Here is a 271,418-nt window from a genome sequence, read left to right on the forward strand (position 1 = left end):
GATATGCTGAATTACCTTTCTCCCACTCCACCACTTGGGCGCATTTGCACCTAGATTAGGGAGATGGGATTGTAGATTCTCATATTCTCTTACCCAGACCACAGGAGCCTTGTCCTCTTCTGAAAAAGACGCTGTCAGCATCTCGGCGTCATCACCAAACACTGCCAACCATAGAGAAGAGGTTGAAATTATATCTACCTGGAAGCTAACAAGTTGGCTTCCCACAGTTGCATGGATTCTGACAAAGATAGGAGCCTCTTGGGTCAGAGATTAAGCCTGTTATAACTCATGGCATAGCAGGCATCAATTATCTTCATATTTACATCTGTTCTCCTTGCTTCCCAAGCCCTGCATGGAAGAATCCAAGCTGCTGTGCCTGCAGTGTTCTGTGGTACAGTCAAGGAGTCTCAGGCTTAGAAAAACCCCAGTGGGGCTGGGGATGTGGCTCAAGTGGTAGCGCGCTCGCCTGGCATACGTGCGGCCCAGGTTCGATCCTCATACAAAGATGTTGTGTCCGCCGAGAACTAAAAAATAAATATTAAAAAAATTCTCTCACTCTCTCCCTCTCTCACTCTCTTTAAAAAAAAAAAGAAAAGAAAAACCCCAGTGTTGCCAGGCATGATGGCCCACACCTGTAATCCTAGCAACTCAGGAGACTGATGCTCAACAATTTGTGAGACCCTGTCTCAAACTAAAAATAAAAAGGGCTGGGGATTGTAGCTCTGTGGTAGAGTGCCCCTTGGTTCAATCCCCAGTAATACTGGGGGAAAAAAAAGCCACAAAAACAACAACAACAAAAAAAAAAAAAACAGTCATTTGTAATGTGATGGTAGTAAATCTGCTTAATGCTTACCCAGGGGAAATGACTTTTATTGTACTGGATATTTAAATAAAATGTCCCTCTGCTGCGTAGGGAGACACCACCTCTATGTCACAACCAAGGCCACTGTAGTTCTGATGGCAAGTCAAGTAGAAATGAGATACCTATGTAGAATTGCCTCTTGATTGTGGCAATTTTCATGTATACACATACCAACACTCATTTAAATACACACAGTTTATTATATGTCCATTAAACCTCAGTGCAACTGGGGGGAATGCTTTAAAGAAAAGCAGAAGTTCATGGCTGGTACAGTTGCACATGGCTGTAATCCCAGCAACTGCAAAGGCTCAGGCAAGAGGAACCTAAATTCAAGGCCAGCCTCAGCAATTTAGAGGGATACTAAACAATTCAGTGAGACTTTTTCTCAAAATAAAAATAAAAAGGACTGGGGATGTTGTTCAATCCTCAGGACCGAAAGAAAGGAAGGAAGAAAAGCAGAAGTTCAGATCTCATCCCAGTACTAAGAAATGAGACTCTGTATTTTAATAAAATCCCCTTGTATTTTTTTTTCAACTTTTCTTTGCTTTTTTTTTTTTTTTTTTTTTTAAACTAAGAATTGAATTCAAGGGCACTTTTTAAAATTTTGAGACAGGGTTGCTAAGTTGTTTAGAGTCTCTCTTAAGTTGCTGAGGCTGAATTTGCAATCATCTCACCTCAGCCTCTTGAGTTGCTGGGATTTTAGTCATGCACCACATGCCCTGCTCAACCTTTTATTTTGAAATAATTTTAGACTTACAGAAAAGTGGTAAAAAGTACAGAGTTCCCCCTTCACCCCGCTTCCCTTCATTGACATCTCATATACTTGTGTAACCACAGACAGTTACTCAAACCAGGAAATTCATTGATACAGCAATATTAACTAATCTGTAAGCCTTATTCAATTTGCTGTTCTCTAATGTCTTTTGAATTCAGAATTCAATCCACACCTCACGTTGCATTTAATTTTCTTGTCGCCCTAAGTCTTCTCCAATCTGAGACAGTTCCTCAGTCATTCTGTCCTCCATGATGTAAACATTTTTGAAAACAATTATTTTGTGTAACGTCTTTCAATTTAGTTGTTCCAATGTTTTCCTGTGATTAGATTAAAATATTGCAACGTTGTCATATTACTGCAGAAGTGATGTGTGGCTTTCGTGCCTCCTATCATGAGTATTTTATGAATTATTGTGGTTATTAATCTCGGTCACTTGGTTAGGGTAGTATCTGTCAGCCAGGTTTTTCCACTGTAAGGTTACTATTTTTCCCTTTGTCATTAATAAAAATATTTTTCCCCCCAGTACTGGGGATTGAACCAGGGGGGTACTCTACATTGAGCTACGTCCTGCTGCACCACACCCCTCCCACCAACCTTATTTCAAGACAGGTTCTCCCTAAATTGCTGGCCTTGAACTTGCAATCCTCTTGCCTCAGCCTCCTGAATTGCTGGGATTACAGGCCTGGGCCATTGCATCTGGCTTGTCGGTGGATATTTCTTGCCTACAACAATCACTTCTGTGGTATTTTTGCCCAGTAATGGTGATTTTCTATGTCTGTGGTCTTTATATTTATTCCCTGGAATTCTGTACAGAAGAACTGTCTCTTATCCTCTATTACTCAGTTACCTCAGTATAGGTCACCTCTTGCCCCACCTCATGTCCTCTTGGTCCACCTTTTTCTTCTCTTTTTTTCCTCTTCCTCCTCCCGCTCCTTCTTCCTGCTGGGGTCTGAACCCAGGGCCCTTCCACATGCTAGCAAGCACTTTACCACTGAGCTGCGTGGCTGGCCCTTGGTCCACCTTTAATCCCCTTGTTGCTGCAATCAACTGCCCTGGTGAACCTGATAGCATCTTCCCTCATTTCATCTTCTGTTTTCTGAGCTGGAATTTCTCTGCCTCTCAGAATACCTGTCTGAACCCATTCTGACATTTTCTCTCATGTTCAAATCTGAAAGTGCTAGAGGGTCAACACTCTGTGGGGCAACCTTTAAACAGTGGAGATTGGAGCCAGTGTACAAATATGCCCCTTGTCCCACCAGTGGAGGGTTCTGAGTTGTGCTCTTCTCAGCTCCTCAGAGAGTCCCCTGCAGGATTGAGGCTCAGTAGCCTTCAGCAGTGGTTATCTCTGTAACACATCCTTGGATTGGTTCCTCCTTTGTGTTTCACAGTTGCTGTTTGCTCCCCATGCCTGTTCTTTGGAATCATCTCCCAAAATAAACCAACAGCATGTAAGAATTTGTGTTGTGGGACTGGGTACATATTTGTAATCCCAGAAGCTCAGGTAGGAGGATCACAAATTTGGAGGCCAGCCTCATCAGTATAGTGAGGCCCTAAGCAGTTTCGCGAGATCCTGTTTCAAAATAAAAAATAAAAATATAAAAGGGCTAGGGATGTGGCTCAGTGGCAGAGTGCTGCTGGGTTCAATCCCCAGTATCACCACCACAAAAATAAATAAATAAATACATAAAAGAATTTGTATCAGGGGCTGGGGATGTGGCTCAAGCGGTAGCGCGCTCGCCTGGCATGCGTGCGGCCCGGGTTCGATCCTCAGCACCACATACAAACAAAGATGTTGTGTCTGCCGAGAACTAAAAAATAAATATTAAAAATAAATCTCTTTCTCTCTCTCTCTCTCCTCTCTCTTTAAAAAAAAAAAAAAAAGAATTTGTATCAGATGTTTGTGGAGGAGAACAAATTAAGACCTGTGCCTTACCAGTTGTTACATATTTTGACTTCCATCCTGTACATAATTTAAGATCCTAGGGAAGTATGAAGACTTGTATAGGAATTCATAGCATCAAAACGGCAGGGGGCATTGTTAAAAATACCAAATATCAGGCTGCGGTTGTGGCTCAGTGGTAGAGCCCTTGCCTAGCATGTGTGAGGCACTGTGTTTGATTCTCAACACTGCATATAAATAAATGAATGAAATAAAGGTCCATCAACATCTAAAAAAAATTACCAAATATCTAGCAGTGAAGGAGTATATTATATAAGTGCTTATTTTGACATCAATGAAAATGAATACTCATTTTTATACTTCCAAGATAGATGAATGTTGGCCAAAAATAATTTGCAGATGAATAATACATTTTGACCTTAAATATATAAAGTTCAAAACCATAAAAAAATAAACGGGATATTGTTTAGAGGTATGTACACATGGGTTACAATTATAAAGTAAAACAAGGAAATAACAAACAAAATTCAGGATGCTCATTTGGGAAGACAAAGTCATAGGAATTCAGAAGCGCACATAAGGCTCTGATGGTGTTAATATTCTGTTTCCCGAGCTGTTACATGAGGGTTCATCATTATTCCTGTTTTTTTATTTTTCAGTATTGGGAATTGAACCCAGGGGCACTCTACTACTGGGCTATATACCTGGTTCTTCCCTGTTTTTTTTTTTTTTTTTCCCTCAGTACCAGGGATTGAACTCAGGGGCACTCAACCACTGAGCCACATCCCCGACCCAATTTTGTATTTTATAAGAGACAGGGTCTCACTGAGTTGTTCAGCACCTCACTAAACTGTTGAGGCTGGCTTTCATCCTCCTGCCTAGGTCTCCTGCTTCCTGAGCCGCTGGGATTAAAGGCATGTGCCACCATGCCCTGCCTCCCTGGCCCTTTTTTTATTTTGAGAGAGGATCTTCCTAAATTTTCCAGGCTAGCCTCGAATTTGCAATCCTCCTGCCTCAGCCTCCCAAGTCTCTGGGATTATGGGCATGTACCAAGGTGTCAGGCTCATTACTCCTTATATCTCACACCTGCTTTATAGTTTTTTTAGGATGAATAAGATATTTTATTCAAAAAAATACTTTAGGTTTGATATCAAGAAGAGGTTAGCTGGGCATGGTGGCACAGGCCCATAATCCCAGCGACTCAGGAGGCTGAGGCAGGAGGATCAAAGGTTCAAAGCCAGCCTTAGCAATTTAGCAAGGCCCTGAGCAACTCAGTGAGACCCTATTTCTAATAAAATATAAAAAAAAAAGGTTGAGGATGTGGCTCGGTCATCAAGTGCTCATGGGTTCAATCCCTGGTACCAAAAAGAAAAAAAAAAAAAGGGGGAGGGGGTTACTTTTATGAAGGGTGATGTGGAATTGTTGCTATAACAAAAATCCTGAAATGAACTAGGGTGGGTTTTTTGCTTGAGAAAATTCCAAGGCTTTGATTTCATTCTGTGCTATTTGGTGATTAATCTTTGCATTGTAAGACTGTTTCTGGAAGACAGGACCCAGATTTAACACTTTTCAGTGTTATTTATTTTTTGGGTTAGTCACTAGGTGGATTGAATGTAAAAAAAGGATGATTTTTTTTTTAAACAAAATCATATCTGGAACTATTTTGGCAATGCATATCTTTCTGCATGTAAAATGGTGTCAGTAAGGACCTTGCTACTCAAAGTGTCATGTTTGGCTGATGAGCATCCCTTGGAAGCTTGGTGGAAATGCAGATGTGGGACCCACCTTGTTCTGTAAATTTTAATAAGAATTCCCTAGGAACATTAAAATTTGAAAGGCACTGGCCCAGATGTCCTATACCTTCACCTGCACCAAGCAGCCTCCAGCAGGAGCTAGAAGCACATGGAAATTCTTGAAGTTAACTGTAACATATCTGTCTTTTTCATAGCCCTCTCTTTGTTGGCAATTATGTGGCTCACATGTTTACAATTAGGGAAGACTGTATTTAGACTTCTTTTTCTAAACATGCTGGGCTGCAGCACTATCATCCATTCAATAAGGGAGTGTAAAACCTATCAAGCTTCTCCTAAGTCCTGGGGATCTGTTAGAAAGGCAAACAGAATTTTCTGGGAAAGGAGCTGGAGTTGGGGAGTTGAGGGAAGCTTTTCTGGAGAAGTGTTTAATTGTAGATGAGAAGGCATGGTAAGTGAGTTGTGGGTGAATTGGGGGATTGTTCCAAGCACCAGGAATACCAATTAATGGTGCTCTTTGGACATTTGTATTTGAATTTCCAATTCCTTGAACAGTTCTTGGCACACAGTAAGTGCTTAATAAGTGTTTGCCAAATCAATAAGTGTGCTGTCACACTTCAGACACCTATTCTCTAGCATTATAGATGGCGGAAGCTTTATTTTCCTTTTCAAAAGAAATAAGATACCTTGGTTGAAAAAAAAAAGAGAAGGAAGACAGAAAGCTGATTATTGTGTAAACTGCTAAGCTGAAACCATGAGTGGGAACGGCAAATTGATTTACATGAATCTTCCCTATAGCAACTCAACAATTTATTCTGTTCTGGAGAACTTTCAGTTTTTGGCTTCAAAACCAAGCTGTTCCTCCTTATTCTGAATTTCTTGGCCTGCTGTGAAACTAGCATTTACTGTCTTTTACAGCATACCCTGATTAGGTCATGGAAATTCACAGCTAGATCAAACTAGTATATGGAAAATTTGAAATTTTCATTGCCCATTTTACTCTGTGGCATTGGAAGATGTTGTGAAATGTTGACTCTTAAATCATTTTGTCAAAGGCTATATTACAGTATGATAACTGCCATCATTTATGAACACTTACTATAGGCATTACATAATAAAAACATATTATCTCCGCAAAACAGTAAGTTAAACCATATGAAAATTGACAAATATCAATAATCTCATATTTCAACTTACTGTTATCTCCAAGCTTTCACTTTAGAAAAAGGTGAAAGGTAGCTGGGTGTGGTGGTGCACACCTGTAATCCCAGCCGCTCAGGAGGCTGAGATAGGAGGATGGTGAATCCAAAGCCAGACTCAGCAAAAGCAAGGTGGTAAGCAGCTCAGTGAGACCCTGTCTTTAAATAAAATACAAAATAGGGCTGGGGATGTAGGTCAATGGTCGAGTGTCCCTGAATACCCCCAGTATTCACTCCCCAAAAAGTTGAAACTTAATCCCAAATGGGCATAACTTCAAAATTTAGTACTGAGTTTTCAGTATAGATTAAGAGGGGGACTTACAGGTCCTCAGCAACACCCACTCCTTTCGCCTCCTTAACCCAAGCTTTTTTGTGTCTACTTTCATTATGATTATTGATACATCATATTGTGGTAGTTTATCTCTCCTGCTAGATTTGGTTCCTTGAGGGTGGAGGTTTTTTTTTTTTTTTTTTCCTGCCTTGTTAATTTTCATATCTTTAGTGCCTAGGGTGACATAAGTGTTGAATAAATGATTTGAATATAATGCCTTAACTAAATTTCTCGGTGAAACTAAATAAATCCTTATTGATTTATGACTGGGAAATGCAGTCACTCCATTGGGGATTTTGCATTTCAGAGTCAGCCAGTGAAGGACTGCCTTTGGCATTCTTGGACTCTGAAGACTTAGCCAATGAGCAATGGTGCAGAAACTGTCTTTCCACCCTACTCCACAGGGAGGTCCAAATGTGCTCTTCTTGTCTTCCTCTCTTCCTTTAGGTATCCACTTAAATAGCACTTGTCAGTGTTGCCTTTCCTCATCACCCTATTTAAGAATGAAGCTCTGCTTAATTTTTTTTCATGGCACATATCAGCATATTTTTAATTTTGCTTATTTCTTTTGCATATCATCTTTCTCACCTTACTAGGATATAAATTCAATGAAAGTAGGATTTTCTTTTTTTTTTTTTTGTCTCTTCTTTTGTCTTCTGATGTACCCCAGCATCAAGAAATAGTGTTTGGCAGTATAGAAGATACATAAAATTTGAACGGATTGAAATGAGAAAGATCTAATTTATCGTTTTAAAGTTGGCCTCTTCCATGTCACTCACATCTGAGCCTCCACAGTGAGGCTCACACAGGAAGTTTCACACATGCAGGAATGGACAAAAGCTTTAATAGGGAATTAAATGGATAGGAATTTGGTGGGGGTGGGGGGAGGGTGTGTGCGGCGATGCTCTCTTCAGCTTCCAAGTGACACCGATTACCTAGCCTAGTTTGCATCTTAACTTACTTGGATAGTGAAGAACATCCACATCCTCAGTGATCTCTAATCCACTGTCTGCATACATTTCAAGATGCCCATTTGAGTCTACGCTTGTCCTCACTTCAGGGTCACCCATTCCCATCCCCCTTCTCGCTGCTCCCTTGGGGCGACCCATCAAAGGCCGAGGGACCGAGAGTTAACCGCCCCATTTCCCTTCTTTTCAAGAGGAATGGGATTTTCCTCCTTTGGGGGATGGATGGAAAAGAGATTCACACCTTGGAGCCGAATGGGGATAGGGGGGTTGGTGAGGAGGCAGAAGGTGGAGAGGGGGCAGGGAGTGTTTCCAAATTTCAGGTTTCATGCGGGCAGGAGGAGGCAGGGGTGCTAATGACCGGCCTAAGCCGGGTATCGGCTGGGTGGCCCCTAAGCCGGGGAACTGGGGGCCGGCGCCCAGCGCGAGAGGTCCCGCCCTTCATCTCGACCCCTCCCCTCTTTGGGAAGCCTGGGGGCGGGGTTTGTTTACTCCCTGCACGCACTGCCGTCCTGGCCAATCAGTGGGAAGCGTCGCCTTGCGTCACGCATCCCGAGGGCCAATCGGCGCTCACTGTGCTGCTCCGCCGCCAAAGCTTGCGCGGGGGAAGCAGGGCAATAGCTCTGTCGGGTGAGGGCGGACGGAGTCGGCAGCGACCTCGGCTGTGCAGCCGTCGCTGCCTGGCACACGGGACGCGCCCTGACCCTTTCTCTTTGGGTAGGCTCGAGGGCGCGCGCTCGGTCGGGGCCTCGATCTCCCGGGCCTCTACCCGGCAGGCCACGGATTCCCGACTGCCGCCAAGTGCGGGCGCCAGAGGAGCGGCGGCGCCAGAAGACGTGCCCCAGGCTCTGCCGGACCGGCTCGCGTGGCCGCCTGGTCCTGTGCATCCGAGCGGCGGTAAGGTCCGGGGAGAGGGCGCGGGCCTGCTTGCCGAGGCCCTTTGGACCCGGCGCGGCGCCTGCTTGGGCAGGTTTCCCTCCCTGAGCCCCGGGGCCTCCTCGCCACCCCAGTCGCATCTGTTTATTCCCACGGGTTGTTTCAGGCCTGGCCTAATAACCCGTGAGTGTGGACGAGAATTGGAAGCCTGAGAGGGTCACCCACTTACACACACACACAGCACATTAGGGGAGGTCACGTCCCTGAGTCACGCCTGGTGGAAGAGGGGAAGGGCTGCTTGCTACTTTCTCCTCGGCGGAGAAGGATGGCTTCTGAACCTGGTTTTCTGACTTTTCTTCTTTTCCGGACCCACAAGCCTCCATCTGTCTCTGCCAGGTGTTTCTTAGAGTTCTAAAGCTTTGTGTGTCTGGAAGAGCCTCATGTACCCCCAGAAGGGAACTTTTCTCTAAAGTAGAGGATCACTTTTCGGGCCCAGAGAGAGAGACCTTTTGAGAAATTATGGAAAACTGTGATCTTTCTCCATAGAGCTTATCAAGATTTTCGTAGGATTTCGCCAAGAGACTGTACAACGAAGTGAATGCATGCTCGGCCTGTGTTACCTTGCATTGTGTGGTCTCAGTTTGTTCAGCTGTAAAATAGTAGTTCCTACCTATGTGGAGGGGGGAGGGAGTCAAGGGACTAATCTATGGAATGCGCTTGCAACTGGATTCGCCACGTATTAAGTACCCAGCATGAGTTAGGCATTTTTATTATTAACTACAGAGGATGCTAGTTCAGAAAAGGACTCCCCCCCCTTTGTTTCCCTTCTCTTTTGAAACTGTTAACAGCCTCATTCTGTTTCCATATTCATTGCTGAAAACTCCCCAGTCCTTGAATACTTTTCCTCATTCCATTTCCGAGGCTCTGACTCCCTCTCCTACTTATCTGCTTTCCTTTACCAAATCAGTAACTGATTCTTCCCCTGCCCCACTCTCCCCCATGTCTTGTGTTTTCGTTTGATTTTTACCCGCCTGATTTTTTCCTGGGCCACTGGTTTTTCTCTTAATACCTTGAAATCTCCCATACCTAATAAATGTAATTGAAGTTATTCATTTTTTTTCCTGCACGGCAAAGTCATGAATTTTTCTCTGTTCAAAATTAAAATAGTTTAACTCATCTATGTTGCATCTTGCTTTTTCAATTTCATTGGTTAGCCTGTAAATTTAGCTAAAACTTTATCTCTGTCATATTACTATACTTAATCTTAATGTCAGTGTTCATTCTCAAATAGCACCAGGAGAAAAATGCCTAGACCCCAGGTTCTGTCACACTTGTGTACTGACTCTGAATGTATTTGTTATTTATTAGAACATCTTGTGCCTGGAACTAGTCGAATCTAATGGCAGATGTGGTGTCTGTAGCACTGTTCTGGCAGTGCACTTGCCCAGCACCACAGCACTTACATTTTTAAGAAACCCCAATACTTTTTGAACTCTTACTTTTCAGGGTCCCCCTCCCCTCGTTTCTAGTTTAATTAAGAAAGAAACTGGAATTTTCTAGTGTGTAATAATTTTGTGATCGTATAATTCCTCGCCACTCACTCTAGTGATAATGTGTAGTCCACATAGCACGTGGCAAATTTTTCCCTTGCAGCTAACATTTTTAACTGAGCTGTGCTCTCAGCACTGCTTGAAATGGGATGAATGTCTTTTTTGTCATCTTTTAAACTTATTGATGTGTGTATCATAATGGATCTCAGAAGAAACTAGAAAATGTAGATTGAGACTCTTTTAGGTATAATGGATTTTAAAGATGATTAAATATACTTGCCTCTTCATACTTGAAGCTTTCTGTTTTAATCTAGGATACATGACTCTCTAGGTGTGGGTCACAAATGGATTTAAAAGTAGATTTGTGAACCTCTAGAAATATTTAGCAAAATTATTTGCATTAGTATGTTTTTCTGGAGAGATGACTCATAGTTTCTGAAGCAGAGATTTGGACAATTCTAATTTATATAAAATTATTTCTTTTATTGAATTGGAAGTTGTATCTTTACTGTATATGTTTAGCCTCTTCTGTATTTAAGTTTTGAGATATTTGAAGAGATTTATACTTCACTCATTCTTTTCTTCTCTGGACAAATATTCTCAATTTTTTTTTTCCACATTAAAGTGAAGTGAATGAATCCTCAGCCTGTATTACCTTGTATTGTACTAGTGATTGAACCCGCAGACACTTTACTACTGAGTTACAAAATTACTTTTAGTATTGAGACAGGGTCTTGCTAAATTGCTTAGGGCCTTGATAAATTTCTGAGGCTGATTTGGAACCTGAGATCTTCCTGTCTTTCCAGTTCCTGGGATTAGATGCTTGTACCACCATGCTCAGGAACATTCTCAGTTTTTTGTTTTTTGGTTTTTTTTCCTTTTTGGTAGTGCTGGGGATTGAACCCAGGACTTTGTGCATGCTTGGCAATCACTCTGTCAACTGAGCTATATTTTCAGCCCAACATTCTCAGTTTTAACCTCTTCTAATGACTTTTCTGACATTGTTTTCACTTGAACCTCTTCGTGGTACTGATGGCTTTTTAAAGAGTTTATTTAGTTCATTCATATTCTTATAAGTATGGTATACCAAATTAGGTATTAACTAGTATAGAAGATCTTAAATTATCTTTTTTTTTTTTTTTTTTTTGGTGCTGGGAATTGAACTCAAGAGTGCTTTTCCACAGAGTTACATCTCCAGTCTTTTAAATTTTGAGACAGGGTCTCACTAAATTGCTGACGCCAGACTTGAATTTGTGGTCCTTTTGCCTTAGCCTTAGCCTTTTTTTTTTTTGGTTATGGGGTCTTGCTAAATTGCTGAGGATGGCTTTACAGGTGGGCACCACAGCGCCTGACTCTGGTTTTAAAGAAGGTACTTCAAAACCAGCGACTGGGGAGGTTGAGGCAGGAGGATTAAAAGTTTAAAGCCAGCCTTGGTGATTGAGTAAGGTCCTAAGTAACTTAGTGAGATCTTGTCTCTAAACAAAATATAGAAAGGGCTGGAATGTGGCTCAGTGGTTAAGCCTCCACCTGGTACCAAAAAAAAGGCAACCACATCACACTAATTCACAGTAATGTACTGATTAGGAAGATAAATTGTGGACTAACCTTCTTGGGTTTAAGTTCTGCCTCTACAGTTTATTGACTGAACAACCTTGATTTAATTATGTAACATGCTGAGTTTTAGTTTCCTTATCTATAAAATGGGGTTAATAATAGCACTTCTCTCAAAGGGTTGTTTTAAAAATTAAATTAATATATATGTAAAGAGTTCAGAATGTTCCCTTGGCATCTAATTGCTCTCTCTGTGTTACATTATAACTGATTTTATAGTCAACTAAATTTCTTTGGGTTGTTTTGGTCATGCTTTTCTAATTTTTTTTTTTTCCAATGCTGGGATTGAATGTAGGACCCACTACCCTCCTTTCCCCAATTTTCAGTCATGCTCTCCTAATTATTATTATTATTTTTAATACTTTTAGTTATTTTTCGTTTATTTGTTTTTATGTGGTGCTGAGGATCGAACCCAGGGCCTCTCACGTGCTAGGTGGCGAGCGCTCTACCTCTGAGCCACAACCCCAGCCCTCTCTCTTAATTCTCTAATGGAATCTTTTTTGGTAGAGCTTTGTATTTATCTGTATTAAAATTTTCTTATCAGAATGTTTCCATTTTAATTGACATTTAAAAAAAACCCTGAGTTGGTCATCCGGTAAATGCCAAATTTTTGATAAACTGTGAATTTGATAATGCTGGTGTTGCTGTTTTGCAAAACTTTATGAAAATGTTGATTACACAGTACTAAGAGCAGAGTTCTTGCCTTTCTGAAGAATGATAAAATTTTTATTTAATTCTTTGGTTCAGATTGGTCAAATTTAACCAGTTTATTATGATGCACCTCAAGTATTTCCAAGTTTTTACAAGAAATGTATGAGGAACCTTGACAGTTGATTTACTAGAATTCAGATTTTATATACTTGTTTTGTTTTTAAATTTATAACTAGGGTTGGGGATGTGGCTCAAGCGGTAGCGTGCTCTCCTGGCATGTGCGGGATGCTGGGTTCAATCCTCAGCACTGCATAAAAATAAAATAAAGATATTGTGTCCACCGAAAACTAAAAATTAAATATTAAAAAAATAAAATAAATTTATATCTAGTCAACTTAGTAACTCAGAAAAAGAGCTTTAATTTGTCATTACTTGGCATTAATGAGACCATACTACTTTCCAGTCATGTATGTGATTACTATTTTTTCTAAGTGTTCATGAACTTCTTTAAATAATGATTCTAGAATCTTGACGGGAATTTCATTGATCAGTATTTGGCAGGATCTCATTTCTCTTTTTTTGAACAACAGTACTATATTTTCTTGCCTTAGTCTTCTGTCAACCTTTCCCGATCCCATAGTTTCTAAATGAGTGCTAACTACTATGTGGAATTTTTATCTGGAGCAATATATCTTATTGAAAACTTGCTTAAGAACACTAAGAGACTCTTTATTTGTCTTCTCATTCATATTGAGCTTTGGTTTCTGTTAACTCCCATGCCCATTTTGTGTAGGATTCTAAAGCTAATTTATCCCATCCAAGCTGAAGAGATTTTCTTGATTTTTCTTGCCTGAAGCAAAAAACTCATCTACGTCAACTTCTTTCCATTCCTACTGTTGTTACCATGGTCTGGGTTCTTTCCTTTTTTTTTTCCCAGGGGGTGGGGTGGGGTGGGGGGGTGGGGTGGGGTGGGGGGGTGGAACTAGGATTGAACCCAGAGGCACTTTACCACTGGGTTACCTTCCCAACCTTTTTCATTGTTTTAAGACGATGTCTTACTAACTTGCTTAAGGCCTCACTAAATTGCTGAGGGTAGCCTTGAACTTAGGATCCTTCTGTAGTAGCTTTCTATTGACTTGACTTCAGTCTTTCTGCCTCCTGTCTTTTTAAAGTCTTTTCTTCCCTATTGAGATGATATACAATTATCTAATTAGAATTTTTATAATTTTGAATCCTTACCCCAACTTCTCTTATTCTGTTTTACTTTTTATTTACTACCTTTTAAAATTTAAGCCTATGTGTATCTGCATCTGTGTGTGTGTGTGTGTGTGTGTGTGTGTGTGTGTGTATTCCTATGTGCCTGTGTGCCCATGGGAGGGACTGAACCCAGGGCCTTGGGCATGCTTGGTGCATGTTTTGATACTGAGTTACATCCCCAGTCCCTCAAGCCCTTTTTAACCTTCCTATTCTTAGGGATGGCATGAAGCAGCACCCAGATTGAAGGCATAGAGGGATGGTGGCTCCCCACCAATGGTCTTTGTGTGAGTCACTCCACAGACATTTAAGAATGTTTACTATGTTACCAGCACTTTATGAGAAGCTGAGTTGACAAAGAGGCATGATAAAGTCTCAGTCCTCAAAGAGTCCTATATGCAAAAAGGGAGAAATTAGTTTTTTTTTGTACTGGGAATTGAATCCAGGGATGCTTAACCACTGAGCCACACCCCCAGCCCTTTTTAGTTTTTATTTAGAGACAGAATCTCAATAAGTTGCTTAGAGCCTTTATTTTTTTTTAAAGAGAGAGAGAGAATTTTAATATTTATTTTTTTAGTTTTCGGCGGACACAACATCTTGTTTGTATGTGGTGCTGGGGATCGAACCTGGGCCGCACGCATGCCAGGTGAGCACGCTACTGTTTGAGCCACATCCCCAGCCTTGATAAGTTGCTGAGTCTGTCTTTGAACTTGTGATCCTCCTGCCTCAGCCTCCTGAGCTGCTGGAATTATAGTCATGTGCCACTGTGCCTGATTGAATTGTATTTCATTTAATTGGTTATGTGATTATGAGCATTTCAATTTTATTATGTAATAAGCATATTGTGAATAGAAATAAGTATGTACTTAGTTAAGATGTATACTGTTAAATTTACTTCTTCTTTGCAACATAAATATATCATTTTTTGTAAGGCCTATATGTCCTCTGGCTACATGTTACTGCTTTTTATTTTTTTTGTTTACATATGACATTGGAATGCATCACAATTCTTATCATACATATAGAACACGTTACAGCTTCTTTTATTTTGCTTTTGGGTACTGGGGATTGCATCCACTGGTACTTTACCACTGATCAACATCCTCAGCCCTTTTTTATTTCTATTTTGAGACCGGGTCTTGCCAAGTTGCTTAGGGCCTTGCTAAATTGCTGAGGCTGACCTCAGCACCCCCAAATTGCTGAGATTACAGGCATGCTCCTGGAAACAAGTTCTTTTGATTATTAAAAAAATTATAGATAGGGGACTGGGGATGTAGCTTAATGGAACAGTGCTTGCTTAGCATGTGTGAGGTCCCGAGTTCAATCCCTAGCACCACAGATGCACAAATTATATGGAGACTAAAGGATATCATGAAATAATGTGAAATGTTAAAATTGTTACTAAAGAAGAAAAAAAAGCTAAAAGTGTTCCAAAAGGTAAAAGATTAAAAATATAATAGTAATGTTAGTCACAGAGCAGGATTGTCATATCTAGTAAAACCTTTGTACTTCATAGTCAAAGATGCTGTGGTCAAGGATGCTGTTATGAATATGGGCATATCTGGTAAGTTGGGTATGTAACCAGAAATTTAGTGTAATTGAAAACAGAGTAGTGTCTCATCATCAAATAGAAAATATAGCACTTTATTTTTAATTCTAGGTTTCCATTGAAGCTTTCTCACGAACTGCTAAACAAAGCTTTGTTAGACCATCTAGGTATGTATATAGGTATTACTGTCTACGTATAAAGGTATTACTATATATTATGTTTGTCTATATGTAGGTATGTATGTGTGTAATACACACACAGGCACACACACATACAAATTTAGTAATTTTCCTTGTAAGAAAGAATTTAATTCAGGTTATTTTTTATATTTTGATATGGGAATTGAACCCAGGAGTGTTCAACCATTGAGCCACATCCCCAGTCCTTTTTATTTTTAAATTTTGAGACAGGGTCTCACTAACTGCCTTGTTTAGGGCCTTGCTAAGATTCTGAGGCTGGCTTTGAACTTGTGATCCTCCTGCCTCAGCCTCCTGAGCTTGCTGGGATTACAGGTGTGTGCCACCACACCCACTGAGTGAAAAAAACTCTATGATATTAATTTAATTCACCAATCTTGTAAAACATTTTCTGATTTTCTTTCTCATTTTTAACTACTGCAAGAGTATAGTAATTTTCAGCCCACCATCTAGTTAGTTATGAGATTTCTACAACATTTTTTTTATGTTGTGATGATGGTGATTTGGTGAATTTTGTAATTGATCTGTATCTGTCTTAAATAACTAGTCTGCTTTTGGTTAAAAAAAAAAAAAAAAATTCCCCCCTCTACAGAACTAGGGAATGAACCCAGGAGCATTCTTATCACTGAAGTACATCCCCAACATTAAAAAAAAAAAAAAAATTATTTTGCGACAGGGTTTCACTTTTATTCCTACTTTCTTGAGTGTTTTTACCATAGAAAGGTGTTAAATTACCTCAAAGGTTATTTGTGTAACAATGGAAAAGGTGAACTTTTTTTTTTCCCCCCATGGTGCTTGTGATTGAACCTAGGGTCTCATGCATGTAAGGGAATTGTTCTTACATTATGCTGAAGTTCCAGCCCTTTAAATTTAATTTTATTTTATTCTTTGCAGTGCTGGGAATTAAACCCATGGCCTTAATATGCTAGGCAAGTGCGCTACCACTGAGCTGCATTCCCCAGACCTTAAGTTTTATTTTGAGACAGGGTTTCTATTGAACTTATGATCCTCCTGCCTCAGCCTTCTAAGTAACTGGAATCACAAGCATATGCTGCTATAGTTGGCTTGGAAAATTTTTATGTGTAAAATATGAACAAAATAGGAAATGCTCACAGTTTATATTTTCTTTTTTTTTTTTTAAATACCTTTATTTTATTTTATTTATTTATTTTTTAAAATGTGGTACTGAAGATAGAACCAAGTGCCTCACGCATGCTAGGCAAGTGCTCTACCACTGAGCCATAACCCCAGCCCCTCACAGATTATTTTTTCTGATACTAACTGTATGTGAATCTTACTGGGTCTCATAGCTCTCCAGTAAGGCATTTATTTATTTATTTTTATTCTTAGCTCTTTCACAAATTCTCATATTTCTTTAAGAAAACAAAACAGGTGCTAAAGATCAGGAAAGGAAGTAGATCAGTTGTGCTTTCTGGTCTTTTCTGGGCCTACAGTCTTTTTTTTTTAAACAATTTCTTTTAATATTTATTTATTTATTTTTAGTTTTCGGCGGACACAACATCTTTCTTTGTATGTGGTGCTGAGGATCGAACCCGGGCCGCACGCATGCCAGGTGAGCGTGCTACCGCTTGAGCCACATCCCCAGCCCTACAGTCTTTTTTTTTAACCACCTGAATTAATATTTGACTGTTTTCAATTTGTTAATTTCTGAAAGTCTTTCTCATATTTTTAGTTCCATAGGTAAAACTATGTTAAATGCTTTTTGGAGGAAGCACAACAGATTTAAAAAATTTATACAAGTAATAATTATATGACTTGATGAGTTTTCATTAACTAAATGTATCTATGTAACCATCATCCTAGATCCAGAACCAGACTGTTACCATCTCCTTTCTTCCCCATGGGAAGTTTACTGACTTCTTTTTTTAATTTTTTAAAATATTTTTTAGTTTCAATGGATCTTTATTTTATTTATTTATATGTGGTGCTGAGAATCAAACCCAGTACCTCACACATGCTAGGCAAGTGCTCTACCACTGAGCCACAAATCCAGCCCGAGTTTACTGACTTCTAACAGTATGAATTGATAAAAAATTACCTCTACATAACCTTATCTATTTTTAGTTCTCTTAATACTTACAATTTAAATTGTATAATTATTGCTCTATTTTTAAATAAAACATTTTTTTTTTTTAGACTTACAGGAAAGTTGCAAAATAGTAAAAAGAGTTAAGTAATATTTGCCATTCATTTAAAGTTAGCTGTTTTATATAATCATAGTAGAATCATGAGCCATATAATGATGTTTCATGTAACCACAGACTGCATATATGATAGTGATCCCATAAGGTTGTAATGAAGCTTAAAAATCCCTACTACTTAGACTGTTGTAGCCATTATAAATATTATGGTGTAATGCATTCCTCATATGTTTGTGGTGAAGCTGCTGTAAAAAAACCCTACTACTATGTGTGCTGCTAGTCATATGAAAGTATAGCACATATACTAATATAATAAACAACTTTGTTACTGCTTTATATATTTACTATAATATACTTACTATGTATAACACATAGTGGTTGCCAATAAGCAACTGTTACTGACTTGTATTTACTGTACTAAACTTATTATTTTAGAGTATATTTCTTTATTTAAAAACGGAGTTTGCTTGCTATAATGCTGGGCACAGTGATATATGCAGGTAATTCTAGCAAGTTGGAAGTCTAGGGTGGGAGGATCACAAGTCGAGGCAAGCCTGGACAACTTTAGAGAGAACCTGTCTCAAAATAAAAATAAATAGCCGGGAGTGGTGGCACATGACTGTAATTCCAACAGCTCGGGAGGCTGAGGCAGGAGGATCATGAGTTCAAAGCCAGCCTCAGCAATGGCCCTGAGCAACTCAGTGAGACCCTGTCTTTAAATAAAATACAAAATAGGGCTGGGAATGTGGCTCAGTGGCTGAGTGCCCCTGTGTTCAATCCCTGGTACCCCTGTAAAAATAAATAAATTAATATATGGATGTAGAGATCAATTGTAGAATGCCACTGAGTTCAATCCCTAGTACCACCTCCAAAAAAAAAAAAAAAAAAAATTGCTATAAGACATTATTTTTTGTTATGTTGGCAGCAGCCTCATACACTCATGTTTATTGAGTCTCTTATGCTTATTTAATCCCATGTTTTGTTCATCATAGCTCTAGGAGCAATAGGCTATGCCATATGTATACATGATATAGCCTCATGTGGGAGGCTATATGATTTAGGTTTACGTGATTATAATCTATGATGTTCACACAATGTAATAACCACCTAATGACACATTTCTCAGAATTATTCCTTTTATCAAGCAGCATGTGACCGTATAATTATCAAGGGTAACATGATAATGTACAATATTATTAACTAAAAATTCAGACCTGATTTAAATTTTACTGGTTTTTCCACTAGTGATATTTTTCTGTTCAGGGATTCTAAGATCTACATTACAATTTCTTTCTCCTTAGTCTTTTCTTTTACTAATAATACCCTTTAGTTTTTCTTTGTCTTTCATGACCCTTATACTTCTGAGATTATTGATCAGAATGTCCATTGTTTTTTGGTTTGTCCAATATTTATGGTATATTTTGGTAAATAAAACAAAAATGATGTATCTTTCTTTCAAATAGCATTATGTTAAAGAATTAATTATATCAATATTTTTATTATTGCTAATTTTTTATCTCAATTGTTTGGTTAAGTTGATATTTACTTGCTTTCATGTTTTACATTTAAATATTTAATCCTTCTGGAGTTCATTCTTATATATGTTGTAAAATGTGGATTTAATTTTATCATTTTCCAAGTAACTATTCATTACCATTTATTTATTGAAAAGTCCATCTTCTCAGCTACTCAGGGCATTGAAGCAAGAGGATTGTAAGTTTGAGGCTAGCCTTGGTGAGATATGTAGCTCTGTGGTAGAGTACTTGCCTAGCACGTGCAAGACTCTGGTTTTAATCTCAGGTAACACATATACGCAGTCTTTTCCATTGTTATAGAAATAATCTTTGATAGAATTTAACAACCCCTTATGATAAAAACACTCAAGAAAGTAGGAATAGAAGGAAACTGCCTTTACATAATAATAGCATATATGCAAGCCAAACAGCTGATATCATACTCAATGGTGAAAAACTGGGCTGGGGATGTGGCTCAAGCGGTAGCGCTCCTCTGGCACACGTGCGGCCCGGGTTCGATCCTCAGCACCACATACGAACAAAGATGTTGTGTCCGCCAAAAGCTAAAAAATAAATATTAAAAAATTCTCTCTCTCTCTCTCTCCTCTCTCACTCTCTCTTAAAAAAAAAAAATGGTGAAAAACTGAAATTTTTTCCTGTAAGATCAGGAACAAGACAATGATGTCCACTTTCACCACTTTTGTCCTAATACTGGATGTCCTAGCCAGAGCAGTTAGACAAGAAAAAGAAGTAAAAGGCATCCAGATTGGAAAGGAAGAAGTAAAATTATCGTTCTTCGCAGATGATATGGTCCTATATGAGAAAACACCGTAAAGATTTCACAAAACTCCCAAATCTGTTAGAATTAATTAATAAACAAATTCAGCAAAGTGATACAAATAATTGGAAAGCTGTCCTGAGTTATTGCATTGGAAGACTTCAAATCATTGAATACCAATATTACCCAAAGCAAGATACAGATTCAGTGCCATTCCCTATAAAAATTCCAATGACACTTCTTTTTGCAGAAGTTAAAAAATCCATCCCAAAATTCATATGGTATTTCCAGGGACCCTGAATAACCAAAACAATTTTGGAAATGAAGAACAAGGTTGAACATCTCACATTTACTGATTTAAAAACTTATTACAAAGCTATAGTAATCAAAACTTATAGTTTTGGCATATAGACAGACATAAAATAGCCCAGGAAAAAGCCCTCAAATGTATGGGCAAATGATACAAGGGTGCCAAGACTGTTCAATGGGGAAAGGACATTCATTTCAGCAAATCATGTTAGGAAAATTGTATATTCATATGTCAAAGTTAGATCCTTATACTATATGCAAAAGTTAACATGAATCAAAGGTCCAAATGTAAGACCTTAAAGTATAAAATGGTTAGAAGAAACCATGGGAAACCCTTTATACACTGGATTTGGCAGTGATTACTTGGATAGGACACCAAAAGCCAGGCAATAAAGAAAAAAATAAGTTGTACTACATCAAAACTAAAACCTTTTACACATCAAAGGATACCATCAGCAGAGTGAAAGGCAATCATGGACCATCAGAAAATATTTGAAAATTATATTTAATAAGAGGTCAATATTAGTTGTAGATGGACACAGTACCTTTCTTTATTTTTATATGGTGCTGAGGATCGAATCCAGTGCTTCATGCGTGCGAGGCAAGCGCTCTGCCACTGAGCCACATATTAGACAAAGATGCTAAAAACATAAATTGGAGAAAAGATAGCCTCTTCAACAAAAGGTGCTTGCTGAGAAAACTGGAAATCCATATGCAGCAAAATAAAATTAAGCCCCTATCTCTCACCCTGCACAAAATTCAACTCAAAGTGGATCAAGGACCTAAGAATTAAACCAGAGACCCTGTGCCTAACAGAAGAAAAAGTAGGCCCAAATCTTCATTATGTGTGTAAAACCTCGACTTCCTTAATAAGATTCCTGTAGTATAAGAAATAAAACCAAGAATCAACTAAAAACTTCTCAGCAAGGTGAGGTGAATAGAGAGCCTACAGAATGGAGAGCCTACAGCAAATTTTTACCACACACACATCAGATAGAGTACTAATCTCTAATATATTTAAAGAACTCAAAAATCTTAACACCAAAAAAAGAAATAACCCAATTAATAAATGGGCCAAGGAGCTGAACAGACACTTCTCAGAAGATTATATACAATCAGTCAACAAATACATGAAAAAAATGATCAACATCTCTAGCAGTTAGAGAAATGGAAATCTAACTTTAAGATTTCATCTCACTTCAGTCAGAATGGCAGCTATTATGAAGACAAACAACAATAAGTGTTGGCGAGGATGTGGAGAAAAGGGCACTCATACATTGCTGGTGAGACTACAAATTGGTGTAGCCAGTATGGAAGCAGTATGGAGATTTCTTAGAAAACTGGGAATGGAACTACTGTTTGACCCAGCTGTCCCACTTCTTGGTTTATACCCAAAGGACTTAAAAACAGCATTCTACAGGAACACAGCCATATCAACGTTTATAGCAGCACAATTCACAATAGCTAAATTGTGGAACAACCTAGATGCCCTTCAGTAGATGAATGGATAAAGAAAATGTGGCATATATACACAATGAATATTACTCAGCAATAAAAGAGAATAAAATCATGGCATTTGCAGGTAAATGGATGGAGTTGGAGAATATCATGCTAAGGGAAGTTTGCCAATTTCCAAAAACTAAATGCTGAATTTTTTCTCTGATATGTGGATGCTGATCCATAATGGAGGTGGGGGGAGCGTGGGAGGAATGGAGGAACTTTAGATAGGGCAAAGGAGAGGGAGGGGAAGGGAAGGGGGCACAGGAGTAGAATAGAGATGGACATCATTATCCTAGGTACATGTACGAAGATACGAACGGTGTGACTCTACTTTGTGTACAACCAGAGACATGAAAAACTGTGCTCTGTATGTGTACTATGAATTGAAATGCATTCTGCTGTCATGTATAACAAATTAGAGTAAATAAATAAAATTAAAAAATATAAAAGAAGATCTAATGAAATATAGAGTTCAATTATCTTCATAAATGGAAATACTGTCATACTGAGGAGATAGCAGTTCCTTCTAAATTACTCTAAACTGCAATATAATTTTAATTAAAAAAAAGAGGAAAAAAAGTTTAATATTTAGAATATATGAAGAACTTCTGTAGCCATGCATGGTGGCACAAGCCTATAATCCCATCTTCTTGGGATGCTGAAGCAGGAGGGTTGCAAGTTTAAGTTTCTGTGGTTTAGTGAGACCCTGTCTCAAAAATTAAGAAGTCTTTTGTAGGATATAGCTAATTGGTACAGCACCCTGGGTTCAATCCTCAGTACCACCTCCCCCAAGAAAAAATATCTCCTATAGTTCAACAATAAAAAACTCAAAACAACTTGATTAAAAAATAAACATAAGCTTTCAAATAGATATTCCTCCAAAGATGTACAGATGACCAACAAGCACATAAAAAGGTGTCAAGCATTCTAATTATTAAGAAAATATAAATCAAACCCATAGTGAAATGAAATATACCCCTTCACATCCAAAATAGAAAGAAAGTGTATTGGTGTATAGGAGCAGATGTGGTCAAATTGGATCCTTTAGGCACTGCTGGTAGGAATGTAAATGATATAGCTGCTGTGGAAAGCATCTAGTGATTCCTCAAAAAATTAAAAATAAGGGTTAGGGATATGGCTCAGTGGTAGAATACTTGCCTAGCAAGCATGAGGCCATGGGTTTGAACCCCAGCATGGGTGAAAGAAAGAAAAAAAGAATTTCCAAATGACATCGCTTTCATTTATGAGTATATACTGAAAATAATTGAAAACAGGGTCTCTTGGTGCTCTCTGTACCTCTATGTTTTCAATGGTTAAAATGTAGAAGCAACACATGTCCATTGAACGATGATAATCAAATGTGGTAAAAAAAAAAAAAAAAAAAAAAAAATATATATATATATATATATATATATATATATATATATATATATATAATTTAATCTTAAAAAAAATTCCAACATGCTATATTTGAATAAAGCTTGACATTATACGATTTGAAATAAGCCAGTAACAGAAATGCAAATATTGAATGATTCCATATATTTCAGGTACCTAGAGTAGTCTAATTCATAGAGGTGCAAGGTAGAAGGATAGTTGCCAGGAGCTGCGAGGACAGGAGTGAGTGAGGAGTTTATGTTTAATGGGTTTAGAGTTTCAATTTTTCAGAACCAAAAGAGTTCTGGAGATTGGTTGTACAATAAGGTGGTTGTACTTAACATCATTGTGTTATGTGTATTTTGCCACACTTTACAAAAAAAATCATCTGGAAAAAAAAAGTCCATATTTCTCCAGTGATTGGACATACCACCTTTGTTATATCCTGATTTCTTTATGTATTTTGGTCTAGTTCTGGATTTTCTGTTCTGTTTCTATGATCTTTTGGTCTGTTCATGAACTTGTACCACAATATTTTAACTCTAGGTGCTTTATAGTATGTGTTAATGTTTGATAAGGCTAGCCTGTCTTTGTCATGTTTCCTTTTCAGTCATTTTCTAGTTATTCTTGCATTTTTTCATGTCCATTTTTTTTTTTTAAAGATAGAGAGAGGAGAGAGAGAGAGAGAGAATGAGAGAGAATTTTTTTAATATTTATTCTTTAGTTTTCGGCGGACACAACATCTTTGTTTGTATGTGGTGCTGAGGATCGAACCCGGGCCGCACGCATGCCAGGTGAGCACGCTACCGCTTGAGCCACATCCCAGCCCCAATGTCCATTTTTTTTTTATGGTGGTGCTGGAATTAGGTAAGCATTCTACCACTGGCCTATATTCTCCCTCTTTCTGTATCAATTTTATTTATTTTTGAGAAGGGATCTTGCTGTGTTGCCCAGGCTGGCTTCTCATGATTTTTCTGCCTCAGCCTAAGGAATAGCTGGGATTACAGGTGTGTACTCTTTATCAGTTTTAGTATCAGCTCATACAGATCAGAAAATGGCTTGTTAGTATGAGATTACATTGAACTTAAAAAATTAATTTAGTGGATTGTCTTATTCAAGAATATTTTGTCTTTCCATTATTTGTCTTTTAGGGTTATTTATTTAATGCTGGGGATTGAATCCAGGGACTTGTTCATGCTAAGCTCACTCTCTACTAGTGAGCTATACCCACAGTCCTCTTTGAGGGTTATTTAAAAAATTTTCTCATATAGTTGTTGGTTTAAATAGCTCTGTTTGACTTAAAAATTCATGTATCATAAAATTCCCTTATTAAAGTATACAATTCTATGGTTTTTAGTATATTCAACAATATATGCAACCATTATCTCTACTTCATTCCAAAACATTTTCATCGCTCTGAAAAGAAACCCCAGCTCAGTGCTTCCTTGGGCAGCATCTATACTAAAATTAGAATGATACAGAGAATATTATCATGGCCCTGTGCAAGTTCATGAAGTGTTTCATATTTTTTAAAAGTGATGATGGTTTTAGGAGAGATTTTATTAAAAAACAAACAAATAAATACAAGAAACCCATACCCATTACCAGTAATTCCCCATTCCATTCTCCCTCATCTCTGTCAACTACTAATCTTTCTGTTTCAATCAGTGTGTCTGTTCTGAATATTTTATACAAATAGAATCATAAAATATGTGACCTTGTGTGACTGGTCCTTTTTGTTGGCATAACATTTTGTAGGTTCATTCATGGTACACATTGTATCAGTAATTCCTTTTTCATTGCCAAATATTCCATAGTATGTATATACCGTATTTTGTTTATTCACTGGTTGGTGGACTTTGGGATTGTTTGTATTTTTTGTCTATTACAGTAATGTGATATACGTGTATGTAGGCCATCATGTAAACTGTGTTGTTTCTTCTTCTTTTTTTGGGGGGTGGGTGAGGTAGGGTGGAATCTTGCTATGTTGCCCAGGCTGGCCTCAAATTCCAAGGCTCAAGTTACCCCGACTCTGACCTTGCCTCAGTTATCCCAGTAGCTGTGACTATAGGTATATACCATCATATCCAGCTTGACACTATTTTTAAAATTCCCTCACATAGGCATATGCTTTGCTTGTTAAATATTTCAAAGTATTCAATCTTTGTTGCTATTGGCTTTTCTCTGCCACTATATCATCCAAGTATTTTTTGATTTTGTGTTGATCTGCAATGATTTTTGTTACTAATCATAAATTAAGTTTACCTATAATTCCTTTAATATTTTTAGTGGTTAATTTTTAGCAAGCATATTTCATTTAGAACAGTATTTCCTTAATAATATAAGGTCTTTAGAATTTTTTAATGCCAGCGACACTTCTTTCTTCTTATGTTATTGTTGTCTAGGCTACATTTCCTTCTGTTTTCCCTCCCTTATTTCATCTTCTAAATTAGTCAGTATAGCTTCATACAGATGATTTTTTTTTCACGTATACTCATCTTTTTTTTTTTTTTAATTTTTGTGTTTCCCCTTTCTTGAATTCATTTTGAATCTTTTGTGGTTTCTATTTTCCTGAAATACAGCCTTTGAAGGTGTCTTTATTGAGCATGCTGAAGGTCCTCTTGCTGGAAATGTATTTATTTCACCCTCGTTTTTGAAAGATAGTTTGAAATTCTAGTATAATATATTACCCTAGCACCTTGTGGGTATTATTTTATTTGGTTTTTGTTTGCATTGTTCTTGAGAAATCCTGTGCAGTGTAATAGTCATTCCTTTTTAGATAATTTGTTTTTCTGATTTTTTTTTCAGGGGGAGGGGCTTTTGATTTTTTTTATCTTTTTTTTTTGGTCTTGCTGGGGATTGAACCCAGGGCCTCACATGCTAGACAGGTGCTCTACCACTGAGCTACATTCCTAGTCCTCCAAGTTTTCTTATTGTAGTAAAATGCATACAACATAAAATTTACTATTTTAACTATTTTCAAGTGCATAGCTCAGTGTCATGAAGTACATCTGTATTATTGTGTAACCATTGCCACCATCCATCTCCAAAACCTCTTGTCTTGCAAAACCAAAGCTCTGTACCAATAAACAATAGTTCCTTATTCCTCCTTCACCCCCAGCCCCAGAAGCCACCATTCTGCTTTCAGTCTCTATAAGTTAGCCTCCACCAGTTATATCATACAAGTTAAATTGTGCTATATTTGTCATTTTGTGACTAGCTTATTTCACTTTAGCATATGCCCTTAAGCTTCATCTATTTTGTAGCATATATGAGAATTTCATTTCTTTTTAAATTGAATAATAACATATTAGCAGTGTAAGAGGGAATGCAGATATTCTTTTTGTATTACTATGGCAAATCTCAAAATGGGCCTGGGATGTAGCTCAGGAATTGAGTGCTTGCCTAGTGGAGCTTGCACTGGGTCTTGGTGGGCCCTGGGTTTGATTCCTGGAACCCCAGAAAAAAAAAAGTTGCACGCTGGGCATGGTGGCACATGCCTATAATCCCAGGGCTCGGGAGGCTGAGACGGGAGAATCTTGAATTCAGAGCCAGCCTAGCAAAGGTGAGGTGCTAAGCAACTCAGTGAGACCCTGCTTCTAAATAAAATACAAAATAGGGCTGAGGATGTGGCTAAGTGGTGGAATGCCCTTGAGTTCAATCTCCAACCCCCCCCCCCCCGCAAAAAAAAGAGTTGCATAGAATTTTAAAAATAACTAAAAAGAAAAAAAAAATAAAAGAGCTCAATTGTTAAGTGTAAGGTACAGAACAATATATTCAGCTTTATGAAAAATGGAAAAAGCAGGGGCTGGATATGTAGCCTGAAAGGTCAAGTTCCTGTGTTTAATCCCCAGCATTGGAGGAAAAAAGAAAAAAAAGGAAAAGTAGAATATTTTTATATTGTTTGTGTATGCTTAAAGAAACTTGAGGTAAATATACAAGAAACATAAGGACTAGGATGGTGATTGTCCTTGCTGAGTTGTAAATGCAGCAGATGGTAAATAGGGAGATAGGGGCACATTTTGGGAGAATGACATTTCACTTTGTACCTTTTTATATTTCTGGCTCCTCCTGCTTTTTACCATGTTGTTATATTAACTATTAAATAAAATTAAATGTAAAAGTTATACAAACGTTATGCAGTTATTATCTCCTTTACTTCTTATTTTAAATTAATTATAGACTCAAAAGAAGTTGCCAAAGTAGTACCGAGAAGTCCTGTAAACCTGTCACTCTGCTTTTCCCAAGTGATAATATGTAAATTAGCTATAGTATGTTATCAAAACCAGGAAATTGACATTGACACAACACAGTTAACTACAGATCTTACTTGGATTTCACCAGTTTTTGTATACACTTAATTTTTTTTTTGTATTTTGTTTTATTTTTGGTGGTACTGGGATTGAATCCAGGGCTTCATGTATGTGAGACAAGTGCTTTACCACTGAGCTACCTCCTAGCTCCCCCTTTTAGGGTTTTTTTTTTTTTAATTTTGAGATTGAGTCTCAGTTGCCCAGGCTGGCCTTAAACTTGAGATCCTTCTGCCTCAGTCTCTGGAACAGCTGCAATCACAGTGTGTTCCACTGTTTTCTTATGTGTTTATATACAGCTCTGTGATGTGTTATCACATGTACAGATTCATATAAACATAGTACACATGTATAGATTGATCACCAGAATTAAGATGCATGACTATAACATTTAAAGACCAGTTTAGCATATCTATCTTTGGTAAATGAAAAAAAATCACCATTACAGTATGGTATCATTTAATAAGACTGCTTAACATTTGAGAAAATTGATGACAATTTTTACCATTAACCTTTTGTTAGTACAGATTTCACACCTCCATCATATTCTGTCATGTGAATCGGTGGTTTTGACTATTTTAGAATTTCAGTAAATATTACATGGAAAAAAAATCTAGTGCTACAAGTAAAATGAGTGTTCCTTTTCTTTGCCATTTTCCTATGTTTCCTTTAAATCTTTTTATGCTATGTAACACTCAATATATATTCTTACACATTTAAAAAATCACAAACATCCTTTAAGTGTTTAAAAATATTAAATTACTTTTTTCACTTTTTATACCTTTATTTTATTTATTCATTTTTATGTGGTGCCAAAGATCAAACCCAGTGCCTTGCACATGCTAGGCAAGTGCTCTACCATTGAGCCACAACCGCAGCCCTTCTTAAATAACTTTAAGATGGAAAATGTTTAAAACTTTTAATGACATGGAACATATATATGGTAACATTTCATTTATCTGAACTTTATTGTAATTTTTGGTTCGGTGTGAAGGATAGGTTATTAAAACCTGTCATCTGGCTCAGTTTTCCCTCCAGTAAAATGGAGGTAACTATTCTGTACGGTTACTTTGGGGAAATACTTATTAAATAACTCTTAAGATGATGCTGTTTATAAAACTTACTTTATTTTCATTTGAACATAGATTAGACACTTTTATGACTGCAGTGGTGTTTCATATTAGAATTAGAACTTGTGCTGTTTTCTTCATAAAATATTGCTGTAGTGGTGCTGGGGATCCATCCCAGGGCCTCATGCATGGTTGGCAAGCCTTCTACCACTTAGCTACATCTATCCACTCCCTGTCCCAAATTGCTTCCTTTTGAGTGCTCCATTTTTGTCTCCTTTTCTTTCCTTTGGTAAATTGAACATCATGCTTGCATAATCCTTTGTACAGTACATTGTCTATAAACTTATATTAACACAAAAATGCTATTTTAAACACTCATCAAACCTGTTGTGATGGATCAAATAAGGATAAGTCTTAACAGTTGTGCTGCTAATCCAAAGCTGTGTTGATCTGGAAATTAGACTTTGCTAAGCAGCATATGTGCAACAGGTGATCTAATCCATGTAGTCATTGTGCATAAATGAATTCATGGTTTAAATTTTGGCATGTACTGCTTGATAAAAGAACTTTTCAGTTAGGCTCTTGGCAGGATTTTGGAATGTGATTTTGTTTTAAATTTGAATGATCTCATCTGATGTTGATTCTTTGGATAGGGGCAGAAATGGTTACTTTCTTGCAAACTTGTTCTTAATAATCAAGAACAAATAATAAATATTGACAATGTGTTTGAAATGAAAGTATTGTTTAGGTGTTATGTAGAAGCATGTATAGGAATATTTCAGTAACTGAGTTTTATCTAGGAATGAGGGGGGAATTCTATTTTAGAGAATTTACTGGATGAACTATAACTCCATGTGTAATTGCCCTTTAGTATTAAGCTTCTAGTGGACAGTTGTTTTGTTAATATGCTCATTGACAACAGCACCCAGCCCATATGTTCCCAATTATTATTATTTTCTGGGGGTACTGGGGATTGAACTCAGGGGCACTTGATCACTGAACCATTTCCCCAACCCCATTTTGTATTTTATTTAGAGACAGCACTGAGTTGCTTAGTACCTGCTTTTGCTGAGGCTGGCTTTGAACTTGTGATCCTCCTGTCTCAGCCTCCTGGGCTTCTGGGTGTGTGCCACTGTGCTTGGCTCCATTTGTTCCCTATTACCTCATCCTGTCTTTTGAGTATGATTGACTTCTGGTCTGAAAATCAAGTTAAGCAAATTTACTAAGAATTTATGTTAAATGAAATCAAGAAGATGAAATAAGGCTTGAGGACTCCCGTTATTAGTGCTTGGGTTTGGTGAAAGTTAATTTGAGCACACTGGGGACTTTTTTTTTTTTAAGCTTAGAGTTTTGTTCCATTTGGTTAAGGTAGTTTGATTGCTAGATAAGTGGATTATTAATAGTGAATATAAATTTACCTGGTATAGTGAAGGAATGAGAGAGCTTTTCAGTTATGAAAGAATTCTAAAATATTGCTGATATTACTGGTTTTTAAAGAATTAGAATGCAGTGGGCATGGTGGTGCACACCTCTTTTTAATCCCAGCCACTTGGGACAGGAAAATCACAAGTTTGAGGCCAGCCGCAGCAATTTAGCGAGGCTTGACTCAAAATAAAGAGGGCTGGGAAGGTAGCTGAGTAGTAGAATACTCAGATATCTTTCTTCCAAATGTATGTTTTTGGCACCTTTGTCTGGTATGAGATAACTGTATCTGTGTGGATTTGTCTCTGTGTCTTCTATTCTGTACCATTGGTCCACATGTCTAGTTTTGTTACTGTTGCTCTGTAGTAATTGCTTTGGCTCTTCTGGGTCTCTTGTTTTTCCAAATGAATTTCATGATTACCATTTCTATTTCTCTGAAGAATGTCATTGGGATTTTAATAGGAATGCATTTTTATTGCATTAAATCTGTATAATGCCTTAGATAGCATGGCCATTTTGACAATGTTAATGCTGCCTATCCAAGATGGGAGATCTTTCCATCTTCTAAGGTCTTCTCCAGTTTCTTTCTTTAGTGTTTTGTAGTTTTCATTGTAGAGGTCTTTCACCTCTTTTGTTAGATTGATTCCCAAGTAGTTTATTTATTTTTTAGGCTATTTTGAATGGGGTAGTTTTTCTAATTTTATTACAGTGAATTCATTGCTTATGTATAGAAATGCATTTGATTTATTGGTATTGATTTTATATCCTGCTACTTTGCTGAAAAATTCCACTAGAAGTTTTTTTTTATTATTTATTTTTTAGCTTTAGGTGTACACAATGTTTATTTTATTTTTATGTGGTGCTGAGGATCGAACCCAGTGCCTCATGCATGCTAGGTGAGCGCACTACTACTTGAGCCATATCCCCAGCCCCCCCACTTCATAGAACTAGAACTAGAAGTTTTCTGGTGGAATTTTTTGGATCCTTTAAATATAAATTCATGTCCTTGTCAAATAGTGATACTTTGAGTTCTTCTTTTTCTATTTGTATCCCTTTAATTTATATTGTCTGTCTGATTGCTCTGGCTAGGTTTTCAAGGAAAACCTTATCTTGTTGCAGTTTTTAGAGGGGAATGCATTCGATTTTTCTCCATTTAGAATGATGTTGGTCTTGAACTTTGCATAGATAGCTTTTACAATGCTGAGGTATGTTCCTACTATCCTTAGTTTTTCTAGTGTTTTGAACATGAAGAGGTGCTGTATTTTGTGAAATGCCTTTTCTGCCTCTATTGGGATGATTATATGATTCTTGTCTTTAAGTCTGTTGATGTGATGTATTTCGTTTATTGATTTCTGTATGTTGAACTAACCCTGCATCCCTGGGATGAATGCCATTTGATTGTGATGCACTATCTTTTAAACGTGTTTTTGTATGCGATTTGCCAGAATTTCATTGAGAATTTTTGCATCTATGTTCCTCAGGGATGTTGGTCTGAAGTTTTCTTTTCTTAATGTGTCGTTTTCTGGTTTTGGTTATCAGGGTGATACTAGTCTCACAGAATGAATTTGGAAAGGTTCTTTCTTTTTCTATTTTGTGGAATGATTTGAGGAGTATTAGTATTAGTTCTTCTTTGAAGGTCTTGTAGAATGCAGCTGAGAATCCGTCTGGTCTTGGTTTTTGATGGCATTTTCTGTTTCATTGCTTGAAACTGATTTGTTTAACTTGTGTATGTCCTCCTGATTCAGTTTGAGTGTCTTTAGAAATCTGTCGACGTCTTTTAGATTTTCTATTTTATTGGAGTATGCAGTTTCAAAATAGTTTCTGATTATCTTCTGTATTTCAATAGTGTCTTCTGTGATGTTTCCTTTTTCATCATGAATTTTAGTAATTTGAGTTTTCTCTCTCCTTCTCTTCGTTAACATGGCTAACGGTTTATCAATTTTATTTTATTTTTTCGAAGAACTAGTTTTTTGTTTTGTCAGTTTTTTCAGTAGTTTCTTTTGTTTTAATTTCATTGATTTCAGCTCTGATTTTAATTATATCCTGTCTTCTACTCCTTTTGATGTTGATTTGTTTTTCTAGAGCTTTGAGATGTACTGTTAGGTCATTTATTAAGAATATTTTTTTAGTTGTAGATGGACCTTTATTTTATTTATTTATTTTTATGTGGTGTTGAGGATCACACCCAGTGCCTCACCCATGCTAGGCAAATGCTCTACTACTGAGGTACAGCCCCAGCCCCTATTTGTTGACTTTTTATACTTTTGATGAATGAGCTCCATGCAATGAACTTTCCCCTTAGCTTTGCCTTCATAGTGTCCCAGAGATTTATTTGTTTATTTTTTGGTGGTGCTGGCGATTGGACCCAGGGCCTTGTGCATGCGAGGCAAGCACTCTACCAACTGAGCTATATCCCCAGCCCAAGATTTTGATGTTGTATTGGTATTCTCATTTACCTCTAAGAATTTATCTCTTCCCTGATGTCTTCTGCTATTTATTGTTCATTCAAGAGTATGCTATTTAGTTTCTAAGTGTTGAGAGTGTCTTCTATTTTTTATTTTATCATTAATTTCTAATTCCAGCTATTATGATCTGATAGAATGCAGGGTAATATCTCTATTTTGTTGTATTTGGTGAGAGTTGCTTTGTGGCAAAACATGGTCTGTTTTACAGAAGGATCCATGTGCTGTTGAGAAGAAAGTGTATTCACTTGATGATGGATGAGATACTCTATATATGTCTGTTAAGTCTAAATTATTGATTGTATTATTTAGCTCTATAGTTTCTTTTTTAAATTTTTGTTTGGAAGATCTATTTTGTTTATGGTGGGGGGGTCAGTCTATTGTTAGAACATTAGGGGCTTTGTTCCCTGTTTTTTTCATGTAGTTTGTGTGTCTTATCTAGTGGTATGGATCTGAGGCGGTAGTTTCTACCCTATAGTCTTATAGTGTCCCTAAAAGCTTCCACTACCTCAGCTTTATTTAAGGGAGAGACCAATATTAACAGCACCAAATGCAAACAGTATACAACCTTAAACCAAATAACTCCTATTAAGGAATCTACAGTTTTGTTACAATAAACAGAAACGATGTATTCAATTATTGTCTATAATATAATGACAGTGAGTTTGCCAAAAGGAATTATCGTTTCTAATGATGTTCAGTGAGGGAATACAAGTACTGTGAGATGTGATGTTTATAAGGGAGAAGGAGAGAAGATAGAGGAAAAAATTTATAGTAAGAGTGAGGGAGGAATTAATAGAGGTTGGCTGTTAGTATCAGAGAAATAAGAAAGAGAAGATAGGAGAGAGATAGGTGAGAGAAAAAAATATATACAGATTAAAAAAATAAAAATAAGGATACACAACAAAACTATAATATGCTATTCAGACATCCCATTTCAATAAATTGATGCATGAAAAATATTTGGATTCAAAGATGGTAGAGATATGAGAGAGAGGGCAAAGAAAAAAAAAAGGGAAATTCTCATTAGGAAATTGAATGATAGCTTCCATTGGCTTTCAAAAATTTTCTCAGCTTTCCTTCTTTCCTGATAAGTGGGGTTGTCTGAAGATTGATGGTGGCTCTACTAGGTGCCAGACCAGTTGGGTGGGTGAGCCTATAGCAAGATGCTCTCACACTCTCTTCCAGTCTTCCCACCCATTGCAGTTATAGCTGGCTCTTTCTGTTGGGTGCTTGAGAGAGTCCTGTTTTCTCTAGTTTCTCTAACCTGGGCCGCCCTGCTCCTGGAACTGCCCTTAGTCTCCTGCTTTCCACCAGCTTGCTAGATCCAGACTGGCCTAGATCCAGATTGGCCTGCACAAACCTGGGCTTCAGATTCCCCAGGCTCTGCCTTGCTGCAATCCCCAGATTTCAATGCCTTTTTGACTTGCAGGGAGACCACTAGAGAGCTGCTCACACAAAGGAGAGACCCTGCAGAGAGGCAGCTAGATAGTGGCCACTAGCACACCTAGCAGGAAGACCTCAGGTACAACCAGATCTGCAGGTACCCCGACAGTATATCTCTAGGCCTTGGCTGGTATCCCCAGACTGAGGTAGCTGCCACCCGGAGGAGATGGCTGTGGAGGCAGCAAACCTGCAGGCCCTGGTTAGTGTTTCAAGATGGCAGTAGCCACGTGTAACCAAACCCGCGGGTACTGTGACAGTGGACTAGTGGGCAGCAGGTGATCTGCTGGTGGCCTGTGGGCAGTCTGCAGGCTATTGGTGGGCTATCTGCAGGTGCACATGGGCAGCGCATGATGGGCAGGCAAGAGGTGGTCAGATGAGCAAATGGCAGACAGTAGGCAGCAGTCAGCAAGGGATCTGTGCTCAAAAGGCAGGTAATATGCTGGTAGACAGTAGGCTAATAGGGGATAAACAGCAGGGGAATCAATGGGCATTTAGGGCTGCCTTGCAGAGAAGCAGTAGTTGCTCTGCTTGAATCCTGAGTCTCAGAGCAATAAGCAATGCAGTCTCCCTCCAGTTCACCATCTTGGATCCCTCTAAAAATTTTATCTTTTGTAAAATAAAAACAGTAATAATACTTTTCTGATAGACTTGTGGTGAGAAGTATATGATATCATACATGTGAAGTGCTTGGGAGAGTGCCTAGAAAGCTACTTACTATCACCGTCTATGGGAATATCTTGTAATACAATATATCAAAAGTTGATTTTGCTCCATTTGTGAACAATGTATCAAAATGGAATGTATAAATAACTAGAACAAATTTTTTTAAAAAGTGTTGAATGCAGTGGTGCATACCTGTAATCCCAACTTCTTGGGAGGCTAAAGCAGGAGGATCATAAGTTCAAGGCCAGCCTGGATGATTTAGCAAGACCCTGTCTCAAAAATAGGGGTGGGGTGGGAATGTAGCCCAATGGCAATGCACTCCTGGTTTAATCCCCAGTTCTACAGTAGAAAAAAACAAGTACATAGAATGCTGAAGGACTTTGTGCCAATTACCGTGATTGCCTCTGATGGGTGGGCTTATGGCTGGTATTTGGTTTTTTATTTCATTTAAAAAAAAAAAAAAAAAAAATATATATATATATATATATATATATATATATATATATATATATATATATATTTTAGTTGTAGTTGGACACAATACCTTTATTCCATTCATTTATTTATATGTGGTGCTGAGGATCGAACCCAGGGCCCCCGCACATGCTAGGCGAGAACTCTACCGCTAAGCCACAATCCCAGTCTTTTCATTTTGTTTTAATGCTGGGGATTCAACAACTCAGAGCCTTGCATGTGTTAAGCATGTATTCTGGATTAAACATGTACCACTGGATTGTACTCCCAATATGACTAATAGTTTCTTTTTGCTTTATTATTTTGTTGTTTTGTGGTGCTGGGGATACAATCCAGAGCCTCCCATGTGCTAGACAAATGCTCTAACATTGAGCTACACCCCAAATCCCTTATTTTGTGTATTTTATAAACTTTAAGCAGGTTTATAAAATTAGTAATGTTTGTTATTTAAATATGCTGCCTTTTCTGAAATTTTAATTTTTTGTAGCCTCTTTTATTTTCAGGATCAAAAAAGTCTATAAGCCCCGATTCAAGTGATATTACTGCTTAATTCTACAGATTTATTTGTAATTATTTTTGCTTTCTTCTCCCTCTCTCTCTCTCTCTCTCTTTCTCTCTCTCTCTCTATATATATATATACACACACATACACACACACAGAGAGAGAGACATATATAAGTAAATATATATAATATATAAATATATATAAGTATATATATTTATTTTTTATTGGTAGACCATTTTAAAAGGCTTGGTAGTTAGAGCTATGAAATTGTGATTGGAATGGCGAAGGACTTGCATTTTGAGACCATCTGTGGGGTTGCATTGTCTGAAACTGACAAGAGATCATGGCAGATGGTGGGGTCAAAAGATTGACTTTTTGAGCTTGACATAATGTGTTCATGAAGCTGGAAGAAGAAATCCTACTTATTTATTTATTTATTTATTTATTTTAACTAGCAGAAGACCTTGGTGGCAGGAAGAACTGTGCAATTGTTGAGTCTGGATAAACATAATGCATCAGTGCGCATGACTGATTTATCTCAGAATCGTCAGTACTGCCAAAGATGGCAACTTCTTGAAACATTCCCTGCTTCTTTTATTTACTTTGTAGACATTTTTGAAGGTTTAAGACATGTATTACACATTTACAAATAATTCATAAAGAAAATACAAAAGTTTTAAAAGTGTTTTTTATTAAAAAATGTATTTTAATTAAAAGGTTAAACTTTTGCTCAAAGCCAGTAAAGCATATGTCTTGATTTTTAATTGAATGAAAGACGTCTCTATTACAATCTTATTTCTCTTTATAATGTTTATCTAAGTGTAATTTTATTTCATTAATGTTACCTTTGTATTTTGGAGTGAGGGATGGAAGATAAAACAATTACATTTGAAGGTTTGTTGATAATAGACTCTCTCATCCACTAGGCTGTTCCCAGTGTTTGGATTAGTTCCTTGTACTTAAGTGGCTGTTTAGTATTTGCTGGATAAGTAAATGAATGAATGACTATTGTCTACTGTTGTTAATTTTAGTTGAGTCATTTTTTTTAACTACAATTAAAATTTTTCCCTTTTTTCCTCCCTGTTTTGAAATTCCATTTATGTTATAGTTATTTTTTACTTCTACTGTGTGAGAATTATATATTATTTATTTTGGAGGAGGAAGCCTTAATTTGTTGCAGGAAATCAGTGAACTATTTTTTTTCCCTGATTGCTTACCTTGTATTAGGTAGTGACCTAGAAATTTTACATGTATTGATTCATGCAATTAAACAAATGTACTATTACTGTTTTGCAGATAAAGAAATTGAGACACAGAGATATTAAGGTAAATTTGCTCAATTAATCCATGTACTTTGGCAGTATTTCAAACTTTTATCATTTAGGCAGCATTTAGAGATTCTAGTTTGTGCTGATCTCTATCTGGTAAGGAGATACATAGGGAATACCAAACAAAATTGCACTTTGTTCTGTCAAGCTCATTAATGTGGCTATGCAGTAGTTTTATAGGGAGCCTCTTTTTTTCCCTCTCCTTTTTTTCTTTTTTAAATTAGTGCCCATCTGTCTTTCCTCTTTCCCTCCCTTTGTCCTTTCCCCTTTCCCCTTTGCCTGCTTGCCTGCCTGCCTTCCTTCCTTCCTTCCTTCCTTCCTTTTCTTTCCTTCCTTTTTCTCCCTCCCAGGGCCTTTTGTTTGCTCTCTACCACTAAGCTACATCCCCAGCACCAGGTAGCCTCTTACTGTTGTGTACTGAAATACTTATACTCTTAATTTCTTTTTATTTGTATGAATAGCACAGTGCTACTCAACAGCACAATCTTTAAGAAATTTCATACTGAGTGAATTCAGAAATAAAGCAGATGCCATTACAGCTGTTCTCTGAGCCCAAGAATGAGGAGAAGGGAACAGGAGAAACTTAGTAGCTGGATGTGGTAGTCAACTCAACAAGGCTTGTATTTCATTGGCCAGAATTATATGTTATATGGTCAGCTCATGTAGGATGAGAATGTAGCACATTTAGCTGGATACATTGCCACCTTCAACTTTTGAAGAAACAAGGGAAAAATGATAATGGGTAGAGAATAGTATCTACCTTGGATATATGCATTAAAATTTTCACATGTTCAAACCATATTTAAGAGGGAAAGAGTTCATTGTTTTTTGTTGTAATTGTATTTCAGTAGGTCATAAAATAATCTTAAATTTTTTTAGATTGAGCTTTTTTTGTGGTTAGAAGTGCTCCCAGTATTTAATGTATAAACTGGAGGGTATTTGACACTTTGACTTGGTAGATGTGATGATTTTTACTTTTAATAAATGATATCCACTTTACTCCTAACACGACTCTGAAACACATAGTATTCTTTTTTTTCAGATGGAGATACAAGAAGTTAAGATCTTACACTAAGTGTCAGAGCTGAGGTTGAGCCCAAGTCCCTGATCTTTTCATTCTACTACATTGTGACTTTATTAAATGTCTAACTTTAAGCAGGAGACTTAGAAACAGCTTGTTAATTGATTTTTTTCTATTTCATTATTTTTATGCACATTCTTTCCATCTTTTTTGAGTTTCTACTTTTTAAGTTTTAAAATTGGTGGCTTATTGAATAAAAAGGTAGATATCACATGTTTTATAAATATTTTTTATTATTTTCACTGTAATTCAGTTCTAAATATTACAAATTCATGGAATGTTTAATAATTTTATTTTCTACATATATGATTTTAAACAATTTTTAATAGTTGACTCCTAATTTAATTATATGTGACCAGATACTATAATCTGGTATATATGTATTCCCCTTGAAATTTGTTGCAACTTCCTTGGTGGTCACATATGAGGACAACTTTTTATAGATTTGTGCTTAAAGAGATGTTTCATACCTAATAGGCACAGATTTCTATATAGACATTACATCAATTTATTTAAAACATTAATCTTCAAAATATAATAGTTATATGTTAGCCTTTAAATTCTTTTTTAAAAAAAGTATTTTTAGTTGTAGATGGACACAATACTTTTATTTTATTTGTTGATTTTTTATGTGGTGCTGAGGATCGAACCTATTGCTCAGGCAAGCGCTCTACCACTGAGCCACAACCCAGCCCTTCGCCTTTAAATTCTTGGGTCAAATATGTAATGTAGTTTGGTAAATGAGCCATCAGGAACTTGTGTTTTATTATTTATCAAATTTAAATTTATTTATCTATTTGGTAGTGGGGACTGAAACCAGGGGCATTTTACCACTGAGCAACATCCTGGTCCTTTTCAATTTTCATTTTGAGATAGAATCTTGCCAAATTCCCCAAGATAACCTAGAAACTTGTGATGTTGCATTAGCCTCCTCAGTAACTGGGGATTGTAGGCCTACATGCTTCACTGGGCAGTTTGTTTTCTTTGCTATTGAAAAATTACAAATCGTATTATGTTGAAAAGTAAAAAAAAAATCTTATTTTTCTTCTGTTTCCATTTTACTTGTAGATTCAAATTGCAGCATATAAAGGAGACATTTGTAGCCCCCATTTCTTCCAGTTCCCATTATTTATGATCTTTGACTTTTTTTTATCCTTCTTAAGTTTTTAATTTTTAAATAATTCAAAAATGAAAGTTGTAAAAGTAGGGCAGAAAACTCCTGAATACCAACCTTTGTTCAGATTCCCCAAATGTAACAATTATGTAAACAATTTTCCATATGTGCTTTATTATTCTTACTTCCTCTGTATATCCATATCATATTTGTTTCATTATTTGAAGATAAGTTATACCCATCCCTCCTAAATATTTTAATATGTTTTTCTGAGAGAAAAAAATATTCAAAAACCTCATTGATCAAAATCAGGAAAGGAAATGTTGAAACCATACTACCATCCAGTCTGTGCCCATATTGTCTTCAATTACCCAATAATTGTCTTTACAGAAATCATTTATCTGATCCAATATGCATTTAAGATCACTCAAAATTTATTTTTCATGTGCTTTTTAGTCTTTTAAAATCTGAAATGTTTCTCAGCCTTCCTTTCCCTTTCATGACACTAATACTTTTGCAGAATTAGGACCACTATCTTGTAGAATGTCCTTCAAGTTGGATTTACCTGATTTTTCCTTATGATTAGATCTAGATTTTGCATTTTGGCCAGAAATAACTCAGAAATGATATCCATCTCAGTGCACTTGAAGAGACCAGATGGCTTGTCCCATTGGTTATCATTTGGTGACTTTGATTTCTTGACTAAAGCAGTATGTGCCAGGTTTCTTCACTAGAAAGTTCGAATTAATAGGTGTTTTTTTTTCAAGATTATATAAATATGTAAATATCCTGTTTTCATCATGCTTCCACTGACTAGCTTTACCATTTATTGCTTTATTTGTTACTAGCCATCAGATTGGAGAGTTAACTGCATCGTTCATTTATATTTATTAGTTGCATTACACTGCAAACAAGAGCTTTTCTTTCTCCCTCATCTGTAATGATCTTGGATTATTATTTTTGTCATTGGATTTATAATCTGTTACTATCCTTATATATTTTGGTGCTCTGGTGACACAAATCGTTCAGTTCTATACCCTTTAAACTGGCTCCTATGTATGATTTACATGTCTCCATCTCTCTCTGTCTCCCCACCCTGCCCCCTCCCTCCCTCTCTCTTTTTTCCATTATTATTTTTTTTTAATTTTTAATTTTCTGGTTATAGTTGGACACAATATCTTTATATATGTGGTGCTGAGGATCGAACCCAGGGCCCCACACATTCTAGGCTAGTGCTCTACCTCTGAGACACAATCTCAGATTGTGTCTCAATATTGCTAACTTCCTCAGGTGGTTCCTGAAGTGCCCCTCCCCCCCTTTTTTTAACATTACTGGGGATTGAACGCAGGGCCTTCTGAATGCTAGGCAAGTGCTATACCATTGAACTGTATCCCCAGCCATTAAAAAAATTTTTTTTTGGAGACAAAGTCTCACTAAGTCCTTGTAGTCCTCCTGCCTAAGACTCACAAGTAGCTGGGATTATAGATGTGTTCCACTGTGCCTGGCTTCTTTTGAGCCCTTCTTTACTTCAGGCACAATAAGACTTTTTAGGTTTATTTTGTACACTTTCTGCCTTGTTCTGAATTTAACCATTTCTCTATGAAGCCCTGGTATTTCTTTCGGTGGATTAGCTAAAGGAACATACTATAATATATCAGAGCTCAGGGTATGTCACTTGTTGATTATCTTGATCAGATTACTTAACTGCCCTAAACCCTAGTTTTTAGGTGTAAAATGGGAATTAAATGGTATATATCTCATAGTGCTGTTGTGACAATTCCTTAGACATTCCACTTAGAGACCAATGCATGTCACATAGTAAATATGACATAAGTGTTGCCTATTATTATTATTACTACATTACTGTTCCTTTTTTTCCCTTTAACAGGATATTCTTTTAAAGAATTAATTGAAGATGAAGGTTTTTTGTTTTTGATTTTTTTAATGGCTTTACAGAATCTTAAATAGTTTGACATGACGGCAAAAAATGTAAGTATTTGTAAATTTTTTAATGTAAGTGATTTTTAAAGTGACCTGTACTTTTTCCTGTGCATAATTAATTCAATTTCCTGGCATGGATTTATAATTGTTTTTGTTTATATAATGAATGAAATAAAATAAACTTCAGTGTTATTGAGTACTGTACTCTGAGGAACATGATGATATTTTTATACATTGGTACCAAATTGTTTCACCTCAATAGCTACAAAATTGCTATTTCTATAAAGTCACCTCTCTCCCTTTTCTTTTGGGGACTAAAATAAGTTTGTTTTGGAACTCGCTATCGAGTTACTTGGCCTTATTGAATAAGTCACTTCTTGCTTTAACGTATTTCTTCTTTCTTTTCTTTCTTTCTTTTTTGGTCTGGGATTGAACCTAGTTGTGCTTAACCACTGAGTGATACTCTTGTCCTTTTTATTTTTTTGAGATTGGATCTTGCTAAATTGCTGAGGCTGGCCTTGAACTTGCAGTCCTCCTGCCTCTGCCTCCCGGGTTGCTGGGATTATAGGTGTGCACCACTGCAGCTGGCTAAGCTTTTTTTTTTTTTTTTTCATATTTACTCAAGGAAATGTGTGTGCTCAGATGTTGTTGAGAACAATATTGCTAACTTTCTCAGGTGATTCCTGAAGGAACTAGACTTTAAAATGTTTTGGATAAATTATTCATTTTTCCCCTTTGTTTCAAGCTGTCATTTTGGAGTTTGTTTCCCATTCAGATGTTTGTTTCCAGTTATTGTGAAGGATTATGCCTTAATAAACAGTGAAACATATAGGGAAATAATCTGTTATGACTTCTTTACCATTCCCAGAGTATTATGTAGGAATGTTTGACTGGGATTAGATAAAAAGATAGGATGCAGGGTTGCCTCAAGGAATTTGAGAATAGGAAGTTAGTTAGGCCTTCAGAAAGATACAGGCCCAGAAATTAGCAATCTCCCAGGCATTAAAGCAGTGTTTGCTTTCCATCTTTCATCTTTATTTTTGGTACTGTGCATCTGCTTCATTTCTCCCTCCCTTTCTTCCTCTGAAGACTATCTTCCTTAGTTCCCCAGCCAGCCCCTCTCAGCATCCCTGTCTGCATGTTAAGGGACCAGCCAGTTCACAGTGAGAGGTGTGAAGGAAGGCAGCTTCAGTTTCAGACTCCTTGGGAAGCTTGAGTCTGACATCCACTAGTGGCTTAGTTAGTTAGGACTGGGAGAAGCAAATGTCATATTGTGTAAAATGGCTGCTAGGAGCCTACCACAGTATGAGGAGATATCATATAGGGCTTCTTGTGAATCAGACAAATAGTTCTAATTACCCATTATACATCCAAAGAATAACATTAACAAACAAACCCTTATTACCTTGTAATACCTTATAGTAGGGTTCCCCCTACCCCCATGGTCTAAAAATATTGAATCAAAAATTTCAGAAATAAATAATTCATAAGTCCTAAATTGTGCTGTGTTCTGGGTAGTCTGCTGAAACCTTTCACTGTCCTTCTGCCTGAGATGTGACTCATCCCTTCATCCAGCTTATGCATGCTGCATGTATTGCCTGCTATTGGCCACTGAATAGCCTTATCAGTTAACAGATTTACTATTGCAGTATTACAGTATTTGCTTTCAGGTAGCCCCAAAGTACAAGAGTAGCTATGCTTGTAATTCAGATATACAAAAGAAAAGCTGTAAAGTGCTTCTTTTAAGATACTTGGAAAGAAAGAGTGAGATCATCTCATATACTTTTAATATAGTGTATTGTTATAATTACTCTATTTTATTATGTTATTGTTGTTAATATCTTGCTGCACCTAATTAATAAATTAATCTTTATCATAGATATGTATATATATAGGGAAAAAACAGCATATATAGAGTTTGCTACCACTTGTGGTTTCAGGTGTGCACTGGGGGGTCTTATCTTTCTTTTCTAATAATTTCAGAACCTTAACATATTTCTAATGTGCTTTAGTAACTTTAAACAGATACAGATTTTTGCCTCATTATCATTAAGGGTCAGCCATCAGGATTGATTAATTAAGATATGGCACCAAGAAAGAGGTTAAAGGAGACGTCTTGGTATTTGGCTTGTGTCACAGTAATGACCATGTTGCTTAATGAGAAGAGGATCTCTTGGGGAGGTGCAGGATCTTGTGGCAAATTCAGAGTTCTGTTTTGAACATACTAATTTTGAGAAACCTAAAACATCCAGTGGAGATATTGACTAGGCAGTTGGATATCGCCTAGGTAGAGGAATGCTTCTGCCTGAAGGTAAAATTTTGGAGTTATTTCATATTAAAATTATTTTAAAGCAGTGGGACCATGTGAGATTACACAGTGAGTGCATGAAAGGAGAGTACATGACGACCATGTGTGAGCACAGGGTTATCCAACATAAAGATGGGGAGAATGAGAAGCATCAGAGGAGATTCAGAGAATGGTATCAAAGACAGGAAGAAATAAAGGATATTCTGGTGATTTGGGAAGCAAGTGAAAAAAATGTTTCAAAAAGAGTGATCACTTGTGTCTCACACTGATGAGAAGTGACTCAGGTGTGGAAGACGTTGCCCTTTATGGAAGCATCAGTATACTTATATTCATATACTTATTTATGTCTTAATTTCTTTTTTTAAAAATTTTTTAGTTGTTGGTAGACCTTTATTTATTTATTTTATTTATTCATATGTGGTGCTGAGAACCGAACCTAGTGCCTCACAAATGCCAGGCAAGTGCACTACTGCTGAGCCAAAGCCACAGTCCACTCATAATTTCTATTTCTCATTTTGCATTTCTCTTATATAAATAGTTTTTGTGAAGAGTTCTTTTGCCTTTTCCATGCCATAGTAGGTCTCTTGTGGTGGGAATGATAAAAATCCTACTCAAAACAGCTTACGGATTTGGGCACTGTGGCACACACCTGTAATCCCACCTACTCAGGAGGCTGACAGGCAGATTTTGAGTTTGAGGCCAGCATTGGCAATTTAGGAAATCCTGTCTCAAGGGGAAAACCCAAAATAAACAACAACAACAACAACAACAAAACCAGCTAAAGACAAAAGTGAAATAGGTTGACTCACATAGCTGAAAAGTATAGACTCTTCTGGCTTTAAAGACACCTGGATTCAGAAGATCAAGTGATGATGCCAGGGCACTGTATGTCTCTTTCCATCCTGGGGGCTGAATGGCCGACATGGGCCTTCTAATACTTATCTTAGAAGAAGACAGGAGATTTCTTTTTTTGTTATTTTCTGGGGAGGAGTTTTGGTTGACTCTACTTGGTTCACATATTTAAACACTGTGGAGGAGGAAGTGGATATCATAAGTGGTCAGGCCTGGGTCATGGCCCATTGCTGCTTCCATGGTGCAGTTAAGCCTCTTTAATGTTAGCGTTCCTGCCAGAACTACATGGAATAAGTTATTTTTTAAAAGGAAGAGATCAGGAAAACATACTATATTCATTGTATATGGGATAAAATGGTTATCAAATAATACCTAGTATCTAGTGATAGTCTTCTAGACCAAAAATGCAGGTGTGTTCTAATTTAAACTCACTGAGTATACAACAGACTTTGAAATAAAATTTGCAGTTTAATTTTTGCCTTGTCAATGAAACTTCTTCACATGAACTATAATATGCATTGCAGAAAAATAGAAAATACAAAGAAAAGAAAAAAATTGGTAACCTAGAGCTTATTAGCATATTTTTGCCTACAAAGGCAAGTAGTATATACATGAATATGTCAATGTATCAACCAAAATATGTTTTAAATAAAATAAGTTCATTCTGTTTTGTAATCTACTACTTAATCTCTATGATGAATGTCTTTTTTTTGTATGTGTAGTACTAGGGATTGAACCCAGGGCCTTACGCATACAAGGAAAGTGCTCTATCAACTGAGCTATATCCCCAGCCCCTATGAATGCCTTTTCTTATCTTGATACTTCTGTAACATACATATATACATATATACACACATACATACATACATACATCCCTTCCTTCTTTCCTTCCTTCCTTTCTTCTTTATTTTTAATTTTTTTATTTTATCTTTTTTGGTACCAAGGACTGAACCCAGGGGCCCTTAACCACTGAACCAAAGCCCTTTTTATTTTGAGACAGAGCTTTGATAAGTTTCTAGGGTCTTGCTAAATTGCTGAGGCTGACCTTGAATTTGCAATCCTCCTGCCTCTGCCTCATGAGTTGTTGGGATTACAGGCATGGACCACCATGCCTGGCTTTCAGAATACTTCCATGAGGCAAAATCTTAGGAAATTACTGATCCCAAAGTGTGAGTGATTTTTTTTTTTCTTTGAGCTTTTGATTCATAATATTAAATTTCACTTACAAAAGATTAGACAGATTTATGTATTTATCAGGGTTATATTTAATAGAGAATGCTATTTCTCTGAATTTCTTTTTAATCTTTGCCAGCATAATCAGCAAACAACTGTATATGACATTATATTTCTTTGATTACTATTAGTTTAAACTAGCATTCTATATGTTTGTTGGTCATTTGCATTTCTATTTGGAAATTGTCTGTGCCAGAGATGAGGTATTGGAAGCCACTGGCATTTGAAAAACAACCTCCACTTAAATAATACTTGTTTTTAACAAAACATTCTCATAGTTATTTAATTTGACCAGAGGAGCTCTTTTTGTGCACGTATGTATTATCCTCGTTTTTTAATATTGTTCCAAAACTGTCTTGCCTGTGATGGGTAGAGCTTACCTCTGAGCACATATCATCTCATTCTGAGTCCTGTTTTCTTTCAGTTATGTCAATCAGAAACATTCACTTTTTTTTTTAAAGAGAGAGAGAATTTTAATATTTATTTTTTAGTTATCAGCAGACACAACATTTTTGTTTGTATGTGGTGCTGAGGATCGAACCCAGGCCGCACGCATGCCAGGTGAGCGCTCTACCGCTTGAGCCACATCCCCAGCCCCAGAAACATTCACTTTTATCTATGAAGTTATAATGTTATTATTGGGGAGCATGTTTTTATTCTTACAAATTAGATTTAAGTATTTTTATTCAGCATTATTGACTGTGTCCACTGGCACTGGCATACCCAGAGCCTGTTCCATATTAGTAATCATTTTATTATATATATCTTGTAACATCATGTTATATACATTAAATGTACATAAAATTTTTTTTTAAAAAAAATATTTTAAGTCAGGTGTGGTGGTGCATGTCTGTAATCCCAGTAGCTGGGGAGGCTGAGGCAAGAGGATCATGAGTTCAAAGTCAGCCTCGCAAAAGTGAGGTGCTAAGCAACTCAGTGAGATGCTGTCTCTAAATAAAATACAAAATAGGGCTGGGGATGTGACTTAGTGGTTGAATGCCCCTGAGTTTAATTCCCAGTTACCCCCATGTATATATGTATATATGTATATTTAAAGAATACCCAGATGGAAGGCTTCTCTCACGACATGACTAGGCAAAATATGTGCCATGAGATATGAGTTCACTGTTTTCTGTGGCTCAGTGAAATACAGCTCCTTTTTAAGTAGGTAGAATGAGGAAAGAATAGTTTTTTCTTTTTTTTTTAGAGATAGAGGGAGAGAGAGAGAGAGAATTTTTTAATATTTATTTTCTAGTTTTCGGTGGACACAACATCTTTATTTTACTTTTATGTGGTGCTGAGGATCTAACCCAGCACCCTGCGCATGCCAGGCGAGCGCGCTATCACTTGAGCCACATCCCCAGCCCAAGAATAATATTTCTAACATGCCTTTTTTAACCAACTTTTTCTTCTTTCAAATGTATTTTCTTTGAGACTTTAAACTACAATATGAAAGCAGAAATTAATACATATTTTGAAGCTTTTACTAAACAGATTTTGGTAGTATTTATATAAGCATTAGCTACAGACATGTTTCCTCCATTTGTGATTCCAAAATTAGCATGCAATATTGACTTTCAGTTGATCTTTTTCTAAATTTTTAGAATATAATTTGATTATTAAAGTGCAGGTGTACAACTGCTCAAAAAGTTTATGAATCACTTGCTACTTCACTATACAGAAGTTGGTTATGAAGAGCAGGTGTTTAAGCATAACGGTAACCCAGTAACTGTGAGCTCTCTACTGAGAATGTGTGGTTTTAATTGAGTTTTTTTTTTTTCCATTATTGTCATACAATAACAAAAAGGTATAAACTAATCCTTTTGAAGTTATTATAATATAGTAGTAAATGATCATGTTGTATCAAGCATAGAATGAATATATATATGTACATATATATGAGTTGTAGATGGACACAATACTTTTATTTTATTCATTTGTTTATTTTTAATGTGGATCAGAGGATCAAAGTCAGTGCCTCACGTGTGCTTGACAAGTGCTCTGCCGCTGAACTACAACATCAGCCCATGGAATGAATATATTAAAGTCTGTTTTAGTATTAATTACTTTATTTTAAAAGTAGAACACAGAGAAAAGTTTTGCCTTTCTCTCTTCATAGAAGAGTTTATAAAAGAGGGCATGTTAGTATTTATACACTACACTCTTCAACAGATGTTCAACAGATTGAATATTTAACATTACTGTTTGTGAGCAATTTTGTTTTGGTACTGGGGATTGAAGCCTGTGTTGCTTTACCCCTGAGCTTCATCCCCATCCCCAGTCCCTTGTATTTTTAACTTTGAGATAGGATCTCTAAGTTGCTGAAGTTGCTGAATTTTCTGAAGGTCTTGTTAAAGTTGCTAAGTCTGGCCTCTAACTTGCAATCCTCATGCCTCAGCATCCTGTGTTGCTGGGATTAATTTATTGCAGATTTTGTTGCAAAGGGTTAACTTTACTTCAACTGAATACTTACAGGAAAAAGTATCTGTACCATTGTCTATATGGAATTCAGAAGCTCTTTTCTAGATGTCTTAGTCTAAGCTGTATCATAAAAATTTGGTATATTAAATACCATTTATCTAATATCTACTTTATCAGAATTACTTGTCTGTTATGAGCGATATGTAGAAATATTTCTGATAATATACCTCTGGGTGAAAAGAAACTATTGTTAGGGCCAGGGTTGTGGCTCAGTGGTGGAGTGCTTGCCTAGCATGTGTGAGGCACTGAGTTTGATCCCCAGCACAACATAAAAATAAAACAAAATAAAGGTATTGTGTCCATCTACAACTAAAAAAAGAAAAGAAAAAAAGAAACTGTTGCTAGTAGAGCATTTGAACTACAAAAAATGAATTAATTAATTCTTAAGTATTATGAAAAAAAGAAGAGAAAAGTGATCTAGCTCTTTCAGGTCATGGAGACCATTGACAATATCTACATTGTCATGGAACATGCAGGTTGGGACAGATGAATGCCAGTGGCATTCAGGAGGAGGAGATCCATAGATCATTAAGGCAGATCGCAAGTGCACCATGCACCTAGTCCTGAAAGTGGATAACATCCTGGTGGATTCCAGAGGCAACATCAAACTCATTCACTTCAGCCTGAGTACCAGGGTCATTTCTAGTCAGAAGCTGAACAAGTTCTGGGGCAATTGCTTGCATTTTGCCCCTGAAGTTGTCCTATGGAAAGAATATTAAGCCCCCACCCCCATGAGCATTTGGAGTCTAGGTGTCCTTCTATATTCTATGGTCACAGGGAGGTACCCATTTAGAGCAAGAAGATGGTGCAGATAGTGCAAGCACAGTATTTCTGCACATGTTTCTGAGGGAGCACAAAGCCTCATCAGTCAAATACTGATGGTGGACCCCATGCAGAGGTCCACAGGGGAGCAGATAATGGGGTACCCATGGCTGAGCCAGGGTGGACAGTATTTACCCATTCTAGTGAGCCACTTCCCAAACACCCTGACCCTGCAATCATAACAGCCATCTTTGATATGGGTTATGACCCTTATGATACCTGGATGTTCCCGGCAAATCAAAAATTGGAGGCCCAAGCCCCTGATACTCCAGCACCAGGGGCAAGCTGCCCATTCCAGGTGAAGCCTGTGCATCAGGGGCTTGGGCCTTGTCTAGGCCCTATGGATCCTTCCAATGTCCAACCAAAGAGGAGTGCCATTGAGTCTGCCCTTCTCACCTTCTCCCTGCCCTGTTAGCAGCAGCTGCATAAGGAGGCCAAGCAGTCAGGGCAAAAGGGTGGTGGATGTGTCAGTATGCTTGCCATTGTCTCCACTTCCTGCATGCAAGGACCCTCACTGGCAGCATAGGCTCCCAGCATGCCCCTGTGTCCCACAGACCCAACCCCTGGATGATCCTCAGTAGGTGGGTCACGGAAGATGGCAGTATGTCCTCCCAGGGTACCTCCACAGGGCAATCCCATGGCACTATCAAGAAGTGGTAAGGAGGATTGCCTCCAGCATTCAGCAGTTGTCTTGTGTCTTGTGGCTCAACTGGAAAGAGAACACAAACATGCTAGATTCAGATACAGTGGTTCCAGTGAATACACAGAGCTGAGACAGATGGACCAATGGATATTCAGAAGACCCTGAGCTCTGTGGGTCCTGACGTCCTGGTGTGGATATTGGTCAAGCATGCACTCAAACAGCTGCAGGAATGAGGTGTGCCAGCTGGCTCAGGCTTCCTACATTCCAGCCCGGAGTGGACCTCTGCTCCACCAGGAGCCTCCTCTGCCCCCATCAATGAGAGACGGTAGAGACTTTTCCTTGGGACACTTCACCCTGCCTGACTCATCCCTGTTCTTTCTTTCATCCTTCTGAGATGGTGCTTAATAAATTTCTGTTTCTCACAGATTGCATAATAAAATTGATGTTCTAAAGATAAGAAGAAAAAAGGCAAATTAAAAAAAGAGGGAAAAGGGAGATCTTAGGGCAGGAGCCCAGCAGACATCCTCTCCAAGGCCTGGACCACAGGGCCTCCTTCGCCTATTTAGTGCAGATGCTGTGCACCTTGAGCCAGTGTAGGTGGGGACTCGCTTGTCTTCAGACAGTGTAGATGGAGACTTGCTTCCCTTGAGCTAGTGTAGGTGGAAATTGTGTCCTTGAGCCAGTGTGGACTTGATTCAGATTGAGTTGGTTGCTTTGGCCAGAAGGAACCCCTTACCCAGTCTTCAGGTCCCTTTCAATTTGTAGATAAAGAAATTGCATGATTTGACCAAGGCCATATACCTAGTAGACTTTATGAGCCACAGTGTGGACCCAAGTAATTGAACATGAGGCCAGTCCACTTTACTTTTGCATTGCGATAATGATCCCTTACATGTCATGTTTTTTTTTTCTTTATATATATATAAAATTTTAGTTGTCAATGGACCTTTATTTTATTTATTTATATGCAGTGCTGAGAATGGAACCTAGTGTTTCACACATGCTAAGTAAGAGCGCTATCTCTGAGCCACAACCCCAGCCCCTTATATATCATAGTTTTGAAAAGCACTGTAGATAGTGATTAAGAACATTAAAAATTAAGGGCATTGGGCTGGGGTTGTGGTTCAGTGGTAGTGCACTTACTTAGCATGCATGAGGCACTAGGTTTGATCCCCAGCACCACATAAAAATAAACAAATGAAATAAAGGTATTGGGTCTACCTACAGCTAAAAAAAAAAAAAAAAAAAAAAAAATTAAGGGCATCATTCAGGATGGGATTTTTATTTTTAATTAATTAATTTATTTTTTTTGGTGCTGGAAGTTTAACCTAGCGCCTTGCAATGCTAGGCAAGTGCTCTATCACCTAGTCCCAATGATAGATTTTTTCCCCCCCTCAGGCCTGAGTATCAAACCCAGGGCCTTGTGCATGGTAGGCAAGTACTATACCACTGAGCTATGTCCTCAGCCTTATGATGGAATTTGAATTAATCTTTGGTACATTTACTAATTTGATAGCAACTTGAGCTATCACAGTACTTGTTTTCAGAAAACTGTCCCTATCAGGGACTTGGCATGGTAGCACATACCTGTAATTCTAGCAATCTCAGGGACTCAGGAGGTTGAGACCAGAGAATCACAGTTTTAAGGCCAGCCTTATCAACTTAGTAAGACCCTGTCAAAAAATAAAAAGAACTAGGGATATAATTCAGTGGCAGAGTACCTCTGGATTCAGTCCCCAATACCAAAAACAACAACAAAAAATTATTAGTAAAATTGATAGAGTATGTATGGTTCTGCATACAAGTAATATTTCATGATGATGGTGATTATTGTCATTTTGGGCTTTCCTGGGGATTAAACCAAAAGCCTCACACATGCTTGAGAATTTCTCTATTATTGAGCTATTCCCTTGGTCCAGTATTTTATTAATTTTAATTTGAACATTTCATATTTTCCTCATTTCAAGAAATATGACCACATTTTCTTTTTCATAATATGAAAAGTGGGCAAAGTGATTTTCACCTATAATCCCAGCTACTTGGGAGGCTGAGGCAGGAGGATTTTAAGTTTGAGGCCAGCTTCAGCAATTTAGCAAGACCCTGTCTTAGACTAAGTAGGGCTAGAGATATAGCTCAGTGATAGATATAGCCCAGCATGTGTAAGTTTTGGGTTTAATCCACAATACCACTGTGCCCCCCTCCAAAAATTATAACTCCCTATGGTTGATATAATTAATTCATTTCACATAGCTATTTAGAATATTTGATTTGGATTTCTGGTAGAAGGTATAAAATACCTTGTTATCCTATTTTTAATTTTTTAAACTGTTTTATTCAGGTTGGTTTGACTTCCACAAATGCAGAACTAAGAGGATTTATAGATCAGAATCTAAGTCCAACAAAAGGTAAGATTGCTGAATAAATATTATTTGAATTTAGTTTTATTGCATTTGTTTTGTAAAATATGTAGCTGTAAGAAATACTATATAATAATAATTATATAATATTAATATGTAGTTATATACCACATAATCTATATTTTATGAAAGTTATTCTGAGAGGTAGAGGGTTTTGGTGTGATTTTTCTCTATTGCTTTCCTTAGGTTCTCAGAGATTCTTTTTTTTTTTTTAAATTTAAAATTTTTTTTTTAGTTGTAGACAGCACAATATCTATTTATTTTTATGTGGTGCTGAGGATCAAACGCAGTGCCTCACATGTGGAAGGCAAGCACTTTACCACTGAGCTACAGCCCCTTAGAGATTCTTTATTTTTTATTTTATTTTATTATTTATTTATTTATTTATTTTTAAAAAATATTTATTTCTTTAGTTTTTAGGTGGACACAGTATCTTTTTTTTTTTTAATTTTAATATTTATTTTTTAGTTATTGGCGGACACAACATCTTTTGTTTTTTTGTATGTGGTGCTGAGGATCGAACCCGGGCTGCACGCATGCCAGGCGATCGCGCTACCGCTTGAGCCACATCCCCATCCCTGGACACAGTATCTTTATTTCACATTTATGTGGTGCTGAGAACCGAACCCAGTGCCTCATACACTCTAGGCGAGTGTGCTACCAATTGAGCCACATCCCCAGCCCCTTTTTTTTTTTTTGAGGTACATATTTTTTTTTTTTTTTTTAGTTGTGGTTGGACCCAATACCTTTATTTTATTTATTTGTTTTTATGTGGTGCTGAGGATCAAACCCAGAGCATTGTATGTGCTAGGCGAGCACTCTACCGCCAAGCCTCAGCCCCGGCACCCCCTTAGAGATTCTTGATTAGTGATGTTATTACAATTTTTAGCTATTCAGACTATTTTTTTTCCCTTTCTTGTGTGAGAGTCCTTTCAAGTCGTTTAACTTACCAGAAAATAAGTAGAGAAAAATTATAAAATGTTTTTTCTCTGTATGTTATATATATGCCCACATTTATATTTACATATAAAAACATACATGCATATACTCCTATGACAAATATATGGCTTACTCTGGAGGATGCTTATATCATAATTCTTATCCTGGAATATAAGAACTTATATAGAAATCAGCAATATCATTCAATGTGTATCTTTTTTTGGATGGGGGTACAGGGGTTTGAACTCAAGTACACTCAACCACTGAGCCACATCCCCAGCCCTATTTTGTATTTATTTATTTATTTAGAGACAGGGTCTCACTGAATTGCTTAATGTCTCACCCTTGCTGATGCTGTCTTTGAACTCGTGATCCTCCTGCCTTAGCCTCCCAAGCTGCTGGGATTATAGGCATTTGCTATCATACCCGACCTCAATATGTATCTTTTAATATTATCTTTTTTTTTTAAAGCTTACACCCCCTGCTTGCAGTTTTTTTTTTTTTTAAGAGAGAGAGAGAGGTTTTCGGCGGATACAACATCTTTGTTTGTATGTGGTGCCGGGGATCGAATCTGGGCCGCACACATGCCAGGCGAGCGCACTACCGCTTGAGCCACATCCCCAGCCCCTAATATTATCTTTTAATATGTAGAGATACATGCTATAATTTTTATGAATGGAATGGTATGTTGTTTAGCATTGGCTTCAAAATAATCCATGGAAGACTGATGAAGTGGGTGACATTATAAATAAAGCAATATTGTCTATAAATTGTTTAAACCAGGTGATGGCTATGCTAGGTTTCATTTTTTTTTTTTTTTTGGTCTTCCTTTGTATGTTTGAAATTTTCCATTATAAAAAGTAGAAATAAAATGTATGCCATTACAGTGCAAACAGAGGAGACATCAGTTTCTCAAAAGGTTATATCTCCATGGGAGATGCACTGTGGAGAGGTTAGAAAAATCAGTATTTTAGTATCAGTATCTAATTTAGTAATAGTGGTCCATAGGAGTTATTTTGAGAGCTTAAGTGTTAATGAAGTCATTTAAAGATACTTTAAACCTTACTGCTTCTCACAATATTTTTTACATGATGGTATACATAGAAAATGATAATATTATAGCATTAATTTGGATGCACTGTGGCTAAACAGAAGGACTGTTTAAAGTTGGGGTAAGTTCCCTTGGAGTTCTAGCTGCCGCAGGCCACTTCTGGCTGCCCCAGGGGCTGAAGGGATGGTATCTAATATGCCCATAGGACACACAGGTAGAAATCTGTGTTTTATCAGGTGTGACACGCAGGTGAGGGAAAGAAAGTGAAAACCTCATGCTCCGTGCATATGGGAAACAGTGATCCCAAATAGTGGGATGGGGTGATGGAGTGATGCAGTGTCCTGAAAGTAAGAAGGAAAGGACAACAAGTCAGATGGTTTCCTTCTGTCTAAGGCCAAAGAGATCAAGGGCTTAGGTGAGAAAGGTTGTCTCTGATGGCTGAACTGGTAAGAAAACTAGTTACTAAAATCAGACCTAGATGGATGCTGATACTAGTAAAGTTTGGCTGTAGACTAAAGCCTTCTCAGTTGAACTTTATACAACAAATGGAGAAAGTGGAGACAGGATCATTTAAGAGGAAGGGAGGGACTAGAAAGGTAAGGTTTAGAAATAACTATCTGTTTTAAAAAGAAAATGGTTACTTTTATTTTTTGAATGTTGACTGGACACAGCAGAAGGAAATCTAGATTAAGTGTATCAGCAGGAGTTGGAAAAGAATACTTTTTATTACTTTCTAATTGGTGAAATTTAGTAATATCTATTACAGGCCCAAGATAAGAGTTGTATTGGAAGGGAGATGTAGAAAAGTATTGTCCTTAATTGAAATAATGTGGCAATGACATCATAAAAAATAGAAGAAATATTTTCCCCTTCTAACACCATCTTTTCCTTTTTGTTTATTATTTTTTGTAAATTATTCCTATATTTATATTTTAAAGATATAAGGCTAGGCCAGGCATGCATGGTGGTGTATGCCTATAATCTAGCTACTCAGAAGGCTGAGGAAGGAGTATTGCAAGTTCGAAGCCAGCCTCAGAACTTAGACCCTCCCTCAAACTTAGAAAAATGAAAAGGAGTAGGGATACAGAGACACAACACCCCTGAAATTGAATTTCCATCATCCTCTCACCAAAAAAGAAAGATGCTGAGTCATTATACGTACAGTTTTCTATTCCATTTTTTACTCTAGTTCTAAAAAAGCACTAAGTTTTGATGATCTTCACAAATACATTTTTTTTTCCCCCCTGGTATTAGAGATTGAACTCAGGGGCACTTAACCACTGACCCACATCCCTAGCCCTACTTTGTATTTTATTTAGAGATAAGGTCTCACTGAGTTCCTTAATGCCTTGCCATTGCTAAGGCCGGCTTTGAACTTGAGATCCTTCTGCCTCAGCCTCCTGAGTTGCTGGGATTATAGGTGTGGGCCACAAAGATCAGTGAATAGTAATTTCCAGCATTCACAGCCCCTTTCTTCAGGATCACCTCCACTTTTTAACTGCCAGCGTTCTGTTTTTAATGGTATCACTATGTACTTATTTTTGTGGTACTAGAAATTGAAATTAGGGCCTTATACATGGTAGGCAAGTGCTCTACCACTGAGCTATATTCCCAGCTCCAGTATCACTTTATTAAGGACAGCAAAATCCACAGTGTTAACCCTGCTCTCTCACACCATTCAACACAGAAGACTTTGCTTCAGGTCACCAAAATGTGTGGGATTTTTCCCTACTAACAACAAAATAGTAATAATAATATTAATCCTCACCGTCATCATCATCATCCTGATGTTATCTACCTGAGAAACTGTCAGATTCCTCAGGTTAAGTGCTCAGATCCATGATCCTGCCTTCTACTTCAGATGTCAGTTACATACCCAGGTTGTGATTTGTGCTTTTGGCCAACATGCTATGAATTGGGGGTTCCCTTTCTCCTGTCTTTGTGTTTAATTTTCTAGAGCAGCTCTCCAGCTAGCTCGTGCAATTTAGGAAGACCCTGTCTCAAAATAAAAATAAAAAGAGCTAGGGATGTAGCTTAGTGGTAGAGCACCCCTGGATTCAATCCCCAGTACCGTCAAAGAGTGGGGGGTGTTATGGTTTAAATGTAAGGTGTTCCCCAAAAGCTCATGAGTGAGATAATACAATAAAGTTCAGAGGTGAAATGATTGGATTATAAGAGTTTTAACCTAAGCAATGTATTAATCCCTTGACAGGGATTAGCTGGTTGGTAACTGTAAGCAGGGCGGGTATGGCTGGAGGATGTGGGTTGCTGGGGGCATGTCTTTGGGATCTATACATGTTGTTCTTGTTGAGTAGAGCTCCTTTTCTGCTTTCTGATCATGACTTGAGCTGCTTTCTTCCATCACACTCTTCCACCATGATATTCAGCCTCACCTTGAGCCCCAAGGAATGGAGCTGGCCTTCTGTGGACTGAGACCTTTGAGACTGTGAACTTTTCCTCCTCTAATTGTTCTTGTTAAGTCTTTTGGTTACAACTACAATGGGTTTTTGATTAGTTGGGCTCCATAGCTCACACCCGTAATCCCAGGTACTAGAGATGCTGAGGCAGGAGGATTGCAAGTTTGAGTGCAGCTTAGGCAATTTAGTGAGACACTGTCTCAAAATGGAAAAATAAGGATGGCTGAAGAACTAGCTCAGTGTAGTGCATCTGTGAGGGTTTATTTCTGAGATGTGTTGTATCATGTCCGTCTCGTGTTAGTACCATCATGTTTTTATAATACTCTAGTTTGGGTAAGTTTTTAAGACAGGAGTATGAGTTTTCCAACTTTACTTTTCTTTTTCAAGATTCTTTGGACTATTCAGATCCCCCAGCAATTTCATAGGAATGGAAGTCTTAGTATTTAGTGGAGTTTGCACTGGATTTGTAGATTTCCAGTTTTATTGACTTTTATTAACATTGCTAAGTCTTTCTGTTCATGAACACATTTCATGTATGAAGTCTTCTTTAGTTTACTATTTTATTATGAGGTGATATTGATGTTCTGAAATTAGATATTGGTGATGTTTACATAAATTTGTAAATATACTAAAAACCACCTTAAAATGTGATTTTTTTTCTTGTTATGTGAATTTTACCTTGATTAAAACAAAACAAAACAAAACAAAATACTTTAGCTCAGTGTCTCCTTCCAGTTTTGATTCTTTCATTTCCCCCTCATGGCAGAGTTCTTCACAGAGCTGTATTCTCACAGTCCCCTTCTTACTCCTCACTCATCCTGTCTCATAGAATCTGACTTTTGACTCCATTAATCCACTGAAACTGCTCTTAGTTGTTGTCTTTTTTTTTTTTTAAACAAGATTTGATGCAATTAACATCTTCCTTTTTCATGATTAACTTTTAACTTCCAAAACAGTTTTAGGTTTATAGGGAATTACAAAGACAGTACCGAGACTTTCCATATATTGTTCAGTTTTCCTCACTGTTGATATAATATCTCACATTAGTATTGTACAGTTTTTACAGTTAATGAAACAATATGAATACATTTTTATTAACTTAATTTCATACTTAATTCAGTTTTCCTTAATTTTTAGCTAATCTCTTTTTTCTGTTCCATGAAAGCATCCACACAACATCATATTTTATGGTTTTACCATGTTAAGAACATGCTCCTTTTTCTGTGATCGTGTCTCCAACTTTCCATGTTTTTGATAACTTGATAATTTTGTGATGTACTGGTCAGGTACTTTGTATAATATTCCTCAATTGGGATTTTTCTGAAGTTTTCTCATGATATGACTTGTGTCAATTTTTGTTGTTGTTGTAGTATGGGGGACTGAACCCAGGGACTATCACTGAGCCACATCTCCAGCCCTTTTTATATTTTGAGACAATGCCTTGCTAAGTTGCTGAGGCTGGCCTTAAACTTGTGATCCTCCTTACTTAGCCTCCCAAGTTTCTGGGATTACAGGTGTTTGCCACCATGCCAGCTTGTGCTTTTTTTTTTTTTTTAATTAATTTTTATTGTTGGTTGTTCAAAACATTACATAGTTCTTGATATATCATATTTCACATTTTGATTCAAGTGGGATATGAACTCCCATTTTTACCCCGTATACAGATTGCAGAATCACATCAGTTGCACATCCATTGATTTACATATTGCCATATTAGTGTCTGTTGTATTCTGCTGCCTTTCCTATCCTCTACTATCCCCCCTCCCCCCCTCCCCTCCCCTCCCCTCTTCTCTGTCTACCCCCTCTACTGTAATTCATTTCTCCCCCCCATAATTTTTTCCCCTTTCCCCTCACTTCCTCTTGTATGTAATTTTGTATACCCCTGAGGGTCTCCTTCCATTTCCATGCAATTTCCCTTCTCTCTCCCTTTCCCTCCCACCTCTCATCCCTGTTTAATGTTAATCTTCTTCTCATGCTCTTCGTCCCTACTCTGTTCTTAGTTACTCTCCTTATATCAAAGAAGACATTTGGCATTTGTTTTTAAGGGATTGGCTAGCTTCACTTAGCATAATCTGCTCTAATGGCATCCATTTCCCTGCAAATTCTATGATTTTGTTATTTTTTAATGCAGAGTAATACTCCATTGTGTATAAATGCCACATTTTTTTTATCCATTTGTCTATTGAAGGGCATCTAGGTTGGTTCCACAGTCTTGCTATTGTGAATTGTGCTGCTATGAACATGTTTTTAGCAGTGTCCCTATAGTATGCTCTTTTTAGTTCTTTAGGGAATAGACCGAGTAGGGGAATAGCTGGGTCAAATGGTGATTCCATTCTGAGCTTTCCAAGAAATCTCCATACTGCTTTCCAAATTGGCCGTACCAATTTGCAGTCCCACCAGCAATGTACAAGTGAACCCTTTTCCCCACATCCTCGCCAGCACTTGTTGTTGTTTGACTTCCTAATGGCTGCCAATCTTGCTGGAGTGAGATGGTATCTTAGGGTTGTTTTGATTTTCATTTCTCTGACTGCTAGAGATGGTGAGCATTTTTTCATGTACTTGTTGATTGATTGTATGTCCTCCTCTGAGAAGTGTCTGTTCAGGTCCTTGGCCCATTTGTTGATTGGGTTATTTGTTATCTCATTGTCTAATTTTTTCAGTTCTTTGTATATTCTGGATATTAGGGCTCTGTCTGAAGTGTGAGGAGTAAAGATTTGTTCCCAGGACGTAGGCTCCCTATTTACCTCTCTTATTGTTTCTTTTGCTGAGAAAAAACTTTTTAGTTTGAGTAAGTCCCATTTGTTGATTCTAGTTATTAACTCTTGTGCTATGGGTATCCTATTGAGGAATTTGGAGCCCGACCCCACAGTATGTAGATCATAGCCAACTTTTTCTTCTATCAGACGCCGTGTCTCTGATTTGATATCAAGTTCCTTGATCTACTTTGAGTTAACTTTTGTGCATGGCGAGAGAAAGGGATTCAGTTTCATTTTGTTGCATATGGATTTCCAGTTTTCCCAGCACCATTTGTTGAAGATGCTATCCTTCCTCCATTGCATGCTTTTAGCCCCTTTATCAAATATAAGATAGTTGTAATTTTGTGGATTGGTTTCTGTGTCCTCTATTCTGTACCATTGGTCCATCTGCCTGTTTTGGTACCAGTACCATGCTGTTTTTGTTACTATTGCTCTGTAGTATAGTTTGAAGTCTGGTATAGTTATACTGCCTGATTCACACTTCCTGCTTAGCATTGTTTTTGCTATTCTGGGTCTTTTATTTTTCCATATGAATTTCATGATTGGTTTCTCTATTTCGACAAGAAATGCTGTTGGGATTTTGATTGGCATTGCATTAAACCTATAGAGAACTTTTGGTAATATAGCCATTTTGATGATGTTAGTTCTACCTATCCATGAACAGGGTATATTTTTTCATCTTCTAAGATCTTCTATTTCTCTCTTTAGGGTTCTGTAGTTTTCATTGTATAAGTCTTTCACCTCTTTTGTTAGTTGATTCCCAAGTATTTTATTTTTTTTTGAGGATATTGTGAATGGAGTGGTTGTCCTCATTTCCATTTCAGAGGATTTGTCGCTGATATACAGGAATGCCTTTGATTTATGCGTGTTGATTTTTTATCCTGCCACTTTGCTGAATTAATTTATTAGCTCTAATAGTTTCTCTGTAGACCCTTTTGGGTCTGCTAGGTATAGAATCATGTCATCTGCAAATAGTGATAATTTGAGCTCTTCTTTTCCTATTTTTATGCCTTTAATTTCTTTCGTCTGTCTAATTGCTCTGGCCAGTGATTCGAGAACTATGTTGAACAGAAGTGGTGAGAGAGGGCATCCCTGTCTTGTTCCAGATTTTAGAGGGAATGCCTTCAGTTTTTCTCCATTCAGAATGATGCTAGCCTGAGGCTTAGCATAGATTGCTTTTACAATATTGAGGTATGTTCCTGTTATCCCTAGTTTTTCTAGAGTTTTGAACATAAAGGGATGCTGTACTTTGTCGAATGCTTTTTCCGCATCTATCGAGATGATCATATGGTTCTTATTTTTAAGCCTATTGATGTGGTGAATAACATTTATTGATTTCCGTATATTGAACCAGCCTTGCATTCCAGGGATAAATCCTACCTGATCATGGTGCACAATTTTTTTTATATGTTTTTGTATCCGATTCGCCAGAAATTTATTGAGGATTTTTGCTTCTAGGTTCATTAGAGATATTGGTCTGTAGTTTTCTTTCTTTGAAGTGTCTTTGTCTGGTTTAGGAATCAGGGTGATGTTGGCCTCGTAGAATGAATTTGGAAGTTCTCCCTCTTTTTCTATTTCCTGAAATAGCTTGAAAAGTATTGGTATTAGTTCCTCTTTAAAGGTTTTGTAAAACTCTGGTGTATACCCATCCGGACCTGGGCTTTTCTTAGTTGGTAGTCTTTTGATGGTTTCTTCTATTTCCTCAATTGATATTGGTCTGTTTAGGTTGTCAATATCCTCCTGACTGAATCTGGGCAGATCATATGACTTAAGAAATTTATCAATGCCTTCACTATCTTCTATTTTATTGGAGTATAAGGATTCAAAATAATTTCTGATAATCTTCTGTATTTCTGAAGTGTCTGTTGTGATATTGCCTTTTTCATCCCGTATGCTAGTAATTTGAGTTCTCTCTCTTCTCTTCGTTAGCGTGGCTAAGGGTCTGTCGATTTTATTTATTTTTTCAAAGAACCAACTTTTAGTTTTGTCAATTTTTTCAATTGTTTCTTTTGTTTCGATTTCATTAATTTCAGCTCTGATTTTAATTATTTCTTGCCTTCTACTTCTTTTGCTGTTGTTTTGCTCTTCTTTTTCTAGGATTTTGAGATGAAGTATTAGATCATTTATTTGTTGGTTTTTTCTTTTTTTAAGGAATGAACTCCAAGCAATGAATTTTCCTCTTAGAACTGCTTTCAGTGTGTCCCATAGATTCTGATATGTTTTGTCTGTGTTTTCATTTATCTCTAAGAATTTTTTAATTTCCTCCTTGATGTCTTCTATAACCCATTGATCATTCACTAACCTATTGTTCATTCTCCAAGTGATGCATGATTTTTCCTTACTTCTTTTATCGTTGATTTTCAATTTCATTCCATTATGATAAGATAAGATGCATGGTATTATCTCTACTCCTTTATATTTTCTAAGAGTTGCCCTGTGACATAATATATGATTTTTGAGAAGGATCCATGTACTGCTGAGAAAAAAGTGTAACTGCTTGATGTTGGGTGGTATATTCTATATATGTCAATTAAGTCTAGGTTGTTAATTATGTTATTGAGTTCTATAGTTTCCTTATTCAACTTTTGTTTGGAAGATCTGTCCAGTGGTGAGAGAGGTATGTTGAAGTCTCCCATGATTATTGTATGGTGGTCTATTAGACTCTTGAACTTGAGAAGAGTTTGTTTGATGAACATAGCTGCACCATTGTTTGGGGCATATATATTTATGATTGTTATGTATTGTTGGTGTATGGTTCCCTTGAGCAGTATGTAGTGTCCCTCTTTATCCCTTTTGATTAACTTTGGCTTGAAATCTATTTTATTTGATATGAGTATGGACACTCCTGCTTGTTTCCGAAGTCCATATGAGTGATATGATTTTTCCCAACCTTTCACCTTCAGTCTATGTATGTCTTTTCCTATCAAATGCGTCTCCTGAAGGCAGCATATTGTTGGGTCTTGTTTTGTGATCCATTCTACTAGCCTGTGTCTCTTAATTGGTGAGTTTAAGCCATTAACATTTAGGGTTATTATTGAGATATGGGTTGTTCTTCCAGCCATATTTGTTTATTTATGTTATTAAACATGGTTTGTTTTCCTCTTTGATTATTTCCTCCCCCCTTTACTGTACTATCTCCCGCTGTTGGTTTTCATTGATATTTTCCATTTCCTCTTCCTGTAATATTTTGCCGAGGATGTTTTGAAGAGATGGTTTTCTAGCTGCAAATTCTTTTAACTTTTGTTTATCATGGAAGGTTTTAATTTCATCTTCTATCCTGAAGCTTAATTTCGCTGGATACACAATTCTTGGTTGGAACCCATTTTCTTTCAGTGTTTGAAATATGTTATTCCAGGATCTTCTAGTTTTCAGAGTCTGTGTTGAAAGATCAGCTGTTATCCTGATTGGTTTACCCCTAAATGTAATCTGCTTCCTTTCTCTTGTAGCTTTTAAAATTCTCTCCTTATTCTGTATGTTGGGCATCTTCATTATAATGTGTCTAGGTGTGGATCTCTTATGATTTTGCACATTCGGCGTCCTCTAGGCTTCTAGGATTTGGGATTCTGTCTCATTCTTCAAGTCTGGGAAGTTTTCTCGTGTTATTTCATTGAATAGATTGCTCATTCCTTTGGTTTGGACCTCTATACCGTCCTGAATCCCAATGACTCTTAAGTTTGGTCTCTTTATGTTATCCCATATTTCTTGGATGTTCTGCTCATGGTTTCTTAACAGTCTTGCTGAGCTGTCTATGTTCTTCTCCAGTTGAAATACTTTGTCTTCATTGTCTGATGTTCTATCTTCTAAGTGTTCTACTCTGCTGGTAGTATTCTCAATTGAGTTTTTAAGTTGGTTTATTGCTTCCTGCATTTCTAGGATTTCTGTTTGTTTGTTTTTTATAACCTCTATCTCCCTGTATAATTGATCTTTTGCTTCTTGGATTTGTTTATGTAATTCATTGTCGAAATGGTCGAAGTGGTCTTTCATTGTCTGATTTTGCTGTATAATGTCTTCCTTGAGACTCCAGATCATCTGAAGCATGTATATCCTGAATTCTTTATCTGACATTCCATCTGCTGCAGATATTACCTCTTCTAAAGTTGAGTTGAACTGCATTGCTTGTGGTCCTTTCTTTCCTTGTCTTTTCATACTGATCGCGTTTCTTTCTGCTTGGTGAAACTGTTGTGTTATTGATTTTTCCCCCTATATATTTATATTGCTCTTGTATAGTTGCAAAGTCTCCCTCGCAGGCTTTGGCGGTGGTTCTGCCCCTCCTCCAATTGGGGCAATGTGCCTACCACACCGGCAGGCCGCTGGGCCTATTCTTTCGGTGGTCGCAGGTCCGCCTACCTTGCAGGCGCGTGCAGCGGCTCTGCCCCTCCGCGGGCCGCTAGGCCTGTTCTGTCTGTCAGTTGCAGGTCTGTCTACCTAGCAGGCGCTGGTGGTGGCTCTGCCCCTCCCCCAATCGTGGCGATGGCGGGCCACTGGGCCTGTTCTGCTGGTGGGTCACAGGCCTGCCTACCTTGCAGACGCAGGGGGCAGCTCTGCCCCTCCGTGTGTTGCGGGGCCTGACCTGCTGGTGGGTCTCGGGTCCGCCTACCTTGCAGGCGCCCGGCGGCTCTGCCTCTCCCCCAACTGGTGCGATGTGTCTGTCGGTGGTCACGGTCCGCCTACCTTGCAGGCGCGTGGGGCAGCTGTGCCCCTCTGTGGGTTGCTGGGCCTGACCTGCCCATGAGTCGCAGGTCCGCCTACCTTGTAGGTGCCGGGGCGGGGGGGGGGTGTGGCTCTGCCACTCTGTGGATTGTTGGGCCTGTTCTGCTGGTGGGTCGCAGGTCTGCCTACCTTGCAGGCGCCCGGCGGCTCTGCCCCTTCCCCAACCGGGGCGATGTGTCTGCCGGGCCGCTGGGCCTGTTCTGTTGGTGGTCACGGTTCAGGCGCGTGTGGCAGCTGTGCCCCTCCTCGGGTTTCTGGGCCTGACCTGCCGGTGGGTGGCAGGTCCGCCTACATTGCAGGCGCGGGGGGTGGCTCTTGTGCTTTTGTTTTTAAAGAGCACAAATAGGGCTGGGGATATAGCTCAGTTGGGAGAGTGCTTGCCTTGCATGCACAAGGCCCCGGGCTCAATCCCCAACACCACACACACACACACACACACACACACACACACACAAAAGACCATAAAATAAAGTGCCATTTTCATTACAGCAACTCAAGGGTACATACTATCAACATGACTTATCATCGTTAATGTGAACTTTGATCACCTGGTGAAATAGTGTCTTGTCTGGCTTCTCCATTTTTTGTTTTTAAATATTTCTAGTTGTAGATGGACACAATACCTTTATTGATTTATTCATTTATTTTTATTTGGTGATGAGGATCCAGCCCAGTGCCTCACATATGCTAGGCAAGTGCTCTACACCAAGCTACAACCCAGCCCCAGACTCTCCATGGTGAAGTTACTTTTTATTGCCACTCTCTTTTCATACCACAGTCTGTGTGTCTTATGGAGCACTGCACTGAGGAGTAAGAGTCATGCTGTGTCTCCTTGAGGGGGGTGTATCTGCATGAATGCAGTTAAAACCTACATAAGTTGAAACTCTGAAGCACCCTAAATTTGTCTCTTTTCTTCCCTCCCTTTGTCCCTCCTTCCCTCTCATTGCCTTGCCCCTCCCTCCCTCCCTTCCTTCTTTCCTTCTATCCATCATTTATTTGTGTTAGTATGGATTCATGGGTATTATACTCTGCATCCTAATCTATACCACTTTGACAGGTCCAGTTGTTTCAGCTGCAGCCATTGGGACCTCTTTCATTTGGTTTCTGTGTGCCTTTGTCATACCCTAATCATTGTGCTTTTTGTTTGTTTGGTCTTGGGCACGTCCTTATTTTCTGACACTGCAAGATTCTCATCTTGTCTGATGGCTGTCCAGTCCTCAGATCTTTCATTTTCTAAGTCTGGGTCCTTTTTGTTGGAATGGGAGATTGTTGTTAGAAACCAAGACCCCAGTGCTAGATGAGCTCATTGCCACAGCTGAGGTGTGTTCTTTGTGTCTGTGGTGCCACGCTTCCTCAGTCTGTCATAGAAGGACCAATCTGGTACCATGCCAGAGTTAAGAACCAGTGCTCTGGAAGATGAGGATGTAATCTTGGTTCTATTTATACTCAACCTGAGTGTGAACTTCAGCAAGTTGATTGTCTCTAGACCAGAATTTCCACTCTGAAATGATGTCATTAGTAGTAAGTTGCGGGCGGGTGTGTGAAGATTAAATGGGTGCTCAGAAGCACTGAGCGCGGCACCTGGCACTGGTGGACGCCTTCCTTCTAGTGAACAGTGTCTTTGTCTTCCTTTTTGCCCTTCCCTCGTACTCCACTCCACTGACCCTTCTTCTCTTTCCTCTAAATGCTGGTGTGCCATGGGGTTCTGTCTTAGTTTTTCTTGTTACCTTTCACACTCTCCCTAGGAATTTCTTCTCTTCTCATGGCATTAGTTGTCATTGGCTCTCTGTATGAATGATTTTCAAATCTTTGTCTTCGGTTTTATATATCCCGTGACCCACTGAGCACCTTTATTTTATTTATCTATCTATCTATCTATCTATTTATTTTTGTGGTGTTGGGGATTGAACCCAGGGCCTTGTGCTTATAAGGCAAGCACTCTACCAGCTGAGCTATATCCCCAGCCCCTCACCTTCATTTTAATATTTTTAATGCATCTAAATCTGTTCCACATTAAAGTAATTGTTTTACCCTCTCAATATCTGCTCTCCCTTTTCCTTTATCTTACTGAATAGTTCTAACACACCTTTTGTCCAAACCAGTTATCATCATCAATTTCTTTTTCTTTTAATGTGACCAGAATTAAAGTAATATTTCACCTTCTCAAAATCTAGTCTTCTTTCTTAATTAATTGCTGAAGGCAGTTATCTTCATTGTCTGCTTCTCTTTCTACTCCCAGTGAAATAATTTAGAAGGCGCATTGACCCATCTTGTAACCCTCTCAGCCCTCCTCCCTGTTTTCCCCACTCACTGCCACTACTTTAGGTCACACTACCATAAGGCACTGCCTGGATTTCGGCTACAGTTTTCCTGTTCTGGTTTATCTCTCTTTCTTTCATTCTCTGTACCATAGCTACATACTTTTCCTCAAACACTAATATGAACAAGTCTTCACAAGTTAAAGACAAGACAAAATCTTTTTTAGTTACTTATTAGACTGTAGCTTAGTAGTACACTGCTTGTCTAACACATGGGAGGCCCTGGGTTCAGTCCCCAGTAGCCACACACAGGGAAGAAGGGAGGGAAGAAAAAAGATAGGAAGATCCTTATTGCCCTCAAGATAAAGTCCAAATTCCAGTTTTAAAAGTGGCTCCTGTTTTCATCTCATCTCCAGACACACCTATGCCTGCTGCCTCGATGAACTACTTTTAGTTCCCCATTCTCTCTTCTCTTAGGTTTTCTTTATGCTTTTGTTTTGCTTGGATACTGTGCCTGTTTGATACCATTCTTCATGTCACTCCTGATAGGCTTACACATGTATATACATAAGCATTTCACCTGGCCAATTCCTCTTTGTCCCTTGCATTTAAGTTTAGCTCTTAACTTCTGCTTGGTCTATGACCCTCTAATAATATGTCCTCATCCCTATGACAGCATTTATCACACTGTATTTGTGTGTGTGTATGTATCTTTCTTTTTAAAGATTACTGGTGTAATTCTTTTTTTCTTCATTTTTGTGGTGCTGAGGATTGAACTCAGAGCCTTGTGCATGCAGGGCAAGCACTCTACCAACTGAGCTATATCCCCAACCCCTTGTATGTTTCTTTTTGAGTCGGTATCATTATGTCGCCCAGGCTGACCTCAGCCTCCTAGGCTTAAATGATTCTCTGGCCTCAGCTTCCAAAATAGCTTAGAATACAGGTTCATGCTACTGTGTGCCACTATCAAATTGTGTGTAGTATCAGATACTGAATCCAGGGGTGCTTAACCACTGAACCACATCCCCAGCCCTTTTAAAAAAATTTGAATTTTTTACAGCGTCTCACAAATTTGTTTAGGACTGAGTTTGGCCTCCAACTTGTGATCCTCCTGTCTCAGCCTCCTGAATTGCTGGTATAACAGGGCTGTGCTACTATGCCTGGCTGTCACATTGCATTTTAAAATTTTATTTATATTCTGGTTTTGGGGATTGAACAAGAGCCTCATATACATGCTAGGCAAGCATTCTATTATTAAGCTATATCTCCAGCCACCTTTTTAAAAAATTGAAAGATTTTGAGACAGCATCCTAAGTTGCTCAGATTGGCTTTGAGTTTGTAATCCTCTTGCATTGGCCTCCTGGTAGCTGCCACCATGCCTGACCACACTGTATTTTACTTGCTGGTTTGGCTATTGGTTTCTCCCATCTGATTGTAAGTGCTAAGAAGTTAGAGACTTTGTCTTATTCATTGTGCCTTTAGGATAGTTTTAAAGTCTGTTCCTTGGTGTCTGTCTCAAAATGCATATCCTTCTTTCTGGCTTTGATTCCTTTGGCCACTGGCTGCACTTGTATTATTTTTAAAATGTAGCTGACCATTAATTTCTCAGTGTTTTCCTATTCCTGTCCCTGCTTTGTGCTACCTTTGAACCCTGTATGCACTTTGTTATTGCCTTTAAATGATATCGTAATTCTTGATATGATTGTCCTTTTTCCTTTACTAGGCTATGTAATCCATGAGGGAAAGGTCCTTTTTATATTTTTGCCTCCAGAGTCTAGTTTGATGCATAACACAGTTATATGTAGTAAATGTTGAACTGCAAGGAGTTTATTTTGTTACAACATTCCCAAATATTTTATCAGACTATTTGTTTAACCTTTGAGAAATGAATAAAGAAGGAACTTGTCTTAATGATTTTTTTTAATTAAATATTTTCTGGAATGAATTATTAAGATATTTAGTGAGGAAAATGGCTGAGCTCATTGTCTTAGGATATGGATATATATCGATATCTATATCTATCTATCTATCTATCTATATATATATATATATGAGTTGAAAGGGTTTTTTTTTTTTTTTGAACTTAGAATTTAATCCAAGGGCACTCTATCACTGAGCCACATCCCCAGCCCAAGAGTTGAAGGTTTTTTAAAAAGTCATATAATTAGCTAAAATAAGATTAGCCCAAAGCCAATTGTGTACCATCAGAGAAGTAGTAGAAGAATTAGAATCAGGTGAATATTTATATATCCTTGCCATATCAGTATACATTAGTGAAGCCAGACTTAAAGACAGGTAGTTAGTGTAGCTAGGTAAATCAGGTCTGATGGAGAAAATGGAGTCTGATTGGAGTCCAGGAAATTGGAAACTGCCCCTGGGAGATTGGAATGCTTAAGTCTCCAGAGCCCTTTGATACTACCCCTCCCAAAAGGTTGTTAATGAAGCAACTCCTGAGCTGCTAATCAAGGTCCCCTGGACTGTCACTTGCTTCCTGCCTGGCACTCCACTTAGGCCCTTCAGTCTACCTGTTCACCCCCTGGCCATTCCACCACATCCCCCAGTCACTGTGCAGGATGAGGGGAAATGAACAAGGTAAGGGAGAAGTTGTAGAAGAACAAGGGAGACTTTAGATGTATAAAAGGGACTCGACTTCCTCATCCCATGGATTCTGATTCCGCCTTTGGGTCCTCTCCTTTCACCCGGGAGAAATCTATTTTACTATCCTTTAATAAAGCTTCTTACTTTCTACTCTATGCCTGCCTCAGCATGCTTCCCTGACATTATACTTCAGCACTGGAGGAAACAGGATTCATCAAGGTAACCAGTAACCAGTGCTATCATTATTAAGAAAAATAGGAGATAAGAATATTGTAACAGACTTCTGTCATGTTGAAAGACCAGCAAAACTTAAAATGAAGATCAGGAACTCCTTGGCTATCTGAGAGGCACATGCTGTTGGGTGGCTTATAACTGTAGAGATTTTAGCATGTGAAAATATGCATACTTCCATCAAGCTCTGTGCAGTTCTTGGGAAGGTGCCTCTTTGGCAACTCTCAGGAGGCTTCAATGGTAGGATGAATTGCTTATGTCCTTGCAGAAAGATGAAGTTGGTCATATATCTTAACTTGTTCTTTTATATTCTCAGCAGAGAAATACCACTCACTTACTCATTTTGCTCACTTATTCATTGCTTGCACATAAGATTTAAAAATATGCATGTCTTGCCAGGCACGGTGATGCACCTTAATCCCGGCTACTTGGGAGACTGAAGCAGAAGAATCACAAGTTCAAGGCCAGCTTGGGCAACTCAGTGAAATCCTGAGACCATTTTTCAAAATAAAAATGAAATGCAATGATGTGGCATAGCATGGCATTGGCTATAGCCTAGTGGTAGGGCTCTTCCCTAGCATGCCAGAGGCCCTGGGTTCAACCCCGTGTATTATATAAATAAATAAATGTGCATATTTCTTGCTGACTACAGGTTCTACACCATTTAAGAGACTATAGCTATTAAAATCATAACCTAATAAAAAAATTTATCCACTCAAAAGAGCATATATAGCTGAATAATCAGATTCCTTCTGCACAGGCAGAACTAGTGGAAACAATGGGAAAATGCTGTGATGGGAAGAAAGGGGAATGAAAGCTCTGAAGAGAATGCAGTTGCAACACAGAAAAGGGTTTTTTGAAAGGAACTAAAAAAAAAAAAATACTCAGAACTCTCAAACCTAAGAAAGATTGAAAATTAGATTGGGCAAAGATATACCAGGAACAGGAGTCATAATATTTATATCAAATAAAATATACTTCAAACCTCAAAGCATTAAAGGAATAGAGAGATATTATATAATTATAAAAGGAACAATCAAATCAATAATACAGTTTCTGAGAAATGAAGGTACCCAGGCTGTAACTCAGTGGTAGAACCTGTGTTAGCATGTGCTAAACTCTGGATTTAATCCACAGCACCACCAAAAAAAAGCAGTAGGGTAAAATAGAAGTAAAACTTACGAATAGATGGTTCACAGAAAAGGAAATATTAATGATTATTACATATATGAAAAAGTACTCAACCTTATTCACATGAGATTGGGTGCATTCAGAGCAGTATGGCCGTAGATTCAACCTTATTCATAAGACATATATTATTTTAAATTGTGCTCAGAGCTGGGCCTGGTGGCACATGCTTAAAGCCCAGCAATTTGGGAGGTTGAGGCAGGAGGACTGCAAGTTTGAGGCCAGTCTAGGCAATATAGTGAGACTTTGTCTCAAAAATTTTTTTTAAATTGCACACTGGTGTATTCAGTAAGATTATTGAGTATGTATTAATAAGTTTGATAAATAGAAAAAGCAATCATGAAATTCATCCGGAAAAATAAGAGACCCAGAATAGCTAAAGCAATCCTTAGCAGGAAGAGTGAAGCAGGTGGCATCACTATACCAGACCTTAAACTATATTACAGAGCAGTATTAACAAAAACAGCATGGTATTGGCATCACAACAGAGAAGTAGACCAATGGTACAAAATAGAAGACAGACACAGAGACGAACCTACAAAATTACAATTATCTTATATTAGACAAAGGTGCCAAAAACATGCACTGGAGAAAAGATAGCATCTTCATCAAATGGTGCTGGGAAAACTGGAAATCCCAACAAAGAGAAATTAAACCCCTATCTCTCACCATGCACAAAACTCAAAGTGGGTCAAGGACCTAGGAATTAAACCAGAGACTCTGCGTCTAATAGAAGAAAAAGTAGGCCCTAGTCTTTATCATGTTGAATTATGCCCCAACTTCCTTAATAAGACTCCAATAGTGTAAGAATTAAAACCAAGAATCAATAAATGGGATGGATTCAAACTAAAAAGTTTCTTCTCAGTAAAAGAAACAGTCTTTACCATGTTGGATTAGGTCCCAGCTTCCTTATAGTACAAGAAGTAAAACCAAGAATCAATAAATGGGATGGATTCAAACTAAAAAGTTTCTTCTCAGCAAAAGAAACAATCTGTAAGGTGAATAGAGAGCCTACATCTTGGGAGCAAATATTTACCCCTTACACATCAGATAGAGCACTAATCTTTAGGGTATATAAAGAACTCAAAAAGCTAAGCACCAAAAAAAAAAAAAAAAAAAAAAAAAAACCCAACAACAACAAAAAACAAAATAACCCAATTAAGGTCACATCAATTTTCTCTTTTATTATATTCTAAGAATTTTATAGATTCATTTTGCATTTAAGTCCATCATCCATTTTGAGTCAGACTTATTTCTTGATGCTGGGAACGGAATGCAGGGTTTTGCACATGTTAGGCAAGTGCTCTATCATTGAGTTATATCCCCAGTCCTCCATTTTGTTATGTTGCCCTGGCTGGTCTCATACTCCTGAGTATAAGCAATCCTCATACCTCAGCCTCCCAAGTAACTGGGACTATAGGTGTTCTACCACGTTGAGGATTTTGAGTTAAATTTTGAGATAGATGTAAAATTTATGTCTAGATTCTATTTTTTTACATGTAGATATCTAGTTTCATTTGTTGAATTTTGCTTTTTTCTGTTGAATTGTCTTTGCTCATTTGTAAAAATTAGTTGATATTTCATGTGGCTCTATTTCAGGGCGGTCTCATTCTTTTCTGTTCTTTTGCCAGTCTTCTGTCATTCTGTGCTGTGGCTTGAAGTTGGGTAGTGTCAGTCCTCCAGTTTTTCTTCTCTTTCAATATTATATTGATTCTTCTGAGTCTTGTCTTTTTATGTTATTTTAGAATCAGTTTGAAATACAAAGTCACTTGCTGGATTTTGACTGAGATTAAATTGAGCTCCCCCCCGCCTTTTTTTTTTTTTTTTTGGTGGTGCTGGGGATTGAACCCAGGGCCTTGTACATGTGAGGCAAGCACTCTACCAACTGAGCTATATCCCCAGCCCTTACATTGAATCTTTACATCAAATTGGGAGTTACGTTTTAAAAATATTGATTCTTCCTATCCATGAACATAGAATATCTATACATTAATTAGCCGTTTTTTAATTTTTTGTTTTATATTTTTTCTCATGTAGATGTTATACATATTTATTGGATTTATACTTAAGTATTTCATTTTTAAAAAAATACATTTATTTATTTATTTTTATGTGGTGCTGAGGATTGAATCCAGTGCCTCACATGTACCAGGCAAGTGTTCTACCTCTGATCCACAACTCCAGCTCCAAGTATTACATTTTTGGGTGCTAATATAAATGGTCCTATGTTTTAAATTTCAAGTTCCAGTTCTTCATTTCTGGCATATAGGAAAGCTATCGACCTTTATGTATTACCTTGTATCTTGCAACCTTACTGTCCAGTAGTTCTCCCTTCTTTGCAGAGGCTATGTTCCAAGTGGACATGGATTTTGGGGGTGGGGGGGTATAGTAATTGCTTATTAGTTTTTAAGAGTTTTGTTTGTAGGACTGGGTACAAACCCAGGGCCTCATACATGCCAGGCAAGTGCTTTACCACTGAGTCACATCCCCAGTCTAGTTCTAGGAGCTCTTAAAATTGTAGCTGGTATTTTAAATTTTGATTTCCAGCTGGGCCTGGTGGTGCACACCTGTAATCCCAGTGACTTGAGAGGTTGAGGCAGGAGGATCACAAGTTCAAAGCCAGTCTTAGCAACAGTGAGGCACTAAGCAGCTCAGTAAGACTCTGTCTCTAAATCAAATACAAAATAAAGTTGAGGATGTGGCTCAGTGGTTGAGTGCCCCTGTGTTCAATCCCTGGTAACCCCCCGCCCCCCAATTTTTAAAAAATTTTCAGTTATCCTTTGTTAGTATGTAGATGTATAGTTGGCTTTTGTATTTTGATTTTGTAGCCTGTCACCTGTAAAACCCATTTGTTAGTTCTACTAGTTCTTTTGAAGATTTTTAGGATTTTCTTTTCTTTTATTGGTACTGAGAATTGAACTGAGGACCTTGTGCATGCTAGGCAACTGCTCTACCTCTGAGCCACATTCCTGGCCCTTTTATTATTTATTTTGAGACAGGATTTTGCTAAATTACCCAGGCTCCCTTTGAATTTACTATTCTCCTGCCTTACCTTTCCGAGTAGCTGGGATTATAGGTGTGCACCACTGCTTAATTCCTTAGGATTTTCTCTATCTACCACCATGTCATCTATAAATAAAAACAGTTTTCTTTCTTCCTTTCAAATTTGTATTGTTTTTCTTTCTTAATTTTACTGCCTTGAGCAAAAGGTGGAATAGAAATGGTAAATGTGATATGAGCCACAGATATCACTGCCTTGTTTCTCACATTAGTTATAGACTTTTTCACAACTTCCCTTTATCAGGTGTTTTCCTTCATTCTTAGTTCCAGGTGTTTGGATCATGAATGGTTGTTGTGTCTGGTCAAATGCCTTTTCTGTACCTATTGCAATGATTATGTAGGGATAATTTTAGTTCATTAATATGGTAAATTACAGTGATTTTTACATGTCAAACCAACCTTGAATTTCTTGGCTAAATCCCACTTGGTTATGAGGGAAATACCTAAATAATTGGAAAGTATTATTGAATTAAAGCCTGATTGTTGTATTTTAAATCATTTGTAATCTTAAGAGGTGCTTCTGGGGATCCCTGAACAGCAACAGAGAGCTTGCTAAACTGCAGAGTTAGATATATTAATAGCGGAACCAGTTATTTTATTTAATTGTTTTTCTACTTTTTGGAATTCTCAGGGATTGAACCAAGGACCTTGTACATGCTAGGCAAGTACTTTACCATGGAGTTACATCTTGAGCCCTTTTTAAAACATTTTAAATTTTGAGATAGGGTCTTGCAAAGTTGCCCAGGCTGGCCTCAAACTTGAAGTTCTCCAGCCTCAGCATCCCAAGAAGCTGGGATTCATGTATGTGCCATTACACCCAGCTTGTTTCAGGTTTTATAGCATTTTTTTTTTTTTTAAGAGATATTCACTACCTTGGAATAGGAACAAAGGAATCATTTTGTGAGAAAAGTAGTAGGAATAGAAGGAATTTAGAGTTCTACCAAAAGTGCTACTGGATGGCTCTTTCCAGGGGCCATAATAATGCATTTCTGCTGAAACAAAAATGTTAGTACTTCAGTTTTCTTGATGAGAACAATATAAAGTTTAAAAGCAGTTGGATAGGTGAAGGTGTAAGGAATTGTTAGAAAAAGATTACTTTAGTCTTCACTTTGTTAAAAATTAGTTGGCTTGTATATTTTGGAGTTCCATATTTAATCAAACAAACTGTCTTATTTTTTTTTTCTGAGTGTATGTTACAAATTTAAGCTCTGAGATACTTCGTAAGCTTCAATTTCATTTTATATTATTTTGAGAAGTAGGTATAAATGACACTTAGTTACACTCCCCCTGACAAGGAGTGTATATAAGCAGGGGACAAGGAGTGTAACTAAGGGATAAAGTGTGTGCTAGCATGAGTGAGGCTCCTGAGTTTGACCCCCGGAACTGCAAAACAAACAAATAAATAAGTGAAATAAATCTTTGGCTGACTTCTGAATATGAGGTCATATTTGGGTAAGTTTGGTTTTTCTAACTGTGCTAGGCTTAGTGAAAGATTGTATTTTAATCTACATAGTGAAGATTTCTGGTTTTTCCTTTTGAGTCTAGGTTTGGTTTCAGGATATTTAAAAATATCTTAATGGTCTGAAAATAGACAACTGCCCTGTTCTACAAATAGTTTTTTTTTTTTTTTTTTAATTGACCTATTCATTCCATTAGATTGCTTTTCCTGAAGGACCTGTACCATCTGCTCTTTTTTCTTGCTTGTATTTTTCCTATGTTTATTTTCAAGATGAATTATATTTAAATAATAGTGGTTAGTTATCATATTAAATAATTAAATGCTAGAATTAAATAAGAGTTAGCTTTAGAAATAAAAATCCAAGGTATTTCCTGTTTAAAACAAAAAATAAAGGAGAAAAGTGTGTAAAGAGGCTGTGGTTACTACATCTTTTATCTTCCTGTTAACTACTTTTACAACATATGTGTGGTTAGGTAGAATTGCATAATTCTTCTTTTTTTTGATTGCATGTTGTAGTTATGTATGTAGTTTTTTATAATGTGATATAAGCCACAATAAAAAGACTTCCCCCCCATTATTTCAATAGTACACGTTTTTATTCTCTATTTTAATACTTAAATTGCCTTTTTAAAAATAGAGTATGATATGATGATACCTATTTTACATGTTTTTTTGAAATAACAGAGTTACTGTTTCTTATGAAAGGGTGATGAACTGGTATTTTTCTTTTGGGAGGAAATGGTATCTGCAATCTTGTTTCTGTGTTATGTCAAAATTCAGTTTCAGTGAATTAGCTTGTGACTCAGTTGGCAGAGTACAACACTGTTGAAATTAAAATGTCTTTTAAAATGCAGTGTCTTATTTGCTTAGTATTTTGTAATGGAATTGATCTAGTTGTTTTATTTTCAATTCCCAGTAGAGACCATTGCCTTCCCACTTAAACCGTCTCCACATCTTTCACTTTAGTCTTCATATTTACTATTAGAAACACTGTTGGTACTAATTTCAAACCCATATCCCTAAGGAAAAAAGGTGATTTTCCATGGCCAAAGGGTATTTGATTCTAAAATTGATCTTAAATTTTATTTCTTTATTTAAATTTATGCTATTCATGATCAATATAAAATTTTTATGAATTGCTAAATCCAAAAGCAAAATATCCATAAACATGTCATATCACTGTTTAACAATTCCATTCTACTAAAATGTTTTTATTTAATGATTTAATTCATTTATAGTATTTATTTTCAGGAGAGATTAAATTCCCCATTCTGGTTTATCCTTCTCCTATAAATCACATAATAATTAAAATGGTAGCTAAAATATTCTTTTGTAAAGATTTATTGTCTGAAAAAATAAACATGAAAAGTATTAAAAGTTACTAAAATTTTGCTAAGAGGATTTATAGATCAATTTTGCTAAATCTATTGTTTTTGAGTAGTTTTGTATGTGCTCTAATGAAAAAGGAATTTTATTTTGCTTTGTTCAATAAAGCAGGTTTGACATATTCAAGAGATGCTGGTTTGTAATCCCAGTGGCCCGGGAGGCTAAGGGCAGGAGGATCACAAGCTCAAGGCTAGCTTCAGCAACTTAGCAAGGCCCTAAACAATTTAGCGAGACCCTGTCTTGAAAATTAAAAATCAAAAGGTCTGGGGAGGACTGGGGCTATAGCTCAGTGGCAGAGCGCTTGCCTTGAACATATGAGGCACTGAGTTTGATCCTTAGTACCACATAAAGATAAACAAATAAAATAAAGACATGCTGTCCATTTACAACCACCAAAAAAAAGAGGGGGGGTAGGGCTGGGGAATATGTCTCAGTGGGAAAGGGCCCCTGGGTTAAATCCTTGGTATGAAAAAAAAAAAATGGAGTACTATAGAAGTACGGCTTCAAATTTCAGCTTTGCTACTAGGTCTACAGTTGGTATTATAGAAAATTACTTAATCTGTTTGATTTTCACACTGATAATGGGGAAAGTAATACTTAATATGGGGTACATTTTTTCATTCAGTGCTCACAGTTAAAGCTGTATATGTGTTACCATGTTGAAGGTGTTGAGTAAAACATAGCTATTTATTCATTCATTTATTTATTTATTTATTTTACAGTAGCATGCATTTTGACACAGTCTACACAAGTGGAGCACAACTTCTCGTTCCTTTGGCTGTGCATGGTGCAGAGTCACTCCAGTAGTGTAATCATACATGTATATAGGGTAATAATGTCTGTGTTATTCTACCGTCCTTCCCCACCCTGCAGCCCCACCGGACCCCTCATTCCCCTCAACAGAACCCAAAGTTCCTTCATTATTCTCTATACCCCTGGAGCACTAGGGAACAGCATCTGCTTATCAGAGAAAAACATTTGGCTTTGGTTTTTTGGGATTGGCTTATTTTACTTAGCATGATACTACAAAGTGATTTTAAAAGTAAATTATATATGATAGCCAATTTTGTAGTTAAGAACTTTTGTTTGTGGATAAAAGTATTTTAAAGTTGGAAAGTGTTTAATATACAATAATTATTTATGTATCAGTTTTCTGGTATATTCTGACAACTCAAATTGAAGTAAAATGGCATGTATTTTATTTTTTAGTAAATAAATTATTTTTAGAAAATTATTTATAGAAAAAATTGAGGAAAAATGTCATGGCCTTTATTATAAAGTAGCTTCAGAAGGTGTGATTATGATTGACACTCACTGTATATTCTCTCCTGTATTTTGTGATATCATCCACAATAGGGTATTTTATAATTAAAATAATCATGTTTTATATTTATATTTCAAGTTTCAGTTGAAATATTCAAGGGATAATATGTATACAGGTATAGGACTCAGTGATATTTAAAAATTCAGCATTGGTATCTGGAAGGGGAATATTACACTCCAGAGGTGTGCTTGGTATTCCCTCTGAAGGGAAACTACCATCTTGACTTCTAAAGGAACATTATTTTTGTCCATTTTTTTTGTGCTTTATAAAGTGTAATCATACAGTGTTTATTCTTCTGTGATTGACTTCTCTTGTTCAAAACTATGAGATTCAACCATATTGTTTTATGTAGTTGTAGTTCATCTTTTCTCATTACTATGTAGTAGTCCATTGTGTGAATAAACCATGATTTTAAAATTCTAATGTTGTTTGGCATTTGGATAGTAGTAGTTTGGAGGTATTTTGTTCAGTGATGACATGGGCATGCTAGTTCATGTCCTTTGGTGAACATGTTTGCATTTCTAGTGTATACCTAGGATTGCAATTATTTAGTCTTTATCTTTATCTACAAAGTCTTTATCTTTAGTAGGTATTGCAGATATTTTTTTCCATAGTGGTTTTATCAGTTTATACTCTCACCAGCAGAATATGAGGATTCCTGTTGTTCCACATCTTGCCAGTCCATGAGCCATGTTAGATGAGATTCTTCAGAGAAATAGAACAATAGGATATCCCTCCTGTTGGTGATATATACTGGGGAGCAGAATAGGGTGGAGAGGAGGGGGGAAAGTAGAGAGGAGAGGGAGATTTATTAGAGGAATTAGCTCATGCAGTTGTGGGGGCTAAGAAGTTCTATTATCTGCATCCTGGAGGGAGAACCAGGAAAGCTGGTGGTGTAATTCAGTCTGATTTTGGAAGGCTGAGAACCAGAGGAGCCAGTTGTATAAATCCCAGTCCAGAGGCCTAAGAACCAGGAGGGCCAGCATCTAAGGGCAGGAGAAGATGAATGTCCTAACTGAAGCAGAAACAAAATTTCCCTTCCTTTGCCCTTCTGTTCTATTCAGGTCCTTAACAGATTGGATGATGACTTGCATTTGTGAGGGTGATCTTTATTCACTCTACAGGGTCAAATACAATCTGTTCCAGAAACACTCTCAGTGACCACCCAGAAACAGTGGCTATCTGAGCATCCTTAGCCCAATAGAGTTGATATGTAACATTAATCTTCACAAATTTTGTGTTTGCTTTTTGGTGGTTCTGGGGTTAAACCAACAAGGGCTCTATAATCCCTCTATACCTCAAGCCCTTTTTAAGATTTTGTTTTGAGATGGTGTCTTGCCAAGTTGCCCAGGCTGGCCTAGAACTTGTGATCCTCCTGCCTCAGCCTCTGGAGTAACTGGGATCACAGGAATCACCATGCCTGGCTCAGAATTAAAAAAAAAAAAAAAAAAAAAAATCTGTTTCCTTAATCTCATTGTGGTGAGTATATAGTGGTAATACATTGTGTTGTTTTTTTTTTAAATGTTTTTAATTATAGAGGGACACACAATATCTTTGTTTATTAATTATTATTATTTTTTAATTTGGTACTGAGGATCAAACCAGAGTCTCACATGTGCTAGGCAAGCACTCTGCCACTGAGCTACAGCCCCAGGCCCACATTATGGTTTTAATTTGCCTTCCCTTTATGATCAATGAGTTGTGAACATTTCTTATCTTTTAAACCATAAATTATACTAAAACACTATGTAATATGCAGTTCATTATCAGATATATATTATTTTCATCCCACAGAGCTCAATTATAAGAAGTATTTTGGAGAATGTTTCAAAGGATTTAATAATTTGATCCAAGGTTATGGCTATGGATCTTAAAAGTAGCATACATTTAATATTTAAAGTAAGATTCATGTGTTCATGTAACACCCTATAATATGATATCTAGTGAGATATGATAAGATTATCAAGTATATTGTTGTAAATGAATGTAATTTCCTTTAGACTTCAACTACAAAATGGAAGATATGTTTTCATATGAAAATCCTTCAATAAACTGAGTTGAAATTTTTGGCAAAGACACTTAAGTAAGTTGATAGCCAGACTCCGTTGGCTGTTGTAATCAGGAACACTGGTAGACTCAGATAATATTCGGAAAGCACTATATGGATTTTTAAATTACTTTTGTAGCTTTCAAGTTATGCTTAATATCTTTTTTGTTATTGGATTTTTAAATATTTTACACACTGGTACCCTAACTCCTAATCCTCCATGTGTAGTTTCTCAGAATTCATTCCATTCTTCCTATTTCCTGAGTCTTAACAAGGTGGAAGGCACAGACAGTACAGAAACTGCCTATACACACAAACATATTGCCATAAATTGAATTATAAAAGAAAAGAAAGGAAAGGGAAAGACAAATTATTACCCTCATTAGTATTTTAAGATTATAATGCCAGACCAAGCCTGATGGTGCATACCTGTAATCCCAGTGACTGGGGAGGCTGAGGCAGGAGGATCGCTAAGTTCCAGGCCAGCCTCAGCAGTTTAGCAAGGTCCTATGCAAATTAGTAAGACCTGTCTCAAAATTAAAAATAAAAAGGGCTGGGGATATAGCTCAGTGGTTAAGCATCTCTGGGTTCAATTCCCCAGTACGAAAAAAAAAAGAAAAATTGTAATACCAGGCTCATGAAACAAAGTATGGTTTACACTGAACACAGTGCCTGTCTCAAATTGAATGAGGCAATGATGAAGTTCCACTGTCAGGTTTTTCTCTCTCTTTATGTGTAGTTGGGAGCCTTCACTTATCTCCCACCTACCTACCTACCTCTCTTTCTCTCTCTCTCCCTCTCTCCCTCTCTCCCTCCCTCCCCTCCCCTCCTCCCTCCCCCTCCCTCTCTCTTTCTTTCTTTCTTCTCTCTCTCTGTTTCTCTCTTTCTTTTTTCTTTCTCTCTCTCTTTCTTTTTCCCTCCCTCCCTCCCTCCCTTCTTTCCTTCCTTCCTTCCTTCGGGATTGAACTCAGGAGCACTTAACCATTGAACTACATCCCTTGCTGATTTGCTTAGGGCCCTGCTAGGTTGCTGAGGCTGGCCTCTAACTTAGTGTCCTCCTGCCTCAGCCTCTCAGTTTGTTGGAATTACAGATGTGTGCCACCACAACTGGCTCACCTTGTAATTTTGTTTGTTTACAAAGGGATGTTTGAGATGGACAAAAGAAAGTTGCTGTAAATAAAATTTTCAGAGTGAAACTGTCTCAAGTTAATCCCATGAAGATAAATAAAAGAGTAGAAAGGCAAAATTTTGAAACCACTGGGAAATAAATTTGCATTTTAGTGACTTTTTGTTAGTACTTATTTTGAGAGAACCTAGTATCTTCCATACCCATTAAAATAAAAAACAAAATAAATTACATTTACATTAATTAGGATGTATCAATATGCCTGATGGTATATACCTATAATTCCATCTCCTGGTTAGGTTGAGGCAGGAGAATCACAAGCCCATCCTGGGCAACTTAGTGAGACTCTGTTTCAAAATTTAAGAAAAAATAAAATAATAGGGCTGAGGATAGAGTTCAGTGGTAGAGTGTCCCTGGGTTCAATCTCTAGAAACACACACCCACAAGGAGAAAAAGAAAAGGGAAGAAAAAGATATATCAGTGAGGTAAGAAGTTGTATTGTCTATATTGGGTTACATATGAACAAAGAGAACTAGGGAAAATATTTTAAGAGGAGGAAAATAAAACATATTCCAAATATGAGGAAAGAAAACTGAGACAGAGGAATTAGGAACTGAATAGCATCTGTCATGCTAGGTAATATTAAAAGATTTTTGTGTTGAAAATTTTTTTTACTGAACTCTCCTACTCTGGGTCATAAAGTTTTACAGTGTGATATTTAGTCAGAAACAACAGATAATCCTCTAGAAATTGTTTTTGTGGCCAGTTTTTGAAATTTTCCTTGATTTTTGATTCCAGTTTTTTTTTTTTTTTTGTTGTTGTTGTTGTTGTTTTTGTGGTACTGGGGAGTGAATCCAGTGGTGCTATACCACTGAGCCACATCCTCAGCCCTTTTTATTCTTTATTTTGAGACAGGATCTTGCTAAATTGTTTAGTGTGTCACTAAATTGCTGAGGCTGAATTTGAATTTTCAGTCCCTTAGCCTCCCTAGCCTCCTGGATTTCAGGCATGTGCCATCACACCTGGCTGTTAAGGATCTTCAAAAATAATTGTAACTATTTTGCAGACTATAAGGAGAAAGGTGACATCCGAAATGTGTGGAACATGGACCTTAAAGGATCTAGCATAAACACATACTGCACTTAATTCATATGGAATTGGGATGGTGAAAAACTTATGTGATAAGAGAAGAGCATGAACACTTAGATGGTTTGGATAGAAAACTTTATAAAGACAAGGAACAGGTTAGCTGTGGCAAAGAGGAAAACTTCTAGCATCTCCCGGCAGCCATATATAATTATACAGTTATGTACTCCCTCAACTCATCCTGTATTTTTGGAAAAAAAGAATTGTCTTTCTCTGACATTTTTCTGTTCACATTATGTAATTGGAAATTAATCACTTTAAGTTGAAACTTACCTGTTGGAATAAAATAATTTATGGAATTCACAACAACTCAAATTGTTTCACTACATTACTCTTAGAAATTTTGGATTATAGGGCTGGGGTTGTGGCCCAGTGGTAGAGCACTCGCCTAGCATAAAAACAAATAAACAAAGGTATCATGTCCAACTACAATTAAAAAAAATATATCTATATCTACATCTATATCTATATCTATCTATCTATCTATCTATATATATATATATATATATATATATGAAATTTTGGGTTACTCGATTAACCACAATTACAGCTCCTTAGATGCATAGTATCCTCAGATTTCAGAAATTCTTTTCTGAATGAGAGAAACAAAACAATCCACCCAGGAACAAATTGTTTTTTTGGCTGGCAGAGCAACTCTTAGCATACATGAAATCAAGCTAAGAACCAGAACTAATCCAAGATTTGGAGTTGTCTTAGCTCTGCGAATTATGTTTATTATTTTGCTTGTATTTTCATTTTTCCTATTCTCTCAAGTGATTAAAATTTTTTTGAAAATTTTTTTGTCTTCTTTGAAAAGATCCTGTTATTTTGTTTTAGAAAGGAAATGCTACAACTAATAAAGTTTTGTAATCCTGTGGTGGCTATGGAAATATACCATTTAGCTCTCCTGCTAATAGGAGGGAGGCATAGTTAACTGACAGCCCCAGGTGTGGCCCCTTTAGGTCCACCCCCTCATCCCTCCTTCCTGTTACTGTGGATTGAACCTAGGAGCACTCTACCACTGAACTATATCCCTGACTCTTTTTATTTCTTATTTTGAGACAGGATCTTGCCATGTTTCCTTTGAGTAGCTGGGGTTATAGGCATATGCCAAAGCTAGCTCTACATCTTCATTCTTGCTGAGGTCACCCTGGTTGTGGCTCCTCCTAAGCCAGTGATTGAGTATGATAGGGTACTATTGTAGGCCCATGCATAAGGGACACAGGATTCCTCTAATGGGTGGAGTATTGTTTATCTATTGGTACTAAGAAATTACTCTAAAACAAGCAGTTAATCTCACACAGTGGTCAGGAATCTGGGAGTGGCACTGGGAATCAAACACAGGGCCTTAGGCATGTTAGGCAAGTGCTCTACCACCAAGCTGTATCCTGAGACCTGCTAGGCTTTTAAAAACATAATTCCCACAATGGACTGATAGATATAGCAAATAAAAATACACGAGGAACTGAGGGTATATAGCTGGATGGTAGAGGGCTTGCTTTGAGCGTGAGAGTCCCTGTGTTTGGTCTCTAGCACACACACACAAAGATAGAACAATATTTGGAATGTACGTTTAGTAAAAACTATTCATTGTTTTTCTGAAATACAACTGGATATCCTGTATTTCTTTCTGTCTCCATCTTGTTATGTTGCCCAGGGTAACCTTGAACTCCTAGGCTCAAGCAATCTTCCTGCTTTAGCCTCTTGACTAACTGGGACTGCAGGCCCATCCCCTCACACCCAGCAGGACTTCCTATACTTTAGTAGCCCTACTCCCATCTTCTCTGGGATCACTTTGTCTTCTCTGTGCTCTTATGGCACCTTGTGCTATTCTGTTTGTGCATTTACTGCATTGCATTTATTTTTTATTTTTTAAAATTTATATATGACAGAGGAATGCATTACAATTCATATTACACATATAGCACACAATTTTTCGTATCTCTGGTTGTGTACATAGTATATTCACACCAATTCGTGTCTTTATACCCGCACTTTGGATAATAATGATCATCACATTCCGCCATCATTAATTATCCCATGCCCCCTCCCTTCCCCTTCAACCTCTCTGCCCTATCTAGAATTCATCTATGCTCCCACTTCCTATTCCTCTATGGATCAGCCTCCTTAAATCAGAGAAGACATTCAACATTTGGTTTTTTGGGATTGACTAACTTCACTTAGCATTATCTTCTGTAACTCCATTTACCTGCAAATACCATGAATTTATTCTCTTTTATTGCTGAATAATATTCCATTGTGTATATATGCCACATTTTTTTTAAGAGAGAGAGAGAATTTTTTTAATATTTATTTTTTAGTTTTTGGCGGACATAACATCTTTGTTTGTATGTGGTGCTGAGGATCGAACCCGGGCCGCACGCATGCCAGGCGAGGCGAGAGCACTACCGCTTGAGCCACATCCGCAGCCCCTGCCACATTTTTTTTTAATCTATTGAAAGACATCTAGGTTGACTCCACAGTTTAGCTATTGTGAATTGTGCTGCTATTATACATCGATGTGGCTGTGTCCCTGTAGTATGCTGTTTGTGCATATTGCATATCGTAGAATATACTGCATTGCATTTTAATTCCCTACTTAGTTATACCTTCCCACTGAAATGAAACCTCCCTATGGGAATAAACTGGGTCGTGTTTTCCTTTATTCACTATTATGTCTACAGTGCCAAATTTCATGTTTATCCTTTAGTAGGTACTCAGCAAATATATGTGAGTTATTCAAAGAATGAGAAAATTTTATTTTACAATTGCAAGCACTTTTACTCCTTCAGCTTTTCTTTGTCTTCCTCCTCCTCATGATGAAGCTCAGAGCAATGCTAATATGGAGAAGGGGTTAGGAGTTTGAGGTTTCAAAAACTGGCTTTTAGAACTTGACTTTTCCCTTCTAATAGGTAGAGGTAACATCTGTTTCCTACCTTGGAACCCCTCCCCCCCACCTCCCTAAAAAGGGAAGAAAGAAATTAAGCCTATTATTTTTCAAGCACTGAGCTAGCTTTAGCAGTCAGATGTTGTTCTTTATGTAGTAGTCATAGACCTCTTTTTCTTTTTGTGGTTCAAGCACTTTACCACAGAGCTCCATCTCCAGCCTGTAATAGGTTTGTGTGGTTGTTTATTTATTTGTTTGTTTGTACTGGGGATTGAACCCAGGGGCACTTTACCACTGAGCTACATCACCAGCCCTTTTTATTTTTTATTTTGTGATGGGTCTTACTGAGTTGCTCAGGGCCTTGCTAAATTGCTGAGGCTGGCTTTGAACTTTTGATCCTCTTACCTTGGCCTCCCATACTGCTGGGATTATAGGTGTGCGCCACCATGCCTGGCATTCAGGACTTCTTTTCTATTGCTAAATAGTATTCCATTGTGTGGTGTACCACAAATGTTTTATCCATTCATGGGTTGGTGAACATTTGTGATGTTTCCAGTTGAGGACATTATGAATAAAGGTACTGTGGACATTTAAATCCAAATTTGTGTGTTGACGTAAGTTTTCATTTTTCTAAGGTAAATACCCAGAAGTGGAATTGCTGGGTCAGATGGTAAGTGTATGTTTAACTTTGTAAGAAATTGCCAAACGTGTTTTCCAAAGTATCTGTGTAGTTTGGTATTCCCACCAGCAGTGGTCTAGTTGCCCTTGCCAGTATTTGGCATGCACAAGAATTTTTTTTGTTGTTGTTGGGTTATTTAGTTTTGTTTTCATTCTAGCTATTCAGGTAAATTTGTGTGCTCTCTCAATGTGGTTTTAATTTGTACTTCTTTAATGACTGATGATATTATGAATTTTTGCACGTGCTTCTGTGTTATTAGCTTATCTTCTTTGTTTAAGTAGCTATTTAAATCTTTTGTCCATTTTTTTTAAATCGTTTGTCTTATTGTTTCATTCTGGATATGATTGCTTTATCATGTATATATTTTACAAATGTTTTCTACCACACTGGTTTGTCTGTCTGCCTCTTTCTTTTATTAGGGATTGAACCCAGGTGCCCTTTGTCACTGAGCTACATCCACAGCCCTTTTGATTTTGTTTTAAGACAGGGTGTTGCCTGCTAAATTGCCCAAGCTGGTCTTGAACTTGTGATCCTCCTGCCTCAGCCTACTGAGTCACTGGGATAATAGGCATATACCATTTCACCCGATTTTTATTTTGTTGTTGTTTGTTTATGGTGCTGGGGATTGAACTAGGGCCTTGTGCATGCAAGGCAAGTACTCTACCAACTGAGCTATATCTCCAGCCCTATTTTTATTTTTTTAAGTACAAATTTCAAAAAATCAGATGTTTTATATTTTGATGTGTAGCTTATCAGATAAGAAAGATAATTTGGTGGTGCTGGGATTCTGGCTCAGTGGCAGAGTACTTGCTTAGCATGCACAAATACTATATTTGATCCCAAGCCCTACCCCTCCCTGCCAAAAAAGAAAGAAAATATAGTTTGGCCTTCTGTCTCGTGTAAGAAAACTTTTCCTAAGCAAAAATACCAAAGTTTTTATCTCTGTTTTCCTCTGGAAACTTTAGTTTTAGCTCTTAAGTTTGTGATGAGTTTTTTTTTTTTTTTTTTTTTGGCCATACTAGGTATGGAACCTGGGGACAAGGTATTGATGAATTGCCAAGGCTTGCCTTGAGTTTGTGATCCTCCTTCCAGCTCTCCACAGAGGCTGAGATTACAGGTGTGCACTGCCATGCTTGGCCAAATATGTGATAAGTTTAGAGTTAATTTTTTTATGTGGAGTGACAGAAGAGGTGAGGATTACTTTTTTTTTTTTGCATATAAATATCTAATTATTCCAGTATCATTTGAGGAAAATATTACTTTTTCCTATATAATTTCTTTGTATTTTTGCCAGATATCAGTTGAATATAATTGAAAGTCTGATTTTAGATTCTGTTTGTTTTGTTAATGGATATGTGTATCTTTGTGCCAGTACCACACTGTCTTAATATACAACAGTTATATTATTATATATTAAGACATTCTATACTGTACCACACTGGTTACTGCAGCTCAGTGGTTTTCATTGAAGGGCATCTTTGCCACCTAGAGATGCTTGGCAATGTTTGAAATCACTTTTTTGGGGTAGGGTAATAAGCATCGAACTCAGGGACACTAGACCACTGAGCCATATCCCCAGCCCTATTTTATATTTTATTTAGAGACAGGGTCTCACTGAGTTGCTTAGACCCTGTGAGTTGCTCACTTTTGCTGAGCTGGCTTTAAACTCAGAAATCTTCCTGCCTCAACCTCCTGAGCTGCTGGAATTATAGGCAAGCAACACTGTGCTGGGCTTGAAATCACTTTTTGATTATTATAATTTGAGGGTGGGGCAGTTGATAGAGGTGGAAGCCAGGGATGCTGCTAAACATCCTACACAGTGCACACAGGACTGTCCCCTATAACAAATATTAGCCATCCAAAATGTAAATAGTGCTGTAGCTTTATTTACATTTGAAAATGTTGTCTTGAAATCAGGAAGTATAATTCCTCCAATTTAATTCTTTTTCAAATTTGTTTTGGCTATTCTAGGTCCTTTGAATTTTTATATAAATTCTAGAATCAGCTTATAAATTTCTATAAAACATCTGGTAAGATTTTTAATGGGCTGTTCACTAGGTGTGTCTGTAATCACAGCTACTGGGGAGGCTGAGTCAGGGTGATCACAAATTCAAGGTCATCCTGTCTCACAATGAAATTTTAAAAAACCTGCTGGGGATATAGCTCAGTGATAGAACACTTGCCTAGCATGTGTAAGATACTAGGTTCAATCCCCAGCACTAAAGAAAAAAAAATTAATTTTGTTGATCTATAGGTAAATTTGAGAAGAATTGATATCTTGACAAAATTTAATCTCGTGGTCATGAGCATGTTTTATCCCTTAATTAATTTAAGTCTTCCATAATTTTTTTCAGCAGTGTATTGCAGTTTTTATTATATAGGTCTTACAGACACTTTGTAAAACTTGTTCCTAAGCATTTATTATTTTGATGGTGTTGTATATTATGTATTTTATTTTTTAATTTCTGGTGATTTTAGATGGTAGAATATAGAAATACAGTGGATATTTGTATATTGAACTTGTTGCCTGTGGCTTTGCTAATAAATTCACTAGTAGTAAATTTTTATAAATGCCATAGGATTTCTCACACAGCCAATATTTTCTCTGTGTATAAAGATAATTTTACTTATTCTTTTTAAGTTTTATACATGTTATTTCTTTTTCTTGATTCATTGTGTTGATTAAGACTTCTAGTTCATTGTTGAAGTATTGAAAGTAGACATGGTTATCTTGTTTCTGATTTTCTTTTGTACTTGTGATTGAACTCAGGGGCACTTTACCACTGAACTACATCTCCTGTCCTTTTTATTCATTTTGAGACAGGGTCTTGCTAAGTTGCTAAGAGTGGTTTCAAACTTGCAATTTTCCTGCCACAGCTGGGATTATAGGCATGTGCCACTGTACCCAGCTAAAGATTCCTGATTTTAGGGGGAAAACACAGTTTTTTTAACCACAAGTATGATTTTTAGCTGTAAGTTTTCCTGTAGTTGTCTTTTAGCACATTCAGGAGATTTCTATCTGTTCCTTGCCTCCTGAGAGTTACTATTATGAATGGCTTTTGAATTTTTTAAAATACCTCATTTGTACCTATTAATGATAGTTTTGCTTTTTAAAAAAATTCTACAGATGTGGTGAATTGCATTGATCTTTAATGTTAAACCGACCTTGCATTCCATGTAGATAAGACATTATATATTGTCTTTCTGTTTTTTCCTCTCCTCCTCAGTCCTGGTAATTGAACCCAGGGCACTCTACCCAGCCCTTTGTTATTTTAATTTTAGAGAGGATCTTGCAAAGTTGCTGAGGCTGGCCTGTAATTTGTAATCATCCCACCTCAGCCTCTGAAATCATTGAATTACAAGCAGTGCTACTATGCCTGGCCTTTTTTACATGTTTGAATTCAATATGCTAAATTTTTGTTTAGCATTTTATGATTTTTCATGTAAGATATTGTTGCAGTTTTTTATGATATTGTTTTTGTTCTTTTTCTGAGTACATTTTGATGTTAGTTGCTATCTTGTTTTATATTAGCACTTTCAAAGTTAACACTTTATAAATCTGTTTTGTTTTGTATTTTTAGTTCTGTTTGCCAGGAAATGTGCTAAGTTCATCATTTTATATTATCCTCACCACCTCCTTGCAAAGATAGGTACTGTTATTATGCTCATTTAGGGATGAGAATACTAAGGTACAAAATAGTTAATAAACTTTCCAAAGTTCTAGATGATCCATTCAAGTCTTTCAAACCAGATATTAATCATATAAACACACTGCTCTATATTCATATATTTTTCTAGAAATCTTTCAGTAACATGAAACAATATTGACAAAATCATAGAAATTTAAAGAGTTATTTATCTACTAATCTAAAACTACCTCTTTAATGCTAATCTGTCCCAATAATCTATGTTCTTATTTTTCATTTTATTTTGAGGGTGTCTCTGAAAGTTGGCATATTAGCTAAGCAATTTATAAACTTTATGAAGCATACTTTTTGTGGATTAACTTTAATGTTTCTAATTCATTGCTTTCTTACTCAGAAGTTTACTTTCATAAGTTTAAATCTTACATCTATTGTCTTTGGAATGTTGATCTGGATTAGAGCTTCCTTGAGGAAAAGTGTTCTTTTAGTCTTTAATATCCTCTATTCAATATACTCAGTAATATAAGCAAGCATATTATATTTATATCTGATTATAGTGTGACTCAAGAACAGGAAAAGCAAAAGTAGATGGGGTCGGGGAGATGGTGGAATGAGACAGACATTATTACCCTATGTACGGGAATGATTGTACAAATGGTGTGACTCTACATTATTTACAATCAGAGAAATGAAAAGTTGTACTCCATTTGTGAAAATAAGTAAACCAAAAAAATGGAATACAAGTGCAAAAAAAAAAATTTGATGAAAAGGTGTCTTCTACTTATTAACTATTCCCATGTTGCACATATACTAGATTATTATAGAAATTTTGGCCTCAAAAATTCCAATGTGGGAAGCCTGAGTTTAGCTGGTTAGCATGTGGGACCCAGTTTAAACTCTACTATCCCATGGTCAAATCTGTGAAAACACAGAGAATCAAAGTAAGAAATAGAATAAAAACTAACAATCCAAATTAATGTGCACCAGGCCTCAGAAGAAATTTCCATGAGTCAAAGTAAAGATAGATTCCTAAGATCGAATGACAAGGACAGTCAAGAAAAAGGTTAATCTCTACTTCATACTTAAGCTTAAGGAAGTTAAGTCTTGGCTAACCAGCCTTGCAGCTACCCCAGATGTTGCAACTGCTTTCTTCAACATCCAGGTCTCTTTTTCTTCCTCACATCTCTCTTATCATTATTACCTCTCTACTTCCTTTGGTGACCACAGTCATGTAAAGGCAATGGTAGAAGTAGATTATGATGCATTTCCAGATGGGAAGATACTGGTAACAAGAAGGTACAGAGAGAAGAAAATTCATGGGAATGGTATGCATTTTTTAGGCCTTATCTTCGTTTCTTTTGTGTTGCTATCACAAAATACCTGAGGCTAGTTACTTTATATATTAATTATGGAGGATGGAAATCCAAGATTGGGTGGCCTCATCTGGTTGGCCATTGGTAAGGGACTTCTAGCTGCAGTCACAGTGTGGTAATGGCATCATGGCAGGAGTATAAGCAGAAGACAGGTTACATGGCAAGACAGGATGGCAGGGAATGGGGAAGGCCAGATTTGCTCCTTTTATAACAACACATGTCTTGGAAACTCACAGAGATACTAGATTCGATATAGTATTAAAATAGAATATTTTGAGGAGGATTAATATCTTTAAGCATATACTCTAAGCATCTGGGGAAGGATTGAAAGGCTTCTAGAGAGGTATAAATAAAAGTAATTTCAGATTTTCTGCGCACTATTAAATGGTTATAAATGAACAGTATTTATCGTGTTATTAGGAGAAAGAAAATGTTTGCAGTATTGTTTTGCTAAAGACAAAATAATAGAACATAGTATTAAAGAGTAGTAAAAATAATAAAGACTGACAGAATATAAGACCATTTGGGGCTGGAGTTGTAACTCAGTGGTAGACTGCTGACCTCACACATGTGAGGCCCTGGGTTTGATCCCTAGCACCACATCTATAACACACTCCCACACACATTTTTTTTTTTTTAAATAATATAAGACTATCTTACTAGTAATTGGAATAAAATGATTATGTAAACATATAAGTTTACAAGATAGAGTGCTGGGGTGTAGCTCATGGGTTGAGTTCTGGCCTAGCATGCAGGAGCCCCTGATTCACTGACCAGTAATGCATACATTATACACATGCACAGAGGGTAGAGACACAGATTATATTAAAAAAACATATCTAATCAGGTTTGGTAATTCATACCTGTAATCTCAGCTACATGAGAGAGGCAGGAGGATTGCAGGTTCAAGGATAGCCTGGGCAACTTAGTGACACCCGGTCTCAAACAAACAAACAAACAAACAAAAATTGAGACTATAACTCAGTGGTAGAGGACCCCTGGGTTCAATCCCCAGTACCACAAAGCACAACAAAACAAAAAACAAAATCTAATCTAGGATTCCTATTGCCTGATTTTCAGGCTTACTATATAGCTATAGTAATCAAGATGAGCTACACTCCCAGCTCTTTTTATATTTTATTTAGAGATAGGGTCCTACTGAGTTGCTTAGAGCCTAAGTTGCTGATGCTGGCTTTGAACCTGTGATCCTCCTGCCTCAGCCTCCCTGGAGCCACTGGGATTACAGACGTGAGCCACCGCGCCTGGCTTCTCCATCACTTCTGACCTTAATTGCAAGTTCAGAGGTTTCCAGAACTATCCTTAGTTTCAATAATTCATTAGAAAGGCTGCCAGAATGCATTGAGAGCTGTTTTACTCATGGTTAACAGTTTATTACAGCTGAAGGACCCAGAGTAAAATCCATCAAGAGAAAAGGCACAGAGTTCAGGAAAGACCCACAGTACATTTTTAGTATTTCAGTTTAAAAGTCTCAGTAATATTGAAGAGTGATTAAAGTTAGAAAAAATTTGTCTTCCTGTCTAATGATTAGAGAGATGATAGAATGGTTACTTTAAAGCCCCTTTCTGAATCTCTGACATCTGGATCATATATGAGTCTGGTTCTATTGATTGCCTTATTTCTTGATAAAGACTCCCACCTTTGTTTGTGTTTGTAAGTTTTAATTTAATACCAGATGTCATGTATAAAAGGACTGTAGTGACAGGTAGATGGTGTTTGTGCCTGGAAATGGATGTACCTCCTCTGTCAGGCCATTGTTGTGTCAATCAAATGGAGTTGAGGTTTTGAATTTGGACATTGCTGGGATTACGCTCTAGGTACCTCGGTGTTGTCACCTTGTTTTGGCCTGTGTACTTTTGGCTTTCTCAGTCCCTCCGTGCCTCTATCACTCTCTTTCCATGTTTCGGCCCCTCTGCTGGTGGCTGGTTGGTAGTGCTTGTGTCTCAGTGCTGTGCTCCGTGGTGGCCTCATAGGTGGCTCTCTGCTGTCCTGGTCTAGTGTTGCTCTTAGTCCCTGTGCATCTGGGCCTCTGGGCTTTGCCCTTTCCTAAGCAACAGCAAACCTCTCTTTGGTATCAGCCTGGAATCCTGGGCCACTGAGGTTTCTCATGCTTCTTGCAAACAGGATTTTGGCTTCTACCCCTAGCAGCAGTGGGGAATGTTCCCTCAGTGTGGGAGATTTTCCTGTCCTTTCACCAGTGACCAAGGGTTCTCCTTCAAGCCTTCCCCCAGAAAATGGGGATTTTTTTTGTCTGAGAATTGGGTGTCAGATTTGCTACTTGCTGCCTGTGATTTATGACTGACTTTATAAGATGGAGGGATCTATGGCAGTGGGTGGGGCTTTGTGCCAGTAGCAGCTGATCACTCCACCCACATACCTTACCTCTATGGGGCCCTCGCTTCATTTTCCTGCTGTACCTAATCTTTCTAATCTGAGCATTTGATAGTGGTTACAGTGGCTTCCTTTGCTTCTGGAGCTCCTGGTTATTCCAAATTGTCATGCTAACCACATGTGGCCTCAAAGAACACTTGCCTTGGGGTTTGTGACTTGGAATTGAATTTTAACTTTTATTTAATTTTAATCAATTTAAACTTAATAGCTGCATATGGATAAGGCCTCCATTTGGGATAGCATAGCTCTAGACATTGGGTGACCATCAGAGGTTGTATTTCTCATTTCTTTTATTTTTAAGGTAGAAGAATGATATGTGTTAAAAAAAATTGGAAACAGTGGGAGCATTGGAGGATGAGGATTAGCTAAGAAAATTACTTTCTGTTCTGAATGTCAATGTTCCTTTAACAAGGTCAGGGAACATATGAGGAGGTACTGGTTTGGGAGGGAAGACAAGAATTTGAATTCTGAAGAAGTCAAGTTGAGATTATGGGGTGTGCAGACAGAAATGACCAATAGGCAATTGTAAATAAGAATTTAGAGCAGAACAGAACAGAAAATGACAGGGCTAGATGTATAATTTTTTTTAGTCATCCACATAGAAGAATAAAGCTATAGAAATTATTATCTTCCAAAGAGGCTGTGAAGTCTTGGAAGAAAAAATTGTTGTGTTAGTCAGCTTTCTGTTACTATAACAAATATCTGAGATACGTGAACTTCAGAAGAGGAAAGGTTTGTATGGCTCACAGTTTTGGAGATTAATGATCATTAGTCCTATTGCTTTGGGCCTGTGGTGACCCAGTACACCATGGTGGGATCATGTGGTGGAGGAGACCTATTCACTTCATGCCTGGGCATGGAAAGAGAGACTGGCATCCTTCAGTCCCCTTCCAGGGCACATTCTCAGTAATCTAAAACCTCCCACTAGGCTGCATATCTTAAAAGTTCTATCACTTGGTATGTTTATGGACTGGAAACCAAGCCTTTGGATGGCATTCCAGATTCAACAATAGCAAACTTCACACAGAACCTTGAAAAAACATCTATTTGTATTTAAAGGTTAAAAATAGGAAGAAGAGCAAGCAAAGCTGAAGCTGTTTACTATGCATTATTTTTAAGAAATAGTATATACCTGTGCAAGTTCTAGCAGGAGCCCTTTGCTGTAGGTTTTGTACTTGTCAAGAAGATAAATCCTTTTACTTGAACATGTAGGTATAGGCACAGAACAGCTAATTTCTACTCAGCATCATATTGGTCTTGTAGATAGCTGATATTGGCTAAATAAAACTATCATGCTATCATAGTGTCATTTCTGCCTATAGAATCATAAATGTGTTGCTCCTGGTGGTGAATATTTGATCAGTAAGTTCCAGACTAAAGAGAATGCTGGTCCCTTTTTGGTGTTTTCTAATTAACCAGTAGTGGTAATTAATAGCGTATTTGAATGGATTTTCTTTATATGATTAAGAGAAAATTGTTTGAGAGGATCTAGATAAGATATACTTTATTATGACAATGGGAAGTCCTGTGCATTTCCCATACTGTGTCATACACTTGTAAAGGAAAATAAAAGGTCATGATTATGTTGCCTGCCGAGAAAAGCAGTAGATTGAAGGGCAGGGAGAGTCAACACTGGGACTGGAGAAGGCACTGGGATGGAAGGCAAGCAGGAAGAGGGACTGTGGAGCAATAGAGGTAGGTTGAAGGTCATACCTGTGATAGCAGATCACGTGCTGCTTAGTTCAGTGCCTGATATATAACATGTGCTCAGTGAGCATTTGTTGAAGGGAATAATGGGAGAAGGAAAATTGTTCCTTCAGGAACAGTGGAATCCTGCTTTGGCCCAACTTATTCATTGCTTGACCTAAATTATCTTATGTCTTCCTGAACTTGGGTTGCTGTTAGGTTTATTATTAAAATATATACCAGGTAGTTTATATTTGAACTTGTAATCACTAGAGGGGAAGGGCATGAGGAGGGAGGAGTATGGTTTGCAATTTAGAGTGTAACTTTCTTTTGAGAATATAACAAGTATAGATGTAACCACATCTAATTCCTGAACACTCTGGCCTTGGGTGCTTCAGGCCAGGACTTCTGGATGATCTGACAGATTAGAGATGTGCACTTATTTTCTTTGTTAAAAGAAAAAAAAATCATCTGGCGAAATTACTAAGAACAGTGGGGAATTTAGAAATATTTCTAGACTGTAAATGGGTAAAAATATGTAATATTTTAATACACAAACTGATAAGATTCTATATAATTTCCAAGTTGTTTCTTCTTCTTTTCCTTCTCCTTCCTCCTCATCCCCCTACTCACCCCCCGCAAATTCTTCTAGGGGCTGTGATTGTGGCACAGAGGTAGAGTGCTCACCTAGCATGTGCGAGGCACTGGGTTCAATCCTCAGTATCACATGAAATAAAGATATTGTATCTACCTATAACTAAAAGATAAATATTTTTTAAAAAGCCCTTCTAAAATCTGATTGTCCACAAAAACTTAGTTTATAAAATCTTAATTGAATTCTTTATTCAAATATTATAGTGGACTCACATCTGATAGTGAAAATGTTTTAGAATATGACGAGATACAAGGCTCTGAAGGGTTTATTTTCAATTTTGTTTAAACTAACATGTGTTTCTAACTCAATTTATTTTTTCTTGTTTTCCTCTTCTTACAACTCAATTTAATTTACACCCTGCACACATGTTGTCAGTGTTTCTGTTTGCATATAAGTGTAATATATGTTAACCAAGGAAAAGGTAGAGGAGAAACTTTTCCTTCAGTGTGGATTTGAGTGTCTAACAGGTGCTGTTTTAGACACTGGGGATACAACACTGACAAAGCATAAAACACTTGCTTGCCTTCCTGGAACTACTGTGGAGACACACTTTGAAAAGGGAATATTTTAGTTTAGGTGGTAACTAGTCAAAGAGGGAAAACTATCTTCATCATCTACGATAGTTGTACTCACTGGGAACTCAGATATAAGCTAATAAGGTCACTGAAGACAGGGATTTTTGTCTGGCTTTTGTCTGCTGTGTCCAGTACTATATCACCAGGTCCCAAAACAGTGCTTGGCTTGTACAAAGTATTCAGTAAATAACATGCTGTGAATTGAGGTGTTTATTGTTATGAATTTGTGAAATCAAGGCTATGTACTTTGGTTGGTTATTTTTTACATCTAACTAGTTGAAAATTTTATTATTTCAGTTGCCTTGTTTTTAATGTTGTCTAGTTTTTGTTTTTACTTGTGCTACATACCAGGATGCAGGAAAAACTTACTAGTATTTGATAATCAGTGATATGCTTATCTGACATTGCAAAGAATAGATTTGGAAAGGAACTTAAGAGATCTTCTTTTATTCACCTTCATGCCTAGGAAAACTGAATAAGATGATTAGATATGTAATCTTAATTAATCATTTAAAAAAACTAGGACAACATAATTACATTCCCTCTGGAGAAAATGGGAAAAGGTACTTAACCCTAAAGGGAGATATAAAGGGACTAATCTGAAAAATTTAAACTTCTAACTGTGTGGGAAAAATAGAAAAAAAAAAAAATAGAGCACAACTAAGCTGCTCTTTGTTGATATCAGAAATGGGCCTGTCATTCACTTTGGCGTTGAAGCATGGCCTCCTATCTCAGGGGGCAGGACCAGGACTTTTTTTTTTTTTTTTTTTCTTTCCCAAGAGCTGGGCAGTCATTATAGGTTCAAAAAGCCCCAACTAGTTTTTCAAGAGTTTCTCCTCCTGTTTTCCCTGAAATTCGTGGTGCTTTTTTGCTCTACTTTCAAGATGTATTAAGGTCTCCTGTTTTGTGACTGCTTTGGGAGCCAGCAAATACACTGACATGCATAATTCGAATTATGCAGGTTTTATGAGTAAGTTAATCTTATTTTTAAACTAGTTAAAATTCAAGTGATATTTAGAAAAATGTTAGCTTAGAGTTAGACGGTTTATCATTCACCACCTTTACTTTAAGCATTTTTTTTTTAATATTAAAAAAGCCTTTTTGGTTGATAAGAAAGCAAGGCTCTGCATAGAAAAGACCCTTCATTGCTTAGATCTGTACTTTCAGTTTCTTTTGAAGTATCTTTGTTACATTAAATAATATTCATATGTGTTCAAAAGCCAGCTAGTCATATAGTTTTCTTGAGCATCTTTTTAGTTTTATGAGAAGTATTTTAAATTGAGCTTTTCTGAGCTCGATTGCTTACGCCTGACACAGTCTCAAGTTTCCACTGAATGGTAACAAAGACTGAGGAGTGTTGTTGGTACTGCAGTGAGAGGCATGCTTCCATAGACCAGGTAAGAGAGATCAGTTTGTTTCTTACTGCTGAGAGTTTTTACAGTGTTTATTTTATATTCTTTTAGTAGCAGCAGTGTTGAATTGAAAAATAGCCAGTAGCATGCTGATTTCAAGACGTCCTTGCTGGTTGCAGTCAGAAAAACTACAGGGTATGGGGGTGGGGGGTGGGGGGGAGGGGTAGAGTTAGCCTGGTTTATCCCTGTTACTTATATAAATTAATTAAAATGTGCAAAGAATTCTGGAGCTCAGTTTTCTTCATTCAGGAACTAAAGAAGCAGTTGAAGATACAATACGTTTATGGGTACTTCATATTCATTACTTGTGAAAGCAATTCAGGTGATAGTTTTTACTTTCATTTTTTTTTCCAATAGTTAATTAAATAAGCTTTAATCTTATTAAACATTTTTTTCCCATTATGAAAACTTTTAAATTGTCAACAGCAAAATATGCTCCCTCAGGTCCTTGGATCAACCTGACACTTGGAAAATATTTCAGTTTTTATAGCTGTTTCGTTCCTTTCTTTCTTTCTTTCTTTCTTTTTTTTTTCCTTGTACATTTTTCTTCAAAGTATTTGTGCTTTGAAAATGTCAGCTGTATTCTAATGAAGCTCAGGCATTGTTTGCTCATAAAGGGGCCGGTGCATTCCACTGCTTTATGGTTTATTATGAGGCACAGTGTGAGAGTGTGGGTGGCACCATTTGGTGTCTGCCTCTTGGGGTAGTGACTGCCATTATGTTAGCCTTGGATTGGCAAAGAAAATATAGCATGCAAGATGCTATATGAGTGTGGATACTGTGAGGAAAATCTTATACCTAAACAATTCTTAGTGAGGCAGGAATGTGTGACAATTTGATTGAGTTGATCATTTCAAGTATGCCCCTGAAGTCTGCATTTTAGTTACAATTTGTATTTTATCAGGCACATGTTTGTTTGTTTGTTTATTTGTTTTTAAATGTATATGGCATTAGGTCTTTTTGGAACTTTAATAAGGATGTGAATGTTTCTGAATAGGCAATAACATTTTTAATAGATGCAGTAATATTTTAAATAATGCATTTCCTTAAAGTTGTAAGGAACTTGGTATGGGTGGGGAGGGAGAGTGGGAGAGGAGGTCAGGCGGAGAGCCTTTCTTTCAGTTAGGAAAGCCCTGGTGAAGAAAAAAGCAACAGATGTTTCTTCTGTTACAATTGAGGTTGTTTCATTCAAAACTGGCAGTAGCTGGAATGGGTGTGTGTGAGAGATAAATCTGACTTAATCAGTGAATAAATAAAACAGCCATTTAGAAATTATTTTAAATTTATTCTTTTATGTTCAGCATTTCAAACTCAGCATTAGATAAACAAAAAGGGGCTTTTAAAAAATCTTCAAAATTGTGTATAATGAAAATGTAAGAAAGTTAATTTTGGTGCATTTAAGTTGTGGAAAAGTGGATCATTAGATCATTTAATATTTTTTAAAAACCTAGGTCATGAAAATAGATAGGAAATAGGTTGCAAAATCTTTGTAATTACACAGTAGGTACAGAGGCTTAAAATGAAATTGAATTACGAAACGTCAGTTGCATACATTAATAGATCATTTCCTTTTCTATGGAAAATATGAGACTTGTCCCAAAGACCTTCAAATAAGAAATGTGGGAGAAATATTTTGGGTGTAACTGAAATGGTACATTGTAGTTTGCCTCTAAAAAGAAAGATTATAAGCTTAGATTGGTTGCTGATAGAAAGGGGGATTTTGGAAAGAGCAGGAGAGAAGAGCCTGGAAGCAATGTGTGTATAATGAAAGCAGTCAAAATTTTTAAGAAATAGCTTTTGAATGTGTGGAATTCATAATGAGTAAAGTAAAATCCTCTCCTTTTACAAGTGACACAAAGAGAAGTGCTGTGCTCTTGTACAGTTTGCATTTATACACATTGCAACTTTATGCATTTCTTGAAGTTAGCTCTTGAAAAATCAGTGCTGAACCTCAGATCATGCACATATTAGGTCTCTATTACATTCCTGCCACATCTCACTGTAAAATTAGTAGCGAAATACACCAGCCAAAAATATTCTTCAAGCTGTAGTTAAAATTGTATGGGTCAAATACTATACAGTTCTCTAAATATTTAATTGGTCTAAAAAGACTGCAAAAGACATCAACTGTCAAGCAATTATTAAAAATTTCTTTGGCTCTAAGATTTAAGATTCTAAATCTATACACATTTTGCTTTTTTTAAGGAATAGCAACATGTAGCAGTTTAGTTTCTTTCCTAAGAGAAGCAAAATAGCTTATGTGTAGTTTAAAAGGAATTTTTACATTTGACTCAAGTAAAAACTTTTACAATTTTGACCAAAGAATGTAAATTTTGATGGAATAGACAGCCTTAAAAAAATTGGTAACCCCAAGTAGGATATGTAACTATGGTTTGTAGTTATCAAAAATGTGTGTCATTTCTATTATAAATGTAAACAGGACAGAAGTAACATATCAAGGAAGACAGAACACCAGCCATAGCAATACAGAAACAGTTGGGTCTATTAATCCTTCAAATTAAGAAAGTGTCAAATTAAGAAATTAAGAACAAGTCAGTTCCAATTATTTTAAAATGAATTCCCACTATCTCTTTTGATGTAAATGATCATGGAATCATTGTGTGTATTCAAATTATGGTGGAAAAACAAACATGTGTGCATTTTTATTATAGTGTAGATATATGTCTTATGTGACAGACCAATTTCTATTATACTGTGAATTTCTACTCTCTATATGAGAAACCAAGCAAGCAAGTTGATTCCTAGAAATGGGTCAGCAGTATCTGAAGAAAAAACAAAACAAAAACATTTCAAAATTCAGCTACTATGGAGAGGTAATTCCTAAATAACTAATTTTAATAGATACTTTCTATTACAATTGATATCACTATTTAAAACATATAATGAAAGAAGATTTCAGGAGCGAGGTACCTGTGAGTCTTCCTTTGTATGTGAATACTTGAGCACAAAACTCAGATCTTTTTGGGAATCTGTGTCTAACCTATTCATTTTCCGCAAGTCCTACACTTGCAGAGCAGCATGTTGATGTTCTCTCTGCCTTACATATACGTATGCAGTTAGAAATAATTAATGACTACTTAGACATTTTTCGTCTTCAGAGTGGGAATAAGAGGGAAGATTTGCTTGATGCCTGTATTTGTCTGAAAACAATAACAACAACAAAAAGAAACTCTTTTGCATTGTTCAGGAGTAAGCAAAACAGTTTGAATACAGTGCTTCGGGCATATTATCAGTTAGCATTTTTCAAAATACATTTTTTTAGTTGTAGATAAACACAATATGTTTATTTATTTTATGTGGTACTAAGAATCGAACCTCATGCATGCTAGGCAAGCGCTCCACCACTGGGCCACAACCCTAGGCCTAGTTAGCTGGGTTTGCACAGGTCCAGGAACCTATTGTGTAAGAACATTGTTTCTTCCTCTTAGGTTTCAAGCAACCAGTTTTCTATTAAATTTTTAGATGGTAGCTCCAAGGCTGGAGACCATCAACAGGGAAATTTGGTTTTGGCACTTTGCTTACCTGTGGTGAAAATTTGACAACTCTCTTGACAGTTTTTGTGTGACAAAAAATGGGGAAAACAACAACAACAACAACAAAACAGTAACTGAGCACTTTTTTGCCTGGTAGACACAGAGCTTACTTATTAAAAACAAAAAACAAAAAAACTAAATGCTTGTAAAAATCTTTTAGTGGATTAATTTTTAATACAAGAAGGTTTGGCTGACATGGATATCTAACTTAGATTCCTTGCTATTCATCATCTTTTTTAAAATTTAGGTAACATCACAAATAGAACATCAATACCTTACTGCAATTTTGAATGAGCTACTTGTACTTAGTTTGGTAATGTACAAGTAATCCTATTTTTAAAAAATTTTCTATGGAAAAGAACGGTTTTGAACCTCTTTAATTCATGGATATTCCTTGGTCTATGTGTGTGTATTCTACAGTTTCACACTTACTTAAGAATCTCCAACTTTTTAAGATCTGTTTGTAGTCATTGTCACCTTTTATATATACTAGAAGAGTATCTCACTTGACTATAAATTTAAAATGATGTATTCATTAATACTGTCTGTTTACCACCCAAGAATGGATTGAGAGTTTCTTCATGAGAATGACTTCTAATTAAGCACTCTTTAATACTCATAAATTCTGATCCTGTGGTTGCGCCCAACTCCCTTGATCTATTCCAGCCACTCAGTGTCTGTTAGTGTGAGATAAAAATGTGCTGCTTTCTTCTTGTTCTCTTTTACTAGGCCTGTAAACAATGTGTACTTGCCATCTGGTGGGTGTATTGGCTGTGGTGACAGAGCTAAAAGTAGAGGTTGAAAATGGACTAAACATTAAGAAAAGACAACATCTGGCTAGGGATGTAGCTCAGTGATAGACAGCTGCCTAGCACATGTGATGCCCCAGGTTCAGTCCACTGCACTGCAGGGGTTGGAGGGACGGAAAAGGAGAAATTAGGACATCTGTAGAAGAGATTGAAGAAAGCCCTTTCTCTTTTTAAAATGAAAAGTAAGTTCAGTGTAGTAGAAAAAGTCTACTTATACTCTATTAATTCCTCAATTTAAACCAAGAAAAACAGAATTTGAAGCAGTCTTGCTGATTACAAAAATCATGTGAGGCACTTGTTAGCAGTATGAATTTCCATCTAGTTTCTGATTCTTGAGGCGTCTGCCATGGAGCCTGGCAGCATGTATTTTGAATACGGGAGGCCTTACGCCTTCCAGTGCATGCTGTGACCAGGCATGTTTGGGAAGAATTGGCTCCAAAGCAGTGGAAGAACCAAATTGTTTGAGGGCATATAGTAAACTTACTAAACTATTAATCAGAAGATATGTTGTCCAAAAATAGGAAATTTTAATTAGGCAAATGGAAGAGAAATGAGAAAATTAAGAATTAAAAGATTTTCTTGACTGAACAAGGTAACAATTACAACAACAAAAAAAAGTGTATCATAATCCACAGTGTCACAAATGTACTTAGCAAACCACAGTCACAATTGCAAAACCATCATACTTAATACAGCAGAATGTTACTCTCTGCTCATTGGGGTTGTCAAAAAGTGCTAGCAGAGTTACCACTATATCACCCCCTCACACCCCCACCCCTAGATGGGAGAAAGTAGACAATTCAAATTAGATGTAAAAGAAAGCAGTGAGTAGATAGCAAATTTTGATTCCAGATATTTGTTTGAAACTCTGAGGCATATTGGCTAAATTCTCCTGCATTAATGTGCCCTTGCTATTGTTTTTTTAGATACTTTTATTTTTTTATTTTAATTTATTATTCATTGGTGCATTATTTTTTAAAAAATATTTATTTTTTAGTTTTAGGTGGACACAATATCTTCATTTTACATTTATGTGGTGCTGAGTATCGAACCCCGTGCCTCATGCATGCTAGGCGAGCGCTCTACCACTGAGCCACAACCCCAGCCCTCATTGGTGCATTATAATTATACATAACAGAATTCATTATACCATTTGTGATACTTTAAAAACACCTTAATTAGAATGTTGATGTTCTCCTGCAGTCAATGAATGAAGATGTATAACTAAACGTTAAAAAAAAAGTTTGTGTATGTATATGTAAACACACACAGAGAGAGAGAGAGAGAGAGAGAGAGAGAGAGAGATTGTTCTTGCAAGAAATTTAGTGAGAAGGGACTAAATTACTTCTAAGGTATTTTAGCTTTGAGGTTTAATGAACTAAATGAACCCAATTAAAATAGTCCAAACACCATAGCTTGAATTAAGAAATTTGCTTAAGAAATGAAGAAGCACTGTTTAAATCTTGGCATGTGGGAAGATAGAGAAAGAACTTTTTCTCTCTTCAAACTGAAGCATCCAGAACATTTATGGCTGTAGATACAAGAGAAAAGGGGAGCTAGATAGTTATTTTAAAAGATATCCTTCAAGGAAAATTGCTTACCAAAGCTAAAAGAACAGATGGGGTCTTTTTATGTAAAGGAGGTATATAAGAAAGTCTGAAATAAAATGTGTGGATCCCTTGAGGAAGTATGACCTTTTTAAAAAATATTTTTAGTTGTCAATGAACCTTTATTTTTAATTTATTTATATGCAATGCTAAGAATCGAACCTAGTGCCAGGCAAGCACTCTACCACTGAGCTACCACTGAGCTACCACTGAGCTACAACCCCAGCGACCTTTGAGCTACAGAACTACTACTTATTAGGGCCTTTTAAGGGTCCTTTCCTTGGTTCATGGACAGGTAGGTTCTGGCTGGGTAGCTGTGTTAGTTAACTTTCCACCACTGACAACACACCTAAGAAAGTCAGCTTAGAGGAGGAAAGATCACGGACTCCGAAGTTTTATTATGTGTTCACTTGGCTCCTTTGTGTCTGGACCTGCGTTGAGGCAGAACTTGATGACAGAGAGCACTGCAGAGAAGAGCTGCTCACCTCATGGCAGCCAGAAAGCAGAGTGTGCCACCAATGGCTTGGAACAAGAGGTACACAGGCCCCAGGGACCTGCTTCCTCCTGCTAGGCCCCACCTCCTACAGTTTCCACCATCTCCCAATAGTTATCACTGAACAATCTATTGATGAATCAGAGCCCTCAAGATCTGCTTCTTCAAAGCCCCACCTCTGAATATTACGGTATTAGGGATCAAGCCTTCCACACCTGAGCCCTGGAGGACATTCCAGATCCAACCTCAACAGTGGCCCCATTTGGGAGAATTTTGAGCCCTTCCTGTGCTGCAACAGGTGCAGAAACACCCAGGCTTTTGCTTCCATGGTTTTGATGGGTAGGACGACCTTTCAGATCTTCTATCCTTATCTATGCATGGTAGGATGCTTGATTTCCATTTTGAAACTGTACACTGAGGGGGAGGTTCCAGAGGTCACTTTAGTCACATGCCTCGAGATGCTGTGAACTTTGATCTTCATTTTCTTACCCCCTCTTAATTATGGTGCTGTTGTGATCACTCAAAATCAAAATATAATAATGATGATTGCATGTAGGTTTAATCCTAGAACTTTGATGAACATGTTGAGTACAAATGTTACAAAATAGGCTGGGAATGTAACTCAGTGGTAGAGCACTTGGCTAGCATGCTTGAAGCCCTGGGTTCAATCCTGACTTTTTGCAAAAAGAAAACAAAAAAGCAACAAAATAGAGCACAGAGTGATAAATGTGCAGATAGGTAATGTGTATTATAGCTGTACTATTTAGTAAATGCCATGAAAACTATCTTCTAAGAAGATGATTTTGGAGTATATCTAAACATAAAAATGAAGGAAGCTAGAATAACTATGTATTTACCTTTATTCCCACCCCATGAGTGAATATTACACAAGAATATACTGTATCTTACTTATCTCGCAACTTTGGTATGTCCATTTTGGATTCGCTTTCTTTTCGAATCCATTTTGAGTAATTAGCATCTGTTTCATTTATGAAGATAGTCCTATTGAATTATATGAACTAAGTTATTTTTTAAATGAAAGTGATTGATCTCCCCTGAACTATATCTATGTCCTTTTTTCTAGTCTACTTTGTTTTCAGAGACATACACATTGCTTTCTAAATGGCTGGCTGGAATTAGAAATGCAGTCTTAAGGTTATGGAATCTTTTCTCTTCACAGAACAAATTGACCATACCAGAATTGACTTGTGACCTGACCTCCTTAGTACTGTATTTGAAACTAATTGATGTCCTTTACAACAATTATTAACAGATAGTAGTTAAAAGGGTAGTAAAGGAAGGAAAAGTGCTTGAACTTTCTTTTTCTGACTCATTCTGTGGTAGATATGTTAATAATGAATGAAATAAAACCAAGTGGTACTGGCATATGAATTAGGCAGATGAGTGGAGCTAAATAGAAAATCAATAAATTGATCCAAATAAGTAAACTCAAGGAGCATTTCATATCAGCATGGGGAGTCAATTATTCATCAGAAATGACCAATTATAAGCCAGCCTGTAATCCCAGCTACTTGAGAGGCTGAGGCAGGAGGACTACAAATTTTTGAGGCTGCCTGGGCAACTTAGAGAAAACCAAATTAAAAAATTAAAAGGGCTAGGGATGTAGCAGTAATTGTGCACTCCTGGGTTCAGTCCCTAGACTGGGGAGTAAATTCCATGACAAGGATTTACAATATTAAGTGAAGCATTAAAATATTATAAGAAAACATAGGGGATGCTTAATAAATCTTAGTGTGTGTACTAACTAATGATAATTTGTAAAAATAGTATTTACCACTAGAAATAAAAAAAACCCTCAAAGTAAAATAAAACATGTCCTGAGCCGGGCAAGGTGGCGTACGTCTGTAATCCCAGAGCCTTGGAAGACTGGGACCCAAGGATTGACGAAGGATTGTGAATTCAAAGCCAGCCTCAGAAAAAGTGAGGTGTTAAGCAATTCAATGAGACCCTGTCTCTAAATACAAAATAGGACTGGAGATATGACTCCATGGTTGAGTGCCCTGGTACCAAAAAAAAAAAAAAAAGTCCTAATATAATATGCGCTTCTAGGTTGGGGAGCAAAAATAAATAAATAAGCCTGCAGTTGCTCTGACCTCCTTTGTTTTTATATTAAACATCTCCCTTTTTAAGTTTGACACAAAGGTCACAAACAAAAATATTTATAAAATTGACTACTTTCTAATAAAATATGCAAAGAATTATATATTATTGGGAAAAATATTTGCCACAGGTGTAGCTAAATCAACTGATGCATAAGACCCAGATGTATAATTTTTTAACACAAAAATTAACCCCCCAAATGTATGATAATATGCTAAATTGATGAGGATGTGTGGAAATGGACACTGTCATCCATTTCTAAAAGGAGGGTAAATTGGTACAACCAGTTGGTGTAACTAATGTGGATAAAGACGTGTATGTCACTCCAGCAGTTTCCTTAGTATTAAAAACTTTTAATTACGAAGGGTTCAGTAAGTAAACTAATAGAACTAAGAGAATACTATCTATTATCTGAATAAATAATGAGGCAGTAATATGTGTACAGATATGGAAAGACATCTATGATACACAGTATTGCAAGAAAAGCAACGTGTGAATTTATATAGTATTCAGCCATGTGTGTGGAAAAAAGGAGGATATTTTTGCTGGGTGTGATGGTGCACGCCTATAATCCCAGTGGCTGGGGAGGCTGAGACACGAGGATCTCATCGAGGCCAACTTTAGCGACTTAGTGTGGCCTTAAGCAACTTAATGACACCCTACCTCAAAAAAAGAAAGAAGAAAAAGAGTTGTGGATGTGGCTCTGTGATAAAGCATATCTGGGTTAAATCCCAGTACTCCTCTCTACCAAAAAAAGAAAAAGGGTGTCTTTGGACATATGTTTGTGTGTACCTGGAGTATTTCTGGAAGCTTATATATGAACTGACACCAGTAGCTCTTTTTTTTTTATATTTATTTTTTAGTTGTAGTTGGACACAATATCTTTATTTTATTTATTTATTTTTATGTAGTGCTGAGAATCGAACCCAGGGCCTCACACGTGCTAGGCAAGTGCTCTACCGCTGAGCCACAATCTCAGCCCCCAGTAGCTCTTTTTTAAAAATATTTTTAATTGTAGGTGGACATCATAACTTCATTTTATTTATTATGTGGTACTAAGGATAGAACCCAATACTTCACTTGTGCCAGACAAGCGCTCTACCACTGGGCCACAATCCCAGCCCACCAGTAGCTCTTAATAAGGCGGGAAAGGGTTGGTGGTGGTTGGGAATGGAAGACTTAGTTTTCACTGTACACTCTGGTTTCTTGAGTTTGTATCATATGCTTACACACAGACATTAATGTATTCATTCATTCATTCAGAAGTACACATTGGGCTCTGCTATATGCTAGGCAAATGCTGGAGTCAAAGCAGTAAATGAGATGACAAGAAGGTCCATGACCTTGTGAAATTTTTAACATTGTGAGAATGACTGGGTCATAGGCAGATAATAATTATATGAGCAAGTAAATATAAATATATAACTTATCATACAGCAGTAAGTGGTGTGATGAAAAATAAAGCTTTGTAAATTAGGAAGGGCTCATTATAGGGTGGTCAGACATCTCTGGTGTCTTGACAACTGAGCCGATTCTTGAAGTAGCAATAAGGCATGTAGGGTCTGGAGAGGAAACCTGAAGGACATAGGGGAAATTGACAGGTGACAGGGTTAGAAAGGAGGCCTACAGATGACACGGGGCTTTGTAAACCATTATAAAGACTTATGCTGACTGAGTTGTGAAGCCATAGGGAGGATCACTCTTTTTTATTTTTATTTATTTTTTAGTTGTAGAGGGACACTATACCTTTATTTTATTTATTAATTTTTATGTGGTGCTGAGGATCAAACCCAGTGCCTCACGTGTGGGAGGCAAGCACTCCACGGCTGAGCCCAGCCCCAGCCCAGGTAGGGTCACTCTTGGTTGCCGCATTGAGGGTGAACAGTACTGTTCAGTAGGATAATGTGAGCCACTGATATAGTTCCAAATTTTGTTTTCTTTTCCTTTCCCTCCCCTCTTCTCCTCTTCCTCTCTCTCTATCTCCCTCTTTGTTTTATTTTCTTCCTTTGTTGCATTGGGGATTGAATCCAGGGGTACTTTTACTGAGCTACAATCCTAGTCCTTTTTTAATTTTTTATTTTGAGACTGGGTCTTGCTGAGTTGCTGAACTTTGTCTTGCTAAATTGCTGAGGCTTGAACCTGGAATCCTTCTGCCCCAGCCTCCTGAGTTGCTGGGATTACAGGCATGCACCACCACACCCAGCCCATAATTCTAAATTTTTTTGTAGTCACATTTTGAAAAGTAAAAAGGTACACATAAAATTAATTTTAAGGATAGATTATTATTATTATTTTATTTTTTGGTCCTGGGCATTTATCCCAGGGGCACTTTACCTGGAACTATATCCCCAGCCCTTTTTATTTTTCATTTTGAGAAGAATAGATTCTGATTGACCCAAACATTTGCCAAGCCATTTTCCCAAGACATTATCATTTAACAAGAAATCTATGTAAACATTATTAATGTTATTCGTTATTGTTAGTGCTACATTATTTTTATTAATATTAATGTTATTACTGATAGTAATTATTATAGTTTTATATATAGTTTTTTTGTCTTGTCTTCAAAATCTGATGTATATTTTACACTTAGAGCACATCACAATTTAGATGACTAAATCTTCAACAATGAAGTGAAATGTAATACTACCAAAACAGGTAAGTTGTGTTTAGTGGAAAAATACTTTTGCTTTAGTCTTAAAATTTAAAGTAATAAAATTAAATAAATTTAAAATTTAGGTTCTTCAGTTACACTAACTGCATTTCAAGTGCACGGTAGTCTTATGTGTCCAGTGACTACTGTATTAGCATGGAAACAAGAGTTGTGGGTGAGAATGTGCACAAGCAGGAGGTGAATCAGGGAGTTATTGCAATAGTTTACCCAGAGCCTTTGACCAGAGTGGTAGTATGGAGTCTGAGGGAAATGGTGTGCTCAAGGTGTGTTTTAAAGATAGAGCCAACAGGATTCATTAATGGTTTGAATGTGGGATATGAGAGAAAGAGGAGGAAACATGATCTTTTTGATATGAACAAAGAACAGAGTTGATGTTTCCTGAGAAGAGGAGAGAGGTGGAAGAAAACAGTTTCTGAATGGACTGTGTGTGGGGTGGGAGTAGAGGGGTGTTTAAGGGCTAGATTTTGGATGTGTTAAATTAGAGGTATCTTTTGACCTCAAAATGCAAATATGAGAAGACAACTGGATATGTGAATCTGAAGTTCAGGATGGAGGTTTACTCCAGAGAAATATATGAGAGTTTTCAGTGTATCTAAAACCCTGAGATGTAGATGATCTCATCCAGTGAGGAAAGTTTGACAGGAAAGGTTGGAAGACTGGACTTAAGGATCCCTGAATGGAGAAGAGGAGCCAGAAACCAAGATGAGAACAAACAGAGCCAGTGGGTTAGCAGGAGAACCAAGAGGGGATGGTGGCTTGCATGCCAAATAGAGAATGTGATCAAGGTAAAAGCTGAGACTTGACCATTAGGTCCAGCAACATGGGGATGATCTTGACAAGAGCTTATTCAGTGGAATTATAGAGGGAAATGGGAGGGGATTCAAGAGAAACTTAGAAGTGGAGAAGTGGAAATGTCACGAATGTCATTTTGTGAGTAGTTTCATTGTAGAGAGCAGTAAGAATGAGTTGGTAATTGGAGCACTATGCATGGTCAAGAAAAGTTTTGTTTTTTGAGATGAAAGAAATAATCCATGTTTTATGTGTTAATGAGAATTTTGTATCAGAGGGAGAAAGGTTGCAGTGATACAGAAAACTTTTGAAAGGGACACACCTGTAATCCCAGTGACTGGGAAGGCTGAGGCAGGATGATTGCTTCCAGGCCAGCCTCACCAGTTTATTGAGACCTTCAGCAACTTAGCAAGACCCTATTTCAAAATAAAAAATTAAAAGGGTTCAGGATGTGACTTAGTTGTTAAGTACCCCTGGGTTCAATCCTGGTACCAAAAAGTAAATATAAAGAATAAGATAAATATATACTAAATAAAATACAATAATAGTGACTGTAATGAGAGATGTAATTTAGACAAGTAAATGAACTGTTTATTTACAAAGTACCAGCTGAGATAACGGACGAGGAAAAACAAGAGGATGGCATAATCTGTAATCGGTATCTTACTGATAGATATGAATTTACCAAGGTCACTTTTTTCATCATTTAAAAAATTAAGATATAATTTACACACAGTAGAATTGATAGCCCAGAGCTCTGTGAGTTTGACGAACATACTACCACAGTCTAGATGACTTTAAACTGTTATTTGGGGCTGTGAGTTAGCTTGTGCTGTGAAGCTGGACCTGTACATATGGGACAGCCCACTATTTCTAATTTGAGAGATTTATGAGCCCATCAAAAAGCATATTCTTACCTACATTGAGTTACTAACTTAGTTACTTTAGGAGGATGTGATAAAGGTTTGGCTGAAGGTTTTTCCTAGCCCTAATTAAGGCAAATCATCATCATCATCATCATCATCATCTTTTTCAGAAAGTCAGTGCTGTGAAAGAGTAATTTATACTGGCATTATACAGACAGAATTATTTACTGAATTGTTTTATTTTAGGACATAGTCAAGGTGATAAATTATAACTTGAACCTTTTAAACATTTTTGAGAGAAAGAACTCTTTGGCGTCTAGATAATTTTAATGGAAAACAAAAAGATTCCAGATACTCAAGAAATTGAAATAGAATTTGAGCCAAGTTGTATGCCTGTGTTGAGATTTGGCGTGTTTTTTAGTCACTCCCCAGGTGGTTGATCTCATTTAGTTAATTAAGGAAAATTTCAGAACTAAAATCCAGGCAACTCTTAAAATTTTTGTTTTTAATAAATATACCAAGTGCCAGGAATTAGTTTTGGGGCAGTGTCAGGTTTCTGCTGCAAAGGGGTTATGAATTAAGGCCAAGTACATTAGGAAAAATTGTTTGAACTTGATTTGGTTGACCTCTTGTAAGAGGCTGAAGTTTCAGGTGACTGGGTGTTTGTTACCTATTTAAATGTGTCCTTCTGAGTAAAGTTGAGCACCTCTTATGCCGTCGCTGGTGCTGTATTTCTTTGTGTACTGAGATATTCTCATGTTGGATTATTGTCTTTTTCTTACTGATTTATAAGGAGAGGTTAAATAATTTTTTAAAGGATAATGATAATTTTTAAAGGATAGTAATGATATATGAATTGCAAATTTCTTTACCAGCTTGACTATCTTTATTGAAGTCTGTTGGGTCTTTGCTGTATAGAAAACTTTTTATTTTTTGGGAACCAGGGATTGAACTCAGGGATGCTCGACCACTGAGTCACATCTCCAGCCTAATTTTGTATTTTATTTAGAGATAGGGTCTCATTGAGTTGCTTAGTGCCTTGCTTTTTTTTTTTTTTTAATAATGTTATTGTATTTTTATACCTTTATTTTATTTGTTGATTTTTATATGTGGTACTGAGGATTGAACCCAGTGCCTCACACATTCTAGGCAAGCACACTACCACTGAGCTGCAACCCCAGCCCTTACTGCCTTTCTTTTGCTAAGGCTGGCTTTGAACTCACAATCCTTCTGCCTCAGCCTCTTGAGCCTCTGGAAGTACACTTAGCCTGGCAAAACTTTTGTTTTAAAGTGATCAATATATCAATCTTTTACTATTTCTAAATTCTATAACATCCTTATCCCCAAATTATAAAAATACTATATGTCTTTCTTCAAATGCTTTTATGGCTTTTGATATTTTTATTAAAATAAAATTATTTTTGTACAAGGTGAGAAACTGAAACCTGAAGTTTCTTTTGTCCACATGGACAATACTTGTCCTAGTAATTTGCTCTTTCTTCATCAGTTTGAGATACTAATTTACTACATACAAATTTTTCATATGTAAATGAAGTAATATCTGGACTTCAGTTTGTTTTGTCAATTCCTTTATCTGCTTTGACAATACCACATTATTTCAATTACTGTAACTTTGTAATCCTTTTGAGATCTGGTTGGCTGAAGTTCATCTCTGCCCCATTATTCCTTTAAAAATTTTCCTTGGCTGTTCTCTGCCTTTGCTCTTTCACATATGCTTTAGAATCAGTTTGTCAAATTTGTTAAGTTTTCTCTAAATTCTTTTGGTATTAACTGGACTAATACTTTTCCTTTTCAGTTCTGGATTTAATGCTTTTTATTTTATCTAAAAATTTATAGTCTTTGTTTTCTTTTAGTGTCGATTTAAGTAGGATCAGTGTGTTCCCTAACCTTACTTATTTTTTTGTGTTTCTTCTTCATTCTTTTTGCAAGTTTTTACTTTTGCTTCTGACGTAGTGTAGCAGAGATGATCTCATCTTAAACACTCAGCAGCAGTAGATTCACTTAAAAACTAGCAGCTGAGGGCTACACCTTTTCAGGGCTTTATTCTTCCCTACAGGGATCTGTGGTGGATCTGCCTGGAATCAAGTTTGGGGCTCATGTCTCTCAATGCCATAACTGCAGTTACTCCCCCCAGACTCACAGATTATTATTTTCCACTTATGTGGGTTCCTCAACAGATGAATACCATTTTTGGGGGAGTTTTAATAATAACCTTAAAAATCTTTAGCAAATGATAAGATACACTTTTTATGAAAAAAAAATTCGGTTGCACAGTTACACTACAGGGAATTTTTATTTGATAATACCAGGTATTCAGTCATGTTTTTAAAATAAAATTAAGGACGTAGCATTTTAGTTGATTTCAAACTCCGAGTTATGATTTCTATTGAGAAAAACATCAAAGTGTTTGATGTGGACAGCATTACAAGAATTTTGGCATCCAGATTAGGAAAGGTAATCATTCCAAACTATGCTGATCAAATAGTTTTTAAACTTTTATGCACCTATTTTGTGTGAGGGACTAAACTAGGTGCTGGGATACCAAGCTTAGAGACCTAGCCCACTGACAGGAGATCTGCAGATAAGCAGTAGGTTTTATGAGAAGCCTGAAGAGGGACATCCAGGACCTAGGCCACAGAGGCTGAGGACAGCTTTTAAGGAGAAGGTGGAGATGGAGTTTTGAGGTGGAACCATGATGTTCACAAGTTGTGGGATCTTGTAACAAATGATCTAACGTCTCTCAACCTCTCTTATAGAATCTATTTCACGCTGTTGTCTTAAGCATTGACATTTATACATATTATATATATTTATATGAATTTTTAATTTTTTAAAATTTTATGCGTGTGTGTGTGTGTGTGTGTGTGTGTGTGTGTGTGTTGGAAGCCAGGAAGCCTCTGGAACAGACTGTGGAACAGACATAATAATCTCCCAGAAAATGATATGGAATATAGTCGATCCTCTGTATCCATAGGTTCAACTAACCATGAACTGAAAATATTTGGAAAAAATAAAAAGGTCTATACTGAATATGTACAGACCTTTTAAAATTGCCATCATTTCCTCTATAATATAGTACAACAAGCATTTGCATAGCATTTCCGTTGTATTAGGCATTGTGCATGATTGAGAGATGATTTAATATATACAGGAGGGTACAGGCAGGTTAAATGCAATTACTGTGCCTTTTTATAAAAGGGACTTGAGCACCATAGATTTTGGTATCCATGGGGTGGAGGTGGGGGTCCTGGAGCCTTTCGCCCCCACAGATATCAAGGGACAGTTGTATATTTAGCTTGAAGTGCTCACAGTTATTGACTAGCAGAAAGGGTCTTCCCAGCAGAGGGAAAGTTTTACTCTAAAGCTAGGAGGTTTTCTGGGGGCCTTGGTGGAATTGCACAGTGTTTGATCTGATTGAAGTGCAGGGTGCATGTGAAGGGAGTAGCTGAAGGTGAAACTGGGAAAGAGACAGGGCTGAAATCCTTGATTGGAGCTTTTGTGTCATTTTTAGGAGCCTTTAGAGGTATTTAGGAAGTGTAGAGTCTTTGAAGACCTTGAGTTAGTAGAGTATCAGAACAGTTTTGCCAGTTAAAAGACTGGCTTGTTAAGAGATGTGTTGGGTGGTAAGGAAGACTGCTTGAGGTAGGATATCCAATGAGAGCATTGGTGCTCAGCCCTGACTGTACGTTGGAATCATCTGGAGAACTTTACCAGTTTCATGCCCAAGTTCACCTCAGATCCCGGGCATAGGCATTGGTTATTGCTTGTCTAGTGGGATCACAGCCAGGGTTTGTGAACCACTGTGTTGGAGGGTTGCTATATCCAAACCATATACTATGAAGTTCCAGATTAAACAAGTTCCAGTAGCATAAAGGAACCAGAGTAAGGAGATAATAAATAGAATGTGGTGGTCATTTGAAAGAAGAAGGGGTTGAGTGAAGGTTGTTTTCTCAATTGCATCACTGTATAGATGAAGATAATATGCCACTGCTCAGTCATGTATCAGTGAGAACCTGAAGGAGAGGCAGATTTGAGTACTAAGCCTTGCTGATTGGACATGAGAAAGATGAAGAATTTATTTTTTGGCAGACACAACATCTTTCTTTGTATGTGGTGCTGAGGATCGAACCCGGGCCGCACGCATGCCAGGCGAGCACGCTACCGCTTGAGCCACATCCTCAGCCCCGAAGAATTGTATTTTAATATGAAATTTGAGGGAAATGATCTATAGTATCAAATGGACAGAGAGAGAGAAACTGAAGGGAAGGAAGGAGCTAATGGAATAGTTGAAAATTCATGATAGAGTGCAACCTTGATGGGTGAAGTCACACCCATCAGTATAAAGCATAGAACAGAGAGAGAGAAGACCTCATTTCTATGAGAACAAGAGACATTTCCATTCAGAGAGAAATAGAATACTACTACTAATAATAAATTACAAGCAGTAATTTTGCCTGATGGCCTGATTTCCTTCCTATGGGAGGTATAGGAATCTGCTGAGAGTTACAAGGTGAAAAAGGAGATTAAGGAGTGTGGTCAAGCTTTGGAAAAGTAAGGACATGGCCATCTTAGGAAGAGACTGAGAAGACCATGTCTTTCTAGTTCTGTTCTAAGCGCTCATTTCCCCCGGTTTCAGTGTTGTCCTCTTTCGGTTACTTCCCGGGTGAGCTCCTTTTCTTCAGTTACACTGGCATCTTCTAGAAGAAAAACTGATAAACTAAAGTTTGTCCAGAGGAGTTTAGTATTTGATATTGTAGTTTAGAAAATTGGCTTTTCACTTTGGGGATTTTTTTTTTTGCTACTACTTTGCTATATTAATTTGAAATGTAAAGTGTTGAAATCGCTTGAAAATATAGATTTTACTGTTTGCAGCATCAATAATTAGCATCATTTTTAAAAAATATATTTTGCTTTTACTTGAGGTATTGGAAATTGAACCCTGGGGCTTTCTACTACTGAGCTAATATTCCCTGCCCTTTGTGTTTTGAGACAGTCTTGCTAAATTACCCAGGATGACCTTGAACTTGGAATCTTACTGCCTCAGGCTCCTGAGTAGCTCAGATAGCAGGCTTGTGCCACTGTGCCTGACTTTTTTCTTTACTGTTATGAAAGTGTGTGTGTGGGGAAGCTACCAATTTGACATTTTGAAAATATATGCTCTTCTGGTATAAATGTTTTTACTATAAAGGAATTTGAATCTTTATTTTACTTTTCATACGTCATACTTTTTTTATTCTCTGAGTCTGCTAAAGATCTCTCAACTTTCAGTATGAACTATGATTTGTACTAATGTGTTCGAAGTATTTCTTTCCTCTAAAAGACTAAAAATCCAATAGACTGGAACTATTTATTTTATAGATTTTCTGTAAAACATAACTGATTAGTTATTCATCAGAACTAATATATTCATTATAACAATACTATGGGTTTCCAGTAAGTCTTCTTGTTTATAATATGCTCTTAAGGTAATTTTAAATTACTTAAGTAAAGTGGCTCACCACTGAGGCTGTTTATGGATAGCAGTGGATTTGATGTTGCAAGACTGACTTAATGTTTTGATATCATTTCAGGTAACATATCATTTGTTGCATTTCCAGTTTCCAGCGCCAACTCACCAACAAAAATTTTACCAAAAACCTTAGGACCAATAAATGTGAATGTTGGACCCCAAATGGTAAGAAATTCATCAGTCTTTGTTTGAATTGAAACTTTGCTTAGGAAAGACTAACTTAAAATATAATTGTAAGCTGGGTGTGGTAGCACACACCTGTAATCCCAGTGGCTTTGGAGGCTGAGGCAGGAGGACCGCGAGTTCAAAGCCAGTCCAGCAAGAGAGGCACTAAGCAACTTAGTGGGAACCTCTCTCTAAATAAAATACAAAATGGGGCTGGGGACATGATTCTTGGTTGAGTGCCCCTGAGTTCAATCTCCGGTACCAAAAAAAAAAAAAAAAGATAATTATACTGAAGAAATTTGATCAAATATTCCAGTTAATTTCAGTCACCTCTTTCACTTTTTAAAAACATTTTGTTTTAATCTGAATGTAACTTATTATATCTTGACAAAAAGGCATTGTGTTCTTCCATGTTGCATTTTCACATAATGGAATCTGTGGATGTGTAATATTAAGCCTTTGCTCCCTGTGTGAGCCTTCTCTTGGCTTTAGTTGTTTAAATTGATTTGAAATCTGTTGTGTTTGATATCTTTATTCTTTTTTGTTTTTCTTACAATCTTTTTAAATTTTTCCTTAACTAGATAGTCTCATAATTTGAATGTTTAACCAGTATTTTAATCCATATCTGGAGCTTTGAATTTGAAATGACAATTGGGGAAAAATAACACATCAATTCATTTTCATCTTTCACAATAGAAATAATATATGAAAAATAGGAAATATTTAACTATTTCTCTAACGGTATTTGTTAATTCTGCTAGAGCTTTAAGTATATAACACTTTCAGGAAACCATATTTATAAACAGAGATGCATGTATTCAATGCTCCAAAACTATACCTAATTTAAATGGCCTCTCCCCACCATAGATTATTATAGTTATTATACATTTGAAGAATAATTCTTCATTGTCAGTATGTACATCTTTTCTTCTATAGAGCAAAAAAAGTAAATTACATAATATGTAGCACAGTGGACAGTGTTTAATGCAAAGTTAATTATACAAACATATCTTTTAACATACTTAATGGTGCTGGGTGTGGTGGTATACTTATAATTCTAGCAACTCTGTAATCCCAGAGATTTGGGAGCCTGAGGCAGTAAAATCATGATTTTAAGGCCAGCCTTAGCATTTTAGTGAAACCTTCACCAACTTAGGGAGACCGGCACTCAAAATAAAAAGGGCTGTAGACATAGCTCAACAGTAGAGCACCCCTGGATTCAATCATCAGTACCCAAACAAACAAACAAACATAATGATTTTAGAAATCTTTAAGACATTATAGACATGATATTTTCTTTGGTCAGTTGAGGACTGTTAATCATCTGCAGAATTCCAGCTAAAGATAAAACACAATTTACTGTAAGTATGTGAAGAATGTAATCTAGCTCCAAATGACTAAATAAGTGAGACTAAAGCTCACTTATTTAAGTGTCCCCATTACAAGGTAGCTCAGGGTATATTTTCAAACATTTGTTAAGCAGTACCCTTCCCCAGCCACTACAGTAGGTAAAATGAGATAAAGGAGATAAATAAGACATTCACTAAAATTCAATGTAGTCAGATTTTTAGGAGTCTGACCCTTACAATAATCTTCTGAGAGACTTTTTTTTTAAGTATTTTAATACTGCTTTGATTCAAATTAGAATTCCTCTTTTCTTCCTTTGTCAGTTTGAACATGTGTGCATGTAAACTCTTACACAGTTCAGTTCTGACAATGGTAAGTAGTCAAGTGTACTGTTAACTCAGTTACCATAAACATCAGGATCAACACAGCAAAGGGCAGAAGGAGCAGAAGAGATTTGGCAAAAGAAAATTGGCTTTGATTTGTCTCCCTCCAGACTTTCTCTCTGGTTTCCTAATTGTGGGAGAACCCCGATGTTCTGAACATCTCCCTTCAAAATTCATTTTGAAGCCTAATAATCCCTGTTGTGGTGATGTTAAGAGGTGGAACCACTGTGTAGCGGCCAAGTCTCAAGGGCTCTGTGTTCATGAATGGAATTTGTGCCCTTGGAAAGAGATTGAAGGGAACACCCCAGCCCCCTCTGTCACATAAGGACCCAGCAAGCAGGTGCATTCTGTGAAGAACTGTGTCTTCCCCAGACATTGAATATGCTGGACTTCCTCTTCTCCAGAACTGTGACAAATAAGTTTGTATTATTTTGTAAATTACATAGTAAAGTATTTTATTATAGCAGATAGGAGAAATGGGGTGCTGTCATAATAAATATCTGAAACTCTGCTAGAGGCTTTGTAACTTTTGGTGGGCAGAGGTTAGCTAAGTTTAGAGAAATACATTAGCAAAAGACTGTATTGCCATGAGTGGACAGTAAAGAATGGTTCTGGAGAAGGCCCAGAAGAGAGCTGTGGAGAAAGCCTCAGTCTGCTTAGAGTTATCTGAGCAGCGTGATCAAAATGTTGGTAGAATTAGGTAGTAAAGGCCATTCTGATGAGGTCCCAGATTGAAGCCAGGAACTTGATATTAGAAACTATAGGAAAGGCCATTTTTTGTTTCAAAGTGGCCAAGAATTTGATTATATTGTGTTCATGGCCTTAGAGATTTATGGAAGGAGGAATTTAGGAACAGTGACATAAGGTATTTGGCAGAAGAAATCCTTTTTTTTTTTTTTGTACTGGGAATCGAACCCAAGGGCTCTTAACCACTGAGCCACATCCCCAACCCCTTTTTTTTTTTTTTTTTTTTTAATTTTGAGACAGAGTCTTGCTAAGTTGCTGAGTCTGGCTTTGAACTCACAATTCTCCTGCCTCAGCCTCCCAAACTGCTGGCATTATAGGTGTGTGCCCCTATGCTATAGATTAAATATTCAGCAAAGTGTTGAGGGTAAGGCATTGCTTCTTTTGGCTGCTTATTATACAATCTGAAAAGAGAAAAATAAAAAAAGAATTATAAGTGGGATTGATAATCAGAAGGGGAGCAGAACTTAAAGATTTGGAAAAATTTAAAAATAGGCCATGTTTTAAAGAATGGAAAAAAAAAAAACACCCTCTTCTGGCTCTTCTGGATAGATCATCAAGGTGTGGCGTACAACCTTTTGATAAGGAGGTGAGTATGGGTGGTGGAAGCCTGGTGCTGTCAAGACAGTGGAAGAATGAACCAGAAGGCATTATCTGTGCTGCCTTTCCCATCACAAGCCTAGCAAGCCAGGGCTTGGGGGACAAAATATGTCAAAAAAGGGTCTACTCTGGCTCAGGGGACCTTGACAGTCACTGCCTGGTACTACCTCAAGTCTGTCCCCTTCTGTCACAGCCCTCCTCAGCCATTCCACACACAGTGCATAACACAGGGAGCAGGCAAAGGGCCTGGCAGTATACACATAGTGCCACTCCCCCCAGTGCAGAATGCATGAGTTGTGGAGGCATGGCTGCTTCCAGAACCCTCCCAGGGCCCAGGCAGAGAACAACTTGAGGGGTGTGACCATTGTAGAGAGCCCCTGGTGCCTGGTAGAGCCATGGGGATTCATCCTGAGATCAGATCAGTAAGAGCCATGACATGCAACTCTGACCTAGGAGATCCACAGGCAGAAGACTCCAGCCCACGAGAACTGCATTGTGGACTGTGCCATGGGCATGGAGTCCCCAAGAAAATTGTTCTCAAGTCTTTGCCTGGTTGGTCAAGACTTACCATCCCTTTCTTCTTTCCTATGTCTCCTTTTTTGAAATGGGAATGTTGCATCCTGCATCTGTCCCACCACTGTACTTTGGAAGCACTTTGATTTCCCAGGCTCATACAGCTCGACATTTGAGGGCAGAAAATCTTGAGAATTTTGTTCAGTTACTCTCTGATTTTCATAGTCTAATTGATTATCAGAGAAACCACATGGTTTCTCTTAAATTAGAATGTCTGGAGTTTAAAGGAAGAATAGGGGACTCTGAAATAGCTTCAGGACAGAATACACCTTTTAGCCTCACTTCTATCTGATTTGGATGACACTCTAGACTTTTTGAGTGAATGCTAGGACAAATTAAGATTTACAGGACAACTGGAATGGAGTGAATGTATTTCATATGTGAGACAGACATGGATAGGGTGGGGCTAGATATAATGCCATGATTGGAATGTGACCCTCCAAAAATAATGTTGAAACCTCATCCCCATTTTGGTGATCCTAGTGGGAGGGCCTTGGAAAAGTGATTAAGTCATAGGGGCTCTGCACTCATGCTTGGTTCAAACACCCTAATACAGGAAGGTGAAGGGAGTGCCCTAGCCCTTTCTGCCTTGAGAGGACATAGCAACAAGGCTCCATCTTAGAAGCAAGGAAGCCCTCACCAGTCACTGAATTTGCTGGTATTTTGATCTTGGGCTTCTCATGCACTGGAAGTGAGCAATAAATTTATGTTGCTTATAAATAGTTAGAAATTTTGTCACAGCAACTTGAATGGAGTACATCCATTCCTTGGTTTTCCTCTTCTTTTGTCACTTTTCAACACTGTCTGGGGTGGGGGTGTGGTGCTTGGCTAGCATGTCCAAGGTTCTGGGTTTGGTTCCCAGCACTGTGAAAAATAAAAATAAAAATTGTCTTGAATCTCTCATCCATGATCCCATCTTACTTATCTATGTAATACAGTCTTCTTTTTCTACTTGATCTTGGAACTTTACACAGTCTTTTAGAATCCAAATCTTAATGATAGTAGAAATTTCAAAAGGTCATATGAAAAAATTTTCAATGGGTACTGGTGTAGTAGTAACTGTTTTAACTAGGGATACTTGCCCTTGGTTTACAGTTTATCTTATAGATGTGTATACCTTATGATTGCATGTATAAGCTCATAGCTACCTTATTTTAGAAGATTGAAAGCTATATGCTTATAATGAAAACCAAAATTTTGTCAAATAATGGAATCTTTTAATATAATATTTTTCAGAATACTTATGCTTTCAGTTTTTCTAACTGTAGGTGGCAGTAGTACATAAAATATGGTGAGGGCAGAAATTTTTCTTTTTTTTTTTTAGTCATACATGACAGCAGTTCAGAAAATTTGAGAATTTTGTTCATTTTTTTTGTCTGGAGTTTGAAGGGAAAATGGGTGACTTTGAAATTTATGTATATGTGTGTGTGTGTGTGTGTGTGTGTGTGTGTGTATTTATTTATTTATTATGGGGCTTGAATCCAGGGGTGCTCACCACTGAACTATATCCCCAGCCCCTGCTTTTAAAAAAATTTTTTTAGTTGTGCTAGACCAATATTTTATTTATTTTTATGTGGTGCTGAGGATCAAACCCAGTGCCTCACATGTATAAGGCAAGTGTTCTACCACTGAACTACAATCCCAGCCCCCCACCTCTTTTTATTTTTATTTTGAGACAAGTTCTCCCTAAGCTGCTGAGGCTGGCTTCAAACTTAGGATCCTCCTGCCTCAGCTTCCCAAGTTGTGGGGATTACAGGTGTGCACCATTGTACCCTGCATGAAGGCTCTGAAATTTAAAACTTTTTTTTTTTTAAGTCATTTCAGCTTATTTTTGACTTTAATTTAGAATTTCGAAATTAAGGTTCTGGGTCTATAAAGCATGTCTAAGTTGTCACAATGTAAATTAATTTTCCTATATTCAGTGGTTGATCAGCTCTTACTGACTTTCTTTTGAGTTTTTGTTGTTGTTCTGTGATTGTTTGTTTGAGCCAGGGTCTCATTGTGTTGTCCAGGCTAACCTCAAGTTCCTGGACTCAATCTTCCTGCCCCAGCCTGCTAACTAGCTGGCACCACAGACCCATGCCACTGCACCTAGCTACTTTTTGCTTTGTTTGTTTCTTTTAAAAAAAAAAATATTTATTCTAATTTGTTATACATGACAGCGGAATACATTTCAATTCAGTACACACATATAGCACAATTTTTCATGTCTCTGATTATATACAAAATAGAGAGTCACACCGATCGTGTCTTCAGACAAGTACTTAGGGTGGTGATGTCCATCTCATTCCACCATCTTTCCTACCCCCATGTTGCTTTGTTTCTTTAAAGCTCACTATTAATATTATAGTTTAGGAACTCAGTATAGCTCATGCGCACTTCAAATTTGTGTTTCCTGTTCGAGTCTATCATCCCTCAGTTTGTTCATGCAGGAAATGTTAAGGAATTGCTGTGTACTATGCCCTGTTAAGAGAAAGGAGTAAGATGGTGTTATTCATATTCAGATTATCAAAGACCATCAACCAAGGATCTGACATTAAAGGGAAAAAAAAAGTAAAGTAGAACATAGCAATTCATTTTCAGAGTCATTTTCTTTTTTTCCATATTTTTATTGGTGCATCATAGTTGTATATAATGGTGGGATTCAATGTTACATATTCATACATGCACACAATATAGCAATGTAATTTGGCCAATATCATTCCCCAGTATTTTTCTTCCCTCCCTCTGGTCCCTTTACTACACTGATCTCCTTGGTTGTACATGAGATATCCTGCCATCCCCCAGAACATTTTTTTCCTTTTTCTTGTCTAGCTTCCACATAGGAGAAAAAACATATGACCCTTGCCTTTTTGTGTTTGGCTTATTTATATTAACATAATGTTCTCAAGTTCCATCCATTTTCCTGCAAATGATATAATTTCAATCTCTTTATGGTATAATAAAACATCATTGTGTATATATATCATGTATTCTTCATCCATTTATTCATTCCCATGTAATTTTTTTCTCAAATATATGTTTTTTAGTTGAAGGAGGACACAATATTTTATTTGTATGTGGTGCTGAGGATTGAACCCAGTGCCTCATGCATGCTAGGTAAGCACTCTACCCACTGAGCCATAGCCACAGCCCGCCCCACCCCCACATCATTTTTAATAAAGGTAGTCAGTTTTTCTATGTCCTGTTTCCCATCCTCTTTTCATCATCTCTCCCCATCCACAAAAGCCCTTTTTATTGGGAAAAATCAAGCATGTAGGCTAGTAATAGAGAAAGAGAACTCCTTAGTAATAATTCTGTACAAATAATAAAACTATTTCACAGATCAGTTGGAATGCTTAGGACTTCTGCTCTAGGAATGGAATAGAATAGAAAAGAGACTAGTCAAATATCAAATCTTTCTTCTTAAGCTATTTGTAACCAAAGTCAGCATGTGAACTGTGCCCTTTATATTATAGTGTTTCTTATTGTATTTTACATAATCAGTTCTAGAATGTCAGTGAACAAAGAACCTAGTTTATTTCCTATCAGTTTAAAAGTTGGGTCTTTTGTCTCAGTTCAGTAAATATTTATTGTGCCTTTCCTGTGAGCATCCCCCAGCATTGTGCTAGACCCTGCAAAGGACACAGTTTAGCAAGGCAGTTTGTCTTCCCTTAAAGTCTTGCAACTGGATGGGAAGTAGGAAAGTGAGCTCAGATACTTGGAGGAGTGGGAGATAAAACATACTTAGAATGTGTGACCAATACATTGTCTAGTTTCATGTTCTCTTGAGACAAGCTTCTGGATGCCTTACTTGGTATTGCTAATAACCCGAATTTTTTAGACATCTGTCAGTATTATTGTCTTTTGTTTTTATTTTTTAATTCCAGAATTAAGTTACTCAAATTATGTTCTGAACATCTGTAAGTATTAACATCTCCCTAGTCCCAGGTTGGCATAATGCCAAACACAAACAGAACCTAACTGAAGTTCCTAATACTTTAGTAAATGAATAAATGTTAACTGGACTTCAATAATGAAGTCTGAACTGTATTACTGTTCAGGTTATTGTTTGAGTCTTTACCTCAATAGCAAATGAAGAACTTGAAATGTCTTTGAATTCTTCCCTTTGGTCCTTTATGGAGTAAGTTAACAACTAACATAATGACTATAGACCCTGGATATACAGACAGGTTTTTTGTTTTTTTATTATGGAGACAAAAGTTAATTGACATTTGACTTATATGACACAGTAAAAAAAATAAATTTTTGGAAGAGTTACTTAACAATTATATTTAACTCGTATGTTTTCATCTCAAGTAGAACCTAAACAAAACCTTACTATTATGGAAATTTTCAAAAATTTTATAAAAATAGAACCCTTGTGCCCAGCAGCTGCTTCATTAGCTATTCACATAGGGCCAGTCTTTTTCCATTAGTGCCCTCCTTCACTGGAACATGCCCTTATTTATTTGTTTTTATGAAAATACTTTGAAAGCTATTATTAGGCTGCCAGATTTTTTGGTGTTCTTATAAACATATTTGGAAAAAACATGTTCTCTTCACCAGTGAAAATTGTTATAAAATCTAGAAAACAATTTGGTAACACACGTTAAGGACCCATTTTAAAAAATAAAATATTTTTTATTCCATTAATTTCCTTTCTGGAATGTAGTCTTAGGAAATAGAAATTAAGGCTAAGATTTTTAACTGAATAATCTATAATTGAATAATTAAAAATCCATATGTATAATAATAATGGGGAGCAATAATCCATACACTGGAATGTTTCATTTAATAACATGAGGAAATGTTGTGGAAGAAGTAAGAGAAAATTGCATGTACTAACCTATATTGTGTAGTATCTTTGCATTATACTGGACTCTGAAGATCTGATTTGTTATTATCCAGGCTCTAGTAAATCAAGCTCTACTGTAGTTTGTATCCTTAATTTCAAAGAAATGTTTTCATTTTTCTAAGACATTGTAAGTTGTCAGTTTACTACTTCCGGATTCACTTACTAAAATGTACATTTTTACCTCATCAGTTTTTAAGGTACTTCTGCTTTGCCAGGCACAATGGCACATGCCTGTAATCCCAATGACTTGGGAGGCTGACGCAGGAGGATCACAAGTTTGAGACCAGCCTCAGCAGTTTGTGGCCCCTAAGCAACTTAGTAAGACCCTGTCTCAAAACAAAAAGGGTTAGGGAAGGCCAACCTCAATTCTCAGTGGAGAAAAACTGAAAGCATTCCCTCTAAGAACTGTAACAAGACAAGGATGCCCTCTTTTACCACTTTTATTAAATATCATTCTTGAAACTCTAGCTAGAGCAATCAGACAGAATAAAGAAATTAAAGGGATACAGATAGGAAGAGAAGAACTCAAACTATCACTGTTTATTGATGACATGATTTTATATTTAGAAGATCCAAAAAATTCTACTAGAAACATTCTAGCACTAATAAATGAATTCAGCAAAATAGCAAGATATAAAATTAACACCCATAAATCATACATCAGTGATGAATACACTGAAAGAGAAATTAGGAAAACTACCCCTTTCAAAATAGCTTTAAAAAAAATTGGAGAATCAGTCTAACAAAAGAAATTGAAAGACATCTACAATGAAAACTACAGAACACTAAAGAAAGAAATTGAAGAAGACCTCAGAAGATGGAAAGATCTCCCATGCCTTTGTATAGACAGGATTAACATTGTTAAAATGGCCATACTGCCAAAGGCGTTACATAGATTTAATGCAATTCCTATTAAAATGCCAATGACATTCTTTGTAGAAATAGCAAAAGCAATCATGAAATTCATTTGGAAAAATAAGAGACCCAGAACAGCCAAAGCAATCTTAGAAAGAAGAGTGAAACAGGAGGCATCACAATACCAGACCTTAGTGCAGTGGCGCATGCCTGTAATCCCAGTGGCTCGGGAGGCTGTGTCAGGAGGATGGCGATTTCAAAAAGCCAGCCTCAGCAAAAAGCAAGGCGCTAAACAACTCAGCAAGACCCTGTCTATAAATAAAATACAAAAAAGGGCTGGGGATGTGGCTCAATGGTTGAGTTCAATCCTGGCACAAAAAAAAGAAAAAAAAAGAAAAAGAAAAAGAAAAAGAAAAAAAATGAACACCAGACCTTATATTATACTACAGAGCAGTAGTAACAAATCAGCATGGTATTGGCACCAAAGTAGATGTGTGGGCCAATGATATAGTATAGGAGATACAGAGACAAACCCACATAAATACAGTTATCTCATACTAGACAAAGGCTTCAAAAACATAGACTGGAGAAAAGATAGCTTCTTCAACAAATGGTACTGGGAAAACTGAAAATTCACATGTAGCAAAATGAAATTAAACCTACATCTCTTACCTTGCATAAAAATTAAGTCAAAGTGTATCAAAGACTTAGGCACTAGAACAGAGACCCTGCGCCTAATAGAAGAAAAAGTAGGCACAGATCTCCACCATGTTGGCTTAGTAACTAACTTCCTTCACAAGACTCTTAAAGCACAAGAAGTAAAATCAAGAATTAATAAATGGGATGGAATCAAACTTCTTCACAGCAGAGGAAACAATAACATGAAGAGAGAGCCTACAGAATGAGAGAAAATCTTTCCCACACACATCTCAGATAGAGCACCAGTTCCCAGGATATATAAAGTACTCAAACTTAACACCAGAAAACCAAATAACTCAGTCAATGAATGGGCAAAAGAACTGAACAGACACTTCACTGAAGAAATAACAATTGATCAACAAATATATGAAAAAATGTTCAACATCTCTAGCAATTAGAGAAATGCAGATTAAAACTACCCCAAGATTCCATCTCCTTCTAGTCAGAATGGCAATCATCAAGAATATAAGCAACAACAGGGGCTAGGGATGTAGCTCAGTCAGTAGGGTTCTTTACATGCACAAGGCCCTGGGTTCAATCCCCAGCAGTACCAAAAAAACCAAAAAAAAAAAACAAGAATATAAACAAAAACAAATGTTGGCTACAATGTGGGGAAAAAGTACACTCATATATTGCTGGTGTGACTACAAATTGGTGTGATCAATCTGGAAAGTAGTATAGAGATTCCTCAGAAAATCTGGTATGGAACCACCATTTAACCCAGTTATTCCATTCCCTAGTTTATACCCAAAGGACTTAAAATCAACACACTACAGTGATATAGACACATCAATGTTTATAGCAGCTCAATTCACCGTAGTTCAGCTATGGAATCAATCTAGATGCCCTTCAACAGATGGATAAGGAAACTGGCATATATACAATGTAATATTACTCAGCCTTAAAGAAGAATGAAATTAGGCATTTGCTGATAAATGGATGAAACTGGAGAATGTTATGCTAAGTGAAATAAGCTAATTCCAAAGAACCAAAGAACAAATGTTTTCCTCTGATGTGGATGCTTATTCACAATAAAGGGAGTGGGGAGAATAGTGGTATTTTGGACTAACAAAGGGGAGTGAAGGGAGGGGAGGGGGAAGGGGTAGTAGTGATAGTAGAATGAATCAGACATTATTACCCTCTGTGCATATATGCTTACAGGACCTATATAGCTCTGCGTCATGTACAACCAGATAAGTGAGAATTTATACTCCATTTATATATGACATGTCAAAATTCATTCCACTGTCAGGTATAACAAAACAATTTAGAACAAATATTTTTAAAAATTAGAACAAATTTAAAAAGAACAACAACCCAGGTATTAAGAAAAAAAAAAAGGTGAGGGTTTGGGGATGTGGCTCAGTAGTTAAACACCCCTGGATTTAATCCCCAGTGTTCACCCACCATAAAACAAGGGGATACTGATACTTTAAGATCCTAGGACATAAGTAAATCATAGGTATAGCTTATATTTTAGATGACTGGCATTAGGTGCTTTTTAGATAGCTGGGTCTCCTCCTGGTATCAACATTATTGTCCGCCTGTAGGCTTTTCTCAGTAATTAACAGCATTATTTTCCTGTTCCTGACCTTACAGATCATAAGCACACCACAGAGACTAGCCAGCTCAGGAAGTGTTCTGATTGGGAGCCCGTACACCCCTGCACCAGCGATGGTCACTCAGACTCACATCGCAGAAGCCACTGGCTGGGTCCCCAGGTAAGATGGCACAAGTGACTGTTTCTAAGCCCCTTAAAAAAAAAGCTCTGACTTTTTATTGCTTCCTTGTCTTCTGTTCTTGTTTTGTTAGTATAATTCTTAAAAACTAATGTTTTTTGAAATCATCAATTTTGGTTTACTTTGTGTGTCATACACAAATTGCCTCTGGCTCAACCTATTTTAAATAGAGAAAAGCAGTACAATACCTTCAAACTGAATCTTTGGATTTTTTTTTTTTTTTTAACTCTGAGATAAGACTGTTTTTATTGTTACAACATTTAGCTGCTTTGAAAGTATGAAAATTATATTTTATATTGTTACTAACAGACATAAAATAGGAGCTATATATTATATGTTGGCTATACTCAGAATTTCTCCTATGAATTCTTATTTCCTTAAAAACCAGAAAAGAAATTAGGGAACCAAAAAAAAAAAAAAAAAAAAACTAGGGGAAAAATGCCAAAGATATTAAAAATTTTATTCAGTTTTTACTTAATTCTTTGAAACACAGGGAATTTCAATCAATATCTCTTATGTGTTACTCATTCGCCACTTTTAGTATCAAACCCATATCTGTTTCATCTTTGCTTATAGGGTAATGCAGAGTCTCATCTTGTCACTCTGTTACTTTAGAAGGCCTTACATGGTGGCTACTGCACTAGGTGAATTTTAGCAAGCAGACAGCTGAGTCCTTTAAGCTACCTGCATGTTAATATGCATCCATACAGATGCACACACACACACATCAAAAATAAAAGTATTTTGTAAAACCTCATTTGTAGGTCTCTAATGTTCTCCTCCCTAAATTTTCATTGAATTCATTTCAATGTAAGACTACTTTGTCATGTCTTGTCCCAAGATCGTTTTTATTTTGTGACCATACTTTTTATATTTGTTAGTTTTTGTCTTTGGATATATTCAGTGTAGAATTAGACAAGTTATACATAAATTATTCATTAAGTAAAGCTGTGCTTATTTATGTGTTGTGTTTATGCTTTTTGTCTTTTTAGTGATAGAAAACGGGCTAGAGAATTTATAGACTCTGATTTTTCAGAAAGGTGAGTATAAGTGTGAATATTTTGTTTAGGATTCCAGTATGAAGAGAGGTTTTTGGTGCCCAGACTTATTTAGTTTAAATAGTGAGGTGTTTTTCTTTACATAATGTTAACGTCCTTCGTTCCTTTTGGGAGGTGAAGTATTCTACCAAAGTGAATACTCCATTTTACTGTAACACACCTCAACTTTTAACAGGTTTTATTGAAACTATTTGTAGATAATAATATCTTTTTTTTTCCCCTTTTTGGTTGTTATTGTTGTTGTTATTGTTATTGGAGATTGAACTCAGGGGCACTTTAGCTACATTCCCAGTTTTTATTTGAGACAGTATCTCACTAAGTTGCTGAGGCTGGCTTTGAACTTTGATCCTCCTGCCTCTGTCTTTGAGCTACTAGGATTTTAGGTGTGTGCCACTGAGCCCTTCTCATAATACATTCTTATTTGTTTGTTAAGCACTATTTCAAGAATGATGTCACTTTTCTTAGAATATTAGTACAGTGGTTCTCCATTCTGGTTGTTGTAGAATCACTCGTGGTCTGTTAAATAAAATATAAATGCCTATCAAATCATTTAACGCCAGGATTAAGAACTCTCAGTTCAGGGGCAGAGTGCTTGCCTAGCTTGCATGAGGCCCTGGGTTCAGTCCACAGCACTACAAAATAAAAATAATCAATCAATTTCAAATCATTATTTGAGCCTAAGTTCAGTATTTTGGGTAGTCCACTACCCTGGATACCATATTAATGTTGATCTATTAAGACTCATCATCTCAGAGGCAGTTGAAATCTTTAAGATCATAACTGTTTTAAATGAAATCTTGCCAGCTATGCTTTTTAAAATTATTTCTGATTCTAAGTTTTTGTGACTTTTTTTGAAAGGTGCTTTTGTCTTTTTTTCTCCTGTTAGATTGTGTGCTCTCAATGTAATAATTTCCTGACTTCATTATCCTAATTTGTCATCTATGATTTGCTGTGCATTGAGAAACTAGTTAGCTGCATGTTAAAATTTAGTTTAAAATGAAAGTGCATGGCTGGGGTTGTGGCTCAGCAGTAGAATGCTCGCCTAGCACATGCGAAGCCCTGGGTTTGATCCTCAACACCACATTTAAAAAATAAACAAAATAAAGGTATTTGTAGTCCAATTACAACAAACAATCAAATAAATAAATAAATAAATAAATAAGAAAGTGCAGAGGCTCTGAGTGAGGATTGTGGGACTGTATATGAAGAATGTGTATTTTCTAGCACTCTTTAGTTCTTCTCTCCCACCCACCCCCTTTTTATTGGGGATTCAACCCAAGGTCTCATATATGGTGTGTAAGTTCTCTACCACTGAATCCTCAAAAATTTTTTTTCAACTTTTGAAAAGGTTAGGGGGTACCAAGGAGTTAGCCTGGGGGTGCCTAGCCACTGAGGCATATCCCCAGCCCTTTTTGGTATTTTATTTTGAGACAGGGCCTCGAGAAGTTGTTCAGGGCCTTGACAAGTTGCTGAGGCTGGTTTTGAACTTATGATCCTCCTGCCTCAGCCTCCTGAACTGCTGGGATTACAAGTGTGTGCCACTGGGCCCAGCAAAAACTTACTAAAATTTTGAAACGGGGTCTTGCTAAGTTGTAGCAATTGGCCTTGAACTTGTGATCCTCCTGCCTCCCAAGTAGTTTGTGAATGTGCCACCACACTCAGCTCAGTTCTTAACTATTTGAAATAGACAAGATCACTTCCAGGGAACCACTGTATCATATAGAAATATACGGGAAAATGTTTTTTTTCTATCTAATGGAAAACTCACATTGGTATTTATTGATGTTTATCCTATCAAAGTACAGGTACAAGTTCTTAGATATGTATTAAGCAATGTTATAGGCCTTAAAAATGGACTCAATGATAGAATGGAAGCTTAGTCGCTAGGTTCCATCCCTAGTACTATGTGCACACATACACAAAAATTGAACTGTTTCTTGATTAAGAATCTATATACTATAAATAGTATGTTATGGTTTTGATATGAGGCGTTCCCCGAAAACTCTTGTTAATGCAGTAATATGCAGAGATGAAAATGATTAGATTAGGAGAATTGTAACTTAATCAGTTATCCTCATTTGAAGGGTGAACTGTAAGCAAGCAGGGCATGGCTAATAGAGGTGGAGGTGGTCACTAGGAATTGCACCCTGAGAGGGTGTATCTTCCCCCTTCCCCCACGTTCTGCTTCCTGACCCTGACATCCATGGAGCACCTTTCCTTTGCTGAGTCCTTTCCCCATGATGTGGTACCTCATTGTGGACCCATAGCAATGGAGTCAATCGTCTGTGGACTGAAACCTCTGAAACATGAGCCCCAAGTAAACTTACCCTCCTGTGAGGTGTTCTTGTCCAGTATTTTGGTCATAGGGATGAAAAGCAAACTAAAATACAATATAAAAAAATATGATTCTTGCCAGCCATGGTGTTGCATGTCTATAATCCCAGCGGCTTGAGAGGCTGAGGCAGAAGGATCATGAGTTCAAAACCAGCCTCAGCAACTTAGCGAGGCCTGAGCAACTTAGTGAGTGTCTCAAAAAAATATATATTAAAAAGGATTGGGGATATGGCTCAGTGGTTAAGTGCCCTTGGGCTCAATTCCTGCTACCATACAAACAAATACCAAGATTCTCTTCATTTTCCTTCATAAGAGAAAAGTGTAAAGATCACATATCAAAATGCTAGATTAAGTTTACTAGGGGGTTGGGGTTGTGGCTCAGTGGTAGAGTGCTTGCCTAGCATGTGCGAGGTGCTGCGTTTTATCCTCAGCACCACATAAAAATAAAATAAAAGGTATTATGTCCAACTAAACTAAAAAATATTTTAAAAAATTATTAGGACAGGTTTACTTATTCAACACGCTTGGGACCAGAGTGTTTCAGAATTTGGAGTCTTTCAAATTTCATGGTTTTGCCTGGAGTTTATTGGTTAAGCATCCCTAATCGAAAATCCAGAATGCTCCAAAATAAACAAACTTTTTGAGTTTCATATCAACACTCAAGAATTTCACATTTTGGAATATTTGGGATTTGGGAGGGTTTTGGAACTTGAATTTTGAAATTAGGGATGCTTGGCATTTATAGCCGTTGATTCAACTTTCCCTTTTCTCTGTTTAAATCAGTTACTTTTTTTTCTTAGTGTTTATTTTTTAAAAAACTTTTTATTTAAAAAAATGTTGTGATTAAATCCAGTAAAGCTCTACCACTGAGCTACATCCCCAACCCTTTTTATTTTAAGACAGGGTCTCACTCTATTGCCAAGGCTGTCTCTAACCTGGGATCCATCTGCCTCAGCTTCCTGAGTAGCAGTGGTTACAGATGTGCACCGCCACACTGGACTCTTATTATTTTTTAGTATAACTTGCTGTATTATATCTCACCCTCACTTCTAGTGAATTGCTAAATGTGTTTTTTTTCCCTCAAATCTTGTCCAAAATAAGTATAAGATTTAGTGCAGTGGTATTTTATTCCTCCTTTGTCTCCTTTTTTCCCCTCTTGTTGCTGGGGCTTGAACCCAGAGTCTTGTGCATGATAGGCAAGCACTCTACCATTGAGCTACATTCCCAGCCCCTTCATTTAATTTTTTTTTAAACATCAAGAATCTTTTTTATATATAACTTTATTTTGTTTATTTAATTTGTTTATGTGGTGCTGAGAATTGAACCCAGTGCCTCACACACGCTAGGCAAGCACTCTACCACTGAACCACAACCCCAGCCCCTCATTTAATCTTAATTATCTTTTTTTGTCCTGCTGGAACACAGTAAAAATGTTTTTTATATATAATAAACTAATAATCCATAATAAACTAATATAATTTAAAGTATAATAAGCTATATAGTCAAAATCAATATGATGAAAACCCAAGCTCTGCTTCAGTGGTGTTTATCAAGTCAATTCACTCATTCAACTAATATATTTTGAGTATCTGCAAGGTGTTTGTGTATTCTAGATATTAGGGATAATAACAAGCAAGACAGAGAGATCCCTTCACTTAAGGAACTCACTGGGAGGAAGCAGTAAACAAATAAAATAATTTTAGATGTAATACATATTATGCAAGAAAAAAAAAAGGGTAGCTTGGTATGGTAGTGCACACCTATAATCCCAGCAGGAGGGTCACAAGTTTGAAGTTAGCCAAGCAACTTAGACCCTGTTTCAAAACTAAAAAGGGGGAACCTGAGTATGTTAGCTCAGTGGTAGAGTGCCCCTGGGTTTAATTGCTAGTACTAGAATAAAAAGCAGAGGGGAGTGATTTGTAGAGAGTGTTGCGAGGGTTGCAGCTACTTTCAAAAATGTCTAAGGAGATCTTAGAGTGCAAAGAAGCCAAGAAGGTAAATAGCCAGCAGTCAGTGGGGGAGCAGGGATTCTGAGCCAAGGGAATGGAAAATGCGGAGCCTCTAAGGGAGGAGGTGTGATACATTGGGTGCACCATAGACTGGAGAGAGAAGGAGAATGGTGGTGTGAGCTGAGGATGGAGAGGCAGGTGGGCTTCAGGTCATTAAAGGCCTTGTGTTTTTTTCTGAGAGCGTTTTAAGCAGGGATATCTTACAATTTAATTTACACTGGTTGCAAGTAATTAATGAATTCTAAGGAAGCAGAGTGGAAGTCAAAAGACTATTTCAGGGACACTGGCTTGGCAGTGGAGATGGAAAAAAGTGGATAGTTTTGGAGGTAGAACCAGAGGGATTTATTGATCAATGAAGGAAAAGGGAAATGAAAGATGGCTCTTGATTTTCTTTTACTTGAACATTGATGTTATTTCCATTTATAGCAGTTAGGGATAGGTTTGTGGAAAGAATTGAGTTTTGTTTTAGACATAGGAAGTCAGGGAGACTTACTAGTTATCAAAGTGGTAGTGTCATTAGCATAGAAGTGGTCATGGGCTTGGATGACATAATCCAGGGAGGGAGGTAGTGAAGGTCTATAATGGAAAAGCACTCATTTTCTATTTCCATCCCCACCCCACATTTCATATCACAGAAGGTGATTCTTTGTTTGCTAGATTAAGTCAGGTTTTAACTTTAACATTACTGAACTTTTTTTTTAATGTAAACATTCTGGTTGACTCCTTTTAATTAGGAATGAGGCCTAGGGATATTGCTCAATGGTAGAATCTTAGCATGTACAAGGTCTTGAGTTTCATTCCCAACACTCAGAAAAAAAGAAGAAATGAATTTTTTTTAATATTCATTTTTTTGTAGTTGCACACAATAACCTTTATTCATTCATTCATTTATTTATTTTTATGTGGTGCTGAGTTTCGAACCCAGGGCCTTGCACATGTAAGGCAAGCGCTCTACTGCTGAGCTGTAACTCCAGCCCCTGAAATTTTTATTATATATTATGTATAATCTCTCCCCCACCCCCTCTCTCTCTCTCTTTTTTTTTTTTTTGGTGATGCTGGGCATTGAACTCAGTGCCTTATGCATGCAAGGCAAACACTGTACCAACTGAGCTTTATCCCCAGCCCTAATTTCTTTTGTTACCTAATTTTTTTAAGTTGTTGATGGAAACAACATATTTATATGTGGTGCTGAAAATCGAACCTAATGCCTTCCACATGCCAGGCAAGCACTCTACCACTGAGCACAGCCCCAGCCCTACTATGTATAATTTCTCATTGAAATGGAATGTATATGTTGCAACTTAACCCTGGACTGCAGTAAGTCATATTAAGTAGGTTACTTTTGTAACCTGTTATTGGTAGAATATGAAAACAACAAAAACAAACAAACAAACAAAAAAACAGTGATTTGTGGATTTTAGATAAGTGTCTGAAAGATAAATATTTTTTATTCCTTGGGTATTATAAATTGGAATACTTCAAGTTACTGATGTAACATGCTTTTCACACTACTGTGTATTAGTGGTTTTATTTTCATCCTTTTAGTTCATCAATTTGGTTTTATTTGGTAAAGGATGCTTCCTCCCAGTTCATTTATTTGGCTTATGAACTAATAGATATCTCAGTGTTCTCATCTAGTGTCAGGTTCTAAGAAAATGTGTAATCCCATCTACTTAAGGAAACTTTCAGTTTAAGATGAGGGACTGAATATTCATGTTTTCTCCCTCTTCCTAATATCATACTGAAATTATAGTGTTAAAAAAAGAAAGGAAATATATGTCTAGAGGTACTATCAAAAGTGGTGGGGTATAGATTTTCCAATTCTAAGATAGACTCTGATATGGTTATAGTGAGTGATAAATGAAAATACAGAAATGTACACCCCAGAATAGGCAAAGAAGTAAGAATGGATTGGAGACGGGAGCCATTCTTCCTTGTATTGTCATGGAGAGGCTCCAGTCTTAGGGCTGATGGCTATAAAGGCAAGAATGAATGTTGGAGGAATCACAGCAATAAAATAAAGATTATCTAACAGTATAGCTGGACCAGCCCTCTAAAACCTCGTGAAGCTCTCATCCTGTCTCCACATACATAGCAATCATACCAAAACCATTTTGTTCCCCAGACTAGAACTTGGAGAATTGGGGGCTGGGGATGTGGCTCAAGCGGTAGCGCGCTCGCCTGGCATGCGTGCGGCCCGGGTTCGATCCTCAGCACCACATACAAACAAAGATGTTGTGTCCGCCGAATACTAAAAAAATAAATAAATATTGAAACTCTTTCTCTCTCTCCCTCTCTGTCTTTCTCACTCTCTCTTAAAAAAAACAAAACAAAACAAAACAACAACAACAACAAAACTTGGAGAATTGGTTGCAAGGAAACAGAACTGCCTGCCAGTAATGGTTTGAGTCTTAAATGTCCCCCAAAACTTACACTCTAAAGACTTGGACACCAGCCTGTGGTGCTGTGGAGATGGTGAATGTTTAAGAGGTGGGTCCTAATGGAAGGAAGTGAGCTCACTGGAAGTGTGTCTGGCTACTTTCTGGTGAGCAGCTGTGTTCCACCACACAAGCACCATGATGTTCTGCCTCATCATAGACCTAAAGCAACAGGACCAAGTGCCCCTGGGTTGTTTGAAGCCTCTGAAACCATGAGCCAAAATAAATCTCTCTGCCTTTAAGTTGATTTTCTCAGGTATTTTGTCACAATAATGGAGAGGTAACTAATATATAAACCCTCAGTTGAGTTTAAGGATTTTTTTCCCCAGTACTAGGAGTCAAACCCAGGGCCTTGCCCATGCAAGATGAGCACTGTGCTACTAATCACCAGCCATTTTTTGAGACAGAGTCATGCTGTTTCCCAGGCTGACCTCAAACTTGCTATTCTTCTATCTTGACCTCCTGAGTGGCTGGTATTACTGGCATACACAATCATGCCTGGTGAGTTTAAAGATCTTAGTATGCCCTCCAGAATAATCTTTCCTCATTCTGGCTTTTGTGTCTGTGGGGAAAAGATGACTAAGCTGCTTAACAGCAGTACTACCTGCCATTAACCTCTTTGGCTACCATGGCCCATTCATATACACAGACATGGTATATGGGAAGTGAGCTTTCTGCATGTGGGGAGAACCTTCTTAGGAACACAGACATAAACACAAGAAACCCATGTACACTGGGCATTTTGGTGCACACCTGTAATCCCAGTGATGCTGGAGGCTGAGCAGGATTGCAGGTTTAAGGCCAGTCTCAGCAATGGAGTCAGACCCAGTCTCAAAATAAAGAGCTGGAGATGTAGCTTAGTGATAGAGTGCCTCTGTTCAGTCTCCAATACTGCAAAAAAGAAACACCTGAACCCAACATTCATAAACATGAAAGGACAAGACACTTTTGGAAAACTGTCATGAAGGACAAAGAACAAGGTAAATAATCAAAAGTCCCAAATGAATAGGAAATAGTAATATTCCTGTTAGCAGAGAAGAACAATAAAAAGAGAGTTCTAATTATCATCCTTTGAGAAGTCTGAAGTTTCCTAAGAGATAATATCCATAAAACAAAAATAGCAAATATAAAAAAGGAGCAATGGAAATTCTCAGGAGTTTAAAACGTGATTGCTTAAAAATTTTTTTCAAAAAGATTAAAACATGATTAACAGTAACAAAAGTTAAAGGAAAAACTTGGCCATAGCCTAGTGTTACTTCCAAGAATAGCCCGAAAGACTGAATGAAATACAGAATTATCTGTTTGAAGCCATCAGAAAGTTACTGAGGTGGTAAGAACAAGAGAGGCCAAAACTAGAGAAGAGAAAAATTTAGGAAGGTGAGCAACTTCCCCAGTAGCTTTTAGATATGGAGTTCTTGGCTGTTTGTGGGCAGGAGGCTGAGAATCTAGGTTTTTTATGAAATAAAGGAGAAGAACTAAATAATCAGTAGATACAGAGAAAACCATATAAGATATGGTTAATCAACTATACATTGTTGTTATTGGTAAACTAGTAATAGAAGAGAACTTAATATATTAAGACAATTGACAAGTGTGGTCTGGGTCCCAGTGCTAGTCTGGAATGGGTGAGTTTCTGGTAACTTGAGAACCTGGCATGGAGGTTCCTACGCCTTTACAGCAGTTTGATGTTGCTCTTAGCACACGATGGCTCATGCAGGCTCACGCAACAATTGGAGTCCTGTCAGACTAAGGGTGTAGGTCATCTGTGGCACAGCCACATGCTGGTCCTGCATGGGAAGACTGTTAAAACAGTGACTGTTTTTAACAACTTTAAGAAGGTACAGTTCATATGCTATGAATGTCAGTGTTCATCCATTGACAATGTACAGTTCAGTCAAAGAATTGCACAACCTTTACTGCCAGTTCACCACCAGGAAAGAAATACTGCACCAGCACTCCCCAGTCCCTCATCCCTCCCAGTCTTAGGTGACCGCTGATCGACTTTCTTCTCTATAGATTTACCTATTCTGAATATTTCATATAAATGGAAATGTACATTATATGGACCCTTGTGTCTTCTTTCATTTAGCATTTTTTTAAGGTTCGTCTGTGTTGTGGCATGTATTGGTTCTTCATTCCTTATTCCGGAATAATATTCATTCTACTACATGAATATACTGTATTTTATTTGTTTATTGATAAACATTTTAAGTTGTTTCCTGTTTGTTTGTTTAGGGGGGTGTGCACTGGAGATTGAACCCAGGGCTACTTAACCACTGAGCCACATCCCAACCACTTCTCACTAAGATGCTGAGGCTGAGGCTAGCTTTGAACTTGCAGTCCTCCTGAGCTGCTGAGATTTTAGGCATGCGACACCATACCCAGCTCTTTTCTCTTTTTTGCCTGTGATGTATGATGCTGCTGTGAATGTTTTTTAGCCAATGCTCTTATGGAAATATGGAGAATTGCTTGTGTTTCTCTTAGGTATTTAACTAGGAGTGGAACTGATGGGTCATATGGTTACTTTTTGTTTAACCTTTTGAATAATTACCAGACTGTTTTCCAAAGTGGCTGTCCCATTATATATCCCTACCAACAGTGTAAGGATTCTAATTTTTGTATATCTGTACTAACATTTCTTGGATTTTTTTTTCTTTTTTGGCAGAGTGCTGGCAGTTGTACTCAAGCCCTCACACATGCTAGCGAAGTACTCTGTCGCTGAGCCATATCCACAGCCCCTACACCTTTTCTTATTTTTTGGTGGGTGGGGTACTGGGGATTAAACTCATGGGCACTTGACCACATCCCCAGCCCTATTTTGTGTTTTATTTAGAGATAGGGTCTCACTGAGTTGCTTGGCGCCTCACTTTTGCTGAGGCTGGCTGAGCCTCCTGCCTCAGCCTTCCAAGCTGCTGGGATTACAGGTGTGTACCACCATGCCTGGCTCTTTGATCCATTTTCAGTTATTTTTTTATAGCATGTTACATTTTAGGATCAATTTGTTAAATCTAAGCCAAAAACATTGAAAATCTAAAAAGAAAAAAATAGATATTATTTGATATTACTTTATTTTCAGTCATTTACTTTTTTATACAAATCTATTATTAAGTTTATTTAAAATTATTAGCTAAGTTTAAAAAGTAAACCTTTTTTCTTTTATTTATTTATTTTTGTTTTTATTTTTTTTTTTTTTTTTTGGTGCTTGGGATTGAATTTAGGACCTCGTGCATGTTGGGCAAACGTTCTACCACAGAACAGCACCTTGTTTTCTAGTGTTCTTTTGATAATATCCATCCTAATGAGTGTGAAGCAGAATCTCATTGTGGTTTTGATATGCACTTCTCTGATTAGTGATTTTGAGCATATTTCCATGTGCCTGTTGGCTGTTTGTACTGCTTTGGAGAGATGACTTTTCAAGTCCTTTGCCATTTTTTAACTGGGTTGCTTTTGTTGTTGTTGAATTGCAGTAGTTCTTCATATAGCATTTTAATAGAAACATGGTTTACTTAACTTTCAAAGAAGTGTCTTACTGAATTGGTTGAACAACCAGATTTCCTGTTTGCTGTAGGTGTTGATTATCCTAGCCTACTTTGTTGAATTTTTATGTAGATATTGATTGACTTTTGCTATGATGCTCTATCAGCCTTCCAGTGAGTACATTTAATTTCTTGATTCTGCTATTATTGACCACAAAGCTTCAGTTTTGTATTGCTTATAAAAATTCCATTAGTTCTTGAAGGGGAAAAGTCACCTATTATGTGCTGTGTGTTTTAGGCATGGTGTGTTATTTAATCCTCACAACAACCTGCCAGACAGATATTTGTATGCAGTTTTTAGATTGGAACACTATATGTTTCCTTCAAGTTCATTATCAATGAACTTGATAATGAACTAACTCTATGACACTCTTATGTAGGCTTGTATCTATGTTTCAAGAGTATGATCATCAGCATTTAGTAGCTATTAAAAGTCTAGTTAGTCCTTTAAATGTTACCTGTATATGACAACAGAGGGCAAACCAAATAAGTGATTACTGAGAACTACCCTGTGATTATCTTAATGCTGGCTTAAAAAAAAAAAAAAAAAAAAAGAAAGACCTAAAATTAGATGAAAAACAACCCTGTTTCATTCCTGGCTTTTAAAAAGCATATAACCACCAAGTTGAGAATTTATTTTCTTTAGTAAGCCATTATCTACTTTTTAGCTTGAATATAAAGCCTCATACACAACATTTTCTTTCAAAATAACTCCTGCATTTGTTTTTAGCAGTCTTTATTTACTTTTGCACATGTACTAATTATATAAATTAGTGTATGAAAAGCCATTGGTTATCTAAATATGCCAAATTCTAGTTGCAAATCGACATAGAGGAGGTTTTGTATTGAAATGTATTTTGTTGGTGGTGTGCTCTTCCATTGATAGGTATAGGAGGTATAGTTACTCTTCATGGTATGACTATCACTGATAATTAATGCCTGTCATTGTGGGTTGCATTTAAAGTACATTTGTCGCTTCTTTCAAATAATACTTTCCCTCATCTTCGGCTTGGTTTCCTGGAGGTATGGTCCTTGTAGAAACCTGGAATAAATGCTTGCTCCTTTTTTTTTGATTAGTATTCAAGGTGATGAACTTGTTTCCATCTTCTTCCAAAGGTCTTCTGTTTTAAAAAGACACCTAGAAGTTCATGAATTTAAACATTTGTGGTGGGTTTGTATATTGCAATTATTATAACTATCGAAACTTTAATTGTCTGGCTTTGGTCAGGGGGCCAGTTGACTCTTTTGACATGACGGTAGTAGTCTTGAATACCTTATTATTTGGAATGACTAAGATGTTCCAAGTTCATCTTGAATTTTTCCTTCCCTAAACATGGGAGCACCATTGCTCTGAGAAACCCTAATTTCTTTAAATGAGAATGTATGTCACACTTCAGTTTGGGGTATTGTGGTGATCATTGCTACTAGGTTGCTAATTTTTTCTAGTCCTTTTAAATGAATGGATCTAAGAGACATATACATACCAAGATACAGTATTTCATGGGTTCATATTAATAGTTTTAATTCAAATCTTATATGGTCTGAAAGTCCTGGTTTTTAAAGATGTTGGGATGAAAGGGATGGTAGAAGTAAAGTAAATGATGGTTATGCATTGGTTTTATTCTGTATTACATGCTCAACGCACCTAAATAATTCTACTGATATTACCACTAATGTGATTATTGAGAACATTAGTTTCATTTTGGTTTTTGTTTGGTTTTGGTGTTAGGGATTTAACCAAGGGCCTTGTGGATGCTAGGCAAGAGCTCATTACTATGGAACTGCATCCCCAACCCCAGTTTCTTTTTATATACATTCTCCTCATTTTTCTCCACTTTTAAAGTAACTGTAACTATCTACTGTGGATCACAAACTCATTTAGATACTGTATTCTGTCCCTTTGAGCCCTCAGTTTTTCCATGTGTACAGGTGACTGTATATTTAATACTCACCAGGTCTCATGTCAGTGCCCTAGTGTCCAAAGCTTGTCCTCTAGCTGTTTCCTCAGAAGGGGCTGGTATGCAGGTAATCCCTGAGGTTGTACCTCTTATCTTTGAATGAAAGTCAGTGAATATAAAGTTCTTGACTCATACTTTCTTTGTTTCTTAAATATGTTTATTTCCTTCTGGTATGTACCTCCTATTGAAAAAGCTGATGCCCTTTTCTTCTAGATGTCCAAAGTATTCTACTTTACTGGAATGATTTGGTATTTGTCATTCTAGGTTGATATTCTCGTTTTTTAAAATTTCATGAATTACAGCATTCCCTATTAATTATTCCCTTAAAACAGGTATGGATGTGACAATATTTATTGTTTTCTTCTTGAACCTGAATTTTGGGAACCATATGTGCTAGATTGTTCCAATACTCTAGTCCTTATTGTGGGACCCATGTACTCAGCTGGTATTTGAGAGGACAGAACTCCTCCTCAGTTCAACTGAGGCTCAAAATTGGCAGCTGTACTTCTAGTAAACTCTTTTGGCTATTATGAAGTTATCCTATTCTCAGGTCCACTATATAGGGCCCCCTAAATTTTTCTTTTTCTACTCAGACACTGGTATGTAGGCCTTTTGGCTAAAAACCAAAAGGGTTTGTATTCCTGTCTATAGGAGCTTTATGTTTCCTCATTTTGTTGTGTTTTTGACAGTAGGTATTCAGTTTTTTGTTTTTTTTAAAGACGGAGACTAGGCAGAGATACACACAAGAGTTTGTTTTTGTTTTTTTTTAAAGAAAGAGTGAGAGAGAGGAGAGAGAGGGAGAGAGAATTTTAATATTTATTTTTTAGTATTTGTCTGTATGTGGTGCTGAGGATCGAACCCCGGCCGCACGCATGCCAGGCAAGCGCGCTACCGCTTGAGCCACATCCCCAGCCCAGTTCAGTTTTGCTATATAGTTGTGGTGTCTGTTTTTATGTCTCCTATAAGCTGTAGGCTCATATATTCAGCTACCTATTAAGTATATCCATTCGGAGCTGGGCACTATGGTACAGGCCTGTAATCCCAGTGGCTCAGAAGGCTGAGACAGGAGGATCACAAGTTCAAAGCCAGCCTCAGCCTCAGCAACAGCAAGCAACTCAGTGAGACCCTGTTTCTCAGTAAAATACAAAATAGGGCTAGGGCTGTTGCTCAGTGGTCGAGTGCCCCTGAGTTCAATCCCTGGTACTTCCCTCCTCCAAAAATATACATATACATCCATTCATATGTTATACAGGCTAATTAAACTCAACATCATTGCTACCCAGTGGAAATATAATGCTGACCACCTTTCTGAGAGCTAATTTAAAAAGTAAAAAGTGGATATAGCTTAGTGGTATAGTTTCCTGCCTAGCATGTGCAAATTCTGGGTTCAGTTTACCACAAAAATATCAAAGAAACACATGAAACTCATTGTAATGCAGGTTGAACATCCCTAATCCAAAAATCCAAAATGCTCCATAACTTGAAACTTTTTGAGTGCTACCATAACACTACAAGTGGAAAGATCCACACCATGAAAGTTTGTTTCATGCACAAAATTGTTAAAATATTATGTAAAAGTTATTGTCGTGCTTTATATATAAATTGTATATGACACATAAGTGAATTTCATGTTTTAGACTCAGGTGCCATCCCTAAGATGTGATAGATGTGCAAATATTCCAAAATGTAAAAAAAATTTGAAATTTTAAATGCTTCTGGTCCCTGGCATTTTGAATAAAAGATACTAATCCTGTATTATCTTTTATTTAACCCAGTATATCTAAAATATTATATTTTAATGTGAAGCTTATGTAAAATTTATGAGATCTTTTATATTCACTGCTCAAGTCTTTGAAATTCAGTGTGTATTTTAAGCTTCTGTCTTATTTCTGAGTTCCCTATTTCTCTCCTTGAAACTCTCCATGTCAATCAGTTGCTTAGTTCTTCTGTTTTTTAACTTGAGAATTTTTGCAGTTCCATCGCTTCTCCAACCTAATCACTGCCCCTGTCTCAGGGCTCACTGTTTCTTGACTGGATCGTGGCAGTAGCCTCTCAGCTGATCTTGCTGTCACTGCCTTTCCCCTTATAACTTCATCTCCTGCTTTGCACAGATTTATCCCTAACTGGAAAGCGCACTGTACTGCCCGCCCCTCTTATTATCATTTAGTGGTTTCACCACATTTCAATAGATAAGGAAGGTGAACCATTAGGTGCATGTAGATGGTTCTTTGGGAATATATGGAAAAGGAAGTAAATGTCCTTTTCTCATCTCATTATTTTGAAAAGTGCGTGCTTAGTGTCTGTTAAAGTGCACAACAGAAAACATGTAACTGACATTAAATATAAATGGAATATGGCGAGATGAAGTACAAGTTCCTGTGCATTGGCTCTGAAGGGCCTGGCCTTTATCTACCTTTCTTCCTCATCACTAAGTCGTACTTCACATCCAGGTATACTCATCAAACTGTACTGTTTGATGAGCTCCTGTAGACTGTTTCACCATTCATGTGTCCAGTGCTACTAATGACCCTGCCTAATAGCTTTCCTAGCTTCCTTCATGTGACAACTCCTCATTATTTGTGACTCTTCTCCAGCAAGTCACCCTCTTAGGGATCATATTAGATATTCTTCTTCCTATAGTGTTCCCAGAGTATATTGTGAATAACTGACTTGGCACTTACTGTTTATAAAATTGAAATTATCTGTCATTGTGTGTGTCTGTCTCTTCATCATCCCCCGACTCAGAATGAGGGAGTAGATCTTGCTTTAGTTTTGTATTTCTGTTTTTTGGCATAGAGTTGATGATACTCAGTAGAACTAAGTTGAACCTCCTCCAAATGTTAAAAATTAAGTTATCAAAGTTTAGGCTTTGGCATTGACCAAATTTAATTAAAGACTTAGATCCAATTCCAGTGACTTTCAGTTAAAAGTTGAATAGGGGCTGGGGATATAGTTCCATTGTAGAGCATATAGGTAGCATGCATAGGCCCTGGGGCCAATCCCAGCACCACACACACCAAAAAAAGTTGAATAGATAAACCCAAGAACAGTGATGCTTTTAATTTCAGAAAAACTAATATCCATAATTAAAAATAAGTATTAATGGTTCTATCAGCTCTAAAAAGGCCAGGGTTTTTATCATTTTTCACTTATTTCCAGTGTCTGTAACAGTATCTGGCACGTAGTAGTAATTCATTAATAAATATTCGTTGAGTAAATGAATGATATATATACAAAAGCACTATATACTTTATTAGGCTTTTAAGACAAAAATTAATTTTAAAACATTTCCTATTATCTATTTAAATTTTTACAACTTGAAGCAAATACTAAATTGCTATCCTCTTGCATTATCTTACAGAGTTTTGTGAAGGAAGTCATTGGTAAGTATGATGGAATATAAATTTTGTTTTCATAATTTTTTTCTCTTCTAGTAAACGAAGCAAAAAAGGAGATAAAAATGGAAAAGGCTTGAGACATTTTTCTATGAAAGTATGTGAGAAAGTTCAGCGTAAAGGTACAACATCATATAATGAAGTAGCTGATGAGCTGGTTTCAGAGTTCACCAATTCCAACAACCACTTGGCAGCTGATTCGGTAGGTTGATCATTAACTTGATATGGAGTAACAATGCTACTACAGTTTACTTGTTCGGGTTGTCTGTGTGATAAATTTGAGGAATCATATAAGCTAGAGCATCCTCAATAAGCTAGGAGTTTTTTTTCATATTATAGATTGCAGGAGTTTAAAATAAAAATTGGGGGGTTTCTAATGGAACATGCTTTTTTTGAACATGATCTCCTCTTCAGTGGCTTCATATACATTTCTGAACTTTACTGTTTCATCAGTGTCTAAGTCAATAAGAAAATGTCACTTTTTATTGGAAAAATCATACATGGACATGCTTATTAACATTCCAGTTCTATAAGAGTGTGTATTAGAAATTACTCCCTTCTCCCACAGTCCCCATTCATAGGTAATATCATTCTTAATTAATATTCACTTACACCTGCTTGAATATCTTTCTAGAATTCTTTTATGAATACATGTGATAAAATTTATTTCCTTTTTGTTTTAAACACAGAAGTGATAATGCTTTGCATGCTGCATTCTTTATTAATGCATGTTAGAGACTGTTCTTTAAGCTGTAGAAATCATTCTCACTTTTTTCAGGCAAAATAAAGTTACAGAGGGAAATGTACATAGTATACAATTAGATTATTTTTTTCTTACTTTTTGGTAGATAGTTACATACAGTCAAGGAATAGAATTCTTTGAGTTTTGGTAGTTATGTGCACCTGTGAAACCACTACCACAGTCGAGATGCACAACCTCCCCATGACTTCCAGTAGGTTCTTTGAGCCCTTCAGAGCCCGTTCCTTCCTCTGCCTCCCTCCCTAAGCAAGTTGTGATCTGCTTTTTATCACTAAAGATAAAAAGTTTACATTTTACTAAATGTAATTATATTATATGTACTCTACACAAATATTAAATAATAATGCTAACTCTAGTCATAGATGTTTAATTCTTTATTGTTTGTGTGTTGGCGAGTGAACTTAGGACCTTGTGCATATTAGGCATGTGCTCTACTACTGAGCTACAGATCTGTAATTCTAAACTCTAATGCAATATGTATAGTATTTCAGCCCTCAAAGAGGATAAATATTTTAATAGGAACTATAGACTACCTGAATTTTTTTAAAAAATTAAACATTTCTTCTTGCTTCTTTTTTTGTCTTTTGTGGTTCTGGGTATTAATCCCAGACTTTATACGTGCTAGTCAAGTGTTCTACCATGAACTGATCTCCAACCCTACCTCCCTGCCACCTTTTTTTAAAAAATTGTTTATTTTTTATGTAGTGGTGGGGATTGAACCCAGATCTTCATGAATGCTAGGCAAGTGCTTTAAAACTGAGCTATCTCCCCAGCCCCTTCAACTCTTTTTAAATTTAATTTTGAGACAAATCTTTACTTAGTTGCTGAGGCTGGCCTTGAACTTGCAATCCTCCTGCCTCAGCTTCCTGTAAGTAGTTGATATTACAAATATGCACCACAACACCAGTCTTGCTCTCTTTTCTTAAGAAAATATCAGAAATGGACATTGAATTTAATCAAATTATGGTTTCCTGAGAATTTTAGAATTTTTACATTAATATGCATAAGTGAGGTTTCTGTTTTTGTTTGTTAACCATCTTTGTAGTCTGGCTTGGTAGTAGTAAGCTGGCTTAATAAAATGAATTTAGAGGCCTTCTTTTTTGTATACTTCATTAAAGGTTTAATAACATTGAATGTCAATTTCAGTTCCCTAAAATTGTACAGATATTACCTGTGAAACCGTCTAATCCTGATGATTTGGTGAGAGGGTATATCTTAGGTAACTTTCTCCATTTATTCTTTGGTAATTACTCATTCTAGAATTTCTGTCTCCAATAGGTTCAGTTTGGTATTTTCTGAAGATCTTCCATCTCATCCATATTCTCAAAATTATTAGAATTATTTTTCCAAAAGAACCTTTTCTTGGTTTTGTTTACACCAACCTTCTGATTTGTGTTTCTAGGTTTTTGTTTTGTTTTTGTAGTGCCGGGGATTGAGCCCAGAGTATGCATGCTAGGCAAACACTCCACTACTGAGCCACAGTGATGGCCCCTTTTGTTGCCTTTTACCCTTGTAGACTATGATGTATACTTTATATAGTTTAATTATTTTTGTTTAGTAATGAAAGTCTTTATGGCTATATACTTTATATAGTTTAATTATTTTTACTAAACAAAAATAATTAAACTATATAAAGTATACATCATAGTCTACCCTTGTAACTAGTTTATATAGTTTAATTATTTTTGTTTAGTAATGAAAGTCTTTATGGCTATGACTTTTCCCCTTTAGCATTTTTTGGTTCTATTCCTTTGATTCTGATTTTTTTTTTTTTTTTTTTTTTTTTGGTACCGGGGATTCAACCCAAGGGTACTTAACCACTGAACCACATCACTAGCCCTTTTTATGTTTTGAGACAGGGTCTTGCTAACTTGCTTATGGCTTTGATAAATTTCTGTGGCTGGTTTTGAACTTGAAATCCTCCTGCTTCAGCCTCCTGAACTGCTGAGATTACAGGCATGTATCCCCATACCCAGCTGATATATTATTCTTTATATATTCTCTAACTTTAGTTTTAATGTCCTTTTTGACTAAGAACATTGGAGTTTTATAATTTCAGGGGATAGGGATTTTTGTTTGTTGCCATAGGTGTTGAGTTGAACCTTTTCTGTTTTTGGATTGCATAGAGATTTCTTTATAAGCCATTTTATGGTGGGTTTTGTTTCTTTTAATGTTCTCTGTGCACTCGAAACAGTGCATCACCTTTTGATCTGAAGTGAAAGCCAAAGTTCTCAGATCTACCAGCCCCACTATGTCTGGCCTCCATTACCTCATTGATCTCAAAGTCTTCTTCGCACTTCCCCAGTTACTACCTCTGGCCACACATTTAGTATACTCCAGCCGCATGCTGCATGAGTGTGCCAGAAGACGTCCCTGGTCAGGTCTCCATACTTGCTGTTCCCTTTGCCTTTGTGAGCATCCATCTGGCTTCTCTTTCTCCTCCTTCTGATCTTCACTCAGATGTCACTGCAGAGAAGTATTTCCTCTTAGCCTTTTTCAGCATCTCACATATACATTTTATAATCCACTCCTAGCACCCCAGGATATAAACAAAGGTTGGGTTTTTCTCTGTTCACTAAGTGTTACTTTTCTGATGATTTGGAAAATTTATACTCTGTAATTTTTTAGTTGGTTATCTTTATAACTTATAACTCTAAGTAACATACTTAATATTTTACTTTTTATCATCTGTAATAGTACCTGTTGCTGGGCACTGTGGTGCACACCTGTAATCCAGTGACATGGGAGGTCGAGGCAGGAGGATGGCAAGTTCAAAGCCAACCTCAAAAATGATTGGGAATGGGGTCTAGAGCTGTAACTCAGTGACAGAGCACTTGCCTAGAAAGTGCGAGGCACTAGTTTCGATCCTTAGCACCACATACAAATAACCAAATAAAATAAAGGTATGTTGTCCATATACAACTACAAAAAATATTTTTTTAAAAAGGATTGGGGATGTGGGAAAGACCCCCCCACACACACACACACAGAAAAAAAAAACCAAACCAAAACAGTAGCTGTTGATTATGGAAGTGTAATAAATTAATATGCTATACTTATCGCCATCTTTCTCTTCCACCACAAGACTTAGATTAGATATATCAGTACTAATTGTTAAAGAAAAATATTTTTATAGTTGTTTTATAACTTCAAATAAATATACTGTGCTGAAAGCTCTATTGTTACATCATTATCTACTTTGAACAGTGCCCATATCCCTTCCAGTATCAAAGAGAAGAAACCAGGAACCCTTCCTCACTGCCTCCACCTGTTATTTGTTGTTATGTTATTTCTATAATGTCAGGATTTCTCATATTTACATTCAGTTCTATAACCTAAGTTTCCCCTTTACTTTAGATTATTTTAAATTTAGATGATTTCAGTGTTATTCCCCCATCCTGTATTATCATGGCATTTAATTGGCTGGAGTTTGTTCTTAGAAGCTACCTGCCCTCTTGCTCTATAATGTAAGACAACACAATTTCTTCATTGAGAAAGTCTTGCTACAAAAAAAGAAAGCTCAGCCAAACTAAGTGTGTTTTATGGTGATTGTAATTATATTGTGGTGCAAGTTCCTATTCTCATTGTAGACTGAAAACAACTTAGTAATCATTACTGCTCCAACCTTATCTAGAACTGAAAACATGCATTTTGTTGTTGTTGTTGTTGTTGTTGCTGATTAAACCCAGTGCCTTTGCGTGCTAGGTAAGCACTCTCCTACTGAGCTATATCCCAGCCATTTTTTATTTTTTATTTTGAGGCAGGTTCTTACTAAGTTGCTGAAGTTGACTTTACAGTCCTTCTGCTTCAGCCTCTCAAGTAGCTGGAATTATAGACACATATCCTTGATTTTTTTAGTCTAAAATTAAGGCTTTAGAATGCTTTACCTCCACTACTCTCTTCTGATATAGCTATTATTATCTTCGTTTGTATTAGTTTTGTGCATATTCTGGACTCTGGGATTTTTTTTAATATGGTGAATATTAGTTGAAATTTATTCATGTTTTTACTTTCAAGTTTTTCTTAATTCTGTCCTACATTTCCAAGTTCCCTTAAATGATATATCTTCTACCTGAAGAAATCCTTTTAGTATTTTTTAATGTTGATCTGATGGTAACATAATATTTATAAAATTATTTTATGTTTTATAGTTTAAAAGTATCTTTATTATTTAATTTTGAAGGATATTTTCAATAGGCATAGAATGAATTCAGCACTTCAAAGATATTATGTTTTAATTTAGTATATTAACATCACATGATTATACCTTTACCCTTAAAATTTATTGCTCAATAAAAATATTTTTCAGCAGGCTTATGATCAGAAGAACATTAGACGAAGAGTTTATGATGCTTTAAATGTGTTAATGGCAATGAACATAATTTCAAAGGAAAAGAAAGAGATCAAGTGGATTGGCCTGCCTACCAATTCTGCTCAGGAATGTCAAAACCTGGAGGTGAGAAAAACTATTTATGGGTAGTGGTTTACACTCTGTTACATCAGTGGCATTTTAATTAAAAAATATAATCACATAATATTAAGATATTCCCAACTGTTAGCTCATATATGCTATCATTTCTTTTAAAACTCTACGTAGAATTTTAAAATTAGGGAGAGCTTTAGAGATTTAGTCTCTATTTTGTATAAATGATGAAACTGAGAGTCATAAGATTTAAATGACTAGATTTAATTTTTGCTATTTCCTAGAAAAGATCTTAATTTCACTCGAATTTAATTCTAAGCACTCTAATAAATTTTAGGTGAATCATATGGTAGAAATGTTATTTTATTTGATGTTTTGATGCAGAATAATGCTGTATGGATCCGAAATATGATCAAGCTATTTATTTCCTGTGTTGATTACACAATGATCTAAATATAGCTATGAAAGTTAAACTTTTACCTTTAACATCAGAATGGCATTTCATTTGTGTCTTTATCAGAATTGGGTGGGATGTTCAGCTTACATGAATTTTTTAGAATGATGTGCACAAAATCCTTTTTAGTTATTTAGTTAACTTTAAATATTATAGAAAATCTTTCCAAATGAATATGTTCCCTGACACTGTTTCTAAATTTGTTTGACCTAGTTTTGCTATGGGGCCACAAATGAAGTAAACTGAGGTTAACAGTGGCTTTTGGAGAATAATAAAGGTTGTTGCTATGTTTTGTTCTTAGTACCTTGTCCCCCCTGCCCCCTAGAAAATAAAAAATTATTTTGTATTATATTTATGGATGGTGGGGGAAACCACACATTCATCACAGGGTACTCCCTAATGTTATTCAGGGATGGAGATGTGCCTCAGTTTGGTAGAGTGTTTGCTGAGTCTAAACAAGGCCTTGGTTCAGTTCCCTAATATCACAAATGAAAGAAAAATATGAAGTCAAAATGGGTGCAGGGGCACACACCTGTAATCCCAGTGCCTTGGGAGGCTGAAGCAAGAAGATTGAGAGTTCAAAGCCAGCCTCAGCAAAAGCAAAGCACTAAGCAACTCAGTGACCCTGTCTCTAAATAAAATACAAAATAGGCTGGGGATGTGGCTCAGTGATTGAGTGCCCCTGAATAAAATCCCTGGTACCCGTGCCCCCCAAAAAAAGAAAAAGAATGCTGAGTGCATAATCCTAGTTACTCGAGAAGCTGAGTCAGGGGGATTACAAGTTCCAGGACAGCCTGGGCAACTTAGAGAGATGCCATCTCAAAATAAAATAAAAAGGGCTGGGGATGTAGCTCAGTTTCAGAGCACTTGCCTAGCATGCACAAGGACCCTGGGTTCAATCACCAGCATCAGATAAAGAGACAAGAGACAGAGATAATTACTCATATGAAGGAGGTATGTGTAGATTCTCTGGAAAGAGCATTAAGGAAGGACTTTACCAAAGAAATAATCCCTAAGCTCAAGTCACATTGAAGGAATTGGAATTCAACAAGTGAGTAAGGGCAGGGAAGACCTTGCAGAAGCCCTGCTTGGGCTGAGACACATAGAAAACACACTCATAACTGGGTGTAGCCAGGGCACAGGCTTGGAAAGAATGTTGCCTGTAACCCATGGAAGCCATTGACAAAGAGGAGGGTTGATAGGATGTGTTTTAAAGGATCACTCTACTAGTGGGTTGGAAGTTGAATTAACAAGGAAGGAAATAGGGCAGAGAAGGGAGACTTACATGGTTTGAGTGAGGTAGTGGGGGCCTGACCTGGCAGGAGGTGGGGCACAGTGAGCAGGTGGGAGCTTGCCTCAGTTGCTGGGGAGGCTCGAGCAGCCTCTTTTCTAATGTACAAGGCCACACAGATGTCTCAGTGGATCTTACAAAGGCTAGAGTGCGGTCGTGCTTAGGGGACCTCAGTGGCAGGAGCTTCTGTCTGGTGTAGACCAGAGTCGATGGGGAGCAGACAGGAAGACATTCTTTGGAGTAGACAAGAAGATGAGTTTTTGATATGTGAAAAGATGAAAGTATAACTTTAGTTGAAAGATCTTAGTTGACTTTTATGTGGGGTTTTAGAATAGGCACCTATTTCAGTATAGAATGAGTGCTCTGATTTGCTGAGCAAAGGAGGTTGGCTTTTTAAAGACAGAAAAAAATGCTGAAGATAACAGAAATGAAAATCAAAAACTAAATTTCCATTTCACAGTTAATTTCCTTGTGAAGATTAGAACACAAGGGCTCCCATATCATGCTGGCTAACACTGGCTTGTTTGGGGATTCCAGTTATCTGCCTTAATTTCTTGGAAGGTCAAACACACAACTTAGTTTTGGCTTGGTGGTGTGGACCTTCAGAATCTGTGACTCCATTTTGGTTTGGTCTGTTGGATCTAATGTCAGAGCTCAACACATGAGCCCCATTGGACTTTTGCCTAAGAAGATAGTGAGGAACTCATGTGCAAGGAAATTCATACCCTGATACCTGTTATCTAAGTAGTTGTAAAATTGAGAAAAATAGCACTTGTTTGAAGCTGGGAAATTTGTCTGACAAGTATGTTTCGAACTACAAGTAGGAAGTGTATATTGAATATACAATATACATCTATATATTGGGATCTCTGTGTTAGCAGCTTTGTTCTAGAAAGTCAGCTAAACTGATTAATGAGATCTCTCTCCTCCTTGGGGGTGATTTGGCAAAGTCATAAATAATGGAGTCTCTGGGACTTCATTGCCTAGGTTGAAATCCTGGTTCTTGCCACTCATTAGCTGTGTGACCTTGGCAGTGCTTAACCTTTCTACTTCTGCATTTCCCTGCATGCAAAATGGACAACAACAATACTTACCTCATAAGATGTGTATGAAGATGAATTAAGATAATGTGTATAAACGCTTAATTGAATGCTAGGACATGTAAAAGCTAAGTGCTGCTATTACTTTGATTAGAACTTGAGTAATAAAAGCAACAAATACTGCACAGCAAGTACAGTCATGCGTGACCACAGGGATACATTCTAAAAATATGCATGGTTGGTTGATTTCATTGTTGTATGAACACCTAAAGTGTCCTTAAGAAAACCTTATGGCATAGGTCATTCGCTGTGACCTTATGATGTAATCAAGAGACAGGATAAGCGTGAGGTATATGTGGCTGCTGCCAGTAACTATTTTATAGTGAACTTTTTTTTAATGAGTAGATGGAATGCACTTGAAAATAACAAAAAAACATAGTACAGTAAACCAGTAACATAAACCAGTAAGTCACTTATGATCATTATCAAGCGTTTTATACTATACATAATTATATGTGCTAATTTTTATGCAACTGGCAGCAAAATGGGTTTGTTTACACCAGCATCACCAGAATACATGAGTTGTGCAGTGTGCTAGTAGGTGGTAGGAATTCCTCAGCTCCATTATAACCTTGCAGGACCACCGTCATACATGTGTCCAAAATGTACTGAAATGTCACTGTGAGGTCTGTGACATATTCATTAAAGGGATGGATTTCAGTTTTGACAACTGTTGCCACAGTTCTACTATTGCAACCTGCTTTCATATCCCAAGGTCCTCCCCCCACCCCGCCCTCCAAAAAAAAGGTGTGATTTGCCTTTGCAGTTAAAATGGGTTGGTTCTTTAAGAAAATTCTTAATGTATCAGAATAGGAACATGAAAAGAAAGTGGTACTTTATGTTTTATGTATTTTCATATTGTTTTATAACTTATATTTTAAAGATAGAGAAGCAGAGGCGAATAGAACGAATAAAGCAGAAGAGGGCCCAGCTACAAGAACTTCTCCTGCAGGTAAGGAGCCTGGGGTGTCTAGCGCTTCCCTGCCCATCTTCTCTTCCTCCTCGTACTTGCTCTCACAGTCCTTATGGACAGGTTCAGTGGTGCACACCCAACTACAGAGAAGGCTGAGGTGGGAGGATCTCAGGCCAGTCTGAGAACTTGGTGAGACCCTATCTCAAAATAAAATTAAAAAAAAAAAAAAAGCCAGGTGCAGTGGCACACACCTATAATCCCAGTGGCTAGGGAGACTGAGGCAGGAGTATCATGAGCTCAAAGCCAGGTTTAGCAACTTTGCAAGGCCCTAAGCAACTCAGCAAGACCCTGTCTCTAAATAAAATATAAAAAAGGGCTGGGGGGCTGGGAATGTGGCTCAAGTGGTAGCGCGCTCGTCTGGCATGCGTGCGGCCCAGGTTCGATCCTCAGCACCACATACCAACAAAGATATTGTGTCTGCCAATAACTAAAAAATAAATAAATAAATACTTTTTTTTTTAAAAAAAGAATGTCTATGGGGAGGCTATTAAAAAATAAATAAATAAATAAATAAAAATTAAAAAGGGCTGGGGATGTGGCTCAGTGGTCGAATGCCCCTGAGTTCAATCCCAGATACCAAACAATAAGAGTCTCCATGCTTCTGGGTTCAATCTCAGTACCACTAAATAAATAAATAAGTGGATATTTTGTAATTGTGGTGCTTTTGGTAGTGTGATAGGAGCACACCAGCATGGACTCTCCATCCTAGCTCATTGCCAGTAAAGGCTCAGCCATTCAGGGGACCCTTCTGGGTCACCCATTCCCTACCCGTCACACTTTGAGCTTCTCAGGCCTGGGTATGGTTCATTATGGAGCAGTTCACTTTGGGTCTCATCCTTACCCTGGACATAAACTATGAATAAAGCAGAAGAGGGCCCAGCTACAAGAACTTCTCCTATCAGGGGAGGGGTCTTGTGTTTATTTTCTCTCTAACTCAGAATATCAAAAGTAAAGCTAATTAAATTTTAAGTATTTTAAGTTAATCAAATCCACCAATAATACCCATTATCAGTGAATGACAGAATGGTTTGAAATGATTGTAATATGATAAGATTCACAAAAATACCAACAATTAAAATGCATTTCTGTTTCAGAAAATAAATCTTATGTTTGATCCCCAATATGCAAAAACAGAAAAATAAAAAAAGAAATTTTACAGTTTAATAAAGATCTCTGTAGTCATCTTTTTTTTTTTGATAATTGCCTAGAATTTAGATTATTTTAAGAAGTATTGTAGAACCCTTGTATGAAATCATGTGAGACTAAATTGTAGGGTATATTTTATTATTTTTTTCTTTTTTAGAAGTTACAGTTGGTGTTAAAATTTACTTCAGGCAGGAAGTACATTTGGGCCAGTTTCAATGTAATAGGATCAACTTTGTACGGTGAACCAGAGAGCCTTATGCTTTTGTCTTTCGCAGGGAGATGTCTTTATATGAAAAACATTACCACCAATTCACTTTTTTGATTTAATTTTTTATTTAATCCACCTTTGAGAAATAAAGATAGCAATAAGTTCCCAAATATTATAGCCTATTTTTTTCAATACTCAATTTTTCTAATGACCAGAATATGCTGTGTTCTTACAGATTCCAGATGGTTTCTGTTTTTCCCTTTCCAAATACTTATATTTGCTTGGAGTTTTTGTTTTTATACATTCATGTACAAGTCAGAGAGCAAGAGCAGACAGTTGCGCTTCAGGGGTCTGTCCATGATCTTTGAGGAGAAAGGAGGAAAGGACACAGGGAAGGGTCGAGTGGCCATTTCAGATGAAGCACAGACCTTGCGCAGTGGAAGCCCAGAGATGATGATCCATCCTGATCAAGCCATTTCTCTCTCTCTCTCTCTCTCTCTCTCTCTCTCCCTCTCCCTCTCTCCCTCTCTCCCTCTCTCCCTCTCTCCCTTTCTTTCTCTTTGTCTTGCTTTCATACTAAGCCCATGGCACCTGCCTGTGGAGCTGCCACAGGAGCAGGGATCTTAGGTATTTTTCATATGGAGATTCCAAATAAGATTTTACTGGAGGAAAGTATTCTGCAGCTTTGAGAAAAAGTTGAAAGCTGACAGGTGATTCCTGAGTCTCCCTGAGGAATTCTGCAGGGAACTGCTCCTCAGCTCCTTGCTGTCATCTTCCCTGGCTGACTCTGTGTTGTCCCTGTCCCTTCACAGTTTCTGCAGTATTTCCAGCCAGCCCACATAGCAGCCTCTCTACCAGCATGCCTGCAGTGATCTGTTTTTGTATCGGAAAATATGGTGCTGGGCAAGGTTGTCCTCAACAGATGGGAGCTTCCTATCTCTACATGCCCAGCCTGAAAAATGATAATTAATTTTTTTTTTCTGTTCAGCTTTATAGAAGGAACAAGAACATTGGTTTTTGTTTTAGTTGGGTTTGTTTTTAATATTTTTTTTAGTTGTAGATAGACACAATATCTTTATTTTTATTTGTCTATTTTTTATGTGGTGCTAGGAACCAAACAAGCGCTCTACCACTGAGCTGGAGCCTCATCCCCTAGTTGTTTTTTTTTGCTTTTTGTGTTCTTTTTGCTGTACTAAGGATTGGATCCAAGGACACTCTACCACTGAACTCATCCTCAGCCCTTTTTATTATTTATTTTGAGACAAGCTCTCAATAAGTTTGCCAGATTGGCCTGGAACTTGCAATCCTCCTGCTTTGGCCTCTCCAAAAGATGGTATTACAGGTATATACCACTGAACACGGCTGCTTTGATTTTTTAAAATAAGTAAATGTCACAAGCCTCTGATGTCACATGACACAGGTAATATTACCTACATGCCACTACCTCCTATCTTGGTAATATGAGAAAGGAATAGTGTGAATAAATTTCCCTGTCATCAACCTACATATCCTATTTTCATGGGTATGTATAATTGTTCCTTCCAGCCCCTAAACCTTTTCCAAAACAGAACATGCTGACAGCTGTGTGGCCTTTGGAATAGATGTTAATGAGTCTGGAAAGAACAAAAGGCTGAAAAAAAAAAAAATCATTCAAAGCGCAGCAAATAAGGAACTCAGTCCATAATTAAAGGGTTGTGATTTTTCTTTTTTTACTGTGAATCTAATGGTACTGGACTGGGTATGTAGCTCAGTGGTAGAGCGCTTGCCTAGCATGCACAAGGTCCTAGGTTGGATTCCCCAATACCACACAAACAAAAGAAAAACCAAGTAGCAATATGTTTTTTCTGCTCTCTTCACCTGAAAAGTCTTTGCTATTAAATATAGTATTGATCAGTGAGTCAAAGATATAAGGTTCTTCCTTACCACTGGTTATGTCCCCCATATCATGAGGCATCCTCTTGCACAGGGTCCACAAAGTTAGGCAAAGTATAGTAACAATTTCTAAGAGTTTGTTCTAGTAGAAGGAAAGAGAAGCACTCCACAGAAGTGTTCAAGCATTTCATTTTTTTTCTCAGTTCTATAGTTTTGGAATATTTTTCCCCTCAATATTAAGTGAATTTAGCAATAAATATAAACTAAATTTAGTTCTGCGGGAGCAGAAACTAACTTAAGTAATGCTTCATAATAGTAGTGATAGTTTTTTTATAGTAATTGATATTGATAGTGTATTTTGGGACACAGTTAGGGCTAGAATAATTGGGCGCCTAACAACAGTAGCAAAATTCAGTATAAAAGACTAAGATAGGGGCTGGGGATGTGGCTCAAGCGGTAGCGCGCTCGCCTGGTGTGCATGCGGTCCGGGTTCGATCCTCAGCACCACATACAAACAAAGATGTTGTGTCCACGGAGAACTAAAAAATAAATAAATAAATAAAAAAGACTAAGATATTGTGTCCATCTACAACTAAAAAATAAAAATTAAAAAAAAATGACATTCGTTCTCCATATATTTTATCATCAGTACTAAGCTTCAGTTCCCTCCTCAGGAAAGTGTCAGGTGTGGGGAGGCTCAGGCTGAATTCCAGATGTGCCCTGAGCATATGGTCAGGTTCCATCTTGCCCTAGAAACCATGATGGCAATAAGTGAGGGCAAATTGGCGGGGCTTGGGGCCCCAGCCCCTTTACAGCCATCCAGAGCAGTGCTGCTTCCATCTGTTTTATGTAGTGAGGGTTCCGGCAGATGTCATCTGAAGAAAGGGTTCAGTGACTTTAAAACACATCCCTAGACTAGGCAATCTAAAAGGTGTATTTGACCTGGGCACATTGGCACATAGCTATAAATCCCAGCACCTCAGGAGGCTGAGGCAGGAGGATTGCAAGTTCAAGGCCAGCCTTAGCAATTTAGCAAGGCCCTAAGCAACTTAGTGGGACCCTGTCTCAAAATAAAATGTAAAAAGGGGTAGGAATGTAGTGCATTGGTAAAGTGCCCTTGGGTGCAATGATGGGGAGAAAGATCAAAAGTGTTATTAACTGCAAAATCCTAGGAAGCTGTCAAGTAAATGGAAAACATAAGCTCAGTTGGTGTCACTCTTGCTGTGTCACCCCAAGAAGAGCTGTAGGTACCACTGGGCTCTCTCCCACATCTGCTCTCTCTATTTCTGTGGTTGATGAAAATCCAGGGCCCCATTGTTTACATAAGAAGGATGTTAGTCATTCTATAAGTACAGATATTTTTTCCCTTGAGATGTATTTATTGGGTTAAATCATTTTAAAATGTTTGACTTTCTTATTCATTAGTTTAGGAGGACTGCCTCTTTAAACTAATTTTAAACAATTTTAAATGTATTATCTTAATTTGTTTAAATCCCAACTCTTCCACATTAAATGACCATCTTCTTTTTCTTGAACATTGTAGCAAATTGCTTTCAAAAATCTGGTACAGAGAAATCGGCAAAATGAACAGCAAAACCAGGGCCCTCCAGCTCTGAACTCCACAATTCAGCTGCCATTTATAATCATCAATACGAGCAGAAAAACAGTCATAGATTGCAGCATCTCCAGTGACAAGTGAGTGGGGGAACTGGGGGCAAGTGCAGGGCTGGCCTTCTAAGAACATTCTCCCATCATGTGCTCTGTTCCCTGCAGCCTTCCACGGGGGCTGCCTGGGAGGGTGAGCACCTCTCATGTGGGTGCGTCTTACTCGCCTCCACCATCCCCTGTCCTGTGCCAGGCACTGTCTGCCTGTGACATTTGTGGTGTGGTGCCTGGGCTGAGCTATAGTGTGTCCTGTGTGTAGTGATCTGTGCTGAATCAGGCTCACTGAGGGCTGGGGTAGGTAGGTTCATTGGTGATTACAGTTTTTTAGGGAAACGTGTTAGATCAAACATTAAAGCAATCATTTCGTCATTTTATTATATCATACTTATATGTGCTTTTGTTTATCCATGAATGAAAGGCCATTAAAATGCTGAGCACATAGCCAGGTGCAGTGGTGCACGGCTGTAATCTCAGTGGGACAGGAGGCTGAGGCAGGAAGATCATGAGTTCAAAGCCAACCTCAGCAAAAGTGAGGTACTAAGCAACTCAGTGAGACCCTGTCTCTAAATAAAATATAAAAAGGGCTAGGGATGTGGCTAAGTGATTGAGTGCCCCTGAGTTCAATTCCTGGTACAAAAAAACAAAGAAAAAATGTTGCGCATGTTCTTTTTAAAAATCTCTCTCTCTCTCTTTCTTTCTTTCATTTTGTAGTTGTACATGGACAGTATGCCATTATTTTATTTGTTTCATTTTTATGTGGTGCTAAGAATCGAACCAAGTGCCTCACACATGCTAGACAAGTGCTCTGCCTCTGAGCTACAACCCCAGCCCCAAATTTTTCTTTTTTTACATTATGATTGAAATTGATGCTAATATTCATCATAGCAAGTGGGAAGTAACACTTTGCAAATTAGAGAATTCCTCTGGTAATTTGTTTTACTCTTCATGAAAAAGTTTGTATTAGTAGTCTGCAGGCTGTGGCCAGTACCATGAAGAGGATAAGGGTACACAGAAGGTGCAGAATGAGACCACAACAAAGCTCCATGTCTAGAACAAACAGAAGCGATGCTGCTGGTGCCTCTCGTGTAGTCTCCCTGTGAGGATTAAGCAAAATAATGCCTCTGAAGGTCTGGTTCAGGGAAGCGCTTGAGAATGTTGGCTGCTGTTAGGACAAGGGGTCAGCAATAATTTGTCCGAGTTTGGAGACTTATTAAAGCCACAGGGGGACTCCACTCCTCCTCAGTCCCACAGCCCCACCCAAGACTGGCAGGGACACCAGCACTCCTTTTCTCTGGTGGCGGTTCTTTCCCTGTTTGTCTGTATTGCATACAGGGAGTCTGAGGGATGCTTCCCATGCAGAGGAAGAAGATGACTTTAGAAAAAAACAGTGAGCGGGAATTTCAAAACGGTTTGAAGATTGAAATGAAAACACGGTATTAGAAACTGCAGGCTGTGAAGTCAGCCAGACACATTTTTCAACCTTTTAAGTTTCTTAGCCTTTCTGAAATCTCACTCCTTCTAAAAAAATAAGAATTATAGTATTTACCTTGCCAATTTGCAGAAGCTATGGATGAATTCACATAAGACCCGCCCAGGGGTCAGTTAATGTTGTGTATCTGGATCACTGTTTTCAAACTTGGGAATTGTTTCAGAAACTGGGGTCTACGAGGGCAGCTGGTATATTCTCAGGCACTGGTGTCGCTCCCATGTGTTCTTGGGACAGCAGAGCCGTGGAGCAGGGTGGGGGAACCACGACCCATACCTGGCTCCTGTCTCACTCCGCACCCTCTCTGTACCCTTAACTTTTTCCACTGATTAAAAACTTTTTCATGAAGGGTAAACTTAGCGATAAAGCAGTACAAGTCTGGAAAATGCTTAACATCTTTTCAGGGAAAAAACACCAAAGGCATTTGTAGTTAGTCTGAAATTAGACTCCCTAGAAACAAACACAAAAACATAAAGTTAGTCTCTTGATTGTCGGGGATTATAAAATTCTCAGGTTAGTCTTTTAAGTCTAAAAAGGGTGTCAGGAAGATCTGGGAGCTGTTGGCCTCGAGGCTTGTGATGCTGCTCACCCAGGCCAGGATTTGCAGGGTTCTGTGCCTTGGGTGGTCACTGACTCATGCCCCAACCAGGCTGCCCTTCATGGAGCAGCTTGTATGCACTTGTGTTCAAGGCGGGCTGCAGACCTTTCTGGCAGTTACTGTGGTGATGCAATCTTCCCCTTCATTAGCTGGGAGGCTTTCCCACGCTGAGGATTAGGTCCACAAAGCCAACTGCTTTTAACAGATGCCTAAAATCATCCCCTTGGCAGGCACCCACTTCAGATTTATTTTCCCCTAAAAACTTGTTCAGTACTTTATTCATATCCATATACTTAAGGTTATTTAAATATGACATTTTGCTTCAAATTGTAGTTTGGCCCTCATCTAAGATCTACCATAAAAAAGTGTTACCTTCACATGATTTTAATAGAATTCCATGACAAGTGAAACCCACCATTGTCCCTGAACCTTCCCTTGAACTCAATTGTTGTGCCGGGAAGGCAGCTAGACATCCACATCCGGCAATTTTCAAGAACATGTCATGTATTTATTATGTGTGACACTTTTTCTTAGACATTTCACTCCTTAGTCCCTTAAGACAGGATTTAGACATTGGTTTAATTTGTTAAAAGTCTTCCATTTAAGGATTGGGAATGTAATTTAGTGGTAGAATGTTTGCCTAGCACTTGTGGGGCCCTGGGTTCCATCCCCAGTATCACAAAAAAAGTGCAAAACAAAAAAAAATTTTCCATATAAGCCAAGCTTACTGGTGTGTGCCTAAAGTCACAGCTGTTTGGGAAGCTGAGGCAGGAGGGTCCCTTGAGCCCAGTAGGAGTTCAAGACCAATCTGGGCAACACAGCAAGTCCCTATCTCAAATAAATAAAATAAAAGGCTCCCATTTATGCTTAACTAAACAGGCTAACACTTGACTCATGAAGGTGAAGTAAGCATTCAAAATCTTTTTTGCCAAAGCTAATAAGCCAACTGTAGTAGAAAGATCAAATATCAAAGTAGACTTTTGTGGCAAAGCCGTAGACAATTTTGAAAAGTGTTAAGTTTAAAACAAAATTTTGTCTCCTGTTTCCAACAGCATTACAGCTAAAGTTTATGGACTGCTGGTGCTTGTTACAACTAGGAAAGTCACTTCTCGAAGTGTTGTCCCCCTGAACCTGGTAGAATGGCTAGTACTCTAAGTAGCAACAACTTTGAGGAGATGGCTGAACTTAGGCCCTCATGTGTATAAAAGTACTGGGCATAAAAATGATCCCAGCCTCTTGAGAACCACTGGAAATGCCATCCTTTCTCTCTTCCCTGATGCAGGTTTGAATACCTCTTTAACTTTGACAACACCTTTGAGATCCATGATGACATAGAAGTACTGAAACGGATGGGAATGTCCTTTGGCCTGGAGTCGGGCAACTGCTCTCTGGAGGACCTGAAACTTGCTAAATCACTGGTGCCAAAGGCTTTAGAAGGTTATATCACAGGTATGTTGACTGATGCTATCGCATCTTGTTCCTGATTAACAACAGTCTAACTTGTTAAAACCTTTCTCATAAAAAGCTGCAGAATTTTAGAACGTTTCCAACATTAAGAATTATTTTTACAGTATTGCAAACTTAGATTTCTGTAATTCATATTATGTAGATCTAAATTGCCTGATTCACCATGAAATTAGGCTCTTCAGAAATAATACTATCTGTAATTTCCAGGACTAACCAAGAGGCACACTAGAGTAAGCTTTTAGTAAAACTTGATGAAGGAGTTTTAAAAAAATCCTTCCTCAGTGCCCTCTGGGTACTGAAAGGGATACTTTGAACCTTTATAAAATAAAATATGTACACCCCACCCTGCTCTAATGTAACTTTATTGTATCTGTTGTTTATGCATAAAATAAATGTCATTTGGTTAGTAATGAATTAAGAGAGAAGGAATATAGTAAAATTTACATTATCAGAAAACAGTGTCAGACTGGGTAAATATGATTCATGTTTAAAATCATTGCTGTTCTTTACAGTAAAACTTCTCAAGTTGACTATGTTTACTGTCCTTGGTCCTCTCTTCCCAATCTTACATTGTTTTAGAGTGTAAAGAGTCACAGAACAGTGGCTACCCATGAATCCACTGCCTAGTTTAGGAGAGAAGCATTACAGGTGATATCCCTGATGCCCACCCTCGGGTGTGCAACCTTCCCTATCTGTTTAGATGTCACCACTCTATTTCTTATTGTTTGCTTGCTTTTCTTTAGAGCTACAAATATGGTAAACAGAAGCAGTTTATTAACTTGTTTTGCCCATTTCTGACCTTGTGTAAAAATAGAATCACACTAATATATCCTTTAGTGATTTGATTTTCTTTGACTCATCTTTATGTTCCATAGATTCATCCAGGTGATTTAATGTAGCTGTAATGCATATAATTTTACTTCTGTATAAAATGTCACTATATGACTATACAGTTTCTTCATTTTATTGATGGTTCCAGTTTCTTGATGCTTTGAACATTCCTATTCATTTATCTAGTGCTGTGTGCAAAAATGTAGATCAGAATTATCAAGTGCATCTTTAGCTTTATTGGATGAGGCCAGCATTTTTCAATTCAAATTTACCAAATTGTATTCTTATCTGCAGAATAGAAGTGTTCTGTTTTCCTAGTTATGTAGGTCTGAAATAATATTGTAATTTTTTAAATTAAGTTTTAATTCACATAATAGAATACACCATTTTAAAGTGAACAGCTCAGTGGCGCTCTAGTGTATTCACAAGGTTGTGTAACCATAATAATCACTGTCTAATTCTAGAACATGTTTATAATTGAAGAAAGAACCCCCCCCTGCCCATTAGCAGTCACTCCCTACACCCCTAGCCCTTCCATCCCTGGAAGTCATCCATCTACTTCCCGTCACTGTGGATTTGTCTGTTATAGACATTTCATATGGGAAATGATACGATACATGGCCTTTTGTGTGTGCTTCTCTCATGCAGCATAGTGTTCAGGTTCATCCATCCTGTAACAGTGAGAAAGGTTAGGTTTCTCTTAGCTGAAATACTTGGGACCAAAAATTTTTCAGATTTGGATTGTTTTTTCCCCCTGTTTTGAAATATTTGCATATATGTAATAAAATACTTTGAAGATAGGATCTGTGCCTAAACATGAAATTCATTTGTTTCACATATACCTGTGTATATACATAGCCTGAAGTTAATCATGTATTTTTAGTGTGCCTGTGTTTTGGCTGTGACCCATCACGTGAGGTTAGATGCAGACTTTTCCAGTTGTGGCAACATGTCAGTGCTCAGAAAGTTTGGATTTTGGTGCATTTCAGAGTCAAAAGTTTTGGATTGGGGGTGCTCAACCTAATTCCTTTTCCTTGGCAGATAATAGTCCTTGTGTGAATGTATCATATTTTGTTTATTCTTCCATTCATCAGTGGCTGGTTTGAATGATGCTATTTTGGACAAGTGTTTGTACAAGTGTTTTCGTGAACATGTTTTCAGATCTGCTGTCTGTATAAATAACTAGGAGTGGAATTGCTGGATGTTCAACATTTTGAGGAAATGCCAAATTGTTTTCTAATGTAGTTATACAATTTTACCCCAGCAGTGTATGAGGGTTCTGGTTTCTCCACATCCTTCTCAACACTTGTTATTGTCCATCTTTTTATTTTCTAGAATATTTTGGTGGTAGGGATCAAACCAGAGCCTGACTCATCGTGAGCATACACTCTACCCCCAGGCGGCGTCCCCAGCGCTGTCCATCTTTTTAATCGTGGCCATCCTAGTGGGTGTGAACTTGTAACTCACTGTGATTTTTCTTTGTTTTTTCCCTAATGACCTATGATGCTTGCCATTGTCCTAATTCCTAGCAATATTGTACATTCTGCAAATGCAATTTTAATATTTAAACACTTTTTTTGTCTTTGCTTTCACCTAAAATTTATATCTTTTTGTTGTTGTTTCAGGTTTGTTTTTTTTAATTGTTTTGTTTTTGTGGGTATGTTTATTGTTTTGGGCAGCAATACTGGGGACTAAACCAGGGTCTAGCACATCTTAGATAAGCACTGAGTACCTCCCTAACCTTTTTTATTTTGGGACAGGGCCTTACTAAGTGCCCACTTTGGCCTTGAACTTGTGATCCTTCTGCCTTGTAGCAGCAACTATAGGTGCATACCACCGAGATCAGCCCCAAATCATCACTTTTTTTTTTTTTTTTTTTTTTTTTTAAGAGGATTCTCACTAAGTTGCAGAGTCTGGCCTTGAACTTCCAATCTTTTTGCTCAGCCTTCTAAGTATCTTGAATTACAGGCATGTGCTACCATGCTGGGCCACATCACTTTTCAACAGCATCTTAATGTTAGTTCTAAAGTATAATACATCAAATACGAGCAAAGTGGTAGGTCTTATTTTTAGGTTGGCTCTTTGCTCACAACAGAAGAGTTTATTGACGGGGGTTTCGTTTCTGTTGGATTTAATTTTATAGTTGGTGCCATCGACTTTCTGCAGCAGTGACCCCATCTCCCCACCCCATCAGCCAGCTGTCCCAGGTCTCTGTCCTGCTGCCTTCTCCACATGAGTCCTGCTGTTTCGCGAGCAGCCCAGTCACATGGAAGTCCAGCAGGGTCTGAATAAAGGGCTTACTCAATAATTCACCAGAACTGTATTTTAACTTAGTCCCAGCGAGAAGGCTGTGGGTGATTAGTCGGCCTCTGTGGTTTGATCTCTTCATGACCTCATTTGCAGACCGGGATACAGACTTTCTGGTTAGTTCAAAGGAAGAAACGTGTGCCTCTAGTGTGGAAAGGGACATAATGGCTTTTGGCAAGAGTGTGAGAACCATTGTGTGGATCCAGTGATAATGTGAAAGAAACGTAGGCTTTTCAAATCCATTGTGAAAAGAAAAGTAATCTGTTAGGCTCACAAACAAGTAAATAGCTGTGTTCTGACAGAAAGTTTCTCTAGTTCTATGTCCTAGTTAATATTCAGCACAGGATCCTGGCTTTAATTTCATCTTCTCATAAGACTTGTTCTTACTTAATGTATTTAAAGACTGCTGTTCTTCTTAGAATGGAGTCCTTTTTTTCTTTTTTCTTTTTCCACAGCTGCCTTAGCCTTTAAAGAAGAAGGTTCACAAGGCCAGTCTAAAATTAATGTACTCACCCCTCTTCTACACGAACAGCCTCTCACTTAGTCAGGCAGGATATTAGGATTTCCAGTTTCAGTACACATAGTCCATTTCTGTGCCCAGGAATTACAAAAATATCATTTTAAAGCAAAAGCTTACTTTGGCAAGTTATATATTCCAAATGTGTTGATTCTTACAATTTATTTTATTTATTTATTTTTTTTAAAGAAAGAGTGAGAGAGGAGAGAGGGAGAGAGAGAGAGAATTTTTAATATTTATTTTTTAGTTATCGGCGGATACAACATTTTTGTTTGTACGTGGTGCTGAGAATCGAACCCGGGCCGCACGCATGCCAGGCGAGCGCGCTACCGCTTGAGCCACATCCCCAGCCCGATTCTTACAATTTAACTAAAATAATTTTCTTTTAGGAGTGTATTTCTAGTGTTTCTACCACATTTTTTTTTTCCTATAACACAATCCTTACAGTCACTGTAGAGAGACCATACAGTAATATCTACATCTTATATGTTCCAGTTATTGCCTTCTTTGAGATACCCATTTAGATAGGAAATAAGTATAAAGTAAAATTGCAGTAAGAACTCAGTCTTCAGTCAGTCAACAAATATATGAAACAGTGTTCAACATCTCTAGTAATTAGAGAAATGCAAATCAAAACTACTCTAAAATTTCATCTCACTCCAGTCAGAATGGCAGCTGTTAAGAATACAAGCAACAATAAGTGCTAGGGAGGATGTGGGGAAAAGGCACACTCTTACATTGCAGGTGGGACTGCAAATTGGTGCACCCAATCTGGAAAGTAGTATGGAGATTCCTTAAAAAACATGGAATGGAACTACTATTGGACCCAGCTATCCCACTCCTTGGTCTATACCCAAAGGACTTAAAAACAGCATACAACAGCGACATAGCCACATTAATGTTTATAGCAGCATAATTTACAGTAGCCAAACTGTGGAACCAACCTAGATTCCCTTCAGTAGATGAGTGGGTAAAGAAACTGTGGCATGTATACACAATGGATTGTTACTCAGCAATAAAAGAGAATAAAATCATGGCATTTGCAGGTAAATGGATGGAGTTGGAGAATATCATGCTAAGCGAAGTAAGCCAATCCCCCAAAAACAAAGGCTGAATGTTTTTTCTGATAAGTGGATGCTAATCCATAATGGGGAGAGGGCATGGGATAAGGGGAGGAACTTTGGATGGGGCAAAGGGGAGGGAGGGGTGGGTAGAGGGTATGGGGATAGGAAAGATGATGGAATGAGACAGACATCCCTGGTACACGTATGATTACATGAATGTTGTGACCTACTTTGTGTACAACCAGAGAAGTGAAAAATTGTGCTCCATTTGTATACAGTGAATTGAAGAGCATTCTGCTGTCATGTTTAACTGATTAGAACAAATAAATTTTTAAAAGAAGAAGAACTGCTCAGACTTAGAATAGGAGAAGTGTTGCATATGCCTAGAAAATAAGTAGCAAGGATTTGTCCAAAATACTTCCTGTATCTAAAACAGTAATGTCTGTCTTGCTTCATTAAAAGCGCGACCTTTTAAAAGAAGGGCTAGTTTGAATTCTAAAGCAAAGGACACCAGGAGCAAACGTGTTGGGAGGAGGCTGGCAGTGACGGCCTCTGCAGAGGGCATGGCCGGGCTTCAGGCAGAAATCTGCCGCTGTGCCTGCTCCTTGAGCAAGGCGTCCCTCCCTGAGAGATTTCCGACATGACTGTCACTTTATCCGCTCCTGACTTTGGTGTTAACCCCACGTCAGGGTCCTTCATGGTGAGGACAGCCAGCATCAGAGATAGTCCATCTGCTGCTCCTAGTCCCAGGGAGCTGCCGCCTCAGGGTCTTCCCAACAAAAGGAATGAGTCTGAGTTTGTTCACCTTGAATTCTTTCTGTGGTTTGTCTTCCCCTGAGTGTGAGTGTGTGTGTTCATTCCCCTGCCACTCTTGTGTTATAGAATTTTTTTTTATTCCAAGGAGGTGAAGAAACCTGGGTTCTTCCCAGGGCGGGGAGTGGTTGAGCTGTGGTTGCGAGCAGGCTTGTCCCGGCTTAGCTGTGCCCTTTTCACACTCAAACAGCAGCAGCCACAGAATTTGCAGAGCCTACATTTTTTTTTCTTTTCTTTTTTCAGATATCTCCATGGGGCCTTCTTGGTTAAATCAGGGACTACTTTTGAACTCTACCCAATCAGTTTCAAATTTAGACCTGCCCACTGGTGCCACCTTACCCCAGTCAAGGTACGTACTTTTCAAGGTCAGGAAGGCAGGCCGCAGCACATGGCCCTGCTCGCCCCTCAGGGCCAGGGTGAGCAGGGCATGTGGTGAGCAGGGCCATGTGCTGCCTGCACAGGTCCTCGGGGGTGTGACAGGCCTCACCTGGGGCAGCTCCTTCCTGTGTGCTTTTTCCCATGTTGTACAAAAACTGTCTGCCGCATTAACCACCCTGTGTGTGTTTCTGCTGTTCGATAGCGTAAACCAGGGGTTGTGCCTGGATGCTGAAGTGGCCTTAGCAACTGGGCAGTTCCTTGCCCCAAACAGTCACCAGTCCAGCAGTGCGGCCTCCCACTGCTCCGAGTCCCGCGGAGAGACCCCCTGCTCGTTCAACGATGAAGACGAGGAAGATGACGAGGAGGACTCCTCCTCCCCAGAATAAAGACAGGAGAGAACTCACGTTTCCACATTGATGCTCGTGTGTGTTAGTGTGAGCTCTTGTTTTGAGATGATTTCTTCAGTCTTTGCCTTTGTTTGCACCGTGTGTTCAGTGAGAACTAGAGAAACACAGCCAGCAAGTTACTCGAAGGCTGAGAGGATTGGAATGTTAACATAGTGTGAATGAGAACTGGCCACAGCACTAGGTCCCACCCGCACAAAGCGCCTTTCCTGAGAGGGGGAGCGATCCCCAGAACAGGCCCAGGAATGGGCGCATCTCCGGGAGGCCGGCTCTCTGTGGCGCCCTCACCTGAGTAATCATTTTAGAATTGAGGTTGCTACAAGGAGCAGCCCCGATGACCATGTCTCTCCCCCTTCCTGGGCTGCCTCTGACAGGCAGGCGCGAACACGCAAGTGCCAGTGGAGGTGTTCGGTGGGGGTGGAGATCGCAGTCCTGGTGGCCCAGGAACACAGGTTAACTGCTGAACTAGTTGGGAGTTTAGTTGAGGTGCTTTTATGCATCTGCTGCCTTAGACAGCTTCTAGAAAGGAGCACGCGCTCGTTCTGAAGTACTTAAATGACATTTAGAATAATTTATAGCAAAACTGAAATTACCATTAGGCAATGCGTCGGTGCATAGGATTTCCTAGGCTACTTCTGGAAGCCAAACTAGTATAGCATTTCCATGTGCATTAACCACTCTGCCAGCACTGCCTTCTGCCAGCATTCTAAACCTGGGTTCCACAGAGAAAGAAACTGTATCATTTTACTCAAAGCTGTGCATTTCATACAGCTTTTTCATTTATAATGAAAGAAAGAAGCAAATTCCTATGACCAAGTTGCTTGCCTACCGCTCTCTGCAGTCATTGTATGATCTCACCCAGTGTGCAATTTGTGAAAATGAACCAAATGTCATTACTTTTGCCTTGAAAGAAAAGTCTGTTTCAAGAATATGAACAACAATGTTTTCTTGTACATGTTACCTTTTTTCACATTTTAATTAATCAAAATGACCTTACTAGATTGATTCCTGGGTAATTTGCCCTTCAAACTAACCCAATATTTCTGAGCAAATGTTGAACGCTGCAGTTGTCAGATGCGTGGTAGCGAGGAGCGTAGGGTGGGATTTCATAGCCAAAGGTGCATCCACTTCTCTGAGTGAAGAGTGTGCGAGGCCACATCCCCAACCTAATTACACAAAGAATAGTAGAACTAACTCTTGAATCACAGGGATTTGTCCTGACATTGTGCACCTAGCATCTGTGGACCCATCACCAAATGTGGCCCAGGAGGGCTCGTTCCTTAATCCCAGAGGGCAAGTGCAGGCTCCCAACATGCCTTTCTACAGCTCCGCCACCAAGCTCACAGGGAGCTGGAGCTGAGAGCTATGGTTGGCTAGTTTTATTTTAAACTAAGACCTTAAACACTGAAAAGTAAGAACATACAACTTTAGCTTAGGCTCCTTTGAGACGAAACCCTCATTCTGTTAGCACTAAGCTGTAGTAAAAACCCAGAGTATCCAAAGGGCAGGAGGCCTTGGCAGGTGCAGGGGCTTCTCCTTGGCATGAGCTGGACAGCACAACGAGAGCATCTCCCAAGAGCATCCGGGAAGTGCCAGGCCTGCGGGGGCCTTCTGACTGGAAGGCCTTCACCTGACAGATGAGTGATGTGGGGTGTCCCTCCACAACATCCTTGAAAGGAGTGCCTCTTCTTCTACTAACCCCGACCTTTCTCCTCTCCCTACTGGAAGGAAAGGGGGCCCAGCAGGGACCTGGACAGACCAAGGGCCACAGTTAGCTTTTCAGTGTTCAAAATGTTGAAATGCAGGTTCCAGACGACAGTCAGACATTGGAGATCCATGAATCATTCTCATTCCTTTGCCAGACAGCAGCCTTCCCCTAGAGTCCTTGAGAAACTGTTTCCTTCTCTCCTGTCTCCGTTGCTGAAGTGCTTTGCTTTAATTCATAAAGTGCAGGCTTAAAAAAGGCAACCAAAGACCATCATCCCCATTGTCCACCACTGGCTGTCCTGGCCATGTGTGGTGCTGGCAGGGAAGGTCCCACTTCTGCTCCTTAGGGATGCGTTTGGGGCACTGCTGAGGACAGGTCGCAGAGTGGTGCCCTGGTACCAGTACACGCTGACGTGAGGCTCCCCCACCCTCAAGGGTGAAGATAGTGACCTTCTCAAGGGTGCAGTGACATTCAGTTAGTAACTGTGCTCCATGGAATGCATGCAGCTGGCTCCAGGAGACCCTTTGTGGGAGGAGCCTCGCTGCCAGGGAACATGGTGCCCTTCACGGTGCCCTTCGCCATCCCCGCTGTAGGTGTCTCCCATCCATGTGCTCTTTGTGTGGGGAAAGCAGTTTCAGGAAGTTTGTGTAGGTTGTACCTTATGCTTGTGGAGGGCTTTGGAAAGGGGCCAGGAAAGGAGGAGTCCCCCAGACCTCAGAAGAACCCATTGCCCCAGAAAATCAGGGATGGAGGCCACAAGTTTTAAGTTCTTCCATTTGACTCTTTAAAGAAGCAGGGGTGGGGAAGTTCCTATGTAGCTTCTGCCATTTTACCAGGATGGGTGGGGAGAGCGCCTCCTGTTGGTAGAACTTGTCATAACAGGACTCTGCCTTATTTGAAAAATAAAGCCAGGATCTGACCCCAAAAAGAAAAGTGGCCCTTGTCAGATAATCCACATAGAGACTTCAGGAAGGAGGGGCTCCCTGTAGCCCCACAGCCATCTGTGATTATGCTCTTTGCTAAATCAAAGCTCTTTGGGGCTTCTTAGGTCACAGAGACAGCACAGTATGTGTCTTAGGCCCTTGGGACACTGTGTGTGTGTGTTGGGGGCTAGCTGACGATGGGAGCTGCAGGAACTGCCTTAGCTGGTTCAGACATAACCACACCAAGAGAGAGCAATTTAGTTCTGTTGAGTTTTATAAATGATTCATTTCAAGGGCTTTTATACTCAAGCTCCCTTCTCTAACATACAAGGGTTGTCTCTAGTCAATAAATCTGTGACAAAGACCTTAAAACTGTGCTGCCTTGGTGGTAAGTATGGGGCAGGGCTTGTTCCTCCCCCCCCCACACAAAAAAGATTTAAAAGAATACTGACCTTAGCTCTCAGCAGTGTCTGTAAACTACTCACAGGCTCTCTTGGCCTCCCTACCTTCCTGTTCGCCCTCACAACCAGGCCTTAGAGAGGGTGAGCATCTCTGCTTGTTCTCTGAGTCCTTAGATGTACAAAGACCTAACGTTTCTCGCAGGAGGCGGGAGAGAGAGCCTCATCCAGCATGTGGGCTGGCTCTGGTGACAGGGAGGGCTTGACACCTGAGAACTGGCTTCCCAGTGAGGTTCCCCATTTTTATGCACCAAAGCCGTGTCAAGCACTGATTGGTCACCAATATGTATTTTTTTGAAGACCCAGTATGTTTAAGGAGTCCCCACCACGCCATTTGAATGACTCAGAAATGTGCCTTTCTGCCCCCAGCTCAAGAGTTGATACCATATTCTGTTAACTCCACTTAAGCCGAACACTCACTCACGGGAAAAGCCTGATGTTTGCTTAGGATTTTACTTTTCTAAACAAATTTTCAAGCAAAATGCCCACACAAATTAAAACATTCTCAGGAAAATAGCCCGTTTTCTAACCAAAATATCTGAAAAGTTAAGCTTACTCTGTGGGATGTGGTTTTCCCGCATACTCTAATGGTCATAATATGCTAAGGAAAACCCTGGGTAGGGGGGCCACAAAGCTAGCCCTTCACCAGTGTTGGGACAGGAGGGAGACTGACCATGCGGCTGGCCTTTCTAACACGGCCAACTCTTGTACTGCTCTCATCTGGCCTTTGCTTTACCACACCCCAACCCCCCCAAAAAAGGCCTGCAGGACTGAGGCTGTTGGGACCCTGTTGCAGCCAAGGGGAACCGGGCCTCCCTGCTCTAGCTGAAGTGCAGGGTTTGGACGATGGGAGTGAACACCCAGCCTGCTCATGTGGGGACAGGAACACCGAGCACTCAGCTTGCCCATGTCCCTTGGCCTCAGTGCTGTCTCACAAAACCCCTGGCTGCCACTAACTTCCCTGAAGGGTCCTTGCCTTCACTGCAGTCCTTCCAGAGGGCTCTGGATTAGCTTCAGTTCTGTGTCACCAAGTGCCAAGCAGCCAAGGAGCAGAAGTGAGACCTCCCCCAGCCCAGCGTGCTTGGGATCTCTGACTCGGGGCCCAGGGTTGGCAGTGGCAGCCAGGGAGAGGCGCTCCCCCCAGGAGACCCTCAGGCTGGGCTATGGTGGGGCCTGGGGTAAAGCTGCGAGCTGAGCCTCTGGGCCCACTGGTTTCTTTCCATCCCATCTGTCACAGCAGTGTGAGGATATCTCTCCACCCCTATCATGTTTGGGTTTTAAAAGCCGTCCCTCATCCTGGTCCCCATGCCAGGCATTGTTAATTACAAATGGCCTGATAATGTAGCTTATTCAGACTGGAGGCAAATTTCTGTCATCCTGAGGTCTCTTGATCTGGCAGCTTTCCTATGAGGTGTCTCTGGGCAAGCTGCGGTCCTGTTTCGTCCACTTGTACCAAGACAGGTTCCTCCCTCCGGTGTCCTGAGAAGTGGACCAACCAGGTGACCCAGTGCAGTGCTGCCCAGGAGGCCTGGGCTTCAGGGACTGTCCCAATACCTGGTTCCTCCACGTGATTTGTTGTCAACATACATGACCTTTGGACCTTGGGGTGGAGACCTTGGAGGCTCTGAACCCAAATCACCTTTTCTTCACCCTTTAATTTGAAGATGCTTTATGTGATCATGTGCTATTAGGTTTTATTCCCAGAAAAATATGGTTCTGCTTTTTTCTGCATGAAGGATATACCATGGTGCCACACGCTTAAGAAATGAGGCCACATCTGATTTGCTATGTGTAGATGCTCCTGTAGAGTGAAGTACCTAACCTGATATGGTATATTATTTTGTAGTATCTCAAAGTTTGTAAATAAATACCCTTATTTTTATATGGAAATTTTATAGAAGAGCTATTTCTGTATACATAATTATTCCTGGGTTTTCTGAAATTGCTTCAGCTAGGCAACCAACAAGTCCTAAGCATCTTGAACACCCCCAAGCATCACCTGCAGCGGAACTGACCAAGGGTTGCACAATGTTGCCTTCCCAGGACCCACTGGCCTCATCTCTGAGGTGGGCCTAGGAAGTGATATTTTTAATAAGCTGACTGATGTTTCTGTCATTTCAAGTGTGATTACTTTCTCCATCCTGTAAGATTAAAAGAAGAAACTTACACTCTAAATGAGTATAAGTTGTGCTTGAGAAAAAAATGTACCAGACTGTTTTATGATTTGAGATGTATTATAGAAAATAAATAATTTAAAATAATTCTGGTCTCATTCGTAGTGACGAAGTGGTGGTGCTGGTGCTCTGCCTGGACCCTCCCTGTTAATCCCTGGGATCTTATTTTCCTAGCTGAGTCCCTTCAGTGATGGTACATGGGCAGCCAGTGAGATCCCAGGGCTCAGTCTCCTCGCCTCAATCTGGGTGGTCTGATGGGCCACCCTGGTGTCACGGTCCCTGTGGAATTGGCTGAGCCTCTGCCTACAGCTTCAGCTGCACTGGGGATCTTTCCTGGCTACTCCGAGGGGTCCCCAGGTGCTCAGTGCATGCCACCAGCACCACCTGTGAGCAGAAGGCACATCAGAGTTTAAAAAGTTGTTCTCAGATCCGTGACTTCTGTCTTCTCAAAGGTCACTTTAGGAGATTAAAAAAAAAAGATTATTTACTTATTAATTTTGGCACTGGGGATTGAACCCAGGGGCACCTAACCACTGAGCCACATCCCCCCGCCCCTTTTTAAATCTTATTTAGGAACAGGGCCCAGGGTCTGAGTTGCTTAGGGCCTCCTGAGCCACTGGATTAAGAATGACGTCTTTAAACTCCCAGAAACCACCGGCCTGAATACAGTGTCCAGGAAAGGTGATTTTTCATCCTGCAGCAGAGAGGAGCCCCAGTATGAAGACACTGCCATGCGGGATGTCACTGGGCCTCGGGAACCACAGTAGCCCCTCAACACCACCTGTTCCAGCAGTGTCCACCTGCCTCGAGGGGGCTGGAAGCCCAAGTAACAGCCTCTCCTGCATGGTGGCCAGCTGGGCACGGGGACAGTCGGAAGGCACAGGAGGCCATGGGGCTCACCTGAGGTTAGCATCCAGGGGAGGCTCCTTCCCACAGAGGGACATGAGTTCAGGGTGGTGGTATGGACCCGTGGCCCAGTGCTTCCCACTTCCTTGGGCGTCCATGCTGAACTCCAGCTGATTTGTGTCCAACCCTGTTCCTTCTGTAGCAGCCACTTAGTGTCACTGGTTAAGGTGTCCAAGGACTCATGGGAGTAATTGTTGGGTCACGTGACTGTAAGAAAGTGCCTTTGCGGGCTAGGGCTCAGTGGCAGACCGCTTGCCTCGCATGTGTGAGGCACTGGGTTTGATCCTCAGCACCACATACAGACAAAGATGTTGTGTCCGCCAAATACTAAAAAATAAATATTAAAAAAATTCTCTCTCTCCCTCTGTCTCTCTCTCACTTTCTTTAAAAAAAAAAAAATTAAAAAAGAAAAAAGAAAGTGCCTTTGCTCCTGCAGTGGCTGTGTGGGGAGTCTGAATGACCACTAGGGTCACTGCTGGCCAGCACCCAGCCGCTGGACGAGCTGCTAACGGGTCACCTGCAGAGCCCAGGGAGCTGCTTGATGATCTGGGCAGGCTGAAGTGACAAAGCGTCTCACAGCCCTATTGGCAGCCCTCTTGCTGTCTTTTTTCCCTGCTCTGAGGTGAGCTGCGGAAGCTTTGTGCTTCTGCTCCCCCAAGTGCTCACTCCCTCGTGGAGCCTGCGCCCCTGACCCTCCCCACTTTCCTAGCCACTTGAGGAAGGCTCCATCTGTCCTTCTGGGGCTGATGGCCAGAGGCCTGGGAGCTCCTTCATCCCACTTTGAGAGGCCTTTCCTCTTGCTGAACTTGCTTTCAGGAAATTGCACGGAGGCCCGGTGACATCCCGCATGGCAGTGTCTTCATGACTGGGGCTCCTCTGCTGCAGGATGAGAAAGCACTTTCCCTGGACACTGTATTCAGACTGGTGGTTTCTGGGAGTTTAAAGATGTCATTCTTAATCCCAGTGGCTCAGGAGGCCTAAGCAACTCAGACCCTGGGCCTGTCTCTAAGATATAAAAAAGGGCAGAGGCTGTGGTCCAGTGGTTAGACTCCCCTGGGTTCAATCCCCGGTGCACTGAGGTGGGAATCCTGCTGTCAGGGTGGGGACCAACCCCATTGAACAAAGAGCAAAGCCACTTCTTCATGTTAATCACTTTACCTAAGTCACTTTGACTTAGGTAAAGTGTTTGCCACTTGGGGTACAGTGACTATTTGACTTAGGTAAAGTGTTTGCCACTTGGGGTACAGTAACTATTGTTCAACCACATCTTTCTTCTGCCTACCTTGACACTAAGGCCTGGAGCTTTGCTTTTTCTTTTATGCCCTAGCACTTGGCCATGGGTCTCAAAGCAGAACTCAGAACACGTTCATGGAACAGGTCATCTATGTAGGAATTATTTTAGGTTCTGCTAATTAATAACCCTTTTCCCCTGCAGTACTGGGGGTTGGACCTGGGGCCTTGCCTGTGCTCAGCAAGCACCAGACTACACCCCTGTCCCCACCTCCCGCTTTTTTCCAGACTTAAGTTTTTAAATCTCCAGCAAATGAAGGGTTATATCAGATCTTCAACCTGAAAAAACAGAAAGCAGTTGTATAGGACACATCTTTACCTCTGGTGTCCTCTGCCCTTTGTGACAGGTCACTGGCGTGGAGAAAGGCTTTTGTGCCATAGAGCAGTGGTGGGCTGTTCTGAATGAAGGGCTCCAGTCTGTCCTGCCACCATCTAAAAAGCAGACCCACCCTTTCCTTATGTGGTACCAAAATCCAGTTTATGAATCACTGTGACAGTGGAAGAAGGGCTAGGTGCGGGGGCACCCACCTGGCACTCCAGCAACCTGGAAGGTGGAGGCAGGAAGATCGCAAAATCGAGGCTTTGGCAACTTAGCCAGGCTCCCTCTCAAAAAAAAAAAAAAACAAAAAAACGGGGGGCAGTGGTGGGTAGTGAGGGGTGCGTAGCTCAGCGCTGGAGTGCACCTGGGTTCAGTCCTCGGTATCTCAAACAACAAAACAAAACCAGCGGAAGAGGGGAACAAGAGTGACAGATTTTGGTTTTTTTAGTCATAAATGGACAGAATGACTTTATTTTATGTTTTATTTTTATGTGCTGCTGAGGATCAAGCGCAGTGCCTCACATGTACAAGGCAGATACTCTGCCACTGAGCCCCGGAGAGTGACAGGTTTTTATTTCAGTGAGGCTTTTGGAAATTATTTCTAAGAACAAAACCCAAGTGCTGTTGAAAGGCCCAGGCTGTGAAGAGAGGCACGCCGCGTGGCCGGGACCCCCATCCTCTCCAACAGGGCAGGCTGGGGCCGGGCACAGCTGCTGACTCAGAGCCTGGCAGCAGGGCAGAGGTGGCAGGCAGGCATCTGGAAGAGCCCCTGGCTCCAGTCCTCACCGGGTCCTTATGTAGACTCTGGGGAGAAGCCATCTTCAGAGTATTGGTGGACACCACAGACCTCAGGGCCTCCCAATAAACTTTAAAAAAAAAACAACAACTTTATTTTTATGTGGTGCTGAGGATCGAACCCAGGACCTTGCATGTACGAGGTGAGCGCTCTACCACTGAGCCATAACCCCAGCCCCCCCACCCCTTTTTTTTTAAACCAGGGATTGAACTCAGAGGCCCTTAACCACTGAGCCCTAGCCCCAACCCTTTTTTATGTTTTTTTAGAGATAGGGTCTTGCTAAGTTGCTGAGGCTGGCTTTCAACTCTCAAACCTCCTGCCTGAGCCTCCTCAGCTGCTGGGAGTACAGGCCTGTGCCACCACACCTGGCTCCAATGAACATTTCTATATAAGGATCACCAACCAAGGGCAGCTGTCACCTCCCTGCTGGGCCTGTGACAGGAGACCTGTCTGACAGTGCAGGTTGAAGAAGATCTGGCCAGAGAAACAGCCAGCAGAGGAGAGGGCTCCTCTGACCTCCTCTACACCTGAGCCCTTTCTGAAGAGCTCTGCAAGCCCCATGGGCAGAAACACTGAGTGCAGGGTTGCGCTTTGGCCAGAGGCAGGCACCCCTCCTAGTGGTCACAAGACAGTCTCAGAACAGATGGAGGAAGGGGTAGGGGGGACACACGACATGACACTATGGGCAGAATAAATACAGAAAGGCTGTGACACCGGACACCCTGCTGGCCCTGGGCAGCCGCCTTCAGCCAGCTTTGCTCCTTGGGTGCTGGGGGAGGGCGAGTCTGAAGCTCCCAGGCAGCTGCAGCAGTGTCCACAGGAGCAGGCTCCTTCCGTTATGGTTGGTTTAGGTTTTTGTTTGCAAGACTCAACAAATACCATCTGCTGCTCCGAGAGTCCCGGATTAGGTTAAACCACTGCTAGAAACCAGCGGACTGGGAAGACGGGTCATTAATCTACTCACTTGATGTCCTTAGTTGAGCGGCCTTTTGAGAAATTTTAGTTGAGGTCTCTCTAAATATGTTACTTTATGTTGTACAAACCCCATAAAATAATCCCTGTGTGTGCCAAAATTCCAATTTTTCTCTAGGATTTTGTCATGTTCCTTAACTCCTCAGGTGACAGTCTGTTAGCTCTTGGCTTTCTTCTTTTGCGATGCTGGGGATGGAAACTGAGTTCTTGCTTGACCAAGGAGTTACAGTCCTGCCCCGTTTTCCTTGGGGTCGCAGATTTACTGCCCCCTGCCCCCAAACACACTGCAGACATCCTGGGGTTTCCGAAGGACCCTGGCCTCTATAGCGGGGACACTTGCCTGGCAGGGGTGGAAGGAAAGGTCCCAGCTGCCTGCAGGCTGCAGACATGGCAGGAATCGCAAGCTCAATCCCCAGTACCAGGGAAGCAAGTGAAAATAACGTCTCACCTGTTAGAAATTCTCTGAAACTATAATTGGGAGTCGTTATACCCAGATTTTCTTCTCCGTACAGTTCGAGGCCCGGGTCAGTACCTGGTATAAAGATTCTCAGTTCTTATGGAATGAATAAGTGAACAACATATTATTTAAAAGTATATGGACCGCTAGGCTCAGTAGCGCACACCTGTACTCCCAGTGGCTCGGGAGGCCAAGGCAGGAGGATCAGGAGTTCAAAGCCAGCCTCAGTAACAGCGAGGCCCTAAGCAACTCAGTGAGACCCTGTCTCTAAATAAAATACAAAATAGGGCTGGGGATGTGGCTCAGTGGTTGAGTGCCCCTGAGTTCAATCCCTAGTAGCAAAAAAATAAAAAAAGAACATGGCCCTTGGGCTGGGGTTGTGGCTCAGTAGGTAGAGAGCTTGCCTAGGCCTTGGGGTCAATCCCCAGTATAAAAAAAGCGTGTGGAACTTTGGTTGAGTCTCAGATAACCAAGTCATGCTCTCACCTTTAGTGCGATGACTGGGCAGGTTTTGGAAATGTGGCCTTCTCTGATCCTCTGTCCTTGTTCCTGCCGGGCTGAGTCAAGAGATGGGGGACGGGACGGGGAGGAGAACGTGAAGTGGCCGTGGCGTGCCGCTGCCTGGCCTCTTAGGTCACGGGTTGGTAGTAGCAAAACAAGCTGATCCAAAGGGAGAGGGTGGACTCATGGGAAGAGCGAGGGCCGCAGGACCTTCCTGGGCCAGCTCCTGCCTGCGGAGGTGCCAGCCTTCAGCCACATGCCCAGGAGTCCCATCCCGCATGCTGACTCCTCCTCCTGCCAGAATGGTTCCTTTCATTTTCTATAAGCCAGAAAGACAGCAGGACACATGAGGGCAACAGATGTGGAGAGCCCCGAACTACCGGAATGGCTGCTCCATCTCCACCCCACTGCCGTCCAGCGCTGGCCAGTCTAACCAGCAGCCACTGGATGCCTCCATATGGTGTGGACAGCTGTGAACACAGAACAATTGCCCAGAGAAGCCAATGGGCAGGGGAGGAAATGGCCCCAGAAATCTAGAAGATGTGGTCAAAACCAGATGACTCCGAGCTGGATCAAGAAGCCCTTCATGATCTGGTCACCTGTGATTCCTCCCCAGAAGCCTGGGCAGTAGAGAGGGCCAGCGACTGTCCCAAGGACACAGACCCCGTCTGTGATCCCGGGTGGCTGAAGGGGTCCTCACCCAGGTTCCAACTAGCCAGAGTGCAGATGAGGTAGGTGTGGGCCACCAGCCACCCATCCCTGGTGACAGGCCAGTGTGGCAGGACATGTGGGGAACATCAAGGAGTTGGGACTGGGCCTGGCAAGAACAGGGCAGGGCAGGCAGAGACCCAGGGCATCCCATGTAACCACCACAGTCTTTCTGGAGAAGACCTCTTAAGAGCAAGCCATCTGTGGTTCAGCAGGGTACAGGGGTGCGCGCCTGTAATCCTAGCAACTCAGGAGGCTGAAGCAGGAGGATGGCGAGTTCAAAGCCAGCCTCAGCAATTGAGGCCCTAAGCAACAAATTGAGATCCTGTCTGTCTCCAAAAACTTGGCTGAGGAAGTAGCTCAACGATTAGGCACCTCTTTTTTCAACCCCCAGAACCACAAAAATAAAAAAGAACTTGTGATATAGCAGCAGCATGTTTCTGAGCGTTTTTATGAAGTTAACGGCCCCAAACAGGGAAGTCACACACCAAGGTGGGTGGGGTAGGAACTGCTCCCAAAAACATCCACCTCCCAACAGCAAATGGAAAACGACGGAGTTGAGGGGACAGCAGGTATAGAGCAAGGGGACCCAAGAGTCAGCTGATGACTGCACTAGACAGCCTGAAGGCCCCTGTACTGTGGTGTCTTGCTGCCCTCTGGATGGCAGCCTCAGCCCCGGCCTCCCTGCCTCGTGAGTGAAATAAGATGGAGTCCTAGGTCCGTGTGAATGGCCCAGGAGTTAGAGCAAGCTCATCAGCCATTGCCCATCACCAGAAGGCGGCACAGCGGCCAGCACATTCTCAGTGTCATGGACACGGAACATTATAATAGGCCCTCCTGGTGACGGAGGAGTCCCAGGCCACTGAGTCCAGGTGACCTCCCTCTAGGCTCTGACAATACACACCTGAGACTAAAAGCATCACAAACAGGACACATGATGTGATCGGGTCCAAACCCAACAGAGAGAAGCCAGAGGCATCACAGCCCAGGCAGCCTGTGAGTGGTGAGCTCTGAGCAGCACTTCCCTGAGGCAGGGTGGGTGGGGGCGGAGAGGGCCTTCCTGGCAGGCAGGCAGGACAGTCAGGAGCCAGATCACTTCAGAGGCCCAAGGGGATCACTTACCTGTAGGAAAGAGGCATAGGGCGAGTCTGAAGGGGTGGCGGGCACCACGTGGAAGACGGGACAGGGTGCCATACTCTGCCTCAATGACATGCCGTCCGCAGAACAGAGGGGGCCTTCTCCACTGCCCGGGGCCACCCTCCTCAGGGGGATCACCGTGAAAGACACCTGAGGCCTGGGGGGCAGCCTGCACAAGGCCCCGGGTCCCATCCTCAGCACCATGACGAAACAGGCCAGAGTGAACCAAGGCATCCAAGAAGACCCACCCGGGGCTGGAGTTCTGTCAGCCGAGCGTGTCCTGAGGACACCACTGGATGGCATCCTCCACGTCAGCCTGTGGCCGAGCTGGCCAGCCAGCCAGCCAGCCGGGGGCCACCCGACACGTGCCTGTGGGGCCTCTGGGGCGGGCAGCAGCTGCTGCTCCACAGGCTGTGCAGGCGATGTCAAGGCCCGACACAAGGCTTCCAAGGAGCCCTGGAGCCCCACCCCGAGGTCAGAGGATTGTGACTGCAGCTCTGCCCACCGCTGCCCCCGGGGACGGGTACAGGCTGTGGGCGGCTTGCCAGTGGGACCTGGCCTCAGAATTTAGTTTCCCAAGGTCTTTACCCTCCCTAGAGGGTGACAGAAAGGAGAGCCACTGCCCAGAGCACTGGACAGGAGTGGCCGCAGCCCAGCTGCTCATCTGTAAGGTCCTTGAGGGCCTCTGGCTTCCACCACCACACCCGCCCCAGCATGGCGCCTGCCACATCGCCAGCCCTTGCTGAGCAGGTCTCCTAAGTTGTGAGGGTCTCAAAAAGCTGCTTCCTGCCTCAGCCTCCCATTGAGCAGAGGCACTGCTGGTGGCCCTGGCCTTGGCCCCTCCACTTTGTAGGTGCCGTCGCTGGCCGGCCACTGACCCAGGCTGCCCTGTGTGCCGGGCCATGTCCCTTCCCTTCTTTTTCTGCAGTCCTGGGGGAGGACAGGGCCCGCGGCTGTGGGATGACAGGCATGGGCCACAGCACCTGCACAGTGTGTCTTAAGTGACACGACAGCAAGTGGGCAGCTTTTCTTAGTGGTGAGGTGAGAGGTCCCTTTGTCTCCAGGCCACTGGCCTCCAGAAGCTTACCAGGTTCCATCAGGAACAAGGGTGTACTCACTCAGACCTGAACTACGCTGTCCTTGGTTGCTGAGCCCACAGCTGCGGGCCCTGCCCTCCCCCAGGACTGCAGAAAACAAGGGAAGGGACATGGCCTGGCACACGCAGCTCTGCCTGCCTCATAGGGCAGCCTGGGTCAGTGGCCAGCCAGGGAAGGCACCTGCAAAGCTGAGGGGCCAAGGCCGGACCACAACAACACCTCTGCTCAGCCCTTGGGAATGTGACTTCTTGGGAGGTCAACCCCTCCTAGGCCTCTCCCCCTCTAATCCCCCTTCACCCTGAACTGCCAGTGCCTTGGGCTCCTGTGGTCCTCAGAGGAATGCAGACTCAGGCCCCACCCAAATGCTGCCAAGCCAGCACCCCACCGAACCAGAACCACATGCAACCAAGTTGGAGAGGCACAGGGCTGGCATCAGCGGGGCTTCTCCACAGTGCAGGGCTGAGTTGGGCTGCCAATCCACCTGCAGTGGGCAATGCACATTCCCTTCTCTGATTTCCACATGGTCCCTTCAGAAAGGAAGCCATGTGCAAACCCTTCTGAGCTGAGGCCCACTTCTGCCTCAGCTGCCTTGGTTAATCCAAACCATTTTAATTCCATCTGTAAAGTCCCTTTGCCACGTGATGTGATATAACCTTGGGCTGGATACCAGAAGGTGAAGGCCACACGTACCTAAAATCCTGTGTCCTGCCACAAAGAACTCTCAGCAAGGGTCACACTGGGATGCCTCTTCAAAAGGTCTCTGCAATGCTGGAGCTGGACTTTGGTTCTTCTCTTTTCCTTCCTTGGTTCCGTTTCTCCCCCTCTGGCCACTGACACCTTCCACCCTGCCATAGAGCATCTCTCAGGACATCCCAAATCCCCCCACCCAGCCCTTATCTCAGGGCACACAGACTTCTGCAGGAAACCACAGCCCTTGGTGCACCAATCCCAGTTGCTCTCAGCCAAGCCCCAGCCCCACCCCCAGGGAGAACCACAGGAACAAGGCCAATCTGAAGCTCACCCTGGCTGTGCCTCCACCAGGGCCACCTCAACTGTGACCTGCAGGGCAGGAAACCTGGAGCCCCAGTCCCACTCCAGTTCCAAGGCCAGCGTCTCAACCTCCTGGGATTCTCAGCACCATCTTGCTGAGGCAGGTGCCAGACAGCAGCACTGCTGATCTTCCAATCCCAGCAAGTTGTACTTGAGTGGACAGAAGGGCCCAGTCTCCAAACCCAAGCTGGCCTGTCACCAGCTGGTGGGTGGCCAGTCAGATGCAATTTGTTCTTACAAAGGCTCAGAACCCACATGTAATCTTAAAAGACAGATTCAGGAGACGCACAACCCTGTATCAACTCATGTGCCGTGTTCTCCATGCTTAAAGTCCCAGCCGTCACCAGTCTTAATGCTGAGTGACGTCTGGTTAATTTTTAAAACGCAGTCCACCCTTGATGGACAAATCCTACCTTTTATGATAATGGTCAAAAACTGTGCTACAGTTCACTGACAGCAGATCCAAAAAACCATCTGTACAATGTTCTGAGAGCTGAAACATGATGCTGTAGTTCTCATAAAAAGGCTTCATTGAAGTACAACAGTCACTGGAACATGAGAAAATGTTTTGTTCAAAACTCAGCCACCGCAATGTGCAGTGGTGCACGACTGTAATCCCAGCAGCTCGGGAGGCTGAGGCAGAAGGACTGCAAACTCAAAGCCAGCCTCAGCAACTTAGTGACGCTCCAAGCAACTCAGGGAGACCATCTTGAAATAAAAAAGGCTGGGGATGTGGCTCAGTGGTGAAGCACCTCTGGGTTCAAGGTTAAGCCCTGTGAACACAGAGCCCCCTTCTGCAGCAGTCTCCTCATTCAGGAGCGTGTGAAAACTCTGGGACCAAATATAATTTCAAAGACAATACTTCTCCTTAGTGTGGGAACTAATGGATCTAAAAACGTTGAGTCCACTTAGCACACACTATTCAGTTTTAATTAAACTCCAATTTGACTTTACTGAAGCAAGGGAAGCCAAACGAAAAGAAAAATTCCATATGGACTGTTTAAAATTCATGTAGACATGACCTCCACTTACACAGAGCGATTCATAGAGAGATTTCAACCTGTACCCTTTTCCACTACTGCCCTCACTTGGGGGTGACAGAAAACTGCTCACACCCAACAGTAGGACTATAGACATTCCTGAAAAATCAGAAAAACTCAAAAACAGAGGTAGCACTGAAACTGGCCTTTATTGAACATCTACTATATCTGCATTTCATGCAGATTCGTACAACCCTGAAGGTTGGTATTAACCTCATTTGGCAGATAACTGCAGTTGAAAAGTTAAGCAATATGCTGAAGATTTCTAAGCAATCACAAGTGGGGATTTCAAGCCCATTCTACCTCGTCCATCTGAACGTGATGTCTCCTAGCAGACTAGAATCTGGGTCCTCATCACAGGCTGCAACATCGGTGACAGCAATCCTACACTCAAGAGCTCACAGGAGGCAGACTGGTGCATCTTAGCTCACCATGGTATGTGTGGGGACATTACCAAAGTACAGCAGAGCTTGAGCAGCATGTGCTAGTCTACAGAAAACTCCACTAAGAGACACTGACACAGGAAGGGGCTGACAGCCTGGGATGTTCAGAGGGACAGACAGAATAATATAGTTGTGTGTCTACAAGTGACCAAAATGAAATACTCAGACTTTACCTAAGTAGAGTCCAAGGTGAAACAGCTTAGAGATCTAAGAAAAGCAGGCCACCATTTTCCTTTGGCAAGGAATATAACACACTTACTGGTTTTAAATACCCTATCAGCCAAAGTAACCGACACTGAATCTTCTCTGTCCACTGCATCAAACTAGTGCTACGCTCAATCGCCAAGGATGCAAAAGCTGGTTTCCGTCAGGCCGTCTGCTCTTGTTCAGGTTGTGGTCTGAGGGAGCAGCACTGCACAGAGGAGGAAGCTGCTGGGTGCTCAGGCTGGAATCTGCATGCCACTGAGACATCAGGTAGCGGAGTGAGGAAGGAGTCCTAAAGTTTGGAGGAAACCTGAAATGCAGCAGAAATGCTGTCCAAATGCAGACTCCAGCTGACCTAGGAAACCCCCATTCCTAGTCTCAGTCCTTTCTTTTACCAGGGAGTGAACACAGAGGCACTTAACCACTGGGACACATCCCAAGCCCTTTTTATTTATTTTTTTAATAAACCCAGATCATTTAGGGTTTTTTTTAAAAAAATATCTTTTATTTATCTTTATGTGGTGCTGAGGATCAAACCCAGTGCTTCACATGTACAAGGCAGGTGCTCTGCCACTGAGCCACAGCCACAGCCCCCTATTTTAAGACATGGTCTTACTAAGTAGTTTAAAGGCCTCACTAAATTGCTGAGGCTGGCAGGTGCCAACACATAGGCGTCTAGTCCAACCCTTAATCCATCCCTCAGGCCCAGCTCCTGGCTTACCCTCCCCACCCACAGAACACTTCTGGTCTCCTGGGACCTTATACTGAAAGGAATTTTTAAAGGATATTAGGAATGATCTAGTCCTACCCCACCTCCATGGCCCCTTCCATATCACGTTACTGTCAGCAGAGCACATCCCGGGTCTCTGTTCCCTCCTCCTCTAAAGTCTCTTGAGACCAACTTGTTTCATCTCCATATGCTCCAAAAGTCTGGCCTGTCATCCCCTGGCACACAGGACTGTGACAAATAGTACGTAATGCCCCTAATTTCACTGACTGAAGAAAACTGGGCCACTAAGAGTTGGGGAGGGTACCTGAGGTCACATAGCAGCCAGGGGACAAGCCATGTCCAAACTACTAAAACAGGGAGGCACTAATAAGATGATTTTGGAACTTTTTTGTTTTTGTGGTGCTGGGGATTGAACCCAGGGCCTTATGCATGTGAGGCAGGCACTCTACCAACTGAGCTACATCCCCAGCCCAGATTTTATAACATTTATTTCTCTTTAAAACTCACTGCTCCATTTTGGATGGCATCTCTATCCTCCTTTCATGTTAGGAATCTAGTCTGCTTTTGTCTAATCTCATTAAAACAAATTTTATCTACATCATATCTCAAAAATCCAAAAGTACAAATTTAATCAGTAACATGTAGTGCATGGGAGCCAAGTGGACAGCTGTTGAGCACCTGTCACACTAGGCCAGTGGCAGTGGTGCCTTACTGCAGACCACGGCACTCTGCTGCACAGCCTGGTAACAGCACAACGAAAGACTCCAAGAATCGTTTTCTTCAGTTGCAAAGAATTCTGAAGTAAAAGGCACTGCCACTGTGACCTGACTGGGCAACCAGCAGAAAGGCCACTAGGCCACAGAGGCCCATCTGGTCAGGCCCAGCCACCCTGTGCCCCCACGGCATTTCCACACTGCCACTCCTGAGCCAGCTGGGCTGTCCTGATGGTCTCAACTGTAGCAACACAGAAAACTTCAGGAAATACACTCTGGTTTGTTTTTGTTTTGTTTTAAGCAGGAACAAAGTAAAAATAGGAACAGGGCTTTTTTAAAAAAATCCACAGATTATGTGGGAAGCACATCTTTCTCCAGAGAAGAAAGTAGCTCAAATTATGACAGTCCTACCAAGAACACACCTAAAGCAGCAGAGGAAACGCCTCTGACACTAACCAACAACGTGCCATAAAAAACTTAACTTGGTTTCAAGCTGCAAATAAGTTCCAAGTTTTTATATTCCACAATTTATATCTTTTATTGGAGTCCACAGTCTGCTAAATAAAAGTAATAATAAGATATTTCACAAATTATTGTACAATTTAAGTCTTATGAATTTAATTTCATAAAAAATTAGCTTCATATTAACCCTGGCTAACCTAAAGACACTATGTCTTCTATGACTGAAATACATCCACTTCAGGAGACTTATCCATCACTAAAACAATCCCATATATATATTTTTAAGCATGGTTTACAACAAAACATTTGTGTTCTTAATCAAAAGATCCACAGACTAGTTCAGAATGTAAAAAATAATTTTACAAAAAAATCCAAGATAACACTTTTAGATCCACTTTTATTTTCTTTTTTTCCTCCTCACATACAGAACTTCTCCACACACACTGCTTGCAGCTATAAAGTCACTTGATGTTGGCCAGGTACCATTTTATCCCTAAAACTTTGTTGGCATCAAAATATGACAGTTAACCAGTGTTAAATCCATAAAATATTTACATAGCACAGCACATTAAGCTTTAGACACTTGGCAATTAAACCACATAAAAAGAGGGCAAGACCCCATTCTACGTGTTCAGAATCAGGTGTTCACTGGTCCCTATCAGGCGAATGGACTGGTTCAAAGGGCAGCAGAGGCAACAGGCAGTTACTTCAGAGGACACTGAACACTATGATCTGGAAGCACGTTATGATGTCACCCCAGTGTCATGTACCACACACCTTCTCCAAGGTGGTCTCTTAATTCTAGAATGGCAGGTCCAGCTGATGCAAAATGAAGACAGACAACACAACATTTATTCTGTGGAGACATCCTACACATACTATGCACGTGCTATAATTTTGAACACAACTCGTCCCAAAAACTTGTCACGATCATTCTGGTTTTTTAGGTTGGGTGATCCATCAATTTTGCACTCAACTGTTACTTCATTCCTGGTACTATTAGATCCAAAGATGACCTGGACAGCAACTAATGGCTGCAGATATCCCACCTGGCAAATAAAGGAAAATAGATGAATTCAAATTCCATAGTAACTTCATCTATACTTTGTTAGGAACTGATTACTCTGCAAATTTTTAAAATTTTTAATATATTAACTAGACCTGTCATGTTCTTTGCCTTATTTACTTTTTTAAAAACGAAGTGTTGAAGACTATGAATTTTCCTGAGTACTGCTTTGAGTGTATTCCATAGATGGTAATTCCATAGATGGTATATTGTTTAAACATTCTATAATCTTGGTTTGAATATACCTTTTCATTCAAGGGTTAATAGAAGGCTTCTACTACCTCCACATGTGGGAGGGTCTTTTTTATTTTAAAAATTTCTAAATTTTTATTTTGGGTTAGAAATACAATAATATACTTCTATAATATGAAACTTTAAAATTTGTATTTTTATGGGCTGAGGTTATAGCTCAGTGGTAGAGCATTTGCCTAGTGTGTATGAGGCACTGGGTTCGATCCTCAGCACCACATAAAAATAAATAAAAATAAAGGTATTGTGTCCATCTACATCTAAAAAAACATTTTTTTAAAAAATGTATTTTTTATGACAACTTTTTTGACTGCTCTGTGTGTGTGATATACACTGGTCCAAAAGGCAGCAGAGGCAACACTAGGATTTAAAAGCTCATTATAATGCTGCCCCAGGAAGTAAAAATCAACTTAAGATATGTGTTCACTATGGTCTCTTATGTTATGTTTGGTAAACAGTCATAAGATCTACCTGATTTTACTTAGGTCTATATCCTATATGTAGTATAGTAAGTATACAGAGCCTTACTTTAAGTCACTGTGCAACTTGGTGCAAACATACTCCTGGTTATTTTAGCTTCATTATGGTTTTTAAAGACTATTCTTCCTAAAAGGAACCAGGGCTGATTCCCGGGCTGGGGCAGGAAAAGTGTGCAAGATGAATCTGGAGTACCTTGTGATGCCAGAATATAAGGAAGTGCTCAGAGAATTATGGGAGCATGTCAAAAGGACACAGGAGCCAGTCTAAAGACGTTCTGCTAGCCAAATCTGGGACAATTTTAACAACAAAATAGTAATAATTATAGATTATAAACCCTAAATTAAAGAAGAATCCATGAGTCTACTGTGCTAGAAATAAATAACTGGAGAAAGGAAGGCTCTTGTGTACAGCAGAATGCCAACTATCAAATGGAAAAAGATGAAAGTGAACAACCTGGCTTTAGGAACCATCCCACTAATAAATGACTAAGGCAAAAATCAACAAATGCTAAAGTTCTAGCCCAAACAGTAGTTTATAGACTCTCAGAGCACACCCGGTACGTGACTTATTGATGAAAAGGCAAAAATAACTTGACAGTGTAGAAACCTTGCTGACTCCACCTTAAAAAAATAAACGAGCTAACATCACTATCAATTGGATTAATCGACACCATGTCCCTTCTGATGTGACCTTCTGAGAACACATTTCTTCTCAGGCCCTACTGACGAAAGTGCCCAGAAGACGGAGAGGAAGGGAGGCAGGAAAAACTGATGAACCCAAACTAAGGAACATAAAGTAAACCAAAAATGGTTTATACACTTGGGAGTACAAGAACATGAAACAGAGGAACTGGGGAACTAGTCCAGATTTGGAGACCACAGACTGCTGAAGATGCACTTAGTGCAAAAACTTAGTCCCAAATGATTCAGATGGGGGAAATATATGTACTTAAAAAATGATGACTGCTAAGGTAAGTGAGGAAAAATATTAAAATCTGGGAACTCTGTACCATGTATTATTTTAACCACTTCAAGGATGGAATTTCAAAACACAGAGATGAAAGGGGTTGGAAACTGGCTCAGTGGCAGAGTACTTTTAATCTAATAGACATGGGCCCTGGGTTCAATCCCCAGCACTGCAAATAAATAAATAAATAGATAGATAGATAGATAAATAAATAGTATATATATACAGCACAGTCCAAATTTTATAAATGAACATATATATATTTCTAGAAAAATATGGACAAAACTGTACTACAATATTTTTATACCTGTGTAATGAAGTTTTTTTTTTTTTTAATATTTTTAGTTGTAGTTGGACACAATACCTTTATTTTATTTTTACGTGGTGCTGAGGATTGAACACAGGGCCTCGCTCGTGCTAGGTGAGCGCTCTACCGCTGAGCCACAACTCAAGCCCTGTAATGAGCTTTCTGATTTCTTTAGTACTCTTCTACTTTCTCTAAATATGAATATTGAATAAGCATATAATGAAAATTTATTACTGAATTTAATATTAATACTGAATAAGCATATAATGAAAGAGAAAATGGTATTTTGAAAACAATCATCCTTTAACTTGTCTGCTTGGGTTTGTGTTCTTAACTGTAGACAGGGACGCTTCACTTGCCCTCACCACCTGTCTTTAAAAGCCCAAAGCGCTGATGCACAAATTTCATAGATCATGTGTCTACCTACCTCAGACAGGATAGTTCAATTTGCCAAAAGAGTAAGTATGACATAAATAACTTCTAAATACTTACATGCAGTTTTTTCCCATAATATGGAAAATACTTTAAGTCTATAACTCCAAGATTAGGATATGTTTCTACAATTGCTGTGCTTCCATCCTAGAGTTGAAAGCAAAAGAAACCCATTTTAGGACACGAAAAGAATTTTAAAATGTGTTTATAGTTAGAGCAGAATCAATTGGAAACACTATGGAGAACTATATTGTTACTCCAACTATATTATGTCTATTTTTGAGAAGATACTTGAAGTAACTAAAATAAAACCCTTTGACACAGACTATCCTGATTCTTCAAAAATGACCTGCATAACCTACACTCTTTTCACCAGGTCCCTTCTAACTTACAGATGTTCTACTGTAAAATCTTATCTGCTCTCCAACTGTTCAAATGCTAGCTCTCTGGCCTCTGACAATAGAAATACACCACCAGGTTTGGCACCAAGTTTTCCTGAGATGAATAAAAACATTGTGGAAATATTATCTGGAAAGCAGTGGCCACTGCAAGCTGTCAATCTAGAAAGCAGCACTCAGGACAGGAAATTATGGTTAGTAACCATAATGACCACAACCAGGTGAAACCACTGACAGAAATTTATCCATATTTCCCATGAATTAATTTTTGAGCACATGAAAACCATTCAGTATTTGAGTCTCTTGGTATTCCAGGCATTTAAAAGCTTCCTAAACATTACTAAACACTTGAATTTTAGATAAGTAAACCTATTCTATGTTGTGTGGTGTTGGGATGGAACCCAGGGCCTCGTGCGTGCTAAGCACGCACTTCACCACTCATTCCCAGACTGTACATTCTTCTTCGTTTTTCTTTCCTTTTATGGTACAGGGAACTGAACTCAGGGGTGCTCTATCACCAAGCCATATCCCCACCTTTTGCATTTTTTGAAACAGTGTCTCAGTGAGTTGCCCAGGTTGGCCTCACACTTGTGATCCTTCTGCCTCAGTCTCCCGAGTAGTTGAGATTACAGGCGTGGGCCAACAGACCCTGTTCATTAATTTTTACTTTTGAAAGTATACACGAAATAATATAGCAAAACTAAGAATCAAACAAGAAGTTCTACTCTCTGCTTATATCATCTCACATGTCAGGGGACAAGAATAAGAAAAGCACAAACAAGAGGCACGAGGAGCAAGAGAGCATAGGCAAGAGTAATGGCCTCACCTTCCAGGAAGGACAAGGTCTAATGATCCACATCAAGAACACGTGGAAAGAGCAGGAGATAGCAAAGGACAAATTTAAGGACACAACACAAAATAAAAGACACAGGCACTGCATAAAAAGATATGTGCATCAACTAAGGATTTAAACTGAAGAACACTTGATATAGACAATGCTAACAGAAAACACTAGTTACAATATATTGTACATGCTTTCAGGTGTCCTACGTGGCCACACCTCTAAAATTCATGGGCTCCACCTGGCTCTCATGGAGCTAGGCTAGGAGTCACAGTTTTATAAGAATTTCTTCCAATTTTGTTTTTTTTCTTTTAAACAAAAATAAAACTCTATAAACAACAAAAAACACCCCCACTATTTTGATTATTTTATGTACTTAACCACATCTCTTCAAAGCAAATTTGAATTGTTAGATCTAGATTTTATTCAATATCATGATTCCCACCTATTCTAGAAGCAAAGAGGTACATAATAGATACAAAGGAAAAAAATGCCTTTAAAGCCTTAAGGGCAGGTTTACATGAACTTATTGATAATGGCCAAAGACTTGCAAAATGAAAATCTTGGGGAAGAGTTTAAAGCTTCTGCCCCTGTGGCCTGGGTGCCTGTTTTCTTCTTAGGTGACATTGGCTTCATGGACCCACCATTCCAAGCTTTTGTACAGAGCCTGTTCACGTGTGAAGACGAAAGCTCCTGTGCACAGGTACACTGCAGAAAATTAGCACTTCCACCTTGCTGAGGCCCAGTACCAAACCTCAGAAACTTTCTACCGGAAAGATGTTAAGCAAATCCTGAGAATCGGAGAGTTACCTGAGAAAGCCATAATGGCCTTTTGTCTTAAGAAATAACAGTACATGCTCTCTAGATCTTTACAAGAATTTATCTCAGAAAGCTCAGCTTAGATGTGTGGCATGTAATTTTAAGTGAAATTCTGGCTTTTTAAATTGTTTTTGGTGCTGGGGACTGAACCCAGGGTCTTCAGTAGGAGATTCTGGCTTTTTTTTTTTTTTTTTGACGGCTTTGGGGGTCGCAGGGGGGGATCGGGGATTAAACTCAGAGGCACTCAACCACTGAGCCACATCCCAAGCCCTATTTTCTATTTTATTTAGGGACAGGGTCTAACTGAGTTGCTTAGTGCCTTGCTAAACTGTTGAGGCTGGCTTTGAACTCAAGATCCTCCTACCTCAGGCTCCTGAGACTCTGAGATTACAGGTGTTGTGCCACAGCGCCCAGCCGAGATTCTGGTTCTTTATCTAAGTTTCCTACAGAAGCAACTGTGGCAGAAGGAGGTAAAGTAACTTGCTGACAGTCACAATGTAGACTTCTACTCAATGTAGATTTCTACAAACTTCTTGGCTTATTAGTCTAATCTAAATAGTGATCAAATACTCAAAAAATTTAAAATGATACCCTAAAGCAGGGTTCTCAAGCATGTGCCCCAGACCAACTGATTCAGAAACTATGGGGATGGAACCCAATAGACCCAAGTGATTCTGACAGATGAGTAAGCAGTTTGTGCCCAAATAAGAAAACCACCTGGAATTGAAGGAATTACAATTTTTTCCCACAACTTTAGAAGTGATTTCAATGCAACAATTTAGGTAAAACACTTCTGACAAAACAATCGGGGTTGAACGCTAATATTTATTAGCATAATAACAGAATTAAGTTTACAAATTAACAGTTTCTCCTCAGAACTCTTACCCATCTTTTACATATTTGTCTTAGATGTATTTGCAGCATGGAGAGAAAACAAAAGAAGTTATGAAATGAAAAATGCACAGCAGTCTGGAAAATAATGTAGGGATGGGGAGAAAAACAATACCTCTACTTTCTGGAAAATGCACCACCTTTCAACTCTCAGATGGCACTGAGGTTTGGCACACCAATTTACAAACCAAGACAGAAAACATGATACAGTAGTATTATAACACTACAGTTACACTCTAAGATGAAAGAGTGTGAACCTCAAAACTGGTGAAACAGTATACGTGTGAGGCCAAACACAAAGAAAACATCACGCTGAACCATCACTAGGAAAGAGAAAGAAGAGCTGCTACTGAAGAGTGAGGGGACTTAGGAAAGAAAAAAGATGGCTAAACTCACTCGAGTGATTTTACTTAAAATACTAAAGTATTTTAAGAAACATCAGAGCCTTAAAAGTTGAGATTTAAAAAAAAAATACTAACCTTTGGAACACATTCTATCCTTGGATCTCCTTCGGGTTTTAATCCAATTATCTAAGGTTAAGAAACAATGATTAGTGTAAACATCACATACATGTGCAATGGAACCTTCTCCTCTATGGCTGGGGACCAGAGATCAGGGATGAGAGACCAAGAAGTTGAGATTGACTCTATTCTGGATTAAACCCAGTTATATCTATCTTTTACTTTGATTTGGGGGCACTGAAATTAACTTGCCAATATAATAATTATCTTGCCAATTAGCCATCTTACTGCTATCCTGAAGAGATTTAGAAAATACATCCATTAACAAAGAGGTAACCAAAACACAGCTGTGTACTTTGCTAACCTTAAAACAAGAAAACAAACAAACAAAACCCCCAGAAAACCTAACCTAAAATCTCATTATATAGTTGAACAAATCATTTAATATAAATATTAAGAACTGCAGCTGAGCATGGTGGTATACACCTGTAATTCCAGCAGCTCAGGAGACTAAGGCAGGAGGACTGCAAGTTCAAAGTCAGCCTCAGCAACTTATCGAGGCCCTGTCTCAAAATAATAAAAAGGGCTGGAGATTTAAATCAGTAGTAAAGCACTCCAGGGTTAAATCTCTGGTAATAAAAATAAAACAAACTCTGGAAAATGCAGAATAAACTGTTAATTTGTGGTGCTGAACCCAGAGACTTGCACACAATAGGCAAGTATTCTACCTAAGAGCTACACCCCCAGCTTCCCTTCTTTTTAAATTTTGAGTCAGGTCTCTCTAAATTGCCCAGGCTGGTCTTGAACTTTCAATCCTCCTGACTCAGCCTTCTGAGTAGCTGGGATTCCGGGCATGAGCAAATAACTTTTATGAAAACAAATTAAGTCATAATGCCCACTAAGTGTCACCTTATTTCAGTTATCTGGTTCCACAAAGGCACACATAGGAAAGAATCTACCTTAAGACACTCCTAGCACAATTGGGTACTATGCACCAAGGCTACTTCATTTATGTCAGTTATAACCATATGAATGGTAACAGGTATTTATCCATCTATTTTGTAAGAGGACCTTTTGGCATTCTGAATAAATATGCAGTTTACATGTCAATGCTTCTAAAATACAAATACTCCTCTCAAATAACAAACATTCTTGCAATCTATATAAAATAATACCAAAAGCAAGAAGTAGACTTGCACAGGCAATGACTTTGGGATTATACAAGTAAAATTTCTATATTAGGTATGTACATGTTAACACAGATCTCTATGTCTGCCACTGTTCTTCTGTCAAGTTCTGCAGAGCCACAACCCCTCAAGTGAGTGTGGTCTCAGACTCCCATTGTTCAGGAAGGTCATCCTAAGGGAAACAAGCCAGAAGGTTGGTCCTGTCAGACAGGGACTCCTTCTTTTGACCTTCCATTGGGAAGATACTGTCAGCAGGATAAGATTATAAAAGGCATCTCTATTAAAAATAATAATAATAATAATAAATTTAATTCCTCTTACAAACAGATCATCTAGTTTCTTATTTTGGCTTATTTTGTTAACCTTAATTTTTGTTGAAATGTCTCACTAATCATTTACTGGCTATCTGCCATGTTGTCAGGCAATTTTTCAGAAGATCTCTAGAATTCTACAGGACAAACTGGAAACTGTCATTGTCTGTGGTCTCTCAAAGGGCAGGTGTCAAAGCTGCAAGAGGACCAGTCTGGCACTTCAGGGTCTCGCTGGTTCTACCCACAGGAAATCTTATTTAGCACTGTCAACTTCAGAAGACTCAAGTTTTATTTTTACTAGGGTGGCAGCAATTTTCTTACCAATGGTGACTTCAGTGATATGTGAACTTAGGATCTTGTGAGTAAAGGACCAGGAATGATCCACTCTTCAAGGGAGACTTTGAAAGGTCTCAAAATACAGCTCTATCAGAGCAACTCTGTGGCATGCTATTTAAAGAGCAGCCAGGCATCAGGGTCACTTCACTATAGAGGGGCAGCAGCTTCCTTGGAACAATGACCCTAAATCCATTACTGCTCTCACATAATGAACGTTATTGGCTCCTTACTCTGCTACTGACTGTGTTCAGGCACTATTTCTGTTAACAACAAAAAGCTGTTACCACTGCAACATCCCAGGAAGCTCACCTGCATGGGATTTTATTTCTATTTCCACCATTTCATCACATACACATATAACACAGAATTATCCTTTACTATTAAATATTTATAAAAAGCTAAATATAACCCATGAATAAACCAGGGATTGAACCCAGAGGCACTTAACCACTGGACCACATCTCCAGCCCTTTTTATTTTGAGACAGGCTCTCGCTAGATTACTTAGGGCCTCGATAAGTTGCTGAGGCTGGCTTTGAACTTGGAATTCTCCTGCCTCAGCCTCTGGAGCTACTGGGATTACAGGTATGTACCACTGTGGCCAGCCCTGCTACACATTTTTCAAAGCAATAAATATCACTGCTGGCCTTTTAAGCAAACTACTCCCCAATGAGGTAACATTTAATAAGAAGGCATTAACTCAAATCAAATGATCTAAAAACAGCTGTCAGCTTCTCAACAAAGGATTTTAGAAACAAGCCCCAGAAGAGGTAAATTATGTACGTACTCTGTTCATTTTTACAAGAATACAAGGTTTTCCTGTGGAATAGCCAAAATCAGGATCACCTATACCATTGCAATCTTGGAGTAAGGCAAGAGGAAACTGACATGCAGTATAAACTGGACCCTTCTGTTCAAAAGGAACTCCATCAGGACAGTTTTTGAGATTACTCTGTTCTTCTCCAGAATATGCTGAAATGGAAACATAGTCAAAAAAAGATTAGATACAACCAGGAATACAACATCTTTTGGATGATTTTCCTCAAAGATAAAAACAGCAATGCTAATTCCTAGATAACATCAGGGGAAGAATGCTAACTTTATTGAATTCCCACAACTGTACAAATTGGATCACAGATTAATCTCTTTTGTCACCATTAGGTGGCACCAGCCATGGCTATAGCATTACCTGAAAATCTTTAATGTGCTTGGACAAAAAAAAAAAAAAAAAACCAATAGTAAGGACTTAAAAAAAAGCATTGCCACTCCGGATTACAATGTTATAGGGAAGACAAACATGAAGTATAAAATTGTAACTGTCGTCATGAAGATATGCAGCATTAGGATAGTCTCCACTAATGGGAAGGCAACTGGGCTGAGAGAAGAAGGGCAGGGGTGAGTTAAGGAAGCTGAGAAAGCACTTTTGATGAAGAAAGGCACTGGCCAGACGAGGTGTTTTAAAAGAATTAGGAACGGAGGACCGTTGTACCAAAGAGCCCAAGACAATCTACTAAATGTTTTAAACCAGGGCAAGTGGCAAGGATGGCATGATCATATTTATGTCATGAAAATATTTATGCCCATGACTGGCTGTGATGTGGGGAACCAACTAGAAGGAGAAATAACAAGGATCCTGAAAACCAGACAGGAGTCTGTTAAAGCAACCCAAGTAAGACACAGCATTAGTTCAGAGAAGATTGTCTATTAAGACTGAGGTGGCTAGGTGAACTTAAAAGCATAAAGGAGTAAAATGGTCAGAAATTTGAAACGTTAAGGAAAGGAGGTGGAAAAATACCCGATGCCCAATACAACGTTAGTTCTGCAGCAGAAGCACTGAGGCATGAGGTGGTGGGACAGTGAACAAGTCTGATCTGATCCTGGTCCTCAATGAAATTAGTCTAGTGAAAGACAAAAATAATTAATATATGGTGTAATAATGCCTCAATAAGAACAACCAGTGTGTAGGCATAACCAGTAAAAGCCCACTGAAAATGAATTCACCAAAACAGAAACCAAAATTTCAAAGGAACTGCTTTTAAAGGAAGCACCAATCTTTTTGAGAGGAAAAAAATAAAATAAAAATTTATATATATATATATATATATATAGAGAGAGAGAGAGAGAGAGAGAGAGTGAGTGAGAGAGAGTGTGTGTGTGTGTGTGTGTGTGTGAGAGAGAGAGTCAAAATTTTGGCTTCATCATATAAAAAACTAGATTATTATGAGAACTATGCACACACAGGAGGAGTAGGGGGGCGTTTGCTGGTGATTGACCCCAGAGATTTGCATGTTAAGCATAGGCTCAGCCACACCCCCAGTCTTATGTACTCATTTAAAAGCAAAGGACTCAGGAATTTGGAGTGCAGAGGTGGACACTGACAACACACAGCACCAGGCTCCCATCACCTCCTTCTTGTAACAAACACTCAAATCCTTCAGCAGTCACCAAGGGCACAGCACTGGGCACACCTTGGGTGCAGGTCAGATCATCAGTAATTGTGTTCTATTATGGTGACTTCTACTTCCACACAAAATCACTGCAAATGTAAGGGGATGGATGGGAAGTAGTCAGATTGTAAAGTCCCTGCCAAGGTAATGATGGAAACCTTATATTAGTCTCAGAGTAACCAAATAGCCCCTCCCATACATCTAAGGAAAGCTTCAAAGAAGACAAACCAAGATAATCAGTGAAAAACAAATGAACCTAAAGGAAAGAGATAACCCCAAATCAAGTCCTGCAAAATGATATTTTATAAAGTGAAATCAGACAAATTTAAGAACCCGAAAGAAATTGAAAAACAAAGCAAAAACCTTGCAAAGAAAAAAGGCAAACACAAGAAGAACTTGGCATGCTTGAGACCCTGGATTCAACCTCCAGCATCTCTCTCACACTCTTTAAAAACAAAACAAACAAACAACAACAACAAAAATAAAAATCCAAAGGAGTAAATTAAGAATAAAAAGAAGAGCTGGGTGTGGTAGCACATGCCTGCAGCTCAGGAGGCCAAGACAGGAGGATCCCAAGTTCAAAGCCAGCCTCAGCAATGGTGAGGCACAAAGCATTTCAGTGAGACCCTGTCTCTAAATAAAATACAAAATAGGGTTGGGGATGTAGCTCAAACAATTGGTAAACAAGTCCCTAAAGACAGTTCTGAATCAAAGTACCTCAACTGTAAAAGCAAATTAGGTCACTGTCAGAAATAAAGGGCTCAAAATTTACATTTTGTGTATCCTTTCTTACAAAGTTTCTTGAATACGTACTTCATCAAAACTAGGTAGGGAGGGGCCTGTAGTGTAGCTCAGTGGTTAAGCACCTGCTTAGCATGCTGAGGCCTTCATCATCACAATAACAAAAACCAAACAGAACCGGGGAGTAAGAAAAAGAAGGAAAAATAGATTCAACCAAGCAAGTGATGAAATGAAGTCCCCATAGACACAGGAGTAGAAGCCTATACAGCATCAGTACACAGGCAGCAGGAGGGAGAGGGTTATACAAGATTTCCAGAAAGAGATGCGAATGGTAGTTACAAATGGGGGAGTCAGGAGAGAATGCCCACAGGTAACTGAAGATGGAAAGAATAAGTATGAAACAGCAACCTATGATGAAACCAGACAGGAGTCAATTACCACTGAATTGAGAAGGGACAAGGTAAAGGCATAGGAGCTAAGTGAAGATGCATAAGTGAAAACTCATAAATAAAAACAATGAACATGATTAATCAAGAACCAGCAAAGTATATTGAGAAATGCATTAGAAAAGCACCACAAGACCAAAGTCAAAAGTATGAAGCTATTTCCTATGAAATGTACCAGATTCAGACTATTTCTCCTGTGATCCCAGGGCTCCCTCCCTTGCCAACCACCATCACTCTGTAACAGCTTCCCTGTTTCCACACTGCAGTCTACTTTGAAAAGGTTGCCTGTGTGGTCCTTTAAAAATCTGAGTTATCATGTAATTCCCTGCTTAAAACCCCTCATCGTGGCCACTGCAGAAGCCAAAGAACTTAACTGGCCTCTAAGCATCTACACAGTCTGATCCTCCTTCACTCTCTGATGTCATTCTCCTACCTCTTTTCCCTGGGTTCACTCTACCCAGCTCCTCTTCCTTCCTTGATGAACCTTGACCATAGATACAATAAACCTTAGGGCCTATGCACCTACTGTTTCCTCTTTGGACATTTCCATTGCTAGTTCCATTACCTTCTTCACTCTTTCACAGGTTCCTTTCACTGTGGCTTTCGCAGGCCACCCTGTTTAAGTCTGCAACCTTTCCCATCTCTCCCTGCTTTTTTTCGCTTTAGCACTTAATAGTTTCTAATACACTATAGACCATGAGCTCCATGAAGATAGGGTTTTCCTTTTGTTCACTGAAGGAACCCAGATGAGTGCTTGCTACAAAACATTTGTTGAATGCATAGGACCAAAGGTAGAAAGGTGTAGGGCAGGAAACTACTATTTTCACTCTACAAGTTTATCATTTGATTTTATTGTTGTTGTTGTTACCGAACCCAAGGCCTCATCATGCATGCTAGTACCATCTGACTTTTAAACCAGACAATACTTTCACAAAAATGTCTTTAACTTAAATAATAAAACATATTTAACTAGCAAGGCAAAGACAGGAAGACAGCTAGCAGATAATGTGGGATCAAAAGCAGTTTTTGAGGGTAGGAATGTGGTTCAGTGGTAGCATATTGCCTGGCATGGGTGAGGCTTGGGGTTTGGTCCCCATCCCAGCACCAATCCTCTCTTCTCAGCCTCCTGAGCCACTGGGACAGATATGCATCACTGTGCCAGGGTCGTATTTATCTCTTGCATGAAGAACATGAGGCATAGGGAAAAGGTAAAGAGTGAGAAGTTTAAGTAGAACTTGGCAATGAACCCTTCGAGAATCAGAGAAAGTCATGGTGGTCACCAGGCAGGCAAATGTGTCCACCTGGGGGAGGTGATCAGATATTCAAAGTGCTAACTAGTCCTGTCTTCGGCAGCTCAGCTGTTCAGGGCAGGCTCAGAGGAGGAGCTCCACAGACTGGCCACATACTGGGAGGCAAGGGATTTCAGAGTACCAGCAAAAGGAAAAACTAAATGAAAATCCACAGAATTAATAAGCTAGGTAAGAACGCATGGTGGAGATGGGAGCTGACAAAGAATCAGCTAACTGAAGTCCACATAAACTGAAGTTTATGATGCTGAATAAACTGGAAGAAAGTTGAACAAGCAAGCTAGAGAGACAGAAGATGGGAGCAGGAAAGCTTGCTCAATCAGTGCTTCTGCCAAAGAAGTCCTCCCCTGGTCCAGGAAGCACGCACATGCACACACCTGTCTGTCTGGGGGGAAGACGATGTAGGTGACCAGAAACCCACAGGCCAAGGCTTTTGGTGATTGACTGATTAGGTCAAGGAAAATAGGAGAAACCAGTGAGCCAGGGTGTCTATTAAAGAGCAGTGTGAACTGGTAACTGAAAAATTCATAACTGATACATAAAAAATCTGACACAGGCTGATTTTCTTTGAATGATGACTATCCTCATCTTCCACATAAGTACTATACTAGATGAAAAGACTCAAATACTGGGCAAGGAGTGTGGCTCATATTTGATGTTTTAAATATTTTTTAGTTTTTAATGTTTCAACAAACCTGGTGTACTTATTATAGGACAGATTAAAAATCAAATCAACTGTTCACCAGGCTTAGGCCCCTATGTCTTTCCATAGATTGGAATATTCTTACAACTGATAAAAAGAGGAAGGCACTGGGCATGGTGGCCCACTCCTGTAATCCTAGCAACTTGGGATGCTGAGGCAGGAGGATCACAAGTTCGAAGCCAGTCCCAGCAACCTAGTGAGACCCTATCTCAAAACAAAAAATAAAAAGAACTAGAAATGTGGCTCAGTGGTTAAGTGCCTCAGGGTTCAATCCCTGGTATTCAAAAACAAGCAAACAAACAAAAAAAAGAGCATGAAGAGATAAAACAAACTTTTAAGAATGATATTTCTAAAAGTCATCATGATTTGGTGTGAGGTTTTAATCTTTACCTTACTCTAAGAAAAGATACTTACATTTTAGAAACTTCTTAAGGTCTTTAACGTACCCTTCATAGGAACTTGGATCTGATACACTAAATGTATATTCCAACGCAGTCACTGGTTTTGGGAAAACCATAAGTCCTAAAAAGAGATTAAAGAAAAAGGTGAATTAAAGAAATTAACTGTGAAATTCCCTTCTCTCTTCCTCCTAATTCTTATCCATAAAAAGCAGATCTCACAGTAAGTAATATGGAAAATTGTGCCCAGAGGCATGCTTAAATTATTATCATGCTTAAATTAAATTCTTATTTCTCTTCAATTATCAAGGGAAAGTCACCTAAAATTAAAGAAAATTCAAATCTTAAAACCAATCCAGATCAGATGATACCTATTTAAAAATGTCCCCTAAGGGCTGGGGATGTGGCTCAAGCGGTAGCGTGCTCGCCTGGCATGCGTGCGGCCCGGGTTTGATCCTCAGCACCACATATAAACAAAGATGTTGTGTTCGCCGAAAACTAAAAAATAAATATTAATTCTCTCTCTCTCAAAAAAAAAAAAAAAAAAAAAAGTCCCCTAAATTTGATTATTTTCAGCTAACTATATTCTCTATTCCTTACTTTATTTATTTTAGTATGGGGATTGAACTCAGGGGCACTCGACCACTGAGCCACATCCCCAGCCCTGTTTTGTATTTTATTTAGAGACAAGGTCTCACTGAGTTGCTTAGCACCTTGATTTTTTTCCTGAGGCTGGCTTTGAACTCACAATACTCCTGCCTCAGTCTCCCAAGCTGCTGGGATTACAGGCATGCGCCACTATGCCCAGGTCTTCCTTACTTTAAAAAAATGCAATTTTACTTTGACTTTTCATATTCAATCAAGTATCTTTTTAGGTTGTGCCAACTTGTCATTAATAAACAAAGAAAATTTTTAGCAAATAATTCTAAGCATGTCATTAAATTATAAACCTTATGGAAACATTCATAAAGATAGCTTCTTCAATTAAAGAGGCCTATTCATTTAAAACTCTATATGCTAAATATTCATTGTTGTACATTAAAATGTGCATTACACATACTGAGTTTGAAGTATAACCATCAACAATTTCATATCAGGAACTCCCATGTACACCGAACATGTTAACAATCTTGAGCTTAGAAAATGCAAACATATTTATCTGTAAGAAATAATCAGGCTTTCAACTTTAATATAAACAGTCCACATATCTAATCACACTGTATTTCATACATACCTATGTGTATATGTACACATGGACTCATTTGCTTACACTACAGAAGTATTATAATGTGATACATTGGATAAAAAACTTTAAGGAGCTCATTTTAAAACTGTACTTAAAAACACTGAACACATTTTACTGCTTATATACTTCATACAAGTATTAAGAGTTTAGTATTTCTAAAATAGGAAGTATTTTTATTCAATGTATTACATTATAATACTTCTGTAGTGTAAGCAAATGAGTCAAATGTGTACAATGAGAGATAAGGAAAAAGTGTGAAGCTAGTCTCTGATATTTGGTCAAATAAACTAAGAGTTAAGAGACATTTATTCAGAACACTTGGACAAATATTAGCTATAAACAAAGAAAATCACTAAATTGTTCTAGAAAAAAAATGGTTGGGGAAATTGGTTCAGTTTGGCTGCTAATATGCTCAGAGTCCATGCAGCAAGTGGGGATCTAGATGAGGCTCCCAGATCTCAGCACGAGCACAGCCCGGTGGGACATTCTTTGTAGTGAGGTGCTGGTCTATGTTGAGCATGTGCAGCAGCACCCCGGGCCTCTACTTGCAGTTGTACCTCTTTTGTTCTAATAACCAAAAATATCTCCACACATTGCTGATTAGCTCCTGGATGACAAATGACCACTGGCTGAAAAACCAATGCTCCAGTGTCAGCCTCCAGCTGGACTCCCATTTTGTTGGACTGCAGCCCACCCACTCCCCCAGCTCTCCAACTCCCACTTATCTAGGAAGAATCCTCTCATTTACATTTCTGGGAATTACATACACCAGAATTCTACACATAATTGTTTCTTACTCTAAAAACAGCCAGCACCTGGGTAGGGGTGCTGCCCTGTGATAGAGCGCTTGCCTAGCATGTATGAAGTGTCCTGGGCCCTATCTCTAGCACCTCTACTGAGAAAATACTAGGGTCATGGCCTCCAATCAAGAGAGAGCTGGTTTATTTCAAAAGAATAAAATCAGGAGGTAGAAAAAATATAATTTATTTATTTGTTTATTTTTATTTTATTATTTTAGTTGCAGATGGACACAATATCTTTATTTTATTTATTTAATTTTATGTAGTGCTGAGGATGGAACTCAGGGCCTCACACATGCTAGGCAAGCGCTCCACTACTGACCCACAATCACAGCCTGAAAAATGTAATTTAAATAGTGTTTCAGGTAAGTTCTTACTAAATCATCTCTGTTACATGGTGAATTTTTTTCTTAAGATAACAGAGAAGAATCAAACATATAAAGAGTATTTTTATTCTCTACTGATATAACTATTTAACATTTTTACCACTTTCATAGTAGGCAATTAAAACCATAAAGCATGAATTTTATAAGACTAATGGTCTGGCCCAAGTCAGAGCTGAATAATCATTTTACATATAAGTCACTCAAGGCAAAATGAAACTGTCACACAACATTCACATCATTCATAACTGTGACTTCACTAAAATCCAATATTCATTTCTGTTCATTCTTCACAAAGGACTCAAGAGCTATCAGGGAAAAAAAAAAACATCAGAAAATGAATGTAAAGCTGGCCACAGTGGTGCACACCTGTAATCCCAGCAGCTCGGAGGATCTAGAGTTCAAAGCCAGCCTAAGCAACTCAGTGTGACCCTGTCGCTAATAAAATATAAAAAAGGGCTGGTGAAAATGCCAATATTTTCTCTGATATAAGAAGGCTGATTCATAGTGGGGTTTGGGTGGGGGAGCATGGGAGGATTAGATGAACTCTAGATAGGGCAAAGGGGTGGAAGGGGAAGGGAGAGGGCATGGGGTAGAAAAGAGGGTAAAATGAGATGGACACCATTACCCTAAGTACATGTATGAAGACACAAATGGCGTGAATAAACTTTGTATACAATCAGGAGAAAAAAAAAAAGACTGGTGCTATGGCTCAGCAATTAAGCGCCCCAAGGTTCAATCCCTGGTACCAAAAAAAGAAAAGAAAATGAATGTGAAGGTCTTTAATGCAGAAGAGATTTATGGTGAATTTAAAATACAATCCAATTTTGTTAGAAATTATAAATGTAATGTAATTACCTGGACTAGGAATCTGGTCACGATATTTTGGAACCTCATCGTTCAGAGTCTGAAGCATAACCCACATTGTGAATGAGAAGAGTGCAGCCAAGAACCCATAAAAAACTAGGTAGAAGAGCAAGATCAAACCTGCAAAAGAAATTAAAACCTATGAAATGTGAAGACAGACATGTGCACACACATTTGTCCAAGTTAATTTTAAAAAAAGACAAAACCAAACATGGTTACTGCGAGGCTATGAGCCCAAGCACTGCCATGCACACAGCCAAATATCCTCATATTCAGGCCGCAATGATTTGCCCAAGCAACGGATACTTCAGCAGGCAGCATCCACTCATCCCATGAGCCCTCCTTTCCTCTGGTCCCTCCCAAACTGAAGTAGCTTCCACCACTCCTACTCTGGTTCAGTCAGAGCTTTATGATTCAGCACATGGAGAGTGTTTCCCAAAATGAACTTATTGCCCTCTAAAGAGAGAAGAAATTGATTTTAGCTGGGACAACCTCTCCTCCAATATATTCATATGTTTAAGTAACAAACAGAAAAGAATTAGTAAATTAAACCTGTATTTCACAGATACTAATTATTTGTATAAATTTGTTTTAAAAACAGAATTGATTTAAAAAACAATAACCAGGAAATGGGCAGAGAAGGCAAAATTATGAAGATGGTCCTCAATGAATACAGTTTAGGAAACACTGGTAGAGTGCAAGGGCTCGTGCACAGTGAAAGGAGGACAAGACCAGAAACATAGGCACACTAGTCAAGGGACCTTCTCAGCTCTACTGCTAGGCACAAAGCAAGATCTGGCAGACACATTTTAATCCCTTCCTTCACAATTTGGAAATGCTCAAATATATCCCAAACCAGTACTTTATTTTGGGAACTCCTAAAAATCAATAATTTTTCTTAATATCTATATCCAAAATTCTAACATCGAAGTGATCCTTAGAATATAGTTATCACTCATTTAAATGTTTAAAAATAAATTGATCAAAGACAATAGACTTAGATACAGCAATAGTGAATACTGAACTTCACGGAGCTAAAATTGTGTCAGCTTTACAACCTGTTTTTTTTGTTTGCCAGACTACATTCCTCAGAGGGGCTAAAGCAGGGCTTCCTAAGTGGACCCCTACTGCCCTACAAGGAGTAATTTTAGATGTTCTAAAATTTCTGTAATGATAGATTTCTGAATAGAATAATTTTCCCCAGGGACTATACTCTTTCTTCTGATTCTCAAATGACCTCATAATCCCAAAACAGATTAAGCCAAGTTAGACGACTTTCTCAATTGTAGGTCAGGAAACCACGCCCAATCCCCTCTTTTCAAGTAAAGGAGAAACAGTTAAAATAATTTCATTTTAATTTAGACTAGCATTCCACCCCTCCCCCCAATTACCAGGAGGCCAAGACAGTGAGGGAGAGAACACAAGAAGAGAGGACAGGATGTCACCTTCAGGCAGCATCACCCCCCACCACACCTGTGATTCTGCTGCAGAGAAAGAGGAGGAAGCCCCATCTCAAAGGAGTGATCCATCTGCTGCAGGGGGAAATGAAACAGAGACCACAGGCCGCTTTAATGAGACACAGGTAACAGCACTTCGATCCTCTGCCCAACAGAACAGGGTCAACAAACATACATAGTGAGGCTAGCTGTGATCCAGCAAAACTTCACTTAGGAAACAGGAAATCTGATGGTGCATGCAGGACAAATTAAATTGGAGGAATTTGAAATATAAGTGCTAACAAAGAGTTTGATTATTTAGTAGTGTTTTACAGTCATCTCAAATATTCTTACACTACTTTCAAAATTTTGATTTTAAATTTACAGGAAAAATAATGTAAATGAAATTTATAAGTTATAAAATAACTAAATAGAAAGCAGACATGAATAAGCTGTTCCCAAATCTGTGTTCGAAAGAATTATTATACGATAAAAAAACAACTTCTAAAGCTTCCTAAAATAAGTTATATATCATAAACCATATATACAAATCAGCAACGGCCACATCAACATCTGATGCCATACACTAGCGTCTACTAATAGTTACTTTAAGCACTGAAGCGAGTTCTCCCTATTTGAAAAAATTTGTGAACCCAAAACTTAAAAATTAGAACTAATCTCATAAATATATGAAGACCACTCATAAGTGTAGTGATATTTTATCAACTTAAACTCCTCCTCCTCCCTATGAAGAGAAAAAAAAAAATAACCAGAAATTTAAAAAAGAAGTTGTAAATTGCTGCTCTTAACTTCAGGGTAAACTTGAAGCTCAGTGGGCTGATAGGGCTTAACCCAAACACTGGGGTCCTCAAGGACAGTGAAAGTGGAACCTCTTCAGTGTGCCAGCATGTCTGCTCTGCTGCTACTAAATTAAGTGGGAAACAATGAACAGCAGGTATTGTTATTACTAATGCTCCCTAGTTTAAAATCCTCCAAATTTCCTGAAGTCATTACCCAAGAAAAGAAACTAACACAGACACTGGTAGTTAAGTAATTTAAGGTCAACAAAAATCACAACCAAAGACATTCTCAAATACTGCGGTTTAATGCGGTTATCAGCATTTTTCTATTTCACACTGTCATTCCTCAGTACAGAAGCACAAATGCTACTTCTTTATTTTCCCTTTGAGATCTAAGAGCACACAGTAGAACAGCAACCCAACCACTAACAATGTCTTCTCTTTCAGAGGCACTGACCCTCCTCCCTTTCTTCACTGCTGTTCTTAAGAAGCCCTAGTTTTTAAAATCCGTTTCTGCTCTCAGGCCACGGTTTACCCTGTATCATCCAGGAAAAGGAGAAATAGGCTCTCTCCTGCTTCAATCCCACCTGCTTATAAAATTCAGTCCCCACACTATGAGAGCCAAGGGCTGGTCCTCCACTGCAGAGGTGCCCCAGCTGCCAGCTACCAATCTAAGAGGTGCCTACTGCCCCCTCGAGTTATATCAGACACTAGAAAAATAACAGAATTTAGCAAAAAGCTGGATTTAGGATTCCAATTTTATTACAAAGGAAACATACAGTGTAAGGTCTGGAAGACAATACAACTTTTTTGCCCTCTCCCTCCCAGCACAAGTCTCCCAACCTGGTAGCTCCACTTACGTGTCAATGTGACTGGGGTCTCATTATGGAGGTATGACAGATGGACTTGAGGGCTGCATGACTGCACTCAATTCCCAAACCCTTCTCCTGCCCTCCCTGGAAGTCTGGCTGCCTCAAAGACCCAATCCTACTGGGACTTGGCTAGTCTTTCTGGGGACCAGCCTCCACCCTGAAGTAAACTAGGGACCCACGAAGAGTCAACTCCTTAGCAAAACAAAGACCCTCCCATTACTGAGAAAATTCTGTTTTTGGAAGTGTGTATTTTACATTTCTACCAGCAGGGTTCCAATTTCTCCACATCCTTATCAACACTGCTAAAGATGAATGATGTTGAGCATCTTTTCAGGAACTTATGACATTTACATATCTTTTTTTGAGAAATGTCTATTCAGACCCTTTGCCCATTTTTAAATTTGGCTATTAATTTTTTATTATAGAATTATTTATACAATATTTTTATTATAGAATTATTTATACAATTATTATAGAATAAGCCTCTTATCAGGTTCTTTCTCTTGGGTGCTGGGGATCAAACCCCCAAGCCTCACATGTACCACGAAGGCATGGTACCAATGAGCTACATTATGTCCATAGTCCTTTTTAAAATTTTATTTTGAGACAGGGTCTTGCTAACTGGCTGGAGCTGGCCTTGCAATCCTCAGCCTCAGCCACCCAAGTAGCTGGTTAACTGGGATTTCAGGTTTGAGCCACCCAGATCATTTTCTATTATTATTTGTGAGCTGTCTTTTCATTCTCATGATGGTCTCTCTTAAAATAGAAAAATTATTAGTCTTGACGAAGTCCAGTATACCTATTTTTTCTTTAAATCCCTGTGCTTCTATTGTTGTAGCTATAACACCACTGCCTAATCCAACACTAGGAAGACTTGCATTTGTTTACTTCCAAGAAATTCATGGTTTTAACTCTTAACTTCCTAACTGACCTATTGAGTTTATTTTTGTATATAGTTTGTGACATGGGTCCACCTTCAGTGTTTCACATAGGAATATCCAATTGTGACGTCACTCTTTGTTTATTTAAAAAAAAAGTATTCTTCACTGAAAGAAAGCATGCATCTTTATACATGTACTATTCTTACAATAAAATATAGTAGACATATAGATGTATGCACACACATTTTATACATTATAATCACTATAATGTAGAAAAACTAAAAAAAATCACTTGCCTAAAATTAACCTAACACTAAGCCAGTACCTCTATATGGTACCTCACCTGGCCTGCTTTCCCAGGAAGCTTAAGCTGTGTTATCTTTTCTCCTCAAGAACTCACATTCTGTGTTATTCTTCAGTGACAGACATTTACATGAATAAGTTCTGTTCCACCTCTCCAATAGCTAAAGCGTCAAAATTGACAGATACATAAGCAAAGAATTACAGATATCAAGTGGAAGTTGGGGGTGGAGGAACTGCCTCTAGCAGGGAGAGGAAGGAAGGGGATTTCACCAGAGAAGGCCTCCCAGAGAAAGGTAAGATGGCTCACAAGATGGAAAGCTCAGACAACTCTGGGTCAGGCACTAGGCTGAGAAGCAGAAGTACAGCAGGAGCAGCCAGTGGAGAGGAATTCTGCTCCTCCTGCAATGCACCCACGCCATGCAACTCGCAACAGAAGTAGGAGCATGGATATGAAGCAGGAAAATTAGGCAATGTCCTGGATGGGCCACGCTAGCAGAGCACCTCTACAACTAGACCATCTGTGGTTACACAGCTCCGGCCACCACTGAATGATGACAGGAAAGGCCAAAGAGAAGGACTATAAAACCAACCAACTATTATCAAGCATTCAAGATAAAATAATCCAATAGGAAAAAAACTACCAAATTCAACCAAGAGTTTCTTAGGGCCTCAGTAAGTTGCTAAGGCTGGCTTTTAATTCAGGATCCTCCTGCCTCAGGCTCCTGAGCCACTGTGATTACAGGCATGTGCCACCATGCCCAACTCAACAGTAATTCTAAAAAGAATAAAATAGGTCTCAAAAACCCCAGGAGGAATAAAGTAACCTCAGAATGATGCACAGCCACATGTTTAAGTGTGAAACTCTCAAAGAGAGTTGCAGAATTCTAAAAATACATTATATAAAGTGTTGATGGGCCAGAAACTTACAAATAAAATTCATACATAGTGGTAACCTCTAAATAAGAGGTATTACCTCTAAATAAGCATTATGTTCTGGGACATGGACAAGGAAAATTTGAGTTTTAGCTACACTGTCTTCATTTCCTTTTATTGTTGCTGAAGAAAAATATGGTATTGAGAAAAAAAAAAAAGATCAAATTCATGGAACAAATTCCAGAAAAAAAGTTAATATAATTGTTTATTTTTCACTTTTAAAAGTTCTCTTGACATATTTAAGACAAAGCTAGGTGCAGTGGTGCTCATCTGTAATCCTAGCTACTACTAAGGAAGAGGTGGGAGGATCAAATTCCAGGCCAGCACGGACCCTAACTCAAGATAAAAAAATAAAAAGTGCTGGGGATGCAGCTCAGTGGTAGAGCATCCTGGATCCAGTGCCCAGTGCTGGGGGGTGGGTGGGAAGAATCCTTATGCTGTAAAGAAAAAGAGTCACGATATGAGAGAGCAAAATGATGAGCAAGGAACTACAAAGTGCAGGAAGCCACCCATGAATTACTTGAGGGTCTTCTATCAGTATGGCAGCCAGGGAAATTTTAGGTTTAACCTTGGGAACTATCCATGGCTCTCCCAAGCAATAGACTGTCCAAGGCACATGACCTTTATCTTGGCTCTACTAGGAAGATCCCTCATAGTAGCTCTGGAGATGGGCGTAACCCACCCTTTGGGAACTGGACAGCCCATCTATAACCTTTTTGTTCCCCGATATAAATAGCAAGCTCGGGCTCCATTTTGCTTTGTAATATAGATGCTTGATCCATGTGATCAGCTTCCCACCACATTTTCTGAAAATATTTTCTATGTTGTGGTTTTCTCATTGCTCTATTTTTCTTCGCTTTTATTTCGTAGCCAGCCCATTCCCATTTCCATTGCCTGTGCAGGACGCAGGCGAAAATAAAGAACATTCAGCAGGACAATAAAGGATTAATATCCAAGGCATATCAAAATGCCCTTAGACCCGTGAGAAGATAATACCAAAGAAAAACAATCAAAAGACTGCAGGCATTTTAAAGAAATGGAAAGAGCAAACAAAAATAAGCTTAGTTGTAGATATCAGAAATATTGTGCTGCTACAAACATTGATGTGGCTGTGTCCCTGTAGTATGCTGTAAGTCCTTTGGGTATAGACCAAGGAGTGGGATAGCTGGGTCAAACGGTGGTTCCACTCCTAGTTTTCCAAAGATTCTCCATACTGCTTTCCATATTTGCAGTCCTACCAGCAATGTATGAGTGTGCCTTTTCCCCCACATCCTCACCAACACTTACTGTTGTTTGTGTTCTTGATAACTGCCATTCTGACTGGAGTGAGATGAAATCTTAAGAGTAGTTTTGCTTTGCATTTCTCTAATTGCTAGAGACGTTGAACAGTTTTTCATATATTTGTTGATTGATTGTATATCTTCTTCTGAGAAGTGTCTGTTCAGTTCTTGGCCCATTTATTGATTGGGTTATTTGTTTTTTTGGTGTTAAGATTTCTTGAGTTCTTTATATATTCTAGAGACTAGTACTCTATCCAACCTAAATGCCCTTCAGTAGATGAATGAATAAACAAAATGTGGTATATAGACACAATGGAATATTATTCAGCATTAGAAGAGAATAAAATCATGGCATTTGCAGGTAAATGGATGGAGCTGGAGAATACAATGTTAAGTGAAATTAACCAATCCCAAAAAACCAAATGCTGAATGATTTCTCCAATTTAAGGATGCTGATTCATAATATGCTGTGTGTGAGGGCGAGGATTAAATGAACTCTAGACAGGGCAAAGGGAAAAGGGGGAAGGAGGGGGTTATAGGAGTAGGAAAGATAGTGGAATGCAATCGTCATCATTACCCTAAGTACATGTAGGAAGACACAAAGGATGTAACTCTACTTTGTGTACAACCAGAGATATGAAAAATTGTGCTCTATATGTGTAATATGAATTGTAATGCATTATTGTCATATATAACAAATTAAAATTAAAAAAGAAATATTACAAATTAAATCAGCCAGATACTATCACTCCATCAAAATGGAAAAAAAATTCAATAGTTATAATATCTACCTCTAAAAAAATTGAAGAGAAAACAGATACCCTTACTCAGTGTTGGTAGGAGTTTAAGTTTGTATAGCTTTTTTGGAGCACAACCTACTAACAATAAAAATAAGCATATACTATACAACTGGAGATTCCACTTCTCAATTTATTTACCCTAGAAAAATTGTATATACTTGTTCACACACTTGCACAGAGTAGTGTTTAAGCTGGAAAATATTTTATATATATATATATATATAAAATCTCCATATCCAGGTATAGTGGCACATTCCTGAAATTCCAGCTACTCAGGCTGGAGCTGAGGACAGGAGGCAGGCTGAGGCAGGAGGACTGCAAGTTTGAGACCAGCCTGGGCAACATAATGATACCCTGTCTCAAAATAAAAAATAAAAAGGACATAGGATGCAGCTTAGTGGTAGAGTGTCCATGGACTCAACCCTCAGTGCCAGGTGGGGGGGGGAAAGGAAATTCCTATCTATCTATCTATCTATACATATATTTATATATGTGTGTGTGTGTCAAGTTGCCATACTCTGAAATATTATGTAATTATTCAAAGGAATGAGACAAATCTGTGTATACTGACATGGAAACACAGCCAAGACATATTAAATGAAAAAGAAAAAGTTCCACAACATGTAATTTTCCTATTTCTGATGTAATAGTGGGGAAAGATAAACTACTTCTTCCTATATATACCATATGTACCCATTTATAAACATTTGTATGAATGCACTGAAACAGGACTTATAGAAAAACTGATAAACATCAGTTTGTAATCCCAGTGACTCGGGAGGCTGAGACAGGAGGATCATGAATTCAAAGCCAGACTCAGCAACTTGGCAAGGTCCAAAGCAACTCAGTGAGAACCTGCCTCTAAATAAGATACAAAATAGGGCTGGGGATGTGGCTCAGTGGTTGAGTGCCCCTGAGTTCAATTCCCAGTACCAAAAAAACCCCAAAACGGATAAATCTCCTATAGGAGGACTGAGATTGGTAAAGACAATCAAAAGAAAGGTATTCATAATTATTTCTCAATTAGTAATATTTACAAATGCACAGAAAAGCATATGAATGAAATGTAACAGTGAACACCCATAAAAGCGCCTAGAGTCTATAAACATTTTACTATACTTGTGTCATTTTCTGGATGCATTTCAAGTTGCAGATGGCAGTATACTTTACTCCCAAAACACTTCAACATGCATACTAACTAAAATTTAGGAATAAATTTACATTCAGTGAAATGTACCATTCAATGGTTTTTGACAAATGCATCCATATATATGGTCAAAACCCCTCTTCAATGGGGCTGATGTTGTGGCTCAGCGGTAGAGCGCTCTCCTAGCACATGCAAGGCACTGGGTTCGATCCTCAACACCACATATAAATAAATAAATAAAATAAAGGTTTTGTGTCCACTACAACTAAAAAATATTAAAAAAAAAAAACAACCCTCAAGATATAGAATGCTATCCCTGAAATTTCTTCCACATCTCTTCCAATCAGTCCCCACGCCCATTCACCCTAGAAGCAACCATCATTCTGTACTTTTTTCCAGTGTACTGTAAGTGTTGCTGGTTTTAGAATTTCACAGAAATAAAATCACCTATCTCTTCAGTAAAGCTTTCTTCTTATTCAGACTAATTGTGAGATTCAGCCATTGTCCTGCCTATCTTTTCTTTTTACCATTGAGTAGTATTCCATTATTTAGACATACCAGTTTGTTTATCCATTTTCCTGCTGATGGAAACCTGGGCTGTTTCCAGTTTGGGACTATTATGAATAGAGCCACTATGAACATTCTTGTACAAATGTTTTTGAGGACCTATGTTTTCATTTCTCTTGGATAAACACCTAAGAGTAGAAATGCTTGCTCAGGGAGTAGGTGTGTATTTGTTTTTTACAAGAAATTGCCAGACTTCTACCTAAAGTAGATACACCATATATTGCTTAAAAAGCATTACACAGTTAACAATGGTTACCCAGAAAAGAAGCTGAGTATGACAGTGAATTTAATGGCTACTCACATTTGTATCTGTAAAACTTCAAATGCTGGTGTTATTTCTGTTACATGATACTAAAAAGCCAAAAGTTCACACCCCATTCAGATCAGTTCAGATTTCTTCCATCTATAGCTACTTCAAATAGAAAAGTTAAGACATTGCAACAGGCACTGTGCAGCCAACAAACCTAAAATACTTACCTGGTCCTTTAAAGTCTGCTGCCTCCTATTCTAAAGCATTTTTATTGGCCTTGTACTTAACTCAAAGTGACATTTGAAACTACATACAACTTTTCTTTTTTATAGAAGGCCAACAAATTTTATGTGACTTATCTAAACTTAGATGCTTACGAGGAACTAAAATTTAGGTCTATATTCTGAATCCCAGTCTGGTCATCATCTTAATATTTTAGTGTACTTCTAAGATTCATCAAATAAAAATATGTATACTGACAGGCTCACTTTTACTACAATGCTCTATCTGGAAACTTCAAAATGAATTAGAAATTGAAAGAAATAGAGTTCATGATGATCTGAGTGACAGAATTATGCCTTCCTATATGATGAACTCCACAAATAAAATTTTTACAGTTAAGCCTCAAGTTTAACCCAAGGACTAGATGAATCACAAGCTGAAACTGATTAAATGACAATTTGTTCATCAAGAAAATATTAAGTGCTTACTGTGTACTAGATACTGTATGGAATAAAATGTAGATGCAAATCCTGCTGAGAACATCTAGTTACTAGAAGCAATGTATGTATGCCTGTACACACATCTAAGATACAGAGATATGGGTGTGCTAGACATGGTGCATGATTATAATTCCAGCAACTCAGGAGGCTAAGGCATGAGGATTCCAAGTTTGAGCCCAGCTTTAGCTTCAACCTAGAGAGGCCCAAGAGCTGGAGGCATAGCTCGGGGGTAATATAGCCCTGGGTTCAATCCCCAGTACTAGGGGTTGGGGAAGATGTTATAGGAAATAAATGGTATTATTTTCACTCATCATTAGAGTAAATCAGAGAAGACTTACAGCAGAGCTGACATTCAAACCAGGCCTGTGAAGAAATAGGGAAGAATTAATGTGCAGAGAATGAAGAGGATGAGGAAGGGAACAAAGTGGCAGTTCCAGACCCAGGGCATTAGATACACCTATTTGCCTACTACATGGGGTGTGTGATGAGGTGGGAAATGACAGGTTATAAGGTTGGAAACTTATCTCCAAGCCGCTGTAGAAGTCTTGAATGCCACGCTGTCTGGAACTTACTTAAACTTAGATAAAGCATTGGGGATCCAACCAATTTTGGGGTGTGGGTTGCAGCATGATTAAAGTTTGAGCCTTAGAAATAATCTGACAGCAGCAAGGTTACATAGATTCCAACTGACTGCTTGGATCTTTTTGGAAATGCTCAGGAGCTTAAGAGTCCTCCCTTCCCTAGATACCACACTTTTGTAAAAAACAGAAAGTCAATTATCTATTTGAATTGAAACAACTTTTAAAAAGATCTTCATTTCGTGTTTTATTTATTTATTTATTTAGGTGCTAGTGATTGAACCCAGGGGTGCTTAACCACTGAGCTACATCCTCGGGTTTTATTCACAGACAGGGTCTCACTGAGTTGCTTAGGGCCTCGCTAAGGCTGGCTCTGAAATGTTTTAAGCTTTTACAAAAAAAACACACTATCAGTTCCTGGTAAAATAGGGACAGGGTTAATGGGATTGTTACCTGAGGGTTGATTTGAAACAGGTGGCTAGGGTTATGAAGTTAGGAAAAAAGTGAGCACCCCAAGGATTCTCTGAATGTACACTTTCCCAACATGGGGAAAAGGAGAGATAGTGAAAAGGTCAGGAAAAAATTAATTCTTGAATAAACTGTAGGAATATCAATGGGGGTATTGAAGAGATGTTATGGTTTCAAAACTGGCACAATTTACCCAAGTTTGGAATCCAAATCACAGAAAGGCCGGTGAAGTTATTTTTTAAATTACAAATACAGGATTTCAGTGGAAGAAAGGGAATGACCTCTGTTTACTAGGCAACATATATGGTACTAGAGCTGCAGTTAGTTAGGATACTTAAGCCTCTCTCTCTCTCACAGTTGTGAGATATACAGGAAGCCAACTAAATAATTAGGGGCCTGGAATCTGAGAGATAGGCAAAATTTGTGAATAGTCCTGACAACTGTTTTATTAGATTGCCATTGCCAGGAAAGATAAAAACAAGACCCAAGTTAGCACCTGGGAAATAGGTATTCAGGAAACAGAAGAGCAGACAAGGGAGCAGGAAAGTAGAGAGCAGGGAGGCATAGAGTACATCAAGAATCACTTCTTATGGGCCACATACTGCCAACAGGCTAGAAACCATGATAAGTACTGCATGCCTTGGAGGAAGGTCAGTTACCATGGCGCCAGCGCAACACTAAGAGGAAGTCACAAATGAGAGCTAGCTCCACAAATGACTCAGTAACAAAGTTTAAACAGGTATGTAGGAGGCCATTAAGCTAGAGAAGTCTTTTCAGAATGATTAGTAAGAGCGCCCCATAAGGGAAAGAAGGATACTATTAAAATAAATTTGAGATCAGGTAACTTAAGGGAATAAAACAAAAAGGACTTTATGAGGTTCTCATAAAAGCAGGAGAAGCTGAACAAAACAATACAGCGGCAAGCTGGAGACCTGGATAAGAACCCTGTTTCTGTTATTCTTACCAGATGTACAACCCAGACATGTCACAAACTTGCCCAAGTCTCCCCTTAATGGGCCAAGTAGAATTAATTCTCAGCTCCCGGTACTGGAACCCCGAGTGCTGGGGATAGAACCAGAGCTCTTTTAACACTGAAACTTCTACGAAAACCCATCAGTACTATGGGGGAAAAACAAAAAAACAACTGTCCAAACACTGGGAGCATGATCATACCATGGGACACAATACCATCAAACACTAAGAACATTAAAAATAATACTACAGAAGACTAACCACATAAGAACATTTCATGATACTGCTCATCCATTCTCCCCACAGGCAAGGTGTTAGAGAACCAAAGATGACAAGATGTGTATAAGAAGCCTATAGGAGGGCTAGGGTTGTAGCTCAGAGGTAGTATGCTTGCCTGGCATGCCCAAGGCCTTGGGTTCAATCCCAGCACTAGAAGAAACTAGAAGAAAAAGAGGCAGTTTACAGTCTAGTAAACCAGGAGCAGCATACTACGTAAAGCCACATAGTTAATGCAGTCTTAAGGCAAAGGGGGAATTCAAGGAGTTTTCCAGAGATCAAGCAAACATCTAAATAGTCAGCCAAGATAGAGTCCAAGAAGAGGTGGGAAAGAATTACGTGAAATGGTAGAGACAGGTGAGAGTTTCTATGTCATGCTGAGGAACCCTGAGGGCAATGGAGATTTATGTGAAGTGGTACCTATAAAATATGCACTGAAGATTTCTGATAGGCAGCTGGTTTCAGTAATATAAAAAAGCCATATGACTACACATGCAGATATGGAGTCTCAACAGATAGTAGTCAGTCACCAAAATAGGTAACTCTAAATAGGAAATCTGGAAAGTCACCACAAAGGTTATGAAAAAACCTAATATATCAATCTCTAAGCAAAGGCAAAGGAAAACCACTCTCTTTAGACATTAAGTGATAAAGTCAGCTAACTGCATATTTTAAAACTTTATACAGTTTTAAAAGACTGTTAAAATGTTAACAGTGGGGGCTGGGTATATAGCTCAGTTGGTAGAGTGCTTGCTTCACATGCACAAGGCCCTTGATTCAATCCCCAGTACCACACAAAAAGGAAAAAAAAAAAAAATTAACAGTGGTTATAGTGATTTAAGATTACAAATGATTTCACTTCAAAATCAACATAATGAATGTATAATTAGAAAACAATAACATAAAAAATGTTTTCAGTCAGTGTTAAATGATTGGTCCTTAATAAATAATGATAAATTATGGAAAAGTTGTTACTATTGATAGCAAGTTTCCTTTTAGCTGAACTAGTTTAATTCTATGTATATACATTAAAAAGTCAATTTTTAAAAACTGAATTACTTTGGGGGTAGGGTAAAGTTGTACTATTAAGGCACACACTACCATAGTCTAATTACAATGGTACCCAGAAAACAACACAACACAACACACAGACTTAGCCCTCTCCCTCCCTTCCCCTATAGGACTACTTCCTGGAAAGTTCAAGGAGTGTTGTCTTGCTCCTTCTGGGTATGGCTCAGGACATGCCCTGCCTTGCTCTGCCACCACTATACCCACCTATGGCCTGCATTTACAACCTATGCACAAGGTACGGCAAGTCCTGTCACTTTCCAAACACTGCATATTTTTGTAAAGTTTCATTAATGTCACTCTCATAGGACATCACCTTATAAAACAAGGTGATACTGGGAGAATGCACACATTTGTCTTCCCCACTACAGTTAGACACCCAAGATGGGATGAAGTCTGACTTCCAGAGCAGAGAATTTACTGAGGCATGACCCAGATTGGGAGGAGATGACTGAGAAAATGGCACTTCATGGACCTACAATAAAAGAAAAGGCACATGAACAAAATATAAGTGCTAATTAAGTTTTGGTCTAGAATCCTCACTATGCTTAGAAACCAATATCTCAAGTTTTAAGTTAATGTTAATCTAAAGCATTTATTGAAAACCTTAATTAACTCCAAAGAACCCTCCCATAAGCAGATGTCTTTAAATGCTATCACCTCATGGCACAGTTAAAAAGAAAAAGAAAAAGGTCTGGCCTTGGAGTCTGAAGGTCCAAGGTTCCTATTCTATCACCAACTCGCTGGGTGAATTTTGGCAAATCTGTAGCCTCAATTTTCTTACCCTGTTGCACAGAATGTATTTCTTAACTGTGGCTCACAGGAGGGAACTGGGCAAGATGAATGACTTTCAAGCTTTTTTGACTAGAAGCCACAGTAAGAAATGTATCTTACATCAGGATGTCTGCATATAAAAAAATATGCAAACATTTCAGGAAATAACACTCTTAGAAAACTATTAAATAATAAACTTGATTTTTTACTATTTTGTTTCATCATTTTAAAAAATTGTTAATTGCAACACATGGCCCTCTACCTAGTTTAAGTAACACAAGATGATCTCTAAACTTCTTTTACTCCTTTGACTATGACTATACTTCATGCACCAAAGTTATTTAATATTTGCAACATCAGCCAGTAGGTGCTAAATTTTCTTTGTCCTGTGTTGTCATAAATGGCAACTACTTATTCCTGATGTGTATTAATACGTATGCAATAGTTCAGTTTGAGATACCAGTTCTAAGTATATTTCCATCACCCACCAAGTCTGCTTTAGAGAGCTGTTGTGAAAATCAAAAGAGGTGACATAGGTGCATATAAGCATTTTGCAACTAATATAACCAAGTATAATTTATTAGCCAAATATAAAAGTACTCAAAATCTGTCTATAGCTGTTTTAAATTCAGTAATTGTAATGTAACATGCAATATTTTCACTTTATCCAAAATGTTCACAGCAAAATTGATTTTTCATGGGTGCTTTTTAATATATGTAATGTATCTGAGGGGAAGATCTCAGATTATAAATGAATATATTTATAAAATTGTGGAGATAGAAGACCTTTCTCTACACACCAGCAGACCTGGCAGTTTTACAAGGTTAAAAACAAAATAACAAATTTTTCCTCCCACCACCTACATTAAATTTAGGATTTAAAATGTTTTTTAGAAGGGCTAATGACTGGGGATGTAACTCAGTGATAGAACAACTGCCAAGGACGCACTCTTTATTTATTTATTTTTTTGTGGGGGGTGGGTACTGGGGATTGAACTCAGGGGCACTCAACCACTGAGCCACATCCCCAGCCCTTTTTATTGTATTTTATTTAGAGACAGGGTCTCACTAAATTGCTCAGTGCCTCGCTTTTTTTTGAGGCTTATTTTGAACTTGCAATCCTCCCTGCCTCAGCCTTTCGAGCCACTGGGATTATAGGTATGCACTGCCATACCCGGCTAAGAATGCACTTGATGAGCATGAAGGCAAAGTCAGCGTTATCAAATTTACAAGTTTATAAAGTGCCTAATTTATCATTTCTTGGATGACCAAATCAGAATTCTTTTTAAATGTCAATAAACTGGAACATTTTGATAAGAAAAATACAAATAAATGCAAAGTCCTACCAAAAAAGATTAAAGAATTAGGAGAGGTGCTAAAGGTATAGCTCAATGGAAGAGCAACTGCCTAGCATGTGCAAGAACCTGAATTTGATCCCCTGCCCTGAAAATAAATAAGAGAGAGCCAAAAAGAAAACTAGAATAAAACTTTGGTGCAAATGAAAAAGGGAGCTTTCTTATAAGTTTTTTTGTTTTGTTTTGATTTTTGGTATCAAGGATCCTCAGCCCTTTTTTATTTTGAGACAGAATCTCACTAGGTTGCTTACAGCCTCACTATGTTGCTGAGGCTGGCTTCAAACCTGCAATCAACTTGCCTCAGCCTCCTAAGCCACTGGAATTACAGGCATGCACCACCACACCAGCTTTCTTGTAAGTTTTTAAAATTAATAACACAGGTAATACCTTCCTTGCTGATGAAGGTATAAGATACCACTATATATTCAGCTGAAGTATAAATTGCAGAGGTTTCCAAGAAAGCACTATGACAACATGTATTCAAAATGCAAAGAGTTGGTAGAGTGCTTGCCTTACATGCACAAGGCCCTGGGTTCAATCCCCAGTACCACAAAAAAAACAAAAACAAAAAAACAACAAAAGGTACACACGAACGGTGTACCAGTACAAATATATCCAAGGACATAAATGTGCAAAAACAAATATGCCAGGGGGAAGGAAATATAAGGCAGGAGGACCAGCATACAATAATGAAAGGAAAAAAAAAAAAATCACAGCATATCTAATTGCAATGGGACAGTGGTCAGCTAAATTTTTTAAAAATATCAATAAAAATGGTGACATGCAGCCAGACACAGTGGTGTACATCTGTAATTCCAGCAACTTGTGAAGAAGAGGCAAGAGGATCCCAAGTTTGTGGCCGGTGTGGTCAACTAAGCAAGGCCCTAAGCAACTTAATGAGATCTGGTTTCAAAATAAAAAATAAAAAGGGCTGGGGATGTAGCTCAATGGTAAAGCAAAGCACCCCTGGGTTTGATTCCCAGTACCAGGAAAAAAAAAAAAAAAAAAAGAAGTAATGTAGATCTTTAAATAACATGGGAAGATGTTCATGTTATACTCAGAAGAATGATCTCTTTTGATTAAAAAAAAAATGAAATGTTGTATGCTTTTCAGAAAGAGATATGAAATATTATGTGATGAAATCAGGCAGTTAGCTTATATTATGCAGGGTCAACAAGAGAATTAGAAAAAGGTACCTCTCCTAGCAGACAGTCCCACAGATACATAGGTTTCCCAAGTGACCTTGCCTTTGTGAGAATTAAAACAGAGGACTCCTCCTTGAGGCAGACCCAGTCATGCTCCAGAAGCACAGCCTGGCCAACTGAGGATGGACTTCAGTCTCCTCACCCCTGGCCAACACATCCTTAAAGGGATGCCCTTGCAGTGGGAACAAATTATGGATTAATTGTCACCTTTTATCCTTTCTATAATAGCTTAATATTATTGTTACAATTTGGTCTAGTCTCAAAACAAAAGATAAAAAAGGGCTGGAGATGTAGAGGATGTAGCTCAGAGGCAGAGCACCCCTGGGTTCAACCCCCAGTACTGCAAAACAAACAAATATCAACTCTGAAAAGAGATCTTGTCTTAATCCTTCTAAAATGAATCCCAACTTCACTTGTGTGTACTACTACAGCCCTTACACCCTGCCCTATACTTTGAAACTTGTACACGTTATCTATTTAAATGCATATTCCCAATAAAATCTCTACTCCAAGATCATAAAATACAAAGGTTAAAGAGCACTATCTGTACTTAAAAAAAAAAGAAAAAGGTCATTCTAACAAAGTGAAAATACTCAATACTAGAAAAAGGTGCTGAGGAACAGAGAAAAAACAAAGGTAGCCTATAAAAATTAATTTGTCTCCACTACTCAAAAATTTCTTCAGGACAAAGTTCATACACTCAAGAAACAATTAAACTCTGGAAGTGTTCATTTTTTTTCCATGTAACTCCGGATGCAAGATTTATTGCATCACACAAGTGTGTTTCCAAAAGAAGATAGCAATTTAAATAAAAATCGTGATTACCATGCAGTTAGGCAAGGCATGTGTAAAATAATACAACCACTGGACTAGGATTAAAGGAGAACTGGGTTCTTTTCTTGGCTCTTCAGAATATGTAATTTTACGCAGTCAAAATCACAACCTTGCTGGGTCTCATTTTTCTCATCTCTAAAGTGAAGGTTGGGCTAGAAAACCTCCAAGGCCCCTTTCAGCTTGTGATAGAACTTCAAGTCTCCTTTCCACCCTGGAGGAGCTCATTTCAGTCGGCAGCAAGTTTATTTTCTGAGTCATAGATCCTTTACTGTCTTCATGCTTCTCTTAAACATGTGAACAGTTTTCAACTCCAGCAACGTAAAGGTGTGTCAAGATCCACCAGCCAAATATTTTTCAAAGGGATTTAAAAAGGTGAAATGAGTTACTTCAGTGTAAGACACCCCCCCCCCCCGCAAAAAAGCACTTGGCCATCTTCACGGTAATAACTTCACAAACAAAAAGGCATCCTAAAGCAGCAGTACCCTAGTAGATGGATTAAACATTGCTTTTAAAACAAAGAGCTCACTCAGAGAACAAGCAAACGACATCACTCACATCTTTTGAATGCACAGAAAAAAAAAAAATTGAAGGAATTACTGACTTTCCCCTGAAGAGGCAAATCTATAAGAAATCCGCAGCAATTAAAAAAGAGGAGGAACCAACCTTGTTACGGGCCTTTCCTCCATCGGAATTCAAGCGCACGTTTGTGCACAATGTACTCAGGGTGATTATCTCACCGCCACATGTCCCTGCAACCCACACACACTCCTCACTCACTCACTCGCACTCCTGCGACCCGTCAGGGTGGCGGCGTGGACGAGTCACAAGATAGCGGCGGGAGTGGAAATTTCCTCTCCCCAGGCGCGGGGCCGGTCTGGCGTCCCTGAGCAGCTCCGCGCGCCGGGAGCCTCGGCCTGGCCCCCGCGGCCGGCGGCTCGGTACAAAGGAGGCCGGGCTCGGCCCCGTACGCCCGCGGCCCGGCCCGGCGGGGGTCCCCGGCTTCCGGCGCCGCTCGCGGCGGGAAGCCGGGCCGCACGTGCGCCCCGCTCCGGCGGGCGGAGGAGACGGTCGCGGTCGGGCCGAGGCAGCCACTAACGCCGCGCCCCGCCGGCAGCCGCACCGGCCCGTCCGGCCCCGCGGGAAATGAATGGGGCCGCGTTCCCTCCGCCGCCGCCCAGGCCGGGGGCGCCCGCGGGGCCCGAGCCGCGCCCGCCCGCCTGCCCGCCCGCTCACCCCAGCTCTTGGCGGTGCGCCCCAGGAACTCTCCGGTGGTCGGGTTGTAGATGAAGAGCTTCCACTCGGCCAGGCTCTGGTTGAAGGACTTCTTCTCATTCTTCGTCATGGTGGGTGTGCGGACGGCGAGGGGAGCGGCGGCCGCGGGGGTGCAGGCGGCGAGGAGCGCGGAGGCGCGTCCCGGCTCTAGCGGCGCAGCCCGGCAACGGCGGCGGAGGGCGGCACAGCCGAGGACACCTCCTCCTCACCGGGAGCACTTGAGCCGACTGCGCCGCGCCGGGCCGGGCGGCCGCTCGGGCCGCGGGAGCCTGACGTCTCCGCGCGCCGCAGCCAATCCCCGCGCCGCTCGCCCGCGCCGCCGCCCCCCGCCCGCCCGCGGCTGGGCGCAGCCCGAGGCGGCAGCAGGCCCCGCCCCCGGCCCGCCCGGCTCCTCGGCTCCCGGGGCCCCGGCGCGAGGAAGCGGGAGCCCCGCGCAGCAAGCTTCAGAAACCAGCAGGGCTTAGTGACAGGCACATTCATAACACGCCGAAGGCGGGCGTCCCCGTCCCGCAGGTTCCTCAGGTGGACGGCTGGGTGTCCTGGGCGCTCCCAGGTGCCCAGGCTCTGGGAGATGCTGCCGGCGGCGGCGCGGGACCATGAGAGCACCGAAACGACTCCCGCATGCCCGGGTCGTCCTCACCGAGCGGGGGACAGCACCTCCCCGCCGTCCCCAGCGTTCTCCCTCCGGCTCTGTGACGTCACTAGGAGATACAGTGCCGAGGACCTCCCGCGGCTACTATGGTTTGCCCAGCGCCGCCCGCCGCGAATGCCCCTGCGGGGCTCGTGCCCGGATTCACCGGAGATCGCGGATCAGGGGGGCTTTCAGGCTTCCTATGCCGGCAGCATAGTTTTCCTCCGGATTCAACTGAATTTCTCAGTGTCACCAGTGTACATGCTTTCCTAAGGTTCCTGTTCACTGAGAGACTCTCTGGTTTTGCTCAGGCACTGCAATTCTTAGCCTACAGGAAATCACTTCGCTTAGTGTCAAATTCCAAAATAACGTTGGTGGCTCTGCTTTTTGACTGTAGTGGACGCTGCCCTAGGGCGGAGCCGAGGGTGCAATCACGTTTGCTAACGGGAGATGGAGCTGAAGAGTCCAGTACTTTAGCACTAGAGCTGCAGGAGTTTGGGCAGAAGGTGTGCAGTTTTTTGGAAAAAGAAATGGAGCAGTGCCTGTTTTATTAAATAAAAATTATGAATTAAGAAATGCAACAAGCTGTTTGGATTTTTTAACATTTAGGGAAAGTAAGTTTATAATTATGGCCAAGGGAAAGACAACCCAAATCCAATAACTTTCAGAAGATTTGCAGAAGCATTTTTATAGAGTTTGGCATTAAATTGGTTCTTAGAAATAGCAAAACACTGTGCACGTAGACTAGAATGCATTTCTTTATAGGCAAGGTTGAAAAAGAACTAAGGAATGGAAGTATTATCTCAAAAAACTAACTACAAATTAGAGACAAGCTAACATACTGGTAGCATTGATTGCAGAATTTTTAGTTTAGGTAAGAGAAAGAGTCTGCAATGAAATAGAAAACGCTTCTTATTGTGTAGTGTGTGTGTGTGTGTGTGTGTGTGTGTTGAAAATAAACAACACTTTGAAAAATAATTATCTGGCATGCACAAAGAAAGCATGGTAAACAAGAACATTATGGGAGAGTGTTTCAAAGCTATGCTGAGATTTGTCGTTTGAATGTTTTTAGAAGGCATTAATATACCTTTCATATTTAGTGCTTTGTGGTTTTCCAATTAAGGATTTAAACACAAATATAATTCACTAAGCAGTTTCAAAAACCCCTGACTAGTTCAGTAAATAATGAGAAATCCAACAGATTTCAACTTGGTAAAAATTTTACATTCTGCTGCAATAACATGGGGACTATTTTTGTTTCTCTGATATGTGATACTTGAGCATTACCTGGAAGAGAAAATACTAAGTGTATAGGGGAATACTGGCCTACCAAATAAGAGCAGATGAAATATCAAATTTAATCACAGTTATATTTTTCCATACATTTATTTTACTAAACCTGTTTCTCTTTGCCAGATAAAACATAGGATGCCCACTTAAATTTGAACTTCAGATGGATATTTTCTAATATAAGCGTGTTCTGTGCAATATTTGGGACATAGTTACTCTAAAAATTTATTTCTGTCTGTTTGAAATTCAAACTAAACTGAATATCCTGTATTTTTATTTCCTTCATCTGACACCCTTCCTGTAGGGAATACTTACAAATCCCACAGTAATAATAACAATCATTTATAAATAACTAAGGCTCCAGCCCTGTACTATTTGCTTAGTGTGATTTATTTCATAATCTTCACCAAAACCCCAATCTAGAGACGTTGTTTCCTTAGTTTTGTAAATGAGGAAATTGATGTTTGGAGAAAGGAAGTGGTTCACCGGTGGTGAGAAGCTACAAAGGGGCAGTACCTACATTCAAATGTCCACCTCTGCTCCATACCCAGCACTACAGTGCAGAGCTGAGGAAGTGAAGGAGGCAGGAGAGAGCTGTGGGCCACTGGCTGAGCATGCTGTCTCCGAGAACAGGTCCACTTTCTACCTTCAATGGGCATATACATAAGATAGTTTGGCTCTTCATTAACTAAAAGCCTTATTTTTATTCCTGAATTTTAGAAGCATATATACAGAAAAAAGTATTTCAGTTCTTATAAAAGTATTCTATCTATAATTGGGTATTAGAATTGTTATGATAGGGTGCTGAACCGCTGAGAAGCCATTATTTGTCCCTGGGAGAACAGATATTAAGATTGCCTTAGAAATGGCCCATCTCCACAAGCAGCAGCTCTGATAATGTTGACCTTTGTCCCTATCTGAGAAATAGTTATGAAAATTTTCACAGAGCAATGTCATTTTCCACATAATTTGTTTTAATACTGTCCACTAACAAATGACAGCTCTACCTCCTTTGCAGATTAAAGTCACTTGCATTTATTGATCATCTTAAATCAAATAAACCAGTGTTTGTAAAGCATATGAGTGGGATAGGGAATGTAAGGCGCCCTATAAATGGTAGTCGTTGTAACTTAGTTGTTATAATTTTATGTGATCTGAAGATAAACTTGAGCATATTGTTATTATTATTTTATTTTTTTGTGGTGCTGAAGATTGAACCCAGGAGTGCCTTAGCACCACTGAGATACATTCCCACCCCTTTTTATTTTTTATTTTGAGACAGTTGTTGAGGACCTTGCTAAGTTGTCCAGGCCGACCTTGAACTTGTGATCCTCCTGCCTTATCCTCTAGAGTCACTAGGATTGCAGGTGTGCACCATCATGCACACTACTATGGTTTGAACACTACTATGGTTTAGATATTATTTGAGTGTGTCTTGCAAAGGTTCATGTACTGGAAGTTTGGTCCCCAGTAGGGCCGTGTTGAGGTGAAAGCCAGGCTTGGTGGTGTGTGCCTATAATCCCAAAGATTTGGAGAATGAGGCACAGGATCACAAGTTTGAGGCCAGCCTCAGCAACTTAGTGAGGTCTTGTCTCAAAATAAAAAGTGCAGAGGGTATGGTCAGTGAGCTCAATCCCTAGTACTATCCATCCACTCACCTACCTACCTACACACACACACACACACACACACACACACACACACACAGTAAGACCTAGGGCTAGAGATTTAGTTCAAAAGTAGAGTGTTTGCCTATCCTAGCGGGTGTGAGATTCCATCCCCAGCCCCACAGGGGAAAAAGAAAGAATAAAAAGCAGGGCCTAGTAGAAGGTAGAAGGTCATGGGGTCACGACGCTTGGAAGGGATTAACATAATTTTTACATAACTGAGTTAGTCTAATTAAGAGTAGATTTATTATAAAATGAGGCTACTCCATCTACTTGGTCTCTTCCACTTGTAGCCTGTTCCCTTTCTGCTTCTCTACTATCTTGTGACACAGCCAGGGTACCCTCACAAGAATCAAGAAAATGCCATTGCTATGTTCTCAAACCACCAGAACTATGAGCTAAATAAACCTCTTTTCTTGGGCTGGGGTCGTGGCTCGGTGGTAGAGCGCTTGCCTAGCCTTTGTGAAGCACTGGGTTTGATTCTCAACACCACATACAAATAAATAAAATAAAGGTCCAACAACAACTAAAAAGAATTAAAAATAAATAAATAAATTAGCCTCTTTTTAAAGCACCCAGCCTCAGATATTTTGTTACAGCAAACAAAGACTAATACAACCACTATGTTAGGTGTTTTACAAAAAGTTTATATTATGATCTAACGTAATAATTTAATAGATGGATGGATCAGTAAAAAGTAAAAGGAAACCAAGAAGAATAAAAATTTGGCATCCAAGAAACACTAGTCCTAATTGATGAGTACATTGAGCAGCAGACCTAATTAGCTGTATAGTAGGCTAAGTGTGGTTTCCAATGAAGAAGAATATCTTCAAGCAGAGACTATATTCCATAAACTAAGAGTGGAATAAATTTAGGTGGATGGTGAAGGCATGCGCTTCTTTTATTAAAAGGGGAAAAGAAAAGCAATTCAAAACAGCAGAAAACTGTGTTCCAAATATAAAGCAAACTAAAATGTAGTATTGCTTTAAGCAACAAAGGGAATATTTGAAAATGTAGTTATTTGATCCCAATGTTTGGAGCACCCTCATTCTCATGGTACAGGGTTGGTGATAGAGATTTACCTTTCCATTCGAGCTGATGTACTTTGTTCCACAGTGAATACTATTTATGTAATTAAAATAGCACACAGTAGATCAGTTTATTGATTTTCAGTGCCTAGGATCCAGCTGCATGACAGGTTATAGAACAAAATATCAGTGTTATAAACTATGACAATACAAAAGTAATCATGGAAAAAGGTAATGGTGGAGCTGACTGAAGTCAAGGGATCTATAGAGAAGAGAACGAGTTGAAGGAAGAAAGACATGTTAGTCAGCTTGCTGTCACTGTGACAAAACACCTGAGATAATCAACTTAAAACTTAATTTTGGGGGGGTTATTGTTTCCTATAGGTTTAAGCCTATGTTTGGCCCAGATTCTTTTTTTTTTTTTTTTTAACATGTCCCTCAAGCCTTCATTTGGCCCAGTTTCTTTTGGGCCTGTGCTGAGGCAGACAGTACAAGATAGCAGTGGTGGAGGAGGATGCTTACCTCCTGGCAGGTAGGAAACAAAAAGGAAGAGAGAGAGATGGAGATAGAGATAGATAGAGAGAGAGAGAGAGAGAGAGAGAGAGAGAGCGATATGGATGGGGGTCCCAATACCCACTTGAAAAGTGGCTCCCAGTGACCTAACTTCCTTGTCCTAGGCCCGGCCTCCTGAGGTACCCCCCGCCCAGTAGCACCACAGGCTGCAACCAAGTCATAGTCTTTGGGGAACTTTAAGATCCAAATTGTAACAAAAGGTGAAGGAAAATGTAAAAGTGTTCATTTCTCTCACGGATAATAACATGGAGTTAAGACATAATATTAAAGATGGCAGGGAGTAGGAATTTATGGGTATTTGTTTGTTTGTTTGGCTGGTTGGTTGGTTTCTGTACTGGGGACCAGACCCAGGGCCTTGTTCCTGCTAGACAAGTGCTACCTGCCACTGAGCTATATCCCCAACCCCTGAATTTACATTCTTTCTTTTTCTTTACTTATTTGTTTATTTGGGTACCAGGGATTGAACTCAGGGGCCCTCGACCACTGAGCCCCATCCCCAGCCCTATTTCAAATTTTATTTAGAGACAGGGTCTCACTGAGTTGCTCAGCACCTTGCCATTGCTGAGGCTGACTTTGAACTCACAATCCTCCTGCCTCAGCCTCCCCAGCCGCTGGGATTACAGGCATGCTCCACTGAGCCTGGCTATTTACATTCTTTAATAGCAAATAATTCTAAAATAGAAAAATGACTAACAAAATATGAAATGGAAGGTGAAGAGGACATAGAACATGAATAGCTCATTCATCGTGGCAGGGAGTGGATGGTGTTCAGATAAAGAACATGAACATGTTATTTAGAGCTGAAGAGAGTGAACAGATGGAAGAAAACTAGAAGGAATGATTTTCCAGGGGATAGAAGCAGGATACATATATTTTTCATTTTTAGTCCTTCTATATTGTTGATTTAAAAACACACACACACACACACACACACACACAAATAAGTTGTTCTACTTTGATAGTTTCATTAAGTGGTTGAGAAAAAATGCACTTTAGTGTAACTGGCTCCTTCCGTTACAAACTTTGAACCCCACAATTTCTAACTGCTACTTTTCATCTTTTTGAAGAACTTTAGTTCTTAAGTTATAAGCTAAGAACATTTAAATAAATTGAGTTATAAGGTATTTGGTAAAACCAAGTGACCTGTTTTTGGAGGTGCTGAAGATCAAATCTGGGGCTTTGCACATGCTGGGCAGGTGCTCTACCACCCAGTTGCATCCCCAGCACCCAAATCGAGCATCGGCCTATGAAAACAACAAGTTCATACGATTCAACTCCACATATGCTCTTTTCAGTAAAACAATAACAACAATAACAAATCGAACAAAGGAAGCCCCAAACCACAGTTACAGCCTGTAGCATTCCATGCATTTAGTTTAGTTTGTTTTTTTCTTTCTTAGTACCAAGGGGTACTTTATCACTGAGCTTATCCCCCATCCCTTTTTATTTTTTATTTTGAGACAGGGTCTTGCTAAGTTGCTGAGACTGGCCTTAAACCTGCAATCCTCTTGCCTCAGCCTCCCCAGTTACTGGGGTTACAGGCATGTGCCACCACGTGGGGCCATACATTTATTTTTTTACATTGATTTTTTTCCACTTAATTAAAAAAATGTTTTTTAAACCCCACAGAGCTTCATCAAAAACACAAAACTATTTTCAATCCTAGAAGGGGTTGTCCATCTCTGATGAATTTTGATTTACTTTTGTTTGATATGTCAGTTACAAAACAGCCTGCAAATTCAACTCAGGTTAGAAATTAAAAAGATGTCACATGAAGCTATCTATCCATCAGGCCCCATGGACATATAACATGCTGAAATAATACATGCTACAGTTTCTTCTGTTTCCTTTTTTTGTGGTGAACACTGATTAAAGAGAGTCCAGGAAGAATTTTTTTGGACAAGGGCAAAGCAGACTGAAGAATAATGTCTCATACTTTATTGTTGTTTTTACAACAACCTAGAAAACATTTGAATTTCAAAAGTTAGCCCTAGGTCTTTTTTTTTTTTTTTTTTTTTTGGATCAAACTGAAATATTCCTGCAAAATTTGAGGCATTTGTTTTCCTACTCATGAATCCTTCTTACATATTGCCATTCTAAACTGAATCATTGTTTTCTGACTGCCATCAGGAAGGACCAGAAGCTACAGAGGATGTGTAGTTATAAATTATGATTCTTGGCATTGTAGTAAGATGAACACGAGGCTCATAGACTCAGAGACCTTCAGGAAAGGGACCCACCAGAGCAGCTGGTCTAAGCCCTTCAGTTCACAGAGGAGGAAACCGAGGCCCAGAGAGACTGAAAAACGTATTGTACACAGAGTTAATGAGAGCTGGCAGGGTGGTGGGCAAAGTAGTCCCAGATACTCTAGAGGCTGAGGCAGGAGGATTGCCTGAGCCCAGGAGTTCAAGTTCATGGGCAACACAGGGAGATTCTCTCTCTAAAAATCAAAATAAATAAATTTAATCATAGTAAAAAAAATAACAATAGGGCTGGGGCATAGCTAGGTGGTAGGGATTGCTTAGCATGCAGGAGGCCCTGGGTTTGATTCCCAGCACCATCAAAAATATCAGTGTTTAGGGCTGGGGATGATAGCTCAGTTGGTAGAGTGCTTGCCTCACATGCACAGGTTCAATCCCTAGCACCACCACCAAAATAAAAAAAATAAAATAAAATAAAAAGTATCAGTGTTTGAATATGTATATATCAGCATTTTTAAAAAAAGAGTTTAAAGTGCACTTTTGTAAATCTGGAAAATCATGATTCGTCACACATTCTGCAAGTTAAAAAAAAAAAGTTGCTCCTCAGAGGTCAGAGGTCAGGAATAATTCTGAAAGTGTTTATTCTTCATGTCCTGGAGTCAAGGCATCCTTCTGTGAATAAGGAATTGTGGAGAAAAAAGAACAGGGCTTATCTTTTTGTGTTTCATCTGTATTTGAACAAAAATAGCTCTCAAATAGTGATCAGGGTTCATTTTCTTTTATTCAAATAAGCCATAGGCTTCTGGTGTATTTTCCAGACAAATCCTTGAGCAAATTTGGAACAATGTGACAGTTGAATCCAACTTCCTAGTTACCAAGTTAGTGTTGCCTCATTTTATTAGTAAACAATGGACCTAATATTATTTAAACAGTACCTTTTCCTTTCAGTTCGATGTTCTGCTTAGTGAGTAATAATTGTGTAAGAGAAATGACCATGTCCTTTTAAGCAGGAACTATCTGTCACAATTTCACCAAGAGGAACATGAGGGAGGATTTAAATGTCACTTTAGGCAACGTGTCAATATTATTTCCTAAGAGACTTGATAATGTCTCCAGGGGTGTGGGAATTCAAGTTCCATGATTCCAATTATTGTGTTGCAGCTGACTCACTGTAAGATCATAGCCTAATTACTTTTATGTGAATCTATTATAGAAGTACATCATGTTACCTTACTGGGAATACTAGAGAAATTGGCTTTGGTTAAATGTTGGTTTGGAGTTAGGAAATCTTTATGAATACACATTGGGTTTTACACAAGCTTGTATTGGTTAATGGTCTTTCCCCGGCAAGAATCAGAAAACAAAATACAGTTGACTTAAACAGTCAAGGGAATTTACCAGTGAACATTGATGAAAAGTGCAGAGCTTACTGGCTTCAGGAAAGGTTTGGTCCAGGACCCAAAAGATAAAAACAAATCCTGGACTCTTGCTTTCCACTGATGATTCCATACCTCAGATTTGTTTCTAGAAAACTGCCTGCTTCCAGGTTTCATTCATCAGAAAAGAGAAGACTCGCAGCATCAAGAGCTCAAACAAAACTCCAAAATGTAGTCTCACTGGCCCCACTGCCCTAACCTGGGTTCTGTGCTATCAAAACCAAACATGAAGTCCAGGGAGTAAGGATATGTTGATTGTATAAAGCCCAAGAGGGTCTACTCTTGACCTGTGTGTGGGATCAATTGCTCTCAAGTGCAAGGTTCAGAAATTGAGAATAGTGTTAGAAAGAGGAAAAGGGGAGAGAAATCCTATAATCCTCTATTTAAATGCCTTCAGGAGCTAGAGTTGCAGCCCTGAGTTCAGTCTCTAGGATGGGCACTGCACACACACACACACACACACACACACACACACACACACGTCTTCAAAACTATTTCAGCCAGATGTGGAGGTATACACCTGTAATTCCAACTGCTCAGGAGGCTAAGGCAGGAGGATTGCAAGTCTGAGTCCAGCCTGGGCATCTCAGCAAGACTGTGTCTCAAAATAATAACAACAACAAAAACAAGAAAACCTCGCATTTCAACCTGTGGTGGTCCATGCCTCGCTGAATCCTTCCGGACGAATTCTCAAGGCCTGAGTCCATTCTTTTCCATGCTCCATTTTAAAAGTAAGCAGTGTGAGAACTGGACCTTTTCAGTTCCCGGGATTTGCAAACAGAGCTGATCCCCTGTTACTTGGGAAGTTAGAGCAAAGTGTTCCTTCGCCAAGTCTCTGTAAGAGAGGCCTGGTTAGGTGATGTCCCTCAGGCACTTTGGGCTGGTTTTGGTTTTTGGCGTTCACTTGGAGGTTACAAGGGGGACACACACACTAAACACAAGACCTGTTGTCTTGAGCTTTCTTCCTCCAGGGTCGGCTCCCCTCTTAGGCCCCGGAAATCAAAGGGTCTTCTTTTTCATAGCAAGAGTCTGTCAGTCTTCTGTGCCAACAATTCAGATGCCAAGGAAGCAGTCATATGTCCTGTGGAATGACCTGGTCTTGGGGCCTTTGCCTGGCTCTTCACTAACCTCATCTCCAGCCTCTGCCTCTGATGCTCGGGAGAGCATTGCTTTTGCTCTGTCCTGCTACTGCCTTGACCTTGGCTTCAGGGTTTCTTGGCATCAGGTTCCTGTCTGTCCCCAATCCATTAGGTCCTTAGCAATGACATTCCCTTCCCAGTTCCTCGGTGGGGTGGTGCTGTCTTCTAGTCCCCCCGTGCTGGGTTCGCCCAACCTTGTACCTGCGTCGTCCCCATAGATTCCACTTGGCTATTCACCTGCCCAAGGTGTGAGAGTTTTAATATTTTCATTGGGGGGGGGGCATATATTTCACTCAACTTTAATTCTAAAAAATGCACATCTGCTGCAACCACTATCTGTCCAAGAATCCTATTTTAGTTTTTATGAGATCAAAAGTTGAAGAGCTAGGATCTAGGCATGGTGGCAGGCACCTTTAGTCCCAGCTACCGAGGAGGCCAAGATGAGAGGCTTCCTTGAGTCCAGGAGAGTGTGGTCCTCCTGGACAACATAGTGAGACTGCGCCTCTTAACAGTAACAACAAAAATGTATTAAACTTAAGAATTAAGATCATAGTCAAGGGAGCTGGGGATGTGGCTCAAGCGGTAGCGCGCTCGCCTGGCATGCGTGCAGCCCGGGTTTGATCCTCAGCACCACATATAAACAAAGATGTTGTGTCCGCTGAAAACTAAAAAATAAATATTAAAAATTCTCTCTCTCTCTTAAAAAAAAAAGAAAGCCAACCTCTGTAAAAGCGAGGCTCTAAGCAACTCAGTAAAATAAATAAAATATAAAAAATAAAAATTAAAAAAAATCATAGCCAAGGCCTGGGGATATTATTCAGTTGATAGAGTATATGCTTCACATGCACAAGGCCCTAGGTTTGATCCCCAGCATCACTAAAAAAAAAAAAAAAAGAATAGTCAAAACAGGTGTGGTGTGGTGATACGTGCCTATAATCCCAGCAACTTGGGTGGTCGACGCAGGAGAATGGCAAGTTCAAAGCCAGCCTTGGCAACTTAGCAAGACCCTGTCTCAAAATAAAAATGACAAAAAGGACTGACGTGGTGTACACCTGTAATCCCAGTGGCTCAGAAGGCTGAGGCAGGAGGATCACAAGTTCAAAGCCAGCCTCAGCAACTTAGCAAGGCCCTAAGCAACTCAGTGAGACCCTGTCTCTAAACAAAATACAAAAAATGGTTGGGGATGTGGCTCAGAATTTAAGTGGCCCTGGGTTCAATCCCTGATACAAAAAGAAAAAAAAAAAAAAAGGACTGAGGATGTAGCTCAGTAATAAAGTGCCCTGGGTTCAATCCCCAGTCTGCCTCCCCACTCTGCAAAAAAAAAAAAAAAAAAAAAAAAAAAAAAAAAGAAGAATCATAGTGAAACATGGAAATGCACACCTGAAATCTCAACTACTCAGGAAGCTGAGGCAAGAGGATCGTAAATTCTAGACCAGTCTGGGTAGCTTAGTGAGACCCTGTCTCAAAAATGAAAGAGCTGGATATGCAGCTCAATAGTAGAATGCTTGCCTAACAAGTATGAAGCTCTTGGCTGTTTCCCAAGCGCACATATATACTCACACACACACACACACAGACACACACACACACACACACACACACAGACAAACACAGACACACACAAAGATCTTGATGTTCAAAACAGAAGAATAAGGACTTGGGGTGTTGCTCAGTGGTATAGGGCTTGCCTAGCATACATGAGACTCTGGGTTCAATCCCTAGTACTGCAAAAAGACAAAGAAACAAAAATAGCATTGCTGTATTCTGTTTGTCTCCAGATGATCCTGGCAGACAAAACTCCATTATGCTTTAACTTCTCAGCTAAGAACTTTTGGGGGCATTTTTTTTCTTAAAGACAGAGGTGTCAGTCTGTTTCATCCTTGAAGTCATTCAGTGGACTGATGGCAGTATAGGACTTAACATGAGATTCCTTTTATTTTATTTTATTTTTTGATACTGAGGACTGAACTCCCAACCTTGTGCAGGCTGAGTACGGGCTTTATCACTTAACACTCCCAGCCTGGAAGATGTCTTGCAGAATTAATGTAAGAGAGTGCGCAGTTGTAGCATCAGGATTATGCAAGAACAACACAAGCTGGAAGGTCTTGAACTTTTTCTGGGCTCTGAAACCATTGGTATTATCTGGGGTATAGTTAAACCATAAAAGGTTGGTAGAGCTCACATATTTCAGTTAGTATGATTTCAGCTGCCAGTAACAGAAAACCAAAGCAAAATGGTTTATATAACAAGAAAATATTTTCTTATGTAGGAGGTCCCAGGGTTGAGCTCTTAGGGACATCATGGAGAACCCAGATTTTTCCCAGCTCACTCTGAGAGACCTGGCTATCTGTACCTCAGGTCACAAGATGGCTGCAGCACATCCACAGGCAACATTCCAACACAGAGAGGGAGGAGAGGCTCCTTATATTCCTGTCCTTTGGCACTGGAGAAGGAAACCTTTTCCAGAACCATACACCCCTGTCTTCTTTCATCTCATCACTCAGACCCTGAAGAGCTATCATCTGCCCTTGGTAAGGTTCCAACTTTTATTTACTAATTTATTTACTTAGTAGTACTGGGGATTGAATTCAGGGATTCTTATGGTTGATCTTTATCTCCAGCCCAAGACCTTACAAAATTGCCCAGACTGGCCTCAAACTTTCAATCCTCCTGCCTCAGCCTCCAGAGTTGCTGGGATTACAAGCATGTGCCACCAAACTTGGCAATGTCTCCCACATTTACGAAACCTTGAAGACTTTTTTCACCAAATGGAGTCTATGTCTTCCTCTGAGTCTTTATGGAACAACCTTTCTTTATGGGTCAAGTGAACTTTTTCTTTTTTGAAGTTAAAATTTTGGCTATTAATTTCTTATATTATCATTGGTAAATTCAGGCTTTCTCTTCCCTGAGTCAATTTTGGTAACTAATATTCTTCCCCTTGGTCTGGATTTTCAAATTCATTGAAATAAAGTTGTACACAGTATTTAAAAGAATCTAAAGTCTTTCTGGATTTGGCGGCACATGCCTGTAATCCCAGAGACCAGGGGAGCTCAGGGAGAAGGATTACAAATTTGAGGCCAGCAATTTAGGGAGACCCTGTCTCAAAATAAAACACAAAGGAAAACTTGAAAAAAAATAAAACAAAATGCAAAGGGTGAGGGTGTGACTCAGTGGTAGAGGGTCTCTGGGTTCAATCCCCAGTACTGGGTGAAAATTTTTTTTAAAAAATAAATAAAATCACTGCATCTTGTTTTTATTCCTCATGTCATTGTATCTTTCTTTCTTTCTTTTTCTGGCTCATCCATGCCAAAGGCTTTCTATGATCTGGTTTTGTCAAAACACAGAACTTAACTCTATGTTCTTGGTTTTCTATTTCATATTATCTATTTTATCTTTATTAATTCCTTCCCTCTACCTTCTCTTGTTTATTTTTTTTAGAGTTGAAAGCCGAGTTCATTTATTTTCAGCCTTTCTTGCTTTCTAACATCTGGATTTAACATTCTCATTTTCTCCCTGAGAAATCCTTTTTGTTAAGTCTTAGAGTTTGGGATGCTTTGTACTCATTGTCATTGATTTCTAAGTAATTCTGTCACCCTGCCCTGTGAGAAGATGAGGCCTCCTTACCCCCACAGATCCTAGACTTGACTGTGTGGCTTGCTTTAGCCAATAAAAACGTGAGTGGCAGTCCATGTGGTTGAGTCTCATGAGGTTCCAATATCTGTCTTTTCCTTCTGTCAGGAGACCAGCAATGTCCCAGAGAGGAATTGTTCCTTTAGCCTGCTACCAGGGCAGATGACAAGGAGCATGGCACAGACCTGTGATGGCTTGGAGGAGTGAGGAATAAATCTTCCACGTTGCTCACTCCTGATACAGCCTGAAAACTCCAGGATGCATTTCTCTCTCTCTCTCTCTCTCTCTCTCTCTCTCTCTCTCTCTCTCTCTTCCCCCCAGGGATTGAAACCAGGGGCACTTAACCACTGAGCCACATCCCCAGTCTTATTTATTTATTTAGAGAGGGGGTCTTACTAAGTTGCTTAAGGCCTTGCTGAATTGCTGAGGCTGGGCCTTGAACTTGTGATCCTCCTGACTCAGCCTCCCAAGTCACTGGGATTATAAGTGTGCATCACTGCGCCCGGCGCCATTATGCATTTCTAAAGAATAAGAACATCTTCCTGTATAGCTAAAATGATTATTTTCATATCTCACATAATTAACATTGATTTCTGAAAAATATAATACTTAGTACATATTTTAATTTCCTCATTTGGACCTTAAATATCATTAATAGACCATTTTTTTAACCCATGAACCAGTCCAGAATCATATTCTTTTTTGTGTGGGTGCTGGGGATTGAACCCAAGGCCTTGTGCATGCGAGGCAATCACTCTACCAACTCAACTGAGCTATATCCCCAGCCAAACAATCTTTTTAATTATGTCTTCAAACTGTCTTTTAACATAGAATAGTATTTTTTTCTTAACCTAGAAGAGTATCTTTTCTTACACTGAGTTTTCAAAGAGTTCAGGTCAATCATCCTAAAGAATGTGCAATCTTTCGTATTTGTGTGTTTTCCCATATAGATGTGCAGCTAGTTTCTATATCTCCTTATATTTCATATAAATAATTATAAGCATTTGCTTAGATTCAAGTTAAACATTTTGGTTAGAATTCAATGGATGTAATGTTTGCATTTCCTATTGTTATCCCATCAGAAGATAGACAGTAGCTGGTTATCTCCCCCAAAGTGATGCTAATGGTATAAATGACCACTAGGTTAAGGTGGCAAAAACCTGATGTCACCATTGTATTAAGAATTTTTTGAGGTTTTTGTTTGGTGTTGCGGTCTTGGGCACACTGAGTGTGCACTCCACCATTGAATTATACCAACAGCACTTGTTGTTATGTTTTTATCTCTTGTAACCAGAAAATAACCTGTATGCTATAATTTTGGTACCATATGAATAACCAGTTCCCCATCCATAGAAGTTTTTAACCTCAATTGGCAATCCTTGCCTGACTCAGTCATTTTATTAGGGAGTATAAAATGGTTCCTCTGTAAAGCAGCACTTTCCCTGCTCCACCGAGGCTATTTGGTGGTTGCAATAGAGTCGCCACCAGAAACACAGAATAAATGCTTCATTCCCGCCTTTTACTTATCCACCTTCAAAATAAAGAGCTGAGCTCAAATGGTGACAAGTGTGCTTTTTCTCAGATTTCCGTTATTGTCATGGACTTCAGAGATTTGATGTGTTTCAATCAACCATAAGAATTTCTTTTTTGAGATGGCATCTTATGCAACTCCTAATGCAATGATCGGTTCTAGTACAGTCCTGCACCTGGGGGGACAAAAGGCTCAGTAAATCAATGGAAAAGTCGAAATAAAAAAATAAAAAGGGCTGGGTTTGTAGCTTAGTGGTAGAGGGCCCTGGGTTCAATTCCCAGTACCAGAAAAGAAGAGTTAAGATAAGGGGGTGGAGGGACACAGAACAGGACAACCATGTGCCTGACAGAGGCACCCAGGGCATCACTTGTTGATAGAGAGGACCCGGCAACGTTAGCTCTCAGAAAGAATCACCGATAATATCCTTCCAGCAGACACACCTCGCAGATGGCATAAAAAGCTAGCTTCACACCTCCGGTCATTTATAATCCGTTTGGGAATAGTTATTCAGTGAACAAATATTTGCTGTTAATATGATGGGGGTAACAATGTTGTTGTGAAGCTATTAGTACCACTGAGGTTGGTAAGAATCCAGCTATTCTGGGCTTGGGAGTTACACTGTAAAAGATGGGGATGGGGATGGTGGCCCACACCTGTAATCCCGTGGGCTCAGGAGGCTGAGGCAAGAAGATCACAAGTTCAAGGTCAAACCTCAGCAATTTAGCAAGACCCTGACTCAAAATAAAACATAAAAAAAAAAAAAAAGAAAGCCCTGGGGATGTGGCTCAGTGGTTAAGTACCCCTGGGTTCAATCCCTGGTTTTAAAAAAAAAAAAAAATGGTGGAGTTGGAATGAAGGTTGAGTGGAAGTTTATTTTTTATTTTTTTAGAGAGAGGGAGAGAGAGAATTTTTTAATATTTAATTTTTAGTTTTCGGCAGACACAACATCTTTGTTTGTATGTGGTGCTGAGGATTGAACTCGGGCTGCACACATGCCAGGCGAGCGCGCTACCGCTTGAGCCACATCCCCAGCCCGAGTGGAAGTTTATTTTTGAAGGTGAAGTTCAGAGGGTTGCACCCAGCCCACTGCAGAAGAGACCGGAGATTTATACAGGATATAGGGCTAGAGACCTGGGGTAGGATATGTGGGCCCTTGAGTTCCTGGCTAAACCTGTAGGTGGGCTTTGGGAACGAACAGGGAACTACTGTGTGGTTCTAAGCATGAGGAGAAGGAACGGGTTTGATCGCTGAGTTCTTGAACTTACCAACCAGGCTCAGGAATCCCCTCCCTGACTTGTAAATCACTGTGACTAATATGAAGGGATCATTGAGAAACGCCTAAGAGAAAAAAAAACCACATGCAGAGCAGTTTGATGCCACCTGCATTGGACATGCATGCCTGAGCCAGGAGTCGCTCCCAGGGAATGCAGGGGACACGGGCGGCTGTAGAGGAACCGGGCACATGAGCTCTGGATCACCAGCCAGTGGTTTACGATAAAATGAGGCAGCAGAGAAACAGTCTTTCACTTCATTTTCTTTGAGTTTAGTTTTTAATCACAGGACAGGGTGGACGTTGTGCAAGAGCACAGGACATGACATCAGGGACCAGTGCCACCCGGCCTCTGCCACCACCTTCTAGCCGTGTGACTTCAGGACACACCAGCTCCAAGACTCCACTCTCTGTTGGGAGAAACTAAGGACAAGCACACCTTCCTGACATCAGAATGGGAACTTACACAAAGGTGCTATGAAGCACCACATCAATGAAACTCGCTAAAAATGGACTCGTGTTAAAAAGTTTCATATTCGAAAAATGCCTTGAATTCTTTCTTTCTTTCTTTGGTATTGAATCCAGGGGCGTTTAACCACTGAGCCACATCCACAGCCCTTTTATTAATGTTTTATTTTGAGACAGAGTCTTGTTAAGTTGTTGAGGCTGGCTTTGAACTCCTGATCCTCCTGCCTTGGCCTCCCAAGCAGGTGTGTGCCACGGCGCCCATCATGCCTCGAATATGCAGAGTTTGTGAAGGTAAACAGGCAGCCCCGACAATCCCCGACCCCCAGAGCTCCTCAGCATGCCGGATCTGGAGGATGGAAACTCACAAAACCATCACAGAGGGTCAGAGATCCCCTCCAAGGCCAAGCAACCCACAAGAGATTTTTTTTTTAATGATTCAAAGGGTCATGCTTTCTGCTAGTCTGGGTTTTTCTGTTTGGGATTTTTTGTTTTGTTCCATCCAGGGTTGGGGATCAAACCCAGGGCCATGTACCTACCTGCTTTGCCACTGAGCTAGGTCCCAGCCCTGGGGGATGGAAGAATCTCCTACCTCCTCTCCTAGCCTGAACTTGGCCCAGTAGCTCTGGGTCTAGGACAGTCCCATTTCAGAGGACTTCCTGATGAGCTCTTGAGTTTTGGGTGTGAGATTTGAAGAGTGGTTGGTGGATGTCCCCTGTGGAGAGCACACAGTAATACAGAGTGCTCACAGAACTGTTATGTCCAGAGGGTTCTCGGTAGTTATCCAACTATAGGCAACATTCACAGAAGCTGTTGATTTCCTGGGTGCTGCTCTGGAAACGGGGTAGAGAATGGGACACTGGAGAGACTGACCAGCCTCAGTCCTCCTTGGCCATTCGTGTTCCAGCCCATATTAGGCAATAGGAAAAAAGTCTGTGTATTTTCATCAACTGCTATCTGGAAAGTAGCCACACCCTTCTCCTAGGACTTCCCTTTTCTCGTAGTAGGAAGCTTTTTTTTTTTCCTTTTGAAATGAGATTTTTTTTGTTCTACTTATAGAAGAAATGGGTGTTCCTTTCTCAAAATAGAGTCTAAAATCCAATTAATTCCGCATCCCGTCAAAGTTGACCCTTTCTTCTGAATGGCCACATCAATGTACACGGAGCTGGCGAATTTTGCTGGTGAACCGTGTCCTAGAACGAGGGCAAAGCTGACAGCTGACTTCATTTATCTCAGGACAAGGCCAGATGAAGGCCCACACAGATGAGAGTAAAGAGATGAACGAAGAAGAATACAATGCTCGGACATCATCGTATGTAGCCATTTCAACAAGTTAAATTCTTTACAGGTGTGCTCACATTTAATACAAGAATCTTGCAAGTATTCCTGTTATCCCTATTTTAAGACAAGTAAACTTCACAGAGACTATTTAAATAACTTGCTTCAGGTTGTGCGCTGGAGCCCACCCTCTGCTCAGGCCCCCCTTTAGGCAGGGCCTTTTTTCTGTCCCCTAAACACCTTGGACACACCTCATTTGAAGGTGGTGTCCTGATTTCTCCTGGTGCTTCAAGACTCTTTCCCCAAGGCTGGGTATCGAGGTGGACGCCTGAAATTCCAGGGACTCCGGAGGCTGAGGCAGGAGGATCTCAAGTCCCGGATCAGCCTGGGCAATGGAGCAAGACACTATCTCAAAATAAAATGAAAAGGGCTGGGGATGTAGCTCAGTGATAGAAGGCATCTGGGTTCAATCCCCAGTACTACCAAGGAAAAAAAAAAAAAAACACATTGTCCCTGACTCTTCAAAAGCTCTCAGTTTTGAAGCACGGGTCATCGGACTCTATTTACTAAATACTCCTCTTTATCGAATACCCAGAGGCTCCGGGGTCACATCTCTGAATTTCTTGAAGAGCTCATTCCCTGTCGCTCTGCAAACTCATGGGAATTTCACAGCCCACGGGGGCCAGAGCCTTGACTGCTTCTCCTCCAGTGATCTGGACTTTCCACCCTACCTGTGCCAGGGCCAGCCCGTGGCTCACCACGTCTGTTTCCTCTCCTTCCTGGGCAGACTACATTTCCCCTCCTGGTCTGTAGCTAGGGGTGGCTTCATGACTGAGCTCTGGACAAAAGAACATGGAAACCGCCGGTATGACCAGTCCTCTGTCGGTGGCTCTCGTTATCTGCCAGCAAATGGAGAGGACTCAAGGAGGGTTCTGAGGCCCGAGAGCGGCACTGTCCCCGGTGGAAATGTCATTCAAGGCACACGCGTGATCTGAAAGTTTTCAATAGCTACATTTTTTGTGTGTGTGTGTGTCGTTTTGTTTTATTTTGTTTGATAGTGGCCTTTGAAACTCAAAAGACCGGTTTCAAACTCCTGGACCTAAGTGACTGATCCTCCCACCTCAGCCTCCTGAGTAGCCAGGATGACACCTTCTAGAAGCTACATTAAAAATGAAAAAAAAAAAAAAAAAAAAAAAAAAAAAACCCACACAGGTGAAATAGATTTTAATAGTACATTTCCTTTAACCCAATATATCAAAACTATCATTTTTATACTGTCTCTGAAATCTGATGTGGAACTGACATTGATAGCCCCTGTCCATGCGGATCCTAAATGTCCAACAAAAAATACCTGATCTGTAATCTGTAACCCAAATTGCTCCAGATGTATTATCCATAATTTAAATTCAACATAAATAAAATTAAAAATTCAGTTTCTTAGTTGCACAAGTCCACATTTTAGGTGCTCAGCAATGATGGTAGCCAGTGGCTACCATCTGGGATAGCGCAACCCTGTAGTCTGATCTGACATGGAAAGAGCCCAGGACTCCAAGTCACTGCAGGGAGCAGGTCCTCAACCCCGAGCCCGTCAACAGGCATTGAGCAGTGATATGAATAAACCTTTGGCCCTGAGCCCCTAGGATTGAGGGATTACTTGTTATAGCAGTTAGCGTACACCAATACACAACCTCAGCCATGTACCTCATGGGCAGACATTGTAATTCCCTTAGCTCTCCCTCCACCCAGACCTCCCTTGCAACCTTCCTCCTCTACCGACCTGCTCTACTCTCAGCTTTCTTTTTCTAATTGCTGCACCTCTAGTGAGTTGGCAGCCTTAGTCTCCCCTTTGTCCCTGGGCTCTCATCTCCTGATTTTTACCTGCTGGAGCACACACATTCATCTGCTCCCTTCCTTGTATCTCCGGCCAAGCCAAGTCTGGGGTGAAGTCCGACTCTCTGGCTGCACTCAGCTGACTCTGGACACCAAAGTCATGCTGACCTGCCTCACTTGAAATTAATGACCAGGTCGTCCTTCGCTCGACCCTTTCTCCAGCACTGCCAGAAATCCTCCCAGGTCTCCACTCCAGATGGCCCTTTCCCACCTTCCTCTCCTCAGCCTCCACTTCTCCTTCTCACCAGCTTCTGGCTGAGCTGCCTGTTTCCCAGGAGAAAAAAGCATCAATCAAAAGAGTGATCCATGCTCTCCCCCGGCCACGCAACCAACCTCGCTGGGGATCCCTCACCCCACGGTCCTCACATCACCCCTTGCCTCTCACACCTCCTTCCAGCAAGGGACTTCTTATTTTTTTTTTTTTTTTTTTTGCAAAGTTTTGCTTTTGACTTTTTAAAAAAATGTATGTGCATTTTTTTTCCCTTTTATTTTTTTGATGCAGAAGATGGAGCCCAGGGCTCTGCACATGCTAGGCAAGCGCTCCCCCACTGAGCTGCACCCCCAGCATGTGCAGGCTTTAAATACAAGAAGAATAGCAATCTTCAGTATATCAGTGATGAACTTTCACATATGTATGTATCTGAGCTGCTGGCGCCCAGATCAAAATTTAGATACTTTCTGACACTCCTGGGGTCTCCCACAAGTCCTATCCAAGTAAGCAACCCCTCAGGAATAGCTACCCACCTGACCTCTACCACCCTGGGTTGTATGCAAACAAAATTTCATACAAATACGCTATTTCAGAATACATTCTTTTGGCTGAGCATGGCGGTGCATGCCTGTAATCCCAGCGGCTCCGGAGGCTGAGGCAGGAGGATTCCAAGTTCAAAGTCAGCCTCAGCAAGTTAGTAAGGCCTTAAGCAAGTTAGCAAAACCCTGTTTCAAAATAAAAAATAAATGCTCTTCGGTCTCGGGCCTAAGTCTCAGCGACATGGCTAAACGCACTAAGAAAGTCGGAATCGTAGGTAAATATGGGACCCGCTACGGCGCCTCCCTCCGGAAAATGGTGAAGAAAATCGAAATCAGCCAGCACGCCAAGAACACATGTTCCTTCTGTGGCAAAACCAAGATGAAGAGACGGGCTGTGGGGATCTGGCACTGTGGTTCCTGCATGAAAACAGTGGCTGGTGGTGCCTGGACCTACAACACCACTTCTGCCGTCACAGTCAAGTCTGCAATCAGAAGGCTGAAGGAATTGAAAGACCAGTAGAAAGTTCTACCATTAGCAAAATTGTGGTTTGTTTGTTAATTGTATTAACTGGATGTTCTGATATGAATTGCATTACTATTGCCCTTTCAAAAGATTTGTAAATTGGAAAATTTTGCTAGATAGGTTATTGTAATTCAGGTCTTTTTTCTTCAGTAGTCAGATTATAATGGCACGAAACTAAGTCTTATGGCTTAGTATATACTCAGCTTTTTTTGTTTTTTTTTAAAACTGTTCAACTACTCCGAGATACATTGATATTGTACAAAATTTGTTTTAAAGGTAAAATATGCTAAAATACACAAAGAATATACATAAAATAAATAAATAAATAAATAAATAAATAAATAAAAAGAGCTGGGAACATTGCTCAGTAGTTAAGTGCCCCTGGGTTTAATCCCTGTACTAAAAAAAAAAAAAATACATTTTTGGGGGTCTGACATTTCACTTATCATTATGCACTTGACCTTCACTCACTGTGAATAGCAGTTTATTCTTTTTTACTGCTGTGCAGTATTCCATTGTATGAGTGTACAACGATTTACCTGTTTTACTAATTGTGCCGTATTTGAAATGGCCACACGTTCTCTGACCTTCCTCCCCTTAAGAGCTGGATCTGTGTGCTCTTGAACTGGGCTGGTAGAAGTGACCCTTTGCTAATTCCAGGTCTAGCTTTTAAGAGGATGGGCAATTTCGCTTCCTTCCTCCTGGATCCTTGAACCACTGTGGAAGGAGTCTGGCTGTTTTAAAAGCACATGCCGCAAGTTAGCCAGAGGACAAAACTGAGGGTAGGAAAAAAATACGTTCCCCCTTTTGCCCCCAGCCATTTAAGTCATTCCAGGCAATGCCCAGAGATCAGAGCCAAATGACCCGTCTCTACTGTGCCCGCTCTGACTTCCTGGACTGCACAATCCTGAGGTGTGATGTTGTTGTTTTAAACCGCTAAGTTTTGGAATTGTTGGTTGCACCACAACAGATAGCCAGAAACTACTGAGGAATAGTTGGGTTCTAGTTTTTGCCATCACGAATAAAAGTGGCTATGAATATTCTCATATGTATCTTTTGGTCGAGATAAGCCCCATTTCTCTTGGGTATATGCCCATCACTAGTTTTTCTCTCTTGATCTTTCCTATTAATATGTACACATATCTCCCATCTTAAAAAAGAAAAAGGGGGCTGGGGTTGTGGCTTAGTGGTACAGCACTTGCCTTGCACGTGTGAGGACCTGGGTTCGATCCTTAGCACCATATAAAAATAAACAAATAAAAGATATATATAGATATATATATATATATATTTCAGGTAGATTAAAGAATTAAATGTGAAGAATAAAATTTAAAAAAATAAGAAAGAAAGAAAAAAGGGAAGCCAGGTGCCGTGGTATACACCTGCAATCCCAGTGGTTCAGGAGGCTGAAGCAGAAGGATCTCAAGTTCAAAGCCAGCCTTAGCAACTTAGTGAGACCTTATGCAGTGTATCCTGCCTCAAGATAAAAAATAAAAAAAGGACTGGGGACATGGTTCTGTGGTAGGGCACCCTTGGGTTCAATTCCCAGTACAAAAAAAAAAAAAAAAAAGAAAGAAAGAAAAAGAAAAAACCCACAAAACTAAGTTGAGGACCATTTTCCATCTGCAGGGTGTTTTGCTTTAAATCAGAAACTGGAATATGTAAACCAGACATCATTAAATGTCATACTCTTTTTTTTTTCTCTTTGTGAAAGGAATGTAACTTGGAATTTTCTATATTGCCAAATTATCAACTTAAGACTTATGGGTATTGCAAATGAGGTTTTATACATGCATATGTAGTGTGTGTATGGAGAAGAAAGAAAAACTTGAGGTTCAGTATATGACATTTATCATTTGGCATCATCAACTGACCTTGAAGGAAGGAAGGCCAAGGAAGCCCAATCCAAGAAAGACTTTGAGGTCAACCACCTGTCTACTTAGAGGATGTTTGCTTTCCTTGCGAATGGAGGCCACCCAGACTTTAGGATGTGAGGTGTAATCCCTCGCGGCCCCAGAGAAGATGGAAACTCCCAGCCTGCCGTGGAGCTGGCTGAGCCGTTTGTGCCAGAGCTCCCAGGCCCTCTAAGGAGTCTTGGCCCCTTTTGGATGAACTACCTAACACAACCCCAACATGTCAGGAATAATACAGCAAACACCCTGGAGCTGACCATCCCTTAACAGTGGAGGTAAAATCCTTGGTGCCTCACTCCCAACCAAAGAAGTTTAAGATAGGACTTTATTCTGGTGATCAATGAGCAGGACTAATCAAAATCAAATTAATAAGGAAAAGCATCAACAACACACCTTATATCAAGAAATGTTAACTGAGCTGGGAAATGTGAATGGCGCTCAGTGGCAGAGCACTTGCCTAGCATGCAAGAGTCCCTGGTTCCATCCCTATCCAGCAACACACATACCTGGTTGGTAAAGGGCATCTAGTTCTTGCAAAGAAGTTTAGAACAGAAGATTAAGGTGAGTGGTGATGGAGGTGCAAATATCCTGGATTTTCTCATACAGAAAAGTAAGTGAATTTCTGTATCATCTCAGATGGTCCAGCCCAGCTCAATGCGGGATTGGATGTTGGAGGTAACTCAACACTAGCATACTCACCCTGACCTGCCAGTCACCTATGGACTATTTTTTTTTTTTTTAATTTTCTCAGCCCCCCGGTTCACCTGACACCTTTTCTATTAGAGGCCTGGGAGCTGGCCCTGTCTGGACCCTTAGTGCGACATCTAACTGGCTTCTGTTTCCATCGTTGTGATTGAGCAGCTCCTTAGAGAAGGCTATTTCCGTCCCCTGGGTCAATACTGTTAGGTGTGCCAGGACCAATCAACAAGACTCGAGCTCAGAAGAGAAACTGGGGCCAGAGAATTCAAAGTGCGGATGGGTAGATTTTGTCCCATGAAGTAAAGGAGTCTCTGGGAAATGGGGCTCAGTGGTAAAACTTCCCTTAGTTCAATCCCCAGTACCAAAAAATTTAAACAAGTCAATCAATTAATCAATCAGGAAATAAAAATACTGAGCTACAAGGTTATTAGGATAATTAAGAGATATTTACGAGCCGGGTGTGTTGATGTGCTCATGTAATCCCAGCAATTTGGGAGGCAGGAGGATCATAAGTTGAGGCCAGCCTCAGCTACTTAGTGAGACCATAAGCAACTTAATGAGACCCTGTCTCAAAATGAAAACACACAAAAAAGGGATGTGGCTTGGTGGATAAGCACCTCTGGGTTCAATCCCCAGTATACACACACACACACACACACACACACACACACACATCAATCCCCCAATGCCAATGCCCCCCCAAAAAAAAGAGAGAGAGAGAGATTTGTTTAGTAAGTTGTAAAGCACTTGAAAACTTAAAGAGGTCTGGAAGGAGATACACCAAATTGTTGATAGCATTTGCCTCCAAGAAGTGGTCTTGAATGAAGGCAAAACTAACTCAAAATTTTACTTAGTTTTTTTTTTTTTCAATGAGCATGTATTACTTTTGCAAATGAAAAAGTAAAGATTTAAAAATAGCACATAAAGTATATACTGACCCTATAACTAAGTCTAGATTCATGGATCTATTTCTTTGAAGGTATATATCCTTTCAGTTTTTTCACCCCCTCTTTGGAATCGTATTGTTAATCATCATTTTGTAAAGTGCTTTTCTTTCTTATTGTAAACAGTGTTCCAAGCCGTTAAATACTCTTTGATAGCACTCCTATAAAGATGTCCAGGGATTTATTTACTTAGCTGGTTCCTTCTTATAACTGGGGTGTCTCTGACTTTTCCGTATTATAAACAATACTGCCGTGAATAGTCTGTGTCTATTGTCTGATTATTTCCTTAGGATGCCTTCCTAGAAGTGGTGCTGCTGGGTCAAAGGTCAAGCACATCTTCCAGACTTCAGATTCTTATTCCCACATGGCCTTCCAGAAAGATGGCACCAGGGATGCTCCTGCCAAGAGTAGATTATTGAAAAAACTTAAGTCCAATGCAATGAAACAATGGACATCCAAAATAATATAGAAGATGTCCTTGGAGGGATGCAATCCTGTGGGCAGATGATGCTAGGCAAATGCTCTACCCCTGAGCTACGGCCTCAGCCCTTCCCCAGACCCACTTTCTCTGAGCCAGGATTGTGGGGCATTGGATGGCCCAGGCAGACCTCTCAGCTTCTTGCATGGCCCACAGCTAGAATGAGGCCCTCTGTGCTCGCCTCATTGTCCTCTCCAAATGGTCCTGGGAACTGGCTATGGATCAGGCCCTGAATAGGAGTAGAGGCCCAGACAGCAGAGGCTGCTGCCAGGCATTCTCCTGTCCCCTCTCCTGGGCGGAAGTGGAACCCCTCTCCTGCCTGAGGTGGTAAGCCTGGGCCTGGCCTTCCCAGCAACACCAAGAAGCTCAGCACTAGCTCCCCCCATTCCCTCCGCCCCCCAGATCTCAAGGAAATGAATAAGAATTCTTTTCATGCTTTTAAGTATTTTTTTGTTGTTCTTGCTATTGTTATCAGAAGTCAAATCTGAAGTAGAAAGGAAGGGAGACCTCCGGGAAGTCTTTGACCTCCTATTTCTTCAACGGCTTGTAATTCTCAGCTTGTACTGAAATGTTTCAACATTTCCAAACAGAACAGCAGACAAGGTGGTAGGGGTGGGGTAGGGTGTGTACAAAGGGAACTCATCGTCCTTGGGCAGTTGAGAGAGAGAAAAAGCAGGCAGATTCATAAAAATGACCAGTGACTCTGTAGGTGAGGGGTCTGCAAAGCACTGTTATGCCCCACAGCCTCAAATTGGAAAATCCCCATAAAACAGATAAATAGTTGCTGGTGTGTTTGTGAGGTGGAATACTATACAGCAACGAAAACCAAGCACCCATCCCTGTGATCACGGAGGCTCTCAAAAACACAACATTGGGTGAAAGAAGCCTGTCATACAAAAGCATGCATCAAATGACCCTGTTAACGTGAAATTCAATTATAGGCAAGGGGCAACTACCGTGTTTAGAAATGTCTGTTACCTGGAAAGCTATAAAGAAGTGGACTTCCATAAAAGTGAGAGGAACTATCTGCTTTGGTAGAGAGAATGCAGAAGGGTCCCCCAGGGGCCTTCTGGGTGCTGTGATGAATTTTTTTTGCTTTTTTATAAAGAGAAAGGATTTATTTTAGCTCACATGATGAGCTATTTCTTGACCTGGGAGGTAATTACATGGATTTTTTTTAACTTTAAAATACTTCTTCAAACTGCTTTCTTGATTTGAGCATTTCCAAGAATGTGTGTAGTTTTTCTCAGTTTAAACATTGTGTGCACTTTTTTTTTTTTAAAAAAATATTTTTTAGTTGTAGTTGGACACAATACTTTTATTTCACTTGTTTATTTTTATGTGGTGCTGAAGATTGAACCCAGGGTCCCCCACACACAAGGTGAGCGCTCTACCGCTGAGCTACAACCCCAGCCTTTTTTTTTTTGAGTTGGGGTCCTGCTGGGTTGGCCTGGCCAGCCTTGACTCCGGAACTCTGGGCTCCAGTGGTCTTCCTGCCTCAGCCTCCCCAGTTGTTGGGAGTCTGTGTATTCTCACGTCCTTGTGTGATTGGAAAGATAAAGGGCCAGCATTTTCCTGAGGTTAAATCATGAGCTGACACCAATGTTTTCTTCCTGTGATGTTATCAAAAAGCCCTCTGAGCCTGCACTCGGGCCACTGTGGTGGATGGAAATCAGTCTATGACAGGGCAGAGATCCACTCAACTACGGCTTCCAGAGAGCTCTTGACATACCTATCTCATTTAGTCTTCTCAGGGCATTTAAAGTCAGGGTAAGAGCTGGAGGTGTGGCTCAGGGGTAAAGCCCTTGCCTAGCTTGCAGGAGACCCCAGGTTGGATTCCTAGCAAGCAAAAAGCAAACAAACAAACAAACAAAAAACCCAAACAAATACACATAAAAAGTCTTAGGGCAGCAGGGGTCAAGTTTAAAGGCAGAAGATACCTGTTAGAAACTTCCCTGTGTTGGAATCAAATTGCTTGAGACCAATGGGGTGTGGTGGCGCTTACCTGTAATCACAGTGACTCCAGAGGCTGAGACAGGAGGATCCTGAGTTCAAAGACAGCCTCAGCAATTTATGGAGGACCTAAGCAACTTAGCGAGACTCTGTCTCTAAATAAAATATAAAAAGGGCTGGGGGATGTGACTCCATGGTTAAGCACCCCTGGGTTCCCCAGTACCAAAAAAAAAAAAAAAAAAATTGCTGAGATCAAGTGAGAGCTCTGTAAAAATGAGCTTTATAATTCCTCCTTCTAGGGCTCTGGGGAGGAAAAAATTATACATAATAAATAATAAATACATAATAAATGGTAGAAATACTATCTTCATGGGGGGGATGGGGGTGGGGGGATGGGGGTGGGGGGGTGGGGAGGTGGCCTCAGCATCACTGGGACAGAGGAGGAAGGATCAAGTCACGTTCTTTCTCTAACCATCAGCTTCCATATCCAGGAGAAGAAAGTAAGAATAGCTCCCTGGCTTGTTTTAAAGTGCTATTCCGAGGACTGAATTAGAGTGTATTTGAAAAATCTTCACAAATTGTTTAGCAGTATACAAATGTTAAGATGGACACCTACCATTCCAGCTACTTGGGAGGCTGAGGCAGGAGGATCACAAGTTTGAGGCCAGCCTGGGCAACACAGTGAGACCCTAATCAGAAAGAAAAAAAGAAAGATAGGAAGGAAGAAAGAGAGAAGTAATTTTGTGTGTGTGTGTGTTTATGAGCGTAAGGACAAAATTAAACTGGGCTTGTGTTTGTGGGTAAAAGGAAACCCTGACTTTACATTTTGACCTTTGGAGAGCACTCCCAAGCTGGGGGTAATAAAGGAAAATAAAGGGTTATTCCTGGAAATAGTGACCCGGAGGATTCTTAGCACATCCAAATAGAGCCAGAGTATTATAAAATTAGGTCACACTTTAGAAATTGAAGTTTATTGTTAACAAGTGTGGACACAAACAATTGTGCACACAGACTCGAGGAAGCCCAGGATTTGTTGGCATCACGTATAAACTTCAGGGAGCGAGGGGAGCCCACCTGCGGGGACAGCTCCATGGGCCCAGGTCTGACTTCCATCAGCAGGAACATTCACCTCCTCCCGGCTTCTGTGGTCCCCTGAAGATTATGATGGGGAGCACTGTTTGCTCACTGGGTGCTGAACATGTTCACGTGCCCCTTTATGTGATTTCTTAGTACTAAATTAATTATTAGTGGTAAACACCTCGTTCAACATCACAATAATTTTGTGGGATGGGTTGCTTTGCTCAGTTCCATTTTTGGGAGACCTTGGCCAAGGCCTTGCTCACAGGATTTGGGCCCAGACTGTCTGGTTCTAGACTTCTCCTTCTCTCTACAGCTTTTCAGTTTGGCTAATTTATCAGGGACGGTGACCACTGACACAATGATTAGATGATATTCCTTATCTTTTTAAAATTGGGCTTAGAATTTCTAAACTTTTTAAATTTTATTTTGATGGGTCTGGGGATTGAACTCAGGGCCTCATGCATGCTAAGCAAGTGCTTTACCACTGAGCCACATCTCTACCCCCTTGGCCCCCGCCTTTTAACGTTTTTATTTTAAGACAAGTTCTGGCTAAGTTGCCCAGGCTGCCTTCAGATTTGTGATCCTCCTGCCTCAGCCTCCTGAGTAGCTGGGATTACAGTCGAGCACCACCATGCTGGGTTCCTCCTCCTCCTTCTTCTCTAGGGATTGAACCCAGGGCACTTTACCACTGAGCCATGACCCCAACCCGTTTCTATTTTTTATTTGAGGAAGGGTCTCACTAAGTTGTTTAGGGCTACAGTGGTAAAGCTGGTCTTGATCTTGTGTGCCTCAGTCTCCTGAGTCGATGGGATTGTAGGCATCCACCTCTGTGTCCAGTTCTAAACTTTTTTTTTTTTAAAGAGAGAGTGAGGGAGGAGAGAGAGAGAGAGAATTTTTTTAATATTTATTTTTTAGTTCTCGGCAGACACAACATCTTTGTTTGTATGTGGTGCTGAGGATCGAACCCAGGCCGCATGCGAGCGGCCAGGCGAGCGTGCTACCACTTGAGCCACATCCCCAGCCCCTAAACTTCTTAAAGTCCAACTTTCATCACCTTTGAGTTCAATGTGTTGATCAATTCAACCTCAAAAACTGCAGAAGTTAAAGGACTTTATTTGGGGCCTTAGGAATTGCAATTTGGGAACCACAGGTTCAGATGGCTCTAAAGGGTTACTTCATGGAGCTGCATTTCCAGTCCTTTTTTCTTTTTTTTTTCTTTTTTTGGAGGGGGGTGGGGTACGGGGGATTGAACTCGGGGGCACTTGAACACTGAGCCACATCCCCAGCTCTATTTTGTATTTTATTTAGAGACAGGGTCTCACTGAGCTGTTCAGTGCCTCGATTTTGCTGAGGCTGGCTTTGAACTCTCAGTCTTCCTGCCTCAGCCTCCGGAGCTGCTGGGATTACAGGCATGGGACACCACGCCCAGCTCCTTTTCTTTTTGAGACAGGGTTTTGCTGAGTCGCTGAGCCTGGCCTCAAACTTGGAATCTTCTCAGAGTCCCCAGGATTACCGTCTTGTGCCATCACTTTAACAATTTTAATTGACTTTTTGGTTTCAATTCTAGAATCAGGCAACATTTCATTCCACATAGTGGAGTAAGTGTTCCCATGAGCCCTGTTGAAAAGGTGGGTTTCATAAACAGAAAAGGAATGAAGAAAGCACAAACAAAACCTAAAGCAGATCGGTCACTTCACAGTTGCTTCCTTTGTGAATAGGGACAGGGAGACAGAACCACAGAAACATAACTGCTTCCCATCCGGTCACTTCAGGTTACCTTTGTGTGTGTGACGGTTAAAGCAGCGAGAACTTCATCATCATGCCAATTGAAACTGGCCTGTGTGGCCCTCTAGATATTTACCTCGCTGGCTCCGAGTTCCCGTGAAGTTTGGATAAGCCTGGCAAAATCCATTTTGATTTTCAACCTGGTCTGTAGGGACCTAGTGGAGGAGTTTAGTCCTAAGCTTTAGCTTTCTGTGCCTGACGGTGAAGACTGGGAAGGAGGAGTCAAGAGGAGAGCGTGGGAATACACAGCCTGAGAGCCGCCGCCCTTGTGTGACAAAAGAACCAACAAGCTGTGACCAGCAGGCACAATTCCCTTTAGCACAGCATGCGGAAGTCTAGTCTTGCACACAGAGATAGAAATCATAATGTGTAATTAATAACCTGAAGATCTGCCTGAAAGCTGGGTACGGTGGTGCACATCTATCATCCCAGTGACTCGGGAGGCTGAGGCAGGAGGGTCTCAGAGTTCAGAGCCAGCCTCAGCAATCTAGTGAGGCCCTAAGCAACTAGCAAGACCCTGTCTGTAAATAAAATACAAAATAGGGTGCGGGATGTGGTTCAGTGGTCCAGTGCCACTGGATTAAAAAAAGAAAGAAAGATTTGATGGAATAGCACATTAGAACACATAGTCTGATTGTCCTGTGTTCCTAACATCTCTTCTTAAATTGCCTTCGGGGCTGCCTTCACCCAGAGTGGCCAAAGTGGCCAGCTACCCATTGGCAGGGAGCCGTATGGCTGGCTCTGTTGATGCTACGGAGAAGGTCAAGGATGCCCAGGGCTCTGTCCCCTGTTTATAGTGCCAGACATTCCAGAACCTACCAGCTGCCCCTTTCTGATACCGATGGTGAAGACATACCCTAGCTCACATGGGTTGTGCGGCTGCCAGGCTTTGGGATCCAAGACAGGAGATTAATTCAAAGTGAGATTTTTTTTTTTTTTCTCAAGCAGAAAAAAAAAAAAAAAAAAAAAATTGGCAATTGATAGAACTAAGGAAATGAGCTGAGAAAAAGCCAAACAAAGAACAGTGGGTGGATGATTCATGAGGTGGGGTTCTCTTTTTCTGGCCAAAAAAAAAAAAAAAATGTTATTACAAGATTGTAATCTGCCTTGGCTGTCTTGTTCTTTAATGACCATGTTCTCTTTCAGAATTATAAGTGTAGGTTCGGCCTGGGAAGGGGGAAAGAGTTGAAATGAAGGACTTTTATTATAAGTGGGCCCATTGTCTCCACTGGACTTTCCCTTGAGGGCTTCAGACATGACCTCTTCTCCAGCCCAACAGCTAAGTCCCAGTGCCCCTTATCTGGGCAACCTGATTCATGATGTCTTGCCACCTTTGAGGACACAAGGCAGAGAGAGTTTTCTTTCTTTCTTTTTTTTTTTTTTTAAGATCTGCCTTGGTTTGCTCCAAAGAAATGGAGGCATTATTTGTTGATTACATTATTTGAGGCTCTCTAACTCTTCCCTGATTGCTACTGTAAACACTTACATTGTCTAAACCAATAATAACCCAGGTGCAGCAGGGACTCTTTTCTTCGGACAGGAAGACCCCAGGAAGAGCCATCAATCAGGGACCATTCACAATGTACAATTGGTGGGTGTCTGTCATTTCCAGTGTGGCTGAAGAGATAAGTCTGGAAGCGAAACTGCCTGGATTGAGGAGAGGAAAATTGTAAGCATCGCCCTCCCAGGGTGCACCTGGAGAGCGCTTGCTTCAAGAATGATAGTTTCTATTATCAGTTGGGGGGGGGGTGGAAAGTTGAAAAAAACATGAAATTAGAGGGCAAAAAAAATCTTTCCATCAGGGAGAGGTGAGCAGTGACAGGTGTTGGGGTGGATGGATATAAAACAGCAGGCACAAGAGCTGAGTCACACATGTGTTACTGGAAAATTGGGTGGGGACTGGCCTGATCTGGAAAGAACTAGTAGAAAAGTTTCCTTCTAGGGGTCTGGGAGTGTGGCCCAGTGGTGGAGGTCATGCTTAGCATGTTTGAGGTCCAGCACCACACACACACACACACACACACACACACACATACTTGATAAAATAAAAAAGTTCCCTCCCACAATTAAAATATAAGGTAAGGGGCTGGGGATGTGGCTCAAGCGGTAATGTGCTCGCCTGGCATGCGTGGGGCGCTGGGTTCGATCCTCAACACCACATAAAATAAAATAAAGATGTTGTGTCCACCGAAAACTGAAAAATAAATATTAAAAAATATATAAGTTATGTACTGATAATCTATAGATAAATCTGGGTTTTAGAAACTGTGTGCTTGGAATTGAATGGAGGATCCTTGAAGTATTTGTGTCCTACAGACTGTTACTTCATCTCCCTCCCCTTAAATGTAAAAGGGGCACCTAGGGGCATCAACCGTCTCGGACTGGGGAGAGAGCAAATGATTAATTCATGGACATCATGGAGTAAGCACTTAGCAGATGCTAGCTATTAATTGTCACAAAGGCTATGACATCACAATGACCCTTCTGTAGCACAAATCAGTCGGATATTTCAATTTTTAATTAGTTATGTGATCTTGGGGCTAAGTTTTCTCATCTGTAAGATGAGGGAATTGGATCACATAAGGTCTAAACTGACTTTATTAAAGTCTATATTAAGTCTGGAATTATACTCTGGCATTTTCCTAGTGTAAATAGTGAGGCAGACAAGTGGCACCTGTCTTGGACACACAGCGACCCAGGGACAGGCTGAGAAGGTAGCTCTTCACCTGAGGAAGGTATTCCTCTGTGCTGCTAGTCCTCTACGATGTCATCAGAGGGGCACAGGAGCGCGACCTGGTAGCCTTTTTGCAGGTCAACCTGGGAAGATGGATCAGAAGCCTTAGAAGTATTTGTACCTTTACTGGGGTATGGGAGAAGCTCAGAAGGCTGAGGCAGGAGGATTGCCAGCCTTGGCAACTTGAGACCTTGTCATATATATATATATATGTGTGTGTGTGTGTGTGTGTGTGTGTGTGTGTGTGTGTGTGAGAGAGAGAGAGAGAGAGAGAGAGAGAGAGAGAGACTGGGGATGTAGCTCAGTACCAAAACAAAAATAGAACCAAAAATCCTAAAGAAAACAAAATCCTATTACAAATTCTGAGGGTAGAAGGGTCTCTTGGACTTTGGAGGGTTTGACAGCTCAGTTATGTCATCAAGAATCCAGGCCTGATCAGGTGCAATGGCCTGAGGATCACAAGTTCAAGACCAGCCTAGGTAATTTGCTGAGACTCTCCCTCAAATTTTTAAAAAAGGACTGGGATGTAGCTCAGTGTGTGAGTCTCATTTTCCTTCTCTAGAACTGGGGGTGGGGAGGTGGGAGGGTGAGGGGAAGGCCTTTCCGACTTGCTGATCTTATGCATCTGCCCTGGGACCAACCACCCTGGTCCTCTCGTTGTTACTTAAGGGTTCTGAGCCTGAGCCCATAGAAAAACCAAAGTCCAAGAGGTGAGTGTTGAGGAAAAAGAAAGAGTTTACTCAGTGGGTCAAAGACTGGAGAAGAGGGATCTTTGCTCCCAGATTCAGCTTCACAACTCCAGGGGCTGAGGAGTTCCAGATGTAGGAGGGGAATAATGAGGGGAGGGAGAGGCTAGTGAAGGGGAGGTGTATTCGTGTCTTCTCTGGGACCTCCAAGGAACCCAGGTGCCACTTCTGGTCATTCCTTCCATGGCCTGGTGTCTTCGGTCATGGTGTCTGGTAAGTGTGTTCCACCTTGTGGGGTGGGAGGCTAGGCACGTCTAGGTCAAGTTGGCCTTATATTATACTTTTTGGATAAAACATACCTCAGATGACTGACATGTCTTCGTGCTGACCTGAGTAGAATCTGACCCAAAGGTTAAGGCAACAAAGGAGATGGACACAATATGAAGACAGAGATACCAAGCCTTTTCATTCCGTTCCAGTCACTCATTGGACATCTGTAGGCCCCAGTGAGGAGACAGTGTTCTCAGCAAAAGTGGCCTTCCGGTCCCCGAAGAGTAACTAGGCAACTGTTGTCATCTTAACCCTCATATCCGACAGAGGGTTGTCTAGCAAAGCCAGTGGGGGACAAATAATGTATTGTCAGCTGTGTAGCCTCCCAAATTAGTGATTTTTAAGGCAATTTGAACCAAGTGAAGCTAGAGGGTTTTTAAATTTTTTTGTTTTTGATTTTTTTATTGGTAACAGTGTAACAGAATGAACACATTTAAAAAGAGATGACAAAAAGGAGTTTCTTTTGTGTATTTCTCTCCTAGGCCAGAAATCCACCCAAGAAACAGCTCAACAGGCACCTGATGACTTCTCATTGGTCAAGACGAGGACACATGACTATGCGCAGGCCAATCATCGGCAAAGAAGACATTGGATTTAGACCAATCTTTTTTTTTTTTTTTTTTGGTGGGGGGGCAGCTACCTGGGATTGAACTCAGGGGCCTGGACCACTGAGCCACATCTCCAGCCCTGTTTTGTATTTTATTTAGAGACAGGGTCTCCCTGAGTTTCTAGTGCCTCCCTAAATTGCTGAGACTGGCTTTGAACCAGCAATCTCCTGCCTCAGCCTCAGGAGCCGCTGGGATTACAGGTGTGCACCACCACACCCGGCATAGACCAGTCTTTATTATAAACAATCCTATAGCCAACATTCATCACTGAGCCAGGGCATGTGGCTTTCCTGGACAACATTTGGCATCTGGGTGAAAAAGAGGAGAGATGGCCATTGGGTGAACTGCCCTTTGTCCTTCCTCTCCTGTCTTTCCTTCCAAGAGACCCAGAAAATAGATGACCCATGGCAGGGCCAAGGTCAGGGACAGAGACAGGGAACAGGGGAGATGGGTTTTGTTCATTGGTGAAATTCATAGTTATTCTGCAGAACAATTGCAGCTATGGAAGAATTGTGGACATGGAAGAAGACAGCAGATCCCGCTAACCTAGAGTGACTTCCATCCAGTCACACGCTGACACTGTGTCACATTTCTAATGAACCCTCAGACTGGAGCAACGATGCAGTCTGGAACGTAAATTCATGGCTGTGAGGCCACAGATCACTGGGGCCTGCTTTCCTCTCACTGTGTTTCCTCCCTTAGGTTCTAGTCTGGTGCTTTCCTGTTCTTACTCTCATCTTTGAGACCTTGAAACCTCTCATCGACCTTCCTTCCACTTTCTGCTGGGTCAGTGATGGTTTCTGGGGAAGGGCCAGTGCCTCCTTGATTGGTTTACTCCCTTGGGGCCTTGCTCACCCTCCTCTGCAAATAGAATCAGAGCATGAGGCAGAGGCAGCAGGGTCCTTGGGCAGAAGCACAGTTGACCAGCCGGGGGATGCTTCAAGGGGAGCCATTGATGTACTGGTCATGCTTAACATCCAGCTTTCCAGAGAAAAACAGACCCCAGTGTGTAAAATTTGCCTATTTTTATGGTGCAGGCATTCCCACAGTGTCTGTTTCAAACTGTCATGGGATGTCACTCATATGAGTAAGAAAAGGTGAGCCCAATGGACCCTAGCACAACAGAGGCCAAGCATCAGGTAGCCCTTCTCCACACAGGAGAAACTAGGCACAGAATTTCCAGAATCTTCTCCCCAGAAAACTTCCACATATTCACATCTCCCCCTTGGACTTGGAATTCCACTTTCCCCACTGTCCTGCCTCTTCACTGAATGAATTTACACTGGTCCATTGTGGAGGGGATGCTCTTGATGACCCCCTCCCGACACAGATCATCTGTTCCTTCTCTGTAGCTTCAGGGAGACACAGGAGAGAATCATCAACTTAGTGCAATATCTGTGGCTAATTACCTGAGCTAATTAGTCTATGGTTATGAGAAAAGAAAATGGATAGGAGAAGGTGAATGGATAGTCTGTTATTTAAATTCTCAGGGATCCGGGCATGGTAGTGCACCCCCATAATCCCAGCAGAGGCTGAGACAGGAGGATCGTGAGTTCAAAGCCAGCCTCAGCAACTTTAGTGAGGCCCTAAGCAACTCAATGAGACCCTGTCTCTAAATAAAATACAAAAAAACGGGCTGGGGATGTGGCTCAGTGGTAAGGGACCCTTGGGTTCAATCCCTGGTACCATAAATAAATAAATTCTCCGAGAACCTGATTTCAGTTAATACTTTTGATCTTCTTAAGTTTCTGTTCCAAAATCACGTGGATGTACTTATTTCTCTTCCCTTTATTCATCCCTACGCACAATGGACGGGCATTGTGAATGAGAAGATGACCAAGAATGGGCTGTGGAGGAGAAAGGGTGATCACATAGTCCACCGACTGCCCATCAGGCCCCAGTGAACCAGCACGGGTCACACGCAGAACTGGGACAGCGAATGTTGCTGACAAGGACATACCCAGCTATAACAATGCTGAAACACCCACGTGTCGGGACAGAGCTGCTCACTGCTGTTTTAAGGGCCCAGCCCTAAAACATGACCAAGCAAAAGCCAGGCCTGAGGGCACACCGCCCCCAAAAGCCAAGTGCAGACAGGGCATGGAATGTGTGTTCGGGTGAGCTGTTCTTTCACCATTGTCCACTGTGTTACTGGTTATGACACGTGCCAGATCAGCCTTCGCCCTGCAGTCTACCGGTATTCGTTAAAACAACACTCCAAGAGCCAGTCTGGCTGTGTCTGTTGGCCTGGCTGGGATTTTCCACTTTCAGGGAGATGTAATAAGGGTTTACAAGTCCTAACTTCCCAGATTTTGGAAAACAAGTCTTCTAAACCATAAACCCGGAAGAAATTCTTTTAAGAATGAGAGAAAGAAAGGAAAACAGATTTGGCATCATCTAAAAGGTAGTAAGAATTAAATAAAAATTACAGGAGGCCTTGGTTTGGGACCAAACTCCTGCCTTAGGCCCTAACAGACCAGGCTAAAAATCAAAATGGAGTTGCTCATGCTAAGTTCCAGGTCATCAAGGTGAAACTAAACTTTATTCAACCTTGTGAGCCATTAGGGATTAGAGGGGTAATAACCACATTTCCCTTTTAATTGGCATGATAATGAAGTTCCCTCTGCCTAATCCTTAGGGGGTTGGCAACCTGAAGTAACCTGATGTTTACAAATCGGAGACCTTTCTGTTGTTCTGTCTCCGGTCCCAGCCTTAACAATAAAAGCATCTTTGAAATGGCCAATCTGCCTTTTGTTCTTTGGGCTGGCTTTCTCCTGTCCTTTCCTGGGCTATGAAACCCCACCTCTTCTGCTAGGCTCCCTGGAGCACTTACTCTATTTTATGGAATGAAGGGTTGCCCGATCCCAGAATTTAAAGTAAAGATTAAGATTGTTAAATTGGGGGCTGGGGATATGGCTCAAGTGGTAGCGCGCTCGCCTGGCATGCGTGCGGCCCGGGTTTGATCCTCAGCACCACATACAAACAAAGATGTGTCCACTGAAAAATAAATATTGAAATTCTCTCTCTCTCCTCTTTCTCTCCTCACTCTCTCTCTCTCTCTCTTAAAAAAAAAAAAAAAGATTGTTAAATTGTTGTCATTGTGTCCTTTGACACAATAGAAACAGGAAAAATTATAGGTCCACATTGTTTAATAGGTGAAGCCAGAATTAGACAGGTAGATGGGCAAGAGTCAGGTCCAGAAAAACAGAGGGATTGAAATGTTAATTTCTTCCAAGCCCTTTCTCCAACCTGTGGCTAAGGTAAACTGTCCCAGGGATTGTTTATAAAAGTTGTTGATGATGCTCCCTTCCTGCTTGGATCACTCTTCCCTAGCCCCTCCAGCCCACCTGTTTCCCACCTTTTGGCCATCCCACCGAGCATCTCCTGGGCCTAGTCACAAATGTAGAAGGAGGGAGATAACAAGGGAAGTCTAGGATATATAAAAAAAGAACACCCTCACTTCTGGGGATACCAGGATACCAGCTGTGGCTCCTTTCTCCCTCCCGGGAGAAGTCTGTTACCCCTTTTTAAATGAACCCTGCTTTATATGCTTACCTTAGGGTGCATCGCTACTGTTATACTTCAGTGTATGAGGGAGCAGAACAAGTCACCTATAACCAGTGGTATTATATTGATATCCGCAAAACAGTAAAATGTAAAACATCCAGTCATCCAGATGGGGAGATAGTCATGGTCTATTCTGGGCTGTATTCCCATTTCCTGCAATAAGATGCTAATTCAGGGTCCATGCAGGTAAGCCCTGAGTTAGTATTTGTTGGATGAATGAACATAGACATTGATGTAGCTGGGCAGGAGGTCCCTGACTGTAATCCCAGCTACTCTGGAGGCTGAGGCCAGCCTGGGCAACTTATTGAGACTCTGCCTCAAATTTTGAAAAATATTTTAAAAGGCCTGGAGATGTAGCTCAGTAGTAAAATGTCCCTGGGTTCAATCCTCAGTACCCCCCAAATAAGTAAATAAATAAATGGGATTTTTTTTTTTTTTTTTCCATCCCTGAGCAATCTGGTCCACAGGACTGGGAGTAGGTGAGTGGCACGAGCCAAGCCAGGAACAAGATTTAAGGAGACACTCACTGTCCAGTTTTTGAAATTGTCCATACTGTACATGACAAAGAATGTCACCTTCAATATCTGTGTCCTAGGTGACTCACTCTCACTCCAGCCTGCTAGTCCATTTAGGGACTATGAAATATATTTTTAAAATTATTTCTTTTTTGAGCGTATTCCACTAACTCTCAGCTCTAAGGCCATAGGAGACATTTTAGGACAGAGGCAGTTCCTACCTTGAGCCACTGGTGATCTTACTGCTAAGTGGTGTCAGATAGTCCTGGGTTGACTCAGGGCTTTCTGTGTCCTGGGGCAGGTTAGTTTCCCTTTCATCTATAAAATTCAGATTTACCTACTTCACAGGATGACTGTGGAGCTTTGGAAGCAGTACATGAAAACGTGCCCAGCACCTAGCACATCACATGTACTCCATAAGTGGAAGCATTCATTGTGTTGTTATTATTGATGGTGGTGGTGATGTCACTGGCACTGACCTGGTTATTACTTTCTTTTATTTTCCTCTTTATTCTTTTTTTTTTTTTTTTTTTTGGTACCAGGGATTGAACCCAGGGTGCTTAACCACTGAGTCACATCCTAAGCCCTATATGTATTTTATTTAGAAACGGGGTCTCACTGAGTTGTTTCAGGGCCTCCACAGGTTGCTGAGGCTGGCTTTGAACTCATGATCCTCCTGCCTCAGCCTCTGGATCTGCTGGTGTTACTGCTGTTTGGGGATGGGCTTATCATTTCTCTGGGATGGGCTACCTCCAAATCTGTTGGGGGCTGTTTCCTGGGCTCCAGTAACATTTCTTTGGGGTGGACTTTGGCCTAGGGCCTTTCTGGGACTTCATTAACATTCCATGAGTTGTCCTGCGTTCCCCGGAATCATTGTCAGCATGGCCTCCATTTTAGATTTCACCCAATATTAGACCCTATTTACCTAATTACACTGACTACCTAATTTTAAATCTGGCTTCACTGGGATTATAGGCAGGTGCCACACCTGGCCCCAGGTAATTATATTTAGGGAACAGCTTGTTGGAAAAAAAAAAAAAAATTGGAACCTGGGCTGGGGTTGTGGCTCAGTGACAGAGCAGAGTACTTGCCTAGCATGTGTGAGGCAATGGGTTTATTCTTAGTACACATAAAAATTAGCAAATAAAATAAAGGCATTCTGCCCATCTACAACTACAAAATAAATTTAAAACAAACAAACAAACAAAAACTCAAAAATTCTACCCAAGGATTCATCTGCCAGATTCACAGCAAATTCAGACTCCAGCAACTCAAGTGGAACATGATTATGTTAGGAGTTCCCTACATTAAATGAATCCTGGCCATACAGTAATCAGTTATCTGTGCTCATGGACTACAGATATTTTTGTGGTACTAAGGATTGAACCCAGGGCCTCACACATGTGAGTTGAGTACCCCACCAGTGAGCTACAACTCCAGACCCCCTTTTTAAAGATCTTATTTTGAGACTAAGTGCCCAGAGTGACTTCAAACTTGAAATCCTTCTTCCTCAGGCTCCCAAGTAGCTAGGATTATAGGCATGCGCCACTGAATTCCACTGGATAATTTCTTTTTTTTCTCTAAATATGTCCCATGCAACATTTGGGACATATTTATACCAGAAAAAAGATCATTTATTGCTTCTATGCAATTCAGATTTAACTGGCATCCTGCATTTTATCTGTCAACCAGAGGAGGGGAGTTGCTGGATCAGGAACTCAAAAATATTGCCTGCATTGGGTGTGGCTCTGGAATGTTCATGGCAAGGATGGCCCCAGGGCTCAGCACTCAGCAGATTAGCAGACGAACTGCTGAAGTCTTTCTTGGTGCTTTGGTTTTTGGCTTTCTCCTCTCTGCTTCTCTCTGCCCCAACAGCTTTTCCCACTGCATGCTGGGGCTGGATACAGGGATGGGCAAGACAGCTGGCAATGCAGATGGGAGAGGCAGGGTGGGGTACATTGGTTTAAAAATAAACTGTAGTCGGTTGGCCCCATGTACCTCAACCAGACCCTCGGGGGAATGCTACCTGCCTTTTGGGGTTGCCACCCTCACCCCAGCCCTTCATTTAGGGGATCTTCTCCCTACTGTGTGTTTCATACGACAACAAAAGGAGATTGGGCTCTTTCTAAAAGCTTTTGCTGAAGCCTCGGGTTCCTGATCCCTGGTGACATTCTGAGTTGGGATAATGGATAGTCCTCAAATAAAAGAATGATCCTGACTGTCATACAGAAATAAAATGAACACAAAAAATAAAAAAAAAAATGTGATTGAACTCAGCAAGGAGGAAGCCTGGTGTTATAATTATTGAAACTGGGCTGGGAATGTGGCTCAAGTGGTAGCGCGCTCGCCAGGCATGTGTGCGGCCCGGGTTCTATTCTCAGCACCATGTACAAACAAAGATGTTGTGTCCGCCGATAACTAAAAAATAAATATTAAAAAAATTCTCTCTCTCTCTCTCTCTCTCTCCTCTCTCACTCTCTCTTTAAAAAAAAAATTATTGAAACAAAGCACAAGGGTAGGTGGAGCAAGGGACATTGGAATGAATGAGCAGATGGACATAAAGCTGACTTGGGGAGTGTGTGGGCAGAATCCTGGGCCCCAAATTCAGGTGCTGAAGTCCTAACCCCCAACACTTCACAACTCTGTTTGGAGATAGGATCTTTAAAGAGGTAATTAAGTTAAAATGAGGTCATTGAGGTGGGCCCTAATCCAATCCAATTGGTTCTCCTATGAGAAAAGAAGATTAGGATGCAGAGACAAGACAGCCTACAAGACAGGAGCCATGACTCAGAAAAGATCAGCCCTTGTAGAGTGTCTTCCACTGCAGCAGGTGATCCAGTTTGATATGAGTTACTTTAGGATAGGATCAGTAAACTAGTGCTGTGGTCTGAGCCTGGCACCACTGCTTCTTGTTGCTAATATAAAGTTTTATTGGAACACACCCATGAAGGAAGAGAGAAGCAGCTATCGTCTGTGCAAATCTGAAATAACTGCTATCTGGTCTTTTATAGGAAAAATATGTAAAGCCTTCTCTAGACAATGCTTGCTTTTCTATTAAAGCACAAATGTTTCTCTACGATAGATCAAAGCATGATTCAAGGTGATTCAGCCCAAGGATTCCCAGATTTTGAGGCTTCATGGGTCAGTAAAAACAAAAGCAAAAACCCTTGAGGGATAGCCATAGGGTCTCCAATGTTTACTTTGTTAAATATCAACTACTTTGAAAGAGAATATTTTATTTATTTATGCTTGTATGTATTTTGCAGTCCTGGAGATTGAACCCTGAGCTACATCTTCAGCCCTTTTTATTTTTTACTTTGAGACAGGGTCCTGCTAAGTGGCTGAAGCTGGCCTCAAACTTGGAATCCTCCTGCATCAGCCCCCTGAGTTGCTAGGATTACAGGCTTGTGCCACTGTGCCCAGCTAAAAGGAGGATATTTAAAAGTACATGAAGGTTTTCTACTTTGTCCTTCCTCTAATTTCTCTGATTTTGTGTAGTGAAACTATACCCCTGAGCAGACAGTACTCCGCCTGGGTTGTAGGGTCCTGATCTGGCCCCTCTTCAGTCACCAGCTGTCTTGGACCTGGAGCCTTGGCCTTATTCCCAGTGTGTAGGCTGATGCCTCTGGGGGAGAGAGCAGGGTCCTGAGGGGCTGGTTATGACCAGAGTCAGTCTGCACATGTGTCTCGTCCCCCTCTCCAATCATGAAGGGTTTCATTCTGCATTAAATAATATTTCCCCCCTGATTTCAAATACAAACTCCATCTCCATGCAGAGAGAGATGAAGATGTACTGATGCTCAGGGGAAATAAAAAAAAAAAACAAAAAAACTCTTTCCTTGCTGGGCAAAATGGGGCAGACTCTGGAGGCTGAGGCAGGAGAATCCCAAGCTCAAGGTCAGACTTGTTATGGGCCAGGCTATGTGGGCAATGACCAGACTATACTTTGCCCTGAGACTCCATGTCATGTAAAAACTACTTCTTCCCTGGGAAAGCCCCAGCTCTGAACCCATCAACAGTTGCTTAGCATAGCATGTTTGGCAACACAAAATGGCAATTCTTATACAATGTAAAATTGTTCTTCCTTTGGTTACCATTTTTCTTGGACAATGTACCCTATCAGAGATTGATTGTCTAGAAGTTAGTAACCATTCTCTAACTTGTACTCAACTAGGGACATTCTAACCTACTGCCCCTTCTACTTGTGATTTTAGATCTCACGAGAATTGTTTATTGTTTTGAATCATAGCAACAGCCACTTATGATTAACATGGTTTTAGACTATAAAAGGTGTACTCAAACCTCAGGAGGGGGTCAAAGGGTATAGACTTGCAGCCTGCCCTTGGCCCACCAGCTGATGGATCCAGACTGCCAACTGGTGAATAAGGGTTCCATCTCTTGCTTTAAGATCAACTCGATGATTTATTGCAATCTTGCCATAACAGATTCATCAATTTAGTGAGACCCTGTCTCAAAATAAAAAATAAAAAGGGCTGGGGATGTGGCTCAACGGTCAAGCACCTCTGGATTCAGTCTCCAGGACTAAAAGAAACAAACAAAAACTTTGTAATCCAATAATCCTGAAGAGGGGTGTGCAGTGGCTCATGCCTGTAATCTCAGTGGTTTGGGAGCCTGAGGTGGGAGGATTGTGAGTTCAAAGTTAGCCTCAGCAACCTAGTGAGGCCCTAAGCAATTTAGGAGACCCTGTCTCAAAATAAAAAACACAGATTGTGACTTCTGAATTTATGCTCATATCTTGATCAAACATTTTGCAAAAATACTTTAATAATAGTTCATCAGTTTGACTAAACAAAATATATTACTTGCTTTTGAAATTATTGAAGGAGATGGCGTGATTCATATATTCATAAATAAAATTTTAATTTATACATTTAAAAAAAAAAAGGGGCTGAGGATATAACTCAGTGGTTGAGCGCCCCTGGATTCAGTTCCTGGTACCAAATAATCACCATCACCATCATCATCACCTTGAGGAAACAGAATGCACAGTATCTCTCCAAGCCAAAATGGAGGCTGTCACGGGGCAGGCATAACTAGTTATTGAAAAGATAACTAAATCTAAGTAACTGCATTTTTCTCCTCTAGATAATCCAAGAAAATTAGGCAAGTCTTTTTATTTTTATTTTCTCATAATCAAAATGGCCAAAAAGGTAAATCTTTCAAGCACAAAATATTTCTCATGTTTATCGTTTTTCCTCGTATCATCCCTCCCCACTTTAAGGTTTATATGTGCCCAAAACAACCATTAAAAATCAAAGAGTCTCTATTTATATAAATAAATAAATAAAAGGGGAAAAAAATCAAACAGTCTTTGTTTTCATTAATTGGTTTTCATTACATCTTACTGTGCAAAAATTTACATAGTTTACAACTTCTTATTCAACTGCTCTGATGAGACATAAAATATAATGGTCTTTAAAAAATGGATCTGTGAAATCTCATTATTCATGCCTCTAGCAATTCCTGAGAAGCCAGACTTAAATTGTTAAATTATTTCACATTCATGCCTGGTTCCCTAAATTAGAAGCATTTTAACATTTATATTTCAAATAAAAACCTGAGAGTGATTTTTAAACGGTTGTAGCTTTCCGCATTAAAACCAATAACTCATCACTGTTTCCTGTGAAAATACCCCCTGCTTTGCAGGGTTATTCTAAGCCCCTCCAAGTAATTTATCTATCTTCTGGGGACAAAACTCAGGGGCAGGCTGTGTGCTTACCCTGCACAAGTTTAGATTTTCATCCTCAGCACCACCAAAAAGGAAAAAAAAATCCAAATTCATCTTCTCCTTTAAGAAACAAACATTTGCCGAGTGCTGTGATGTATGCCTGTAAACCCATTGATTCAGGAGGCTGATGAAAGAGGTTCACAAGTTTGAGGCCAGCCTCAGCAACTTAGCAAGGTCCTACCAGCTGAGCTATATCCCCAGCCCACACCTGGCAAACTGGAAGAATAAAAATGACTTCTCCCTGGTTCTTCTTTGTCTAAATATTTAACTCACATTAAGTCTTTGTTTCCTCTGATGTCTCATGATGTTTATTGAACTTTATTTAAGAAAAAAAAAAAAAACAAACCCACACACAAGCTCATTTTAACTTTTGAAAAACAAGCAAGTATCATCCCTTCTCAATAATCGCTTCCGTCCTTTGAGGAGGTCTCAGGCTGCATCTTAGTGAAGTCTCCACTTGTGACTCGCCTGCAACCTCTTTGCATCTGCACCCTTTCCAGCATTTCTCCTCCCCTGGCCTGCCCAGGGGGGGCATGCCTCCTTCCCTCTGCCTTGGCCCTCATGTGAGTCCCTTAGAACTTTTCTTTCATTGCATGATGGGAAAATTTCCTTCCCAACCACTCCCAGGAACCCAGCTATCTTCCTTTTCTCACTTCCTCCGGAACCTTTTCTGAGGGCAGGCTGGTTCAGCCCTGAATTGTTTTGACCTCTGACCTCGAATGGTTCCCTTTCAACCCAAGGCTACCTACTGACCACTGTCTTCAGATGACCGTGCCCCCACTACACCTCAGACCTGTACCACGTGCTTTACGTCCAGTCATTGCCAGTCTTTACACCAACTCTGAAAAAATATGACTTGGGAGAGTTGTAAAGCCTCAGTTTCCTCATTTCGAATGGGGAATGATAACACCAACCGGGACCTGCATTCGACATCAACATCAAATGATAACATCAACCGGGACCGGCCTTCCTTAGATGGCCATCTTGTTTCTCTATGGCATCCCCAGCACCACCTAGGATAGAGCTCAGCATAGAATCAGATTTCAACACAAATTTCCTAGGTCATGGCTATTTGACACTTCTACAGTTATTTGTGACTTATTTAATTATTTTCCTGTTTTAGTTCTAAGAAATGAAACAGATTTGTATTTAAAGTTTATCAAAAGCAGTGAGTATTTACATTAAGAACCCAATGCAACCATATATTACTTTTATTTATTTTACCTTTGTTTTGCCTTTCTTCAAGTCCTTTGTCCATTTTTATTTATTTATCTATTTTAATGAAGTAGTTATGAAGAGGGAACTATTACTGTATAGCTTTAGTCATCGTAAAGAGAGGAAGAGTGTTACTTTGGTCACCGTAAAGAGAGGAAGAGTGTTACTTAAGCGATACTTAATTACTGGTGTCTTTAGAGGGTTGTTTAAATGGTAGCATTTCTATGCTAGGTGTTTTTTGTTGTTGTTGTTGTTGTTTTGGTTTTAATAATTCTTAGGGATGTAAGCTTAAGTTATCTTGAGTCACTGCTGCCTGTGGTGAAGGCCACTTCACTTGCAATGTCACATGCAGGTGTTTCACACTTTTGTTTGCCATCTGTGAATTGCTCATCACAAGAATTCCTGTGCGTGGTGTTTGGTCACACAGGCCAAGAATTCAAACCCACCAAAGTTGTAATGGCTAAGAAAGGATGTCGAATTTCCTATAAAAGCCTCATGTAACCTCAGCTCGCCGCCCAGAACTTGGAGCGCTAGCTCACCTGGCCCACTGGTAAATAAACCTGAGTTCTCCCACCTGCTGAGTGGTGCTTGGTCACTGGCTGAATGAGATTTCCACAGCAGATAACTTTATTTACCTTTCCCCCTCCCCCTTTTAAAAAATATTTTCTTTGTGTATATATATATATATATATATATATATATATATATATATATATATATATAACAGCAGAGTGTGTTTTGACACATTATACATACAGAGTATAACTTATTTTAATTAATCAATTCTAATTAATTCCATTCTTGTGGTTGTTCATGATGTGGAGTTTCACTGGTTTTGTCCCTTTTTAAATAGGGATATTTGTGTGCGTGTGTGTGTGTGTGTGTGTGTGTGTGTGTGTGTGTGAGAGAGAGAGAGAGAGAGAGAGAGAGAAAGAGAGAGAGAGAGAATATGTGTTACTGGGAATTTAACCCAGGAGCACTGTGTCACACTAGCTACATCACCAACCCTTTTCAATTTTTTATGTTGAGACAGGGTCTTGCTAAATTACCAAGTCTGGCCTCAAACATTTAGCCCTCCTGTTTTGGCCTTCCAAGTTTGGGATTACAGACATGTGCCACCATGCCCAGCAAGACATTATTTTTAAAAAACATCTAATGTTTGTGAAGCCAAATCCTTTGAACTCTTCTATTGAATTGCTCTGGATATTTGAATTTCTAGCCTTTTTTTTTTTTTTTTTTTGTTAAATAGACTTGTTAGAAATTTTAGCTGGGCATGGTGGTGCATGTTTTTAATCCTAGGCCATTTGGGAGAATGAAGGATGAGGATCACAAGTTCAAAGTCAGCCTCAGCAATTTAGTGAGGCCCTAAGCAATTTAGCAAGACCCTATCTGAAAATAAAAAGTAAAAAATGGGCTGGGGATATGGCTCAGTGGTTGAATGCCTCTGGGTTCAATCCCTGGTACCAAAAAAAAAAAAAAAAAAAAAAAAAAAAAGTAGAAAAAAGAAAAAGAAAAAAACTACAATCTACTTTCTTGCCTTAGGAAGGTTCTGCTGGACTCCCCCTGAATCCTACCTTGGTGACTCCGGACTCTGCAGTGTGTCCAGGTGAGGCTTCAGAGAATCAGGAAGCATGCTGAGGTTCAGAAGGGGCATGGGAGTGTAGCATGTGCACTGAGCTAGGATTCTGCTCCCAGCAAGTTTTTTCTTTTTCATTCCAGATACAGTTAATGCTGTCTTGCACTTGGGGATTACTGTCAGCCAGACCCAGCTAACCAACTTTTCTTTCTTTATTTCTTTTTTTTGGCCTGTACTTTACAAGCTTGGATTGAGTCCTCAAGAGACAAAACTTGGAAACTGACTTCAACCAAATGTTTCACCATTGGGACAAGTGAGATTTCCTTGTGCACACATCTATCTTCTCCTCCTTCTCCTCCTCCTTCTTTTTTTTTTTTGTTTAAATATATCACCCAAATTTATATTTGTGATTCAAATGTTCTTTTTAGCCTTGGTCTTCTCACTTCTGCTGGGCTTTTAGGAAGTACAAAAGCTACCACACAGCACTGGCTGGGCACCTGAAATGAGGCCGCCATTTATCCAATTCACTTTCTACCCATGTGTCTCCTGAGGCCTTTACGAGCCAAGAGATGGTCCTTCCAAGATAATGTGAGGAGATCAAGGTGCAAGGAGAAAAGACTCTGTAAGACAATACCATTTATCTTCTGTTTGATTTACACTGCAGTTGTCAGAATGACATGGTCTTGGACGTTTGGAAAGTGGCTGTCCAATGTATGACTGAAGTTTGGAATAACCCAAATAAGGACCTGCTGTGGTTTGGACAAGCATCCTTCAAGAGCCCACGTGTTGAAAGATTGGTCTAAAGCCTGTGGTGCTATTGGGTGGCTGGGATCCTTAGGAGCTGGGGCCCAGTGAATGTAATTCAGGGGCATTGGAAACATGCACTGGAAGGGGATGGCTGGACCTGGGCCCCTCCTCTTCCCCTCCCTTGCTTTCCTGCTGCTTGAAGGTAACCATCTTCCACTATCATGGACTCCCACCATGTTGTGCTATCTTGCCTCAGACCCCAAAGCAACTGGACCAACCAACCATGGACAGAAACTTTCAAAACCAAGAACCCAAATAAGCCTTTTCTCTTCTTAAATTGATAATCTCAGGCATTTTATTATAGTATCACAAAGCTCACTAACACAAGACCCATATGTAATAATATGTACATATACATAGTGCATCTACCAAATGAACATAGTGTGTGCGTGTGATACTGGGGAGAACCCAGGGCCTTGCATATGCTCGGCAAGCACTCTACCTATATCCTGAGCTCTTTTTAAACTTTCATTTTGAGACAGGGTCTCACTAAATTGCCCAGGCTATCTTCCAACTTGTGACCTTTCTGCCTGAACCTCTGGAGCAGCTGGGACTACAGGCATCGGCCGCCATGCCCAGCTCATCTATCAAAATTTGCTCTACATTAGAATCATCCGGGGATTTTTGAAACTCTAAATGCTCAGGTTGTACTTCATATAGGGGTGGGAATCAGAATGTGTGGAGGTAAGAGGCATCGATTTTGAAAAGATCCTTAGGCAATTCCAAATTTCAGTAAAGTTTGGGAACTGATGGAAGATAAAATTGCATGTATAAGCAATTTATAGTATATCACTTAAAAGCCTCAACTAAACTTAGAGAATTTACTTCTTAAAGAGATTTACAATAAAAATGCTTGAACATGGGCTGGGGTTATGGCTCCGTGGCAGAGCACTTGCCTCGCCTGTGTGAGGCACTGGGTTTGATCCTCAGCACCACATAATAATAA

General features: G+C 39.5%; 2 protein-coding genes, 2 non-coding genes and 2 pseudogenes across 19 annotated transcripts; 3 read left to right on the forward strand and 3 right to left on the reverse strand.

Moving 5' to 3' along the window:
- The first annotated feature begins 8,391 nt into the window (after positions 1-8,391).
- On the forward strand, positions 8,392-172,919 carry Tfdp2 (transcription factor Dp-2). 11 transcript variants are annotated; one of them, XM_076868871.2, is made up of 16 exons: positions 8,392-8,680; positions 15,386-15,441; positions 16,975-17,044; positions 36,760-36,789; positions 40,875-40,975; positions 51,605-51,671; positions 115,204-115,307; positions 126,945-127,066; positions 128,077-128,124; positions 143,852-144,014; positions 148,882-149,028; positions 152,724-152,792; positions 157,583-157,734; positions 161,071-161,237; positions 167,031-167,136; positions 167,368-172,919. In XM_076868871.2, exons 5-16 carry the CDS (start codon positions 40,961-40,963, stop codon positions 167,549-167,551), a joined length of 1,344 nt encoding a protein of 447 aa, XP_076724986.1. In that variant the 5' UTR covers positions 8,392-8,680; positions 15,386-15,441; positions 16,975-17,044; positions 36,760-36,789; positions 40,875-40,960; the 3' UTR covers positions 167,552-172,919. The 11 variants fall into 11 exon arrangements, with proteins under 11 accessions (XP_076724986.1, XP_076724992.1, XP_076724993.1 ...); XM_076868877.2 differs by having other exon boundaries at positions 148,885-149,028; XM_076868878.2 differs by lacking the exon at positions 128,077-128,124.
- On the forward strand, positions 24,549-24,641 carry LOC143409027 (U6 spliceosomal RNA; annotated as a pseudogene).
- Trnav-cac (transfer RNA valine (anticodon CAC)) lies at positions 71,659-71,731 on the reverse strand. The gene has a single exon. It is a non-coding gene; the product is annotated as a tRNA-Val (tRNA).
- Positions 172,920-184,876: 11,957 nt separating the features above from the next.
- On the reverse strand, positions 184,877-184,950 carry Trnav-cac (transfer RNA valine (anticodon CAC)). Its single transcript has one exon. It is a non-coding gene; the product is annotated as a tRNA-Val (tRNA).
- A 1,145-nt stretch (positions 184,951-186,095) lies between these two features.
- Atp1b3 (ATPase Na+/K+ transporting subunit beta 3) lies at positions 186,096-222,783 on the reverse strand. 6 transcript variants are annotated; one of them, XM_076868133.2, is made up of 8 exons: positions 222,493-222,558; positions 205,212-205,270; positions 203,730-203,858; positions 200,459-200,566; positions 195,188-195,372; positions 192,586-192,636; positions 189,218-189,304; positions 186,096-186,706 (listed from the first exon to the last, which is right to left on the reverse strand). In XM_076868133.2, the coding sequence occupies exons 3-8, from the start codon at positions 203,794-203,796 to the stop codon at positions 186,536-186,538; spliced, it is 669 nt and encodes a 222-aa protein (XP_076724248.1). In that variant the 5' UTR covers positions 203,797-203,858; positions 205,212-205,270; positions 222,493-222,558; the 3' UTR covers positions 186,096-186,535. The 6 variants fall into 6 exon arrangements, with proteins under 6 accessions (XP_076724248.1, XP_076724242.1, XP_076724241.1 ...); XM_076868127.2 differs by lacking the exon at positions 222,493-222,558 and adding an exon at positions 221,923-222,201; XM_076868126.1 differs by lacking the exon at positions 205,212-205,270 and having other exon boundaries at positions 222,493-222,783.
- Positions 222,784-243,527: 20,744 nt separating this feature from the next.
- LOC143408515 (large ribosomal subunit protein eL43 pseudogene) lies at positions 243,528-243,908 on the forward strand (annotated as a pseudogene).
- Positions 243,909-271,418: the final 27,510 nt, after the last annotated feature.

This window comes from Callospermophilus lateralis, chromosome 10 (genome assembly GCF_048772815.1).
Source record: "Callospermophilus lateralis isolate mCalLat2 chromosome 10, mCalLat2.hap1, whole genome shotgun sequence".
Classification (NCBI taxonomy): domain Eukaryota; kingdom Metazoa; phylum Chordata; class Mammalia; order Rodentia; family Sciuridae; genus Callospermophilus; species Callospermophilus lateralis.

Coding starts and splice junctions, on each gene's coding strand:
- Atp1b3 (XM_076868126.1), bottom strand. CDS start 222,601: ATGACGAAGAATGAGAAGAAGTCCTTCAACCAGAGCCTGGCCGAGTGG. Junction 200,567..203,729: donor TGACCAGATTCCTAGTCCAG/GTAATTACATTA, acceptor ATCTCTTTTTAG/GACTTATGGTTTTCCCAAAA. Junction 189,305..192,585: donor GGATAGAATGTGTTCCAAAG/GTTAGTATTTTT, acceptor TTTCAACTCTAG/GATGGAAGCACAGCAATTGT.
- Tfdp2 (XM_076868871.2), top strand. Junction 51,672..115,203: donor GAATCTAAGTCCAACAAAAG/GTAAGATTGCTG, acceptor ATATCATTTCAG/GTAACATATCATTTGTTGCA. Junction 157,735..161,070: donor TGCAGCATCTCCAGTGACAA/GTGAGTGGGGGA, acceptor TCCCTGATGCAG/GTTTGAATACCTCTTTAACT.